Source organism: Schistocerca serialis, chromosome 1 (assembly GCF_023864345.2).
Source record: "Schistocerca serialis cubense isolate TAMUIC-IGC-003099 chromosome 1, iqSchSeri2.2, whole genome shotgun sequence".
NCBI lineage: Eukaryota > Metazoa > Arthropoda > Insecta > Orthoptera > Acrididae > Schistocerca > Schistocerca serialis.
The window spans coordinates 580,056,009-580,275,502 of NC_064638.1; the positions used below are offsets into that span (position 1 = coordinate 580,056,009).

General features: G+C 41.0%; 2 protein-coding genes across 2 annotated transcripts; one reads left to right on the forward strand and one right to left on the reverse strand.

The window, feature by feature from the left end:
* Positions 1 to 21,728: 21,728 nt before the first annotated feature.
* LOC126457910 (zinc finger protein 90-like) lies at positions 21,729 to 194,681 on the reverse strand. The gene is made up of 3 exons (XM_050094595.1): positions 194,101 to 194,681; positions 91,731 to 92,725; positions 21,729 to 22,479 (listed from the first exon to the last, which is right to left on the reverse strand). The coding sequence occupies exons 1-3, from the start codon at positions 194,650 to 194,652 to the stop codon at positions 21,729 to 21,731; spliced, it is 2,298 nt and encodes a 765-aa protein (XP_049950552.1). The 5' UTR covers positions 194,653 to 194,681.
* Positions 194,682 to 196,770: 2,089 nt separating this feature from the next.
* On the forward strand, positions 196,771 to 198,524 carry LOC126457915 (phospholysine phosphohistidine inorganic pyrophosphate phosphatase-like). Its single transcript, XM_050094608.1, has one exon. It carries the CDS (start codon positions 196,814 to 196,816, stop codon positions 197,711 to 197,713), a length of 900 nt encoding a protein of 299 aa, XP_049950565.1. The 5' UTR covers positions 196,771 to 196,813; the 3' UTR covers positions 197,714 to 198,524.
* The last annotated feature ends 20,970 nt before the right edge of the window (positions 198,525 to 219,494 follow it).

The window sequence follows — 219,494 nt, forward strand, 5'->3', positions numbered from 1 at the left end:
TGCGGGGATACCCATCTCCAGAAGTGGTTTCCGTGTAGCCTGTTTGGGCAGCCTGTCAGCAAGTTCATTTCCTGGGATTCTGACATGACCAAAGGTCCAGATGAACACCACTGAACGACTGGACTATTCCAGGGCATAGATGGATACCTGGATAGATGCTACCAAAAGATGATGAGGCTAGCACTGGGTGATAGCTTTCAGGCTGCTCAGGGAGTCAGTACATAAAATAAAAAGACTCCCCAGGGCATGAACGGAGATACTGAAGTGCACGAGAAATGGCCACCAACTCTACAGTGAATACACTCCAGCCCTCGGGTAAGGAATGCTGTTCGATAGGCCCGCTGTGCACATAGGCAAAGCCAACATGAACCTCAGCCATCGAGTCGTCAGTGTAAACCACTTCAGAGCCCCGGAACACAGCAAGAATCGAGAGGAAGTGCCAGTGGAGAACCACAGGGTTAATGGAGTCCTTAGGGCCACGTGAAAGTTCCAGATGAAGCTGTGGCCGAGGTGTACACCATGGAGGCATACGTGAACGGACCACAAGTAGAGGTAGTAAAGGGAATGACTCCAGTTCAGAGAGAAGGGACCGCATGCAAACCACAATCTTTATCCCAGACGTGGGCCGTCAATGTGGGAGATGGACTGCTGTAGGCGGGAAAAGGAGACAGTAATTCGGATGCTCAGGGGAACTAGGAATGTGTGCTGTGTAAGTGGCGAGCAGTTGTGCACGTCTGATCTGCAATGGAGGGACACCAGCCTCCACTAGTACACTGGTCACTGGACTCGTCCTAAAAGATCCAGTCGCTAATTGAACCCCACAGTGGTGCACAGGGTCAAGTAAATGCAATGCTGACGGCGCAGACGAACCATAAATCACACTCCTATAGTCAATTTGGGATTGGACAACGGCTCTGTAGAGCTGCAGCAGCAAAGAGTGATCTGCACCCTAGTTGGTGTTGCTCAGGCAATGGAGGGCATTGAGGTGATGCCAGCACTTCTGCTTAAGCTGACGAAGATGGGGGAGCCAAGTCAATCAAGCGCTGAAAACCAGTCCTAGGAATCGATATGTCTCCACTACAGTGAGTGGATCGTCATTAAGGTAAAGTGCTGGTTCCGGATGAACGGTATGATGCCGACAGAAGTGCATGACACACGACTTTGCAGCTGAAAACTGGAAGCAGTGGGCTATAGCCCATGACTGTGCCTTGTGGATGGCTCCTTGTAGGTGCCGCTCAGCAACACCAATACTGGAGCACCAGTATTAAATGCAGAAGTCGTCTGCATACAGAGAAGGTGAGACGGAGAGCCTGACAGCTGCTGGTAGATCATTAATGGGCACTAAAAAGAGAGAGACAAATAATATAGAGCCCTGCGGCACTCCATTCTCCTGGATATGGATGGAACTAAGGGATGCACCAAATTGGACATGGAAAGTACGGAGCAACAGGAAGTTTTGGATAAAAATCGGGAGCGAGCCCCGGAGACCCCACTCGTACAATGTGGCAAGGATATGATGTCACCAGGTCATGTCGTATGCTTTATGTAAGTCAAAAAAGACGGCAACTAGGTGTTGCCATCTGTAAAAGGCTGTTCGGATTGCAAACTTGATGGACATAACATTATCAGTGGTAGAGCGACCCTAGCGGAAGCCACCCAGACATACAGCCAGCAGGCCACATGTCTCCAGGACCCAACCCAACCATTGACATACCATATATGTTCCAGCAGCTTACAAAGAACGTTGGTGAGGCTGATAGCTATTCACATCAAGCAAGTTTTTACCAGGTTTGAGCACCGGAATGATGGTGCTCTCCTGCCATTGCAATGGAAAGATGCCATCACACCAGACCCGGTTGAAGACGACAAGCAGATGTTGCTTGTAGTCAGATGAGAGATGTTTAATCATCTGCCTGTGGATCCAAACTGGCCCATAAGCTGTGTCAGGGCAATGTGCCAGAGTACTGAGGAGCTCACACACTGTAAATGGGGCGTTACAGGATTCAGTGCGGCGTGTAATGAATGAGAGGATGTTCCCTTCCAGCTGCCGTTTGAATGTGCAAAAGGCTGGGGGGTAATTCTCCTACGCAGAGGCTCGAGCAAAGTTCTCGGCAATCGCGTTTGCGCCTGTAGATAATACGTCATTTATGGTAACACCAGGGACACCTGTTGGGGCCTGGTACCCGAAAAGATGTTTGATCTTTGCCCAGATTTGGGAAGGTGATGTATGGCGCCCAATGGTCGAGACTTATCTCTCCCAACACTCCTGCTTCCGCAGTTTGATAAGGTAGTGAACACAGGCACGGAGCCATTTGAAGGCTATGCGGTGCTCCAGGGAAGGGTGCCTCTTATGCCACTGTAGAGCTCGCCGACACTCCTTAATTGCTTCAGCGACTTCTGGTGACCAGCAAGGGACTGCCTTACACCTCAGGCACCCTAAAGAGTAAGGGATTGCGTTTTTGCAGCAGAAACAATTGTTGTTGTCCCGTGACAGCAGAGGTGAAAGATTCCCAGTTTACCTTGTTTAAAGCCCATCTGGGCAGGTGTCCATGGGCCTGATGCTGGGGCAAGTGACAGGAAGATGGGGAAGTGGTCACTACCGCACAGGTCATCATGTGCTCTCCAGTGGATACATGGGAGAAGTCCTGGACTGCAAATTGATGAATCAATGGCTGAGTAACTACCATGAGCCCCAGTGTTTAAGAGGCAGAGATCGAACTGAGACAGTCAAGTTTCGGTATCTCTGCCTCAGCCAGGAAGCATGGTACCACCCCACAATGGGTTAGGGGCATTAAAATCTCCCAAACGTAGGAAAGGTTTGGGGAGTTGATCAATCAGAGCAGCTAATACATTCAGGCCATCTGGAGGAAGATATACGTTGCAGACAGTTATTTCCCGCATCGTCATTCTGACAGCCACAGCTTCAAGAGGAGTTTGAAGGGGCACATGTTCACTACAGACTGAGTTTAGGACATGAATGCAAACTCCACCTGACACTCGATTATAGTCGCTACAATTCTTGTAATATCCCTTATAGCCGCGGAGGGCAGGGGTCCGCATTGCTGGGAAGCAGGTTTCCTGGAAGGCAATGCAGATAGCAGGTATAAAGCTTAACAGTTGCCATAACTCAGCCAGGTGGTGGAAAAAACCGCTACAATTCCACTGGAGGATGATGTCATCATGAGACTGAGAAGGCATGGAACATTCAATGAGGCAGTTTACACCTCAGGGTCACCTGCTACCACCAACTTTTTTCCTGGGCAGGATATATCCATTTTGAAACTTCCTGGCAGATTAAAACTGTGTGCCCAACCAAGACTCAAACTCGGGACCTTTGCCTTTCGCGGGCAAGTGCTCTACCAACTGAGCTACCGAAGCACGACTCACGCCCGGTACTCACAGCTTTACTTCTGCCAGTACCTCGTCTCCTACCTTCCAAACTTTACAGAAGCTCTCCTGCAAACCTTGCAGAACTAGCACTCCTGAAAGAAAGGATATTGCGGAGACATGGCTTAGCCACAGCCTGGGGGATGTTTCCAGAATGAGATTTTCACTCTGCAGCGGAGTGTGCGCTGATATGATCCCAGTGTGGTCAGGGGGGGCTACAACCAACAGGATACATGGCGGCCCCACCACAACTGACTGGCTACCATGCTTTTTCAATTATACGCCACACGCCTGTGGATACACGTTATTTGTCTTTAATGCAGTGGTTTCCATTGCCTTCTGCATCCTCATGCCATTGATCATTGCTGATTCTTCCACCTTTAGCAGCAGTTTCCCCACCCCAAAGACAAGGGAGTGCCCTGAATCTCTATCTGCTCCTCTGCCCTCGTTGACAAGGCCTTTGGAAGAATAAGGGTGACTTCTTATGCCGAAAGTCTTCAGCTGCCAATGCCAATTTTTAAACAAAATTTAAGCGGTGGTCAGTTTAGAACCTGCGACCCAAGATATTTTGATTACGTATCAAAGCCGCTATACCTAGACCACCTGTTCTTATGTGGATACCAATGAAATAAAGCCTATTATGGTCTCAGAATATTTTATGCAAGGAGATATGGGCAAATGTAGTGTGAGGGAACTGAGTTGGTTGCAGTGGAGAATATACCACCTCAACTACAGCCTATTATGGTATAAGAATATTTTCTGCAAGGAGATAAGTATAAATGAAGTATGAGAGAACTGGGTATTGTTCCAGTGGAAAATATTCTACCTAGATTAGATTAGATTAATACTTGTTCCATAGATCATGAATACGACACTTCGTAATGATGTGGAACGTGTCAGGTTAATAAAAGATGTCTGTACAAGATATTACGTTACACAAAATATTGCATGACACTAATGTTTAAGTTGTTTTTTTACTTGTATGTCTACGTCTTTAAATTGTGTATTAACTAATGGTGGAAGAGAAATCTAACTAAAGAAAGAGGTTTCCCTACTATCCATGAAACATTAAAATAAATGTTTATTGAAAGATTTTTTAAGAAAAATCTGTAAGAAAAATTAGTGCAGTAAGAAGTAGGTGACAGTGGAAAATAAAAAAAAAAAACAACCTTTTTTTTAGAGGAAAGATATGGATTTAATACTGATAAAAATAATAAAAGACCTCATTGGATCTATGTCATAATTCATCTCATTGTAAACAGACTAACCTATAACAATTGAAGAAAATTTGGATTTTAAAAAAAAAAAAAAAAAAAAAAAAAAAAAAAAAACAATGAAGTGAAATGTCACTTCTACCAAAATGGACTTTTGCACTCTTTACAAACACATCCTTTGTGCTTGTGAACATTTGAATGATAAACTAGCTATCTATTATGTCCTGTTCCATGGTGTGTACTGTAGTTCCTCCTTCCAATTTCTTCTATCATTTTCCTTTGTTAAGCAGTTTGGGGACATAGTGAACCTAAATTATTTTATGAATATGAGAGAATTTGGGTTGTTCAGGTTAGAGTATGGATGCCAAAGTTCAGTTATTTACTTACATAAATATTTCTTGTTAGTGACTTATATTAGATACATTTACACTGCCACACTCCTCTCTCTCATTTTGGACCTTACAGGTAACTTTTCATTGACACTGTAGTGACTGCCTTAAACTGACAGTCAGAATTCCCAATCTTGCCTTTAATCCATAAGATAAACTCACTGACTCTCAACAATACAAGTTGATCACTGTCACTGAAAAATCTACTTGTATGCTGCACTAACCCTTCACCAGACAGCATAGTAGCATGAAGCAGATTTCCAACCACTTTAAATTGATAGCCAGAGTTCTAAGAAATACTATAGCTCTGAAATGGGTTTTTTCCCCCTTGAAGCTGACATGTAGACTTCACCACAGTACTGCATCCAAATACAACACTTGCTAACTTAAAAAGAGAAGAGTGCTAGCTAATGTCATGAGAACACCCTGACAGAGTGCCTATTGTATGTTGGACCACACATTACAGTTCCCTCAAAAGCTAGTTGAAATGGCTGATGGTCTTGGTGATACATCTAGAAATATTTTAAGAGAGTGGTGTCCCATGGCTAGTAAATATTTGTAAAGGTCATGATTAACTGCCAAAGCTGCTGATAAAAATTTCCTTAGTATAGAACCAACTTTGGTCCACAGTCCATTATCAGACATCACAAAACATTTACAACAGCTTGAATTACAACTGCTTGGCGTTCTTGTTAATAATTTCTGTAAAGACTGATTTTGTAGTTTAGAAGCCACTCATCAGACTAGATCTGTTGAATCAGAAAAAAGTGTTTGCTACAATTGTGGACTATTATATTTGGAATCAAGAGTCAGTCAGGCTCCAGCTCTCAGCTGTGATACGAGTACATCTACAGACTGGCAAGTTAAGAGTGTATCTTTTCCTGTGTTTTCCACATAGTATATTTATTAAATTTTGTGCATGTTCCTCTGTTTAAGAGAGTTTAATCTCACATTTTTGTAAGTGTAAATTCATTCAGTCTTTAGTGAAATAGTTGCTCACTGAATGGCCAGCTACGCAGCTCTTTAATGCATGTGTGTCCATTGGTGACACATCAGGAGGGTAGCAAGTTGCATACCTAGGATTGTCTGCTTTTATAGTAAACTTCTTCAGTTAGTCTTGCTAGGATGGATAGGATGTGTGCATGCTGTGTGTGGATGCAGGAGGAGCTGGCCGCAGTTTGCGAACAGCTGAAGACGCTGTTGGCTACGGTCAGTCACCTCCAGGCTGCTGCCTCAGGGCGTAGTGGTGGCAGAGAATCTGGCATGTTGCATGGGACACTTCAGGAGTCACTCGTTTTGCCCACGAGCTCTGCTTCTCAGGCACCTACTGGTGCACACAACACAGTGGATCCGCCTTCACAGCAGCGTGAGTGGTGGCTGTGAAAATTCTAGAGGCATTCAAAGAAACTCTACAGTCAATAGCATGTAAATACCCAGATCATGCAATACCAGTTGGAGGTGACTTTAACCTGCCAAGTATAGACTAGGATGTTTATGGATTCAATGCAGGGGGCACAGACAGACAGTCATACAAAATACTTTTGAACACATTTTCTGAAACACACATAATGAAAATATGTTAGACCTTTCAGCTACAAATAGGTCGGACCTTATCGACAATGTCCAAATGGGGATTAGTGATCATGATGTCATTATAGCAACTATGATTAAGAAACTTAATAAATCAGTCAAGAAGACTACGAGAGTGTTTCTGTTAGAGCAGATAAGCTGTTATTAACATCTCATTTCCACAGTGAATTGGAATCACTTAGTTCCAGTAAGATGGGTGTAGAGGTATGATGATCAAGGTTTAAGTAGATTGTGAATCATGGTCTGGAGAGTTATATGGCTGGTATGTGGAAAAAGGATGGAAAAGACCCACCACGGTTTAATAGCGAAATTCACCAGATACTGAGGAAACAGAGGCTGTTACACTCTGGCTCCCAAAGAAGACGAAAAAAATGACAACAAGCAAAGGTTTGTAGGGATTCATGTGTCTGTGAAAAGATCTGTGGTTGATGTATACAACAACTAACACCATCACACCTTAGCAGAAGATAAGCCAGAGAACCCAAAAAAATTCTGATCATATGTAAAATCGCTAATCAGGTTTAAGGCTTCCATTCAGCCTTTCCTGACCAGTCTGGTGTGGCAGTTGGAAATAGCAGAACAAAAGCTGAAGTTTTAAATTTCACGTTCAAGAAATCATTCACTCAGGAGATCCATACCACCATCAGACAGATTCCCGTAAGGACAACATAGAAATAAGCATACCTGGTGTAGAGAAACAATTGAAAGATTTGAAAACAAGTAAATCACCAGGTCTGGATGGCATCCCAGTACCATAGGCATTGGCCCATTACTTAGCTTGCATTTATCATGAATCTCTCGCCCAGCAGAAAGTCATAAGCGACTTGAAATAATCACAGGTGACTCCAGTATATACAAAAGGTAAAAGAATGGACCCACAAAATTACAGACTAATATCCCTAACTTCTGTTTGCTGCAGAATCCTTGAACATATTCTCAGTTCAATATGATAAACTTTCTTGAGACTAAGAAGCTTATGTCCACAAATCAGCATAGTTTTATAAGGCATCACTCTCGCGAAACTCAGCATGCCCTTTTCTCACATGATATACAGAGAACTAGAAAGGCAACAGGCAGATTGCATATTCCTAGATTTTCGGAAAGCATCCGATATGGTGCCCCAATGCAGGCTGTTAACAAAGGTACAAGCGTATCGAATAAGCTCTCAGATATGTGACTGGCTTTAAGACTTCGTAAATAATAGAACCCAGTATGTTGTCTTTCATGGCGAGTGTTTGTCAGAGACAAGGATATCGTCACAAGTACCCCAGGGAAGTGTGATAGGACTGCTGTTGTTATCTATATACATAAACGATTTGGTAGACAGGGTGGGCAACAATCTGCACTTGTTTGCTGATAGTGCCTTGGTGTACGGCAAGGTGTCAAAGCTGAGTGACTGTAAGAAGACACAAGATGACTTAACTAAAGTTTCCGGTTGGTGTGATGAATGGTAACTCATTCTAAAGCTGAAAAATGTAAGTTAATGTGGTTGAGTACAAAGAAAAAACATGTAATGTTCAGATACAGTATTACTAGTGTCCTGCTTGACAGAATCAAGTCATTTAAATATCTGGGCATAATGTTTAAAAGCAATATAAGGTGGAACGAACGTGTGGTAGGGAAAGCAAATGGTCAACTTTGGTTTACTGGGAGGATTTTAGGAAAGAGTGGTTCACGTGTAAAGGACATGGCATATAGGACACTGGTGCAACCTGTTCTTGAGTACTGCTCAAGTGTTTGGGATCTGTACCACGTCAGACTGAAGGAAGACATCAAAGCAATTCAGAGATGGTTTGGTAGATTAGTTACTGGTAAGTTTGAAAAATACACAAGTGTTACAGAGATGCTTCAGGAACTTAAATGGGAATTCCTGGAGGGAAGGTGACATTCTTTTCAAGAAACACTATTGATAAAATTTAGAGAGCCAGAATCTGAAGCTGACTGCTGAATGATTCTACTGCCACCAACATACATCGCGTGTAAGGACCACAAAGATAAAACATGAGAAATTAAGGCTCCTACAGAGATGTACAGACAGTCATTTTCCCCTCACTCTATCTGCAAGTGGAAGAGGAGGGCAAATGACAAGTAGTGGTACAGGATACCCTCCGCCATGCACCATGTGGTGGCTTGTGGAGTATCTATGTAGATGTAGAAATTACTTACCAGGTTAAATCATGACATAAAACTTGCAAAATGGTCAGGACTGAGCATTCCTTGTCAATGAATAAGGATGCAACCAGCAATTCATCAGGTAAGCAGAAAGCATGGGTCCATGGTGCCTTAAGCTTGCCTGAGAAATTTTTTAAAAACAGAGGAGAATCATCAGAAATATCTGCCCAATCTAATGTGACATAAAACCAATAATGGGATGGAACACAGGCTTTACAACAGCCTACAAGGTGATATAAATCATAGCATCAAGTACCATAAAACCCATGATTCGCCAGCGCTGTCAAACAGCAATACAAATTACATCAATGCAAGAATGTACTAGACACTGCTCTCCTTCATGATATATTAACAGTTGGCACACAATGTTATGAGAGAAGACATGCTTTACACTGTCTACTGTTGCCACCTAGCTCAAGTGCAATGGAAAGTTCTGCGAACAAGTGTATGGAGTGTCCGAGGGATCCCCGATTGCTCCACAGATCGTAAATCTCTACATGCTAACAACTTGCTAACAACACAAGGAATCCTTCCACTGCGTTGTTGATATATTTGTGGTGTGAGAGCATAGCAGACAGGCACTGGATTTTTTGGACCACCTAAACAGTATCAATCAAAGCACTGCATTCACTACAGAAAGGGACAAGAATGGTTGTCTCCCTTTCTTGAAAACAGTAATAAAGAAGAAGACAGACTGTACACTAGGTAGGATGGCGAGGGGCAGGAATTACACTTATGGGGAATCAGGGAAAATACACGTTGATAAAAAAATTTCAGAAAATGCCAATACAGGGAGGCAAAATGGGGCAAGGGGGTTTTGGCTAGAATGTTTTAAAATCTGCGAAGGTGATGGATGGGATGAGAGAGAATGTTGGGTTCCTATCTCTGAGTGGGTGGGGTATCACAAAAACTGACGACTGGTAGTGCAATCCCAAGAGCCCACGTGGAGTAGAATGCACTCAGTCTCTTGTAGTGCATGTTCAGCAACTAACTGAGCCACTACTGAGAACTAATGGTTAGTGTTAATGGTTACTTACATGAAGGACCTAGGTTTAATAAATAGTGAACACTTAAGATTTCTTTGTGTTCAAAAGGTCTGGAACAGAGACCATTAAACCTCAAGAGGCATACTCAAACACGGCTTCATAAATTAAGCCACAAAACAGAAATCAAGACATCAAAGTGGTATCAAACTGAAAGGCTAACATTAGGCTAAGAAGCTGCATAAGAAAGCTAAACACACACACTCTGAATAGAAAAGACAACAAAGGCATTTAAATGCTGTGTATCTCGCCAGTAGTAGCGGTGGTGCAAAAGGGTCCATGCATGGGGTAGGTTTTATAGCAGGGACAAGTGCAGTGCTTGGAGCCTTGTGGAAGGAATGACTGTCTTGGAATTTGATGTTGATGTTGCAAAGGTTAGGAGGGTGACAAAGGGTGGTGTGAGGAGTATATCAGGGAGAGATTATCTGCTACTGAAAGTCTTAGCCCTGGAACCTATTGAGGCAGTTTGTGTGTGAAAGTTACTGAGTGATGAGGGGAATGAGTTAGCTGGTTGGGTTGTTTGGGGAAGGAGACCAGACAGCGAGGTCATCGGTCTCATCGGATTATGGGGAAGGATGTCGGCCGTGCCCCTTCAAAGGAACCATCCCGGCATTTGCCTGGTGCAATTTAGGGAAATCATGGAAAACCTAAATCAGGATGGCCAGACGCAGGTTTGAACCGTCGTCCTCCCGAATGCGAGTCCAGTGTGATGAGGGGAATATTTCTGAGGTTTCTGGATGTATGGAAGTAGAAGCTGCAGTGGCAGGAATATCAATTTTTTTTCTTTCTTTTTTTTTTTGGGACGGGGTTGTTTCTGGGAGAGTTGAGTAGTTGGAGCACAGAAATTTCTTTGAAAGATTATTGGTACAGATATTACAGGAATTACTCACTTCTTGGTGTGCGTTCCATTCTTTGTTCTAATATATATGGACTTCATCTTCAAATTTACAGCTGTTTATGAAACTCTTAAAGTGCCAGGGTCAACAAAATTTCTTCTCATTTTAGTAAGTTGAAAATCGTAGGCTTAACTCAATAGATTACAGCTCAGTACATAATGTACATTGAAGAATAACATACAAATGCTACTCTTTTCACTCTGAATGAGTGACAACTATTTAATTACAAGGACGTGCTGAAAACTAACACCTCCCAATTTGTTATTCTGTTCTCTGTATTGGTAGAGGTATTAAATGTCATGCATATTACTCACTCAACTTTCCTGCTTCACTGGTGCAGGTTGCAACCTCTGCTGCAACAGGGCTCTGAATTATAGCAAGTAACATGGTAGAGTGTAATGCACTGCAAGACCGAAAGAAAACAGAAAATATATAATTTCAAAGAGTTTCTCCACATATGGAGCACCCTCTCTTTCAGCATGGCAATGAGAGAGCACACACGAGCACTGTGACATCTGCGCCAATCCAGTGCCCTGGGTCACTGTCATCCATCATCCTCTCTACAGTGCCAACTTGGCCCCATCCAATTTTCAATTGTTTCCACAACTTTTCAAGGACCTCACTTTGATACTGAGCAGAGGTGAGATTGTGGCTCCATCAACAAAGTCAAACATTCTACAATGACAGTATAAACCAACTGGTCTCTCGTTGGGAGAAATATGTTCATCACCAGGGTGACTATGTTGAGAAATAAATATGTAGATGTTGAATGTTAATATAGTTTGTTTTATTTAAAAGCTTTAAGAGTTTTCATATAAAAAAAAATCAGAGGCATTACTTTTCAACACACCCCTGTACAATGGACACCTTTACTTAGTGCTCCCGGCTCTGCCAGTGGATTTCAAAGACCTGTAATCTGCAAAAGATGCAGTATTTGAACAAGTTGGCACACTAACAACTCTCACACTATTGGTGGGGCAGCCACAGCTGTAAAAGTCCAATTGAACAAATAAATAACAACAGTGGCTGCCTTGAGAAGGTTTATTTGATCTCCTATTGGTTCACACCTAGTTTTCTATCTTTACAGTCGCATCTTCAGTATAGTGTGCTCTATTGTGGGCTGGCCCACTCCACACACATCCTCTCAGTGCTCCTTGTGTCATATCTCACATAAAGTCCACAGTTAAGTTTTGAATGGTTGCATCTCTTACACTATGATTAGCATAAGGATAGGGGACATCTATGCTTTATTGAGGGCTAGTTTCCATGTCTAAAAAAAAGGTCAATTGTTTGGCACCTGACGATGTGGCTTTCAAGTGATAAAACTAGTTGTGAACCAATAGGAGATCAACAAATCTTACCATGGCAGCTGTTGCAGTTATTTATTTATTCAAAGATAAAAATTTGTTGGTGTGTGAGATCTCTGAGATACTGTATGCGTTTCATGCCACTAACAAACATTTAATATATTTATTAAATCTGAACATAAAATTTAATGTTAGATGTTGATGATTCATGTAAAATTCATTTACTAACTATTTATGTGTGAAGATATGATCTGCCCTATATTTCATAATAAATAAACATTTCAGGAATCCAAGATTAAACTTCAGTTCTACATATAAAAAACCAAAACAGGTAACTACGCACTGATGGCTCTGTTCAATTTATTTTCAGTCACACATCATAAATATATGTGCACACACAAGGCATATATGCCAGACCCCCCAAAAGTAATACATCACAGTTTCTTTTTCCCTGTAATAATTATTCCAAATTATCTTTTAACACATTCTGCTATTCAATAAACACATTCCTTCTGCAAATAAGTTAGCACACATCAGTATATAAGCACTATGAAGAACCCATCCAGGTAATTCTGTTCATACCTTTTCCATTGGTGCAGAAAAATTGAATAAAACATAAAAGCAATGATTAATCATCATTCTTGCACTTTTATGTTTCAAGTTCATTCAATTCATGCTCAAACTGTTGCCTTGTAACTGCAAAAGCATTATAAAATGAAACTGTTTTACTATTCCAAGATGTAAACAGTAAACAAAAATGAGGAATGGCAACAATTTATCTAAAGCTAATTCATGCATAGCAAGAGACAAATGCAACACAGAAAATCGAACTAGCTTTCCTGCTACCACTTTGTGCAGATCAAGTACTCCCTCCCACTCATCTCTTTCATCTCCTACACATTCTCATTTTTCTCCCTCCACCCTGCTGCCTGCCCCCCCCCCCCCCCCCCACCCACACACACACACCACACACACATTCATGCATGCATCCCAAAAGTCTGCATTTATTTGCAGCTGTGGCAGAATCATCATTTTATGAGTGGCTTCCCAAGTTGAAAACTTGCAAATAGAAGGGGTACGATGTGCAAGACAAGGAGGAGGTAAGGAACTAATGGGAGGCAGGAGACAAAGACACTGGTGGCTATTAAAGACAGTAGCAAAATAGGGAATGAATAACTATCACCTGATAATGGAAACAAGGCTTAAGAAAAATCATGACACATTCACAAGATTTGTCAACCTAAATATAGCATTTGACTATGTAAAATGGTGCAAGCTGTTTGAAATTCTGAGAAAAATAGAGGTAATTTACAGGGAAAGCTGAAGAACATCAATATGTACTAGAACCAAGTGCGAACAATATAAATGGAAAAACATGAATGAATGGTTCGTATTAAAAGCGTGTACAGCAGGGATGCTGTTTTTCACAACCGTTCAATATATACATCCAAAGAACAACAACAAAAATAAAATAAAAGCTCAAGAGTGGAATTAAAATTCAGTGTGAAAGGATATCAACAATAAAATTCACTGATGACATTACTATCCTCAGTGAAAGTGAAGAAGAATGACAGGAACTGTTGAATGGAAATAACAGTCCAATGAGTACAGAATATAGACTGGGAGTAAGACAAAAGTAATCATAAGGAGCAGAAATGAGATTAATGATAGACTTAACACAAAAACTGGTAACCACAATGTAGAAATAGTACAGGAATTGCGGAGTTTTGCAATTCAGGGTACAGAATAACATGCACTGTATGAAGCAAGGACATCATAAACAGCATGACTAGCATGGGTAAAGAAGCCATTCCTGATCAAAGGAAGCCCACTAGTACCAAACCTAGGCCTTAAATTGAGAAAGAAATTTGTGGGGACATGTGTTTGGGGCGCAGTACTGAATGGTGAATCATGGACTACAGGAAAATCAGAAAAGAAGTCAACTGAAGCTTTTGAAATGTGGTGCTACAGAAGTATTTGAAAATTAGGTGGACTGATAAGATGAAAAATGAGGAGATTCTTTGCAGAATCTACAAAGAAGGGAACATATGGAAAACAACAACAAGAAGATGGAACAGGATGATAGGACATGTTTTAAGACAACAGAGAATATCTTCTATGGTACTAAAGGGGTCTGTAGAGGGTAAAAACTGTAGGGGAAGACCAAACAAATAACTGAGGATGGAGAATGCAAGTACTATTTTGAGATGCAGATGTTTGGCACAAGAGAAAACTTGTGCATCCAGGCCACATCAAATCAGTGAGCTGACTTACAAGTTTAAAAAAAAAAAAATAAAAAATAAATAAAAACTATCATTAAACTGAGAGGGGATGAGACAAGGGATACCTTCCCCAAAATCCTACTACCAATCAGAGTAATATTCCATGCTACCTAGAAAATATCTTAATTCATCACTAAGTCATCTTCCCTGCCAATTCTTCATTTCACAGAACATTCACCTGTGGATACACACAACAACCACTTCCTATTGCAATGCAATTAAAGGATTTTCCTAATCAAAGACAGAACCATATATGAAATTAGCACTCCCCTTAGATAAATTCCTATGATGATATATGTACAAGACGTTAATGCGACCCCCCCCCCCCCCCCTAGAAAAAAGACCTCAGCACACACGCACACGTGTGTGTGCGTGTGCGTGAGAGAGAGAGAGAGAGAGAGAGAGAGAGAGAGAGAGAGAGACCCTGGACTGGAAAAAGGACAACACTTCATGTGCCAGCGAAATTTTCTGTGTTGTTTGTTAATGGGTCTATTTGCTGCACCTATCAGCTGCATATAAATGGTTCATCAACATTTACATTTATAAAACGATATTATTTAGACCTATAATACATGACAAATTAATAAAATGCTGCAAATTTTTCATTGGAACAAAGAACAATTCAACTTCACTATTACGTATAAAGCACCTACAAAGAATGCAACAACAGTTATTATTACCACGGTAATAAAAAAGAAAAATAAGAGTAATGACTCACACATTGCTACTGTATTACAATTGGAAATGCAACATCAGATTTCACACATCATCCTGTTCAAAATAATGTTATCACAAAATCATTCATCAATTTAAAAACCCTAATATTTATAAAAAGACTTTATTCCTTTAAAATGTTTTCTAATGGCACATAAGTGTCACATCTCTCATGTTTACATTATTTATTAGTTGATGGAAGTTAACAATAAATACGTGAAAGAAATTTGAATAAATTTTAATACTTGCAAGTAAAATTTATAAAATTACTTGTCATCACACTAACCACAAAACCCACAACAATGGTACAAATCCATAAAAAGAAACTGGAAATCTCCCCAGTAAAAAGTAAATGAGGAGCAGTAGTTATTTGTGAACACAATCTATAAATTATTGAGCATCAAACATGCATTGTATAAGAATTAAGAACGACAATGAATTGAGGTAATAGTCATTGAACTGAAGTTGGGGAAGAATGAAGGAGGCATTTGGTGGAATGTAATATCCAGGGGCACTGATTCCACTACAGACAAGAACAAGCAATGAACACAAGGCATCCGACAGTCATATAAACACCAAGAAAAGTACCCTTGAGACAAATTCCATATATTAAGTGTAGTGTTACAAATTTTTAATACAAGATTTGTGTGATCACAATCATTTGACATAATTATAGCAAATAAGCCATAGACCATACTTCAACAATACAGAGCATTATACAAGCAGTGAGAAGAAAAGTAATATAAATGAAGATATGGAACCCATGTTACTTTGACTGCAACAATGGTACTTTAGAATGCATTAGAGCATGGGTTACAACTGACGCTGATAAGGTATATGTATAGAGCCAGTTTATAGGCAACTTTACACATAGCTAATAATTTTTAATAAACAAAATCCACATGATACTGACAACAAATAATCCGTTAATTGTATTGAGCAACTGATTTGTTTACTTCCAGTTTCTTCTAATCGTCTTCTGATGCAATCTTTTCACAGTTTATAATATTTCTTTACTTTGCATACTTTTTTTATATTTTTCAAACTCCTTTTTTTCCCATACTTTTCGTACACTAATGTGATTGCTTTCTTTTTATATCTTGATCAACATCATAAATATCATGCACTCTTCACAACTACATTCTTGTTATGCTTTCAAAACAGATTTCTAGTTCTTCTTCTTCAACTCAGTGTTCAGATAATAACTCTCTGTCAAAATATAACAAATGTTTTCATCATCGTGTATCATATTCCGACAGTGTCCCACATAAATGTTTCTTATTTTATATTTTCAGCAGTCAGAAACTGTCGAGAATTTAAAACAAATTTCTGTTTCCAGTTTGTCAGTCTTAATGCAAACACATGAAATTAAATATTTTTATGTAAATAAATAGTCTTACAGCATTTGAACTTTTGGTAACTGCTAATTATCAATACACTTTGACCATCTGATATTCTTAATTTATATCTACACTTTCAACAATAATTATTTTTAAAGATAACTATTTTTTATTAAATTTGTAGGTCAAATTGAGCTGACTGTGACATGATCATTCTGGAATTTATGTTACATAGCCAGGCATGTCAATTAACTGAACAACACATTATTTAACTTCTATCTGATTTCCAGTGACTAAGCACTGGCAGGCAGAATAATGCCTTTTGTTAGGTCTTATTATTGCAACAGTGATATATGATGAATGAAAGTCTTCTGTTTCAAAAAGCATGATTCTAATGTTTCATGATTGTATCTCAAGTCTGCTCAGTTTCTTGTCTTGCTATTTGACAGTAATTTTTTTAGTAGATGAGTAAATAATAATCAATTTTTGAAAAATTCATTTTGTAGCATTATGAAGACTATAAGCTACTATATATGTTGACACAAAAAGATTTAACAACAGAAATAAACACTTTACATCTACTTTCTGCATTTGCCTACCAGTATAAAATTGCTCTTTTGGACAAATTTTACATCATTCAGTTTAGAAATTACTTTGATGGAAATAACAGTTTTCATTAAGCATTAATGGTCATATTTTAAGTCCTTGTCTTGAAACAGTCTATGTAAACATCAGAGCTACTAATGGGAGGAACAATTAATAACAGAGTTGACATTTTTCTACCTTTAAGTTGAGTATACAATGTACTGAAAATTTGTGACAAGTTAAAAGGGTGTGCCACAGCAAGCTTTGGAACCCAGTTCATGCCTTTTGTAGGCAGTGTGATATCTAGAAATTATGGAGGGGAAACAAGTTGTCAATTTGGACTTTCATCCCATTGAGAGGTGTGCATGGACAGATCAGTTGGTAACATCAAAGGGAGGGATCCAAATTCATGCCACAATTCAGTGCAATTTTAACTTGTCTCAAATATTAAATTAATAACATAATTTGTGAATGAGTATTATACACACCACATGTACATCAGAAAATCACAGATTATTATTTAAGTTCATACTCAAAATGACAAATACAGGGAAAACATTTATCAAAATATCTTTACTTGACACACATGGGCCATTCCAGCTAATTAGCCCACGACAGAAAACACACAGTTATATCATTAACATCAATAGTCAGAGTGCAGGAACACACACACACACACACACACACACACACACACAACCATTTCCAGTATAAGAGTTACGAATAATAACAAAGAAGAGTGTGATCCACAGACCATGAAATGATAATTCGTAGGAAGTTTACCTACAGCTTGTTACACAGACACACACTGCTGATAACACTCCATTTAACTACTCTTCACAGAAAATCAAGAAACTCACTTGGCCCAGGAAACCCTAAATTGGAGCTTCAATGTCAAAACATAATTATTTTATTTTAAGCACCTGTTTCAATGATTATCATCAATTAATTTGCATTCAATAATTTTGTATCTGGTGGTAGCTATAATAAATATTTATAATTAGAAACTAAGAAGTGGGAAACTACTGAAGCTGCATCTCTAATTTAAATCCCACATTGTTGACAGATATAGTATCAGTATGAAAATATATCCAGGAATTGAATCCCAAAAGTGAAAAACGATTTTAATTTTTTTTTTTAAATATACTTTTGTGTTTAATGTGTAAAATCACAGAAAACACAAGAAGCCTGGAATTTGACATGTATAATAATGAACAGAAATAAATACACGTACTGTATTAATTACTTAACATCATTGGGCAATCAAGTTTCTGACTACAAATCAAACAGTCTGGGTTTTAATCCCTCATAATTTCCAGACTTTTTCTGTCACCTATTGCTTCTTTCATCTCTGTCAAAGACTGTTTATGTGAAAAATGCTGAAATCCAGATTTCATGAAAAAATATAACTGAATAAGTCAATTCAAAGGTCACAGGACCATGCCAAGTACACAATGTGGTGTTCAAACTAGTCTTCAGACCGATAACATCTTTACCGAGTTTTAAGATCATTTTACAATTTGAAAAGGTCACTGGAATGCTTCAGTAATGTAAAAACATTTTCTTTTGGTCTTTAATGACAAGTGACTAATTTCATTAAGACATTTTTCTGTATAAGGATAATTTTAAGCATAGAACTATTATTTTCATACAAACTTTTTTAAATCATTACATTAACAAATAAGGAGAACATGACTGAATCTCGGCCAAAACACCTGCAATACTAACATCAGGTAATGTCTGAGTGTTTGATCCTTCTGGATATTATGATGTTATTCATACACCCTAGACTGCTATCTCTGCTTTTTCAAAATTTCTCAAGCTTACTGTTATTATTATTATTATTATTATTAATCAACAGATTGAGGACAGGTTTATGTGAGGGCATGCTACACAAGAAAAAACAGATTGCAGTAAAGTTTGTACCACTGTCAATAGGATTTTTAAAAATCTACTCATTCTAAAGGAAAATAACTAAAGTATCTTTGTTCAACATTACAGTTGGTCCCAGAGCAGATTTTCTAGAGGTGGACGTTTCTTGCCGTTCTGTCTTCTCTGACTTCCTTCGGTAGGACAGGAAGCACAAAAATTTCAAACTGACGGGTCAAATTGATTGTCTCCTGTTTCTGTCAAAGTTTTTGATGCATTTAGACACACAGCTCGCAACAAGTTATCATGTGTATGTGTGCCTCCGAGAGATTAGAAATGCTAAGAATAAGAAAATTTTCTAAAATCTAATGTCATCTTTTGATGACATGAGTGAATTATACATAAAACTGATCTTGTGTTTAGTCTTTGCTTTTTAAGACAATGAAACTGTTAGAAGAGTATGGAAAGTTTTGAATACAACTGAATTGAAAGTAACGTTAGTATTGGTGGTTTTGACACAAAAAGTGTGAAAGACAAATTATGTAGAAAGAAATATTGACAGAATATTTCTGAAACCACCTCAACTATGAAGACCCCATAGAAAGAATGGACCTTACCATCTCACCAAAAACCAACCAATTATTGATGTTACAAGTTTTGGAAGAAAACTGTGTTCTATACACATTCAGATGGACACGTACAGGTGGATCATAGAACATTAAAAATGATTTCTAGAAGTACCAGCTGAGCAATGAAACCTCAAAACAATAGTAATACAAATGAGAATTAAGGATATATTTTTTTCTGACACTTTTTAGACAAAAACCAGTGGCAGCTTCTTCAAACATTACAGTACAATTCAGCACAAAAGGCACTACTTCATATCTCTAGGAATCAAAAATTTGTAATGAAGTGTGCCACTCAGACTTGAATTTTTAATCAATAAATCATTCTTTTTTATTTTTATTTTTTGTAAAGTGAGTAGCATACAGATCATGGCATACAGATCATTGTTACATCATTTGTGTTGTTGATTATGTGAATGGCTGACCCACTATAAAGTGTTCCTGTGTACTCCTGAACCAAAAAGTTTTATCCAAAATAAAAACAAAAGATAATACAGTACTTGTGTTAAATTATATATTGTGAATGATGGACTTTGGCTTTATTACAAATGTTCCTTCTCATGGGTACATACAAAAGTTAAATCTAAAAAGATCAGCTAGTAATATTATGCTTTTGAAATGAAAATGGACCTGTAATGAAGGTTTGGTAAGTATACATGGTGGCTGACAGACAATCTTTGGACTCATGTATAAAGCAAATTTGGATAGTTCTATTACCAAAAAATCATGGAGAAAAGAAGATACTGTGAATGTGGTTCTTAAGGTGGAGTACTGTTATCCACCACACTACAATACCACTTGCGTTAACATGATATGGAGCCCATAAACTTGTCACATTGTTTGTCAACATTAACTGTACACTGAATTGAAAGCCAGATTTCAAGGTTTTGAAACTCAAAAGAGCAATGTGCAGATGATGATTAACTTACACTGTTGGTATTTAATGTATTTCTTGTGATCACCGAAATAGCTTAAGAACTTTAGGGAGATTTTGAGCTTGAAGGAAGACTTTTTTAACAACCCAGATAATTTCAGAAGTATATGCTCACTGGTAATTTTCTACAGGCAATGCATAAAGCCAGTCAGGTTTTGTGAATAAAGCATATAAAAGTTTGAGATTAAAACCAACAATCAAGTGCATATATTTGGAGTCGTGTTTTTATCTAGCATCTCAGAAAAATAATAGCTAACAGTCACACAGTGAGAACAACCACAGTACATGTATGCACAACACTACTCAAATATTGGCTTAAAATGAAAATAATTTGTACTTATATTGTTTTCTTCATAAAATAAAGTTGCAAAATTTTGGAAAGTAAATATTAAATATTCCCAGCTTCACAATGGTTTTCTATCAATTCAGGTGATTCTAAAAGGATCCAGTTTAAGAAAGTCTAGTTAAACAACAAAGTCTGTGCAAAATTTGTGAAGACGCCAGTTGTTTTAAAATGTAGATTTATGAGTTTAAAAATTCGGATATTTCATTAATGGCAATGCTCTCAAATCAATTCTTATCTTGTGGCCTGCCGCCAGATACAAAATCATGTTGCTATGTTGGAGAGGTTGGGAGTACCCAAGCCAATTACATATGCAACAGCAGGGAATTTAATAATCTAAACATTAAAATCCCTTCTAGCCACCTAGCTGGATTTTTGTTGTCCCTATATTTGAACAGAGACTCAGAAGTGCACTGCAAAAAATATTTCATGGTCTGTTCACCACGTAATACATGTGAGACATGGAAAAATATATAGTTATGTACACAAGGTTGACCCAAAAAGTAATGCAACTTTTTCATTGGCAAATACCTAAAACATAATTGAAAATTATGTAGTCTTTGGCAAAATTTTCAGCCCACTGAGGGCTCCAGAGTTTCTTGAATTCCATACCTGTGAGATACATGTTTTGTCACAGTAACACAACATTTGTGTTACATTTTACTGAAATTTAAGTTATTGGTAATATCATTTGTGATTTTTCAGATTTCATAAGAAGTGACTATATTGATGAAAAATGCCTGTTGTTACAGTTGTGGTACAACTTTACAGCTGCTGCGCTGTTTGTGATGGATACTACTTGCAGACTTCGTAATACAAAACTATTCTGGCAGTGTACCTGGGGCAAAGTCTTCAGGTCACTGATGAAATCTTCCCATTGTAAATAACTTATCACTTTTCAGGATTGTTGTGGGCTAAAGGGAGAAAAACTGTGTTGCATTACTTCCTGGAAATTTTGCACATTTTGAAGGATGTACAAAATATGCTAATGATGTCAGTAAACACTACTTAAGAAGTAACATTAAACACTTTATACTTCAACCCTCAGTATTTACAGGTTCTCGTGCATGATGAATTTTCAGATGCTTATTGTGATTAGATTTAGTTGGAGATGCTTTGCCACAAATGTGGCACGTGTAGGGCCGTATACCTGTGTGCACAGTCATGTGTTCCTTCAGGTAATAGCCTCTATGAAATAGTTTTCCACACACACCACACACATAATTTTTTCCTAATTCATGTTCACGTACATGGCGTACACAATTGTATTTATACACAAAGCAACGGCCGCAGTAATTGCAAGTATATGGCCTTGTACCACGATGAGATCGTACATGAGCTGAGTAGCACGATTCCCTGTGAAATGCTGCTCTACAGATTTCACATTTATATGGCTTCGCAGAACGTGCTGTATGGGTCCAGCGATGAAGCCGCAAATTCCATTTTGTCGTGAAACTCTTTGAACAAAGGGGACACTGGTGTGGTCGCTCTCCAGAATGTAAACGCATATGAGCCGAAAGTGAATTTTTAAGACAGACAGCAGAACAGACAGGGCACTCAACATTTTCTCCTTCACGTTCCTTCTGAGGTACATAACGACTATCATGAGCTTTGCGTATGTGTCTTGTTAGACTGACTGCATGTACAAACCTCACACTGCAGAATCCACAGGATTTTGGTTTTGCATCATGTGTCTCTTTGTGCCACTCCAGTTTCTTTTTTGTATGGAATACTTCACCACACTGGCAAATAAAATCTTTCACTTTTTTCTTCAAATTCAGATGATGTCTGCAAAAAAACATATATATATATATATAAGTGAAGACCTGTCAATGATAAAGCTGTGATGATTTATAAAACTTAGAATATTATCTACACTAACGCATGCCATAATATTAAGGTAAAGAATAGACACAATAGTCTATACATAACTGAGGATGACACTGAGTTCAACATAAGCCTAAAACATTTCAAAACACGTAACTAATAGAATGTAATAAATTATGAACTACCTAACATTATAATATCACAATTACAAAAATGACTCTGGAAGACTGTGTCATAAGTTACATGCTTAGTAACAGAGCAGCAATTAATGTGAATAACTTCCAATAAATTTCGATTTTGTGCTACACAGGTTCCTATGTCTCCAATATCTACTGATATTTGGAAATGTGTATGACACTTTCAGTTTCTGTACCAAGTTTTGTGCATCTCCTGCATAACTGAGTTCTGTGATGTCACAATGTTGTCAATATTTGATGTCTCCTTTATTTAAATCTATATTTCTATCTTTTAACTTCAAAAACAAAGGCATCAGTATTTGAAACTTGAGAATTAATTATGTCTTCATGTGTGGGATTGAAGAAGCAAGAGATTTTTTACTTTTGTGGCAAGTACCAACTTATACTCATTTATTGATATTTTATATGATTGTGTGTTAACACTTGGTTTTGTGATAAAATACTGGATTAAATGATTAGCATAATATTAAGGACTACGATAAATTTCTTGTTCTTAAGAGAATATTTTACTGTACACTTCATTTCATCATCATCATCATCATCATCAGAAATGAAATGATCGTATGGCATTTTTGGCCGGGAGGCCCCATACAGGGAAGTTCGGCCGCCGTATTGCAAGTCCTTTTTAGTTGACACCACTTCGGCGACTTGCGAGTCAATTTTGATGAAATGATGATGAAGCACACTGTAACTGACCAAATGAGATCTAAAGCAACCTTACAAAAAAACTTGGAAAGCTGAAAATTTCTTGAAGTGGTTTAACAACCACAGAAAATGCAACTAACAGTGATTAGATAGGGAACTCTCAAAGTATAGTTTTACAGAGATATTTGAATTCTGCCCCTTAATACTGAAACTCATCTATGGAGATACATGAAACTACAGCACTCAACAAATCACTCTTGTAACTGTTTATCTACTTTGTGTTTCATGCATGAGTGTCCTTGGGCTGACCATGAAATAACTCGAGTGTAGAGGTGGTCATGTGATGATGACAGTAATTGTTGGAATTGGTAGCAACAGTGTCTGCCAATGATAAATAGAAGTGGATATGACAACTACTGATTTATTTTAAATTATAGCCTACCACAACTGCTGACAGTTATTGGTAACAAAATATGCACATGACAAACCCATACTTCAACATCAAGAAAGTTTTCCTTATTTTCCATTCAAAATTTGACCGAAGAAAATAGACAAAAGAAGTTATCTTTAACTTTTCATCTTCAGCTTCAGTTTTTACATGTAATGTAAAGTAAGTGAACTTAAAATGGGCACTATAGCTTGTCACTGCAAACAAGGCGTCCATGGAGGTGAGACAGTATGGGAGAGAGTAATATGGATAGAAGAGATAATAATGATGTAATTTGCTATATTTGATGTGTATGGGGTTCTCAAGAAACTGTTAGTGTCATAAAGGTCAACATCCAGGAAGGTCACTTGCTGAGCAGAGGAGGATGAGGGTACATGACAGAGAGAAGTTATTAAGGTTATGGAGGAAGAAAGAAAGGATGTACTCAGCCTGTGTCCAAATCATAGATATACCAATGAATGTGAATGATGTTATGGACATAGGATTCTGAATGGCTGGAAAAGATTCCACAAGACGACACATGAACGCCTGCCTCCACGGCCAAGGTCACTAACATGTCTGTACGGTGGTGCTCGACCCGATGCTAAGTTGGTTCGAATTCTCATGGGGGAAAACATTTTCACTGCCAGTATTTGGTCGGCAGGACGAGGACAGGAGGTGGCGTAAAGTTCCTGATCACCGGACTTTGTGCCAATGTCCTGGTTTAAATACTAAACCTCTCTGCAGCATCTCATGAAGTGGGGGCATGTGACCCAGTTAATGGTGATCCGTACACTGGATGGGAACATTAAGCTCAGTGGCCCCCTTAGTGCTTTTCGAAAGCAGTAGATGCCAGCCCTGGGTTTCACCCAATCCCTTCTCTAACCATCTCCAACATGAATATGACAGTACTCGATGCACACACCTGCTAGTCACCTACACTTAACAGATATTCTTATGCACATAATTCTCTTGCTTCATGAAGGAAACGTGCCTGCAGGCATGAAGGGTAGGGAAGACATTTCCAATTTGGAGCTGAGCCTGTGCTTCAGTGTCTCCCAGCCATTCATGTCATATGACTTCACTCATGAATGGTAGGCAAAGACTGTACTCATTTCAAAGTCCCTAGCAGCATATGTAGGTGGTACCTTTTCAACATAGAAGTACCGTATTTACTCGAATCTAAGCCGCACTTTTTTTCCAGTTTTTGTAATCCAAAAAACCGCCTGCGGCTTAGAATCGAGTGCAAAGCAAGCGGAAGTTCTAAAAAATGTTGGTAGGTGCCTCCACAACGAACTTCTGCCGTCAAATATATGTAGCGCTACACAGGCATGCTTTGCAGGCACAAAGATAAATATTGGCGCCAAAACCTCTGCGTCAGTAAATAAATTTCAAAAAACAGGTGGAAGACGAGCTTTTTTTCTCACCCCGTGTTTCGATCACTGCATTTTCATACATTATCCAATGAAGTAAATACAAATTCCGTATTGTTCATCTTCGAATGTTGCAGCATTTCAATGTACTACGAAAATCCAATGGCAAGACTGTTTGGGATGTTTTGTCAATATGGCCAACTCTACTTTCTGAATTTTTTCCTACTTGCGAGAAGAGATGGTTGCTAATAGGAACTTTTATGAATTGTGAATCACATGCAGTATTCTCTTCATCGTAATAATAATAATACGAATATAAACATTTTACCATGTATTGTTTCGTGTTTGCTGCTATCTCATTTAAATCCTGTCTGCCTCATAAACTACGAACTAGAGTGAGACAACAGCAAACGCCGAAGAATATACATATCATGTCATGTTTATATTCGTATTATTCTTATGCCTAATAGTGATATAGTCAGAAATGAAGCACGGCAATTGACTAGATTTTTAAATCTAAGATGACTCTAATTTCTGTGCAGAATGTAATGTACTACAGAGGCGCCTGCGCTAAACTCCCGTTCCAACCATCATCTATCACACGCAGTCTATTATTTGGTTCTTGTTGATCATTATCAAAGAAAGCAGCAGTGTAAGTAACAACAAACAGCACTCTCTTGCCATTGTTTCGCTAATGAGATGATTCCTCTCTCTTTTTTTAAAAAATTGTAAGCAGCGGCAGCGCGCACTAAAGCAAGCCATGCCGCGATCGGCGACAGGTCGTAAACATTCATCATAAGAATGCGACAAACAATGGATGACACAGTACAATAAGGCGTTTTCAGCTTAGTGACGTAAACACCTATAACAAAGAGAACGGCACTTATCAGATCAAAGAAAACCAAGCAATGAATTCAAACGAGACGAAACACGTGAAGAAGGAAGGGTACCCGTATAAAAAAATTTCCCTGAACCAAGCCGCACCTGAATTTCGAGTCTCAAATTTCAGGTGCGGCTTAGATTAGGGAAAATTTTTTTTCCTTGATTTTGAGTCTCATTTTTCAGGTGCGGCTTAGATTCGAGTAAATATGGTAATTCTGGGTAAGAATGAAGAGGGGTGTGGAAGCTTAAATTAAAATGAATTTTGTTTGATCCTATAGGATTACATGTAATGTAGGGCACTTTATTCATTACCACGTATGTCCAAAGGAGCTATCACTGATTATAAAGAACAATATCCATAAAATTAAATTAACAGTGTAAAATTCCTTTTGCATCACATAGGATTTGAGTTTATTGAAAACTTAGTGTCATTTTGAAAGTAGGTGCAAAGGTTAATATACCTAGATTTTTGAGGCAGTTTTTACATATTTCAAAAGTCCTCCTACAGCTGCTTTATTATGATTACAATTGAGTTTAGTTTCTTTCATACAGAATTAATACACTGTTTCCATTTCAGACCATTAGCTACAGTAGTACCTAAGAATCTAGTGGGCTCTACTTCTTCCAGCTTTGCATCATCCACCTTTAAATTCATATGCTAAGATTTCTCTTTGTTTCTGAACAGTGAATACATAGTCTTTAACAGGTTTATGACCAATTTATTTTCCACTAGACTATAATGATGTTCTCTCTAGCTGTTCCACATTTTGGTACTGTTCAGTATTGTCATGTCGCCTGCATTTAATCTTTTCTTTTCCTCCTCAATACCTACATCACTTACAAACAGATTAAAAAGCAGCAACTCCATTACCAAACGCTACAGCACTTCATATTTGACAGATTTTGTCTGTGATTGGCATGAGTTCTTATTTATACATAATGTTCCTTACTGCATAGGTACAACTGTAGGCTGTACACATAAATTTTTCGGTGCAAAGGTGATAAATGCATTGGAGAGATATAAAAATATTGCAGATACATCCCTTTTCCATCTTATGACTGTGTAGTATATTCTGGTAGAATGTAAATAATTTAGGAGTAAAGGAGACCACTCACTGAACAGCTGTAAGATGGGCAACTGCTGATATTGTACATTTACCCTTTCTGAAACCATGCTCTCATGGAATAAGGATGTTGTGTTTATCAAGATAAACAACTAATCTATTATACATTAGCATAACCAGGACTTTTTAGGAACCTGATATCAGTGAAACTGTTCCATAGTCACTGGTGTCATCCTTATCTAATTTCTTATAGACTGGCACAGCCCTCTATGTCTTCAATTTATCTGGAAAAATCCCATCTCTGAAAGAGCTGTTTGCTCTGTCCAGAAATGTGCAATTGTTTCTCCATTTGTTAGCTTTACTAAGTAATTGGATGTTTCATCATTACAATCTGATTCTTTGCTTTTAATTCCTGCCAGTTTTTCTCACTTTACCTTTTGTGACTAGGTTCAAGACCATGGTTCTCTCTCTCTCTCTCTCTCTCTCTCTCTCTCTCTCAACCTCTCCTTTTTTGACTGTCTCTTCCCTCTTTTCATCCTCTACCACATTTGTATAAATATGAGAATATGTTTTTATTTCTTTACCATTCACTGAAACATCAAGCTCTGATGATCCAACACCAGGCTTTAAGTATGACATACCGATCGATTGCTATCAAATAACTAAAAAGTTGAGAACCACATGAAACTACATTTCCAAAAACTTTTTTATGCCCGAAGCAACTTACAAATTTCCTCTCACTCTGCAAAGTGGTCAATATTGCAAGTTCAACCTAAGCTGGATGGAGAAATATTTTTGTTAGTATACTCTCCCAAATAGGACAGTGCCTTCTATAAGTATTGTGTGTTTTTTACTACGACAAATCTCTGTAGAGGTAGTGATCAAAATGTTGGAGCTCTGATAACCTCCAACTCTTCAAAGCGAAAGCATGCTCTTGAATATTTCAACATTTGTGGCAGCAACAATTATCACAAGGCTGCTGTAATCCTTGGTGACAACTTTGTTCACATGATGAACAAGACAACGGATATAAAACATTCGCTGGACCAAGACTTGGTGGAGCAGGTAGAAAACGCATAGTCCGTATTATTGAGGCAGTGATTCTTTGCGGACATCACGAGATTGCATTAAGGGGATAAGGGGACTTCATGGCTATTGAAGTTAAAAAACAAGATGACAAAAACATGGGTAACTTTCATGAAATTCTAAAATATCGCTTGAGGTAACAAAAACCAATGAGCAAGTTTGGATAAAAACGGTAAATGCAACAAGCATATTACTGCCCTAATCCAAAAGTAGATCATCACTTTCATCAATAATCAGCCCCTGGGAAAAGAGTGTTCAGCGCATTAATGAAGCCAAACGCATGATGGTTCTTGCAGATGAAACTGCTGACACTACTGGAATAGAGCAACTCTCTGTCTATGCCCATTATATTTTCCTGGATCTCAAGACCCGTGAAGATTTTTTGCAATTTGTTACAATGTTTGATGTGATTGGCAAAGGATTAGCTGGATCTGGTCAAATTTGGTCTTGATGTGTCATTTTTCTGAGGACAGGGCTATGACGGTTCTGCACCCCTGTAGAGAAAAGCTCATAGGTCTCATGCATTCATACAACACATAGATGTATATTCTCATTGTGCAACTCATATTTCAATTTGGTAGTCACTGACTCGTGCAACATTCCATTTACCAGGAATTCACTAGGAACACTGGAAATGGTACGTAATTTCTTTGGGTCACGAAAGTGCTGGCAAATATTAAATGATGCCCTTGAATCATTAACCACTGTTTGAGTCACACTCAATAGATGGATTGAGCATATTTGCAGCACACATGACTTCAAAGAAATATATGGTTGTGTCTTTAGACCCCAGGGAAGATCGAAGAATTTGACGACAAGATAATATCCCACAATGCCGCGATTTTGTTAGCAGCCATCACCAAGAGAGATTTTGTCGTCGGCTTGGTTTTACTTTTGGAACTGTTTTCACTGTATAAGCCCATCTGTCATCAACTTCAGCACCAAATTATAGATTCTGCAGAGTTTATCAACATTTCGAGGATCTCAGAAGGGAACTTCTGGCAATGAGAGAAAATGCTGATGAAAAATTCAGCCAGCTTTTCTTAGAAGCCAACGAATTAGATTTGGCCAATGGAGTTGAAATCAAGCAACCAAGCATTTCTTCCAAACAAGCACATCACACAAATAAGGAGGATCACTACAACATGCCTGTGTTCACACACTTTCTAGATGCCTCCATTAGTTCACTGCACAATCAGTTCTTGAACTTCTTAACAGCTTTAATTGTTTTCTACCACAAAAACTGAAGACATAGGTATTACCGATAGAGTTATGAAACTCCATTCATTTTATGCCCCAGATCCATTAGTCACCAATTTAACAATGACAGTGTCTTAGCTGAAACTCATCAATATGCGAGTCAACTGAAGCAGTTGCCTCAAAATGCTATAGAAGTTTTGTCTCTCTGTGACCCTCAGAGCTGTCCTAATGTGTAATAGTTTCTGCAGCCCTTGGCAACTCTACCAGTGACGAAGTCCATGAATGAGTGCAGTTCCTCCATCCTAAAGAGAATCAGGACATACCTAAAGAATACAACTAGTGAAGAATGTCTCAATGGAATGACACTTTCACTCTGGAGCAGAGTGTGCACTGAATGAAACTTCCTGGCAGATTAAAACTGTGTGCCAGATCAAGACTTGAACTCGAGACCTTTGTCTTTACGGACAAGTTCTCTATCAACTGAGCTACTCAAGCGTGGCTCAAAACTGTCCTCACAGCTTTAGTTCCACCAGTATCTTGTCTCCTACCTTCCAAATTTCACAGAAGATCTCCTGCAAAATGTCTGAATGGGCTCATCATGATGACAGTTCATTGAGAATGAAGGACTGAAGTCCAAACTGTGATAAGAGAGTGCTGTCTTTCTTTTGTACTTCAAATTACTAGTAAATGGTTTAATCATTTGTTCTGATTATAAGTATTAAAATATCAGACAAAAGCTGGTTTATACACTTCACTGTAAATTAACACAGGCCTAGACTATAAGAATAGGCAATTAACAGGATTGGTGCAGAAATTCTCTTAGCGACTGTATTATGTTCTATTAAAATTACTTAAACTTCATAATCTTATAAACTTGGTTTCATGATGTAATGCATGACCTCTTATAAATTGTTTTCATAATGTCATTGGTGTTATAATTAAACAAATTTAAAACAATGACACAATTTATTTTTATAATTTTGGGCATGAAATTAGTATGGATCAAAATTAATATTCAATTTGAGCTATTGTAAAATGAAAGCCATAGCCTCCACATCCCACAAAAAATTGTAAATATGCAACTGTTCCTATTTGTCATTTATTTGAACTCAAACTTCTCAATGCAATGAGACCGGCACTTTATAACAGAAAAGATGGTTGGTTTTGAACTAATATTTAACCTTTGAAAAAATCGAGTTCACTTTAAGAAAAGGGATATTACCTACTCATGGCAATCATTTGTGAAGCACACATGCCAGATTACGCTTCAGTAACGGGAGATCTGCATAAAGAGTTTTGAAGGAAGTTCCACGATTTCACGAGGATCTAGGTTGATGTTGACTACTTTATAGGACAAATCTCTTTTGGCCATTGATGTACTCAGCTACATCCAGCTTGAGCTGGTAAACTGACAGTATTGTACTTGAACCAAAGATCTATTTTGTTTAACTCTAGGACTACAAGGCTTTTATAAAATACTAGTTGACAAACCCAGCATTACCCAGACATTCATTTTGTCAATTTTCTATTAGAAACAAAAACAGAAAATGAGCTGTGTTTGCAGTGTAAGATAAAAAAAATTGAGAAAACACCTTTGAAAGTATGCAGTTCACTCAATGTGAGATGATCCCAGACAATTTCTGTAGACTGGGCACAGCTACTTCACGTGTCAGCAACCCATTTTTGTAAACATCTGTAAGGCAACATCTCTTATTAGCTCTATAGCTATTTATTTACTTATTTATTTTTTTGCCCACAGCCATTTGCACTTTGCAACTGAAAGCTGTCAAAAAGTGCTGCCAGGTGCCAGATTTCATTGAGTTGATTGGACTGTATGAGTGTCATAGTAGTACAGAATAAAGTATTAACATTTTATGCATGATGCAGCAGCTTTTCACACAGTTCATTGCTTACAACATCATATCTCCTGAACTGTGATATGTATAAAAACCACACAAGAAATGTACCAAACAGTGCCAACATCCCTATGCACCTTTACTCCTAAATTATTTACAAAATGCTTCAAATGGCTCTAAGCACTATGGGACTTCACATCTGAGGTCATCAGTCCCCTAGACTTAGAACTATGTAAACCTAACTAACCTAAGGACATTACATACATCCATGCCCGAGGCAGGATTCAAAACTGCGACCGTAGCAGCAGCGCAGTTCCAGAATGAAGTGCCTAGAACTGCTCAGCCACAGCAGCCGGGAATATTATTTACATTCTACCAGAACTTTCCTTACTATACTTATATCTCTGTGTTAAATGCCAGTATTTAATGTACTTAGACAAAAAGAGTAAAAAATAAAACTATTTTCAGTAATTACAACAGGGTCTAAAAGGACTTATCTGTGGCACAGCTCCTGATATTAAGTGGACCCATTGCATTATATACAGAAAAACACTTGTTCCACAATATTTGCGTGTTGATTCAAATCAAGTACTTCAAACTGCCATAAATGTGATGACCTTCATTAAAACTTGTCCTCAGAAAGCTAGATTTTTGAGACAGATGTGTCATAATAAGGAAGCTGAACATACATCTCTCTTACTTTATAGCAGCATTCTTTAGCTTTCCAGAGCAAATGCATTACTGCACACTTTTGGACTCAGGTGAAAAGTCTGTTCTTACATGGAAGAAGAAAGGCTGCATACTTATGTGATATATTTGAGAAGTCCAGCTCACTGAGTATGTCTCTGCAAAGGCATAAAACTCATTCACCTTTCTGACAGTTTCGATCTTCAGAAAGAATATTCTTTTTTGGAAGAGAAAAATAAATAATGGAGAAGAAATGGACTACATCCCATGTTTGGAGGGTTTCGTAAATGACAGTGATATAGTACTTCCTGTACATATTTTTTCTACAATTGAAGGACATTTATCTGAACTTCAAGTTCATTTTGAAAAATACTTTCCTGAAAACTGTGATGGGTTTCAGTGGATTCAAAAGCCCTTCAGTAATGATTTTCCTTCTGAGTTCAGTACTGCAAAGAGGAAGAGTTGGTAGAATTGTCATCGGACTCTTCACTGAATGTGAAGTTTTCATAAATGACATTCAGTAAGAAAAGAGTTTCCAAGCTTGAGCAAGAAAGCACTGAAGGTAATGCTTCCTGTTTTCAATCTCCTATCTTTGTGAGAGTGGGTTTTTGGCATTTGCTCTCATTAGCACTACGTAAAGACCAAGACTTTGTGTGGGGAAGGAAGTCAGGATTGTTGTAACTCATTTGGTTCCAATATATAACAAGTCATGTAAGAAGATGCAAGCTGAAGTGTCACACTGAAGTGAATTTACTTTATTTGTAACGTCTTTTTCATTAATTATTTCCATTTTTACAAGGTATCCTACAGGGGAGCCATGGAAACAACAGTTGGCCACAGGAGCTGTGAGCTCAAAAAGCTTGAAAGCCATGGGCCTGTATTTCCAAATTCAAGGGGCAGGCAGGTTACATTCTGCAAGTAGTATCTCTGAGTGACTGTACTGTGACTTCATGTGACCAAATAAAGTTATATTTCTTACGTGTTAAGTGTCATATTTAGAAAGATTTTATTCTTTATAGTAACATTACTGTGCTGTCTATTTAGGTACAGTACTCATACGTTTCATTTTCTGACTGGCAATTTTTTTTACATTGTTTGAATATTTTATCATACATACTAATTTCCACACCTAAATATTTATCATATAATCATGTTTTATTTGTCTCGTGACTTACTGACAGTACATACATTATGGTATATAACCTAAGTGTTGACTGTAGTGTATAAGAATTTACTGTTATAATTTTCCCAAGTTTCCATACTGTTTATATACAAATGTGAGCATAAACCATTGGAGTTGTTGAAAAAAGTTAGTTGTGTTGTGCACTGAAGTAGTTGTGATCAATGGACTCATTGGGGGAAATGTAGTGGTGTGGGGAAATAATTATGTAACAGAGAATCTTCCACAGTAGTACAGAGTCTGTGTGTGTGACAGGATAATAACTGAACAAGAGGGACAAATGACGACACTAAGGCAGAGTTTGATAATGCCAGGAAAGAACTGGAATGGTTAAGGAAGGAGGGAAAGGTAACAAGAAATGGCAATTGGTAGCTGGAAACTGGGGTCACAGGAGGAGAACAGTCTCAGAAGACTGTTTTGCCACTGCAACAAAAAAAACTTTTCCCTACTACCTCAGACAATGAAGAGTGTCCACTAGATGTGAATGTAGGCAAGGCATAGTACACTTGCAATATGAAACCAGCAGTTTCAGACAGAATTTAAAAGTGGAAGTAACTTCTGCTGTTAGATAATAGTAATGGAAGTGGTATGAACCATTTGTTGTGGGAAGAACTAGAAATCAATAAACATATTACACCTTCTTCAAGCCATGTGTGCCATAGCCCAATGGTAAAGAATATAGGTTATTTGTGCGAAGATTTTAGAAACAAGAATCACATTGTGATAATGGGTGAACCAGGAAACAGTAAAGGTTTCAAGGCTGCAGTGCTGAGAACGACCTGGGAAACTGAGTTTCGGTAAAAACCATACAAGGCTTGAATTTGTTCCCGCTTTGAGGTGTTATGATCAGCCCCAGTTTAATAGGTCTGTCAGTACACTCAACAGGAGTCAGGTCAACTGCTTCTTCAGTCTGATTTCTGTTGTTATTAGCAGGTAGGATTTTATGAGGAATGGCCTACAACTTAGTAGGAATGGGGAAACGAAATTGCCTGTGTTGATAGCACCATCTTTAAAACTGGACACTGCCTATAGTCACTGGAGTGAGTGTGGGGTAAACACAAATTTCAGACTAGCAGTATTAAAAAGAGTAAATATAATGGAAAATTTTGAACCTTAAAGATGTGAAGATAAAATGAAAGTTAACGCAAATTTATTGAATTATTATATTAGAGGATTAAAATATTAAATCAATTAACTTCTTCTGTTTGTCTCCATAGCCAAGGTCACTAACATGTGCTTGTGTCATGACATTCGACATGTATTGCATTAACGTAGAAACAATGGAGAGGCTTCGTCCCGCCGTAGGCCTCTGTGCTTCACAACCCCACGACAGGCTACAGGAGTCCACCCACCCTACCGCCGCCCCACACCGAACCCAGGGTTATTGTGCGGTTCGGCCCCCAGTGGACTGAACGTTTCACTGACATTGATGAATGAAATTTTTATGGCTAGTGGTCTGAGAGATTGCACCTGGGGCAGAGTGAGACTGAAAGAGGGCCTGGGAAGCTAAGGGATGCATCCACTGGATGGCTCGACAGTTTCAAAACTAGACACAAAATCGTATGGGTAGGCTAAGGATGTGTGAGAAAGAGTGGCAACAGGATGGAGGACAATACTCTACAACATAACGTGTTCAACGCTGATGAAACTGATCAGTTTCATCTCGCACTGCCTTAGGAATCTGTAGCAATTCGAGGTGGAAAGTGCGCCGGCAGAAAAAGGTGCATGGAAAGACTCACTGTACTGCTGTATGTGAACGTGTTAGGTGAAATGAAGAAGCCACTGGTGACTGGAAAGGCGGGAAAACCGCGCTCTTTCAAAAAACACAAACATCAATAAAGTTCCAGTCACATGGCGAAGCGATAAAAAGTCATGGACAATGAGTGGTCTTACGTAAGAATGGCCGGGCTCTTTCAATTCTAAAATGAAAAGAGGAAATCGCCAAGTTCTCCTTCTCCTGGACAATGCAACCTGCCACCCGAAAGTTAAGTTATCAAACATGAAATTGGCTTGGTTCCTGCGAGGTTAACCTGTCCCACACAACCCATGGATCATAGAATTATTTAAACGTTCAAGTCCCATTCTAGGCGATTATTATGGATGCAGTTTCTTATTCTTAGTATTGAAGAAGCCGAAAGTGGATTTGCTCTTGGACGGTCGGTTTCTGTCCCGGGTGCAGGAAATTGGATTGGCTTGGCAGTAAGGAAAAAAAGGCCCAAAACTGTTACCAATGGCTTCAACAAAGCGGGGTCTAAGGGTCAAGAACGAGACGCTTTTGTGGCCATCCAATATCAAGAAAATGCAGCAGCAACTGCTGAATTAATTAAAATGCGACACATTTCTTGTAGTGCAGATGACTACATTCGAAGTGATGAATTTCTCTCAACTCACTCCATTTTTTATTTCAGCAACAGATTTAATAGAAATCTGGAACACAGAAGATAGTCAGGAAGAAACAAAAGAAAAAACGAAACAAATTGATGCCCTAGAAAAATTAATTCCTCTGAAGAAGCTTTTGCATGCATAAACGAAGTTATGCGATTTGTAACACACAAAAATTCTCCCAAGCTGTTGGAAGTATTCTACAGCGCAAAAAATTGCGTAGGAAAAACAATTTTGAACAGGAAATTCAGACGAGTTTCCTGGCGAAAAAAGTGAAATGTAAAGCAAATAAACCTGAGAATAATATGTACACACATACAACAAAAAACGAATTTAATGTTAGCGTAAAGATGAAGAAATGCCGTATTATTTATCAATTAGTGTACCAGACTACTGCTACAGTAAATGAACATCTGCTGTGCAGGAGAGAAGGTATGTAAATGTGTGCATAATTACAGGTTTATACTTTTATGCACAATACCTGACAAATCTTATGTAGCCTAGTGAGTTTTGTGTAATCCAGAAACTTGCCCAATTTCGAAAATTATTGTAGTCCTGTGCGATTCTCTTCTGACCACGTTTTACTTAACTCGGTGACTGACAAATTGCAGTAGCGGGTGACAGTGTTGCCAATGTAGCCAGCCACACTAGGCTTGCCATGCCACTTTCTTCACAAAAAAAGGAAGATTTTTCATTGACATTTTTAACGACTCGTGCATTCATTTTTATTAAATGCCATTTTCGATCAAAAATCATTCACATTTACGTCTTAAACTCTACTGCTTCATATCAATGTGGTATTTTGAAATGGCTTTAGCTTTATCTAGGAATGTACACCCATTCTTTAGTAGGTTGGAAAAGTCTTTACAGGACATGTCTAAATTTATTACAATTTGAAGCTCTGATTTTATGAGTTCTGGCGAACAGCTATTCGTAACATCAGTCCACTTGTTCATCATCAAAAACACTCAATCCACAAACGCATTTCAACCCGACATGCTTAATATAACACATATGAGCCGAGAGACATTTGCCAGTTTTTGCTGAGGCACTGCTGTGTAGAATTTAACCCCTAACACACGCCATCTCCACCCTTAGTGATACAGTCAGTAAAGTTATCTTTCACGTCACAAAATTCTTCATACAGTGAAACAAGTTTACTTGATCTTGGTTCCAACTGTGCATACTTATTACTATGCTGAGAGGTCATAGTGGATATCGAAATATTTTAACAGTGCATCATATAAACAATCAAATTTACATCAAATCTAATAAAGGGGTGTTGATAAAATCTTTCTCCTTAATTTTTTGGTTTCAGTCCCATATAATTTATCGTTCTTTGTGTGATCTTCTTATAGATCATATACACACTTATGTGATTCACTGATACTTAGCTCCCTTTTTCAGGTATTTTGATGCTGATTGCATTTGGCCTCCTACATTTGGCACAAAATGCAAATATATGCACCAAAAAAGTTTTGCATCACCTCGGTTCCGAGTGTTCCGGAAACTGTACCGAAAATTGGAGTAGAGATCAACACAAACATCATTTCCGCCTTTTTATTGCATTATTGCATGTTGTACCACCATACGGCGAGACCTTCAGAGGTGGTGGTCCAGACTGCTGTACACATCGGCACCTCTAATACCCAGTAGCACGTCCTCTTTCATTGATGCATGCCTGTATTCATCATGGCATACTATCCACAAGTTCATCAAGGCACTGTTGGTCCAGATTGCCCCACTCCTCAACGGCAATTCGGCATAGATACCTCAGAATGGTTGATGGGTCACGTCGTCCATAAATAGTCCTTTTCAATCTGTCCCAAACATGTTCGATAGGGTACATCTCTGGAGAACATGCTGGCCACTAGTCGAGCGATGTCGTTATCCTGAAGGAAGCATTCACAAGACATGCATGATGGGGGGCGCGAATTGTCGTCCATGAACACGAATACTTCGACAATATGCCACCGAAATAGTTGCACTATTGGTCGGAGGATGGCATTCACGAGTCGTAAAGCTGTTACGTCGCCTTCCATGACCACCAGCGGCGTACGTCGGCCACACATAATGCCGCCCCAAACCAGCAGGGAACCCTCCACCTTTCTGCTCTCTTTGTACAGTGTGTCTAGAGCGTTCAGCCTGACCGGGTTGCCTCCAAACACGTCTCCGACGATTGTCTAGTTGAAGGCATATACGACACTCATCGCTGAAGAGAACGTGAGGCCAATCCTGACCGGTCCATTCGGGATGTTGTTGGGCCCATCTGCGCCGCGTTGTATGGTGTCGTGGTTGCAAAATGGACCTCGCCATGAATGTCGGGAGTGAAGTTGCGCAACATGCAGCCTATTGCGCACAGTTTGAGTCGTAACACGTAGTCCTGTGGCTGCACGAAAAGCATTATTCAACATGGTAGTGTTGCTGTTAGGGTTCCTCCGAGCCATAATCCGTAGGTAGCGGTCATCCACTGCGGTAGTAGCCATTGGGTGGCTTGAGCGAGGCATGTCATCGACAGTTCTGTCTCTGTACCTCCTCTATGGTTCACTCCGAGACGTCGGGACACTTCCCTTGTTGACAGCCCTTCCTGGCCCAAATTAACAATGCGGACGCGATTGAACCGCGGTATTGGCCGTCTAGGCATGTTTGAACTACAGACAGCACGTGTCGTGTACCTCCTTCCTGGTGGAATGACTGGAACTGATCGGCTGTCGGACCCCCTCCATCTCATAGGCGCTGCTTATGCATGGTTGTTTGGATCTTTGAGCGTGTTTAATAACATCTCTGAACAGTCAAAGGGGCTGTGTCTGTGATACAACATCCACAGTCAATGTCTATCTTCAGGATTTCTGGGAACCAGGATGATTCAAAACTTTTTCTGATGTGTGTACATTTGAGTAATAATCCCTTTCTCTGGGTCTTCAGCAAAAAATACTGATACAAATTGCTTTGGACAGGCATCAGCGCTCTTTATAACTGCCCAGTACTTAATCAGTCTGTTAAAGACAGGAGTTAAGGAGAGCCATCTTGTGGGCACATGCCTTAATATCTCAGACCACTCAAAACGCATAAATTTAAAAAAAAAATGATTTTACGTCCACACGCCTTTTAGCTCTTCCATAGCATGCTTCGTCACATTATGAACGAAGTTGTTTGGACAACTTACATTCGGCAGGTAGGGATTCTTGGTAAACAACCATTGATAACCACACTGTTTCCTGGCAAAATCCACCTTAGCATTGCCAGTACTATATGCTGTTAAATTATTAATATTTAGTGAATGGCTCTAGATTATCTGCAATTAACTGCGGCACTGCATTTGAAGATTCATCAGGCTGTTGAGTCAATGTCAACAGTTTGTTACTGCTACGGTCGCAGGTTCGAATCCTACCTCGGGCATGGATGTGTGTGATGTCCTTAGGTTAGTTAGGTTTAAGTAGTTCTAAGTTCTAGGGGACTGATGACCAGAGATGTTAAGTCCCATAGTGCTCAGAGCCATTTGAACCATTTTTTTGAACAGTTTGTTCTGTGCTCCTACTAACAGTTCAATCTATCTTATGCAATGTATCTGGCTGAATTCCAAAAAGCTGTTTGAAAATTGTATACGCCAGGAGAAACTCGGGTCTCACATTATCTTATACAAATTAGGAACATCTTTTTTGTCTCTGTTGGAAGCATCTGTTCTATTGAGGAAGGCTTACTACTTTCAGGATATTTTATAATATTAACAAAATCACTATCACTTTTAGGTGCTAATACGTTTTTCACTAACATTTCTGCATTAGTTTTGCCACAGGAAAGTTTTACAGCTGTTTCTGAATCTGCAAATCTATATGACATCAAATTACTGCTACAACCCAAACTTGCGTAAATCACATTATGTTTGGCTACGTGTTACGAAAGTCCCTAATTCACAACCTGTGACAACAGTGGCTTCAGATTTACTCGTGTTCACAAAATATTTTGACATTTCGTGGTTTGACTACTTGTTTTCTCCTTTAACTGATGTCTATTGTATTGGGCATGTTGTTTGAGATCAAACTGTCCACCATAAGAAATGGTGAATTTCTTCCAGCTCAAAGTACACAAAGCATGTTTATCAGAAGCCGAACCAGGTCTAACCCACGTGAAAGTATCTTCCTATTTCTTTAAGCACATTTGACTGTACCGCTGCTGCTTGTAGCCTTTCTTGTTCACTGATGTACTGCTTAAAATTCTCGAACAAAAGCAAATTAAGAAAACTACAGTATGTACTGTACGGATTCATGAAATTACCACTGCAATGAAGTTTTCAAACATGTCTATAACATCAGAATCGGAAATTAAGCATATCGACAACACTATTGGTTGTGCGATCGAGTCAACTTAATAAGTATCACGCTACACACAGACAACTGTAAGATTTATATCCGAACGATAATAAATATAATCAATTGTAAGTACATTTTCTTTTTATGTACATTAAGAGAAGGGACTGTGTTGCGTTCTACGATAGACCAGCGCCAGAAAGTAAAAACGGAAGAAAGTGCTTTACAGGGATATAAAAAACGTAAGGCAAATCAACAGTAAAAAAACAAGGAGTACGAGAAAAACGTAAAGCTAGCACCACAGCGAGCAAGTAGCGCTCTAGAAATAACTGCCGGCCGTTGTGGTCGAACGGTTCTAGGCGCTTCAGTTTGGAACCGTGCGACCGCTACGGTCGCAGGTTCGAATCCTGCCTCGGGCAGGGGTGTGTGATGACCTTCGGTTAGTTAGGTTTAATTAGTTCTAAGTTCTAGGGGACTGATGACCTCAGATGTTACGTCCCCTAATACTCAGAGCCATTTGAACCACTTGAACCAGAAATAACTACAATTGGCTGGCGACTGGCTCCTACCATTCGAGTCGTTGAAGCAACAATCACAAAATAATTTTAATCGCAGTACATGTATTCGCACGCAACCTGTTTGCCCATTACTATTCGCCTAGAACAGGCTCGCTTATTGGCAGCACGTGCTCAGTTTGCCGACACGTGCAAGTCAGATACCTCGTTACTTCACTATTACTTTATATCATGTTAAGGTGCTACATTTTTCAATGTAGTAATCGTTGCATTTTTTTTTTTTTGCAAATAAAACCCCCCTTTTTCTTGCTTCATTGTATTTTATTTATTCTAGACGCGTTTTGCCTTTTTACTTTAAGGCATCTTCAGTGAAATCTAGAATGATAACAGTTTTATACTGGTATGCGATATTTGTAGTTTATAAAACTCCACATCTTGCTTCTTACGTAAATAAGTGATCGCTTACAGCTAATGGAGTTGTTGGCTGACATCTAGGATTCCTCTCATCTTGTCACATGTTAGAGGTTGCACTATAACTTCACTTACGAAACGTACGCAAATTTTCACGTTACGAACTTTTCCGAATTTTATGTTCTTTGCGCTAATTAACGTGGAGCACTATTATTCTTTTGTCACTATTATCCATTTCATAATGACTGACGCCTGATTTTGATCTCATATTCTGGTCACACTGCATTACGAACATCGATATGTTACATCTTTCCACAATCGTCGAAATGTCTACTTTTATTAAGTGTATGAATATTACATCTTACGTGGACTGAGGGCGACATGCGCGGCTATATTTAAAAGAAACCATGCTTTTTTCTAGCTTTTGTCGGCGAGTGCCAAATTAAAGGACTCGTAAAAATCAAACTGTAATTAGGAAAAAATTTCCTTTGCGCAGTTTAAAGATACATTCTTGTTCTATATACAGGCGGATTTTATTTTCTGATTACTCGTATCATAGCTATAATCACAGTTAATAAAATAACCCGGCCTATTATGCCGTGGTCGAAGGGATTTCACTTTAAAACCCGACGTTTCGTCCCCATCTGCGGAGGACTTTTTCAAGGGGGACTCTAGCTTTGCTGAATGTCCGATTCACACCCCGGCTACGACAAAATTCCGCTTGCGCGAGCTTCCGTGCAGTGGCGTGACGGCACATGTTTGAATACGCGAGCGCAATTGGCCGTTGTAGACTGTCTTCGTGCGCTGTTACTATCATCCCGCAGTGGAAGACGTATACATCTTCAGCACCGGAATCGAAATTTCTTTTAGTTTCACGCCCTCCTCCATCCTATTAAAATTCTTGGGATGTTTCACAATTTCTAAGGCCTCTCTGTACAGCCTTTCGTGGTATCCGCTTGTGGCTGTCAGTACTTGAGTCCTACCAAATGAATCTGGTGGTCTCCTAGATGTAAAGCATGTTCCGTAACAGCTGGTCTGTCAGTTTCTCCTCTTCTGCTATTACTCGTGTGCTCTTCGAGTCGTTTTTTGACAGTTATTTTCGTAGTACCCACGTACAGCTCTCCACAACTACACAGAATCCTACAAATTCCAGCTTTTTCCAGCGGTCGGCGAGCATCCTTGTCTGATTTTAGGTGGTCTTGTATCTTCTGTATGAGTGTGTAAATTACCGCGATGTTTCGCTTTCTGAAGATTTTTCCTAAGTGGTCAGTCACGTCCTTAATGAATGGCAGGAAAAGTTTCGATTTCACAGGCGCTTGGGGATCACTACGATTTCTACGCGGTGGTCTTAAAGCTCTTTTCACCTCAGCGAACGAATAACCATTCTTGAGCAATGCACTGGTGAGATGTTTTAATTATGCGTCAAGCAGGTTTCGTTCGCAGATTTTCCTTGCTCTATCTTCCAAAATTTTTATGATGCCTCGCTTTTGTTGGTGTGGTGGTTTGATTCCCGGTGTAGGTAAACGGTCTGCGTGCGTGAAGAGCAGCCGGCGGGAAGAGTTTAAGAGTGCAGAAAACACTATCAAGCCCTGAGTTCGTGAGCAACATTGCACTACTTTCTGTTGTCCCTGAAGAGATTAGAATCCTCCCACAGTACCTCCAAAAGGACAGTGTTAATATTCCCTCATCATATAGGTCAATTACGAGATCAATAACAGCCACTGAAGGAAATGCCAGGTGCTTGCATGAAGCAAGCAGAGAAAGCTTTTTCTGAAGGTACTTCAAAGACGTTTCACTGGTTCCCGGAAGTGGACAGTAAAAAATGGCTCTATGACATTGTGAAACCATGGCTAGAAGTGGAAGAAATCCTAAGAAAAATTAGTGATCGTTTTCTTCTTTCTTATCGAAATGCAAGAGAATGTTTCGGAGATTATATAGACAACTGTGGAGAGAACATTCAGGAAAACCTAAAAGCAGTTTTGTTTGTGTTGATACACTCCCTGTGAGCACATCGACTGTGAAAGAGGCTTCAGCACAGTGAACTTAGTCATGACAACACTGGGGAATTCGCTATCTGTTCGCCATCTCTCATCCATGTTCATTGTGTGGCATCTTGCTACATCTCTGGGACCCCGAGGATGACATCAAAGTATGGATCAAAACCAAAAGGCATACCGAGGGCAACCAATGCAAGAATGTTAATCTGCACATGCAGCAGTCTGACTGGTACTCCAACATATGGGAGCTTCTTTACTTGAGTCTACCTATTATTTTTGTTAGGAATACAGCACTGATTCCAACAGAAGTAAGATTCATCATAGTCAGAAGATGAAACAGAGGAAATACGTCGACTGGAATCAGTCAACATAATGCTAATTGCTATTGGGATCTCTCCTTCGAAATTTCAATGGGTGTCAGAGAGGGAAGACAGAAGTTGCGAAAAAAGACATATGTGAAGCTCAAGAAGTAATTGCACACAACATTAATTACTGTGCTGGAGACTTACAGCCAAAAGACTTTCAAATACCAAGCACAAGGAAGCCATGTCCTGAATGCTTATGTCATAGGCTTACGTGTTGTGATGAATTCCGAAACACTGAAACAGTCTAAACGAACAAATATACTTCTAAAAGTACAAGGCTGAGCTAATTAAAAATGGCTAGCGGCTACACCATACTATTTACGAAGCTGGAATCTGATGTTGATTCATGAACACATTTCACCAAAATTGATTGGAGTGGGTCGGGGAGGGGGGGGGGGGGGATTGTTTAAATTTAGGCCACTTGACATGGAATGATCGTAACGTCAACAGCGGTGCCACTGGACAGTCGATAACTGAAAACGAATGATTTGGAGAGATGAATCGCGCCACACCCCAGGGCAATCCGATGCTGGGGTCTTCATTTAGTAAATGTCTGGAAAACGTTACCTGCCATAATGTGTAGTACCTACAGTGATGTTACGGTATGGTGTTTTTCGTGCTTAGGGTGAGATCCCATTATTGCGCTTAAGAAACCGATAAATACACAAGGATGTGAACAAATTTTGCAGTACTGTGTACTATGTATAATAGAGTAACAGTTCGAAGTTGATGATTGATCAGAATGCACTGCACCCTGCCATAAAGCAGTATCTGTGTAACAATGGTTTGCGGACAGAAACATTCCTCAAATGGAAAGGCAGGCCCAGACTTCAGACCTGAACCCAATGGGTCATCACTGGGATGAGTTAACGTCAACTTCGCTCCAGACCTCAGCGTCCAACATCACTATCTTCTCTGATATTGGCTCATGAGCCAGAATGGGCTGTCATTTCCCCACAGACATTCATAAACCTCATTGAAAAGTGTACCCAGGAGAGTTCAAGCCTTCATAAAGGCGAAGGGTGGACACCTCCCCTATCAAAGTCTACTACTAGGCGTCCAGATAATTTTGAACAGGTAATGCATATACAGGGCGCCCGTCCGGAAAAAGTTTCCCATTTTTATAGAGGATGTAGGGTACATCAAGAGAAGAAAAAAGTTCAAATAAACACTGTTCGTGAACCTCATATCTTCCAAGTTACAGCCTGCTGCGAATGTGCAAGGAGATATCTTGCGCACTGAGCACTTTGGAACAAAACAAATGAGGAAACAGTGTACATACTGGTCATTTATGCAGCACAACGTTTTTGCATTGATATCAAGCATGCACCCAGCCTAAAAGCATGTACAGTATTGCACAGTGTACTACAGAACAGAGTGTATCAGTAAGGTGTGTTATTTTCACGGGTGTACCCATAATGTTCAAATGGCACATTGTTTGTTGTGACACAGCAGTACGTAACTGTAATTTGTTTCTGTTTCTGTCAATGGACATATGACTCCCAATAGAGGTCTACTATTCAGCACAGGAGATGGCAGATATGGTCCTTTGCTACAGGTAAGAAGATGGAAGCTGCCTAAAGGCATGTGACTTGATAGTTGCAAAATCGTCCTCCTGTCTCCCTCTATCTGTCCATCCCCTCCTGTTCCCCTCTCATCCATGCTTTCTCCCCCTATACATCGCCTCCTGCCCCTCCCCCCCCCCCCCCCCCCCCCCGTGCATTCCCTCCTCTACCCATCTCAACCTTCCCTCCGTCTCCCATCCACGTGCTTAGCGCCTGATCAAGTCGATGAAGCAGACCAATACTACTCAATAAGCCTATTGTGAAGGGCAGCCTACACGTCAGGGGCTTCACAACTGTGTACAACCCCTGACAGAGGCTGCCCTGCAAAGCAGGTCAATAAGGCAAGCCTGCACACCAGGGGCTAAAAACACCTTGTCTGCTCACATATCCGCTTCTATAGGAGCTAGAAGGTTCTACTCTCAAAGTGCATATACTTTTTAATTTTGCTGTTAGTATGTCACACTTAGTTGAAATCGATACAGATGTTTGTGAGAAGATGCTGGATATTTGTTACCCACAGCACTTCAGGTACTGTGGCTTTCTGGGGGATGTTTCTGTAATTTAGACCTCTTAAAGCGACATATTAACGTTCTAATGGCATTTTAGAAGTGTGAACACAACATCTGCACTGACGAAAAATGAAACTCCCATTTACACTAACTATCAATCATTATATGTTTTACTAATTAGGTTAAATATTATAACCCAGTTTACAATTTGTTACAAAATTGAAATTACAGTATGGTGAACACACATAAATTTGAACTATAAGGCCCGCATCTCGAGGTCGTGCGGTAGTGTTCTCGCTTCCCACGCCCGGGTTCGATTCCCGGCGGGGTCAGGGATTTTCTCTGCCTCGTGATGGCTGGATGTTGTGTGATGTCCTTAGGTTAGTTAGGTTTAAGTAGTTCTAAGTTCTAGGGGACTGATGACCATAGATGTTAAGTCTCATAGTGCTCAGAGCCACTTGAACCATTTTTTTTTAACTATAAGAAAAATCATAATTGTTACAATTTACAGTTTATAAAAATGTCCAAAGCTTTGAAAGGTTTCCATTGTACTTCCCTTCTCTCTCTCGCTCTCTCTCTCTCTCTCTCTCTCTCTCTCTCTCTCTCTCTCTCTCTCTCTCCCTCTCCCTCTTTTCTTGCTGCTGGTGTCTACAGTGACGTTCCATCCATGATATAGCCAAGATTCACATACTTCAAAAGGGAACTGTATGAAACATAGACAAACCCCATCTGGTATCTACCACCCTTTCAATTTTGAACAGTTCAGCACCAAGTTCGTCTGCAAACAACTGCAGCTCACGGCTGTTCTCTAATGAGGCGTCATATAGAACAAAGTTTTTCCATTATTGCCTTAAATCGATTAACACTTGTCATTTTCTTTACTATGTCACTTACACAAAGTTCAAACCTATGATTACAGCAATGCCGAAAAAAGTAGATGGGAACTTGTCTTGAATAAGAGCCCCAACACCAGGTTGTCATCCAGTCATCATTGCAGCTCCGCCACAAGCCACAGAAATTAATCTACTCTTAAAATCATTTCCTCTAATTCATAGCTTTCAAGGCACTGAACCACAGCATGAAAATGCCAAAAGAGACGTCACACTTTTGAGATCAACTAGGTCAAAAAATAAATTTGGAGGGGGAGGGGGAGAGTCCATCTCAAGTTTGTAACGCCAATTTTAATGATTAATATCTGAGTTGATTTTTTGCTTAAAGATGTTGATTCATCCATGATGACTGGATTGTACTATTTTCTTTACAATATGTTTAACCATATTAACAATATGGTTAATCATATTCACACACGCCTTATTGAAATGTAAAATTCAGCCCATATTTAATCCACTGAGATCTTGAACATCGACCACTGAGCTCCTGAACATCAATTTCTGATTCACAGTTGCTGAAAGATTGGTTCTCTTTTGCAGCCTTATGGCAGTATGAAAGATTCTTGCTGTAACGTCTTTCTCTTTTCCTATGGTTTTCCAACAAACGTTTTCCAACGTTTCTTGTTGGGACTCTTAAAATTTTTTATAGTTGCTACGTGCACAGCACTATCTTTCACTTCAGCAAACCTCACAGCCCAATTTTGTGAGTCCAATAACACAAACGTATATTTTTTTACAAAACTCTCTTTTTTGAAAAGTTCAACGGTCTGACCACTGTTTATAACTTTTTTTGACGTCCTCAGTACAAGAAGATGAAGTGACACTGGATGAAGCAGGCAATGGTGTGTCTGCTTAAACTGTTTCCACTGACTGCCTCAAGCATTTTTCAGCTTCATTTCTTTTTTGCTTTTTAAGTAAACAACTGGTTATTTAAGCCATTGTACACAACAAATGACAACTTCACACACTTTGATTTTACCATGTTACTCAAGAGAACTGAGCAAGCTCAACAAAGTAGTAACAGACAGAGAAGGTACTCGATACACCGAACTGAGTGAAATGACATAATAGTAGTATAGCGGAACTTATGAAGAGTGGTGGGCCAGACAAGGAGGAGGAAGAAGAGTCAGCTGGTCGCAGCCCCATCACACTGCCTGCCACTGCGTACATTTCTGTCGCCCACAATGTAAGTGTAGATAAAGTACACTCTAGTCTCGGACCAAGAAGGTATAGTTTAACTTAGCTTTAACCACAGGAAAAATTCTATCCTACCACATCTCAAAATCTACGCTTCTAATTTTTTCGTTTGGCGAACCACTGCGTACAGTCACAAATCAAGCACTTTACACACACACTGCAGACACAAAAGTCATGGGATAGTGATATGCACGTATACAGATAGTGGTAGTACTGCAAACACAAGGTATAAAAGGGCAATGAATTTGCTTAGCTGTCATCTGTACTCAGGTCATTAATGTGAAAATGTTTCAGACACGACTATGGCTGCATGCAGGAATTAACATACTTCGAACATGGAGTGGTATTTAGAGCTAGGTGCATGCGACTTTCCATTTCGGAAATCGTTAGGGAATTCAATATTCCGAGATCCATAGTGTCAAGAGTGTGGCGAGAATAAGAAATTTCAGGCATTACGTATTACCATGGGCAATGCAGTGGCCAACAGTCTCATGTAACGACCAAGAGCAGCGGCGTTTTCATATAGTTGTCAGTGCTAGCAGATAAGCAAAACTGAGTGACATAACCACAGAAATCAATGAGGGACGTACGATGAACATATACGTAAGGGCAGTGTGGCGAAATTTGGCGTTAATGGGCTACGGCAGGAGACGGCAAATGCAAGTGCCTTTGCTAACAGCACATCACCTGCAGCGCCTCTCCTGAGCTGATGGCCAAATCCATTGGACCCTTGAAGACTGGAAAACTGTGGCTTGGTCACATGAGTACCAATTCCAGAAGGTAAGGGCCGATGGGATTCGAGTGTGATGCAAACCCTACAAAGCTATGGATCCAGATTGGCAACAAGGAGTTGTGCAAGCTGGTGGTGGCTCCATAATGGTGTGGGCTTTGTTTATATGGAATGGACTGGGTCCTCTGGTCCAGTTGAACCAGTCATTGACTGGAAATGGTTATGTCGGGCTAACTGGAGACCATTTGCAACAATTCATAGACTTCATGTTCCCAAACAGTGAAGAAATTTTTATGGATAACAATGCGCCATGTCACCGGGCCACAACCGTTCATGATTGCTTTCAATAATATTCTGGACAATTCGAGCGAATGATTTGGCCACCCAGATTGCCCAATATGAATCCCATCGAAAGTTTACAGGACATAATCAAAAGGTTACTTCGTTCACAAAATTCTGCACCAGTAACACTTTCCCAGTTATGTGACGGCTATGGAGGCAGCATGGCTCAATATTTCTGCAGGGCACTTCCAACGACTTGCGAGTTCATGCCCTGTCGAATTGCTGCATTACACCGGGCAAAATTAGGCCTCACACGATATTAGAAGGTATCCCATGACTCAGTGTATATATACTGCCTGACTAAAAAAGTGAAGCATCCAAGAGACATGGGCCAGTTCAATGAACATAACTTTGTACAAACACACTCAATTAGTACTTATGTGAATGATTATTGTTGTTGTTGTTCTCTGTGACACGTAAAACAAAACCGTGGTGCATTAGTGTTGTTACTGGTCTTTGTAGCGTACAAAGAGGGTGTGAACAGTGGCACGTGTTGAGTGATCACAGTGAAGGACACAGAGATGCCTTGTACAAGTGTGAGACAGCCGTAATAGTACCTTACAGAATTTCAAAGGGGCCGTATTGTGGGTCTCAATTGGGTCAGACGGTCATATTGTGTATCAACCAGATTTTTGGCGCATTCATATGCTACAGTGGCCCACTGCTTACCTGCACGTGAACGCGAGGGCAGGCATACTCGCTGTGAAGGGTCCAGTCAACCATGTCTGATCACAAGGAAGGCTTGCTGCATTGTGCACCAAGCACATTGTAACTCCTTTACATTTGCGCCTGCCGTCTGAGAATAGCAATGGACTCCCTGTAACATTCTGTGTCATCCTGCACAGTTGGCCAGAGACCGCCAGCTGAGACTGAGGAATCACCATCCTATGCTCAGGCTGCCATTAACACCACAACACAAACTGCTGCATTTGGAGTGGTGGACTGACTGGGATGTATGAATCGCTGATGAATAGTGTCACACTATTTTCTGCAATGAACTGCGGGTCTGCACTATCACAAATGACCATCATCAGAGGATATGGTGGCGACCTAGGGTTCTTCCAATGTTTTGGAGAATTGCACACACACACACACACACACACACACACACACACACACACACAGCACAGGGACATCGGGTGTGACATCAGGTCTTGACTGGTTTTGATTGAGGAAGCTCTGGTGCCACAATAGTATGTCATGGACGTCCTGGATCCTCATATGTAAACTCTCATGTGAGAATATTGTGGTGCTGTTTTTCAACAGGACAATGCTCGTCCATGTAACATGTCTCTATGAACCACTCTGCAATTCTGAGGTACCCCCATGGCCAGTCAGCTCCATCCTAGTACCAGCGTTACAGCAGTTGCAAGCCTGCTTGTCTCAGGAAAGCACAAAATGGCTTTAAGATACCTTTTGCAACTGAATCAGTGCACGCATTCAGCCTTGACCACATGCACTGTCACACTGGTAAGTAGGCTCATAACGCTAAGTTCTTTGTAAACTAGACTCGATTTTGTCAATTTTGAAATACTTTTTATTTCGTAGGAACGAAGATGCAGTCTAATGTTGACAAATTTACACATGTAAATTTGAATTAATAAAGCAGAGTTCGTACCTTTATTTCTCGAGAAAGTTGATTTGTCGAGATTCGAATTATATATGGAGTCAACGCTTGCAAATTCGAACCTCTATAAATAAACTTTCTCGAGAAATCTAACTACATTGTCCGGTCCTTTGAAAAAACCTCGACCGATCGAAGAAACGCAGAGTGTTTTGGTTTTTGTTGTTGTTGTTGTCGTCTTCAGTCCTGAGACTGGTTTGATGCAGCTCTCCATGCTACCCTATCCTGTGCAAGCTTCTTCATCTCCCAGTACCTACTGCAACCTACATCCTTCTGAATCTGCTTAGTGTATTCATCTCTTGGTCTCCCTCTACGATTTTTACCCTCCACGCTGCCCTCCAATGCTAAATTGGTGATCCCTTGATGCCTCAGAACATGTCCTACCAACCGGTCCCTTCTTCTTGTCAAGTTGTGCCACAAACTGCTCTTATCCCCAATTCTATTGAACACCTCCTCATTAGTTATGTTATCTACCCATCTAATCTTCAGCATTCTTCTGTAGCACCACATTTCGAAAGCTTCTATTCTCTTCTTGTCCAAACTATTTATCGCCCATGTTTCACTTCCATACATGGCTACACTCCATACAAATACTTTCAGAAACGACTTCCTGACACTTAAATCTATACTCGATGTTAACAAATTTCTCTTCTTCAGAAACGCTTTCCTTGGCATTGCCAGTCTACATTTTATATCCTCTCTACTTCGACCACCATCAGTTATTTTGCTCCCCAAATAGCAAAACTCCTTTACTACTTTAAGTGTCTCATTTCCTAATCTAATTCCCTCAGCATCACCCGACTTAATTTGACTACATTCCATTATCATCGTTTTGCTTTTGTTGATGTTCATCTTATATCCTCCTTTCAAGACACGGTCCATTCCATTCAACTGCTCTTCCAAGTCCTTTGCTGTCTCTGACAGAATTACAATGTCATCGGTGAACCTCTAAGTTTTTATTTCTTCTCCATGGATTTTAATACCTACTCCGAACTTTTCTTTTGCTTCCTTTATTGCTTGCTCAGTATACAGATTGAATAGTATCAGGGATAGGCTACAACCCTGTCTCAAAAATGGTTCAAATGGCTCGGAGCACTATGGGACTCAACTGCTGAGGTCATTAGTCCCCTAGAACTTAGAACTAGTTAAACCTAACTAACCTAAGGACATCACAAACATCCATGCCCGAGGCAGGATTCGAACCTGCGACCGTAGCGGTCTTGCGGTTCCAGACTGCAGCGCCTTTAACCGCACGGCCACTTCGGCCGGCTAACCCTGTCTCACTCCCTTCCCAACCGCTGCTTCCCTTTCATACCCCTCGACTCTTATAACTGCCATCTGGTTTCTGTACAAATTGTAAATAGCCTTTCGCTCCCTGTATTTTACCCCTGCCACCTTTAGAATTTGAAAGAGAGTATTCCAGTCAACATTGTCAAAAGCTTTCTCTAAGTCTACAAATGCTAGAAACTTAGGTTTGCCTTTCCTTAATCTAGCTTCTAAGATAAATCGTAGGGTCTATATTGCCTCACGTGTTCCAACATTTCTGCAGAATCCAAACTGGTCTTCGCCGAGGTCAGCTTCTACCAGTTTTTCCATTCGTCTGTAAAGAATTCGTGTTAGTATTTTACAGCTGTGACTTACTAAACTGATAGTTTGGTAATTCTCACACCTGTCAACACCTGCTTTCTTTGGGATTGGAATTATTATATTCTTCTTGAAGTCTGAGGGTATTTCGCCTGTCTCATACATCTTGCTCACCAGATGGTGGAGTTTTGTCAGGACTGGCTCTCCCAAGGCCGTTAGTAGTTCCAATGGAATGTTGTCTACTCCCGGGGCCTTGTTTCGACTCAGGTCTTTCAGTGCTCTGTCAAATTCTTCACGCAGTATCGTATCTCCCATTTCATCTTCATCCTCTTCCATTTCCATAATACTGTCCTCAAGTACGTCGCCCTTGTACGAGGCGTGGCTAGAAAAAAACCGGACTAGTACTGGTGAAACAATAAAACGAATGCAATAAGGCTGAAAGTCGCGTGGCCTGTCACGTGACTCTCGCTCCGCCTACTGCTCGAGTTTCATCTGCCTCCTGCACTCAGTCTGCCCGTGGCATCTGTTTTAAGTAGTTGAAGTTTTGTCTGTGCGTCGGAAAATGTTGAGTGTACAGAAAGAACAGCGTGTTAACATCAAATTTTGTTTCAAACTAGGAAAATCTGCAAGTGAAACGTTTGTAATGTTACAACAAGTGTACGGCGATGATTGTTTATCGCGAACACAAGTGTTTGAGTGGTTTAAACGATTTAAAGATGGCCGCGAAGACACCAGTGATGACACTCGCACTGGCAGACCATTGTCAGCAAAAACTGATGCAAACATTGAAAAAATCGGTAAACTTGTTCGACAAGATCGCCGTTTAACAATCAGAGCAGTGTCTGAGTTAACAGGAGTTGACAAGGAAAGTGTTAGGCAGATTCTTCATGAAAGTTTCAACATGAACAAAGTGTGTTCAAAAATGGTTCCAAAGTGTCTCACAATTGAACAGAAGGAACACCGAAGAATGATTTGTTCTGACATCCTGGAAAACATTGAAAGTGATCCCACCTTCTTACAAAATGTTATTACTTGCGATGAATCGTGGTTTTTTACTTACGATCCCGAAACTAAACGCCAATCGATGCATTGGAAAACTCCTGGTTCTCCACGACAAAAAAAAGCACGAATGTCAAAATCGAAATTCAAGGCAATGATGATTGTTTTTTTTGACATCAAAGGGATTGTGCACATTGATTGGGTACCAGAGGGACAAACAGTGAATCAGCATTACTACATTAGCTCTCTCAAATGGCTCTGAGTACTATGGGACTCAACTGCTGAGGTCATTAGTCCCCTAGAACTTAGAACTAGTTAAACCTAACTAACCTAAGGACATCACAAACATCCATGCCCGAGGCAGGATTCGAACCCGCGACCGTAGCGGTCTTGCGGTTCCAGACTGCAGCGCCTTTAACCGCACGGCCACTTCGGCCGGCTACTACATTAGCGTCCTGGCTACCCTACGTGAGCGAGTACGGAGAAAACGGAACGATTTGTGGAGAAAAAAGTCATGGCTCCTTCACCAAGACAATGCCCCAGCTCACAGTGCGTTGTCAGTGAAGACGTTTTTGGCAAAACACAACATTCCCATCTTAGATCATCCACCCTACTCACCTGATTTGGCCCCCTGTGACTTTTTTCTTTCCCCTAAACTCAAGTCAGCTTTGAAAGGAACTAGATTTGAGACTGTTGAAGCAGTAAAAGAAAAAGCGACGGAAGTAATGTATGGACTTACCGAAAATGATCTGCAGCATTGCTATGAACAGTGGAAAATTCGTATGGAGCGGTGTAGAGACCGAGGAGGAGAGTACATTGAAGGAGATAACATGAAATTGTAAATAATTGTAAATAAATGTTTTTTCCAGCATCAGTCCGGTTTTTTTCTAGCCGCACCTCGTATAGACCCTCTATAATACTCCTTCCACCTTTCTGCTTTCTTCTTTGCTTAGAACTGGGTTTCCATCTGAGCTCTTGATATTCATACAAGTGTCTCTTTTCTCCAAAGGTCTCTTTAATTTTCCTGTAGGCAGTATCTATTTTACCCCTCAAGAGATAAGCCTCTACATCCTTACATTCGTCCTCTAGCCATCCCTGCTTAGCCATTTTGCACTTCCTGTCGATCTCATTTTTGAGACGTTTGTATTCCCTTTTGCCTGCTTCATTTACTGCGTTTTTATATTTTCTCCTTTCATCAATTAAAGTCAATATTTCTTCTGTTACCCAAGGATTTCTACTAGCCTTCGTCTTTTTACCTACTTGATCCTCTGCTGCCTACTTCATCCCTCAGAGCTACCCATTCTTCTTCTACTGTATTTCTTTCCCCCATTCTTGTCAACTGTTCCCTTATGCTCTCCCTGAAACTCTGTACAACCTCTGGTTTAGTCAGTTTATCCAGGTCCCATCTCCTTAAATTCCCACCTTTTTGCAGTTTCTTTAGTTTTAATCTACAGGTCATAACCAATAAATTGTGGTCAGAGTACACATCTGCCTCTGGAAATGTCTTACAATTTAAAATCTGGTTCCTAAATCTCTGTCTTACCATTATATAATCTATCTGAAACCTTTCAGTATCTCCAGGGTTCTTCTAAGTATACAACCTTCTTTCATGATTATTGAACCAAGTATGAGCTATGATTAAGTTATGCTCTGTGCAAAATTCTACAAGACGGCTTCCTCTTTCATTTCTCTCCTCCAATCCATATTCACCCACTATGTTTCCTTCTCTCCCTTTTCCTACTCTCTAATTCCAGTCACCCTTGACTACCAAATTTTCGTCTCCCTTCAATACCTGAATAATTTCTTTTATCTCCTCATTCATCTCATCAAATTCTTCATCATCTGCAGAGCTAGTTGGCATATAAACTAGTACTACTGTAGTAGGCATGGGCTTCGTGTCTTATCTTGACCACAATAATGCGTTCACTATGCTGTTTGTAGTAGCTTACCCGCACTCCTATTTTTTTTTATTCATTATTAAACCTACTCCTGCATTACCCCTACTTGATTTTGTATTTATAACCCTGTATTCACCTGACCAAAAGTCTTGTTCCTCCTGCCACCGAACTTCACTAATTCCCACTATATCTAACTTCAACCTATCCATTTCCCTTTTTAAATTTTCTAACCTACCTGCCCGATTAAGGGATCTGACATTCCACGGTCTGATCCGTAGAACGCCAGTTTTCTTTCTCCTGATAACGACGTCCTCTTGAGTAGTCCCCGCCCGGAGATCCGAATGGGGGACTATTTTACCTCCGGAATATTTTACCCAAGAGGACGCCATCATCATTTAACCATACAGTAAAGATGCATGCCCACGGGAAAAATTACGGCTGTAGTTTCCCCTTGCTTTCAGCTGTTCGCAGTACCAGCACAGCAAGGCCGTTTTGGTTAGTGTTGCAAGGCCAGATCAGTCAATCATCCAGACTGTTGCCCCTGCAACTACTGAAAAGGCTGCTGCCCCTCTTCAGGAACCACACGTTTGTCTGGCCTCTCAACAGATACCCCTCCGTTGTGGTCTTTCTCATTGAAAGGGTGTGAACATCACTGTCTTTTCCGGAATAAACGTACGAGCATCAGTCAAGCATGCGTTTGTTTGGCATATACGTTCCAAACGCACAACTACCACGAAAAGGTACACAGTTGCACCTACAGAACAGCAAAAGTTAACTGTTTTCAATGAAACGCAGAAAGATTTCTGAAATTGTTTCTGACTTGTCTACTTCTTCGTCCCGATCACCTGGCTTATCAAATAGTAACAAAAATAATAAAAACACAACTCTTTCTTTACTAACAGTGCATCTTAAATCATTTCTTCCTGTTCCGTCGGTTGCAAACAAGCTGTAAACCGATTATTTCTCCGGTTTGAAAATGGCTGAATACACTAATTGTCAAATTAATACCTTCAACAGCTTGTAGACAGGACAAGCGATCATTTGCGTACTGTGCTCTAAGATTAAAAATTTTCAGATTTGTCCATAGAAGGATTTAGTCTTGGGTAAAGAACAGTTTCCGTATCTTCAAAATAGCAGGGTTTTCTCCGAGACTTTTCGCCGTCTGTCGCAATCCAGGAATCTGCAAGACGATGTTCTGTTGCCTTGTTCTTGCCTTAGATGGCGCCTGCTGTTTTCTCCAGCATGTCTCTTTTTACCGAAGAAGTAAGCGTCTCCAACGCCATCCGCAGCCACATCATCGTCACTTTCAGCTTATTGCTGTGAATTAGTGTCGTGATCACCAAATGTCTCGAAATCAGGATCATTACTGCTGTCTTATAAGCCTCCGCCCAAGCATTCACTGAGATGTTTGACATCCACCTCTGTCTTACGTAAAACATGTTGCACAAAAGGTCCAGCTTTCCCGCCATGGAGAAACAGCAGCATTCAACAAAACGACACGCGAACACTGGTACTTCTGTGAGACCTCTGGAGGTCCATATATAAGAAACAAAGAGCAGCAACAATGCAAGATTTATGGTACGTCTAGCTTGCCGTCAAATATGAAGGTACACAAAGTACATTTCGCTTCAGAGGATTGTGTGAAATATCACGGGACAGAAAAATCGTAGCGGTCTGAGAAACGGCCCACAGTAGTTCAGGGTTAATAAAAACCTATAACGTTTTTTCAAATAGATGAGTGGAGAAGGTTTATAGATAGTTTGTCCGGTATGGAGAACTATACCTGGAAGTTTGCTGGATGATTTAACAGACGAAACTGAAATTTGTTTTCTCTACCGAACATGGACTTTTAAAGAAGAGAAATGTCATGGAGGGAAACACAGCGTAGAATGCGTAAATGGCAACATAATTTTTGAATGAGTTGATGTTGAGCCTGGATAATGACATGAAAAAATGTAAAAAAATTCTACTTTTTCTCGACAACTTCACAGTAACCTACAACCTCTGGATATTATAAAACTTACTTTTTCTCTGCGAACATCACATCTAAATTACAGTCGCTTGTCCAAGGAAGAATTATTCAGAACTTTCAAAAACTTCGCATCGCAAAGAAGATGGAAAATGGTCTGAAGTATAATACAACAGTTGCAGCAGGAATGACAGTAGACGTTGGGACCTATTGCGTTTCTCTCACAAAGTGGAGTACATTTCTGATTATGGTCAGCTGATCTCCGACAGCTGTGGAAACGCTGTATTGACCTGCGTGTTATGGCAGTACTCTGTTTCAAAGGCCCAACGGTTACCCGTATGCTATTTCAAGACAATGGCACATTCAAGATTTATACAAACACATCACCCTCATAATTAAATGTCAGTTAATGATGCATCAATGATATAAGCGTTCAGTAGGTACTGTGATAGATGACAACGGACGAAAAACACGTCTTTGTCGTGGCGTAGCAGATTACGTTGTACCTTGTTTTGAAGCTTGAGTGAGCGGGGCCTTCTACATTTACGAACTTTATGTCTACGATTGCTTTCTATTCATGATCTCTGTCGAGTGCGTGGTACAAATGTTTTAAATAGTAAAAATTATAGTGCTTACATCAATAACATGTTGTCAAGAAGGCAATTTTGAACTTTTTCTGTTCTTGAGTGCGTAACTGCTCTGGTAACACGACACATTTGGCCTCGTTAATGTACATAGTTTCAGTTGATGTATTTCGAATAAACAAGAAGAGATGGACTGGATGGGAAAAGGATGCTTTTGTAATGCATTTTATTCCACTTTTACTATACTTGCAGTGACAGCGAAAGAAGCGCGAACTCCTAAACTACTGCTTGTTTGCTTACTGGCGCTGCTTCTTGTTAGTCACATTTTCAGTTTTCAGTTCCTGTGCACAACAGTTTTTTGTAAAAAAAATTTACCTGCGTGTTCTTTGTTAGCCCATAAACGTGTGCAATGAGGAAATAAGCAAGACATGCTATCGTATCTTGTGCATGTCAACAAAGTGAACTGTTACTGAAATCTGAAAGAAACAGAACTGTATACAGGTATACCTCACTGCAGAATGTGGTCAGCACACCGCTCTCCCAGCCGTTGTCATCTTTCGTGACCGGTGTCGCTACTTCACAATCAAGTAGCTCCTCAATTGGCCTCACAAGGTCTGAGTGCACCCTGATTTACACATTACAATAATAGATAATCTTTAATAGATAATCTTCTGCTAAATAGTAGTAGTTATCAAAGAAACGTTTTCAGTTTAATTTCAAAATTTATTTTCCTGTCTGTCGTTATGTTCGACACTGTTCCTGATGAAGTGCAGTGGACTATTTACAACTTCATGAAGGAATAACTATACTGTGACACGGAGAGCCTGCTCCTCGCATGCCAAGCAGCAGGCAGGCACGACGAAAAAAAGTTACACGTACGTCTTCTGCCACAGCCTTCTTCAAACAGGACGTAAAACACACATATACATTCTTTCAGTCACGCACACAAAACTCACAAACTCTCCGTCTGTTCTAGCAATAAACTGTTTTTAAAGTGGGAGGAAATGTGAACAATGAATAATGATCGGCGGGAGGAATTTAGGGCATGAGATGATGCCCCAACAATCAGCGCAGTTTCGTAGTGCGGGGACCAGACCGTCGATACAGCGTGACTAGGATGATGGAGTCTTTTGGATCTGGAAGGCAACACAGGAATGAAGAGAAAGAACGGACACTGAGTAAAGATAGACAAATCTAAAGTCAAATGACAGAAATAAAACCACTACGATAAAAGTAAACACTGAAACCATAATTTATGTATAAAAATAAAATAGTGCTTGAAAGGCTCCACTTACGAATGAAATGTGATTCCTTTAAATTGGAGACAACGATCGGATTGATTAGTACAACCATAACCAACGCAATCTCACACTTTTGATGAAACAACTACGTCTTCATTTAATCGAAACACCTAACACAGTCGAAACTGGGCATAGGCACGTCAGAGTGACGTCACGGAGAAGTATCACCGGGGTGAACCATGGAGGTATGAATTTGGCGAGCCTAATGTTTTGGGCTATTTCAGACGGCGGACGTCGGTTTCAACTCCCTTCTTGGTTCACCTCCATGGGCGTAGTACTGTACATAAAGACGTGGATTACAGAGTCGAGAAAAGTACGTTGGCTTCCTGCTTCATTCATATTTTTTTCATCTTAACGTTTTTAACACATTTTGGGTCTTTTTATTAATGTAAAACAGGTATTTTCGGCGGTATTCGATGTTATTTTCAGTTATGTCTGGTTAGAAAACAAAGGATAACATAAATATGTTGCTCGAAACCTAAGAGTACAGTTTATGCTACGAAAGAAACAAGCAGCGATAAAATTTATATTTCCCATTGATATGGCGTCTCCAAATTTGTGAAAGATACGTTTAAAGCAAATGTCGTCAGCAGAAATACACTGAAAACAAAGAAACTGGTATACCAGCCTAATACCGTATAGGGCCTCTACGAGTACGCAGAAGTGCCACAACACGACGTGGCGTCGATTCGACTAATGTCTGAAGTAGTGCTGGAGGCAAGTGACACGAAGCCCGCAGGGTTGTCAATAAATGTGTAAGAATGAGAGGATGGAGATCTCTCTTGATCAGCACGTTGCAAGACATCCCAGATATGCTCAATAATGTTCATTCTGGGTTGGTTGGTTGGCTGGTGAAGGGACCAAACAGCAAGGTCATCAGTCCCTTGTTTCAAATGTGGTCCATCCCGATTGTGTTATCTCAGAAAAGTCAGAACGATAAAAGTGAAAAAACTAAAAATGTAAAAGGGCAGTCATGTTGTCAATGGTAAAAACAAAATGAGGTAAGTCAGCAAGAGAGCGAACCCAACGCTATGCTAGAGGCAGGAAATATCCCACTTCTGAAGCAGTAGAGGCAAGACCATCTGCTACTTAAAAGCATTCAACCGCTAGAATGTAGAATTGCATATGGGAAAAGGAGACCAACACATTCTAAAAAAGTGATAAAAACTGAGAAAAGGTGAAGAAAGGAGGATCTTGGCCAGGGAGGGGGTCGAGAATCTCCAAACACAGCTTACAGGGGGAGATACCCCAACACTCACCGCCCTGCCCCAACACCAGAGAGAGATTAAAAACCTTAAAACTGAGAATAAAAACCACTTTCCCGGAGGAAACTGAGAACCAGGTCGACCATCCGGGAATCGTCAGCCAACATCAAAGGTAAAGTGCGGGGGAGTCTGTACTTACCACGCAGAGCCATAAGAAGGGGGCATTCAACCAAAATGTGGGCTACTGACTGGAAGGCTCCACAACCACAAAGTGGGGGTGGCTCATCACGCAAAAGAAAACCATGGGTCAGCCTGGTATGGCCAATGCGGAGACGACACAGTGTGGTCGAGTCCTTTCGGGAGAGGCGAAAGGAAGAACGCCACGGACCTGGTGTCACCTTAATCGCTCGAAGTTTATTAGACAGAGAAGTAGCCTCCCGAGAGTTGGCCCATGATTGTGCGAAGTGGAATTTGATGTGAAGCCGTAAATTCGCTACAGGAGGAGTTACAGAAAACGGGGGTAAGTGACTGCTCCCCCAGCCAAACGATCAGCGAGCTCATTACCAGGGATACCCACATGGCCAGGGACCCAAAGGAAGTCAACGGAACAAGCAGCACGGTGAATATCAGCGAGATGGTCATGGATGGCAGAGACCAAAGGATGGCGGGAAAAACACCGGTCAATAGCCAGAAGGCCACTCATTGAGCCCGTAGATAACAAAACGCGGTTGTGTTGGGACTGTTTAATAAAGGTAAGGGCCTGGGAAACTGCAATCAATTCCAGCAGGTAGGTGGCAGCAGATGATTTTCCGTTCCAACAGAGGATGTGAAGGCATATCCCACATGATCAGCAGATTCAGAGCCATCAGTGTAAAAAACAACAGCATCCCGAAACTCCCATAAAATTCGGTGTAAAAAGGAATGGAACACCATCGGGGGGATGGAATCTTTCGGACCTCGGCAGAGGTCCATCCGAATTCGAGACCGAGGAACTAACCAAGGGGGGGTGGAGGGGAGGGAGCGAGGAAGACAGGAGAAATAAGGAAGCTGAAAATCACGACAAAGAGACGCAAGGCGGAGCCCAACCGGTAAACCCGCACTACGGCGGGAATCAGGTGGGTGACGTCCATGGTCTTGGAACAGGATAGAATAGGAAGAATGAGTGGGAGAGGAATGGACAGCGGGTGCATAAGACACCAGAAGCTGGGACTGCCGAACAGAAAGGGGGGGGGGGGGATCCCAGCTTCAACCAGGAGACTATCAACAGAGCTAGTAGGGAAGGCGCCGGTGGCCAAACAGATACCACGATGGTGGACTGGATCCAGCACGTGCAGTGTGGAAGGAGCAGCCGAACCATAAACTTGACAACCATAGTCCAAGCGAGACAGAACTAAAGCACGATAAAGACTGAGAAGAAGGGAGCAGTCCGCACCCCAAGACGAGTGGACAAGGAAGCGAAGGACATTGAGTTTATGGAAACATCCTACCTTCAGAAGTCTGATATGGGGCAGCCAAGTGAGCTTGTCGTCGAAAAGAAGATCCAGGAAACGAAACTGTGGGACCACAGGCAATCGTTGTGCATCGAGACAGCGCTCTGGATCAGGGTGGATCGTAGTACGGCGACAGAAGTGGACCACCCGCGATTTTAAGGAGAGAACTGAAACTCGTGTGAGAGGGTCCTTGCAGAGGTACGTCGTATAGTGTCAAGCAGTATATTGCTCCCTCCTACGTATATCTCGCGAAGAGACCATGAGGATAAAATCAGAGAGATTAGAGCCCACACAGAAGCATACCGACAATCCTTCTTTCCACTAACAATACGAGATTGGAATAGAAGGGAGAACCGATAGAGGTACTCAAGGTACCCTCCGCCACACACCGTCAGGTGGCTTGCAGAGTATGGATGTGGATGTGGATGTAGATGTAGATAGCTCCCTGGAGCTGCCGCTCTGCCGAGGCCATCGAAGAGGAACTAACCCAAATGCAGAAATCACCCACATACAGGGCAGGGCGACCAAAGGACCGACTGAGGCCACAAGTCCATCGATAGCAACGAGGAAAAGAAACACACTCAAGACAGAACCCTGTGGGATGTCCGTCTCCTGGGTCTGTGGAGAACTAAAAACAGTACCAACCCTAACCCTGAATGACCGATGGAACAGGAACTGGCGGATAAAAATCGGGAGTGGGCCCCGAAGACCCCACTGAAGAAGTGTAAGTAAGACGTGATGGCGCCAGGCAGTGTCATTGGCCTTGCGAAGGTCAAAAAATACTGCAACCAAATGGCAGCACTGGGAAAAAGCCAGCCGAACTGCGGATTCCAAGTGAAGTAAATGATCGATTGGAGACCATCCCTCTCGGAAGCCACACTGGTAAGGCGACAAGAGATCCCGAGATTCGACGACCCAATTGAGCCGACGGGCTACCATCCATTCAAGTAACTTGCAAACAACATTGGTCAGACTAATTGGTCGATAGCTGTCAACAAATAGGGGGTTCTTACCAGGCTTAAGGACAGGAACCACGATGCTATCCCTCCACTGAGAAGGGAAGTCACCCTGGAGCCAGATACGGTTAAACACCCGGAGAAGATGTTGCCGTTGTGGAGCACTGAGATGTTGAAGTAGTTGGTTACGAATGGAGTCTGGTCCAGGGGCCGTATCATGAGAAGAAGAAAGTGCGGAAAGAAATTCCCATTCAGTAAAAGGTTCGTTGTAATATTCTGACTGACAAGGGGTAAAATAAGGTGGAAGCTTCGGCCCGCTGTCTCCGGTGAAGGAAAGCAGCCAGATAGGAGGCTGATGCGGATGCCATTGCAAAATGGGTCGCAAGATGTTCCGCAACAATCAACGGGTCCGTAAAAAGGCCATCTGGGAGGTGAAGGCCTGGGAGGGTGGACTGCCGATGGCAACCTTGGAGAGAGCGAAGTGTAGCCCATACCCATGACATAGGGAAGAAACAAATGGTTCCCAACATATCCGTTTGCTCCGTTTGATTAATAACGGGCTTTAGCACGAAGGCGTTTAAAGGTATTAAGGCTGGCAAAGGATGGATGCCTCTTTAGGTGTTGCAAAGCTCGACGGCGATCATGGATGGGAATGGCAATGGCCGTACTCCACCACGGGACTTGCCGGTGACGAAATGGTCCAGATGAGCGCGGTACAGCAAGGCTAGCAGCGCGAACAATCGCGTCAGACACGTCACGTAGGACGTCATCAATACAACCTGACAAAGAGGGAGAAAACACGACCTTTGCAGTGTATAAAGGCCAATCGGCGCGTTGGAAAGACCAACGAGGTAACCTGTCCATCGGGGAGCGGGAAGGGAGGGATGGAGGGAGGGAGGGAGGGAGGGAGGGAGGGAGAGGGAGAGAGAGAGAGAGAGAGAGAGAGAGAGAGAGAGAGAGAGAGAGAGAGAGAGAATCAACGGGAAATGGTCACTATCACAAAGGTCGTCATGTGGCGACCAGTGTAATGAAGGGAGGAGAGAGGGAGCAGAAAGAGTAAGATCAATGGCAGAAAAGGTACCATGACCTGCACTGAAATGAGTAGGGGAGCCATCATTAAGCAGGCATAAGTCGTAATAAACTGATCTAAGAGAAGACCTCGTCTAGATGGAAATTCTCTGCCCCACAACGGATGATGAGCATTAAAATCGCCAAGAAGGAGGAAGGGAGGAGGAAGTTGCTGAAGAAGGGCAGTTAAGGCAGCAGGTGTAAGAGTCCTGTCAGGAGGGAAATAAAGGTTGCACACCGTGACCTCAGAGTCCAGGTGGACCCTAACAGCAATCGCTTCCAATGTAGTTTGAAGAGGAATCCACGTGCTAGCAATGTCTGTACGGACCAACATACAAACGCCACCAGAAGCCCACAGGGGTCTGATCAGATTTCGACAGAAAACACGGAACTCACAGAGGGTCAGTGAGTGATCATCAGTAAAATGAGATTCCTGTAGGACCACACACGCTGCAGAGTAAGACGAAATAAGGGATTTCAATTCTGTAAGGTGACAGTAGTATCCATTACAATTCCATTGGATAACCACGGAACAATGATTTAAATGGGGGTTGAACAGGCTAAAGCCAGTCATACCACCGGGTCATCACCAGTCACCGACAAGGAGGGGGGGGGGGGGGTTGGCGACATCCATGAACGACAGGTCAGAATCTGGTTGTGAAGCCGGGGATGGGACCTCTGGTGACATCAGAGGATCTTTGTCCCGGGACTTATGTTTCTTCTTCTTTTCTGTTTGAGATCGAGGAGGGTTGTGTGGCATAAAGGAGGCCAGCTGCAGGAAGATCAGGAACAGAAAGAGATCAGACGACCTGGAGGCCGACAGACCGCGGTTCTCGCGGTCGTCGGGTGGCAGCAGACCTTTGGCCTGGAAGGTGCCGGGAAGGGGCATCCCGGGAGGGGCGCCCTTGACCGGCAGACGCCGAAGGAGTGGGACACTTCTCTGGCTGGGGAGGGGAAGCAGCGCCCAGAGGAGAAGGTGTGGGAGCCACAGGGGAGGGGTGGGAGGAGAGGGGTCCGGGACTGCGGTAAGGAAGGGGGAGGAAGGGGTGAAGATGTAACCAAAGCATAACTAGACGTCATGGACACAGGGTGAAGACGTGTATACTTCTTACGAGCCTCTGTGTAGGTTAAACGATCAAGGGACTTATACTCCTGCATCTTCTTTTCCTTCTTATACACTGAGCAATCTGGTGAACGTGGAGAATCATTGCCATGACAATTAACACACACAGGAGGGGGAACACAGGGACTCCGCTCATGGAGTGGACGTCCACAGTCACCACAGAGAAGGGCCTGTGAACAGCAGGAAGACGTGTCCAAAACGCAAGTACTTAAAACACCTCATTGGAGGTGGGATGTACGGCTTCACATCACATCGATAAACCATAATCTTTACTTTCTCAGTGAGGGTATCCCCCTCAAAGGCCAGGATAAAGGCACCAGTATCAATGCGATTGTCCTTAGGACCCTTCTGAACACGCCGATCAAAGTGAACACCCTGCAGTCTGAGATTGTTCCAAAGTTCCTCCTCAGTTTGAAGGATGAGGTCCCTGTGAAAAATCACACCTAGAACCATATTTAGAGACTGGTGGGGGGTAATGGACACAGGAATTGTGCCAAGATGGGTACAGGCACGAAGGGCCGCAGACTGTTTTGATCAGCAACGAACCCGACCGCATCTTGCTCAGGGAGTCCACTTCGCCAAACTTGTCTTCAATGCGTTCCACAAAGAATAAAGGTTTGGTATTGGTGAAAGTATCCCCATCAGTCCTGGCGCAAACCAGATACCGGGGGAAAGGCTTTGCCCTTAGCTGACGCGCCTGACCCTCTTCCCAGGGAGTAGCCATGGAAGGGAAGGCCGAAGGGGCAGGAGAAGCAGCACTAGAAGAATCAGTTCCACGCAGAGAGACGGCCGCAGACGAACGGCCAGAGTTCTGGACCCGTATGAGTTTCATTTGCATAGTGTCCACCCTGATACCACCCCCTCCGATCAGGGGCTCTCCTCACGGGCGCCACCCAGCCACAGCAAGGGCCTTCTGGCACGGCGGCCATTGCCGTGAGTTCCAATGCTCCAGGATGACGAGCAACCACTCCAAGGCTTGCATGAGGAGGTCACATCTACATCTACATTTACATTTATTCTCCGCAAGCCACCCAACGGTGTGTGCCGGAGGGCACTTCACGTGCCACTGTCATTACCTCCATTTTCTGTTCTAGTCGCATATAGTTCGCGGCAAGAACGACTGTCTGAAAGCCTCCGTGCGCGCGCTCGAATCTCTCTAATTTTACATTCGTGATCTTCTCGGGAGGTATATGTAGGGGGGGAAGCAATATATTCGATACCTCATCCAGAAACGCACCCTCTCGAAACCTGACGAACAAGCTACACCGCGATGCAGAGCACCTCTCTTGCAGAGTCTGCCACTTGAGTTTGCTAAACATCTCCGTAACGCTACCTCGGTTACCAAATAACCCTGTGAAGAAACGCGCCGCTCTTCTTTGGATCTTCTCTATCTCCTCCGTCAACCCGATCTGGTACGGATCCCGCACTGATGAGCAATACCCAAGTATAGGTCGAACAAGTGTTTTGTAAGCCACCTCCTTTGTTGATGGACTACATTTTCTAAGGACTCTCCCAATGAATCTCAACCTGGTACCCGCCTTACCAACAATTAATTTTATATGATCATTCCACTTCAAATCGCTCCGCACGCATACTCCCAGATATTTTACAGAAGTAACTGCTACCAGTGTTTGTTCCACTATCATATAATCATACAATAAAGGATCCTTCTTTCTATGTATTCGCAATACATTACATTTGTCTATGTTAAGCTCAGGTATTAGAAGTGTGATCCCTCTGTGTTCAGGGGGGCTCAACCAAAAGGGTACATAGCGACCCCACCACACGGGCTGGCTACCGTGCTGGCTATGCACCCTAGCATCAGACAACGACGTGAAAGAAAAGGTGGAATGAACTACGAGGGCACACATCGGAGACACTAGGTAATGTGCTCTTAACCAAATGGCTCACACTACGGAAGAGAAATTTAGTAATTGAGGTCAGACCCCAGAGGGGGACAAGGGAGTGCCAAAAGGAGGTGGTGATTACGCAACAAAGCTAAATTGCAAAACCAACATAACCAGGAGGATAGCGGGGGCCAACATAAGCAAGGACACCAAGAGAGGGAGAGGAGCGGGCGAAGGGGAAGGGGAAGGAGCAAGGAGAGGAAAGGAGGGGAAGGGGAAGGAAATGCACCCCTGGAAAGAAGGAAGGCTGCAATAGCTCGGGACCCCTTGCTCGCCATGCACATATCCACAAAAGAGTTGTGGACCCCCTGGGGGGGGGTTCATGTCTGGGGAGTCTCGTGGCCAGCAGAAGTGTTTAAAATCATAAGAGTGTTCCTGGAACGACTCTGTAGCAATTCTAGATGTGTGGGGTGTCGCGTTGTCCTGCTAGAATAGCCCAAGTCCGTCGGAATGCATAATGGACATGAATGGAAGCAGGTGATCAGACAAGATGTTTATGAACGTGTCACCTGTCAGTCGTACCTAGACTTATCAGGAGTCTCATATCACTACAACTACATATGCCCCACACAGTTACTGAGCCTCCAGTAGCTTGAACAGTCCCCTGCTGACATGCAGGATCCATGGATTATGAGGTTGTCTCCATACCCGTACACGTCCATCCACTCTATACAATCTGAAATGAAACTCGTCCGTCCAGACATGTTTCCAGTCATCAACAGTCCAATGTCGATGTTGAAGGACCCAGACGAGGGGTAAAGCTTTGTATCGTGCAGTCAGCAGGGGTACACGAGTGGGACTTCGGCTCTGAAAGCCCACATCGATGATGTTTCGTTGAATGGTTCACACGCTGACACTTTTTGATGGCCCAGGATTGAAATCTGCAGCAATTTTCAGGATTGCACTTGTGTCATGTTGAACGATTCTCTTTAGTATTCGTTGGTCCTGTTTTTGCAGGATGTTTTACTGGCCGCAGCGATGTCGTAGATTTGATGTTTCAGCGGATTCCTGATATTCACGGTACATTTGTGACATGGTCGTATAGCAAAACCCCCACTTCATCTCTATCTATGAGATACTGTGTCCCATCGCTAGTGCGTCGACCATCACACCACGTTCAGACTCACTTAAATCTTGTAACATGCCATTGTAGCAGCAGCAACCGAACTAACAGCTGCGCCAGGCACTTTTCGTCTTATATAGACATTGCCGACTGCAGCGCCGTATTCTGTCTGTTTACACATCTGTGTATTTAAACACGCATGCCTACACCACTTTCTTTGGGGCTTCACCGTATGTTTCTCTTTGTGAGAGGAATGCATAAATGCATTGGCCAGCTCCAACGTCTTGTGCCATGAGGATGGATGGATGGATGTTACGCCGGTGAAGACTGTGGACTGTTTGAAGACAAGTGGATGCACAAAGAGTCAAGAATAAGTTTCAGTAATAAGAAAGAGACGAAAATAACTTTGATTTCCATGTACCTGGGGGTGTTCTCCCGGACTTTGCAGGACAGAAAACAGGAATTAGTTTTTCTTACCAAGGTTGACCATTATCCACAGACTAATAGGAGATTCTGTCTGGTAGTATCCACACGAGCGTGGCCGCGGTCTGACTGTGACCGCAAATACTCAGAGCGAGCAAATTTCGGTCGAATGGGGTGAGCAGAGTTCTTCATAACAGGCGCTATCGTTCTTGGAAGGAAGAAGGAAGACTGGGTTTACACGTCCCGTCGACATCGAGGTCATCAGAGACAGAGCACAAGTTCGGATTGTGTCAAGGATGAGGAAGGAAATCGGCCGTGCCGTTTCAAAGGAATCATCCCGGCATTTGCCTGGAACGCTATAAGGAAATCACGGAAAACCTAAATCTGGCTGGCCGGACGCAGGTTTGAACAGTCGCCCTCCAGAATGCAAGTCTAGTGTGCTAACAACCGCGCCGCCTCGCTCTGTCTTCGTTCTTTCAAGCCTCATTTACACAGGTGTGAACAGAACCAAACATAAGCGAACGAGCATTCGCACACAATTCGCAAGTGTTCACTATCGCTGCACCACGGAGGGACTCTCCATGGTGTACGGCCACTGTAAAGAAATTTCTAAAGAAACAGATTGCTGTGTAATAGATATAAAAGCATAGGGCTACAATATAACATGTTTAGGTGTCAAGAGAGTAATTTGTGAAGCCTTCAGTGACTAGCAGAATATTGTTAAATGGTCTTTCACAAGACCAAAAGAAACTCTGGTCGTGTGTGAGGCCTGTTAGTGGCACCAAAGTTAGTGTTCAGTCCTTAGAGAATGAGACAACTGAAACTGAGGGTAGCAAAGCAAAAGTTGAAATGCTTAACTCCGTTATCAAATGTTTCTTTACAATGCAAAACCCAGTAGAACTCCCCAAATTTAATCGTTGTACCACTGAAAAGATGAGCGAAATAAGTATTAGCGTCAGTGGTGCTGATAAACAGCTGAAATTGTCAAAATTTAACAAAGTTTCAGGGCCTTATGGAATCCCTATCAGATTCTATACTGAATTTGCGGCTGAGTTAGGTCCTCTTCTAATTACAATCTATTGTAGTTCCCTCAAACAAAAGTCTGTGCCCAGTTTTTAGGAAAAAGCAGAGGTCACATCCGTCTGCTAGAAGGGTAGTATAAGCGACCCAGAAAACTACCGTCCATTATAAAAAACCACTATAGAAGCAGGGTTGTTTGTCCCCAAAAAGAGCTTCAAATTACTGACGTCATCTCACTGGCACTATTGAACTCGAGAACGCGATCGGCTGATAGCGTGCCATCTGCTAAAATGGAAGATATATCAGGCGACAGCTGTAGACGGGCGCGTAACGGAGTAAAATAGGGGCACTCAAGTAAAAGGTGTCTCACCGTCCACAGTTGAGAGTAGTGGGGACAGAGTGGGGGAGGATCGCCGCTTAAAAGATGTCGATGGCTAAAAGACAGTGCCCTATCCGGAGTCTAGTTAAAATTACCTCCTACCGACGACGCGTTCGGGAGGAAGACGTCCAAGCCAGGGAAGAGCTTTCACGTCCCGCAATTTATTATTGGGATGTGTCGACCAATGTGCATGCCATAAAAGAGCAACACTACGACATAAAACACTTTGTAGATCGACGAAGGGAATCATGCGAATAGCTGGCCGAAGAAGAGAGAATGCAGCCTTGGCCGCTATATCGGCCGCCTCGTTTCCACAGATACCAACATGTCGTGGGATCCAGAGGAACGCCACAGAGACGCCCCTCAAGTGGAGCAAGTGGAGGCAGTCCTGAATCCGGTAGACGAGAGGGTGGACGGGGTAGAGAGCTTGGAGACTGAGGAGAGAGCTGAGAGAGTCGGAGCAGATAACATACTGTATCCGCTGATGGCGACGGATGTATTGGACAGCCTGGAGAACAGCGTAAAGTTCCACAGTTTTTTTTGTGTTTTTTTTTTAGGGCGCACAACTTCAACGGTCATTAGCGCCCAGACTACGTTAGGAATGTACCTCGAGGCACAAGTTTAAAACAGCAACTAAAAGGGAAAACACGATAAAAGATCGACAGGCATAGGATTAAAAAAAAAACAGCATAATTAAATGTCCTTAGACAGGTTGGTCAATTTGATAAAACGAAGAACGCGAGCAGCTGCTCCTAGGTCATCTGCTAAAATGGCATCGAGAGTACATGGCAGGCCAAGATCAAGACGCAGTGTAGTAAAATCCGAACAGGACGCTAAATGTGGCGGACCGTCAGCAAGTGCCCACATGGGCAGAACGGCGCCGGCGCAGCCGTCAGCAGATGGCGATGGCTGAACCGGCAGTGTCCAATTCGTAACCGGGCCAAAACTACCTCCTCCCGCCGAGAGGGGCGTAAGGAGGACGTCCAAGCTGCGGGAAGAGGTTTCAAGGCCCGAAGCTTGTTGTCCGTAAGTGCAGCCCATTCGGCATGCCACAGCGATAAAATGCGCCGACAAATGACCCTGCTACAATCTGATGAAAGGACACAACAAAAAACTGTCCGAGGCTGGAGGACCGCAGCCTTGGCCGCGGCATCTGCAGCTTCGTTCCCAGGAATACCGACATGGCCAGGAACCCACACAAAACTAACCGGAGAACCGTCGTCTACCAGCTGGTGAAGAGAGCGTTGGATCCAGTGCACGAAAGGGTGAACTGGATACGGATCACTGAGGCTCTGGATGGCGCTCAGGGAATCAGAGCAGATGACATAAGCAGAATGTTGGTGGCGGCAGATGTAAAGAACAGCCTGGTAGATGGCAAAGAGCTCAGCTGTGAAGACCGAACAATGGCCATGGAGCCGGTATTTGAAACTTTGTGCCCCGACAATAAAAGAACAACCGACCCCGTCATTGGTCTTAGAGCCATCTGTATAAATGAAGGTCATATTAATGAACTTCGAACGAAGTTCGACAAAACGGGAGCGGTATACCGAACCGGGGGTAACCTCCTTTGGGAGCGAGCTGAGGTCAAGGTGAACGCGAACCTGAGCCTGGAGCCAAGGTGGCGTGTGGCTCTCGCCCACTCGATAGGTTGCAGGGAGTGAAAAATTAAGGTGTTGAAGGAGGCGACGAAAGCGAACTCCAGGGGGTAGCAGGGCAGAGACATACAACCCGTATTGACGATCGAGTGAGTCATCAAAAAAGGAACGATACGACGGGTGGTCGGGCATTGACAGTAGCCGCCAGGCATACCGACAAAGCAGTATATCGCGCCGGTAGGGCAGTGGCAATTCACCGGCTTCAGCATGAAGACTCTCGACGGGACTAGTATAAAATGCTCCGATCGCAAGACGTAAACCCCGATGTTGTATGGAGTTGAGGCGGCGTAAGATGGACGGCCGTGCAGAGGAGTATATGAAGCTCCCATAATCCAGCTTTGAGCGGACGATCGACCGATATAGGCGAAGTAGGACGGTTCGATCCGCTCCCCACGACATACCACTGAGAACACGGAGGACATTTAGTGAACGGGTACAACGGGCAGCCAAATAAGACACATGTGGAGACCAGCTAAGTTTCCTGTCAAATGTAAGACCTAAAAATTTTGTTGTCTCCACGAATGGGAGAGCAACGGGACCGAGCCGTAAGGACGGTGGGAGAAACTCTTTGTAGTGCCAGAAGTTAATACAGACCGTCTTCTCGGCAGAAAAACGGAAGCCATTGGCGACACTCCAGGAGTAAAGATGGTCAAGAGAACGCTGAAGACAGCGCTCCAGGAAACACGTACGCTGTGCGCTGCAATAGATGGTAAAATCGTCCACGAAAAGGGAGCCTGATACATCAGCTGGGAGGCAATCCATTATTGGATTGATCGCTATGGCGAAGAGAGCGACGCTCAAAACTGAGCAATGTGGCACCCCATTCTCCTGGCGAAAGGTGTCCGACAGGACAGAACCCACACGTACCCTGAACTGTCGATCCATTAAAAAGGAACGAATAAAAAGAGGGAGGCGACCGCGAAGGCCCCATGTATGCATGGTGCGGAGAATGCCCGCCCTCCAACAGGTGTCGTAAGCCTTCTCCAAATCAAAGAACACAGCCGCGGCCGGGCGCTTCCGCAAGAAGTTATTCATAATGAAGGTTGACAAGGTAACCAGATGGTCAACAGCAGAGCGGCGCCTACGAAATCCACATTGTACATTGGTAAGTAGGCGCCGAGATTCGAGCAGCCAAACCAAACGAGAGTGAACCATTCGCTCCATCACCTTACAGACACAGCTGGTAAGCGAGATGGGTCGATAACTGGAAGGCAAGTGCTTGTCCCTCCCCGGCTTAGGAATCGGTACAACAATAGACTCGCGCCAGCATGCGGGAACATGTCCCTCAACCCAGATGCGATTATAAGTACGAAGAAAGAAACCTTTACCCGCAGGAGAAAGGTTCTTCAGCATCTGAATATGAATAGAATCAGGCCCTGGAGCGGAGGACCGTGACCGGGCAAGTGCATTTTCGAGTTCCCGCATGGTGAAAGGGGCATTATAACATTCACGACTCGAGGAGCGGAAGTTAGGTGGCCTAGCCTCCTCTGCCTGTTTTCGGGGGAGGAAGGCAGGGTGGTAACGGGCGGAGCTCGAAACCTCTGCGAAAAAGCGGCCGAAGGCATTGGAGATATCCTCAGGGGCCACAAGGACGTCATTCGCGACCGTCTAGCCAGAAACTGGTGAGTGGACCTTAGTGCCAGATAGACGGCGCAGGCTACCCCAGATAACAGAAGGAGGAGTAAAACTGTTGAAGGTGCTTGTGAAAGCGGCCCAGCTGGCTTTCTTGCTTTCTTTAATAATACGACGGCACTGCGCACGTAATCGTTTATAAGTGATACAATTCGCCACTGTAGGGTGACGTTTAAAGGTGCGTAAAGCACGTCGACGAGCACGTAAAGCGTCTCTACATGCTACGGTCCACCAGGGGACCGGTACGCGACGTGGAGAAGAAGTGGTGTAAGGATGGAATATTCAGCAGCAGTGAGAATGACTTCCGTGAGGTGTGCGACCTGACTATCGCATCTTGTGAAGGTTTGATCCTGAAAGGTCGCCCTGGAAGAGAAGAGCCCCCAGTCGGCTTTGGAGATGCTCCAACTAGCTGAGCACGGAGAGGGGGCATGATGCAGGAGATGGATGACACACAGGAAGTGGTCGCTAGAATATGTATCAGAAAGGGCATACCACTCAAACCGGCGTGCAAGTTGGGTAGTAGATATAAAGATGTCTAAATGGGAATAGGTGTGAGATGTGTCCGAAAGAAAAGTAGGGGCGCCAGTATTGAGGCAGACAAGATTGAGCTGGTTGAAAAGGTCTGCTAACAGGGAGCCCCTCGGGCAGGATGCTAGAGAGCCCCAAAGGGGATGGTGGGCATTGAAGTCTCCAGTTAACAAAATGGTGCAGGTAGCTGAGCAATAAGTTAAATCATGTCTGCCCTGGTAACGGGAGACGACGATGGAGTGTAAACGGTACAAATAGAAAATGTAAAAGTGGGAAGAGTAATTCTGACGGCAACTGCCTGCAGGCCGGTGTGCAATGTGATGGGATCGTAGTAAATATCATCCCGGACCAGCAACATAACCCCTCCATGAGCCGGAATACCTACCACAGGGGGTAGGTCAAAACGCACAGAGGTGTAGTGTGCCAAGGCAACGTGATCGCATGGGCGGAGCTTCGTTTCCTGGAGGGCTACGACGAGCGGACGGTGCAAGCGGAGCAGCAACTTCAAGTCCTCTCAGTTGGAGCGAATGCTGCGAATATTCCAGTGAATAAGTGCCATCGTGAGAAAAGGAAGATGAGAGAAGGGGTCACCTCGAAGGCCGCTGAGGGCCTGGCTTCGAGCGAGTACTGCCGCTGCTATCAGTAGGCGGACAGTCATCTCCATTGGTTCTATAGGTTCATTGGCCATCTCGTTAAGATGGCCGGGAGGAGGAGCTTCCTCCGCCGGTGGACGGCCAGAAGTTCGGCTACCAGCGGTGCGGCCAGGCGAAACGGATGACGGCCTGGGGCGGCAACCGCTGGGTGGGGCAGGAGAAGAAATGCGCCGTGGAGGAGAAGGAGAACTGTGCTTCCTATGAGCCTTCTTGGAAGGTCTTTTAGTGGAAGTACTGGTCGACGGCTGGGAGTGCGAGGTACATAGTAAGTCTGCATGGGACGGTTCCTTCTTGAAGGCCCGTGCATCTGATTTCTGGGTCTTCGTCTTGGCAGAAGCTGATGAAGGTGCTTGTGTTGGAGGGGTGACGGGAGGAAGAGGAGACGTCGACCGCGCGATCTTAGCACTGGGCGAATGGACGACTGTGGTGCCGAAGGTCAGATCGCATGTCAGCGTCGCCACCTCCCTGGTAGTCCGAGGAGAGGCGAGGACAGTACTGTACTTTCCCGCTGGGAGCAGCGCGGGCTTCCTACTAGCAAATAGCTTGCGAGCAGCCGAGGTGGGCACTTTCTCTTTGACCCGAATTTCTTGGATACAGCGTTCTTCCTTGTATATGGGACAGTCGCGGGAGGACGCTGCATGGTCACCCCGACAGTTCACACAACGAGGAGACGGAGGTGGACAGTCACCCTCATGGGCATCCCTGCCACAAGTGTCACATTTAGCTGCATTGGAACAAGACTGGCGAGTGTGATTAAAACGCTGACACTGATAGCAGCGCGTAGGTGTCGGGACATAGGGGCGAACAGAAATAACCTCGTAGCCCGCTTTGATATGCGACGGCAGCTGAACACTGTCAAAGGTCAAGAAAAGTGTCCGGGTCGGTACAAGGTCATTGTTGACCTTTTTCATGACCCTATGGACAGCCGTCACACCCTGCTCAGCGAGGAAAGACTGAATCTCCTCGTCAGTCAATCCGTCAAGTGATCGAGTATAGACCACACCACGAGACGAATCCAAAGTGTGGTGAGCCTCCACCCGGACAGGGAACGTGTACAGGAGTGTGGCCCGAAGCAGTTTTTGTGCCTGAAAGGCGCTCTCAGTTTCTAGTAATAAGGTACCGTTATGCAACCTGGTACAAGACTTGACAGATCCGGCTATGGCATCTACGCCCTTCTGGATAACGAAAGGGTTGACAGAGGAAAAATCCTTTCCGTCCTCAGATCGAGAAACGACGAGGAACTGTGGGGCAGGCGGTAGTACTTTTGTCACTGGTGGCTGGCCAAGTTTCCGTTTGTGGGCAGAAGTCGAGAGAGATGGAGTGAAATCCATTGCGGAGGAATCCCCCACGATTCCCAGCGTCTCCGATGGCGCGCTCCTTCCTTGTGGGGACCCTCTCAGAGGGCACTCCCGCCTTAGATGAATGTTTACACCTCAGGTCACACCTCCCGAGAAACAGACGGAGGGACCAATCGGCATGGTCAGAAGGTATCAGCTCAGGCAATCACCCCTCCCTGGGCCTGGCCTCTACCAGGGGGTACGTGCGTGCCTTACATGTCTACCCAGGGCGGGGAATTATGCGTTACCCCGTCACCGGTTACGCGTGCGAACGCGTGGGTCGGCCTTCAGGCGCGCACAGGGAGGAAGGAAGAAGAGGAAAAAGAAGAGAGAGAGGGAGAGAGAGGACAGACTGTCACAAACGCCGAGGCGGAGACCAGAGAAGGCAAGGAGAAGGAGGCAATGAGAAGACAAGGAGAAGAAGGCAAGGGAAAGAGTACGGAAGACAGTGAGATGGAGAAGAGCAAAGAAAGGAACCAACCAAAGGAAGGAAGAAATGAGAAGTGAAAAAGCAAAATGACCGCAAATAGAAGTCGTGGAACCGTCCGTCTCCGGACGCAGGCGCTAACTACCCCCTTGAGGGGGAGGGACTCCTTTTAGTCGCCGCTTACGACAGGCAGGAATACCTCGGGCCTATTCTAATCCCCGGACCCGCAGGGGGGAAGTTCCGCAGTAAAAACCGAACACTGGTCGGGAAGCCGAAACTGATTCGGGGTGTCGCCAACAATATAGGCACTCCCAACACCAAACGATGTTTTTGGACATCAGTGTAAATAAATGTGGCATCCTTCATTTGTGTGCATAGAGCAGCAAATACCCGACGATAAACAAGAGAAGGTGTACCATCCTTGGGAAACTGACAAAGGTCACGGAGCAGGCAGGACCGGGGCCAGAGCCAAGGTGGTGCTGTACCCCAAGTTGTCAAGAAAGTCTTAGGAAAGTGGAAGGAAAGAGAATGGAGCAGTCGACGGAAGCGGACTCCCGGTGGAAGTAGGGAGGAAGGGCGGCCTGCATACCCTAAATCCAAGGAGGCGTCGAAAAAAATGTCATGGGCCGGATTAGCAGGCATGAAGACAGATGGCTAGCATAACGACTCAGAAGGACAGCTCGCCGATTGGACAACGGAGATTCAGCAGTCTCAGCATAAAAGATTTCCACAGGGCTGGTGCAAAAAGCTCCAGACACTAAACGTAATCCACGGTGGTGGACAGAGTCGAGACGCTGAAGAATAGAGGGCCGAGCAGAGGAGTAAACTATGCTTCCGTAGTCCAATTTCGAGCGCACTAAGGCCCGATAGAGGCGGAGAAGGACCACTCTGTCCACTCCCCAGGAAGTGCCATTCAGGACACAGAGGGGTTGTTGGGTTGTTTTTGGGAAGGAGACCAGACAGCGAGGTCATCGGTCTCATTGGATTAGGGAAGGATGGGGAAGGAAGTCGGCCGTGCCCTTTCACAGGAACCATCCCGGCATTTGCCTGGAGCGATTCAGGGAAATCACGGAAAACCTAAATCAGGATGGCTGGACGCGGGATGAACCGTCGTCCTCCCGAATGCGAGTCCAGTGTCCAGCCACTGAGCCACCTCGCTCGGTGCGACACGGAGGGTGTTGAGGGATCGCAGACAGCGAGCCGAAAGATAGGAAACGTGGGAGGACCAGCACAGATTTCTGTCAAACATAAGACCCAAGAATTTAGCGACGTCCGCGAACGGAAGGTTGACAGGGCCTAGATGTAAGGAAGGCGAAAGAAACTCCGTACGACGCCAAAAATTAACACAAACGGTCTTACTGGGAGAAAAGCGGAAGCCGGTTTCGATGCTCCAAGAGTGGGACCGATCGAGACATCCTTGAAGACGCCGTTCAAGAAGGCTGGTCCGTTGAGAGCTGTAGTAGATCGCAAAATCGTCCACAAAGCGGGAGCCCGAGACATCAGGAAGGAGACAATCCATAATTGGATTTATGGCAATGACAAACAGTACAACACGTAGCACAGAGCCCTGGGGTACCCCGTTTTCTTGGGAGAAAGTACGGGAGAGAGTAGTTCAAATGGTTCTGAGCACTATGCGACTTAACTTCTGAGGTCATCAGTCGCCTAGAACTTAGAACTAATTAAACCTAACCAACCTAAGGACATCACACACATCCATGCCCGAGGCAGGATTCGAACCTGCGACCGTAGCGGTCGCTCGGCTCCAGACTGTAGCGCCCAGAACCGCACGGCCACTCCGGCCGGCAGGAGAGAGTAGTGTTCATCCGCACTTTAAATGTGCGCTCTGCCATAAATTCACGAAAAAAAAGGGGCAGCCGTCCTCGAAAGCCCCAAGACACAAGTGTGTGGAGGATGACTGTCGTCCAGCAGGTGTCGTATTCTCTCTCCAGATCAAAAAATATAGCTACTGTTTGGCGTTTCCGGAGAAAATCGTTCATGATATAAGTGGAGAGAGCAACAAGATGGTCAACTGCAGAACGATGCTTTCGGAAACCGCATTGGGCAGGTGTTAAAAGACTGCGGGACTCCAGCCACCAGGCTAAACAGCAATTCACCATACGCTCCAAAACCTTACATACACTACTCGTGAGAGAAATGGGGCGATAGCTAGAGGGGAGATGTTTGTCCTTTCCAGGTTTCGGAACAGGAACGACGATAGCTTCCCGCCATAGTCTGGGAAAAGTACTGTCGGTCCAAATTCGATTATAAAGGCGGAGGAGGTAACGCAGACTATGGTATGATAAGTGCAGCAACATTTGGATGTGGATACCATCCGGTCCTGGGGCGGAAGAGCGAGAAGAAGAGAGTGCATGTTGGAGTTCCCGCATGGAGAAAACAGTATTATAGCTTTCGCGATTTTGAGAGGAGAAAGCAAGAGGTTGCACTTCCGCTGCACGTTTCTTCGGGAGAAAGGCTGGCGGGTAATTTAAAGAGCTCGAAATCTCAGCAAAGTGTTGACCCAATGAGTTAGGAATTGTGACGGGGTCCACTAATGTATCATGCGCGACAGTGAGACCAGAGACTGGGGAGAAACTAGGTGCGCCAGATAACCGTCGAATCCGACTCCAAACTTCCAAGGAGGGAGTGAAGGTGTTAAATGAGCTAGTAAAGAAGTCCCAGTTTGCCTTCTTGCTATCGCGGATGACGCGACGGCATCGCGCACGGAACTGCTTATAGCGGATACAGTTGGCCAAAGTAGGATGTTGCCGGAAAACGCGAAGACCACGTCGCCGCTCACGTATTGCGTCACGGCATGCCTCATTCCACCAAGAAACTGGGGGACGCCGGGACAATTCGGAGGTGTGAGGTATTGAACATTCCGCAGCTATAAGAATAACTTCTGTAATATGAGTGACCTCATCGTCAACGCTAGGAAAGTGACGGTCATCGAATGTCGCTAGAAACGAAAAAAGTGTCCAATCGGCTTGGGCAAACTTTCAGCGTCTCGGGTGCATATATGGCAGTTGTGGCTGCAATCTAAGGACACATGGAAAGTGATCACTCGAGTGTGTATCAGCAAGAGCGAACCATTCGAAGCGCCGAGCTAGTGGAACAGTACCGACCGAAAGGTCCAAACGAGAGAAATTTGGCATGGAGGCAGACAAAAATGTAGGGTCCCCAGTGTTGAGGCAAACGAGATTCGCTTGGTGGAAGACGCGGAGATCCCCAAAGCAGGTGGTGGGCGTTGAAGTCCCCAACCAGCAAATAGGGGGGCGAAAGCTGACCAAGAAGATGAAGGAGATCAGCTCTTGCCGTTGGTGTGGACGATGGAATGTATACAGTACAAAGAGAGAAGGTGTATCCAGAAAGGGAAAGACGGACAGCGACAGCTTGGAAGGAAGTGTTTAAGAGGATTGGGTGATAATGGATAGTATCATGGAGAAGAATCATGATTCCTCCATGTGCTGGAGTGCCTTCAACAGAGGGGAGATCAAATCGGACTGACTGAAAATGGGGGAAAACAAAGTGAACACGGGGACGCAGCTTTGTTTCCTGAAGGCAGAAGATTACCGGGGAGTAGGATCGTAAGAGGATCGACAATTCATTCCGATTGGCTCGAATGCCGCGGATATTCCAATGGATAATGGACATAGGGTGGACAGAAAAGGGAAGAATGTGACCAAGGTTTCCCTCAACTCAGCGACTGCTCAGAGCTTGCGACCGACAGCGTGGAACGGCATTCAGCCAAAGGCAGAAGATTTTATCCATAGGTTGTTCGGGAGCAGCTCCTGCCACCAGCGATCGGCCGATTGATCGGCCGCCAGCAGGCGTCTCGGCGACACAGAAGACGGCCGAGGGCGGTTACTGCCAGGTGGTGCTGTAGATGAGACACGCCGTGGCGGAGAAGGAGAGGAGCTGGGTTTCTTATTAGCCTTTTTGGAAACAGGACGTTGAGATGAAGGAGGAACCGATGGTTGTGAAATTGGGGTACATAAAAAATCTTCACGAGTATGCTCTTTTTTGGAAGCCTGGGTGTCTGATTTTGGGGCTCGAGATTTAGCAGAACCTGATGAAGGGTGAGCCATAGAGTGAGCAGGTGAGAGTGGGGAGGTTGAACGGGCGATCTTTGCGCTGGCCGATCTGACGACCGTGGCACTAAAGGTAAGATCACAAGTCTGCGTGGTTGCCTCCTTTGTTGGCCGAGGAGAGGCAAGGGCTGTGCTGTATTTACCTGTGTGAGGCACAGTGGGCTTTCGACTGGTGTATAACTTTCGACCAGCAAAGGTGGACACCTTTTCCTTCACTCTGATTTCCTGAATGAGCCGTTCGTCTTTAAAAATGGGGCAATCTCTAGAGGAAGCAGCGTGGTCACCCATACAGTTGATGCAATGAGGGGATGGAGGTGGACAAGCACCCTCATGGGCACCCTTGCCACACGTAACGCATTTGGCTGGATTGGAACAGGACTGGCTGGTATGATTGAATCGCTGACACCGATAGCAACACGTAGGGTTTGGGATGTAAGGGCAAACGGAAATTATCTCATAAACCACTTTTACGTTCGATGGAAGTTGAACTCTGTCAAATTTCAAGAAGACAGTACGGGTTGGAACAATGTTCATGTCAACCCTTTTCATGACTAACAGCCGTAACGCCCTGGTCAGACAGGCAGTTTCGAATTTCCTCGTCGGACAATCCGTCGAAGGAGCGTGTATAAACGACCCCACGTGATGAATTTCAAGTGCGGTGCGCTTCCACCCGGACAGGGAAGGTGTGTAGCAGTGAAGTATGCAGCAATTTTTGTGCCTCGAGGGCACAGACTGTTTCTAACAACAAGGTGTCATTTCGTAATCGAGAACAAGACTTTACAGGACCTGCAATTTCGTCGACACCTTTCTGAATAATGAAAGGGTTGACTGTGGAGAAGTTTTGACCTTCGTCTGACCGAGAAACAACAAGGAAGATGTGGCAACGATGGAAGAACTGTCTGTGGCTGAGACTCATTGAACTTACGCTTGTGAGCAGACATAGTAGATGATGACGAAACCATTGCAGAAGGATCCCCCATGATTACCGGCGTCTCCGATGGCGCGCTCCTTCCTTGTGGGGGCTCTCTCTGAGGGCACTCCCGCCTTAAGTGATTGTTCACACCTCAGGTCACACCTCCAGAGAAATGGACGGAGGGACCAATCGGCACTTTTGGAAGGTATCAGCTCGGGTAATCACCCCTCCATGGGCCTGGCCATTACCAGGGGGTAAGTACGTGTCCTACCTGTCTACCCGGGGCGGTGAATTATGTGTTACCCCGTCACCAGCTATGCATGGGAATGCATGGGTCGGCCTTCAGACACGCACAGGGAGGAAAATAGAGAAAAGGAGGAACAAAGAAACGGAAAGGAAAGAAGAGAGGTTTCAAACACTGCAGCGGAGAAAAGGATAAAGAGAAGAGGTAAGGAAAAGAGAAGGACAAAGGAAGGACAAAGACTTGCCAGCAGAGAAAGCGAAGAAGAGAGACTGTTTTACAGTTTCGAGCGTCCGTCTCTGGACGTAGGCACTAAACATACTCCCAGAGGGTGAGAAAGGGAAGGGAAGAGGCAGAGGTGAGAGGGAGGGCCAAGATGGGGGATGGGGAAGGATGCGGAAAAGGAAGGTAGGCAGCCCGGAAAGGAGGGAGGGCCACACTAGCTCGGGGTCCTGTGCTCACTACGCACGTATCCACAAAAGAGTTGTGGACCCCCTGCGGGGAGTCCGGTAGATGCAGTATTTCTTGATTTAAAAAAGGCGTTTGACTGAATACCACACCTACGTTTATTGTGAAAAATACGATCATATGGGGTATCAAGTGAAATTTGTGACAGGACTGAGGGCTTGTTGGTATGAAGGGCGCAGCACGTTCTCTTGGGTGGAGATACACAAGTAACTTCAGGTGTGGCTCAGGGAAGTGCGGTGCAACGCTTGCTGTTCATGTTTTACATTAACGATACTGCATACAATGTTAAAAGTAATCTAGGTCTTTTTGCAGATGACGCTATTATCTACAATGAAGTACTATCTGAAAGAAGCTGCATAAATATTCAGTCAGATCTTGATAAGATTTCAAAGTGATGCAAAGATTGGCAATTTGCTTTTAGTGTCCAGAAATGTAAAATTGTTCACTTCACAAAACGAAGAAAACGTGGTATCCTATGACTAATATCAAAACTAAGAAAACGTGGTAACCTATGACTAATATCAATGAGTCACTGTTGGAATCGGCCAAATCATAAAAACGCCTGGGAGTAACACTTTGTAGGGATATGAAATGGAATGATCACATAGGTTCAGTCGTTGTACACTTCGGTTTAGGGGTACAATACTGGCAAAGTGCAATCAGTCTACAAATCACTCTTGCGACCAGTTGTAGAAGAGTCCATGCGTGTGGGGCCTGTGCCAAATAGGACAAACAGGGGACACTGAATGTGCACGAAGAAGGGCAGCATGAATTATCACAAGTTTGTTTCATCTGTAGGAAAATGGCGCAGAGATACTGAAGAAACTGAGCTGGCAGACTCTTTAAGATAGACATAAACTATACAGAGGAAGTATACTAACAAAGTTTCAAGATCGGGCTTTAAATGATGACTAAGAATGTACCACAATCCCAAATGTATCGCTCATATAGGTATCGTGAGGATAAGATTACAAAATTACAGCACACAGAGGCATTCAAACAATCATTCTTTCCATGCTCCATACATGAATAGAATGGAAACAAACCCTAAAAACTTGTGCAATGATACGTACCCTCTGCCACGCACTTCTCGGTGGTTTGCTGCCTATGGATATAGATGCAACTGCGAAAAAATGTTAACACAGAAAAGGGGCAGGGGGGATAACGAGCATAGCGTGCTAAGTATACCAACGCAACATTTTTTTTTTGTGCAAATAATTGTCACCCTGGTTTTACTAGATAACAATAGATATAGCCACCACCCAAAATTCCCATAATCATGTAGGATTATTTTGCCTAACGAACGCGCTGTTTTCGACGAAGCCACCAAAATTACGTCGGAAAATAAGAATATAGGTGTCAGCGCTTAAAACGGGAGTTGCAGCTCCAGCCTTCCTTAGCATTATTCCACAACTTTGCACACATTTCGGGTTGACGCCTCTCGCCGATTTCTTTTACAACTGAGGAAATTTAAAAACAGAACTCTAATTACCGACGATCAACATTACCTAAAGAATGTTTAGCATGTACACACTGATTATAGTGCACGCAGAACACCGTGGTCGGTAGATGTGTAGACGGCAGGGCACAAGTAGAGAGAGCGTTGGGGAGGAAGTGTCATTCTGAACTGAAGCCTACACTCACATTTTTCGTAAATACAGTGCAAAGCGGGGGCCCTTCACGGCCACGCTTGCCTGGTGACCGTTCAAAAAGGCGTCCTCTTCTTTGGTTAGCATCTGAAACGAATTCCGCCGAAAATGCAGCGATTTATTTCGCCTGGTTTGTTAACCACTTGCAACTTTGAGAGAAGGGCCACGAGTGGGGAATTTTGAGTAAAACCTACACATTTCTCTTGTTGCCATGTTCAAATATACTTCTTTTGCCAAAACTATGCGAAGTTTACACAGTCTAACTTCACTAATATTTCGTGCAGACGCAACTGTGAGAGAGTTCTGAAACAGTGGTTTAGTAAGTTTATTGAGGAACGGATGAAACGTAAGGTCAGCACCTTATGGAAAAGCACATCTTCGGTACAAAATAAACATGTAATGACTTACATTGTTCCAAAATCCGTTGAATGTCTTGTTTCAGCAGCTATCGATAGCCTTTAAACATTATATTCCTTCACCAGAAAAGTCTGTAGTTAGTGGAATAACACGGCAGATAATGAAGATTTGCATAATACCCATACGACAAAATACTCTTCTCTTCGTGGCTATCATTTGCCAGAATCTCATTCCAATATCTCACATCGTTTATGAAATATGAGGAATGTTGTGGATATTTCACTCCGGCTTTATTGGTGGCGCGGTGCAATCGCAAATGAGTACGCTACGTCAGATCACATTTCTACATATTGGTAACAGATAGAGACCTCCACCCAAGTCTAAAGAAAAATTCAATACGTTAGCTAAATTTCATACGCAGGAACAGATTATGTAATATCCACCAAACGCAAAATCTTAGCGACCCCTATTTTTCATTGCAGACTTTTTTCGAATTTCGAGCAATGTTTTACATCCACGTAAATATCACAATTATGACCATTAACGAAATGATGGGAACATCATAATGAACCTCACAAATAATGCTACATGCAGAGCAAAAATGAATTGTTTTACCAAATAGTTCCAATAAAATCATTTGACAAAGACTGCAGGGCGTGCGCGACCATTCTGCCATCGCCGACCGGCCGGAAGAGGGCAAACGCTTGTCGGCTGCCTCTTTTGAACAAACGATGAAAGCTGGTCACTGCGTATCGGCCACCGTATCCTGAGTGACCTCTACCAGCAACTGGAGACATTTATGTTAGTACTGTTCCACATTTCAATAGCTGCCATATCTCAGATAATTCTGATATCTGCGGTGATACATGCGAAGCACCTCAGAGGCTTTATTAATATGTAAGTAAGGAAGATAACGTCAGTAAATTATGATTAACGAAACGTGAAATACACGAACGATGTCACATATGCTACGGCACTTGATTAAATCTGCTATATAGTTTGTTAGAGGGTATACAGTGTGATCATGGAAAAGGATTTTTACTGCTTACGTTATTCAATCAAAAACCTCTAAACTAACAGTGGTACCTGAGCCACGTAATTTTAACTACTATGAATGTAAGCAACTAGAGAGATCAGGTCGTTCGTATATTTTCAGTTTTAAATAGGATCAGCTGGCGTTCTATAGGATGGATCATGAAATGTTAGATCCCTTAATCAGGTAGAAAGGATAGCGAATTTAAAATGGGAAACGGACAGATTGGAGTTGGATATAGGTCATTAGTGAAGTGAGGTTTTAGCACAGCAAGGACTTCTCGTCAGGTGACCCAAGAATGGGTATCGAATGAGTAGGTACAATAATGAATAATAAAAAGGAATATACATAAGGTACTATGAACAACATAGTGAACAATACAACAAGTTTATATTATGCTAAGTTGCTCTGCAGATGATGAAGCCATTGAAATAAAGAAATGGAGAGATACGAAGATGAGGCACTTGCATCAGCCACTTACCAACCCAAGTGCTTTCTTAGGTATGTCGATGACACTTTTGTCATTTGGCGCCATGGCAGGGAGAAGCTAGATGACTTTTTGGAACGTCTAAATTCACCCCACCCAAGTATAAAATTAACTATGGAGCTAGAGAAGGATGGACAGCTCCTATTCTTGGATGTCCTGGTCAAGAGGAAGGCAGATGGCACTCTGGGGCACAGTGTGTATCGTAAGCCCACCCACACTGACTTATACCTTCAAACCAGTAGCTGCCACCACCCGGCACAGAAGAATGGAGTCTTGAAAACATTAGTTCACAGGGCTCGGGCTCTGTCGGATACGGAAAGTCTGGCCACAGAGATAGAACATTTACAGTTGGTGTTCAGCAGAAATGGATACTCCTCCACAGACATCCAAAGGGCACTTTGTGCAACCAGCCAACCACAGGGTACAGAAGAGGAGCCAGATGAGGCGAAGAAGGTGGCATACCTGCCATATGCTGGACCTATTTCTTCAAAGATCAGCAGAATTTTCTCAAAATATGATATAAAGAGTATCTTCTGTCCACCCTCCAAAATTGGAACAATGCTAGGGAGTGTGAAGGACAACCTAGGGCTACGTAAACCAGGCATTTACAACATCCCGTGCCAGTGTGGAAAATCGTACATTGGTCAGACAACCAGGACAGTGGACGTCAGGGCAAAGAACACCAGAGGCACACCAGACTCGGACAGGCAACCAAATCTGCCATAGCGGAGCACTGTCTGGAGTTCGGTCACTCCATGGACTACAACAACACCAAAATTGTGACCCAGACTCCAAGATTTTGGGACAGTGTCATAAAGGAGGCCATCGAGATCAAGGTCACAGACAACCCAATAAACCGAGACAGCGGTTACCAGCTCAGCGTGGAGTTCGGCTCTGGAGCTTATCAGGGCCCAACGAAAGGAACCGCGAAATTCCACAAGAAGTAGCAATACCGTAGGAGCAGCGCCAGGCGGGCGTGGACCGCGAACGGACCGCCCGACGCGAGACAGGCCTCAGACAGCTGCCACAACTGCAGATGGTGGACGAGGTGGGCATGGACGTCCGTGGGAGCACCAGGGAAGTGCCAAAACTTCAGGAGCAGCGCCAAGCGGGCGCGGACCACGAACTGAACGCCAAACGCGGGTCCGGCCCCAGACAGCTGCCACGACCACAGATGGTGGACGAGCCGGGCGCGGACGTCCGTGGGAGCACCAGGGAAGGGTCAAAACCTCAGAAGCAGCACCAGGCGGGCGCGGACCGCGATCGGAACGCACGTCACAGGACGGGCCTCAGACAGCTGCCACAGATGGCGACCAGTCGGGCGCGGACGTCTGAGGGAGCACCGCGGAAGAGACAACACATTACAGGCAGCGCCAGGCGGGCGCGGACGGCAGAGAGAGCACCCAGCGCCCTCTGGTCATAAATACTGGACAAGATCCTGCAATACAGCAGTAGAGCGGCCTGAGCTAGCGAGGCGAGCGCATCGTTGCCGTTGCGCGCTACGCTTACTCGGCCGTTGAGAGCTCGTGAAGAGGTTTCTGTGCTGTGGGCACCGCGTAAAGCAAGTTGTCGGGTGTCGTTTTTACAACGCGTGCAGATTGTCGTGTTCCGCGCCTCGCAGCATGGGAAAGAAGGGTGTGCAGAGGAAACCTGCCGCTACGAAGGGTCCTTCGGTTGTGCAACTCACTGAGTTTGCCGACCATGCAAGGAACTCCCGAGAAGACGAGTCGCGGCCTGTCCCCCCTTTGTACGTCAAGTGCAAAGGCGGGTGGACAGCGCTGTTCGACACCATTACGAATTGCGCTCGGAACGAGGTGGTCTACGAGTCTGTCGATACAGACTCGCAGATCTGCGTTCGAGCTGCAAACGTGGCCGACCACAGGGCGATCAAGGTCGCAGTGGCCGACCACACCGTCGACGCGCCGCCGTCGCGTGAGAAGGCACCTTCCGTAGGAAGGATGAAGACGACCGAGGCACTCCTCAGGGGTTACCCTGGTGCTGTGATGAGGCAGCTGCTGCAAGCCGGGTTTGGCACAACCGGACCAACAGGAAGAGAGCGCCGCTCTATGCCGTGACCGTGCAAACGGTCGACGGCGGGAGCGACGTCTTCGACTTGCGGAAGTTGCTGGGCTTCCCGGTTACGACATGGACCCCAGCCCCAGTGCTTCAGGTGCCAGGGCGAGGGCCATGTTGCGAAGTATGCGTCAAGTGCTCAGGCGAGCACGACAGCCGCGCCTGCGACCGCGGCAGCAACGTTCTGCCGACTTGTGTCCGGTGTGGCGGCCCGCACGTCGTCAGTTGGCGCGGTTGCGCGGCTTTCTCAAGCCGCAACAGTGCCGAGCCGCACCGACGCAGCTGAAGAAGCGAAGACGACGTCGGAAACGACGTAGGGCGCAGAACAGCCCGGCGCAGCTGAGGGACGGCGCAGTAGCAGCTCCACCTGCCAGGGGCAGGGACGACCGCTCGGAAACGGGCAGTCAGGATGCAGCTCGCTCTTCCGAGAAGAAATGTGGCCTCGAACTCCGCACCGCCGTGAAGGAGGCCACTGCAGCCCTCAAAGCCGTCATGGCGGCAGAGAGGGCTGCCTTCGCAGCCGCCGTGGCTGCAGAGAAGGAAGAGGCCTCGAGGCAACTGCGAGCAGTCTTCGCCCGAGGCCTCAGCGCAGCAGTACCTGCGAACACTCCTGCGACCTCGCAGAAGAACGTTCGCGCGCCTGTCCCAGCGGTTGCCCCAGCAGCACCGCAGGTGAAAGGTGCAAAGAGGAAAACCGTTGCCCCAGCGGAACCGGTGGCGACGCCGACCGCTGCGGGAGCGGCCCCCACAAGGGATCGAGAAGACAAAAAGGCAGCATTCATCGCACAAGCGCGAGCGAACGGCCTGACTTCCTCCGACGCTGAATTGGCGCAGCTCTCTGAACAAGCGCAGCTCCTAGAAGCTACAATAAAGAAGGGCTGCGCTGTGCAGTAGAGGAGGACGCTGAACGGTGGCCGACCGCCGCCGTTCTGCACCAGCCTGATGAAGCTGTACCAAGTCACTGACGACAAGGCGCAGTAGAGGGCCTAACAGCAACGCATGCGTTGCCGCGCCGAATTCCTTTGTTAACAGGGAGGAAGCCACTGCGGCCGGCCCTGGAGACTATAAGCGAGCCCAGCCGCGGCACCCGGACTGACCCATTTAACGAACACGCAGCACATAGGTAACGATGCACGATACCTCACACTAACCTTACCTCACCTTGCATGCTCTATCGCAGCTAGCAAGCCGCTACTGCCCTTACTACCCGTCCTACTGTCGCAGAGGTTTTCTCCCTTGGCGCTTGCCTTGGCACTTTCTTTCCGATGCCCTTACAACCGCTACCCTTCAATCGTTTTCGACCACTTCTATCTCCTGATGGACCATGTTAATGAGTTATCTTACCCAGACGCATGGATAACATCACAGCCCGCATCCTGTGACGCTTGATTCAAAAACTAACATGTTTACGGAGGTGACAGTAGAACTTTTGGTTTGGTCACCACGTTGGTGTGGGCGTGAAGGGGCCCCATCCTATATTTACTCCAATACGGCAGTCTCAGGTAGCACCTGAAGAAGGCAACGAGTTACGTGGCCGAAATATTGTGCCAGAGTGACATAAACATCCGGCAGTAGACCCGATTATTCCACATGTCAATAAAGAAATTATTCAGATAGTTAAGGGAGACGTTAATTTAGTTGTGATGGAAACAAAAATTCGATAGCAGGAAAAGAAATCGAAGAAAAAAAATAGCCTGAAAACATAGACTGGGCGAAATGACCAAAAGGAAGCTACCTTTCATAATGTTCCACAGGGCATAATAATCGCTAATAGTTTGTTTAAAAACGATGAAAGAAGGCTGTATACGTGGAAGAGAGATTGACACACAGGAATGTTTTAAATATATTACAAAATGATATAACAAGAGATTCTGAAACCATATTTGACACTGCACATCATTTCCAAGGATAGATGTGGACACTAAGCATAATTTATTCGTTATGAACTGCAGACTAAAACTGAATGCAGAAACCATACTGGAGTTATGGGAGTCAAGGGGCATGAAAGAGTGTTGTAGCCTATGTCCGATGTTTTTCAATCTGTACGTTGAGCATGCACTAAGGCAAGATAAAGAAATATTTGGAGAGGGAAGTCAAGTTCAGGGAGAAGAAATAAAAACTTTAAGGTTTGTTGATGAGATGGTAATTCTGTCAGATATAACAAAGGACTTGAAAAAGCAGTTGAATGGAATGCAGAGTGTCTTGAAAAGAGGTTACAAGATGAACAAAGTAAAAGAACAGTAATGGGAAGTATCAAATAAAAACAGGTGAAGCAACAGGAATTATAACAGGAAATAAGGCACTTAAATAGGTGAAATTTGCTGTTTCAGCAGCAGAATTGATGAGAGACAATGTAGAGAGGATGTGAAAGGCAGACTGACTACAGCACAAAAGGTACTTCTGAAAAGGAGGATTTTGTTAACACTGAATATAAAATTTACTGTTGGGTGGTCTTTTCTGGACGTATTTGCTGAGTCACCTTGCGCAGAAGTGAAATGTAGATGATAAATAGTTTACACAAGCATGGACTAAAAGCTTTTGCAGTGTGGTGCAATAGCAGAATATTGAACATTAGGTGGGTAGATTGAATTACTAACGAGGTGGTACTGAGTCAAATTGGGGAAAAATTTATGGCACACACAGGCTAAACTACGGGATCAGTCGATAGGACACAATCTGACGCTTGAATGAAGCATCAGTGCAATAATGATGTGTAAGGGGTAAAAATTGTAGAGGGTGGTCAAGGAATCAATTCAGCAAGCAAGTTCAAATTGATGTAGATTGTAGTGGTTGTTCGGAGATGAAGGTGCTTGCACAGGATAGAGTGGTATGGAGACCTCCATCAAATTAATCTTCGGACACACGAGGGCAATAACAATAATAATATCAGCAGTGTAACAGCTATTTATTCGAACCGTACTTGTTATTTTCAATTAAATTGTTCTGTTCTGCTTGTTTGTAATAAACAAGAACACAAAGCTTGTTTTCATTCACCAGCTTCACTTTCTCTCTACTGTTCTGCATTCTTTTACATTTTCTGAGAGACTTCCATGTGTTTATTTGACATAATAATGCAATTAAACAGTGATTCTACTAATGAAAATATCCTTCAACTCCAACAGAAAGGTACAGTAAAAATTGAATTATACTCTGCCGACATCTATGAAGTGAATATCAGAAGGTGGAAATAGGAGGAAACAGCTATAAAAATGCGGTCTTGGGTAAATACTGAAGACTACAAAAGCCGAATGTGTGCAGATCCAAACAGGAGATGACTTGAGACACAACATTTATTTCAGACTTAACAAGTGTACAACAAACTTGAAAACTATATAAAATGTATGAAAGGTTTTTCATCAGCTAATCATGATTCTTTACAACCTGTTTCATGAAGGTGTTAAGAGTTACACGTATTCATAAAGTAACAAACACAGTAGCAATAAAACTTTTAGGTTATTTTACTGAAATCTCTGTTTCTGTACGTTTGATCTTCAGATATATACTGAGGTAACAAAAGTCATGGGACACCTCCCAGCCGGCCGGGGTGGCCGAGCGGTTCTAGGCGCTACAGTCTGGAACCGCGCAACTGCTACGGTCGCAGGTTCGAATCCTGCCTCGGGCATGGGTGTGTGTGATGTCCTTAGGTTAGTTAGGTTTAAGTAGTTCTAAGTTCTAGGGGACTGACGTCCTCAAATTTAAGTCCCATAGTGCTCAGAGCCATTTTGAACACCTCCCAACATCGTGTCGGACTTACTTCCACACATCGCAGTGCGGCAACTCGATGGAGAATGGACATGGAGAATGGACTCAACAAGTCGTTGGTAGTCCCCTGCAGAAATATTGAGCTATGCTGGCTCCACAGCCGTCCATAACTGCTTAGGTGTTACCCGTGCAGTATTTTAGGCACAAACTGACCTCTCGATTATGTATCCTAAATGTTCGATTGGATTCACGTCAGGTGATGTGGGAGGCCCAATCATTTGCTCGAATTGCTCATTCTGTTCTTCAAACGAATCGCGAACAATTGTGGCCTATTGACATGGCGTACTGGGATCCACAAAAATTCCATCGTTGTTTGGGAACATGAAATCCAAGAATGGCGGAAAATAGTCTCCAAGTAGCCGGACAATCATTTCCAGTCATTGACTGGTTCAGCTGGACCAGAGGATCCAGTCCATTCCATGTAAACACAGCCCACACCATTATGGAGGCCCCACCAGCTTGCATAGTGCCTGTAGGCAACTGGAATCCAACTGAAATCTGGACTCATTTGACAAGGCCACGGTTTTCCAGTCTTCTAGGGTCCACCCGATATGGACATGAGAGCCTAGGAGAGGAGCTGCAGGCGATGTCGTGCCGTTAGCAAAGGCACTCTAGTCGGTCGTCTGCCGCCACAGTCCTTTAACGACAAATTTTGCCACACTGTCCTAATGGATACGTTCATCGTACTTCCCACATTGATCTCTGCAATCATTTCACGCATTGTTGCTTGTCTGCTAACACTGACAAATCTGCGGCATTTGCAATATTTTACTCAGTGTTGCTTATCTGCTAGCACTGGCAACTCTACGAAAACGCCGCTACTTTCGATCGTTACGTGAAGGCCGTCAGCCACTGCATTGTTCGTGGTGAGAGGTAATGCCTGACATTTGGTATTCTCGGTAAACTTTTGACACTGTGAATCTCGGAATATTTAATTCCCTAAACGATCTCCGAGATGGGGTGTCCCACGCGTCTAGCTCCAACTATCATTCTGCGTTCAAAGTCTGTTAATTCCCATCGTGAGGCCATAATGAAGTGTGAAACCTTTTCACATGCGTCACCTGAGTACAAATGACAGCACGTCCAATGCACTGCCCTTTATACCATCTGTGTATGTGCATATCGCTATCCCACGACTTTAGTCACCTCACTGAATAGTGCACCTTGACTGATTGCTGCTGTTCAAACTATTTCACTAACTAGCATATAGTTATTGGTGTTCTGCGTTACTATAGTATTAATTCTGTTATTCATGTTAATATTTTCATTAAATTCTCTCTTTTGGCAGGGAAAAGTTCTGATTAAGAAAGTAACCTAATCACTAATTGCATTGTACAAGCATCTTTTGGTTCATCACATTTGAAGAATAACATGTTACTATATGTGTCTTTTTTATTACTATGAACTTTAATAAATCACCCACCTGTTGCTGCAAAACTTTAGTACATGACTTAAATCAGTGGATTTTCACTGTTTGCAAGAATTTAAGTAATTTCGATTACTACAAACCTGTTTTTATGTTGTATGAGATTGCTGTACCGGCGAAACGTCTCACAACACAAATCACATCTAATAGGAGCTTCTCCAGTGTGAACATTAGTGTGTTCAGTCAGTTTTTGTTTGGTTATAAATGATTTGTCACAAACACCGCACTTAAATGGTTTGATTCCTAGATGCCTGTTTGTATGGAGGTTAAGGTTCTGATGTCTCGTGAAGAACTTTCCACAATATTTGCACTCCAGAGGATGTATTTTTAAATGTGCACGGTACAAAACGTCGGTGCTGAAAGCTTCCTGACAAGTTGGACAGATATGACAACCCCGTTTCTTTCTGAGTTTGTGTGCTGTGTGCACATGTTCTTTCAAATCATCTTGCGATGTAAAAACCAAAGTACAGTTCACTGAAATGCATTTATATTCTTGTTTCACTGTGTCTTCCGGACCATTTCCTGTCTGTGTCTCACCTACTGCAGGCTCTGGTTTGAGTTTGGCGACTAAACTATCACCTGTTTTTATTTTTTTCTGATCAGGGTCCACATCCAATACAGGAGTATCAGTTTTCTCAGTCTTAATCTTCACCGCTGATGAACTACTTGGACCATTACTGTCAGGCGTCCTTGCAGTAGACAAGCTCTCAGCAGGAGGAACGCATAGGTCTACATTTTTATTTTCTACTTTCACAGTCTCTACAAGTTCTTCCTTCACAGTAGGAGCACTGAAAACGTCACCAAATTGTTTATCCTTACGTACTTCTGTTGCATCCGTGTGGAACCTCCTACGATGAACTCTCCTCTCCTTAGGACAATTGAATATTTCAGTGCAAGAAAGACACTTGTACACTTTCTTCACTTTACCCTTCTTAGAAACACTTTCTCTTACACTACTTTTGGCAACCGGTAGGTCATTTAGTGGTCTACTTGTTTCTGTATCTGAACCATCTGATGCGCCCCAGCTCTCTCTTGCTAGCAGGTCATACGAAGTTGAGACATCTCCATCGTTGTAGCTCTGTAACAAAAAAGAACAAATAAAATTCACACATACATGTCGCCCTCCCTCTTATTCTTTATACCGCTACTATTATCGTTTGAAGAAATACGCAAACAATCTATGTTTTCAAGGAATGTAAGATTTTTCAAACACGTATTATACGATTATGTGAAACAAAGGCATTTCAGAGTGATATGATACAGAAGGATACCAGTAAATGATACCTAGTAAAACTAAAATAATTGTGCAACAGACTTCAAGAAAATTACTCCATGAAGAAGTGATGTAAACCGGCAAATCTCCACAACTTTTAATGCAAAAAATATATAACAATATTTAAAATTATTGTGCATTGATTTACGGTACGTGAATAATTCCATCTGCGCCTTCCTAGGGCTTGCCCCCTCCCCCCCCCCCCCCCCTCTTGTCATGGCAATTCTGTCTTAAAGCTCGGACTATATCTTGTCATTTAGTTAATTACCTTACTGATACCAAAACGGCTTAGATCAGTGTCCCCATGTCGAGACAAAAATCTACCTGATCAGTGCTGAATCTGTAGGTTTACAAGTATGCTGAAGATACAGTTCGTGACCACTGCATAACTCACAAAATCAAAAATCTACATAACTTGAATCTGATCTACACAGATTTTGAATATGTCTGTTACAATAGGAGAAACATGTGGAATGACTAAGCATTTGTATTAAAAAAAACATACATTACACTAATATGAACGTAGGCCAACTTTTTTCTTAACTTGTTTCGACTGCGTGAAACCCAAGGTCTCTACAAAACTAGTAATCACTTTATTCTGTTACTGTGTACTTTAACGTCAAAATGTTCTAAGCAAAATGATGAAAAAATATTAAGGGTGATAACAATTAAAGAAATAACTTCTTGTATTTGTTTCCTTGTCGCAAAGACAGCTAATGAAGGAACACGTTCATTAGCAATAACTGCATAAGAACTGTTTCCACGTTTTGTGATACATTTTCCCTTTGGAAACTCACTTTACAAACACAACGTGACAATTGTTCATTTTCGTATGTCTTCGCTTTTGTGAGAATGTTGACTGGAATACACTCTTCGAAATTCTGAAGGTAGCAGGGATAAAATGCTATCTACAACCTGTACAGAAACCGAACTGCAGACATACGTAAGAATCGACGGCTATGAAAGTCAGGCAGGGTTCAAGCTTGTTCGCGAAGTTACTCTTTCTGTACACTGAACTAGTAGTAGGGAAAATCCGAGATAAATTAGGAAAGGGATCGAAGTTTAGGGATAAGGAGGACACACTGAGGTTTGCCGATGACACTGCAATTCTGCCAGAGATGGCAAAAGATTAAGTAGGTTAGTTGACCGAAACGGACAATTTCTTTATAAAAGGTTATAAGATTATCAGTTAAAACAACAAGGGTAATGGAATGTGGAATCAAATCAGGTGATGCTGAGGAAATCTGATTAGAAAGGGAGACACTAGAAGTAGCAGATCTGTTTTGCGATCGGTAAGAGCGTATCTGAAAGAGAGGAATTTGCTAGCACTGGCTTCAAATTTACGAGTTAGAAATTCTTATCTGCAGGTGTTTGTCTGGAGTGTACCCTTGTACAGAAATGAAACGGGGACGATGAACAGTCCAGACATAAGGAGAACAGAACTTTTTGAATGGGGTGAAACAGAATAACGTCTCAGATAAAAGGTTTAAAAATTACTGAAGATGACTGAATGACATTGAGGAGAAAATAAATTTATGGCACAATATGACTAAAACAATGGATTAGTTGATAGGAGACATCACGAGACATCAAAGAATGGTCAGTGTGGTAATTGGCGTGAAGTGTGGAGGCGTAAAAATTATAGGACACCAAGAATTGACTACAATAAGCAGGTTAAAATATATGTTGGTTGGAATGGTTATGCAGAGATGAACAGGCCTGCACAGGATACTCTCGGTGGAGAGCTGCATCAAACCAATATTCAGACTGAAAACCACAATAAATAAAATAGACAATTGCATACTTGATATTAAGTGGGTTTATACGCTACAGCATATATTTGTGATTTTCTGAACCTCGTTATATCATGAACTGTAGAAAGCAACTGGCTTACCCCGCCAATCGTTGCCGTGGCTCAGTCTCGTTAAATGGAAAAAGAAAGAAAGCACTCATTTCTAGTATGTATGGGAACTGGATATACGGCCTAATCTCTTTCTTTCCCCTGTCTCTGTCCATCTCCTTCTCGCCGTCTCCTTATCCATGTCCTCTTCCTCATCTCCCCCCCCCCCTCCCCCCCGTGTCCACCTCCTCCCCCTTCTCTCTCCATAATCTCCTACCCCCTCTCTCTTCTCTGTCCATCTACTCGTTTCTGTTCTCTATGTCCATTTCCTCACACTGTTCCGTCCACCTCCTCTTCTCCCCTCTCACTGACCTTGACCTTTGATTATTGTTATTGCAATTCAGATTCTGTAATCTGAATGTTTAGTAAACTATCGTTTAAAATTTGAAGTAGGTCGGTCCAGAACTTCGAGGTTTTTGCTAACAGCGTTTCACTATTATACATTGTATATAATAAAATTTGTAGCCTACGTTTGTCCATAAATATTTATATATTTGTTGTTGTTGTGGTCTTCAGTCCTGAGACTGGTTTGATGCAGCTCTCCATGCTACCCTATCCTGTGCAAGTTTCTTAATCTCCCAGTACCTACTGTAGCCTACATCCTTCTGAATCTGCTTAGTGTATTCATTTCTTGGTCTCCCTCTACGATTTTTACCCTCCACGCTGCCCTCCAATGCTAAATTTGTGATTCTTTGATGCCTCAGAACATGTCCTACCAACCGATCCCTTCTTCTAGTCAAGTTGTGCCACAAACTCCTCTTCTCCCCAGTCCTATTCAATACCTCCTCATTAGTTTTGTGATCTACCCATCTAATCTTCAGCATTCTTCTATAGCACCACATTTCGAAAGCTTCTATTCTCTTCTTGTCCAAACTATTTATCGTCCGTGTTTCACTTCCATACATGGCTACACTCCATACAAATACTTTCAGAAACGACTTCCTGACACTTAAATCTATACTCGATGTTAACAAATTTCTCTTCTTCAGAAACGGTTTCCTTGCCATTGCCAGTCGACATTTTATACATTTATATAGTTTATATATTATATATTTTAAAAATACATAGCCGATGTACATCCGAATGATCACTAGAGTATCGTGTAAAAATTTGGAGTTAATCGATCGCGAACTTTTCAGATTTTAGGTACAAGCGTTTATAACCACCTATCAAGAGCCTGAATAACCACCATTCGCAGGGCGGGACGTGCAGGAAGAGTGTCACTGAGGTCCTGGAAGGTATAAACTGGGATATGGAACCATGCCGACTCCAGTGCTGTGGCCGGCTGCGCTAGGTTTCTCGGTTGAGGAACCATTGCGCGAACACCCCGATCGAGGTGGTGCCACAGATTCTCGATTGAGTTTAAATCCAGGGAGTTTAGTGGCCAGGGGGGTACAGTAAACTCATCCTTGTACTCTTCAGACCACGCACGTACACTGCAAATTGTGTCACGTTGCGTTGTCCCGCCGGTAGGTGTCATCGTGCCGAGGAAAAACAAACTGCGCGTAGGGTTAGATGCATACTTGTGTTGATCCACTGTGCCTTCCAGAATCATAACGCTTCCTCCTGGTTACAGGACATTTGCTTTCATAAGTTTCACGCCGTACACGCGAACGGCCATCTGTGCGACGGTGCATAAACCTCGATTCATCTGAAAAGTCCACCTGCCGCCTCTCAGTGGGCGTCCAGTTGCAAATTACAGCATCCGTAGCCGATGAACGGCAGTCGGCACGTGTGCATGAACCACGTGCCGGCTGCGGAGGCCTACACGCAGCAACGTTCGCTCTTTGTTCACCTGGATGGTCAGTTGCTCAACGGTTGCACGTCTGTTCGCCCTTACGCATCTCTGCAGCCGTCGTCCACCCCTGTCATCTATGGTCCACAGTGCACCACAATTGCCTCGACGCCAGTTTTGTACAGCGCGTTGTTGCACGGTATAGTTTAACAATGGCACCACGCAAACAGTTTACAAACTTAACCGTTTCGAATATAATCTCACCCTTGACCCGAAAGCCAATGATCATGCCCTTCTGGACGTCGGATACATCGCTGCGTTTCCGCATTACAACAACGACTGGACTATTTTCCGTGTGCTGCCCCCGTCTCCGTGAGCTCTGTCTGATCGAACTTTAACGTCCAATGCTTGCATCAGATCCTTGCACGTTTTCATCGTCTATCTCTTACATGCAGAATATAAGTAATGCTAGATTTTTCATAAAAGATTGAAATATTTCAGTGTATGACATTTATTTGCTAAACTGCAGTGTCTTTGTTGCTCTGATTCAGGAGGGTGAGTCATATGAAAAGCTTAAATATTTTTTTAAATATTATTTATTGTGCAGAAGTGGTACAAAGTTGTATCACTTTTCAACATAATATCCCCCACGCTTAATGCAAGTCCTCCAGCGCTTACAAAGTGCATAAATTCCTTTAGAAAAGAATTCTTTTGGTGGTCCGCGCAGCCACTCATGCACCGCGTGGCGTACCTCTTCATCAGAACGGAAATTCTTTCCTTCCATTGCGTCTTTGAGTGGTCTAAACATATGGAAATCACTTGGGTCAAGGTCTGGTGAGTATGGTGGATGAGGAAGACACTCAAAATGCAGGTCTGTGATTGTTGCAACTGTTGTGCGGGTAATGTGGGGCCTTGCATGTTCATGTTGGAAAAGGATACCTGCTGACAGCAATCCACGTCACTTTGATTTGATTGCAAGGCGCACATGATTTTTTAGGAGATCTGTGATGATGGTCCCTCTAGGCATGTAATGCTCCAAAATGACGTCTTTTTCATCCCAAAAGAGAGTCAGCATAACCTTCCCTGCTGATGGTTCTGTTCGAAACTTCTTTGGTTTTGGTGATGAGGAATGGCGCCATTCCTTGCTCGCTCTCTTCGTTTCCGGTTGGTGGAAGTGAATCCAGGTTTCGTCCCCAGTAACGATTCTTGCAAGGAAGCCATCAGCTTCTCGTTCAAAGCGCCGAAGAAGTTCTTCACAAGCATCAACACGTCGTTCTGTCATTTCAGGAGTAGCTGCCGTGGCACCCATGTTGCAGACACTTTGCGAAACTGGAGCACATAATGCAAAATGTGGTGTGCTGACCCATGACTAATCTGTAAACATGCTGCAGTGTCATTCAGTGTCACTCCGCGGTTTTCCTTCACTATGGCTTCAACTGCTGCAATGTTCTGTGGAGCCACAACTCGTTTCGGACCTGGACGAGGAGCATCTTCCACTGAAGACGCATTGATTATTAACAAAAAAAAAAAAGAAATTGCTTTAATGCTATCACATAAGTAGTATTGCAGTTAACGTCATTTCTCCGAAGTTCCTAATATTAATGCGAACTTGCTACGCCATTCGTAGACTTGATACTGTGACAAATATGCATCACCGTACTGAACCTTCATTCGTCGATGAATTTCAATAGGTTTCACACCTTCACTACGCAAAAACCGAACAACAGAACGCTGTTCTTCCCTGGTGCAAGTCGCAAGTGGGGCGGCCATCTTCACACTGATACTGCGATGGTATGTGTGCATCTGCACTATGCTGCCACCCACAGGCCATTCTGCACGCTGTTTGTAGCACGCTTACCAACTTGCAGGATAACGGCGCCAAATTTCGATTTGTTATTACAAATTTAAGGTTTTCATTTGACTCACCCTAGTACTTTGCAATGTCCAACACATGCACGCGTTTCTGAAGGAACAGAAACCGCAGCGATCGACAGCCGCATGAAATACGAGAATCATTCGCATTTGTGAATACGGCTAAACTTTGGCGGCACTATGCACTGATGACAAAGAAAATCTGTGCCGGGACTACAAACTGGACCTTCCGTTTGACGCAAACGTTCGGCAACTGGAGCACGCTCCCCGGCCTGACTCAAGCATCCACATGTCACCACTTTCGTCTACAATCCATATTCGCACAGCTACTGTGAGCCCCTTACCGGAAGAGGCGTATGATTGAAGTCCATTTATTTAAAAAAAATGGTTCAAATGGCTCTGAGCACTATGGGACTTAACTTCTGAGGTCACCAATCCCCGAGAACTTAGAACTACTTAAACATAACTAACCTAAGGACATCACGCAGGATTCGAACCTGCGACCGTAGAGGTCGCGTGGCCACTCCGGCCGGCCCCAGTTTTTAGGGCCGGGCGATGTGGCCGAGCGGTTCTAGGCGCTTCAGTCTGGAACAGCGCGACCGCTACGGTCGCAGGTTCGAATCCTGTCTCGGGTATGGATGTGTGTGATGTCCTTAGGTTAGTTAGGTTTAAGTAGTTCTAAGTTCTAGGGGACTGATGACCTCAGATATTAAGTCCCATAGGGCTCAGAGCCATTTGCACCATTTGAACCAGTTATTAGGCATGAAATACTAAACTTCAGTACCTGTGTTGTTCTAATGTACTTTGGAAGACACTTTGCAAAGAAAGTTATTTTTCTTCGAAATCATGTGAAACTCTTGACAGGATCATTTTAAATTACACAAGATCATCATCTTTGTGACTGGATTAGTTTGCAATTTACTGCGTTCATTTGTCGAATTTCCTATTGTTTTCGATGTCATAAATCAGTAAGAAGGCAGCCGCTGCACTTGTCGCATTCATGGCGATCTCGCTCGCACTGAGTAACCGGCGATTATGAGCGAACGCCCGTCGCGGAGTTCAGCGACACCACCTGGAACAGGTGGTGTTGAGAGAAGTCGCGTATCGATTGAGCGCGGTTGCCACATGTGAAGATGCACAGGTTTGCCGCGCACGGAATGTTCACGAGACCGTCCCACACTCGATATTTACTGCGCAATAATATTGTGTAAGTATTTTGCGCGAAAATGAGAGAGACCAAGAACGGCAGAATATTATTCCGCAATATTTAACGAGCGGGACGAGCCATTTAAAACACTTGCCTTCGCAGTGAACGTGTCTGCGTTCGCTACTGCTATTGCAATTGCTACGTGCTGCAAAAAGAAAAGCTAGAGGATGACGCGATGAATGAAAAAATGGCTTGGAATGCGTTCTACCGCATTTTTTTTTTTTTTTTTTTTTTACGGCTGAATGAGAATCTTTCAACGAATCGGATAACTTCGTTACCCCTTGTGTACACAGAAAGGCTACTCTTCATATACTAGTGCTGGAAGCTATCTTCTTATATATACCTGAGTAGAGTAAGAAATTATCGCAGGGAGTCAGTTGGCAGATCTGTTCAAGACACTGAAACCAACAGATAAACAGTTGCATTTTAACATTTTTGTTGGGTGCTTCCACAACTAATTACGCAATAAGTATTAAGAATGTAATCAAACTACTCCCCTCAACGTACTTCAACAGATGATGCAGCTGTCTTTCATGATATATTCATATTTGAGGTCGCTGTCCCAGTTGTTTGTATGTCCGCAAATGACGAAGTCTCGGTAGGAAGGGCCTTGTATTGTATCGTATCACACACGGTACAATATATTAAGCGAGCTTCGGTATTTTTAAAGCTCTGCAGTCTCCTTCAAAATATTTCGTAAAACGTCAATACCGCTCTCAGGCGGTCAGAATTACAATACTCAGTACTGCGCAATAAATATCGAACGTGTGAGGGGCCCCTGCGCGACGTCCGCCTTCAGTTGATTGGCTTACAAAGTGTGACCACTGGCAGTACGGCTTATTCACATATTAGGAATTTTGAAGTTGCTCTAGCACGAATGAAACTAAAACATGCTAAAGAATCGAAGACCAAAGTATTGTAGATGCCATAAACATTAACATCTAGATTTTGTTTCACTTTCAATTCCCTTAGGAAGTTTGTACAAAATGTAGTTTACTTACAACAATGATACAATTTAATTTATAGTATGCTGTATGTCTCATGAATTTGGATCATTTTGTAATTTTTCAACAATACTTTATTTTTATTATACCTAGTTACAAAATTATGGAATTTGGTAAATCTGCGCACAAGAAACTGTAGCAAGGCAGCTTTCCAGAGGGAAGAAGGGGCGCAGTTTTGGCCGTTCTGCCAGAGGGCACACTATCACCTCTACACAGGTTTGCCCCTAAGGTCCCCTCTACAGTGAAGCGAACACAAGCTAAAGCACAACAGTGAATGAATATTCTCTCTGGTGTAAACGCTTGGCACGTGGTGTTAGGGCGCTCGGGGGTCGCATTCTCAAGTGTTCGCTTGTGATCCGCTGATTGTCGGTTTTAAGCCCCGGCCCACGGTTGACTTTCTTGTCGCAACTGACTACTTCAGGCAAGTGTTTCTATTGCAGTGCCTCTGGCGTTTTACTCCCGTACTGAGTCTTCTCTGTTTGGAGTGGTCATTTTCGTTTACACGTCAGTGCCAAAATTACCGATGTTGAAAGAGCTGTCTACTTTGCAGTTTGGCATCTGAGTGGTGAAAATGAGGTTATGAGGGACTACGCTATTTATGGATCAAAATGCAGTAACAAACTGAAGGAACGTGCAATGCGAGTAGAATTTATTAGCGAGCAAAGCAGAATTCATAGTGGAAATTCTTGTCAAAGGTTATGTGCTAAATTGTTTACACTCCTGAGAACTGAAAGAATAGGAATAGTGTCATCGATGTTTCAGAAGGTATACATTTGCTCCAGAAAATATGTACTTGCAAATACATCAGAAAATATTTACAGCGCAGTAAATAGCGACTTTTTGCTTCATCCTTTTTATCCTGTTTTCTCGGGAAGTGCCAAATAACAACGAAAATTATTTTTCTCGTCCAATAATTATGAGTTTTTCGCCAATGAAATAATTTTCATTAAAACGCGTTTATCTATATACGTCGTTTATCTATTTACAATCTTACTTGTCCATAATGTAGGTTTTTTCTGCAAAACGTAGAAACATTTTGCTTTCAGATCTTTCCTGTCTGTTGTAGGAGAACACTAGTAGGAAAAAATACCAGGACCTTTTGCAACTTTTCGATGCACCACAAAACAGAGCTAACAACATAATAAAGATTAATAAGACACGAAAGCACAAAATCATTTTCTGTAATAGGAGTGAGATCGACAGAACAAGTTATAATATCCCATGTTAGCAGACGCCGCTATAGTCCGAAACTAGTAATTCACACTCAGCACCACAGACGATAGATAACACAGACTGCGCGTGACGTCACTGCACTAAAACCGGGGTCAACGAGATATACGGGTCTGGCAACGAACTTGTGACAAGACCTGCAGGATCACCTGCTGTGACGTACCCGCCACGGCCTGTCTTTGTCGCGGGCCTCGACTGAAACCAACATCGAACTCACGTGACTCGGGGCAGGACGCTGACTTCCTGTTAACGCACGGGGTATGGAGTTAACAGTTAAAGTTTTTCTCATTTACAGCTAAAATCAAGTATGATTTTAACAAAAAAGCCACTTTGCTTTATTGTTATTATATAAGTAGTAGTGCAGTTAACCTGATTTCTCCGAAGTTCCTAATATTAATGCGGTGATTATCGTTTTTACTTGTGGCCAGGTGAAACGTAGTGACAGTTCTGTTAAAAGAAACAAAATTACAGTTCTTCAGTGAATACCTGTTTTCGTTGCACTGTGAGTCCTTTAGCCCACTGCTGCCACAGTAGTAGTACTAGTAGTAGTAGTAGTAGTAGTAGTAGTAGAAGTAGTAGTAATAGTACACAAAATATCAATTTGGCAACAACATTACTTTTCTGACGATTCCTCAATAAAACGTGTGAAATGTTTTGTTATGCTTCTATAAGAAATGAAATCCATTTTATAACCATAAGGTCCGGATTTTGTACAAAATAACCGTTTATATTTTATGACTTTTGCCACTTAGTGATGGCTGCATTTAAAGCAAATACAATATTGCCAGTTTGCGCTAAAAGCATGTCCTGAGGGAACTTCATCTTTAGTTCTGTATGACGCTGTCAAAGCAGATCTGCGGCACGAAGGACTTTCGTACTGACATAAAAACTCACTCAAGACCTGCTAGAAGTGTTTTCCAATGCTGTGATAAGTCGTGGAGGAACAGAATGTCAAATCCACCAGTCTGAAGCTGCTTCCAAGAGAGTTTTGGTACACATTCAGACTGGTACATCTTTTATTGCTAATTGCTCTGCCACTGTAATAAATAACGACTATGATTATATACCTCATCAAGTCTCCTACACTTTTTATTTGGCTAGGAAACACAAAGGAAAAAAAGGACTAGAGTGCCACATTTAGCAAATATTACCACGTTCTAAAATTTCTAGTACCTACATCTCGAAGGCATTGGAGACATCCTCAGGGGCCACAAGGACGTCATTCGCGAGCGTCAAGCCAGAAACTGGTGAGTGGACCTTAGTGCCAGATAGACGGCGCAGGCTACCCCAGACAACAGAAGAAGGAGTAAAAACTGTTGAAGGTGCTTGTGAAAGCAGCCCAGCTGGCTTTCTTGCTTTCTTTAATAATACGACGACACTGTGCACGTAATCGTTTATAATGGATACAATTCGCCACTGTAGGGTGGCGTTTAAAGGTGCGTAAAGCACGTCGACGAGCACGTAAAGCGTCTCTACATGCTGCGGTCCACCAGGGGACCGGTACGCGACGTGGAGAAGAAGTAGGGTGAGGGATGGAATATTCAGCAGCAGTGAGAATGACTTCCGTGAGGTGTGCGACCTGACGATCGCAGCTTGTGAAGGTTTGATCCTGAAAGGTCGCCCTGGAAGAGAAGAGCCCCCAGTTTGCCTTGGAGATGGTCCAACTAGATGAGCACGGAGAGGGGGAATGCTGCAGGAGATGGATAACACACGGGAAGTGGTCGCTCGAACATATATCAGAAAGTGCATACCACTCAAACCGGCGGGCAAGTTAGTGTGAGATGTGTCCGAAAGAAAAGTAGGGGCGCCAGTATTGAGGCAGACAAGATTGAGCTGGTTGAAAAGGTCTGCTAACAGGGAGCCCCTCGGGCAGGATGCTGGAGAGCCCGAAAAGGGATGGTGGGCATTGAAGTCTCCAGTTAACAAAAATGGTGCAGGTAGCTGAGCAATAAGTTGAATCATGTCTGCCCTGGTAACGGCAGACGACGATGGAGTGTAAACGGTACAAATGGATAATGTAAAAATGGGGAGAGTAATTCGGATGGCAACTGCCTGCAGGCCGGTGTGCAACGTGATGGGATCGTAGTAAATATCATCCCGGACCAGCAACATAACCCCTCCATGAGCCGGAATACCTACCACAGGGGGTAGGTCAAAACGCACAGAGGTGTAGTGTGCCAAGGCAATTTTATCGCATGGGCGTAGCTTCGTTTCCTGGAGGGCTACGACGAGCGGACGGTGCAACCGGAGCAGCAACGTCAAGTCCTCTCGGTTGGAGCGAATGCTGCGAATATTCCAGTGAATAAGTGCCATCGTAAGAAGAAAAGGAAGATGAAAGAAGGGGTCACCTCGAAGGCCGCTGAGGGCCTGGCTTCGAGCGAGCACTGCCACCGCTATCAGTAGGCGGACAGTCATCGTCCATTGGTTCTATAGGTTCATCGGCCGTCTTGGTAAGATGGCCGGGAGGGGGAGCATCATCCGCCGGTGAACGGCCAGATGTTCGGCTACCAGCGGTGCGGCCAGGCGAAACGGATGACGGCATGGGGCGGCAACCGCTGGGTGGCGCAGGAGAAGAAATGCGCCGTGGCGGAGAAGGAGAACTGTGCTTCCTATGAGCCTTCTTGGAAGGTCGTTTGGTCGATGGTCGATGGCTGGGAGGTCGAGGTACGTAGGAAGTCTGCACGGGACGGTTCCGTCTTGAAGGCCCGTGCATCTGACTTCTGGGTCTTCGTCTTAGCAGAAGCTGATGAAGGGGCTTGTGTCTGTGGGGTGATGGGAGGAAGAGGAGATGTCAACCGCGCGATCTTAGCACTGGCCGAACGGACGACCGTGGTGCTGAAGGTCAGATCGCATGTCTGCGTCGCCACCTCCCTGGTAGTCCGAGGAGAGGCGAGGACAGTACTGTATTTCCCCGCTGGGAGCAGCGTGGGTTTCCTACTAGCTAATAGCTTGCGAGCAGCCGAGGTGGACACTTTCTCTTTGACCCGAATTTCTTGGATACAGCGTTCTTCCTTATAGACGGGACAGTCGCGGGAGGACGCTGCATGGTCACCCTGACAGTTCACACAACGAGGAGACGGAGGTGGACAGTCACCCTCATGGGCATCCCTGCCACAAGTGACATATTTAGCCGCATTGGAACAAGACTGGCGAATGTGATTAAAACGCTGACACTGGTAGCAGCGCGTAGGTGTCGGGACATAGGGGCGAACAGAAATAACCTCGTAGCCCGCTTTGATGCGCGATGGCAGCTTAACACTATCTAAGGTCAAGAAAAGTGTCCGGGTCGGTACAAGGTCATTGTTGACCTTTTTCATGACCCTATGGACAGCCGTCACGCCCTGCTCAGCGAGGAAAGACTGAATCTCCTCGTCAGTCAATCCGTCGAGGGATCTAGTATAGACCACACCACGAGACGAATTCAAAGTTCGGTGAGCCTCCACCCGAACAGGGAACGTGTACAGGAGTGTGGCTCGAAGCAGTTTCTGTGCCTGAAAGGCGCTCTCAGTTTCTAGTAACAAGGTACCATTACGCAACCTGGTACACGACTTGACAGATCCGGATATGGCATCTACGCCCTTCTGGATAACGAAAGGGTTGACAGAGGAAAAATCCTTTCCGTCCTCAGATCGAGAAACGACGAGGAACTGTGGGGCAGGGCGGTAGTACTTTTGTCACTGGTGGCTGGTCAAGTTTCCGTTTGTGGGCAGAAGTCGAGAGAGATGGAGTGAAATCCATTGCGGAGGAATCCCCCACGATTGCCAGCGTCTCCGATGGCGCGCTCCTTCCTTGTGGGGACCCTCTCAGAGGGCACTCCCGCCTTAGGTGAATGTTTACACCTCAGGTCACACCTCCCGAGAAACAGACGGAGGGACCAATCGGCATGGTCAGAAGGTATCAGCTCAGGCAATCACCCCTCCCTGGGCCTGGCCTTTACCAGGGGGTACGTGCGTGCCTTACATGTCTACCCAGGGCGGGCAATTACGCGTTACCCCTTCACCGGCTACGCGTGCGAACGTGTGGGTCTGCCTTCAGGCGCGCACAGGGAGGAAGGAAGAAGAGGAAAAAGGAGAGAGGGAGAGAGAGAAAAGACTGTCTCAAACGCCGAGGCGGAGACCAGAGAAGGCAAGGAGAAGAAGGCAAGGGAAAGAGTAAGGAAGACAGTGAGATGGAGAAGAACAAAGAAAGGAACCAACCAAGGGAAGGAAGAAACGAGAAGTGAAAAACCAAGAAGTCCACAAATATAGGTCGTGGAACCGTCCGTCTCCGGACGCAGGCGCTAACTACCCCCTTGAGGGGGATGGACTCGTTTTAGTCGCCTCTTACGACAGGCAGGAATACCTCGGGCCCATTCTAACCCCCGGACCCGCAGGGGGGCTGAATGTATGTGATGTACTCTATATTTGTCGCATTGTGATCGTGTAAGTGTATTGAGTGCTTCTAGGTCTGTGTTACTCCATTTCACAACTCCAAATGAGTAGGTCAATATTGGTATAGCATAGGTATTTATAGCTTTTGCCTTGTTTCTTGCTGTAAATTCTGTTTTCAGTATTTTTGTTAGTCTTTGTCTATATTTTTTCTTTTAGTTCTTCTTTAATATTTGTATTATCTAATCCTATTTTTTGTCTGTATCCTAGATATTTATAGGCATCTGTTTTGTCCATCGCTTCTATGCAGTCACTGTGGTTATCCAATGTGTAATCTTCTTGTTTAGTGTGTTTTCCCTTGACTATGCTATTTTTCTTACATTTGTCTGTTCCAAAAGCCATATTTATATCATTGCTGAATACTTCTGTTATGTTTAGTAATTGGTTGAGTTGTTGATTTGTTGCTGCCAGTAGTTTTAGATCATCCATGTAGAGCAAATGTGTGGTTTTGTGTGGGTATGTTCCAGTAATATTGTGTCCATAATTTGTATTATTTAGCATGTTGGATAGTGGGTTCAGATCAAGGCACAACCAGAAAGGACTTAATGAGTCTCCTTGGTATATTCCACGCTTAATCTGTATGGGTTGTGATGTAATATTACTTGAATTTGTTTGGGTATTAAGTGTGGTTTTCCAATTTTTCATTACTATGTTTAGGAACTGTATCAATTTAGGATCTACATTGAATATTTCCAATATTTGTAGTAACCATGAGTGGGGTACACCATCAAAAGCTTTTCGGTAATCAATGTATGCATAGTGTAGCGACCTTCGTTTAGTTTTAGCTTGATACGTCACCTCTGCATCTATTATCAGTTGCTCTTTACATCCCCGTGCTCCTTTGCAACAGTCTTTTTGTTCTTCATTTATAATTTTGTTCTGTGTTGTATGTGTCATTAATTTCTGTGTAATGACTGAAGTTAATATTTTGTATATTGTTGGTAGGCATGTTATGGGGCGATATTTTGCTGGGTTTGCTGTGTCTGCTTGATCTTTAGGTTTCAGGTAAGTTATTCCTTGTGTAAGTGTATCGAGGAATGTGTATGGGTCTGCAATGTAACAGTTAAATAATTTAGTTAGATGTGAATGTGTTGAGGTGAACTTCTTTAGCCAGAAATTTGCTATTTTATCATTTCCAGGGGCTTTCCAATTGTGGGTAGAATTAATTGCTCGGGTGACTTCTTGTTGCAAAATTATCACTTCAGGCATTTGTGGAATAATCTTGTATGCGTCTGTTTCTGCTTGTATCCACCGTGCATGCCTGTTACGCTGTACCGGGTTTGACCATATGTTGCTCCAGAAGTGTTCCATGCTAGTTATGTTTGGTGGATTGTCTATTTTAATGTGTGTGTTATCTATTGTCTGATAAAATTTCTTTTGGTTTGTGTTGAATGTTTGGTTTTGTTTCCTTCTATTTTCACTTTTTTTGTATCTTCTAAGTCGTTTGGCCAATGCTTGTAATTTCTGCTTCTTTTCATCTAATTGCTCTATCACTTCTTGTTGCGAGATTTTACCTAACCTTTTTCGTTTTTTTTTTCTGACATTTCATTTCATATAAATTGTGTTAGCTGTCCGATGTCTTTTCTCAGTTTTTCTATTCTGATCTGTAGCCTGTGTTGCCATGCTGGTTTTGTGGGTTTCTTCTGTGTGTTGGTTGGTTCTGATCTCTGCCTAGTGTGTATATTTAGTGTAGTGAGTGCTCCTATATAAACCAGTAGTTGTAACTCTTCCATAGTTGTGTTTTCATTTATTTTGTTGTGTATGATTGTGTTGATAGTTTTTATTGTTGTTTCGACTTGTGGGTTATTTGGCGGTCTATGCAAGAATGGTCTAAAGTCTGTATTTGTGTCTTTGAATTCTATATATGTCAGCTGAAATTTTTCTTCTATATCTAACATGTGTGTCACTTCGTGTTCTATTTGTGCTTGTTCTGGTGGCTGTCTTAAGATTTCGTTTTCCTCTGACTGTTTAATTGATGCGCGTTGTTGTTTGTTTGTTTGTTCTGGGATGTTTGAGTCCATTACTGTATTTTCTTCTTCTTCTGATTGCACATTATTTTGTTCCAGTATTTGTTGTACTTGTTGTTTGATGTTTTCTAATTCTGACTGGGGTATCCTGTTATTTTTGATTATTACACGGATCTGATCAGCTAGTCGTTGTTCTGTTAAAAATTTTAATTCTGGGTATCTGGTAATAAATGTTGTGTATACTTGTGATCTTTATCCAGTTGTGTTGGTTCCTACGTTTGTTGCTTGGTAATAACAGAACATGAGGTGTCGATTAACTTCATCTGACCATCTCATCCTCTGTCTTTGTTTTCCTTCTAGGGTGGTTGCAGGAAGCATATCCTGCAAAACACCTCTATTTGGATTTGAATCATTTTCCAGTTGGCTAGCAGTGTCATTACCATTGTGGGCGGGCATAGGGTTGAAGCGTCGTCCCCGACCATGACGGCGCTTGTCCGAGGCTTCTTTAGTTCTGTCCTGAACCAACTGATCACACTAAAAGGGGGGTTAGCCCTATTAGTGGTTTGTTCTTTTCGTCGCCTTTTACTACTGGCAGAACATACCGGAGGCCTATTCTTTTCCCGGGCCTCCACGGGAATTATTATTATTATTATTTGTGGGGCGCTCAACTGCGCATTCACTAGCGCCCGTACAAATCCAAATCTATACACAATCCAATCGAGCCACTTTCACGAATGAATATGGAATGATGAGCACAACACAATCACCCAGTCCCCAGGGAGAGAAAATCCCCAACCCGGCCGGGAATCGAACCATGGACCCCATGATCCAAACGTAGCAACGCTAGCCACTAGACCACGAGCTGCGGATCCTTGCTATGGAAGCATCTTTCTTCACGCTTACACATAATGACTCGTGAAGAACGGCTATAGAACTGGCAGAGAGAAATAATGCTGAACACCCCCTATCAAAGACGAAACTGCTGGGAAAATGTAGGTAGTTCTTAAATGACAAAACTAAACTGTCAGAAATAAATCCTACAGGAATAGCCTTTAGCAGGTCTCTGGTTCAGATAAGAAAATACAGAGCAATTCTTTAACTTTCTGGTAGACGTTATACGTCGTCTAATTTTGTTTAGTGCTATTCTAATTATTTGTACTTTGGATCCGATTCTGGCAGCTATTTTTGGAACTAGGTAATTGCTAAGTTTTTAAAATGTTTTTCATAATAACTTTTCGTTCATTTCCTACTAATACATTGTAAATGGTGCATAACATTATAAAGTAAATATTACATGCTTTAAAACATAATTTTTGCTCTTTTCGATTTTTCAATAAAAAAGAAATGGAGGTCTGCTTTTAGGCACTTTCCTCTCAAAAAGTCGTTGCTGCGTGTTAACTCACAGCAATTTAAGCTATAGTCTTAGGTTCGTGCCTAACCACACCCACGGAAATCGCGACATTATCGACAAAGACCAACAAATATTTGCGACAAGTAAAAATACAAATATTATTGCTGGTCTCACAATCCGTTACAAACGCAGAGATAAAACAACTGCATACCACGAGCGACTAATCTGTGACCATCCACACGCTAATACGATGCCTTTAACCACACGGACACACTGAACGTTGAGCATAATGTTCATGTTGGAATCGCCTGATGAATTTTTCTGTCCATGCGTCGTTAACTAATATCTATTTAAAAGAAACCATGCCAAGGGTAATATGTTTGTGATAAATCTTCAATGCGCCAAAAACAACTTTGGTAGGAAAACGAATACAAATCTGCAAGCGCGTGAAAGATAGGATTTTCCTACTGGCTTTCAACTTCTGCTTTTCACGGGTCGATTGATTAAGAGCTGGGACGACGTTATGGGGATAGCGCAAAACCTTGTGTCGTTTCCGTTCTCGCGGTCGGACCCTGCTGAAGGAGCGGCCACCTGTCCACTCAGAGGGTGAATGGGCGAGGTCCGGCGGCCAGTTTCCAAATTGGCCCTCCGCCTCGAGCGACACTAACCCATAACCATCCGCCACACACACCGCTGTGAGGGCGGATCCACCGCACTGGGTGCACTAGGAGATGTCTCGAAAGCAGAGCTCGTAGGCGAAACAAGGGCGCGGCGCGCCAGATTCTGCTACACCCTAAGGCAGCAGCCTGAAGGTGACTGACCGTAGCCAAAAGCATATTCAGCTGTTCGCCAATTGCAGCAAGTTACTCCCCCGTGTCCGCACACAGCATGCTCTCATCCTAGCAAGACTAACAGAAGCAATAAACTATAAAAACGGACAGAAATATAGATATACGACTTGCTACCCTTCTGATGTGTCACCAGTGGACGATGATGTGTTAATGAGCTATGCAGCTGGCTGTTCAGTGAGCAACTATTGCGCTACAGACTAAATTTAAACTTACAAAAACGGGAAATTGAACCTCGTAAACAAAAACACGCACGACATTTAATAAATATACTACGAGAAAAACAGGCAACGGTCTTGCGGGCTGTCGAGCGTGGCCGGCACTTGGATGGGTGACCATCCAGGCCGCCATGCGCTGTTGCCATTTTTCTGGGTCGTGGCCTGAAGACCGAGTACGAGAGAAACAGAGAAAAAGATAAAAACTATACGAGCCACTCTGTAGTTGTGTATCAGCCGAGATCTGGAGCCTATTAAACATCATCACTGATCTATAAAGTAAAAGATAATTTTTGAACTACGTATAGTATATATTCTTATTAGGCACACAATGTTTCGTGGCAAGACATTTGTCAATTTTATGTTTCCTATTCTTTTCATGTGCCCATTGGTTCTTAATCACAGGATAGATCTGAAATTGATGTTATATCACATTTAAGCATCGCACTAAACATTACATTTGTTGCTGCACACTGCATTAGCTCGGGTGCTGTAGAGGGAGGCAGAGGTTTAAGCAGACTGTATATCGTGGTTTGGAGAATTATTTGCCTACTAAATGGGTTAAGGACGGAGAAGACCCACCAGGGTTTAATAACGAGATTCGGAAAATGCTGAGGAAGCAGTGGCTGTTGCACTCTCCGTTCAAAAGAGAATGCGCAGATGACGACATGCAAAGGTTAGTAGAGATACGTGCGTCTGTGAGAAGATCTATGCGTGAGGCATCCAACAACTACCACCGTCACACCTTGGTAAAAGATCTGGTAGAGAACCCGAGAAAATTCGTCGAGTGGGTCTGCGACTTCCATCCAGTCATTTGTTGACCAGTCTGGTGTAGCGGTTGAAGATAGCAAAACGGAGCTGAAGTTTTAAATTTCACCTTCAATAAATCGTTTACGCGGGGGAATCGTACAAACATACCGTGTTTGACCATCGAACACACTCTCCTGTGGACGGCATAGTAATAAGCATCCCTGGCGTAGAGAAACAACTGAAAGACTTCGAAACAAATAAGTCCAGATGGAATCCCAATTAGATTTTTCAAAGAGTAGTCTATGGCACTGCCCTCTTATTTAGCGTCCGTTTATCGTGAATCTCTAGTCCCTGTGTATAAAAAGGGCAAAGGGGGGGGGGGGGGGTCTGTAAAATAACATAGCAATATTCCTAACATCGGTTTCATGCTGAATCCATGAACGTATTTTAAGTTCGATTACAACAAATTTGTTTGAAACCGAGAAGCTTATGTCCAAGAATAATCGTTCGTACGAAACTCAGCTTGCCCTTTTCTCACTTGATACGCTGCGAACTATGGATGAAGGGCAACAAGCAAATTCCATATTTCTAGATTGCTGAAAAGCATTGGACACGGTACCCGATTACAGGCTGTTAAAGAAGGTACGTGCATATGGAATGGTTATGTGAGTGGCCCGAAGACTTCTCAAATAATAAAACCCAGTATGTCGTCCACGACGGCGAGTGTTCATCAGAGACAAGAGTATCGTCAGGGGTGCCCCAGGGAAGTGATAGGACTGCTGTTATTCTCTATATACATACATGACTTGCTGGACAGGGTGGGCAGCAATCTGCGGTTGTTTGCTGATGATGCCGCATTGTACGGTAAGGTGTCGAAATACACAAGACGACTTAGACCAAATTTCCAGTTGGTGTGATGAATGGCAGGTAACTCTAAATGTAGAGAAATGTACGTTAATGCGGATGAGAGAGAAAAACACATTCATAATTTATGGATACAGCATTAGAAGTGTCCTGCTGGGGACAGTCACGACATTTAAATATCTGGGCGTAACGTTGCAATGCGATATGAAGTGAAATGAACACGTGAGGATTGTGGTAGGAAAGGTGAATGGTCGACTTCGGTTTATTGGGAGAGTTCTGGGAAAGTCTGGTTCATCTGTAAAGGAGACCGCGTGCATGACGCTAGTGCTACTTATTCTTGAGCACTGCTCGAGCGTTTGGGAGCCGCACCAGGTCGAATTAAAGGAAGACAGAGGCGGGCTGGTAGATTTGTTACTGGCGGATTCGAACAACACGCAAGTGTTTAAGTGTTACGGAGATGCTTCGGGAACTCAAATGGGAAAGAATACTATTGAGAAAATTTAGAGAACCGACTTTTGAAGCTCACAATAGAACGATTCTGTTGCCTCCAACATACACAGCGTATAAGGACCACAAAGATAAAATACGAGAAATTAGGCTTATAGGCAGTACGTTTTCCCTCGTTCTATTTGCGAGTGCAACAGAAAAGCATATGCTAGTAATTGTACGCTCTGCCTCGGCCATGCAGCGTAAGGTGGATTGCGAAGTACTAGTGTAGATGTAAATGTACGTATTAGAGTGAGGTGTTGGGATGGGAAAGAAGAGTGGGTGGGCAGTGTGACAGTGGGACAGCCGTGTGCGTGTTTTTCCAATCCATAAATGTAAACAGTAAAATAACCTAAGTGTGCTGCCAGGAAACACTATACGGCGAATAACAAAACATATACAGCTAAATCATTATCTTTCAATTTGTACTCTGATGAGTCTTAAAGTGGATTTACACCTGTGCGCCCTGCGTCTAGTTGCCGTGCGCCAAGTAGAGGCACACATATAGGTGCATGCCTCTTTCTCAACATCTGTTCATGAGATTCCACTACACACACACACACACACACACACTTAATGCGCCTGATTGGCTGACCAGTGGGCAGTGAGTTTGTTGATCAGTGCCAGCGATTGAGGCTGCAACATAAAAATAGACTGAGCACCATCTAACGTTACTTACACGATAAGCTCCGAGAAACAAAACGCTTTCTAGATTTTATAAATATTTACAATGAAAAAGTAAAGAATATTTAAATACTTGTATTTTTATTTGTCTTTTAAAACGTATAATCATAATGAATTCTAAATACTAGAAAGCTTTATATTAGGCAAAAAGTAGTCATCATCAAATCAACACGCTTGTAATGTCCATTTTATATTATGAATGCATATTTTTGCTTGCGTTTTAAACAGCCCTGCGCATATCCAACATACGAGATCCCGTACGACAGTAGCACGTGAACTTCGACCAGCTTCGCCATTTTCTGGGCCGATTAAATACTTCTGTTACCGCGTCACGTGACAATAACCCCACCAGTCGGCATCCAAAGTCGCAGTGGACATGGGTTATAATGTTTTTGCTGACCAGCGTTAAGTTCCCTCTGAGTTGAGCGACTGTTAGGAAAAGAATCATACTGTAAAAAATACAAGTGAGGATTGGCCACGAGTTACACGGTATTTTTAGACCAAGATATATGCACCTTACTTCTGCTATACTTATCCGAGTGTCTCCAGTATGTTTGTAATTAGAAGTGTAGTCCTACAGGTTTTGGATGTCTCTGTGGAAGTTCATTCTGTTTATAGTACTTAGTGTGTTTCTCCATCAGAAACAACGAAATTAACAGAAGATACCAAAGCGGTAGGCTTGGAAATAACTTTCCGCTATTTAACCCAATGAAGAGATTTATGTACAAGATGATTCAGCTGCCCCTACATGACAGAAGCCAGTTCGCTCTAGAGACATGAAGCACTTTGTCAAAATGTCGCAGAATAACTAATGAAGTATGCGAAGACATCTCAGACCTATATACAAATTTTGTTTATGAAACTACCTTAGCACAGTAACGCGGCGATTCATGTATCAAGATTTTCATTGAGTTATATATGGGAAAGTAGTTACTTCCACACTTCGCGTTTTGATATCTCCTGTTAATTTCGTTGTTTCTGATGGAGGAACACGCTTTATAAGACAACGTTTCTGAACCATTTACGGAACATGAAGTACTGTAAACGGAATAAACCTTGAGACATCCAAATCCTCTATGACTACACCGCTAATTACACAAAGAAAGACTGGAGAAATTTGGATAAGTATGGCAGAAGTAAGGTATAGCTTGGTCCGAAAATACCATATAACTCATGCCCAATCTAATTGCAAAGGCTTTCGCGGTCAGCTTCAGTAGACATAAAAGTTCTCTGGGTATGGTACCGCGTCATATTATATAAAACTGCTGCTGGAGAAAACCTATGTTTCAGCCACGCCTGCAGCGGCTTTCTTCTGGGTCTTGGGGTGCAGCCTGTCTTCTATAGCAGGATCCAAGACATGTTAGGCTCCACTAAGGACAAGATGGATGCATTACCCACCGCAGGTATGTACAAGGTGGAATGGCATACATCGGCAAAGCTGGCACGCCAATAGCAACGCGCATTCAGGAACACGAGCGCTATATTCGTCTAGGGCAACGCAACAAACCTGCAGTGGCAGAACATCAGCAAGATTGCGGAAAAAGAAATAAAATTCAGCGAAGCCCGAGTGTTGGCCAAGCAGCCGGTTATGACGAAACGCGAAATCAGAGAGGCCATCGAACTACTTAAACGCCCTACGAACATGAATAGAGAGAATGTACTAACGCTTGTCCCAGCTTGGCTGCCAGCCATCAGAGCCCAACAGACCGCACTGTCAACACGAGGCATGAGCACTACCGGCGAGTAACTGTCGCCGCGCCTCCGACGTCCAGCGTTTGGTAAACAAGAGACAACTTCTCATTAGCCGATGACCACCAATCATGGCAATTAACGCAAGAGCCAATAGACAACAGAGGTTACGCTTTCCCTCCGCCGCAGTAACCTATTAAAATAAAGTTCCCTTTCCTTCTTCCTTAAGTGACCAATGATATGAACTATCTTTTTAATATTATGACGTAATGGCATGCGCAGTGAAGAGTAATAACAAAATATAAGGGACGCTGCATAGCTATAACGCACCAGTAGACCCAGAAGAAGACCACTGCAACTGTGGCCGAAACGTTGGTTTTCTCCAGCAGTATTTCTATACAATATGACGCACGGTTGCAGGAATAACAGGACCTCTGGCCAGGTGAGTATACTGCTATAAATACAGTATCAGACAGGACAATGCAGGAACGGGAATAAGAAAATACGGAAGACGGTATATTTAATATGAACAGCACAGTGAACATCAGAGCCAAAACAGACATGGAAGCCAACACCTGCCCCAATAATACAAAGTTTACATGCCTCCTAGCTCCGAAGATGAAGAGATAGAATGAAAATGTGATAAGAGAAATTATTCCTATAGTTAAGGGAGAGGAAAATTTAATTTATTATGGGGGACCGAAATTCGATAGTAAGAACTGGGAAAGAGGGAAAATTAGAACATGGACTCTAGAAAAGGAAAGAAAGGGGAACCCACCTGGCCGAATTTTGCAACGGGCACAATTAAATCATTGCCAATACTTGGTTTAAATGTATTGAAAGAAAGAGACCTGGAAACACCAGAAGGTTAAAGAAAAGTAAACCTACGTTTATAGCATTTGTAGATTTGGAGAAAACTTTTGACAACGTTGACTGGACTGCACTCTCAGGAATTCTGAAAGTAGCTGGTACAAAATACTGTGAGCGAAAAGCTATAGATAACTAGCACGGAAACCAGGCTGCTGTTATAAGAGTAGTACATGAGAGGGAAGCAGTAGTTGAAAATAAGAGTGAGACAGAGTCGTAGCCTCAACCTGTATACTGAGGTAGTTGTGAAGGAAACCAAGGATAAATATGGAAAGGAAATTAAAATTTTGAAGTTTGCTAATGACACTGTAGTTCTTTCAGAGGTGGCAAATGACTTTGAAGAGCAGTTGAATGGAATGGATAGTATCTTGAAAACTAAGAATATCAACAAAAGTAAAACAAGGCCAATGGAATGTTGCCCAATTAAATCGGGAGGTGCTGAGGGAATTTGATTAGGAAATGATACACTAAAAGTAGGTAGTTTTGCTATTGGGGTAGAAAAAGAATAGATGTTGGCAGAAGTACAGATGATATAAAATGTAGGCTGGCAATGGCGAAGAAAGGCTCCGGAAGAAGAGAAATTTGTTAATATCGAATATAAGTTTAAGTGTTTGGAAAACTTTCGTGGAGTTATTTGTTTGGAGTGTAGCCTTTTACAGAAGTAAAATGTGGACCATTAGTAGTTCGGACAGGCGAGAATAGCTTCTGAAATTTAATACTACAAAAGAATGCTGAAGATTAGATGGGTAGATGGTAGAACCAATGAAGAGGTACTGAGCTGAATTCGAGAAAAGAGAAAAAAAAAATCTACAACTAGAAGAGGGATCACGGCCTCGTCAATTTAGTTACGGGGGGGGGGGGGGGGGGGGGGGCGCAAAAATTGGAGAGGGAGACCACAGTTCGAAAACAATAAGTAGGTTCAAAGAATGTAGGATGCCATAGTTATGCAGTGCTGACGAGACTTGCACATGGCTGATTGGAGAAAGAACGTTAATACAGAATTAGTTAATTGCAGGAGCGTCCGTGGAAAGGTCCCAGAACTAGTCTCGCTTATAAATGGTAATAGTGCTCACTTAGAACCTGGGACAGGTAGATGGCTCAGGTGTTAACAGCAATTACATTCTAAATTCCAACTGGTATGGAATCGAAAAGGTAGGCTGGAGGTCGGTGGTGGTGGTAGTGGAGTTTTATTGCCTTAAACGAAATGATGGTATCAAATGAGGTTAGTAGAGATACTGAATTGATGAAGACAAGTGCTAAAGGGGGGGGGGGGTCAAATATGGTAATCGAATGGTTTTCCAGACCCCCTGCATCAGTAGTAGTAATGATGGCACATTTCAGGGAAATGTTGGAGAAAATTGGGCGTAGATCCTTGGTCATTTTATACGATTAAGTGGAGATTTCAACTCACCAACTTTAGGCTGGGAGATTCAGGTGGTCAGAGCGGATAGCGGATACGTGTGAAATTGTTCTAAACGACTTATTCAAAAATTACCTTGAGCAGTTAATCAGAGAACCTAATCGTGCAATCTTAGATCGCCTAGCAACAAGAAGGCCAGAACTTCTAGACTCTGTTAGCATATATCAAGAAATTAGTGCCGTTATAGTACCAGTGACTGCGGGTGTGAATAGGATTGTAAAGACAGGTTCGAAGATATTTCTGTTTAGTAAGTGCGACAAGAAACAGACTTCAGATTACCTGGGCGGCCAACATACAACGTTCATCTCTTAAACTGAAAGTTCTGAATATAAATGGACAGAATCCTATTTCAGAAGTATCCTGAGGAAAGTCTTGAGCGATGGGAAAGATCTGCTATGGTTTTAGAGCCGCTCTAGAAACTGAACGAAGCCAAAATTGGCGTACGAAGTCCGTGGGTTAAATATTCAGGGAAGTCGAAGGTACAATTCTATGTAGCGATCTGACAGAAAATGCCAAGAAGTTTAGGCTTCATGTATAATACGCAACAGATCAAGGCAATCTGTTCACACACCTTGCGACCATAACGGCATCGAAACGGGCACGACAGAGAGAAGGGGTAAATTCTATATTTCTTTTTCCAAAACAGTTTCACTTTGCTACGGTTCCTCCTTTCAGTAATCGCCCAAACTTCGAAGTAACATACCGAAACAAGTGACCGCGGGATAGAAAAACAACAAAAGTCGCTCAAAAGAGGAAATGCGATTGCATCTGATGGGATAATTAAATACGATTCCACATCGAGAACACGATAAAGCTTGGTCCTCTTGCGCACCAGTGTACCGTATGTCGCTGGAGGAGCGAAGCTTCCGTAGTGATTGGAAAAAAGTGTTGTTGATTACAGTGTACAGGAAAGATCGTCGAACACACGCACAGAACTATATCGCTAACGGTAGTCTGTTACACGGTTTATGCTTGCTTATTATTAAATTTCAAAGGTCCGAAAATCTACTGTGTAGGAATCAACATTGGTTCCGAAAACGACGATTAAGTGAAACCCAGTTCGCCCTGTTTGTCCAAGAGATCCCGAAAGCCGTAGATACCCGCATACAGGTTGATGCTGTGTTTTTCGAGTTCCGGAAACCGTTCGAGGGGGAGGAGAAACTAGTGATTAACGTCCCGTCGACAACGAGGTCATTAGAGACGGAGCTCAAGCTCCGATTACGGATGGAGATGGAAAGCGGCCGTCCCCTTTTGAAGAAATCATCCTGGCATTTGGCTGAAGCGATATAGGGAAATCACGGAAAACATAGATCTGGATGGCTGGACACGGGTTTGAACTGTCGTCCTCCCGAATGCGAGTCCACTGCTGTAACCACTGCGCTACCCCACTCTGGTGGAAGCGTTCGATAAAGTTAGGAACAGAATACGAGCCTGTGGAATAATCAGACCAGCTTTGTGATTGTAATGAATACTTCCTAGCACGTCATTCTTAACGGAAAGAAATATTTTGACGTAAAAGTAACTACGAGTGTACCCCAAGGGAGTCCTTTAGGACCACTCCTTTTCAGCCCATGGAAACTCCGTGGAGCTATTCCCAGCTAATGTTGTTGTATATTGAGAAGTAGCGATCCTAGAAAATGATGGAGAAATGCAGGAAGACTTGTAAAGAACAAAGTTTTGCACGTAAATAGGTGGAAATACCAGTTACTGTACGATTACACAATTGCAGCACACTCTCTTGAAGCAGTCAGTGACATTATGCGCTGAAAGCAAGGTAATGGAAAGTGAAATTATAATAAGAACACAATTCTTCCAGAAGAATGCTTTCTCAACAGTTAATTATAACCCTTTTCCCTTTATTTCTTATTAATGTTTCATACACTGTTAATAATTTAATAGGAGCAAATAAAATCTATTCTTTATTACACACCATGATAAAATCAACGAACAGTAGCTGCCATAAATTGTAAGACACAGATTTTGTTTTACCTCCAGTTCTTTCAGAAAGTTTGTACACTTTATTGACTACAATGCTACATTTAATTTGTTGTGTGCATTATTTTTCATCTACATCGCTCATTTAAATAATATTTTTCAGTAACGCTTTATTTTTGTTAAATGTACCTGAAAAATTAAAAAAATTTTATGTTTGTGTAGCAAAAATTACAGAAAGATAATTTTTCTGGGGGAAGGGGTGGCGGGATGGGGTGCAGCTTTGGCAGTTCTGCCAGGGTCGCAGGATCACCTCCAACGGGCCCGCCGGAGCTGGCCCTACGCTACGCTAATTGCCAAGGGAGCAGTGGAAACTAGGCCCGATTACCTCTGGTCTGTGTCACACTTGCACAGCACCGGATGGATATTTATTTACTACACTGATGAGAGTCGATGTGGTGTAAAACATTCCAGAAAGTTTGGTTGGCAGGAACAAAAAATAGCTTACGCATCAGAAAATGTATATGATTGTCACTGAGAAAGTGTTCAAGTGTAGAATGGCTGGAAAAGAGGAATTTACACACTGTCCGGATCTGGAAAAAGGATTACAATGTGCCAGGTTGTAAACGAAGATGGGCTCGTGCAAAATGCTGGTTTATGTTTTATGGGGAAAAAAGGAGGTCCAGAATATCATTCTGAAATGAATGCCAGACGCTACAAAGAGTCGTTTAGGGGCGTTCTCAGAAAATTATCGAACAGGTCTGCAATTGTTTTAGATCAGACTCTATATCACACAATAAATCCAGTGTCACGAAATCCATCTACGAAATGGAGAAAGAATCCTATTACTGAATGGACGGAAAGTAAGTGTGTAGAGCTTCCATCTAATGCCACATCATATAAAGAATTTACTACAGGTGACCTACTGGAAAACACACAACCGTACTTCAGGGGGCAGGAATACCTTTTGTAAATTAAACCTCTGTCATTGCCTGCAGCGCACTGCGAACCGAACACCATTGAACTTATTTGGGCATTTGTCAAGAACAAGGTAGGAACGAGCACAATAATTTAAAAATAAATGATCCTTTACAGTTGTGTCGGAAAGCGTTTCCCAAAGTGTCTGGATGAATTGAGTGAGTCATGTCAAACTTGAAAACATTTATGCACAAAGAGCCCACTGTCTTGACATATCAATATAACCGTTGCTGATCCAAGTAGAAGACTGCAGTAGCAGCAACGAGACAGCCAGCAGCGAAAGCAATTGAGGTAGATTCTATTTCAGTCTTCATTCCTTACTGCAAACTTTATTCCAGCTAATCGACTTTTTCATTTACTGTTCAAATGTGCTATACAAATGTTCATTTATGGTGAGCCGCTTGCATATCGAGCATTTGTTTGCAATTTCCCGTATTATTTTCCTCTACTCGCAACAGAAACTGAACGTGGCAATGTTGTACTGGAATACGACTACGAAGTGGGGGTGGATGCAAGGGCACTCAATAGCATCGTTATCAGTGCCCTTAAGAAGCGTCAGCATGCCATTCGCTGGGGGGAGGGGAGGGGGAGGGGGGATCGAAGGCTGTCCCCACAGGCAGAGTTGCTTATAACGCATGAAAGTTCACCAAGCAATTACAGAAACCGCCGTCATGATGCACTGAATTATAGCACTGAAAACCAATTAATAAAATGCCAAACTGCTTGGACAAACTATACATTAAGAGCACGCTGACCACCTCTCCGCAGCACTTTAGGAATGGGGAACGACAAATCACAAAATTCACAAACTCATGTAACATTAGTTTCGGTGTGAGTGAGGATGGTGGGCATATCTCCAGCCAAACTGAGGATTGCCCTTTGCCCTAATGTCAGTGAATAAAACATACAAAGCAGAAACGTGTTGAACTGAAAATGACACACCACAAACTTCAGAAGGCAGAATATCCTTCCGCCAGAGTAGGAAACCATGCGCAGTCTGATAAGCAGCATTTCCTTCCATCAGTGTGGATGGCTTGATGTCAGCCTGCATGGTCGATCTGAGTGACTGCAGGTTGTTTGTCGCTTCGAAGCATTTGGTTATGATTCTTCTACGAGGTATGATTCTTCTGTCATACTATGAGGTGACAGCACGCAAAGGAATGGCACACAGATGCATATCAACATGCCTAGATGCTTCGTTCGCTGCTTCCTTGGCTGTGACATATCCCTGTATTCTAAAGTGTCCAGGAGTAGGTTACCACTACCAATAGAGGTCGACCTTGACCTTGACCTTGAGTACAGGTTACACTGATAAAGACAGCCAGTGTCAACAGTAGGGAGATGGCGGCGTCACTCCACCTTTGATATCAAATTGATACGCAAATTGATTAAATTGATGTATTAATCACCCCCACCACCGACCAGCCCCCCCCCCCCCCCCCGCATGAAGCCACGTGTTTCTCTCAGCCTGCACGTAAGCCCCTGCCCCCTCCTGTCCCCCCAACCTACCCTATTGGCAGAAATTTCGAATTTTGGCGGCAATTTCGAATTTTCGTGGGAATTTCTTTGTCCCAGGGCTGTGCTGACGTCCCACCCCACCCAGGAATTGGCGGGAAATTAAAATTGACGGTACCCTTTCTGGATCTGAACTCTGGTCCTCCTGGACAGAATGCCCAATTGCATCCCCCTACTACCAGAGGTGCTTGGAATTGACGGGAAATTAAAAAACGGAGATGCCCTTTTCGGGACTCGAACCCTGATTCTAGTGGGTGGAACCCCCCCCCCCCCCCAACAAATGGAAACTGCCCAGACGCGAGAGAGGAAGGTTAGGTTAGTGTACTTCATTTATTTTGGTCGGGAAACTGACGCAAAGAGCGATCCTAATTATGTAATTAATCAAAAAGATGATGCCGAATTACACAACTATATGCATAGCGCTACACAAGGACGGCCTAAAATCGCAATGCAAATCAAAAACTGACGATGCCATACAACTGGTGATTTTAGTGCTGGGAAAAATTTCGCAATACCACTCGAAACTAGCGACAGACACACTCAAACTCTACCATACACCTACAAGCTGGCGGGAAAAAGGCAGGAGTTACGTTCATCTGACGATATGTTAGTGTTGGACAGAGAGAAATTCAAGAAGTGTATCACCTGTAAGTATACAGTATCCATCACTGTTTGACGTCAGACCTGCTCAAAAACCATACTGCAGCTCAGTTCATCGAAGCCAATACACGCTATAAGAAAAATGCGTCACAGTTCTAATTACACTTCAAAATTGTCGTGAAAAAACCAGCACTCATAATGAACGGGTCATATGCAGCACATGTACTGGGGACAACCGTCGTCCTGAAAGACTGCAAAGGGAGCGGTAATTGAAACGTGTGTTTTCCTCGATAGGCGTCCACAATAGGCCTTTCGTTCTGCGATGAAAAACACTTTTATTTAATGTCAACAACTGTTTCCTGCACTCTGTTAAAAGTACTTCTCTAATTTCGGAGAACGGTCCAGTTGGTCCGTAGCACTCTGCTTTCCACCATCTGGCCGCCGCCAACACAACAGTGTGTATAGTCAACTAAACAATAGGGTATAAAAGGACCGCCGCCTCGAGTGCAACTTGTTCGTCTAAAATATAGCGACAGAGCCCCCACGCACCGCCCCCTAGGCAGAGCGGCTGTGTCCGGCGACCGCCCACAGCAGACGCGCCCCCGATGCCACCCCCTTTGCTGCCGCTGGCCGAACTCAGCCCTACGCGACATGCCTTGAGACGACGGTCCTGGACAATACAAAAGGGAAATTCAGTAGCATAACCCAGCCAATCCGGAGAACGCTCCAGCTGGCTATTTCAAAAGTCGGCTGCTTGCGAAACAGAAAGCCCCTTCTGCCTAAAGCGAGTACAGCCTCACGCCGGCATCCATCAGAACCGCGATAAATTACTGCTATCCCGACCGAGAGAGAGCCGCGTCTGTTACGGAACTCGCCCGCAGCAGCCCACCATTCTGCGCAGGACTATTTAACATCAACTCGACTCCTACAATAAACCAACTATTAAAAAAGAAAAACACAATCGCGCCGATAATAAACGTCCTCTTTCCAGAAAAATAGGCAAAGTCCATTTTCTTTTAGTTTTATGAGCAACATTGGCATAGTTTTTACGTTTGACTGCCGTCGCATCTCATTTTTTTTGGGTCTTCCAACGATATACACCGCCACCAATCACAAATGATCAGCAGATACATGTCCACCATGTGTAAAATCAGCAAAAAAAAAAAACAAAAACAAAAAAAAAACCACCTTTCGACTATTTTGCTGCGAAAATTACTGCAGAATGCCCTCGTTATCTCGAAACAGTCATCGGAGTAAAGAAGAAGCGAGACTTCAAACTAAAAAGAACCTTCTATATTAAGCAATTTCTTTCAGATTATTGAACAAATTACACGACCTGAGAGCGTCTCTCGCGTTCACTGTCTGTAAATAAACCGTCATGCACGATTGCATTACAAACATTTCAGACAATCTTCCACGCCATTGGCTCACATACCGGAAAAAACACATTCATTTTACGTTTGACGACAACAAACCATAATTCAAGAGAACGTACCTGTTTTGTACACTATGATAGGTCCCCTTTTAATAGCGTGATGCTATATCACACTTAGCGTTTACGAAACAAATCGTGAGAGCCTGTCTCGTCCCGTGTAGGTAGAAGATTGAAATGTCGTTAAAAGATATCGCCGCAACGAAAAGAAATGAAACGCCTGTCAAGAATCATTCCGTGGTGCCCTAGCCATCTCCTCCACCTACCAGGCGGCACGTCATTGATATCAATTTGATAGGCTAAGTAATTAAATTGATCATGAGAGTCAGTTTGCATGGAGAGTTTGTTTTTCAGTAGTCAGATTACATTCACGACGTAGGTCAAATGGGAATCAGTGGAGGGACGACGTCGTTCTTTTCGAGGAACACTATTGAGAACCGACATTTGGAGCTGACCGCACCATACATTTCGCGTAAGAACTGCACTAACACGATCGTAGCGACTATGATACCGTCACCCTGCATAAAAAGCGGCCTTGAGGATATATGCACACACATAAGTAGCTGATAGTGTTACGTTTTCGGGTAGAAATGCTGTCTGCGATTTGGAATCAAGTCTATCCATTCTACCACGTACTTGGGTTGGATCCTGTAGCGGTCTTTTAATCATTACAGCCAATGGTGAATCATATTCGTGCCACTCTCATACCTCGAAATGAGTCACCTTTTTCGAACCTATCTGCTAAGGATCCCATACAGCAAAAACTCCAGCGCTATTGTTTTAGACAGTCCCTCTGTCTCTTGGTCGTAATCGAAGTCGCTTCCACAGATCGATTTAAAATTTAATCACCTGTTCTGTGTAGGATGACCATATCAAACAGACTATCAATCACACGAGAGGGGTCCTGTATTGTTCCTCCATAAGCAGTTTAATACTATTTTTGTTGTTGTGACACATCCAATCCAATCAGTGTACATCGTCATACACTTTGATTTTCTACCATAACATAGAGATTCGTTTCAGCTCCTGCTAAACCGACATTAACACGTTTCGATCCTCTGGCTCCCACAGAAAGCTAAACATCACGTGGCATAAACTGTACAGCTACCACAACACAGGCTGTTCGAAACAAAACACAGAGGCGATGTCTCTCATTGACAAAAATGTGGAAGACACCACAATATATGGACACTGGAAGAGTTTGCGGTATTGTAGAGCGCTTCCAAAAGATATTCGAAGCTGATAACCCGTACAGTTAATCTCATCTTCCCCGTCGACAGGGTAGCGGATGTTTCGGCGTTCCTTTTCGAAAAGCATTGTTCCTTTATTTTGCAGTCATGTACATGATTAATGTTCCGGTGTTGACCATCGCTGGAGTGTGCTGTTCACAACACACCTGGGGTAGTACAAACAAAGAGGTACTGTCATCTTATTGATAAAATAAAAACATGTGGAGGGCATTGCAGCATATGGAAATAGGACCAGTCTGTAGCATTGAGGAACGCTACCAAACAACTGTATGGAGGCGATGAACTCTACATATAATCCCATGTTCCATAGCGACAAGTAGCAGATATCATCCAGTGTTCCGCCAAGGTTCCCTCCATCTCAGCCAAGTAGTGTCTGTCAATCATTATACGGTAATCATCAGCATATCCAATGAACGGTCGGGATGAGAAAGACACTGTTCATATGGAACGATGTACTCTAACACACACCGCAGTTGATAGCGAGATCAATTTTACCCAGATGTCGGAGAGAGCTATATCTACCACATTCTGCATCCCGTGTAGGAACAGAGTGAGCTGAGTTAATGCTATAGGACCGGTTTCGTCCACTCGGGGAAATGGGAAAATGCTGTCGTAGCTCCGCCACCCGTGTATGTGTAAGATCATCTCCAAACGAAACCTGCTCCTGCATCACGACGTAGTATAAAAGACAGTACGAACACTTATGGTGCCGTTTCTTATTGGGAAAATTAGGAAGACTCAACATCATAGAGGTACTACAGTCCGAAGCAGATCCTCGTCCCTCATGGTCCATTCACGTCTATCACCCAAACATTCTGTCATCCTTATTCTGTACTATCCAACAGAGGAAAATTACGAACTACAAAAGCTCCGCTACTTCATCCAATGGACTTTTACCGCATCTCTCTCTCCCAATATATCGAAAACGAATACTGTCTATGTGCTGGTATCGAGCATATGCGGCGATCCTATTAAATATACAGGTATTTATCCATTGGGGCAGGTGGCCAGTGATCGACGTCGCTTGCACAGACCGGTGTAAAGTTTCAACACCTGTACTGTACGAGAACCTTCTCCCACAGGTTTACAGTCGCAGGAGAGGGGCCCTGTTTCGTTGTTTGATATACCGCATTTCCTGCTGTAACACGCGTTTTACACTGCCATAGATTTTTCTTTCTTGTTTTTTCCTCCACGACTTCGACGTCTGTGTCAGATTCTAAACTGACATTAACGCGCTTTGGCCCATTGACTCTCCCAGAGAGCTAGACATCGCACGGCGTACATCATGTTGGTGCTGCTGATCCCACAACACGCCCACACACTGGGTGACTGAAATAAAAGACAAGTCATAACATAAGGAAACTGGAAGAGTTTAGAGGCATTGTGGAGTGTTTCCAAACTGCTGTCTGAAGGTGATTGACAACCTCCACATTTAAACTCATCATTCACAGTTACGGGGTAGCTCAAGTGCTTTGTTCCATTTGATTCATGCCTCATATTGCTGCCATGCACGCGACCACTGTTTCAGTGTTAACCATCCCCAGAAAGTGTTGCCTCCTCCAAAATGGTTCAAATGGCTCTGAGCACTATGGGACTCAACTGCTGAGGTCATTAGTCCCCTAGAACTTAGAACTAGTTAAACCTAACTAACCTAAGGATATCACAAACATCCATGCCCGAGGCAGGATTCGAACCTGCGACCGTAGGGGTCTTGCGGTTCCAGACTGCAGCGCCTTTAACCGCACGGCCACTTCTGCCGGCGTTGCCTCCTCCACCAAGACTCTTTCTCCATCTCAAACAACCGATATCAGTCAATTAATATGTGGTAATCAACAGTGTACCAGTGGACTTTCGGGATGTAAAAGATACTGTCAACGTACTGTAACAATAAGCATCATAGTTGATTGTGCGATCAATTTTAGCAATTTTATCGTAATTTCAACACCGAACAATGACGTGGCAGCATCGTACCAATTTCTGTACCATCGCTAAACAGCCCCTCCACTACTTAGCGAGTACCATCGCGAGTGTAAATAGATGACTGTGCAGTACATTCATTCATTGTTAATTCTCGAACATACACACCAAAGTATACCAGGCAGCGACCTACATATCCCTAGCATTTCGATCGTAGGGCATAATTTAAGATCTTTCTCTATGTGGATGGGAGTCACAGGGCATTCTCGCATTCTTAGGATAAAGTTAGACACCGAAAGATCTCCTCGCATTATCTTTGACCAACACTCCCTGCAGCACTGCCACCGATTTAATCTGCAGCTGACCAGAAGTAGACCACCACACTCCACGTTTCGTGTAGGAAAAGTGCGAACCAACGCTGTAACTGCTGTCCCGCGCCCATCCAAGTGCACAAGATTTCTCCAGATGCACAAATGTCGAGGTGGTTAGCTCACTTTATCAGTGTACAGTAGATACGAATCTGTTGTGATGATATAACAGACGGTTAAGAACAAGAAACGGGTGGTTTTTATGCATTATAGAGCTCCAGACGGATGGAGTTTGCTGCATTTTACGTGAATCAACTGCGCTATCAATTCTAAAGTATTGTTCTAGTGTCTGGGGGTGATTAACTGATCAATTTAATTAATTTTCATATCAATTTGATATTAAAAGTGGAGTGACGCCGCCATCTCCCTACTACTGGTGTCAGGTTACCCACTTGGGCTCCTTGGTATCCCCTCTCCCTCTCCTCCAAGGAACCATCGGGAACTGATCAGACACCCTGGGTAATCACCAGCCCTCTACTCCTTTCTGTCGCCTCCCCTCTGGATCAACGAGGATTAAGCACCCATTCCACACTTCATCTTTTATTAATTGCGACACTTGTGTGGGAGGGATTCACTCTGTAGCTGAGCAGCATAGGGAGAGGTTGTAGGATGTGTCTATTTGTGAATAACAAATTACTTTCAGTGACGTCACTTGAGTTTGTTAATACCAATTTAATATTACGTCAATCAACACACCAGTAGACTACATCCAGGTAGATATGTCTAACTACGCTCATTTTTTACGTATTGCCATATATTCCTCAATTTCACGTACACTGACGAAAAAAATTGCAGCACCAAAAAGTAATTAATGTAGAGTAATGAAATTTCGGGAATACATTATCTAGGTAACATCTTTAAGTGATTAACATTGCAAGATCACAGGTTAATTTAAGTGCGAGATACGCCATTGCAAATGTGAAATGATGGTACATTACTAACTGGTGTAAACGCCACATATGTTGTACAGGTGTGAAGTTCCACGCCTGTTGCACTTGGTCGGCCATTACAGGGATTGTTAATGCTGTCAGTGGATGATGCTGGAGTTATCGTCCGATGATGTGCTATATATGCTCTATTGGAAACAGATTTGGTGATCGAACAAGCCGAGGCAACATGTCGGCACTCTGCAGAGCATGATGGGAGTGTGTGGGCACTCATAATCCTGTTGGAAAACACCCCTTGGAATACTGTTGATGAATGGCAGCACAACAGGTTGAATCACCAGACTGGCATACAAATTTGCAGTCAGAGTGCATGGGATAACCACAAAAGTGGCTCCTGCTGTCATTCGAAATATCACTCAAGGCAATAATTCCAGGTGTAGGTCCAGTATATGTCTGGCATGCTTGCAGGTTAGTTGCAAGCCTTCAACTGGCCTCCTCCTAACAATACACGGCCATCCCTGGCACCGAGACAGAACCAGCTTCCACCAAAAATCACAACAGACCTCCACCCTGCCCTCCAATGAGCTCTCGCTTGATACCAATGGAGTCGCAAGTAGCGGTGGTTTCGGGTCAGCTGAATGCACGCTACAGGGCGTCTGGCTCGCAGCTGTTCTTGAAGTAACGAATCTGTAATAGTTCGTTGTGTCACTATGGTGCCAACTGCTGCTAAAATTGCTGCTGCAGATGCAGTAAGACGCGACAGAGCCATACGCCGAACACGATGGTCCTCCGACACGGTAGTGTCATGTTGCCGTCACGAGTCCGGTCGTCTTGCGACCGTGCATTCTCGTGACCACCGCTGCCGGCAGTCGTGTATAGCAATGTCTTTCTGCAACATCGCAGAAGAAACAGCCAGCTTCTCGTAGCCCTATTACATGATCTTGTTCAGACTCAGCGAGGTGTTGATAATACCGTCTTTGTTGCCTTAAATCCTTTCTTGACTAACATCAACTCACTACATCCAGTCTCAAAGGTAACTAACCCTCAGGACCGTTACAGCGTGTACTTAAAGCAAACCTGATTTCCACATCTTTCAGACGTAGAGACAAGTCTACCACCTTTGTTTATGTCGCACAACTCCTTCTTGGTGTAGCGATTTTTTCCGTCAGTGAATTTTTAACCCATTTTCGTAGTTTTACCGGGCTTTCCACAATATTGTACATTTTGTCCAATCATGCAAGATCCACCTCACTTTTCCCGACGAAATTATGTTCTCATGCAATCAGAGTTCAGTGTGTGCCGGAATTAGGTATCACTGATAATGAAGCCAGAGGCGTGCACCGAGCCTGCACGACGCGCCCGGGACCGTAGCCTCGACCGCCGTGCGAGTCTGATCCGCGCTGCTCGGTCAGCCGATCGAGCAGCACCAGGGTCCCCCGGCCCGTGTCGTGCCCCGCCACGCCACAACGTGGACGCAAGTGCGGCTCGGCAGCTAGTGAAGTAGCGCCTGCCGGGCGCTACAGCGTTGCGGGCGGGAAATGAAATATCTGAGGGCCGTTTCCAAGCAGTTCTTCACTTCGCACAGTATTTACCGACACAGTATTTCTCCTCCGGTCTTATAAACTGATGGCTGTAACATCAGCAACAAGATGGTTACTTAAATATCCACCGTTACTTGTAACTGTTAAACCAACTTATTGTTGCGTGCATGTGAATAACCTCTGTACCTTACGACGCAGTGAAAATAGTTAAGTTCATTAATGGTTATCCTATTAATTAGCGATTTTCTTGGAATACTAAGCTAAGTTCCTATTAACCCACACGGATGTAAGATGTTTATATCACGGAAGAACTGTTCTCATATTGTATGACGTTTATCTTTCTCTCACGAGGTACACCTTTCCCCAGGCAAAGTCTGGTTTCCGACTGGGGCTTATTTGACAAAAAAAATGGCTTTGAGCACTATGGGACTTAACTTCTGAGGTCAGCAGTCCCCTAGAACTTAGAAGTACTTAAACCTAACTAACCTAAGGACATCACACACACCCATGCCCGAGGCAGGATTCGAACCTGCGACCTTAGCGGTCGCGCGGTCCCAGACTGGAGCGCCTAGAACCGCTCGGCCACTCCGGCCGGCCTTATTTGACAGACATTTTGTTCAAAATCAACAGTTTAAATTTATTACTTCACGGACCAAACACAAAACTGTGTAATGTGGAATATTGTATCGAATCGTTCATTAAAAGCCTTGCAGATGGGAAATCTGTCTAAATTCCAATCAAATTGAATGCTTCGATACCTGTCACGGTTTTCTGGTAGAAATTCGTCTTACTTCAGACGAAAATGCCAAAAATCAAATTTAACAACATTTGAAGGGATTTGGAAAAAAATTCAAAGACTATTTCCCTGCTCTATCTAGTAATAACAACATTCGCAATGGTTTGGAAAAGACAATAATTTGCGAATCCACGCAGGCCGGGGTGGCCGAGCGGTTCTAGGCGCTACAGTCTGGAACCGCGCGACCGCTACGGTCGCAGGTTCGAATCCTGCCTCGGGCATGGATGTGTGTGATGTCCTTAGGTTAGTTAGGTTTAAGTAGTTCTAAGTTCTAGGGGACTGATGGCCTTAGAAGTTAAGTCCCATAGTGCTCAGAGCCATTTCGAATCCACATGAAGTGCAAGTTCAAGCAAGAAGCTACTCGAAACTTCCGGTGACTAAGTTACAGAAAATAAACCTTTGTCACCGATAAGTTTCTGGATAAGCTTAGAGTTTCAAATGCTATCAAAGGCTTTTCCTTCTTACACGTACGTAAAAAATAAATACAAAAACAAACTTCACAGCGGAAGTAATTTGAGACTCTTTACCTTCTGTGGTTCATGATTTCAAAGTTCACATGCAAAGCAGGCGGGTCCTCCTAAACGAATTCAGAGGGAGGGTTAGCCCAATTAATTTCCTAATGAAAACTTGTAGATTAACAAAAAAGCGTAAAATACTTTAATATTGCACACTATACCTACTCATTGTGCAAAATCTCCATTAGCCCTTTTGATGTGGTACAGGTAAAATTTAAGCATTATAAAAGCATTGGGGCTATTAAAGCACTTGCACTGAATTCAATTACTTCCAAGTTACAGTGCATCCTTTTTTATGTTATATCCATTATTTTACATCACACGTTATTTTTGTTTGTAAAGGATCAAGAACGTCCAGTTCCTAGCATATCAAACCTTCAAGATTACGATTCTCAAAGGAGTGCAGACGATTCAGAAAGCAATTCCGCACGTGTGTGGCCAGTCATTCCCGCCTTCCCAGCGCTGCCTGTTTCCCTCTTGCATCGAGCCCTGTTGACACCCGCGCTCGGCCGGGTACCTCAACGATCCGCGGTCCTCGACAGCGCATCGCTGCCCGCGCTCTCCGTTGGTTGTACAGTTGAGCTGGCTACCCGCGGTGCTGGCAACAGGACAGATCGGTCGGCCGCAGCCCGGACTCGTGCGGGTAAATGTGCTGCGATGCACGGCTCTGACTGAAGCACACTTTTTCAACTATATCTTTTGTAACTGGGACATCCGGGTGGGCACCGCAGGGATAGGTAGTTGGCTGTGTTTGTTTGTTAATAAATTAAGTTATTCAAGGTATGTTTGTTAATAACAAATTAATATTGCACTGGCTGCGAGTGGGCATTGATATAAATCAATGGGTAAAGCTGAGGAGCAGTTGCTCCCGTCAGACTCAAATTCTCATCTTATACATACACTATGAATGTGGTGTCCCTTACCCATTGTCCTCATTACTTGCGGCATTTCGCCAATTTCCGTAGATGTTCGAGCTTGGTGTGCATCCGCACTGAAGAGATCATTGACCGCGCGCGCGCGCGTGTGTGTGTGTGTGTGTGTGTGTGTGTGTGTGTGTGTGTGTGTGTGTGTGTGTGTGTGTGTGGTATTCCGAAAGAACATACACTACATATACATAATTAAGGCGAAGACAGCCAATAATCTGAAGAGATGATTGGCCGTATTCTATATAGGGTGGTCCACTGATCGTGACCGGCCCAAATATCTCACGAAATAAGCATCAAACGAAAAAGCTACAAAGAACGAAACCTGTCTAGCTTGAAGAGGGAGATCAGATGGCGCTATGGTTGACCCGCTAGAAGGCGCTGCCACAGGCCAAACGGATATCAACTGCGTTTTTTTTTTAAAATAGGAACCCCCATTTTTTATTACATATTCGTGTAGTACGTAAAGAAATATGAATGTTTTAGTTGGACCACTTTTTTCACTTTGTGATAGATGACACTGTAATAGTCACAAACATAAGGCTCACAATTTTAGACGAACAGTTGGTAACAGGTAGGTTTTCTAAATTAAAATACAGAACGTCGGTACGTTTGAACATTTTATTTCGGTTGTTCCAGTGTGATACATGTACCTTTGTGAACTTACCATTTCTGAGAACGCATGCTGTTACAGCGTCATTACCTGTAAATACCACATTAATGCAATAAATGCTCAAAATTATGTCCGTCAACCTCAATGCATTTGGCAATACGTGTAACGACATTCCTCTCAACAGCGAGTAGTTCGCCTTCCGTTAATGTTCGCACATGCATTTACAATGCGCTGACGCATGTTGTCAGGCGTTGTCGGTGGATCACGATAGCAAATATCCTTCAACTTTCCCCTCAGAAAGAAATCCGGGGACGTCAGGTCCGGTGAACGTGCAGGCCATGGTATGGTGCTTCGACGACCAATCCACCTGTCATGAAATATGCTATTCAATACCGCTTCAACCGCACGCGAGCCATGTGCCGGACATCCATCATGTTGGAAGTACATCGCCATTCTGTCATGCAGTAAAACATCTTGTAGTAACATCGGTAGGAAATCGGCATACATTGCACCATTTTGATTGCCATCGGTAAAATGGGGGCCAATTATCCTTCTTCCCATAATGCGGCACCATACATTATCCCGCCAAGGCCGCTGATGTTCCACTTGTCGCAGCCATCGTAGATTTTCCGTTGCCCAAGAGTGCATATTACGCCTGTTTACGTTACCGCTATCGGTGAATGACGGTTCGTCGCTAAATAGAACGTGTGCAAAAAATCGGTCATCGAGCCGTGATTTCACTTGTGCCCAGTGGCAGAACTGTACACGACGTTCAAAGTCGTCGCTATGCAATTCCTGGCGCACAGAAATATGGTACGGGTGCAATCGATGTTGATGTAGCATTTTCAACAGCGACGTTTCTGAGATTCCCGAGTCTCGCGCAATTTGTCTGCTACTGATATGCGGATTAGCCGCGAACGCAGCTAAAACACCTACTTGGGCATCATCATTTGTTGCAGGTCGTGGTTGATGTCTCACATGTGGCTCAAGACTTCCTGTTTCCTTAAATAACGTAACTTTCCGGCGAACGGTCCGGACACTTGGATGATGTCGTCCAGGATACCAAGCAGCATACATAGCACACGCCCGTTGAGCATTTTGATCACCACAGCCATACATCAACATGATATCAACCTTTTCCGCAATTGGTAAACGGTCCATTTTAACACGGGTAATGTATCACGAAGCAAATACCGTCCGCACTGGCGGAATGTTATGTGATACCACGTACTTATACGTTTGTGACTATTACAGCGCCACCTATCACAAAGCGAAAAACGTGGTCCAACTAAAAAATTCATATTTCTTTACGTACTACACGAATATGTAACAAAAAATGGGGGTTCCTATTTTTAAAAAACGCAGTTGATATCCGTTTGACCTATGGCAGCGCCTCCGGTCACGATCAATGGACCACCGGGCCAAATATCTCACAAAATAAGCGTCGAACGAGAAAAAACTACAAAGCCCGAAATTTGTCTAGCTTGAAGGGGGAAACCAAATGGCGCTATGTTTCGACCGCTAGATGGCGCTGCCATAGGTCAAACGGATATCACAAAATAAGCGTCGAACGGGAAAAATATTATTTATATATATATAATATTTTTCTCGCTCGACGCTTATTTTGTGATATCCGTTTGACCTATGGCAGCGCCATCTAGCGGTCGAAACATAGCGCCATTTGGTTTCCCCCTTCAAGCTAGACAAATTTCGGGCTTTGTAGTTTTTTCTCGTTCGACGCTTATTTTGTGAGATATTTGGCCCGGTGGTCCATTGATCGTGACCGGAGGCGCTGCCATAGGTCAAACGGATATCAACTGCGTTTTTTAAAAATAGGAACCCCCATTTTTTGTTACATATTCGTGTAGTACGTAAAGAAATATGAATGTTTTAGTTGGACCACTATTTTCGCTTTGTGATAGGTGGCGCTGTAATAGTCACAAACGTATAAGTACGTGGTATCACATAACATTATATATGTGTGTTATTCCGAAAGAACAGACACCACATTTACATAATTAAGGCGAAGACAGCCAATGGTCTCTTCAGTGCGCACGCACGCTGTGCTCAAACTGCGGTATTAGTTATGGGAAATTTATTGCTTTCGACACATATAACACCTGATAGCTACATCTCCCTGCTTGTGACCTCTTGTGCCCATCCCATCATATCTTATTATAATTTGGATATAGAATGACTCTCATGTTATAATGTGGTCTGAATGTCTTTAAAGTGAATTTCCTCCATTATTAAATGTTTTGGATACCATCATGCATACACAAAAAAAATCAGGTCACCATACCCAATGGTCTTGTGGTATGCACATAAAATAGTGTAATTACAATATTTAGAAGGTCTGTCGAGAGGGTTTTAAGCCTTTACCTGGATGTTTTATAGGAACACTGAGTAACTGTGTTGGATATCTGCAAATTATTGTCTATATCTTTATAATTGTAATTATTTAACTTGAAAATTGATTACACAAAATTGTGCTGCTGATGGGTGCTCTCTTAAAACAATAATGTATTCTGAGCCGTTTAATACTGTTATGTGGGCATAAGCGGCCTGGTCCTACAAGAGGAATTGCATGCAAGGATTTTTTTTTTTTTTTTTCCAAACGAGATGCCTCATTTACCGTCTTAGAAGAGAACAACAAAAAGCCAGAAACATCTTTTCCACAGCCTCCTCTCTCGGAAGTATCAGACACTGAACTTGACTCTGATACTATCTGATCTGCGATTTCTCATCAACAATATTGTAGACAGGATGCTCTCCAAGCTGTAACAGTATACGGGAAAATGGACAAGAAGTGGAATCGCGGTAAAATCTTATCCTCCGACACCATACACCTGATGATATTATTGTAACCAGTACATGAAGGGTATATTTTTTGTTATTAAATAATGCAATTTTGTTAATGATAAGACTATAAGGATAAATCCAGCAGCTCACAGGCGTGTAATAAAAATAATATTAAAACGTTTTTATTCAAAAGTTCCAGCGCGCTGCAGAACTCATTCGACAGGTGACACACTACAAAGTTTATAGAGCACAGCAATTGGAGCGATGTCACTCATAGTGTGAGGGTGCCGCCTGGCTTCTATTTCATTTTAGATGTTGCTGGTGGGCTCTGTCTTCCAGATGCTCCGATCACGGACAGGCGCAAAGGTACGTCATAGCCGTTACTTCTAGCGACACACACATGTTGGTGATTCCCCCGATTTATCGGCTTTGCGTAGGCCACTTTCCGTGCTTTCCGTCAGCCACTGTCTGCACTTTGAAGTCGTGGAGCTTGGGACAAGTGAGAGAGGTGTCCTACGGTCAAGATCTGGTCAGTATTCCCAGAGCTCTATGCAGGCTCACAGTCGCAATGTCATCTTCCATGGTTCACTTCTGTGGCAGAGCCAGTAGATAAAAGCTGCATCTTGTCATAAATACAGTACTGACTGCACTCTTATCAGGTATGGATAATCTGTTTTTCCAGCAGTTATTGTGCATACGTTGTTTGCAGTTTTTATCCACGAAGAGTTAGATTAACTGTAACTAGGTCTTTGGAGAATAGTCTTATCGACAAATGGTGCTCAGTCTCTGCAGCTCTCTAAGCTCACATTTTATAGTATTGTGACATCTGTGAGTTTATGACTTTAAATGTAGAAAAAGTTTATTTTTCGCTGCACTGTGGTCATTGCTCTGTTTCGTTTGTGTGTGATGAGAATGTACATACCGGGTGATCAAAAAGTCTGTATAAATTTGAAAACTGAATAAATCACGGAATAATGTAGATAGAGAGGTACAAATTGACACACATGCTTGGAATGACATGGGGTTTTATTAGAACCAAACAAATACATAAGTTCAAAAAATGTCCGACAGATGGCGCGTCATCTGATCAGAATAGAAATAATTAGCATAACAAAGTAAGACAAAGCAAAAATGATGTTCTTTACAGGAAATGCTCAATATGTCCAACATCATTCCTCAACAATAGCTGTAGTCGAGGAACAATGTTGTGAACAGAACTGTAAAGCATGTCCGGAGTTATGGTGAGACATTGGCGTCGGATGTTGTCTTTCAGCATCCCTAGAGATGTCGGTCGATCACGGTATACTTGCGATTTCAGGTAACCCCAAAACCAATAATCGCACGGACTGACGTCTGGGGACCTGGGAGGCCAAGCATGACGAAAGTGGCGGCTGAGCACACGATCATCACCAAGCGACGCGCGCAGGGGACCTTTCACGCGTCTGGCAATATGGGGTGGAGCGCCATCCTGCATAAACATAGTACGTTCCAGCAGGTGTTTATCAGCCAGGCTGGGGATGATGCGACTCTGTAACATATCGGCGTACCTCTCAGCCGTCACGGTAGCAGCTACAAAACCAGAATCACGCATTTCCTCGAAGAAAAAAGGCCCGATAACGATAGATGTGGTAAATCCAACCCATACCGCGACTTTCTCGTCGTGCAATAGAGTTTCCACGACAGTTCTAGGATTTTCGGTAGCCCAAATTCTGCAGTTGTGGGTGTTGACTAACTCTCGGAGAGTGAAATGAGCTTCGTCGGTCCACAACACGTTACTCAACCAATCGTCATCTTCCGCCATCTTTTGAAACGCACACACTGCAAATGCCCTCCGCTTCACTAAATCGCCGGGTAACAGTTCATGATACCGATGGATTTTGTACGGATAGCATCGGAGGGTATGCCTCAGTGCCAACCAAACGGTAGTGTATGGAATGCCGGTGTGACGTGCGACTGCACGAGCGCTGACTTCCCCGTGCATAGACGAACCCGCTACAGTCTGCATTTCTCCCTCAACTGTCTCGGCAGCATTACGCCTTGTGCTCAGTCGGCCACTAGGGGGTCTATCGTCTAAACAACCCGTGGCTTCGTACTTCGAAATCATTCTCGCCACAGCTGCATTTGTCAACGGACCTTTACCCGTTCGAATCCCCTTCCTATGGCGATAGGATCGTAACGCTGAACTAGCACATTCCCAGTTCTGATAATACAGCTTCACTAAAAACACCTTTTCAGGTAACGTCAACATGCTGCGACTGCTGGCGCATCTGATTCTCTCTCTCATTACAGCTCTTTTTATACACGATTGTCGTGCGCAGTCACTGACGTTTCGCTGTCCAGCGCCAAGTGTCGGACATTTTGTGAACTTTTTTTTTGTTCTAATAATACCCCATGTCATTCCAAGCATGTGTGTCAATTTTTACCTCTCTATCTACCTTATTCCGTGGTTTATTAAGTTTTCAAATTTATACTGACTTTTTGATCACCCGGTACTTTGCAGTATTGCCGCATCTATTTATGAGTCTTATACTGATGTCGCACATTAATATTATGAGAGTTAAGTGGCTGGGAACACTGCCAAATCGAGCTCACCACTGACCTGGTTCTAGGATTGTTTTTTGTTCCCTAAATTTTTTCCCGATATACCTGCTATGGTTCATGTGTAGTGGGAGATACGTCAGTTGCACCAGACCTGCAAGAGTTTGAAGGATACTCTTTATTAATTATTTTATTACGTTAATATACTCAGTTTAAAGCAACCTGAACAATTTAGGACAAGATAGATTGCTACTTATCATAAAAAGGACATGGTAAGTTGCAGACAGGCACAATTAAAAGACACTTACACAAAGCTTTTGGCCACAGCCTTCATCAACAAACGAGAAACACACACCATTCACACTCTCAAGGAAGCATACCACATGCACATATGACTGTGAAGTCTGGCAGCTCTAGCTTGTTTCTGACTGGTTTAGGGAGAAAGTGGAAGGGGAAGTGAGTGCTTGGCACTAAAACTGTAAATATTATGGTCCGAGCTGCCGCAGTTTGTGGTCATGTGTGGGTGAGGTGTGCTTGCTTGTGAGTATGAATGGTGTGCGTTTCTCTTTTGCCGATGAAGGCTGCGGCTACAGGTTTTCTATAAATGTTTTTTAATTGTGCCTGTCAGCAACTTTACGGTGAGTAGCAATCTTCCTTTACCTATGTTGTTGATACTCCTACCTGGAGTTTTCACTATTTGATTTTACAGTACTCTGACGTATACTAATAACATTTCAGGAATTATTTTGTTTAGGTATCATAATGGCGTGTCTTCAGTCCACCTAGGAATGCTACCACACTAAAAATGGAATCACCCACCAAGTTTTAAAAGCATGATGGTTGGTGGGAAGAGAGCGAGCTTGTTTCTAATTGGCCTAGAGCAACTGGAGGAGGGGAGTGCTTGGTGCTAAAATTGTTAGTAACGTTTATCTGCGAAGGCATTAGCACGTTACAACAGTTTTGCAGTGGCGGGATGACATCTCCCTGAATGACTGATTGCCATTTGTGGCAGCTACTATTTCGCTCCCGTCAGAGGTGATTACACATACATATTGTTTAAACAATGCAAATTTCTCTACAACGTCTAGGGAGATGGTCTGGCAAAGTCTTAGGAGGACACGTGATGGTATCCTGTTCATGACCATGTGGCTGTAACTGCTTCAGGCGTTCCATGTGCTATTGCACGTTATCCAGTTAATATACGCCTTGAATTCATCGTAATCAATGTGTGTATTTGTAGCAGTCTGAGATTTCCAATATCTTTGGTTGGAAGCAACAAAACTTTACTATGTCACACAATCTAGTAATGTAGTGGTGATTTGGAAGCATGTTTATCTATTGCGATGCGCGCGCGCACACGCACACGCACACACACACACTAGTAATGGAGTGGTGACTTAGTGATGATGTGTAAATTGGAATCAGGCTGCATTATGGTTGTCTGAGAGCATTATGATGATCATGCCACAGAATGCAATGCCGACATGACGTGATTTAATGCTTAGATTGACACGACACATGTAATTGGGCAAAATTTGTAAAATTGTGGTAAATGTGGAAAAATGAGAGTGCCTCTAATGACGAAATATTAATTTGTTATTAACAAACAGATCTTCAGTGACGTAACTTGTTCTTAACAAATAGACACAGCTTACAACCTATCCCTATGGTGCCACTCAGAAGTCCCAGTTATAAAAGATGGAGTTGGGTAGGTGTGCTTCAGTATCAGTGATATCTAATTGGGGCTCATACTGAATTCTGATTGCCTGAGAGCTTCATGACGTCGATGTGATGTTGGCAAGAGTGGGGTAGATCTTGCATAATTGGACAAAATACGTAAAAGTGTCTAAAAACCAGTAAAAATACAAAAATGGGTGAACAATACATAAAACTGTTGACTCACATATTACATTAAACTGATATTAAAAAATATTAACTCATGTGACATGACTTAATGTAATTTGTTATTAACAAGTACACACATCCTACAACCTCCGCCTATGCTGCTCAGCGACAGATTGAATCCCTCCCACTCAAGTGTCCCAGTTCTAAAACATTAAGAGTGGAAGGGGTGCTTAATCCTCATTGATCCAGAGGGGAGAGGGGAGGAGAGCGGATGATGATATCCTTGGGTGGCCTTCATTGATTCACGGTGGTTTCCGTGGGGAAAGGGAGTGGGGGTCATCCATGGAGCTCAGATGACTAGCCTGATACTGAAGATAAATGTTATCCTGTATTGGTACTGACAATCTACTTCCAAATAATGACCAAAGAACCACCTCCTTGCCTCATTGTTGGATTTGCTGTCAGGTGTCACCAATGACTTGAATGTCTTCACATTTTGGGAAAGTAATACATGGTAAGACTTTCACAACAGTAAGTAATTTTGTGAGATACTGGACTTCATTTATATCAAATAAATAAAAAATAGAATATAGGCACAAGAGGTAGAACTAAAGTACAAGTTATATCGCTGTGCACTTTCCTGCCTTCTCCCCTACCCCCACCCCACCCCGCTGTTTAGCAATCGAGAGAAGTACATAACCTGTGTAGAACTTTCTGTAGTCAAAAATTACACTATACTAATTTGGAATCTCTCTACTTAACAGACATGCAAAAATCCATTTTTAAACAAAACCAAACTAACATTTTGTATCGATGCTGGGCATCACGTGAAATGTGCAATGGGCAGTACATGTTTGGTCATTCTCAATCTACTGAATGCTGAAACAAGATAGCAAAAATTTGCTGAAACATCACAGGAAATACGTATTATGACTTTGCAGACACACCTGGTGTCTAAAGGGAAACAGAGTCCATAATTTTTCAGAAACTTCCAACACATATTAGAAACCAATGAAGCAAAACTATGAGATAAATAATTGTAATGAGTAGAATAAGTAACATTTTACCATTGCTAAAATGTGATACTGCAAGCAGTGCTCATGTTAATATCTATAAGTGCATTAAATTCATCAGTTCTCATTTAGTTAATATGTCTGTGTGATTTTTGTCAAAGTGATAATTTATTCAGTCTTGCTAACTGAACAATGAAATACTTCATATCATTTTTTTCCACTTTAATGGTTTACATAATTTTAATTATATAGCCAAATACTTTAACTTTTTATCAGATAATTTCATTTTGTTAATAATAAGACTTGATGAAATGTAAGGTATTATGCCCGATGAGACTACAGGTTTGTAATGTTCACTAAACAAAATTTTGATATAATTTTAAATGTATAAAAATTTCTGTATGTGATTGTATATTTGTCTGTGCTTGTATAAATGCATGTTGAACAGTTTCATGTGTTTGTTCCTTCCTCCAAGGAGCAGAGATATAGTGAAGTGGTAGTTCCTGTCTGTGTCACTACACAGAATTCAAGTATCAAATAATGTGTTTGGATTGTCTGTATACCTGCCACAAACTTCATTTATTTGGTTGTTATTTACATATTATACCACTGTGCTATTAGTGGTGTTGCATTAATTATTCACCACATGACCAACAACTAAAAGTATATTCCATTCCTGGTGGTACTACTGGCACGCTGTTAACAATGACCCCTTTTTCTGAAAATTTGTTGGTGGTTTATACAAGGAAGGAGAAAAGGTACTGGCAGAATTGAAGCTGTGAGAACAGGTTGCGAGTCATGCCTGGGTAGCTCACTCGGTAAAGTACTTGCCTGCGAAAGGCAAAGATCCCGAGTTCAGTTCTCGGTCCAGCACACAGTTTTAATCTTCCAGGAAGTTTCTTTATATAATGTGTTTCACAATTCTCATTACTGGCCTCCAGGTGTTGTATTAGTAAATAAACCTTTGGTTAGGAACTCGTGTCTAGAAATGTGCTGTTTGGGTGTAAAATAAGATTGAAGATCTGATCACTTTCAAAACTCCCACTTCATTGAATGCACATACTGGATACAATGAACTCTGACCAGTGTGTTCTACAAGAGCCCATGCCATGGGCAAGGTTTCAGGTACTCATTATTGGCTTCTCTCCTACATGAAGAAGAACATTCTCTTCAAAATCGAGAGGGCAGCATGCCCATCGTGCACAGTAGGGAAAACTTCTAGTTTCAAACTACCAGTTTTCCACAGGCATTGTCACTGTCAGCTAAAAATGGTACGTGGTGTGACAATTACAACAGGGACTGATGACGGCAACCTTATCTCAGTCTGTGAGGATACTGGTAAGCAGGAAATTTGAAAGTGATCCAATCTTCAAACTTATTTTATATCCATTAGTTACAATTCTGGACATGGGTTCTTAATCAATGCTTTATCTACTAAGTCTTCTCTACAATCCCTAGAAGGTTTTAATAGGAGCTGTGAAATCCCCTTTATGTTCCTGGAGTATTATCGGTTACGTTGTTTTGATCTAGATGGATGATTTGCTGGTACTAACTGCTTGACAATATTATTGAATCACTTGCTGCGTTACTATGCTCTTTCCATGAATAGGCAATGACATAGTCCAACAATTTGCAGGCTGTAAAAGCCACAGTTTCAGATATTCTTGGAGGCTTACAATTGGATTGTTTATTTTCTTCTTGACCCTTGGCATAGTGTAACAAAAGCAAAGTATAACTTTAAACCATACAGAGTAGTGTTTGTTTTGATAATATCTAAATTTCCATAGTAGCTGTTCACTGTTAAAGATCCCCAATGATACGGGAAATTAACTCAATATGATACTTATGAATCATGAAAGCACACATTACTTATCTCAGAATACAACGTGTTAGCAACTCAAAAATTATATGCATTCATGTGTGTTACAACTGTGTTTCAGAATGGTGGTGACAGAGTCCTAATTCAACAAGTGAACATACTGCATACTTCAAACATTGTAGTTTGATGATATTCTTTTGAAGTATACAGTAAGCTATTGCAGGTTTCTGTAAGGAGACCAGCAAATATTATCCACAAATTATGATAAAAACAGCATCTAATGTGCTTACTCTGTCACTGAGTTCCACTAATGAAATGCACAAATGCGACAGGAAGATTCGAGGATAGGGTAAACATTTTTCGGCCTGGCAGTGAAAGACTGTAGTTTTCAACTTAAAAGTTTATGTATTTTTTGGGTTAGTCTCCTCTCCAGTCAGTACAAATTTGTCTAATTTCTTAGGGATTGCATTCTGAAGTCTGGAAGGTAAATAAAATAATCATTTTCTATGGCTGCCATCACATCTTCATTTCACTCTTCCCCCCCAAAAATTACTGCCACAGTGACATCAATAAACAATACTGAATTTGCCTATTTTCGGTGCAGGACTCCTGACTTTCATTCACAGCTTTGACTGTTGTTTCATTTCTGGCATGACATGGTGGGCCTGTGTGTCATCTGCAGTAATTGTCATGCCATTTTAGTTTAATTATTTTTAATGTGGTCCAAACATTACAGAGAACTTTTTTTTTTTTTTTTTTTTTTTCACGAATGCAACACCCACATCATACAAATTTAAGTAATAGCTAATTCTTCACAAGGCAAACACAAATATGCATTAAAACATGTTTGAGCAAACACAGATTCTAGAGCAAACTACTGGGGTTAAAATATCAACAGGGCTGTGTAAATTAAATGTGTATCATCAACACATTTAATACAGGTACAGACTGTACACTTAGCAATGATTGAGAGCGGGCATTTGACACGAAGAGATTGGGTAGGAATATGCTGTTATTTTATATTGTGCTGGAAATAAAGGAGCTGTGAGGGACTGACAGTAGCACTGTAATGTCTAGTCATTTAACCCTACGGCAAAAGATGGTTGAAGTAATGAGTCAAGAGAAGAATTTTTTCAAAACAGAAAATGGAATAACTTATACAGACTTCCCAGCCAGTCAGAAGGAATTCCAGCCGGCAGCCAGAAACCATTGGGAGGTAATTTTAAATGTAAAGTGGAAGCCATTTAGTGAATCATTTTCACATCAGTTATTTTCTACATCTTTAATCACTGATCGACTAGTAATACACTGTATCATTGTAGTTTTCATTTGCCTATGTCCTTAATGTGGATCATATCAACAAGAAATAAGGCAGACCTGAATTCAACCACTGATTTATTAATTACTGAAAATGGAGCAACATTCTTATAAATCTCCTCCAACTTTGAACGAATTTCACATGATGATAAATTGCCCAAACAAAGAATTTCATGATAGAATGGTATCATTTATCCATCTGAATGAAGTAAATAAGACTACAATCAAAAGCCATCAAAAATAAAACTATCCCAGAGACCAAGTTGACATTTCATTTAAGTTACTAGGTAGCACATAATGACATCACTGAAGCAAAACTAATTTCTATCAACACCATCTTTGTCCACTTTATGATACTTTTAGAACTTAGGAGATGCATTGCCTCTCTTGAGATCATAAAAAGAAAATAAACTGTGTTATTGTTCACATAGAGGTAAAGCTGCAGAGAGAGCAATATCGAATGCCAAAAAATTTTAGGGTTGAGGGGACTATAGTAGTTAATTTAAACAAAAATTGTTTGCTGGGGGGGGGGGGGGGGTGGGGGGTTAGCAATATAGGATACCAATATGTAGCAGACAATGGTTATTCTATTAAGAGTGTCTTTACTGAATTGCAGTAAATGAACAGGACCTCATGGAAGGCATCAAAACAAGAGTGCTAGCCACGGAATGGATTTTCCAGAGCTGGAAGTTGTGTGCCATTTCACTTAGAGATTCTGACTTGCTCCAGTTGGACATGAAGTTCAAGAAGTTCCAACAGGCGAAGTTGGCTGCCATTTGTTTTTGTCAGAAGTTTTTGAAGTAACACTTTTCAGTAATTACTGTATTTAAGTGTGCTTTAGAGGGATCAAAAATATAGAGGAGAGGAAAAGTTTTTAAAATCTACTGCTATCTTTTGAATTCACGGCAGTAAAATTACCAAATTCTTAGAATGAAATTACGTATAAAACTGGCTTTGTGCTCAGTAGAATGCAAGAAGATTTTGCTTTCTAAGAAGATGAAAAATTTAGAAGGGAATGGAAAGGTATGTAAATCATGATTCAATTTAAGTGCCACAAATATTGTCATTTTTCACTTTGAAACCAGCAAAATAATTAAGAAGACTGAAATGTTTTTCTATGTAATGAGGAAAAAACAGGGAGTCTAACGGTTTATATTACAGGAAAACAATTTTAGTGATGTTAAACTTGTTGTGACTCATAAATAAATGTAGTTTCAATAGAGAGAACAAAAATCATTTTTGTTTCTTGGCTTTTTAAAACAACTACTACTTATTTTGTCACTTTTACACAGAGAAAGTAAAACTGCCTCATCCTGAGGGACTGCTCGAACACCACAGTGTTTTACTAGGCACAGTGCTGTTACCTGTAGTACATTGTTGCCTTCTCTTGACCTTACCATTGACCTGAAAGGTTTTAACATGGACTCTGTAGCATGATGCATTTGCATTAACAAATTATTGTCAAAGTTAGAAGAAGTGACAACTGGCAGGAAAAAATCCTATGGTTGACTGAGAGGTGAAATCTATGTACCTGGATTTGAAATCTGGCACCTTACCCAAAGGGCCATCAAGCCTTATTAATTATATGAATCTAAACATATTTCATGTGTACCGCAAAACATAGGTGTAAAGTTCATTTGGTCCTTTTTGACAAATGAGTGCAATTACATTTTTTACTTTTAGCTACTGTTACATATTGGGAGTGCACTAGTTGGTAAATCCACATCTGCTGGTCAGCTCTTGACTGCCTGCTCCATTTGGTCCAGCTGACCTCCAACTTGCCACTCATCATCTATGGTAGTACCAGAGATAACAGAAGGGGACAACTACCTTGTCATAAACTGGTTCTGCTGACCAGCTCTATGAGAAACCAATTAGTGTAGTTACAACATTATGGAAAGTATAGATTGGTAGAGGTGGTGTCAAGCAGCAGATAGGCACAATGAAAAAGAATGTTACAAATATTCAGCTTTCAGGCCAAAATCCTCCTTTCGAAATTGAAAATATACACATATTCACACAAGCACAAATCACACACATACGGCCACTGTTGTCTCTGTGCACTAAGACCGCCTATAATGCCCGGAGGCAATGCTCATGTGTGTGTCAAGTTGTGCTTGTGTGAATGTGTCTATATCTTCTACTTCTGAAGAGGGGCTTTGTCCTTATGTGTAACTCAATGCATCATCTACGCAGTGAGTAGCAATCTATCCTTCCAATACTGTTGTTATTCTGTTTTTGAAATGGCTCAAATTGTTGGAAGTAGTGAAGCACGAAAAATCTTCAAAAGAATAATAGTTAGTCAAGAACATTACTCTCTGGAAACAGTGTACTGTTGAACCCATAGTTATAGAGATGATCCAAGACATTATTTATGTTCCTTTAAGTTCTCACTATGAAATATCTCATGGATCAAAGTTTATTTGAGCTTTCTTAAAAAAATTTAAAAAATAAAAAAACTGACCTATAAATTACTGGAATTAAAACTGGTGGCATAACAGAATATACAGACAAAACTGCTAAAAGTATTTCCAAATGTTTGGAGATTGGTTATTTTGTCAATCTGCACATACCTGACTGGCTTTTATTGGTAATAGTAGTCAGTTCACCAGTATATTCTTTAAAAATCTGCTAATAAAGCATATGAAATACAGTGATATCAGAGAAATCCATTACCACATTATCAAAGAAGTAGAATGGTAAGTCACATACATAGGATGCCCAATGAGCAGAAATGCTCTCTGAATTTGAAAGAATTCCGAACAAGTGGGAGAGTCATTACAAGCCATTAATACACAAACTGGAGCGGTGGAAATACAGTAGAATGTTTCAAAAACTAGTGCTAAACAAAGGTTGAGAAAACGTTACCAAACAGCAAAAGGGAATGACTTTCACTTTCGAGATTGTGTGATAATCCAAACATGGTCGCCACTCGAAAATATTAGTTCTTATTTTAGAAGAACCTTGGGAAATATTTTACATTTCCCAGTCTGACATATTATTGTTGAAAGATATTATAAAAATTGTCATCAATGAATTATACAATGCCTCTAATGTAAGGAGGTTTTGGGAACTAAAGTAGAACAGTGTAATTTGAGATCCACTATGAGGGTCACCTTTACAGCTTTTACTAATGGCTAATAGATGGCACTACTGAGATGTGATATTACTATTGTTTAAAATTTGTCATTTGCTGCTGATTTAAAAAATGGCAGCTACGAAACTTGGCAAATAATTTGCTTATAGTGAGCATTTAAAGAAACGGTGTTGTGAAAAGTTGTAAATTTCAAGTGAATGTTTTTGTTGGATTACATTTTACATTGCTCATGAAGAGCTAACTCTACAACAATGCCTCTAATCTCTTTAATCAACTTTTGTTAATCAAACACATCAGAAAAAAACTGTTTACAAATAGTTTGCAAGATTCTGTCATGGCTGTTTTTCTATATAATGAATTTTGTGACCAAATTTGGTGATGCTCTGATAAAGGTTGATGCTGTGCACAACATGACTGCAGAGGGTCAGAATGTGACATACTATTTGACAGAGGCATTCTCAGGTCTATCAAAGACTGCAGTACATTTGATTTTGCACGAAAATTCAGCTCTGCAAAATGCATGTTCCACAATAGATTCCACACAATTTGACTGAAATTCAAAAACAGGCTTGTGTCAACTGTAAGGAAGTTATTTAAAAAAATACAAAATCTATATACATTGTCATCATCATCATCATAATCATCAGAGGAGAAGGGTGAGGAGACAAAACTTGGATACATCTGTGTGAGCTAGAAACTAAGTAAGTAATCAGTTGCTTGAGTACTCCATGGTGCATTAAAACCAACAAAAGTAGTTTGTTTGTGAAGCACTTGCAAAAAAATGGTTGCTTGTTTCTGTGGTCAGAATGAACATTTTGTAACTGCTTTAGAGAATCAAAGCACATTTAAAGCTGAATAGTATTTTTTTTAAAATTGTTTGCTGCACGTCATTTGTGAAAACAGGAAAAACAATCAAAAATGTCATATCATTCTTCATTATGGCAGTGCCATTTGCCACATTGTAAGCAAACAATTGATTACTTAACAAACAAAAACATCAATTTAAATGTCACTTTACTTGCATTGAATCGATTTATCACCTAAATGACTTATCTCCACTCCCTTATTCCAAATAAAGAAAGGCACGGACATGAGTCTAGTTACCGCAAGAAGTAGCTGACCCATTGCTAAACAATGTTTTTGGGGTACCACGATCAGAGCGGAAAAGATGTTCCTGGAATTGATTTTAATGCACGCGAAAGTGCATACATATTAAAAGTGGATATTTTGTGAAACAATAAAATAAATTGCCACAGAAAATGCTTTTCCTTAATTGGTTTTGTAAAAACAAAAAAAGTGAAATTAGCAATGTCCAGATACTTTGATAAGACAGTATATATCACAAGCCATTTATCATATATACCAAAGTGTGGCAGCTGTTTGACAGAATAATTATGAAATTTTTTTTACTGAAAAAATTAATCTTTACAGGAAGTGTTCTGACTTCTCTATCTAGCAACTCAAATAAACCTCCTACAAAAAAAGGATAAAGAGATAATTTATAACATATTTGAGATGAACTATAGCAGAAAGGAACTACTTTATGTTATTGTGTTTTCCTGTTTGTCATAATAATTATGTTCATTACATACACTCTCATCAAAACTATGGAAAATGGTACAGTGCCCTGACATAAATGTACAGTAGAGCCCCGATATTTCAAGGGTCTGTGTAATTCGAGGTAGTCTTAAGAAAATTAAAATTTTACACAAAACTAGAGTAAACACCTGTTTTCATATGTTGTCCACATGTATGTTTTATGCACTTTTGAATGTGTTACAGTTTGAACTTTCTTTCAATTTTCCATTTATAATACAGGTAAAACTGTTGCATTTAGGGTTTTCATTCATAATGCACAGAAATAACCTTGGCCTCAGACTGCTAATGCATTTCAATTACAGATGGACAGCTACCATTAGGTTTAGAAGGAGTGTGCTTGCTCTTCCTTTGTCGACCCTTCACTAATTGCGACCACCTGATAATCTGCTATACAGTGCGTACCATCCTCATTGTTACCCCTATTGTTGTGCCTACTCAGCAACTGCCATCATTAAAATACAGTACGCCTAAGTAACAATACAGTACACATTATACACCATCGGCTGACCATTGTTGTATGTACTGTAATCAGTTGTGAAATAATGTCTGTATTGTAATGAACCTACCTGCATCATGTTAACTTTAAAGTGTTGTATGTATGTACGGTGTACTGTACACATGTAACTGTGTGTTTCTTAATGTTTTAATCCCTACATTACAATTTGTGCCACTGACTGAGAAACTGGAGACTTTAAAAAGACTAGACAAAGGAGAAACATTAAAAACTCTTGCTGGTGAGTATGGAGTTGGTGAAGTGACAGTTGGAGATTGGCATAGAAACAGTGACAAAACTGAGAAGTTTTCATCAAACAAGTGTTCTATTTCGTCATTTGAATGGAAGTCAATGAAGAAATCTGAGTATGAAAAAACAAGTGAAGCTTTATTTTGGTTGGTTTACTCTACAAAGACAAAAAGGAAATCCAATTTTCAGGACCTATTCAGCACGAAAAACATGTGTCTTTTAGAAATGAGTTAACCCAGCTGTTCTGTTCGGTTCTGTATGATCCGAAATGATTATAATTTTTGTTTATTATTATTTCAATATCAAAATAACTTCATGAAATTTGGTGGCTTTGTCTGAAAATGCAAGGGCAGTATGTCGTTAAAAAAGTATTAAAATATTGTAAGTCATCTGGCCACAAACCTTCAGAGTTGTATTTGTAATGTTCGCTTCAGTGTGACCTGACATTAATATGATTACTCTGAACTCAAATACTTTCTGGTTGTCTCATATTGTGTAGTAGCAATGACTTTCACTGTTCATACTTACTCTCAACATTCAACACGTCAACAAAGGTGCTACGTTTACAACAATGGACTCGTCATTATGACTTGTCAATTGTTTGAATTATCCATTGTTTCTGCTCAGTTTGTGATCTCTATCTTAGTGATCAGTCTGAATTATGACATCGTGTTGATTACGTCACTGACACTGAGTTGGAAGAATTAGTAAATAGCTCAACAGATGTAGGATCACTTTCCGAGTTCGAAGATCTTGTCTGTAATGCATCTGAAAGAATGTACAAACTTCTGTTTCTAAAAATGGGAACATAAAATGGCAGTTGCAACCATCAGCACAACATGACCGCCTAACTGCTTGAAGTGTCATTAGGAATACCCCAGGAGTTACCAGGTATGCAAGCAGCAGAATGAGTGATGTAAAAAGTTAATTTGAAGTATTATTTTGTACAGCACTTCAGAATGAAATAATAGAGATGTCAAATAGTAAGGGGCAACGAGTTTATGGTAAACAATGGACAAACATTGACGATTCTTTTTTTCATGCATACTTAGGACTCTTATTCCTTGTGGGTGTACATTGCTCACATGGGGAATCTACAAAAACTTTCTGCAAAATATTGTGCGTCTTGTGATTTGACAAGAAATCCACAAGAGAGGAAACACGACGTACTGATGAACTCACCACAATTTGCGGTATCTAGGAGAAGTCGTTAGAAGTCCTCCCTAAACTGTATAATCTAGGGGATAATGTGACCGTCAACAAACAGCTGGTAGTACTTAGATACTACTGTCCATTCAAGCAGTGCATCGCAAGCATACCAGCAGAATATGGGATCAAGATATGGTCTCTGTGTGACAGCAAATCTTGATAAGTACTGAAAGCCCAATTTATACAGGAAAGGAGAGTGGGGGTGAGGGGGACAGGGAATGACAGTAGTTGCTGATGCTACTACTACTTTGTGAGGTCAGAATGTAACATATGACTTTTTTTTACGTCACACAATTTGAGTCAGCTGCTGCTGAAAAGGAAACTGACAATGTTAGGAACCATACAAAAAAATAAGCCAGAGTTTCCACAAAATATGACCAACAAGGAGGTTCATAGCTCTTCATTGCACTTCACAAATAACACTAAGATGGTCAATTGTATTCCTACGATAAATAAAAATATTGTACTAATGAGCACTCTCCACCACGGTGGAAAAATAAATGACAGGGCTGATAAGAAGCCAAAACTGATTTTATGTTATAATTCAACCAAAGTAGCTGTTGACACACACTATCAGCTAACAGGTACATATACCTGCAAACGATAAACCAATAGTTTTCTAAAATATTCCTGATGTTGTTGTTTATAATGCATATGTCTTTTGGACTTCCATTGACCTTAACTGGAATGCAAGAAAATTGACCGGAAGGAGAATATTTTTGGAGGAACTTGGAAAGTCACTGGTTGCAGAGCACAATGCATCAAGGAAGCATTTTCCAAGAACAGAAAATTCTTTGAGAATGGTCAGGAGTATCCAAGACTTTGAAGGGGTGGCAGGTGTGGCTAAATCAGTAACAACAAGAAACTCTAATAAATGTGCACACTTAAGTTCTGTCCTTCAAGCAATGGCAATGAAACAGACGTGTTGTGTGGAAAGTGTAATAAATATGTATACAAAATGCACATCACCTACTTGTGTCCAAACTGCAGTGAGTAAGAAGGAAAGAAAGTGATATGAGTAGATGGACAGATGGTTATTGAGAATGACTTTTTGGTGGAAATGCCTGTTGTTCCTAATATACCCTGCATGAATATTAAAATAATAAATTTCTTTAGTGACTTTCTGTGTATTATTATTATTATTATTATTATTTCTTTCCTTTCTCAGACGTTATGTCTGGTTATAAATGGAAAGTGACACGGACCTTGATCAAGCGTGACTTCCTTTTAACTGTACGGTATATGTTATATTGCATTTAGGAACTTTTGGGTAATTGAACATGTATCAATAATTACAGATTTCTGTAGTTGTATATATATGTTTGGATGTAACTGTATTGCGTTGATGTACTGGTGGATATTGTGTGGTATGACTCCTGTAGTTGATAGTATAATGTCAACTTTATCTTGATGCCACATGTCCTTGACTTCCTCAGCCAGTTGGATGTATTTTTCAATTTTTTCTCCTGTTTTCTTCTGTATATTTGTTGTACTGGGTATGGATATTTCGATTAGTTGTGTTAATTTCTTCTTTTTATTGGCGAGTATGATGTCAGGATTGTTACGTGATGTTGTTTTATCTGTTATAATGGTTCTGTTCCAGTATAGTTTGTGTTCATCATTCTCCAGTACATTTGGTGGTGCATACCTGTATGTGGGAACATGTTGTTTTATAAGTTTATGTTGTATGGCAAGTTGTAGATGTATTGTTTTTGCTACATTGTCATGTCTTCTGGGGTATTCTGTATTTGCTAGTATTGTACATCCGCTTGTGATGTGATCTACTGTTTCTATTTGTTGTTTGCAAAGTCTGCATTTATCTGTTGTGGTATTGGGATCTTTAATAATATGCTTGCTGTAATATCTGGTGTTTATTGTTTGATCCTGTATTGCAATCATGAATCCTTCCGTCTCACTGTATATATTGCCTTTTCTTAGCCATGTGTTGGATGCGTCTTGATCGATGTAGCTGTGTTAGATGATACGGGTGCTTGCCATGTAGTGTTTTCTTTTTACAATTTACTTTCTTCGTATCTGTTGATGTTATGTGATCTAAAGGGTTGTAGAAGTGGTTATGAAATTGCAGAGGTGTAGCCGATGTATATATTTCTTTGTGTATTTTGCTAGTTTCTGCGTGTTCTAGAAAGAATTTTCTTAAATTGTCTACCTGTCCATAATGTAGGTTTTTTATGTCGATAAATCCCCTCCCTCCTTCCTTTCTGCTTAATGTGAATCTTTCTGTTCCTGAATGTACGTGATGTATTCTATATTTGAGGCATTGTGATCGTAAACATGTATTGAGTGCTTCTAGGTCTGTGTTACTTCACTTCACTACTCCAAATGGGTAGGTCAATATTGGTATAGCATAAGTATTTATAGCTTTTGTCTTGTTTCTTGCTGTCAATTCTGTTTTCAGTATTTTTCTTAGTCTTTGTCTATATTTTTCTTTTAGTTCTTCTTTAATATTTGTACTATCTATTCCTATTTTTTGTCTGTATCCTAGATATTTATAGGCATCTGTTTTTTCCATCGTTTCTATGCAGTCGCTGTGGTTATCCAATATGTAATCTTTTTGTTTAGTGTGTTTTCCCTTGACTATGCTATTTTTCTTACATTTGCCTGTTCCAAAAGACATATTTATATCATTGCTGAATACTTCTGTTATCTTTAGTAATTGGTTGAGTTGTTGCTGTTATCTTTAGTAATTGGTTGAGTGGTTGATTTGTTGCTGCCAGTAGTTTTAGATCATCCATGTATAGCAAATGTGTTATTTTGTGTGGGTATGTTCCAGTAATATTACGTCCATAATTTAATTATTTAGCATGTTGGATAGTGGGTTCAGAGAAGGCAGAACCAGAAAGGATATAATGAGTCTCCTTGGTATATTCCACGCTTAATCTGTATTGGCTGTGATGTGATATTATTTGAATTTGTTTGGATATTAAGTGTGGTTTTCCATTACTATTTTTCAATACTATGTTTAAGGTGGGAATTTAAGGAGATGGGACATGGATAAACTGACTAAACCACAGGATGTACAGAGTTTCAGAGAGAGCGTAAGAGAACAAATGGCAGGAATGGTGGAAAGAAATACAGTAGAAGAAGAATGGGTAGCTTTGAGGGATGAAATAGTGAAGGCAGCAGAGCATCAAGAAGTTAAAAACACAAGAGCTAGTAAAAATCCTTGGGTAACAGAAGAAATGTTGAATTTAATTGATGAAAGGAGAAAATATAAAAATGCAGTAAATGAAGCAGGCAAAAAGGAATACATACGTCTCAAAAATGAGATCGACAGGAAGAGCAAAATGGCTAAGCAGGGATGGCTAGAGGATAAATGTAGACGTAGAGGCTTATCTCACTAGGGGTAAGATAGATACAGCCTGCAGGAAAATTAAAGAGACCTTTGGAGAAAAGAGAACCACTTGCATGAATATCTAAAGCTCAGATGGAAACCCAGTTCTAAGCAAAGAAGGGAAAGCAGAAAGGTGGAAGAAGTATATAGAGGGTCTATACAAGGGCGATGAACTTGAGGACAATATTATGGAAATGGAAGAGGATGTAGATGAAGATGAAATGGGAGATATGATACTGCGTGAAGAGTTTGACAGAGCACTGAAAGACCTGAGTCGAAACAAGGCCCCGGGAGTAGACAACATTCCATTAGAACTATTGACGGCCTTGGGAGAGCCAGTCCTGACAAAACTCTACCATCTGGTGAGCAAGATGTATGAGACAGGCGAAATACCCACAGACTTCAAGAAGAATATAATAATTCCAATCCCAAAGAAAGCAGGTGTTGACAGATGTGAAAATTACCGAACTATCAGTTTAATAAGTTACAGCTGCAAAATACTAACGCAAATTCTTTACAGACGAATGGAAAAACTAGTAGAAGCCGACCTTGGGAAAGATCAGTTTGGATTCCGTAGCAATATTGGAACACGTGAGGCAATACTGACCCCACGGCTTATCTTAGAAGCTAGATTAAGGAAAGGCAAACCTACATTTCTAGCATTTGTAGACTTAGAGAAAGCTTTTGACAATGTTGATTGGAATACTCTCTTTCAAATTCTGAAGGTAGCAGGGGTAAAATAGAGGGAGCAAAAGGCTATTTACAATTTGTACAGAAAGCAGATGGCAGTTATAAGAGTTGAGGGGCATGAAAGGGAAGCAGTGGTTGGGAAGGGAGTGAGACAGGGTTGTAGCCTCTCCCCGATGTTATTCAATCTGTATATTGAGTAAGCAGTGAAGGAAACAAAAGAAAAATTCGGAGTAGGTATTAAAATCCATGGAGAAGAAATAAAAACTTTGAGGTTCGCCGATGACATTGTAATTCTGTCAGAGACAGCAAATAACTTGGAAGAGCAGTTGAACGGAATGGATGGTGTCTTGAAGGGAGGATATAAGATGAACATCAACAAAAGCAAAATGAGGATAATGGAATGTAGTCGAATTAAATCAGGTGATGCTGAGGGAATTAGATTAGGAAATGAGACACTTAAAGTAGTAAAGGAGTTTTGCTATTTGGGGAGCAAAATAACTGATGATGGTCAATGTAGAGAGGATGTAAAATGTAGACTTCCAATGGGAAGGAAAGTGTTTCTGAAGAAGAGAAATTTGTTAACATCGAGTATAGATTTAAGTGTCAGGAAGTCGTTTCTGAAAGTATTTGTATGGAGTGTAGCCATGTATGGAAGTGAAACATGGGTGATAAATAGTTTAGACAAGAAGAGAATAGAAGCTTTCGAAATGTGGTGCTACAGAAGAATGCTGAAGATTAGATGGGTAGATCACATAACTAATGAGGAGGTGTTGAATAGGATTGGGGAGAAGAGAAGTTTGTGGCACAACTTGACTAGAAGAAGGGATCGGTTGGTAGGACATGTTCTGAGGCATCAAGGGATCACAAATTTAGTATTGGAGGGCAGCATGGAGGGTAAAAATCGTAGAGGGAGACCAAGAGATGAATACACCAAGCAGATTCAGAAGGATGTAGGTTGCAGTAGGTGTTGGGAGATGAAGAAGCTTGGGCAGGATAGAGTAGTATGGAGAGCTGCATCAAACCAGTCTCAGGACTGAAGACCACAACAACAACATGTTTAAGAACTGTACTAATTTAGGATCTACTTTGTATATTTCCAATATCTGTCAGTAACCATGAGTGGGGTACACTATCAAAAGATTTTTGGTAATCAATGTGTGCGTAGTGCAGCGACCTTTGTTTAGTTTTAGCTTGATATGTCACCTCTGTATCTATTATCAGTTGCTCTTTACATCCTCGTGCTCCTTTGCAGCAGCCTTTTTGTTCTTCATTTATAATTTTGCTCTGTGTTGTATTTGTCATTAATTTCTGTGTAATGACTGAAGTTAATATTTTGTATATTGTTGGTAGGCATGTTATGGGGCGATATTTTGCTGGGTTTGCTGTGTCTGCTTGATCTTTAGGTTTCAGGTAAGTTATTCCTTGTGTAAGTGTATCAGGGAACGTGTATGCGTCTGCAATGTAACAGTTAAATAATTTAGTTAGATGTGAATGTGTTGAGGTGAACTTCTTTAGCCAGAATTTTGCTATTTTATCATTTCCTGGGGCTTTCCAATTGTGGGTAGAATTAATTGCTCAGGTGACTTCCTGTTGCAAAATTATCACTTCAGGCATTTGTGGTATCATCTTGTATGAGTCTGTTTCTGCTTGTATCCACCGTGCGTGTCTGTTATGATGTACCGGGTTTGACCATAAGTTGCTCCAGAAGTGTTCCATGCCTGTTATGTTAGGTGGATTGTCTATTTTAATGTGTGTTATCTATTGTCTGGTAAAATTTCTTTTGGTTTGTGTTGAATGTTTGGTTTTGTTTCCTTCTATTTTCACTTTTTTTGTATCTTCTAAGTTGTTTGGCCAATGCTTGTAATTTCTGCTTCTTTTCATCTAATTGCTCTATCGCTTCTTGTTGTGAGATTTTACCTAACCTTTTTCGTTTTTTGTCTGATATTTCATTTCTTATTAATTGCGTTAGCTGTCCGATGTCTTTTCTCAGTTTTTCTATTCTGATCTGTAGCCTGTGTTGCCATGCTGGTTTTGTGGGTTTCTTCTGTGTGTTGGTTGGTTCTGTGTGTTGGTTGGTTCTGATCTCTGCCTAGTGTGTATATTTAGTGTAGTGAGTGCTCCTACATAAACCAGTAGTTGTAACTCTTCCATAGTTGTATTTTCATTTATTTTGTTGTGTATGATTGTGTTGATAGTTGTTGTTGTTGTTTCGACTTGTGGGTTATTTGGTGGTCTATGCAAGAATGGTGTAAAGTCTGTCTTTGTGTCTTTGTATTCTATATACGTCAACTGAAATTTTTCTTCTATATCTAATACGTGTGTCACTTCATGTTCTATTTGTGCTTGTTCTGGTGGCTGTCTTAAGATTCCGTTGCCCTCTGATTGTTTAATTGATGCGCGTTGTTCTTTGTTTGTTTGCTCTGGGATGTTTGAGTCCATTACTGTATTTTCTTCTTCTTCTTCTTCTTCTTCTTCTGATTGCACCTTATTTTGTTCCAGTATTTGTTGTACTTGTTGTATGATGTTTTCTAATTCTGACTGGGGTATCCTGTTATTTTTTATTATTATACGTATCTGATCAGCTAGTCGTTGTTCTGTTAAAAAATTTAATTCTGGGTATCTGGTATTATTATTATTATTATTGCTATGATCATTAAAAATATACTCTAATATAAAGACAATGTCGATGGCTTACAACTGAACGAAAAATAAGTGTGAGTAGAAGATTTTTTTAGCATTTTATTATGTTGGGTAATATTGACCCGAACAGTACATTTGTATAGTAAAAGTGAACAGAACAGCAGGGTTAGAGGAAAGTGAGAACAATTTTACAGCACATTTAGGATGGTTGGATAGGAAGAGAGAGCGATATGGCATAAGGCAGCTTGAAATTTGCAATGAAAAACTTTCTGCAGCTTCTCAAACTGTCGCACAATTTTTTGAGAAATTAATAACAATTATACAAAAAGGAAGTCTTACTCATGATCTAGCTGTGAAGAAACAGGGCTAAATTATAAAATGCTTTCATCTAACACTCCAGCCTCAAAAGATGAAAAGGCTGCCCCGGGCTATAAAAAATATAAATAGACCATAGCAATTATTGTTGCACTGAATCCAAGTGAAGACCATAAACTGAGGCTGCTGAAAAACTGTAAAGTCTACATATTTAAAAAATATCACTGCTTCTGCACCGCCCGTTACATATGTCTACCAATCTGCTTGGATGGACAAAAATATTTTTAAGAAATGGTTTTTTGAAGATTTTGTTTCAAAGACCAGAAGATACCTAAAGAAAAAGTCCTTGCCTTGCAAAGCAATCTTAATGGTTGATAATGCTGGTTCGAGTCCTTATGAGGAAGAATTATGATGTGACTGTATTCGCAAATTGTTCTTATCTCCTAACGTGACGTGTTTAATACAGCGTATGGACCAAGGTGTTTTACAAAAATTGACTAAAAATAGGAATAAATAAATAGAGAGAGGGGGGAGGGGGAAGAGGGGAGGGGGGAGGGGAGAGGGAGAGGGGGGAGAGAGAGGAGGGGAGAGAGAGACAGAGAGAGAGAGAGAGAGAGAGAGAGAGAGAGAGAGAGATATCATCATTGCTTCAGACTCTTCTACAAACAAGAGTTGATTCATGGCCTGAAAGAAATGCGGAGAACTAAAAAAGTCTTGGAACCAGATTTTATGGAACGAAATGGATACCTAAAGTACAGACAAAGATGACCTACCATTGGCTGAACGGCTGAAAAAGCTTGCTGAATGTGAAAATGCAAATGCAAGTGATTTTTTAGAATGGATGAATAGTGATGATCAGTTTGAAATGACCGATCCTGAAATTGTTGAAATGGTTAATTAACTCGCTGAAGACAGTGACGCACGGAATTGTCTGAGGGAATTGTACCAGTGATCACTCACACCAAGGAGTTTGGCACCGCTTGATGTGGCATTGCGTTCTATCGAGCACCAAGCGGAACTACTCCAATTGACACCACGCTTCTTAGAAGCTGGCGCGACACTACTGCTAAAAAATAAGGTTCTATTTTAAAACAAAGGACTGTGGCCAACTAATTTAAAATGTACCTTATATTTTAGAAAATTGAAAAATTGTGCTCATATATGTACATATAACACAGAAATGTACTACATTGTCTTTTTATTTGTTTCTTTTAATCGTTATTGTGCTCATTAAACATTTATTCATGATTTACCCACTGATTTAGTGATACTTCTGTATTATCCAAGTTTTTTGTAATTTGAGGGGCTCTGCTTTGTTATAAGATAAAGAATAATATGACAATCAAGGAGAATATGTTAACTCTTACAGCTTGAGCTAAATACATGTCACACTGAATACCTAAGACCAAACAAATGCTCTGGGACAGAGATAATAAAGGATTGTGTGAGAAGAGGTCACATCCAGAAGAAACGCAAATGATACTTTATTGACAGAGTTTTCCTTGCTTTAATTCCTATAGTGATTCATTCATTCATACGTCTACCACAAATCCCATCATGAAGAAGAGCCATTAGGTATGTAGAATGAGTCAAATTATACATTAACTGGTGTAAGCAGCCAATGCAGGCTTCTTCCATGAAATATACTAACAACCAATATAATTAGTGCTAATCTTCATGGAATTAATTCTTGTTTTACTTCCAGATTAATTTATACAGAAAGTCCACTACTTTGAAGAATACCCTTCCTCTTCCAGTTACATTACTTAGCTGTACACATTGAGGTGACAAAATTCATGGGTTAACAGTATGCACATACACAGATGGCAGTAGTATTGCATACACAAGGTATAAAAGGGCAGTGCTTTGGTGGAGCTGTCATTTGTACTCCGGTGGTTAAGTTTCTGATGTGATTATGGCCGAATGACAGGCCTTCACGTAATGACCGAGAGCAATGGCATTTGTGTAGAGGTGCTAGTGCTAATAGACAAGCAACACTGCATGAAATAACTGCAGAAATCAATGTGAGAGGTACAAGGAATTTATCTGTTAGGACAGTGCACTGAAATCTGGCATTAATGGGCTATGGCAAGAGATGCCAAATGCGAGTGCCTTTGCTAACAGTATGATACTGCCTGAGCTTGTGACTGTATCATTTGGACTCTAGATGACTGTAAAGGTGTGGTAGGGTTTGAGTGTGGCGCAGACCCTGTAAAGCCATGGACCCTGGTTGTCAACAAAGCACTGTGGCTCCATAATGGTGTGGACTGTGTTTGCTTGCAACGAAGTGGGTCCTCCGGTCCAACGGAAGTGATCATTGACTGGAAAAGGTTATGTTCGGTTACTTGGGGACCATTTGCAGCCATTCATGGACTTCATGTTCCCAAACAATGATGAAACTTTTTTAGATGACAATGCAGCATGACACTGAGCCGTAACTGTTCACGACTGGTTTGAAGAACATTCTGGACAATTTGAGCAAATGATCTGGCATCCGAGATCACCCGACATGGACATTTATGAGACACAATGGAAAGATGAGTTTGTGAACCCATTCCTGTGCCAGCAACACTTTTGCAATAATGGATGGCTATAGAGACCGCATGGCTCAATGCTTCTGCAAGTGACTTCGAACAACTTGTTGAGTCCATACCATATTGAGTTGTTGCACTGACAGGCAAAAGGAAGTCCAACATGATATTAGGAGGTATCCCATAACGTCTGCCACCTAAGTGCACTTTATTTAATACTACATGCTATGCAACTTTGCACAGTACATTATTACCTGTCTATGTACTGAAAAGATTAGAAGCCTGTTTAATACACTAATAGTATCCCAAATACACAATCCTGAATCAAAACATCTGATAAATTATGGGAATAGCTGTTAATTAGGTACTCTTACTCTGAAATTAACAATATATTCAAAACTAATATACTTTGTTGTAACATTTCACACACTTTTGCACCAGAATATAAAACTCCATTCTGAGCCTTAGATAAGGATACATTGACTGCACGGAAATTATTTTTATTTGTAGTACTATGTTGTTAACTGAGAAGTTCACACTAAATTCACCCTCAGTTATTCACCACAAGCAACATTAGTGAGTAAAAATATTAGGATATAAGTGTAAGAAATGCTAGGTCCCTAGAGAGGCTTCTGCTGCAAGATGTTTATTGTTATCAACTTTACTCAATATTCTTACTACCTGCTCCTGTTGAATAAATACCTTTCTGACCTTACTGCATTGTTCGACAAAATTATGCCACAGGAAAGTACTGAGCAAAAATATGCTAACAATTACTTTTTCAAGTGAACACAATGACAGCAGTTACTATATAATAGTGTTAATAGAAAAGCAGGCAGACTTGCCCTTTTTGGGTAACTTATCCTCACGCTGGGGCCACAGGATGTCTAGAAATTTCACACGTCATTTCATTTAGTGTGTGCTCCCTAACCTTTTATTTCTGGTACTTGTAAGTCTGTTTTACTTTGAAACTGCTCAATATGAGCCACCACTTGGTGAGTAGGTTTTCTATGTACACACCCATTTACATTATAATATGAGTTTCGTAAGATTAAGATTAAGCTGTTTGCTGTGAACCAGTTGTACATCTGTTCCATTATCCTCCCGGCTGTGTCACTTATGGAGGTGTTTACGTCCTTTATAAATATAATAGTCAGCAACAAACATAAGTTTTCAAAGAGTACTCCACTGTCCTGAGAAAATCATTTAAGCTTGTAAAGAACAGAAGCGGACCAAGCAGCAAACCTTATGGGACTATATATTTAATGTTACCCCAGTTTGATTTTATGCTTATTCCTGTGCTATAATTTGCTACGATATGACTAAATCCATAGAATGAGGATGCCTTTATTCCCATGACATTTTAACGACTCTAGTAGAATTTGATGGACCTGCACAATCAAAGGCCTTGGAAAGCTCACAGAAAATGTCAACAGGATAGTTTTTTCATATTTAGTTCTTTCAGAAGAGAGTTCGTCCATTTTTGCCCAGTCAGTCAAAAAGTTTCGAGATTTGATTAATAAAGAAAAACAGAGAAAAGTTAAAGATGAAGGTTTTAATCCTTCAGGTGTTCTATATAATCTCTTCTCACTGAAGTACAACACACAGACTGTTCATATAACCATGTGAAATTGTCAGTCAGAAAAGTCTTTTTTTGCAATGTTGTTCAACCTGTGTGTACATTTGCTTTAGTGTCAGTTATGTCATCAACGTGTTGACCCATCTTGTGAATTTTTGCACTTTGTCATCTCGGAACTTTTTGGAGGGATGGTATATATTGATTTATCAATAGAACAGCCATTACATAAGTAAAATTGAGCAATTGTTAAAAGTTTATTTCCAGAAAAGTCATTCAGTATTTTGCTATAAGCTACATTGTCAAAATATTTTGAGAACACTCAAAGGAGAGAGAGGGCTGCATAATTACTGGTCACTTGAGTGTTTCCTTTTTCATACATGGACGTTAACGCACATTTTAATCTGTCAGGTAACCACTGACTGATTAAAAACATGACTCAAGGGTGATACCAGTCAGCAAATAAGATTTCAGTACTAAAGTTACCATCATAATCAATAGAATTGCTGTTTTTCAGTGATCTAATTCCTTTGATGATGTCTTAACAGTTGAATCGACAAAACTGATGTCTTTTGAAAAATCAAGTTAATTGCGGTCAAATATTCAACATAAACTGTTTCAATAGCTAACTGTTCTTAATGATCAACCATTTTCAATAACCCAGGGGTTATAGCCTATGGACTATTGAAACAGTTTTTGCATATATTTGACTGCTATAAACTTTATTGTTAAAAGAAATGTGCTCCCCACTGCTCTCCACCAGTATCACGGCAAATGTGAGTACAATGATGATTGCTAGTGAAGTAGGCAAGAGCAACCCAAGTAAATTTAATTGATCTGCTTTTGATATGCCATTTTGTCTCCGTGTTTCCAGTCACTGTTAGGAGGGATTCGTTGACCACTGATTTGAATTTGGTATCATAATGTCTTGTCTTACAGTTGTCATTAAGAAGTTGAACATCATTTGCCTTGTCAAATTCATTTTGTTCTGAATAATGCTCCAAATTGTCTAATTTCCTATTACAATTTTGAACTTTTTGATTGCAGCAAACAGTTTTTGCTTGTTTGATGACACGGAAAAGAACTTTGCACTATCTCCTCCAGTGCACCAGTCTTGATTAGTGTTAATCCTCTGCACTAAATAAAACTCTTTCTTCATGGATAACTTCTCACTTGTTAACCATCCTTTCTCTCGCCTTCCAATGTAAAGATCCTTGACCTGTTTTACAGGGAAACTGGATTCAAAAGCTGCAAGAATATTTTTAGGAAGCACTTAATTTCTCATCTACTGTGTGTTCTTGGTACATGTCTTCCCACCATTGATCAAGGTATTTCTCTCTGAATAGTGTGACCAAGTCAGCTACATGTTTTTTTGAAACTGTATTGTTCCATGTTAATTGGTTATCCTGCTGCTTAGTAGAAAAATTTCATGTTTATAAATGAAAGCACAAAAATCGGTATGTACTACAAAATCAATTTACTTGGTTAACCAGTTTTTGGTTTACAGAGCCATCATCAGATAATAATTGAGTAATGATGCCTTGTAAGCCGAAAATCGGTTAACCAAATAAATTAATACTGCAGAACATTGACTTTTTGTGCTTGTCCTTTATTATTTTTCCATTTATACCTAAACATGGGTGAAGGAGATGGTTTATTGCTACCATTTGGCCATGACAATCCTAAGAATCGTTTATCATGGCTTACATCAATTCCACGAAACATTATGTCCTGTGTTACTGTGGGATACAAATAAAAGCTGGACATAATTAATTCTTAATTCCCTCACTCAGAACACTACCCAGGATGAAATCAATATTTAAAATGCCTCATACAAAGAGTTCCTAGTTATTTCTAGTAAGTCTTATTGGCACTCTCTCCAACTGCCTGAAGTTTAAAACATTTCCAATATACTATTTGAATTGCTATCTTGTATGTTGTATTACTAAATCACTGCACTAAATTGTATCATGTGGAACTCATTTGGGTCTGTAGCCTAGAACTTTATCCTACTTTTCGTGTGTAGAGCAACTCCTCTTTTTCTTATATTATGCCGACGATAATTTGATACTATCTTGCATCCATCAAGGCAAATCTGTTCAATTTCTGTGATTTCCAAGTAACGATCTATTAGACATAATGCATCTGTATGCATTCACTTTAGAGTTGTCAGCTTCAGAATTAATATGACAGGCTCAATTTTCCTACTTGAAGGACAGACTTTGTCATATTTTATAGAAAATGGATGTCAAACCTGTCTATAAAGAGAAACAGAAGGAAAAAAATAGTGAGCTCTGCAACTGGTGAAATGAAAGAAGATATGCCAGTAGTGTGCAGGGGGCATGACATCTTGTATGCTTTTAAGAAAGTACATGTTGAGGTGACATTAAATTCTTTATACGTTACGAAGCCGGAGCACAAAGGATCGTGCTGATCACATTATGAAAATTCCTGCATCAGATGTGTGTGCACTAAGTGCATTCATTTCAAGCAGATGTAAATTTTCACTGCAATTTACTTTCATCACTAGTTTAATTAGAAAGTTACAAAATTTAGTAAAAATGGCAGTAATACTAAAAGAATGAAAGCTACTTTAGAAGTGAATGGCAGATTTCTGTAGAGTAGCATCAAATGTCTGCTGCACGATACATACAAAACAAAAAATAGTGTCTATCAATGCAATGACATGCAAAACATCTCCATTTTTGGCAATGAATGCCACCAGCTACTATAGGTTACTATAGTAGCTGGCTCAGGATTCTTGCAAAAGATTGTAAACACAATCATTGCTTGGAAATAACAAATCTCAGCAAATGCATACATTCAACAACTTCTATTAACCCATTCTCCCTCCTACGACCTGATATCATTCTACACACTTCAAAAATATGAAAATTAACTAATTTTGTACATGAGCAAATTGCATAACTTTTAAAACACGTCACTTGCTTTGTGTCCATTTGCTGTCTCTGCAAAACCTAAGAGCACCCTAATTGTGTTAATATTTCTCTAACTATATACACTGCCAGCTTCACTCTCATAGATGTGTTGAACCAAATAACTTTTACAATGTGTTCTCGGTTAGCTAAAATTGAAATTTAACAGAAAACAGAATAAAATTTTATATAACACTGTTTTTAAGTGTCTGTGAAGATTTGAGAAATTGTTTCCACAGAAGGATATAAAACTGTTTATGGTAATGCTAGACAAAAGTGTAAAAATGAATCAATGCAGTTAGTGTTCAACTATGTAACAAATGATGATGCTAACAAAAGCAAGATGAATGGTCAAAACAGGGTTGGGGGTTGGGTTGGGTTGTTGGGGGAAGGAGACCAGACAGCGAAGTCATCGGTCTCATCGGATTAGGGAAGGATGGGGAAGGAAGTCGGCCGTGCCCTTTCAGAGGAACCATCCCGGCATTTGCCTGGAGCGATTTAGGGAAATCACGGAAAACCTAAATCAGGATGGCCGGACGCGGGATTGAACCGTCGTCCTCCCGAATCTACCAAGACTAAAAGAAAGCAAAAATCAAAAGAGGACCAAACAGAAAGGTATATATATTCCCAAGCCTTCAAAACTCTTAGCCTGGCAGCAAAAAGCAGCAGCATCAGGCAAATATATAGCTACTGAAAAGCTACACACACACTGCCATTCACATCAAAGTGCTTAGCAGAGTGTAAATGTACAGAGAAGAAAGTTATTGCCACTCAGCATTAATGTCTAATAAAAGCACTGAGAAGAATAAAAAATAACACTATAACGACTGAGTTTGGAATTTTTTAATGCCTCTACTGGCCTTACTCAAGTACTTTGTTTCTCTGGTCAGTGATCAAGTAGTCCTACATTTTGATATGTTGTTGGTCTTCATTTTTTAATCTGATATTTTGCACACAGAACCTTTTTTTTCTGTCCTCATTGTATTTTCTTTATGCCAGTGTACTTAACGAGTGCCTGAAATGGAAAGTTACAGCAAAGTTATTTGAAAAAAATCAGAATAAAATGGGACCACATGCATGAGTCAGGAGTGAAGTGTTATATTAGCTGTTGCAGAGACTAGATGAGAATTGGTAGTGATGAACCACATTCATTGCATTCCAGATGCATCCAGCGTAAAAAGGCACAGCAGATTAAATATTTTGTAACCACTGTTCTTACAATTTAATGTAGATGTTGATTCACATCTGCTCCTGCAGGCTAACAAACTTAAGAATGTGAAGAAGAGTCTCTTGGAGGCAGAAATGAGAAAATTTTAACAGCGCAGTAATAGATAAATACAAACACATAGCATTGAATATAACTTGAATGCCTTAATTTAAAATATAGCAGCATTGACAAATCAAATGATGTTCCTGGAAGTCAGAGGGAAAAATATATCAGATGATATCCACTAACTTGGAAGGGAGGGGAAAGCAAACAGGAAATCCACAGACGAGGTACTGGCAGAAGTAAAGCTGTGAGCACCGGGCGTGAGTCGTGCTTCGGTAGCTCAGTTGGTAGAGCACTTGCCCGCGAAAGGCAAAGGTCCCGAGTTCGAGTCTCGGTCGGGCACACAGTTTTAATCTGCCAGGAAGTTTCAAAACAACTAAATGACTTATTCGAGTATGAACAACAGGTATTTCATGTCTGATATGTGATGGAAAGGGCAATTTTGGCTATATGAGATGGACAGGGCAATTCTGGCTGCCCAAATTAAGACAGATACTGCTGTAAACAACATGTTTCCTTACTTTTTCCATTTGTCAGATGATGCTACCTTGTGAAAAAAAATTTTTTACTACTTGCAAAGTAGACACACTTATATATGGTGTACAAATAACATTTCTATTAAATAATTTTTTGCCCACATGCAAGTTAAGTAGAAACTTCAGTTTTGAGCAGCTTCCAACACAGTAACTAACACAGGCAATTGATGACAAAAATGTTGCAAGTGATTTGTTTTTCTCTAACTCTGTGTTGTGAATGTATTTATACCCCCCCCCCCCCAACAATTGTGTTGTGAATATATTTATACCCCCCATCCCCCCCCAACAATTGTTGTTTTCTTCAGTCCACAGACTGATTTGATACAGCTCTCCGGACTAGTTAATGTTGTGTAAGTCTCTTAATCTCTGCATAACTACTGCCACCTAAAATCATTTTAAGTCAAACCTTGGTATTATTCTACAATTTTTACACCTCTTCCTTGCCCCCCCCCCCCCCCAAATTTCTCTCCATTATTGGATTAATGATTCCTTGGTACCTAAGATGTATCCCTTATTTTAGCCATATTGTTCCATAGCAGTTTTTCTCCCAGATTCAGTTCAGTGCCTCGTCATTAGTTGCTCATTTTACAGTACCTATCTAATCTTCTTGTTTGTCTCTATTTTTTATCATTCATAGTTCATTTCCATAAAAAGTTATGATCCAGGTAAACAATTTTAGAAAATATTTCTTAACACTTAAATTGATATTTAATGTTAAACACCCTTCTCCTTATCAGAAAGACTATTCTTGCTGTTGCCAGTCAGCATTTTATATGCTCTTTACTTCCACCAATCTCTGTTATTTTAATCGAAAATAGGTTTAGTTTTAGCAGCTCATTCTGTAGTTTGAGTTCCCCAGTATCACCTCAGTTAACTTCACTGTACTTCATTACCCTTGCTTGCTTTTATTTTCTGCCCATCCTGTAACCTCATTTCAAGACACTGTCCATTTCACCCTGACTGATCTTTCCATTCTCCAAAATTACATCATCAGCAAACCTCAAAGTTGTTATTTCTTCTCTGTGATCTTTAATTCACTTTCCAGATTTTCTCTTTGATTTCCTTTATTGCTTGGTTTATATTGTAGACTGAATAACTTGGGAAGATAATCTGCAATCCTGTCAGACTGCTTTCTCAGCTACTGCTTCCCTTTAATGTCACTAAATTCTTGCAACTGCAGTTGGGTTTCTGTGCGCGTTGCAGAGAACTTTTTGCTCCCTATAAATTGCCACTGGTAATTTCAGAATTTGAAAGCCTGTATTCCAGTAAACATTTCTGAGCTTTTCTGCAATCTACTACTGGAATAAATCTTAATTTTTCCTTTGCTCATGCTCTGTTTTAAAGTAAATTGTAAGGTTAATGTTGCCTCATTTGTTCCAACAGTCCTCCAGAACCACAACTGATCTTCCCTAAGATCTTCTTCTACCCATTTTTCATTCTTCTATAAATAATACATGTTGGTATTTTGCAAACATGTCTGATTAAACTGATCATTTGATAATATTCACAACTGTCACATTTGCTTTCTTTGGAATTGGAATTACATTCTTCTTGAAATCTGAGGATATTTCACCTATCTGATACATCTTGCACACCAGGTGAAATAGTTTTGTCATGGCTTGCTCTCTAAAGGATCTCAAATATTCTGAGAGAAATCTTTCTACTTCAGGTGTCTTATTTTGACTTAGATCTTTCAATGTTCTGTCAAATTATTCTCGCAGTATCACTTCCCCATGGCCAGTTTGTGAACATTTTTTCACACAAGTAACTCATTAAATGGCACTCACCCTTTTCCCTCATACAATTGCAGCTGAGTGCCCCTGGCACCTCTCTAAGCTTGACATCCCAAGTGGCTACTAATTGTGATGCATTTTCCATAGAAATGTTATGGATATGGCACCTCTTGTGCCCCTCTAAGCTTGATGCCCCAAGTGGCAGTGTCACTTAAGCCTTAAACTGGCCCTGCACATCCCCCATCTCATCTTCATCCACTTCGTTTTCCCTTCTCATAATTCTTCCATTACGTTTCATTCCTCTACATAGGCTTTCAATACATTCCTTCCACCTAACTATCTTGTCTTCTTTGTTAGTAGTGGCATGCCATCTGACCTCTGTATGTTCTCTTTCCTCCTAAAGTTTCTTTAATTTTCCTAATTGTAGTATTTACCTTCCCTGTATCCATCCATGCTTCTACAACTTTTCATGTTCTTTTAGCCATTACTGCTTTACCTTTTGTAGTGTCTTTAGCTTTACTCTGGGTTTCATAACTCATAAATTATAGACAGAATCCACATGTGGTCCTGGAAATGATTTGCAGTTTAAAAGTTGGTTTCTAAATCCACATGTGCTCCTGGAAAGGATTCGCAGTTTAAAAGATGGCAGAAATGTCAACCTAGTCTAATACTCAGGGAATGAGTATATGGGGGCATATGCAGGGATCCTGTGTTGCTGTTCTAGGCAAGGTCCTAGTGGAGGCAGCTTGCTGTCACTTTCCTGTGAGCTGTTACAAAGTGTCACATGTGTATTTGTTTCGTACGGATGACCGAAATGACTGCTTGTACACTGGAGTGTTGGGTATGTGTTGCTATGGATGAAGGGAAGGGAGAGGGTGAAGCACTGGGCATAATGGAGTAAAAAAATTACTCTATGACAAGCCTGGTATGTGGTCACAACTCCATGAGCAAAAGTTTGGGACGTAATGGTGCATGTAACTTAGAGGTCAAATGGATGTGTGTGATGAAGCTAGCAAGAGAAGAAAGTCAACTGTGAGTGAGCAAACAACAAAGCTTCTTGTTATGAGATCTGCAAAGGCTACACAGATCTATTCAGCACAAACTAAGAGGCATGTCACCATCAGGTGTCATTCTTCTGAATGACAATATAAAACCGACTGCGGCTGTGTTAACTCAACTACTTAAATGGTTCAAGTGGGACATGATGAATCATTCTCCCTTCATTTTGGATTTGGCACCAAGATCTTCAGTCTTTTTCTAGAGGTAAAGAAGTGGTTCTCAAATGAGAAACTGCACAGGCACTGGGACCATGCGCTTCAGGACACAAGTAGTACACAGTTTTACAGAGGGATCAGAAAAAGCTGCTACATCATTACAACATTTAGTTGTCAGTCTTTTTATGTTGAAAAATAGCCAATACATAAATTCATTAAGTGTAGATTGAGCACAGTGGTTTTTAACCTCCTAGCCCTACAGGAGATTAAAAGAAAACTATAGCTCATTAGGAAATCATTTATAAAAATATGTTTGTATTCTCCATATACAAAAGAATCATATAGCCAGAATGATGGCAAAGAGTACTAAAGAGAAAAGAATTCACCATGTAAAATTTGTCAGAGTGACTAGAGGTAACTGAAAATTGCTAGTCTTGTGCCACCAAACTACTGTAAAGAGAGAGAGTTTTCTGCCAGTTAAAGATAGCAGGTCTCGTTAAAAGTTTAGTGCAAACCCTTTACAACAATTCAAAGCTATACACTTAAATTTTAAACAACAGAAAAACCATGATGGAATAATGAGAATATTGTGAAAAGGATAAATTGCTACTTATCATATAGCAGAGATGCTGAGTTACAGACTGGCACAACAAAAAAAAACACACACACACACACACACACACACACACACACACAGTCTCTGGCTGGCTATCTGTGACTCGACACTTAAATTTTATGGTACATCAAATGTAGGCTTACTCGTTCAGGTCACAAACATATAGTTACTGAGAGTATTGGAGATTCACAAATTTCATTCCCATAATGCTGAAGATCATGCTGTGAATGCTATCTGTTACTATCAAACAATTACTGTCAAAGACATAATAATCACCCTGATGTTAATACTCTGAATCACAATTCCATAACATTTCAAATGTCAAGAACTGGAGGGAAAGATTAGGATTCAATGTCCCATCATGGCAAGGTCATTAGAGATAGAGTTCAAGCTCAGATTTTGCATGAAGGAGTTACAAAATAAGTAATGTCTTTTTCGAAGGAACTATCCCAGCACATGCTTTAAGTGATTTAGGGAAACCACAGACAAATTAGATCTAGATGGCCAAGAAGATATTTTAACCAGCATTCTCCTAAATGAAAGTCCAGTGTCTTAACCAATGTGCCACCTTGCTTGTTGTGGTCACACTAAATTGCATAATTTAGGGATGTAGTGCCATTAAAATTCTTTTATTCCCCATTTATTTACTTCAAAAAGTGGAGTAATTATAATACACTTATGACAGTAAGCAACGAAAAAGTCTTGCTAATCTAACCAGTACACAGTGACCCAAACCTGACTGTATCCAATTTATTACAAAAACTATATGTTGCAATACTTTCAATAATCTAACTAGTTTTCACCTATGATCAGCAAAAATTATATAACGATATTACAACTGAGAAAATAAAAAATAAATAAAATAAGGATTTTAAAAAAAAGTGAAAATGGAAGTCATGTCAGGTTACAGGTACAAACATGCTACTCAAATGGTAAGTTGGTGATGCAGGAATTATATCTGGCTTAGATTCAATGTACAGAGTCCACACTGAGCAATGGACTGACTTATATTGGAGCACAGATTTCTGCAACCAATGTAATTTGAACAAAATCATTTGGAGCACTAAGCCACGTATGCTGCAAAATTAAATACTAATCTTAAAATAAAATCTGATGTTTTGTTAAATTGTGATGGACCGCTTTCCAAAAATAAAACTAGTAGTTTCTACAGATGGTCTTCCCTATATATTGTCATATTTTGGTTGTCTTATGGCAAGAGGCTTGCGTAACATGCTAAATTGCTCAAATGTAAATGCAAATGCGGAAGTCTTTCATCAATTCAGAGGACAAATGGTTTGTGGTCAAACATAGGTGACAAACTGAAGCAGACGTAATGCCTTTGTCTATACAGGCCTAGAAAATGGAGCTGTAGATCTGAAATATGTTGGACAGCAATTATAAAATAAAAATATTATGGCTGAAGATAGAAAATTATTAGTGATATATTCCTAACCTAGATTTAATCTGCTAGGTCATTCTACATCAAAACATGCTATAATTCAAGGATTTGTGAACCTTTATCTCAGATTTTCACCAAACTTTGCACATTTGCTTTTATTTATAACATATGAACTTCTGAAAAATCTTTTTGGTCTCAGACTATTAAATTTTAAATGTAATGTTACTCTGGTAACTGGGGTCTGCAAGAATGTCAGTGCAAAATCGTATTTATTTACATAAATGTCCATAACTCAGGTGTTTATGAAGCTTTTGATTTGGAATTTTTTCAGAAGTTAAGTAAGGCACATAGTTAACAGATATCCAGTCATTGAAGCAGTAAAGTTACAAAAAAAATTAAAAACATAAATGTATATCAATTTTCAATTTCAGAATAACTGTGAGAATGTGGAAAAATGCTTATATCACATTTCTCCAACCTGCTGGGAACCTAATTTTGGTCTTAAATAATCCCCTAGATTGTAAGCTTTCTAATAAAATTAAAATTTTAAGGGGCCTTCTGCTAATTGACACACACAGCAGAAATCAAAATGTTTTTTGCTGTAACAGAAAAGGGTCATGTTAAGGGAGGATGTATTGGATTTTGGTCCTAATAATCAATTTTTCAAAAATATTATTTTCTTGATCTACACAGTTTAATCTATGTTGTGTGTGAATTTTATCATGATAGCAGCTTTAGAAACGCCTTTAAATTGTTAAACTGACCAACTCTGCACTGGCGGCCACTCCCATCTTTTCTGATATTTGGGAAACTGCTTGCTTCAGGGAAATTTTTGTCAGTGTGAAGGCTATTTTCTTTTGATACCCTTGGCTGACATCTATATCTCTCGCTGAAAATTTTCTTGCATGAGGTTTATTTACATTCTGACAAGACTAACACATAGTAGTAGGTGGAAGGTCGAATTTGCAAACCTTTATGTGGTAGTCAAGATTTATGCATAATGGGTGGTGGAAAAACTGTGTTTAGGAAACGGAGGTTTCATGGAAATTGGTTTACGAGCAAAAAAGAGGAAGCAGTTCAAAATGAAGAACATAAGCTCTCAGCTTCTGCAGAATTTGACAGGTTCGTGAAAGATGTTTATATGGATCGCACTGGATGCAGACTTACTGATTTAGAGCTTCTCTGCCAGGCTATAAAGTTTTCATGTTCATGTGTTAGCTGTAAAAATACGGAATGCATGACTGTTGTTGAAGAAAGAACAGTGGGAGCAGCTTGTGATTTTAAATTTATTTGTAATTTGTGTGGCTATGAATTTTCATTTTCCTCCTCCAAAAAAACTAACACTGGTACCTATGAAAGCAATTTTAGAAATGGCCAAAGTTTCTATGATGAAACCTGTGGAGGATTTGGTGGAAATAAACCAAAAAGAAATAGATCCTGGGGTAGATATTTATGACAGTGAATCTCCTACAGATGTTACTGACCTGTGTGTGTCTGTAGATGGGACCTGGATGAAAAGGGGTCACACATCTCTGTATGGAGTTGCATCTGTTATTGGTATTGACTCAGGTAAAGTTTTAGATGTAGAAATTATGTATAAATACTGCCATCAGCGTGCAACAAGGAAAATGTCCTACACTGAAGACAGTGAGAAACTGTGGCAAGAAAAGCATGCAGTAGCATGCTCTAAAAATTATAGTAGCTACCAAATGAGGCAGAAAACATCTGTGGCATTTGTTGATCTAACTGCTGCCTTCGACACTGTGTGGAGGGAAGGCTTTATCTACAAATTTCTCCACATCATACCCTGCAGAACAATGTCTCGACTGATTAACAGCATGCTAAGTGATCGGAAGTTCCAGGTAATCACTGGAAGCAACATAAGTAAGGAGAGGAAGCTGAACAATGGATTGCCTCAAGGATCAGTTCTCACTGTTCAACCTATATCTATCTGATCTACATGACACTTCGTCCAGAAAATACTGCTATGCCGATGACCTGGCTCTAGCTGTAAAACACCAGGAAATGAAGACAACAGAAGAGATTTGAGCCAATGACCTGTCTGCATTAGATAATTACTTCAAAATCTGGAGACTCCAACCCAGTGTGAGTAAAACAGAAGTGTGTTGCCTCCATCTAAATAATCGGTTGGCGGATGTAAAACTGGAAGTAAGTTTCAGAGGCAGAATTCTTCGCCATAATTGGAACCCAAAATATCTTGGTGTCATCCTGGATCGTACACTATGCTTCAAACAACACCTTCTTAACTCAAAGCTCAAAAGTTAAGGACTCGAAACAACATCCTCCATAAGCTATGCGGAACTACCTGGGAATCTTCAACAACCAACCTGCGATCTTCAGCTCTGGGTCTGGTGTACTCAAGTGCTGAGTATTGTGCACCTGGACGAACAGTCATCATACAAGGCTTGTTGATACCCAGCTGGATAGGACAATGCGCATAATATCTGGCGCAATCAGATCTACTCCAGTTTATTGGCTTCCACTGTTAACCGGTATAATGCCTCCTGATCTACACAGATGTACTGCCCTTATGAGAGAATTCCACAAGATCTCCACGAATTTTACACTTCCAGTGCATAGCGACCTGCCACTTTTAAATCGTAAGAGACTGAAATCACACCATCCAACTCTATGCAATGCTGCTGACATGGTTGCTAAGGATTTCAAACCTCTTGAAGAAAGGAAAGGTCGATGGGAAGCAGTGAAAGATGTGCACCTGCATAACATCTTCTCAGGTGCTAAACTTCCAAGTGGATTCGACCTACCATGCAAGACTTGGACTACACTCAGCAAAATCCGTACCATCCATGGCCGATGCAGGGATGCTCTCTTTAAGTGGAAGAAGCTGCCTGATCCAGCCTGTGACTGCGGCACTCCATAGCAGACTGTTCACCACATTGTCAGTGAATGGAGGATTCGAGCCTATCACGGCGCCAAATAGGACTTCCTGCTAGCAACTCCAGATTCAGTGCGCTGGATTGAAGGACTGGATATTCAGTTGTAAAGACAAACTTAAGTTTCTTATGTGTCACTATGTATATATGTATATGTAATTTAATGTCATGATATGTCTTTATTATCCATATGCTAAATAAATAAATAAAATGCACAACCTGTGTCAGAGAGACGATTGGTGTGAGTTCAACAACAGAATTGAGACATATTCACATAAACACTCATTACCAGAACCTGTTATGAATGCAATTGAGCCCACATTCAGATTTCTTGCAAACCCTGATTTATTGAGGAAGTGTCTTCATGAACAGACACAAAATGCAAATGAAAGCCTCAATAATTTAATTTGGATTAGATGCTCAAAAAGGACATTCTGTGGACTTGAAGTACTCAAAATAGGTGTCTATGATGCAGTTTTATGTTACAATAACAGAAATAATGGCAGAATTGAAGTATTGAAGAGAGTTGGTATAGATCCTTGTGTGTTTACAACAAAAGCACTTTACACCATTGATGAAAGCAGGTCAAGAAAAACAGATCAGTGTTTTACCTGCAAATACAGGCCAGGCAGATTTGAAGAGGAGAGAAGAGAAACCTGGAGAACAAGGAGGATCAACACGGAGAATTTTAAAATTGAGGAAAGCTTATTACATGTAGGAGTATGAGAAGAAAATCTTTTTAACCTTATTTTCTCTGTTTTCTCAAAAAGTATATGCGCTAATACTATGAAATTTTCAGGAACTGTTCGCTTGTTGCTGTCTTCCTGGAACTAAAGAAAACGAGATCCTGCAATTACATTCTGACTTTTTGATGACTGTATGTAGAAAAAAGAGTTAATTTTGGATGAGCAAAATTAAAAACCCTATTAATGATAGAATTTGTACCAAAAATTAATAACTGTAGTTCAGTGGTCTTGTAACCTTCTCAGGACACTACAATAAAATTTTCAGATTAATTACATGATTATAATTTGAGTTGTGGCTTTTTATAAAATCGACAATAAAAAATTAAAAATTCAAATTTCTGGCAAAATATTAATCCTGCATATTTTTATTATATTTCTCCATTAAAACACGGCTCTTTTGCTTTACACATTCAAAATTTTAGATTTGTAGATTAATAAATGTAGCTGTAATGATTTTTTTTAAATAAATGTTTACATTTTCCATTACAACCCCCCTTCAGTAAGTTCATCCACTCACTGTCTCAGATGCAAGGGTATCAAATTGACATATTTAAGTATAAATCATTCTAGGCAAGCAAGTTAACTTGAAGTACGAAAATTTGTTTCCTTTCACTTGATAATTCAGTAATTTTTATAGACAATAATATATATGATTTGTGTGTTCAGCCAATCACCTGCTCACAGTGATAAGAAAGTGTTCTTAGCAGTAGCTTGTTTGAAACCTTTATAGGCATGAAAACAATGCAGCAATTGCCGAAACTCATTGTTGAGAATAACTGGCATGCAAGAATTAGTCTATTTGGCCTCAGTTGTTCTTTGTCTTTCTGTGAGATAAGTCATATCTGTTTGTGGTGAGACCCTATCATTCCACTTGTATAAAGTCTGTTTTAAGTGAATTAGTGCTCAGTTAATTGCAATGGAAAATGTGAATTCATGCACTGTCGGAAAATTAATAAAAACACCATGTCATTTGACAACCTATAACTCAGCAAAAACTCTACAAGAAATAGAAGAGCGGAGTGAAAACCAACAAGATTTGATATTGCTGCGATCCAATATAAGCTTTCACAAGATCAGGGAAGTGCTACTATATGTGGTCATCACATATACTATTACTTAAAAGTTTTTGAAAGTCATCAAAGAGCTTGTGATCCTTTCAAAAAACACAGACAAACAGTTAAATAAATCTTAGAGGTCAGTTTGTTTGTTTTTGTCTAAAACATTAAGTGATAAAAGAAACTATGTAAAATCGGGCCAAAAACTGTATGCAACACGTAAGATTTTTGAACAGAAAACTGATATCAATGATAGAAACGAAAACAATGCAGATGACCGAGAGGTGACATTTCATGAATCAGTACTAAAACTTTAAAGAATAAAAACAGTCACAATCACAACTTTTTATTTTTATTGGAGTGATTGGTTTCGATTCTATTTAAGAACCATCTTCTGACTCCAGAACAGTGGTTGGACTCCATAGAGGCAGTTAATCCAGCGTCAAGGTTCGGCACAACTTGCTCTACAGAGTCCACCCACTGTTCTGGAGTCTGAAGATGGTTCTGAAATAGAATCGAAACCAGTCACTCCAATAAAAATAAAAAGTTGCGGTCAAGACTGTTTTTATTCTTTAAATTTTAATCTTAAAGATTGCTGAGAATCTTTTCAAAAATTTTTATGTACTCTAAAGTCAAAGTATTGAGGATGCAAATAAAACTTTATACGATTTGGGGCACTCTCCCTTAACACTTCACTCCATTCCAAATCACAGCAAGGCTTCATATGGCAGAAAGATGTCAGAAAGCATGAACCATGTATTGCAAAGAAAAGTGTGCTGGGCATTAGATTACAGCACTGAAGATTCTTACCAGAGAGAAGAAAAATTTGATGATGAAATTGTTAAGAGAGCAAGAGATTTTGATGTCATGATATTCTTAATGAAAGAAAAAGTGGCTAGTGTAAAAGTACCTGAAAAAATTCAACTTTTAACTTCAGCTCTATCCTCTTGGTCAAAAGAAAACATAATGTCAGAATTCAACGTTATGAGTATGGGGTTCGACAAGCAAGGAAACTGAAAACAAAAATCGGTATCTTATCAATTCCTAAAGCAAAAAGTGGGAAAGTTGTTGCTGATGAAAAGGTAAAGATTGTCACTGATTTCTACCAAAATGATGATTATGCTCCAATGTTACAAGGAGCAAAAGACAAAGTTAATATTCAGAAGAATGTATATATGTACAAAAGACTCATCCTTTGCAACTTAAGACTACTGTACTTTTGTTTTAAATGGGAGAATCCAAACATTAACATTGGTCTTTCTAAATTTTGTCCACTATGACCAAAGTGGTGTATTTTAACTGGTGCTGCCAGCAGTCATTCAGAGTATGTATATATATTAAAACTGCTTTTAGATGGGGAACATACTGAAGAAACATACAAAGAACTTATAAAATTTCTTGTATGTGACTGAATTGTAAAAAATTTCCATCTCCCCCCACCCTCCCCCAACTACATGAAGTACGTGGAGAAATTTGGCTTTGACTGTTGCTGTGCAGGCCGTGCAGAAGGTAAAAAGTAGAAAAGGTTCATGAAAATCTGAAGCAATGGATGTCAAGTATGGATGATCTAACTTAGAATATCCCTCCCCCCCCCCAAATCACAACACATAGTACTGTAATTTCAGATTCATTTGTGTCCGTCATAGAAAACCCATTAATAATTTCATTTTGTTACAATGTGTACTGTCTTGGGAATTATTTAAGAACAATTATAAATTCCCACCAGATTGGATAAAAGTGATACAAGCATTTTTCAATGTCCCTGAATTTTTTCCGGAAATTGGAATGTGACACAAATTAATTTTTTTTTTGTATTGTTTTTTGTAGCTTTACCGCTTAAATAATTATATGTCTGTTAAGTAAGTTCTTCTCTTAACTTAAGAAAAAAATTCCAAATCAGAAGCTGCATAAGAATCTTACAAGGGTTGAATGAAAAGTGATGCCTCCACCTTCGTTAATTGGGTTTGGGTTGGGAATATTTTAATAAATCAAACACAGAAATAATCCTTAGAATGTGCTTTCCAACAGGATACATTTCTGCCAACGATGAACAAGTTTTCTGAAGCTGTCACGGAAGAAGTTGACACTTTGTTTCCGCAACCACAGTCTCACAGTTCTCTCAACGTCTTCATCAGAAGCATAATGATGTCCCCGCAGATCGTCTTTCATTATCAGGAACAGATGGAAGTCAGACTCTGCTAAATCTGGACCATATGGAGGATGCCATACAGTAGTGATATTCAGTCTCTGAAGTTCTGCTGTGGTGGCACGTGAAGTGTGTGGTTTGGCATTCTCATGCTGCAGGAAAACATTTCCCTTTTCCATTTGGACCCTTGTTAGCCATCGTTTCAGAGGTCACAGGGTTGTGATGTAACGCTCTGAATTTATTGTTGTTCCACGATCAAGGAAATCAACATGGGTAGCACCATCTGTATTCCAGAACACTGTGGCCATGATTTTTCCAGCTGAGGGCTGTGTCTTGAATTTTTTTTTTCTAGGGTGAGTCTTTGTGTCGATATTCCGCAGACTGACGTTTTGTCTCCGGGTCTTAATGGTGTACCAACATTTCGTCTCCTGTCACAATAGACTCGAGAAAGGCGTCACCTTCATTCTCATAACACGAGAGGAGTTCCTGGTAAATTTCCAGTCTGTGCGCTTTCATTTCATGAGTCAGCATCCGGGGCACCCATCATGCACAGATCTTCTGTTAGCCAAGCAAAGAAATAATGTGACCCACATGTTCTTGTGAAATGCTTGCAGTTTCTCTCCGAGAGATATGACGATAGTCCTGAATCAATGTGTCAACAATTTGCTTGTGAAACTCGGTGGCTGCTGTCACAGGACGTCCAACTCTTTGTTGTAACGCAGGTCAGATGTTGCTGTCTCAACATCTTTAAACTTCCTCGTCCAACAATGACGACGCACAGTACTCACATCAGCACTATCACCATAAACTGCTTTCATTCTCTGATGGATCTCCTTTGGGGGGACACTTTCTACTGTCAATAATTCAATGACTGCACGTTGCTTAAATTGCATCGACCGACCGTCTCTGCAGGATTCCATACTTTACACTGTAACACAACTGTTCAATGCTAAGGCTTCCTGCCAACTGGAGCTGTAGAGGAGAGTCTACGGAACAAGCCAGTACCTGCCGCTTACCAATGCCGCCAACTGTTGAAGTGTTACGAAGGTAGAGGCATTAATTTTCAGTCAACCCTCATAGTTATGGGCATTTATGTAGATAAGTACAATTTTGCAATGACATTCTTGCATAGCCCAGTTACCAGAATATTACTATATTTAAAATTCAACATTAAATTTTTTTTTGGTCTGAGAGCAAAAAAATTTTGCACAAGTTCTTATGGTATAAGCAAATGCGCAAATTTTCATAAAAACTGAGGTGATGGGTGAGATGACCTGCATGATTTGACATGTAATGCCCCTACTACTACGTATCTTGCCTTGGATGGCAGTAACTGCTCTCCTACTGACTGTGAGGTGACCATACTTCAGTGGCAATGCAATACTATTAATTGTTGTCCACAGTAACACTTGCTGGGCTGCATGGCAGGAGTCTCTCCCCTCTCTGCCGCCATGTGTAAACAGATCTTATCCCCTCCATGTATTGCTAATGCTGTCTCTATCTCTCTGAGGGGTACCACCATCTGATGTGATGCAATCTATAGTAGCACTGAAGAGAATATCTGGAACAGATGCACAACTTTTTGTGCTCAAAAAATGTTGTAAAGGAGATATTTAGATTAAACAATGGAATGTTTAGGCTGGAATAACAAGTCGGGAAGGACAGACTGGTATGTGTTGAGTCACTGCAGGCACAATGAAAAAAATACCAGACATATTCGCTATCGGACTATGCCCTACATCATACATCACACATTCACCCAAGCATCTCTAGTGCCAATGAAGGGGATATCTAGATTAGATGCACAACATTTTGTGCTCATCTACATCTACATGATTACTCTGCAACTCACAATTAAGTGCCTGGCAGAAGGTTCATTGAACCACCTTCACTCTGAAATGACATGCAGGAAAAATGAGCAATTAAATATTTTACTCTAAATCTTAATTTCTCTCATTTTATTATGATAATCAGTTCTCCCTATGTAGGTGGGCACCAACAGAATATTTTCGCAGTCAGAGAAGAAAGTTAGTGATTGTTTTAATGATTATCAACCCAGTTCATGTAACATGTCCATGGCACTCTCTCCCCTATTTCACAATAATACAAAATGAGCTGTCCTCCTTTGAACTTTTTTTGATGTCCTCCATCAGTCTCATCTGAGACAGATCTCACACCACGCAGCAATATTTCAGAAGAGGGCAGACAAATGTGGTGTAAGCAGTCTCTTTAGTAGATCTGTTGCACTTTCTAAGTGCTCTGCCAATGAATCGCTGTCTTTGGTTTGCTTTACCCACAGCGTTATCTATGTGATCTTTCCAGTTTAAGTACTCAGTTGAATTTATAGCACTTGAAGTCATGTGATTTATTGTGTAATCAAAATTTAGTGGATTTCTTTTAGTACTCATGTGGATGGCTTAATAATTTTTGTTATTTAGAGTCAACTGCCACTTTTCACACCATTCAAATATCTTGTATAAATCATTTTGCAATTGGTTTTGATCATCTGATGACTTTAAGTGACAGTAAATGATAGCACCATCTGCAAACAATCTGACAGTGCTGCTCAGATTGTTACCTACATCATTTATGTAGGTAAGAAACATCAGGGGGCCTATAACACTTCCACGGAGAATGCCAGACATTACTTCTGTTTTATTTGATGACTTTCCATCAATTGCTATGGTCTGTGATCTTCCTGACAGGTACTCACAATTCCAAATGCAAAACTGTGGTGATACTCCAAAGGCATGCAATTTGATTACAAGATTCTTGTTAGGAATGATGTTAAAAAGCCTTCTGGACATCTAAAAATATGGACTCAATTTTACATCCCCTGTCAAAAACACTCATTACTTTGTAAGACTAAAGAACTTGCTGTGCCTCACAAGAATGATATTTTCTGAGTACGTGCTGACTGTTTGTCAATAAACATTTTCTTCAAGGTAGTTCATAATGTTTGAACAAAGCATATACGTTCCAAAACCCTACTGCAAATCGACGTTAGTGAGATTATAGCATCGCTTCTTGAAAAAAGGAATATAAAATATAATAATCGATATTAAACAAAAATGAAAGCAATATAAGCACTCTGCGAATTATAATAAGCATGATCTCTGTCAAGTAGTATAAAAGAAAGAAACTTTGTTTCTTTGTTCTCTCTGCTGTTCTTTTGTCTTCTTGGTTCTGACATCCTAGCTGAAGGTCGCACATAAGATCACAGTCTATAAATAATTAATGTACTCATATGTAGTGTATTTAGAATTTCTGCTAAATATATATGTCAGTATTAAATGCAGTACGTGTTTTTGTTAGTAGCAAAAAAGTTCTTTCCCTGTCCCCTTTATTTAATTAATTACATAACAATTAAATGTTGCCCTGGTCATTTCTAATTGCATCATTGAAGCGATGCCATTGCTGTTAAAATCGAGAAAAACTTCTTAATAGTCATTCAATTCTGAAAGTATTGAAATGATTTCATCTTAATAAACGTAAAAACTTCTTAATAGTCATTCAATTCTGAAAGTATTGAAATGATTTAATCTTAATAAATGTAAAACGGTGTCTTATAATAATTTCATTTTAGGCCAGAGGTACAGTTTAATTGAAAAGAATTATTTTAATTGTGTACGCTGCCATTGCACTTAAGCAGCTATATTGGAGCATCAAGCCTCACATAGAAAAATAATTATTTGAGTATTATATTTAATTTTCTTATCGCATAACACTAAAGAAAGATATTTTTTTCCTCCATCATGAGCAAGACAGATGTCTTCATGTTCCCAATATGTATGATGTTCCTAGCGATAGCGCCCTGAGACATAAAATTTAGCCGTGGTTTTTAATGAATGTAAAAGAGATTTTCTCTAACAAAACATTTTCACTCCAAATGAATGGTACATTTTTCTCTTTTCAAAAAGTTACATGATAAGAAGAGTCTGTAATTCAGTGGATTACTGTTATTTCCTTTCTTCGGTATTGGTGTGACCTGGGGAACTTTCCAGTCTTTAGGTACATAACTTTCAATGAATAAGCAGTTGCACATTATTGTTAAGCATGGAGCTATTCTATCTGCACACACTGGAAGGAACCTGACTGGTATATAGTCGGGACCAGATGCCTTGCCTTTATTAAGCAATTTAAGCTGCTTCACTTCACTAAGGATATCTATTTCTAAATTACTCATGTTGTTCTAGACCTGAATTCTTGTATATTTACTTTGTCTTTTTTTGCTAATAAGTTTCAGAAAACTGTGTAACTCCGCTTTAGTGGCATTGGAAACAGAGATATCACCATTTTTATCATGCAGTAAAGGTACTGATTGTGTCTTGCAGCTGGTATACTTTACATTATAACTAGCATCACTATGCATTTTCTATCAGATTGATGACAGAGTTTCACTACGAAAACTATTAAAAGCATCTCGCATTGAAGTTCACACTAAATTTCGAGTTTCTGTAAAACTTCCCCAATCTTGGGGATTTTGTAGTCTCTTAAATTTGGCATGTTTTTTTCTTTGCTTCTGAAAAAGTGTTCTGACCCATTTTGCGTACCATGTGGGGGGACCAGTATAATCACTTATTAATTTATATGGTATATACCTCTCAGTTGCCATCAGTACTATTTGTCTGAATTCAAACCATATCTGGTCTATGCTCACAGAGTCAGATAAGGAGTGAAGACTGTCTCTTAGACAGGCATCAAGCAAATTTTTATCCACTTCGTTAAATAGATGTACTTCGCATTAATTTTTGGACAGTTTGGATGTTATAATATTCAGTGTAGCTGCAACAGCCTTGTGGTCACTAATCCCTGTATCCGTCATCATGCTCACTATTTGATCAGGATTATTTTTTGGTAAAAGGTCAAGTATATTTTTGTAACCATTTGCATTTTCAGAGGGCTCCTGAACTAGTTGTTCAAAATAATTTTCTGACAAAGCATTCAGTACAATTTCGGATGACATTTTATGCCTTCTGCTGGATTTAAACAAGTATTTTTGTCAATATATCGAGGGTGGATAGAAGTCACCATAAACTACAATTGTATGAGTGGGGAATGTATTTGAAATAGACTTAAGTTTTCTTTGAACTGTTCAGTAACTGTATCACATGAGTCAGGGGATTGGTAAAATGAACCAATTATTAATTTATTTCGGTTGTCGTGTATAACCTCTACCCATACTCACAGGAACTATCTACTTCAACTTCATTACATGGTAAACTACTTTTGACAGCAACAAACACTCGACCATCAACTATATTTAATACTTCCTTTCTGAACATGTTAGATCTTTCGTAAAAATTTCACTTAAAATTATTTCCAACTTTAGCTAACTTTCCATATCTATAATGATTTGAGCTTCAGTGCTTTCTATTAGTGGTTGGAGCTCTGGTTCTTTCCCCCACACAGCTATACAGTTTACAACTACTATACCGATTGTTGCTAGGTCTACCTTCCTGTGTTTATCTTGCAGCATATTAGACTGATGCCCTTCTGTAGTTTCCCTCAGACCTTTTAACCTAAAAAACTGCCCAGTCTCCTTTACACAGCCCCTGCTGCCTGTGCTGCCACTTCCTGCATGTAGTGGACCCCTGACCTATTAAGCAGAACCTGGAAACCGAAGAAACTCAAGGGATCTGCAGCCTACAAGGTCGTAGATCTGCCTGAGCCTCTGAGTCGGACCCTTCACTCGGCTCTGTACTAAAGGAGCACAGTCGATTCTGTCAGTGATGCTACAAATGGTGAAGTCTGCCTCCATCTCACAAGCAAGACTTTGCCACTTCAGCTAGCTGACTGGAATCGGGGGGAATCTCTTCCAATCCAAAGTGACACACATCATTGGTACTGACATCCACCGTTTGGAGTTGGCTGCATCCCATGCTCTTCATGGCATCCAGAAGCATTCTTTCCACATCTGGAATGACTCCTCTTGGTGAGTGCACATTGGATTCCTTCCCCTCCTTGGCAGCCATATCCCTAAGGAGTCCCATTGCGTGCCTGACATTGGCGCTCTCAAGTACCAGTAATCCCACCCTCTCTGTATGCCCACACCTCACGGACTGAGAGGCTTCTTCTGAAATAGGGCACGCCCAAAAAAAATGTTGTAAAGGGGATATTTGGATCAAACAATGAAAAGTTTAGGCTGGAATAACACCACTCAGAAAGAACAGACTGCTATTCACAACATAAAGGAAGCATTGAGGTGCTGAGTCATAGACAGGCACAATGGAAAAGAATGCAGCAATCTGACAAAGTCCTACATCAGAAATGGAAAACACATCCATCCAAGCATAGCTCACACACACAAAGCTGATAGCTGAATATGACTCTCATTCTTTTCATTGTGCCTGTCTAAGACTGAACACTAATGTTATGTTGTGAGCAGCAACCTGTTGTTTGCGATTGTGCATATTTGGAGCAGACAGACAACTTGTTCAAAACATTGTTAAAATTTTAAGGCTGTACTATTCGCTATATTCTTGCTACATAAAGACAAAGTTTATGAAAAATAATTCATAACAATTTTTCAAAAATTCTGCGACTAATAATGTTTGGATAAAAAAAGTATATTTAGAGCCCTTCAGTAGTCCTGCAAAGGAGTAATTTGTTACTAATATTGGCAAGTATCATCACCACCAAATTTCTTTATTTTTCATTAGAAACAGTGGCCTTTTTGTACTAGAAAAGGTTTTGTATGTTTTCAAGATCCTTCAGGTAAGATTAAAAAGAGCTTGAAAATACAACTGTCAAACATTTACAAAACTATTCTTAATTTAATATGGAAAGCATGGCATTTTTTTTTATTTTTAAAGTCCTGTATTCTTTTTTAATAAGTATACTTGCTAAAATTTTTCCATTTCATCTATTGTGTATCCAATTATGACTAATATATTAATAACGGAAACCCAGGATGGAAATAATTTTAAAGCAGAGAACAGGCTACCTCTCATGTATATGACTCCATAAATGTACTTCATGTATTAGATAAATCCACATATAAGCCTTCCCCTTTTGCAGACACAATGGCTTATGGGCAATGTATTTTAACTGCTTGTAGCAACCCGGTCATTAAGGTGGTAACTGTTGGTGGGTACCACAACCATTAAAATGAAGCACACTTAAGCCAGTGTGTGTTGAAAATACATCTCTGATGAAGTGTCTAATAGTTGAAAAAATACATTAGTACAATCACAGCAGATAACCATCTACAAATTTTAAAGAGGTTATAGAAATAAGTGCTAAGAAAAGGCTGCACTTTTGAGTTTTATTGATTTCAGAACATTATCTTTTTTTATTTTGTTTCAGGCCAAGAAAGGACCACACCAAGACAACTATTCACTCTCATGCTTCTCTGAAACACTTTCATTTTCTCAGAACGAGCTCTTTTCCTCTCATCTGATCATTTGATTCCAGTTATTTTTCAGTTTGCTTTTTTTCATGAAAACCTTTGAATTTCTTTACTTTTGGTCTGAATTTGCCTCTGTAATATCTCCACTTCAGTCCTTTCATGTCTGGCCTCCCCACACATTTTCTTTGATTGTTTTCCTGTTTTGGAAGAATGTGTGTTTTTCCTTCATTCTCTGTAGATGTTCTAGGACTAAAAAAAACATCTTTTCCTGATCTCGTTCGTTATTTTAGGGCAGAATGAGTATACTTCTTTATTTGGTCTCAAAATCCAATTGCCATCTTTGTTCTTGATTGGCCCTAATATTCACAAAACTCTTCTACTTAACCAAATCTTCTAATGCCTTTTATATCAAGTTAAAAGTAGTGTTACTGACCCAAGAAGGACTTTTCATTTTACAACTGTATTCTAATACCCTAATTTGACATCCTTAGGAAAACATTTTTTGTTGTATAGATTTCTCATTCTCATGTATAATTCTTTCATGTTTTCAGTTCTGATAAAAACTGCTTCTTCTTCAGTTTGTGTGTTTATGTTTCACCATGATATTTAAAGTTGTCTTAACGCTGGCATACTTCATTTTTAAAATTTTGGTGAGTTGCTTTCACTGGTCATGTATTCTGTCTTTTCAAATGATAGTTTTAGACCTGCCTTTACAGCAACCTTCTTCCCATCTGTTATCACACCATTGCCCGCAAAAGCCCAACAGCTTAAATTGCTTCTTTCAATCTACCCAGTGTTATGTAGTTATTAACTTTTTCCCTTTATTTTCTAGATGACTCTTTCCAGTACACAACTGAATAATAGTGATGAAACTCTCTTTGTCTGACTCCTGATACAATTTGGAAGAGACTTGAAATTGTTCCAAGAAAAACTTTAGATACTGTGTTTGTAAGAGTTTAGTTTTTTTTCCAGGGTCTTCCTATCTACTGCAAATTTCTTCAAGGGGAGAGAGTCTTTGTCTGTTGAATCATAAGCCTTTTTAAAATTGACAAATATTAGCAATATTGTTTTAACTGATGTTTCTCATAGGCCAAATTAATTTTGTTTTGTTTTATTAACTTCAATGTAATCTGTACAGAGTGGCAAACTAGAAGCCAAATTTGTATATATAATTATATTAAACACCAGCTATAACAAAGTTTCTGCTTCAGTTAGCCTAGTTTTGTTAAGTATGTAAAAAATTTAGAAATTAAAAATCAGCTGATCAAAGTACCTAACTATTTTACTTAGCACTTGAACAAATTTTTAATAAAGACACTAGATGGCAGATGTATGAGCACAAAGAAACATTTGTTTCTCAGTGTAGTTGCATGCCCACCAGACTCATATCTTGACGTAACTGAAAACTTTAGAGAAAGTCTCAGTTCACTTGTACATAAATTCCCTAGTCATACTGTAATCATTGTGGAGATGTTATCATCCAAAAATCAATTGGAAAAATTACAGTTTAGTTAGTAGTGGGCGTCGAAAGACATCCTGTGAAACATTATTAAATGCCTTCTCTGAAAACTACCTAGACTAGATAGTTCAGAACCCCACTTATGATGGAAACATATTGGATCTAACGGCAACAAATAGGCCTGACATCTTTGAGGATGTCTACATAAAAACTGGTATCAGTCCACATCAAAACTGGTATCAGTTATTATGACACAGTTGTAGAAACAATGATTACCAAAGTACAAAAGGACAACTAAAACAAGCACAAAGATATATATGTTCAGTAAACTAGATAAAAAAAATCAGTAACATTATATCTCAATGAGAAACTTGAAACTTTCAACACACAGCAAGAGCAGTAGAGGAACTGTGGCTCAATTTTAAAAGAATATTGTCCATACACTGGACAGATATGTACCCAGTAAAACAGGTCATAATGGGAGGAACACTACATGGTATTCAGTCACTATAAAGAGACTTCTAAAGAAACAGACACTACTGCATAATAGGTGTAAAAGAAAGCATAGCACTATAGATAGAGAGATAATGACTGAAATGTGTTCAGCTGTCAAGGGAATAACTTCATTGACCACAGTAGCAGAATATTGTCAAATGATCTTTCACAAAACCCAATGAAATTTTGGTCATATGTAAAGACTGCTAATGGCACCAAAGTTAGTGTCCAGTCCCTTATGAATGGCACAGGAAATCAAAGAAGGGTAGAAAAGCAAAAGCTGAAATTCTTAACTCTATTTTCGAATGCTTCTTTACAAAGTAAAAACCACAAGATTTGCCCCAATTTCAATCTTGTTGCACTGAAAAAATGAGTAAAATAAGTATTAGTCTCAGTGGTGTTCAGAAACAGCTGAAATCATTAAAACTGGACAAAACTCTAGGACCCAATGGAATCCCTACCAGATTCTACACTGAATTTGCAGCTGAGTTTGCCCCTCTTCTAACTATAATCTTTCGTAGATCCCCCAGCTCTTGAAAAAGGCACAGATCACACCTGTCTGCGAGAAGGTTAGTAGAAGTAATCCACAAAACTACTGTCTAATATCCTTGACATTTATTTGTTGCAGAATCTTAGAATATATTCTGGGCTCAAACATAGTGACCTTTCTCAAACAAAATACCTCCTCCTTGCCAACCAGTATGGATTCTGAAAACATTGATCATGTGAAACTCAACCCGCACTTTTCTCACACGAGATGCTGAAAACCTTGGAACAAAGGCAGTCAGGCAGATGCAATAATTTCTTGGTTTCCAAAAAGCATTTGAGTCAGTACCACAACTATGGTTATTGTGTAAAGTACGATCATATGGTTTATGAAGTGAAATTTGTCACTGGATTTAGGACATTTTGGTAGAGACACAGCATATTATCTTAGATGGAGAGTTATCATCGGATTGGAAGTAACTTCAAGTGTGCCCCAGGGAAATGTGTTGGAATCCTTGCTGTTCATGTTGTATATTAATGATCTTGGAGACAATATTAATGGTAACCTGAGACTTTTTGCGGATGATGCAGTTACCTAGAATGAAGCACTGTCTGAAAGAAGTTGCATAAATATTTAGTCAGATCTTTATAAGATTTCAAGGTGGTGCAAAGATGGGCAACTTGCTTTAAATGTTCAGAAATATAAAATTGTGCACTTTACACAACAAAAAAACATAGTATCTTATGACTATAATATGAATGAGTCACTGTTGGAATTGGCCAACACATAGAAATATCTGGATGTAACAATTTGTATGGATATGAAGTGGAATGATCACATAGGCCCAGTCTTGAATAAAGCAGGTGGTAGACTTCGTTTTGTTGGTAGAATACTTGGGAAGTGAAAGCTCAAGATTGCTTACGGATCACTTGTGTGATCAGTTTTAGAACATTGCTCGAGTGTGTGGGACTCATTCCAAGTAGGACTAACAGGGAATACTGCATGTATACAGAGAAGAACAGTGCGAATGATCACAGGCTTGTTTCATCCATGGGAAAGTGTCACAGAGATGCTGAAGAAACTGAGTTGGCAGATTCTTGAAGATAGACATAATTTTGCACTTCAAAAAATGAAAACTATCCTATGACTACAATATCAGTGAGTCACTGCTGGAATCGGCCAACTCATACAAATACCTGGGAGGAACACTTTGCAGGGATACGAAATGGAATGATCACAAAGGTTCCATCATGAGTAAAGCAGCTGGTAGACTTCCGTTTAGTGGTAGAATACTTGGGAAGAGCAATCAATCTACAAAGGAGATTGCTTACAAATCAATTGTGTGACCAGATCTAGAATATTGCTCAATGTGTGGGACCCATACCAGATTGGATGAACAGGGGATACTTAATGTATATAGAGAAGGGAAGCATGTTTGTTTGATCCATGGAACAGTGTCACAGAGATACTGAAGGAACTGAACTGTAAGAGTCTTAAAGATAGATGTAAACTATCCTGGGAAAGTCAGTTAAAGTTTCAAGAACGGGCTTTAAATGATGACTCTAGGAATATACTACAACTCCCTATGTATCACTCACACAGAGATTGTGAGGGTAAGATTAGAATAATTACGGCACGGACAGAGGCATATAACCAACCATTCTTCCCACAATTCATATGAGAATGGAACACGAAAAAAACCTAATAACAGGTACAATGTGATGTACCCTCTACGATTCACTTCACAGTGTTTTGCAGAGTATTGATGTAGATCTTAACTAATAATGTGTTCATTAATAACACTAACTATGTAAACTGACTCATTCCACATTTTTGAAACACGAATCATTCAAATGGTCTATGGAACATCTAACTAACTAACTAAGCAACCAATTAACCAAAAGAAATCATCTGAACCTTCTTCAGTTTGTGGGATATAGCTTAGATTGCCTCAACTGCAGAAGTTCAGAACTGAGGCCTGTCCAAGGCTCTATGATGCACACTGATGCTTCATATTTGCTGCTATGCCCTCAAATACATAGGATAGCTACCCTATTTCAATTACAGTCTGCCCAAAAGCTGATATCATCAAATGTAATGTTTCCAGTGTACACACTCTACAAAATTCTGAAAGCAGTGGGAATAAAATATTGGGAGTGGAAAGCTGTCTACGAATTGTACAGAAATCAATCTTCTCATGTTCTTTGATTCTTATAACTCCACAGTCACAACAGTCAAACAACATACATGTGGGGCAGCAGCTGGAAAGGGAGTGAGACAATTTTGTACACTATTTCCAATGTTATTCACTTTAAACATTGACAAGCAGTCAAGGGAACCAAGGAGAAATTTTGAAAAGAATTAAAGTTCAAGGAGAAGAAATAAAAACTTTAAAGTTTGTCAATGACATTGTAATTCTGTCAGTGGCAGCACAGGCCTTGAAAGATCAGTTCAACAAAATGAATAGTATCTTGAAAAGAAGTTATAAGATAAACATAAACAAAAGTAAAACAAGGGTATGGAATGTAGACATATTAAATGAGGCGGTGCTGAGGGAATTGTGTTACAATATACACATTAAAAGAAGTAGGCAAGTTTTGCTATTTGTGCTGCCGAAAGACTGGTGATTCCAGAAGCAGAGAGAATATAAAAAGAATATAAAATGCAGACTGGCTATAGCACAAAAAGCATTTCTGGAGAAAGAGGAATTTGTTAACACTGAACAGAAATTTAAGTGTTGAATAGCCTTATCTGAGCATATCCATCTGGATTATAGCCTTGCATGGAAGTGAAACATGGACAATAAGCAATTCAGACAAGAAGAAAATAGAAGCTTTAAAATGTGGTGCTACAGAAGAATGCTTAAGATTAGATGGGTAAACCATGTATCTAACAAAAAGGTACTAAACCCAGTGAGAAAAAATAAATTTACAGCACAATTTTACCAAAAGAAGGGATTGCTTGATAGAACACATCTTGAGGCAATAAGAAATTACCAATTTCATAATAGAGTGGGAGGGAGGGAGGGAATGTGAGGGGTTTAAATACTGCAGAGAGAGAGAGAGAGAGACCAAGGGACGAACACAGTAAGCAGGTTCAAATGGATGTTGGTTGCAGTAATTATTCAAAAATGAAGAGGTTGGCATCAAGCCAGTCTTCACTCTAAAGATCACTGATACAGAGGTTTGACATGGAAGTAATTCCTACTATAGTTTATCAGATAATGTCAGTTTAATAACTGTGAACATGGTTGTTAAAACTGAAAAGTCTTGAGGGAAACAAACACACACACACACACACACACACACACACACACACACACACACAGTGCTGGAAGTGTCATAGTTCTTTAAAGCTGCTCCTGGCACAATTCCCATTATAAAATCACTTTCATTATCCTTACCGGTCATTTTTTAACTTGGTCATTTTCTTTTTCCCAGAACCCCATACCATATCATTATCTTCCACACACATTTTCATAGTAAGCACATAATACTGTTTCATTTTCATAGTAGTGTCCAAGTATTCTTAAGATGTAACAACATTTAATCAATCCTTTTTTCAATAGTTAAACACAGTTCTCCCAACTTAAATGATCCTCGAACAATACTCCTTCAAATTTTTTGTAAGACAGTTGTTCAATGCTGTTGCCCAATAACTGTAGGACTATGTTGTTTCTGGTTTTTGTTCTTTTATCTCTACGGCTCATGCATATTGTTTTCTTTATATTTGCTACCATAACATTGTCACCAAACCATCTTTCTTGGTATGCAACCATTTTTCTGTAAATTAGCTTATTTATTTCAATAAAAAGCTTATTATCATCGGCAAACATTGTTTCTTACAGTTGATTTAGAGCAAACAATTTAACACTTAATCTAGTGAAGACTCACATTATGCAATTCTGAACAAATAAAAGTGACACACGCGAGTGCCAGAAAGAGAGACTAATGGACACACACTGGATGAGGCTCCATGGATGAAGTCCATTGGCCTCCACACAGAGAATAAAATGAAGTGGTAATAGCACTTTGATCAATGAACCAAAAAGCTGTGCCTGTTTTGCACTTAGAAATCTCTCATATTGTGTTGACCCGCAAATGGGTTTGTTAGCAGACTGCATACTTTCATTAAGTACTATCTATGGCATAATCATCTGGGACAATGCAGGTACAATGACAAAATGGTATTTATTCCACAGAAGTCTGCAGTATAATATTCTGTAAAGTTGATAGGCCCTAACTGAACATCTTGCAGAAGATGTTTCAGGGGGGTCCTAGGGAATCTTACACCTACATGACAACGCAGGTACTCGCAAATGATATTTCTAGTTAAACAACAGTGAACTTAGGATGAACTGTTGAATTAATAACCGCAGTATCAGAAATAAAAATAGATTCCATGTAGGCTATGCATCCCGCTCTATGGCTCAGAATAGTATTTCACGTTCTTATGCCCTATAACACTTTACTGACAGGTATTAAAATTTCTGAGATATTCAAATACAAAGTACAGAAATACCTCGTTACCCATTCCTTCTACAATGTATTGGAATAACGAGACTCAGAGGTATAAATTCTCTATAACTTTAATGCTTATATTAAATAAATCTCAACTTTGCCACTAGTTATGTAAATAGCCATAAGTGGCTTGTATAATGTTACATACAGGCTTTGTTTGAAGAATTAGTTAAAAGCAGCAGCTGAACATTACAAGAGAAGGGATAGTAGTTTTTCATTCCAAGTACCGGTAGCTGTTTTTCTCATACATGATGTAACAAAGAAGTAAGTCAAGTCTCATCAGTACAACAAGATTAATACTATTCGTAATTTGTTGTTAACACACTTTACAAAAGTAACTGTAGTACCTGCTTCTGCCTGTTAATGTCATTCCAGATTCCTGAAGACTTTCCTTCACACTGAGGTTCATAGAACACAATGTGTGAATGAACAAATCTCGATAGCTTTGTTTACTTCAACAAATTTTTTTCATAGTTAATGTGTGATATATGTACATAATATGCATAAAATCACTTGGACACTTCTCAGTTATCCGATATACGTTTTATGAATTAACCTTGCAGTTTTAACTTATGTGAGGAAAGATATGTTAAGTATGGCTAATTGTGTTAAATATGGCGTGAACGTAAACACTAAGATAGGCAACAGGTCAGTCTGTTATCACAGCAGACCAGTCTGTTACCACAACCTTCATTTGCCACCCATATTCGTTCGCTTTGTCAACTGTCAACCTTCCAACTAACCTAAACATTGGACTATGCTATAAATCAGTATCTCACAACAACCAGGATTTTAGTGCTGGTGAGGCAATAGAAGGTAAGGGAAACAATTGAATTTTGAAAGTCTGGATATTACTTTCTATTTTGTCCAACTTCCCACAGCAGTGGGTGCAGGCAGAAGTAGCTGGGCATGTCTAAGTGATTTATGGAAACCAATATCTCTATATTCTATAACTATATTGGAACTTAAACCATACTGCTCCTGAATATCAGTTCACTGCCAAAACTACTATGCCATCAGGTCAGGTACACTATCCCAACACACATCATGTGCAGGCTTAAATCTTCCAATCACAGATTTTTCTGCATCTATATGAAATGTCGCATAAGAGAATGTGGAAACCAAAAGTGAAGAGATTTGTATAAATCATGACCAGCCCAACAATGATCAATTTAAACTGTTCTATTATACCTAAAATATTTTTATTATGTTGTCTTTTATTAACTGCTAATTTCCATACAGGCAAATAATTACCTATAACTTTAAGCTTTAGTGCCAAAAATCCCATGCTGTTCTGAAGTCTTACATCAGGCCACTGTTAATACATTATAATTTTTTCCCATAAGTGATCACACACAATCAATAAAATTAGTACTAGAGTAAATACTACTAATATGAATACAGAAAAATAGTTTACTGCTGTAATTAACTTACCTGAGTCCACATTGAGCTGTCATTTCCCCCCAGGCTTTCCTGTTCAGAAAGCTCTCCTCTTGGTGGCATTAATTCATCAGCTTGTATGTTCAAGTCAACAGTCTGAGCAGATGAATCATCTTGTTTCAGTTCTTTATGCGATGTTTCAACTGTAATCTCCTTAATGACACCAGCATCTGGTATGTCTTGGCTATGAAAGAAAACTTGTGGTTCAATTACATCAATGGTGGTATCTTCTTGTATAGAGACATTATCCAATTCTAAGGGATCCACTGCTTCAGAAGTCTCAGGACACTCAATGTCCATACTAGTACTTTTGTCCTGAAAGCTTTGCTTCATTGTCTCATTATCTGGCTCTGTATCAGTTAAACTTACAGGACACACATTAGCATAGGTGAATTCTGAGTCATTTTGCTGGATTTCACGAGGTGTAGTTTCTGAGCAATCTTTTGATGAAAGACTTATATTAGACTTAAGTGTAATTTCTGAGTTGTCAGCAATGTTTTCTGATAAATTAATATTTGCTTTTGCTGTACTTCTGTAAACTTCCATTGAACTGCTTTTGCCATTAATAGTGTTAATCTCACAGTTATCTGAATAACTGTCCGATGGGCGAGTTAAATTGTTTTCTGTTAGAAATGCTGTACTTCCCGTATCACGAGAACATTCCTGAACATTCACATCACTTTCTTTTACTTGTCTCTTTTCAGTTTCTGGGAAAGAAGCTTTAAAATGATCATCAAATGTCAGGACTGGCTCATTGCTTGTTACATATTCCAGTGTTTGTTTCTCACTATTATCTACAACGTCACTGCTATGTAGTAATCTGGCAGGCTTAATTGTCCGGTGTGTTTCAGTAACTATTAAACAATCATCTTCACCACCAAGAATCTGGTTCACAGGAGAACAATCTGCTGAGGTATGCTCAGCATTTGTATCAACTGTACCTGATTTTGGAGAATTCTGCGTTTCATTTTCAGAATTGCAATTTGTTTGCTGCAGATCAGAAATTGCATCATTTGTAACTTCTTTCTTTGTTTCATTATCAGACAACAATTCTGTCTGAGATGATTTCTCATTTGGGGATGAAGGCTGAGACACAAGGCTGTCTTTATTTGTCTGTGTAGCCTGGTCAGTTTGAACATTTGGAGAATGCTGGGTACTGCGGTTCAGTAATGAATTTAATGCTCCAATAGGTGACTGTTCTGAGTAAGCACTTTGGTTACTCTCAGTAACTTGGCGCATATGAGGCTGCTCTGGAGGAAGTTGAGCAATAGGATTTAGCACTTCAAACTGTTGCTGATGTTGTGGAACAACATAAGGATTATATATAAATGGCATAACAGCAGTCTGACTAGTATCATTGTTGCCATCTTCAACAGGCGAAGCAAGAACAGTAGGCACAGATACATACTGTGGAGGGAGATTTGGAGGAGGTGGAGTGTTACTGCTTAGAAAATGTTGATATGTTATTGATGCAGTAAAATGACTGCCACCAGCAGGATTGTACGGGACTGGTGGAGTACTTTCAACACCTGAGACATCACCATCTGAACGGACAATTACATGCTGCAGCTCATAATCAGTGTTTTCCTGTTGCTTAGCTGGTGCTGAACTTATAAAAGAACATCTAATTAAAGCTTCTATTACTTGATCTTTTGGATGTGTGTTGAGATGACTTTTTAATGATATGCCTTCACGCAAATACAAGGTACACACTGGGCAACAAATAAAATTTCGATTCCCATTCATGATTAAAATTCTTTTGTTATAAAGTTACTCACAAAAGCAGTGCTCTAACTTGAGCCTAATTAATTTACAACTGCAGTTTATTTGAATTGTTCAGACACAAAAAATTAAGTTTTTCGCATGATGTAGGCACAATCGAAAGATAGTATGACTGAAGAAGATCTTAAGATTCTCATCGCAAAATAGGAAATTTATTTTACTAAATTAACGATTGGTTGGTTTTGTTCACATCTTCCGGCCGCAACGAACGTGCGCTCAAAATTTGGGGGCGAAAAAGACAACTGCAATGCCTTAAAACAAGTATGCAACATACTTTGGAGGAGCATCTGGTAACACATCATCCTGCCTGTATACCATATGCACGCAATCCCTAGAGAATTGTTATCTGTCCAGATATTATTTGTAGTTGCCATCTGTCCCAAAATTCACACATTAAATGACGTAATTGATGACAAACGACCGGAAAGTAGCATTTAGTGATTTGGCTGTCACGTATACAACGAACGGTGGGTTTTATTACTACTTTACATCATCAATAGGCTTCTCTCCTGACAACCTCAGCGACTTGATATTCAATATGTTTGCATTCTTCTTAATTTTTCTCTCTGAACAGATACTTGGTCCCAATTCAGACAACATATATATTATCACTGTGCCAAAGCTTAAGTTTGTTGATGCGTTCACAGCTCATTGTCTTCTCATTCGAAAAACGATTCCTTTTGTGCAAAATGTAGTTAGAAAATTTCCCTGTACACATAATTTAAAACACACGATTCATTTGAAACTGAAGTTTCCACTTAGTTATATCACACGTACGGACATAAACACAAACATCTTAAATCACACTACTTTGACAACAGCTTATGCAAAGACTATACACTAACGGCGATCAGAGAAGCTATGTTCAGCAAGTAGCAAGTATTAAGTAGATTAAGGAGTGCTGGTACCGGAGTTACGTGTACGGATGAGAGTTGCTGACTGGGGAACGTCGTTTATTGCATTTTCGTTGTATGTAAACAGAGCAACGAACAACCCTGTGATAGACACTCGAAATTTTGGAAGTATCACAATGAGTACACTGAAATTACCACAAAGAATAAATGGAGTTTTATTAGACATAACAGGTGTTCTCAAGGACGGATCGTCTGCCATACCTGGCTCTGTCGAGGCTGTAAATAGGTTGAAAAAAGCCGGGCTGGCCATTAAGTTACTAACGAATGAAACTCAGGTTACTAGATCGTCGTTATGTTTGACGTTATCAAAAATGGGTTACTGCGTTACGGAACATGACATTATTCCGCCATGCCCTGCTCTGGTTGACCTTTTACGAAAAGAAAAACTACGGCCACATCTTCTTGTACATCCAGACGTATTATCAGAATTTGACGGCCTCAACAAGGAAGACCCTAACTGTGTTGTTGTCGGCGACGCTGCGGAAAACTTTTCGTACGAGAATCTTAATAAAGCGTTTCGAATTTTGATCGATATGGATAAGCCGCGGCTTTTTTCCATGGGCAGAGGTAAATACTATAGAGAGAAAGGAGACTTAGTTTTAGATGTTGGTGTATTCACCACAGCATTAGAATATGCTACAGGTGTCTCCGCCGAAGTTGTTGGGAAACCACTTGCCTCTTTTTTTCACTCAGCGCTATCTGCAATAGGAGTAAAACCTGAAGAAGCTGTTATGGTTGGTGATGACATTGAATCAGATATCGGGGGAGCACAAGCTTGTGGAATAGCAGGTATACTTGTAAGAACTGGTAAGTTTCGTCCATGTGATGAAAAGCACCCGAGGGTAAAACCGGATGTTATTGTTGATGATCTTGCGGAAGCGGTCGATATCATTGTTCAGTCAAGGAATTAGCTTTAAAATACAAGCGCTTACAGTTTAATTTGCATTTTTGTCTTGTGACAGCATGTATGATATTAAGAAACTGTAATACTGTTGATTTGCACAGCTGTATGGTGAATGAAACTTAAGTTGAAAAGTTAAGTTTTGTTGTACCATCCCCTTAGATTATTCCATGTTACAAATCATTTTTGAGAATAAACTTTAATCAGATATCAAATGATTGTAAATTATATAAATGTATTTTTTAATGTTGTAACACAAGTGATAAAAGTTCACAAATATATTTGTAAACTAATTCCCATTACATCATTAAGATGTCACAATTTATGTATAGAGCCAAAGTTCTGAACAAATGTTCATAACTCTGTTATGTGTGAGGTTCATGTTGAAAAGTTTCAGTATGAGCTCAGGCTAATGATGTACATAAGTAATAAGTTATTGAGCAGTAATTTATTAAGTGTTTTAAAACTGCAGAGACAATCATATACTCTAATAAAATTCAGGAACCACACATTGTCAGATAGTGAAGTTGCTGTAAAATTGATTACTTAAATAATATGGTCTGAAACTCGTCTAAATGCTATATTCAAAATTATAGTTATCTTACAGCACCCAATAACTTCTCTTCATTAGATGAATTTTTTCAAGTGGAGGGTACATAGTAAGGTGAAACACACATTAAGATAGATCTGTTTATGTAGTAGTTAAATTTTGGATTATGTACTCTTATTGTTAAGTACTTGGTTGTTATCATTCTGTTTGAATGTAACCTGGAATTTTGCTGATAATTAAATCTCAACAGTGTATTTGAGGAGCAAATAAATCTGTAACTTTTTACAGATAGCAGGTCAAAAGTGAAGGTGATTCAACCCTCCCCAGCTGTTACAGAAAGCGGCATACAAATAGATACTATCAGAGAACATCCTCAGTTTAAATCAGTTCCTCTTTATGATGTAACTTGTAGATTTTTAACTCACCTGACTGACTCCTCGAATTTAATAGTGATACTGTAATTCTTTTCCTTGTTCGTATGCGTATCACCCTCAGGTAGGAGTAGAAATTACTTGGTATTGTTAAAGAATTATAACAAACTACCTCATACAGCTGGTCTGCCATTGTCATTTTGAAACGTTAATACTTGGGGAGTGAAGCAGTGCACAATAGCAGCCTTCCATATAGTTACTGATGCAACAAATATTTTGAGTTACAAAATGTGCCATTCAAGGAAGTCCCACAATTATTTATTATGTATGAGATCTGATGAGATTGAGGACTACACAGAATACTGTATGTCCATTCTGTGTTTTCAGGATCATTCCTATGCAGACACATGCAGCAACTGTGTTAATATCCAGACTTATTAGTTTAACAACATCCCTAGACCTCTCTAATCCTTTTCCTTCACCCCTCTTCCTTCCCCTTCAACCCTTCTGCCTGCAGGAGGATTCACTGACTCCAAAAGCTTGCCAGTTACAACATTCTTTTATGTGTGTGTGTTCTGCCACCACATGGTAAGTAGTTTTTTTACCTATCCAATTAAAAGATTTATTAGTTTGTAATTTTTAAATTAAGGATCTGAAATTGATCAGTTTTTTTGTAGAGTGTTTGCACAATTGGGTACATTTTCCACATTGCTGTTCAAGTTAAAGTACAGCACACTTACTGAGCTATTTTGCACAGTGCTCATGATATTGGATTCACATTTGGGAGAAGCAGAGTTCACTACCAATATTTTCAACCATATTTAGTTTTCCACTTGTTTCTCTAAATCAGTTCAGCTACATACCAGATGATTCCTATGCAAAGAACCTTACAGTTTCCTTTCCTGTCCTTTCCCCAACCAACTCTTGATATCTCAAAGTGACACCATTGCTGCCGCTGCAGTAAGTGATGGTTATTTTTTTGCTAATGATTGGAAATTAAATGCTAATGCTCCTCCACTATATCTTTCCTTTGAGGAATTTGTGGTACTGGCAAATGATTTTAGTTTTCTCTGCAAACTTATTACAGCTTAAATGTACAGTCAGTATAACCAAACTGATGTCTAAGTGAAAGGCTACCATTCACCTATAGTGGATCAATGCATGGAGTACAGAAACAACATTCACACAAGCTTTTGCCCACTAGCTTTTTTTCTAGCAGAAGTGCCCTCCCCCCTCTCTCAAACACACACACAACCGTTGTCACCGACAGCTCAAGTTTTGGAGCTTGAAAAAGGGTTTGGCCAAAAGCCATAATGTGTGACAGTCTTATCGTTGTGCCTATCTGCAACTCAGCAGGTCATCTTTACGGTGCGTAGCAATGTATCTTTTTCCTAATATTGTTGTTTCTAATGAATGAAGGTAATGTTTTGAGGAATAGGCTGCCCACATTTCTCACCCCACCATGAATTCTGCACAGTCTTTGGTTTACCAAAGGAACGTTTACTTTGGTTCACATTTTGTAGCTGTGTATTTTACCATTTATTTGAACCAAATCTAGGCTTTTTGTTTTGATAAAAGAGAGGCTAGAATTTCAATGTAGGCATAGTTGATGTTGATCTTCAAGTATCTGCCATTTCAGTTATTTTGGCATTTGTGCTCTTTTCTGAGTCAAGCAAGACTATGCTCATTCACACCAACCTTCCTTTTATAAATTCAGTGCCCTCTGCTAGTCCTATATGGTGCATGCAGCTCCCAGCAACGTTCTAGGATGGGTCACATCAGTGTTTCATTAGCAATCTCTTTTTGCAGACTGGCTGCATTTCCCAGTATCCTAACAATGAACTGAAGTCTGCCTGCTGTTTTACCTGTGATTGAGTTGACGTGATTATTTCATTTAATATCCCTACAAGTTGTTACATTCAGTATCTGTTTGAGTTAACTGATTCCAATTGTGACTCACCGATATTGTAGTTTAATGATACTATGATTCTGCGTTTTGTGAAGTGCACAGTTTTACGTATCTGAACAGTCTGTTTCAAGTTATGACAACCAGGTGTCAGTTTGTTGTCATTCAAAAAATGTATTTCATCTGTGAATCCCACTGCAACAAAAATATTTCCACACCTCTGTTGTCTAATGATTCTAGCTTCTGAAGTACCACTGAGTGATAAAGTCCAGAAGAAAAAAGTGTGTGTGTGTGTGTGTGTGTGTGTGTGTGTGTTTTCAATGGCAAGATTACCACCACCCTTATAAATATTAGTTGGAAAAATGTGGTTAAAATGGCAGAAAACAAGTAAAAGCAACTCTGACACAAAAACATTCACTCTCTCTCAACCTCCCTCATTGTCATCCACACAATCACACAAGCTTACATCCTTTGAGAAAGCATAAAAATGGGCATTTGTCCAAAAACTGGCAACTAAAACAGTTTACATAAGAATGACCAGATGAAGATGGGGAGGTGGCCACGAAATTTCTATTGGTAGTCGTACAATATTGTGCCTCCAAGTAGCGTCAAACATCTTACTGATCTCAAAGAACATTCTTATACAATACTGCTTATGTAGGGCCACCTAATGGATAAGATGCCTCTATCAGGGTCAGGTTGTCAACAGCGGGTCAACATCTCCTGAATCTACACTGAGAGCATCTAAGAAGCTGCTTGGTTTCTAATATCCAGACCAGATAATGGTTAACTATTTGCTCCAAGCTATTTCCTACACAGCTCGTTAAGGCAATGCTCTGTTAACTACTAAGGCACATTCAATCTTTCCCCAGTCTGAGAAGTATCAAAATTGCTTCTCTCCATGAGTTGGGAAATTGATGTGTCTGCTGTGTCGAATTAAAATATTCTGAGAGGAAATCCTTTTATGCTGTTTTCAAGTGTCATACCATGTATAACATTTGATCATTGCCATGCTGTAAGGATATCTGTATCTTTAACACTGCCGCCGGGGAAGGGTTTCCCCGATCAAGAACCTTGATTTGGCACCAACCATTACAGGAGGACTTTTATTCTCACAAGTCCATCTTGATCACATCGATTTCTTTACACTTTATGACCGGTTTCAGCTTATCGCCTTCTTCAGATCTGTTTTAAATATAAATATTTATATTGACAACAGATCTGAAGATGGAGATAAGCTGAAACCGGTCATAAAGTGTAAAGAAATCTATGTGATCAAGATGGAATTGTGAAAATAAAAGTGCTCAAAATAAAATGATCACAGACTCATTTACAGACTTTATGTCTTCAATTGATAACATTACAGGAGGTGCGGAAGGCAAGGAGCAATGAGGAGTCGTGACAATGTCAGACATGGTTGCACGTCTATGATGAGAAATTCGAAAAATCTGTTAAACGTTGTAGCGTTTGTGAACTAGACTGAGAACTCAATATTAGAAGAGCAAGCCATTAGCAACGATCAGTAGAAGCAATAGTTACCACAGAAAAGAATAACAGCCTGAAATAAGAGTGAATGTTAGTATGTGTGCACAGAAACAGAATGTGTAACATAACTTGTACTTGAGACAATAAACATATCATATCAGTTGTTTCCAGGGCTCTAATGTGTCCAGCCGGATGCGATCGTTGAAGTCCCACGATATTTCGGCAAATAACCTTTCCACCATCAAGTGGTTCTGATGGAATGGTGTGTGCGCTCACTGTCTGTATTATTTATGTCCATCAGTCAGGCTTCGATTCCCTGCACTGACAGTCCAATTGCGGCCGCCGACATTCCGATCGCCACACACGCCTGGGCCAGCCGAACAAATCGGCACTGGCAGAACACTGCTTCATGTTCAAGGAGGCCATTGAAATTCGCGTAACAGACAATCTCATAAACCAAGACACAGGTTTTCAACTGAGCAAGGCATGGAAACCCTTACTTAGCTCCATCAACGGCATGCCTTCAGCAAACACAAGCTCTATCCATGGGATTTTGCCTCTTCAACCACCCAGCGCGACTCCGGGGACGATGCGGACCCGGGTCGGCGGCCGCAATCAGAGCATTGGTGCTCGCAATCGGACCATCAGCGCAGGGAATCGAAGCCCGACTGACAGACATATATAACACCAACAATGTGAGAAGACACACCATTCGATCAGAACCACCTGATGATAGCAGAAAGGTTATTCACCGAAATATCGTGGGACTTCAATGATCGCATCCAGCTGGACACCCGAGAGCTCTGGAAACAAAACATATGCTGGGAAAGCCTCCAATCACATAACATATCAGTTCTATGAAGGCAATATCTCCTTTTTAATCCTTTTTGTATCTATTAGAACTGAGTGTGAAGATTTTTAATGGCATGTCTGGTGATTTTGATAGTCTTTAGATACGTGTTTCTTGAGAGTAAGATGCCCACTCTAAGCTATGCAGCAAAAACATTAGTCTGATCACCATATCTATATCAACATAGCTGCTTTTAGAGAGAAACTTGTCTGTGATAGATACGAATAAGGGAGTAGGCATCTCACATTTGGCAACCGTGAAAGGACTTTTCAAATCCATAGTTATCTTCTGAGGAAAGAACAGATATGAACTGTGAGTGCAAACAGGAAGAACGTAGTGAACGAAAGAAGAAATGCCAGACAACTTGGATACAACAAGCAGATGCCAAGGCGCCACATGCAGCTGAACTTGAGAAAGCAGCAGCCGGCAGGGGGAGAATAAATAGTAAGTGTCATAAATGTCTAGGCTATTAACGGTTTTTAAAAGATTAGGAAAGAAACTTACCACAGCACAATGCACTTGGCTGTAGACCTGAGGGAGGAAGGTGTGTTAATGAAAGTGCATGACAAACATAATACTTTCAGTACGATTTGAAAGTGTGCCTTCATTGTTTAACATTTCAGAAATGAACACTGGTTAAATTGGACCGTGCACTCCCATGGATAAAGTTAAAAAGGGAAAAGTGGATGAGGAGAGTGGATTTTATGAAGGGGGAAGGGCTTCAAATCCATCATTAACTGAAGGTCATATTAAAGAGGATAATACATCCGTAGTAATGGTGGAGAGCCCTTTAAGAAATTCTACGAAAATAATGGTAGGAAACAGAGTGGGAATTGACAGGGCAGGAAAAATGAGAGAAAGGGAGATGAAAAGTCAGAACACACCATTAACAGAAAGCACAGCAGAGAAGGAAGTGGTAGTTAAAAAGAGAGAAGGCTGTAATACAGTGACAGAAGCACCAGTAAGAAGAGTAGATCAGGAAATTTTTAGCAAAGAAATCATGGATTTCATGAAGGAAAATTTTAAAGAACTGCAGTCATCGGTGGCATGAAGGAAAGTTTTTAAAAACTAGAGGAGACATTGGAAACACATGACCAAACACTTAACAACTTAGTAACAAATGGAAAAAGACAAACGAACAAATATAAAAGGAAAATTAAGAACAATTTGCAGTGAATTTGCAAAAGGGGCAAAATCGACAAAATTCGCAAAAAGTAAACTGTATTGGAGGATGGTGTGGTAACATTTTCAATTCTCATAGATGCCTAAAGAGTTCACGAGGTTGAGAAAAAGGTAGAAACAGTAAACCAAATTGTACATGGGGTACGACAAACTGTGGAGCAGCGGGTCAATCTGGTAGTGAAAAGTAAACTGAAGCAGGAACTGGGAGCTTTAACTGGGGACAAACAACTATGATTACAGATTGAGTTAACTAACAGTTGCAAATTTCATCCAAGGGGAAAACTGCACCCCGTAGCTTGCATTAAATATTTTTGCGGCCTGTTACCTGCAATTTGGGATGATAAAACTAAAGTATCATATGTGGTGATTCATATGAAATATGAAGCTTACAATTGAGGTATGAGGCTAGAAAAGGAACAAATGTCATACCAGGAATCTGAGAAAATGTTTCAGGTTAAATATTGGTTGCGAAGCAAACAGGGTGATATACTAATTTCTATTTGCAACCAACCATATAACAGGAGATAGGATGGGATATATGTTGAATTTTGAGAAAAGGAACCAGTACTTAGTACTCTGTACAACGAAAGAGCAGTTGTCAGATGTGTGATGCAAAGATTACTGAGAAATACACACAGCCCCTTAGTAGGAACCACCACTGAGAATGTCGACCAAGCTAGGGTGATATTCACCCAACTGGAGAGCGAAGGATAAGGGGCAGTGTTTAAAAAAATTTTGACAACGCCGGGTGACAGCCAGAAGGATGGCATTAAACAGAGCAAAGAAATGAAGTTTGGCAGAGGACAAGTTGTCTACGGATACAGAGGCTATGGGGAGTGGAGATACAGCAGATGGGAGGAGGGTGAACGTATCCTATGTGGAAATGAATGTGATACTTGGGAGAAAGTGAGTGAAGTGGAACCTTTTGCAGGTAATCAGATGGAAAAAGTATTTAGTTTCAGGTGTGACATGACCTGAAACGGACTAAGCAGGCCCGCAACATTACAATGTGAATAAGGCTGGCAAAGTTTTCACAATAAGAAAAGACCAACTATGAAATGACCAAGAAGATTTGATAGCAGAGGATATAAGTGGTGATGATAAGGCAAAATGACACTGGTTATAAAAACAGAAATCTATGGAAGAAAAATGAGAATGCTGATTGACTCTGGGATCAGGATTTATGAAAAGGATGGCAGTCGATAGCAAATGTTCACAAATCTACCAAGTACTTGGAACATAAGGGCATGAAAAATATGTGTCAGAGGCTTTTGAGGGCAAAGCAACTAAAAAGTAGAGCAGTCATAGGAACAATGTGAACTTAGTCCAGCTGAAGTGTGTTCGAAAATTAATGGCGTTGTGACATTGGTACCCACGAAAGCATAAGAATTCTTGAAGCTGATTGGAAAACATAAAGAGGTAGTCAGTCAAAAACCAGGGATCACAAAAGGCTGCCCTATCTCATCAAAATAAAACCTCATAAAACATATTTTATGCCTTCGTATTAAATACCTCAAGCAAGGAAGGAAGCCTTCGAAAAGGAGCTCCAATGGATGTTGTTATCCAGAGTAATCAAATGAACCAGGAGTCAATTTAACAGCCCTTTGATGGTGCTTGTTACAAAGAAGGAGAAGGTTCACTTGGTTTTAGATGTGAGACAAGTGAATAAGAAATTTGAACCTGAAAGATACCAACCCGTAAATATGGAATCGATACTTCAAATATTTAAAAAAAAATTGTAAGCCTAGATTTGATATTAGGCTGTCATCAAGTGTGCTGCATCGTGAAACACCATTCATGGTATTTTTATACAAAGGACATTGTTATCAATGTCGAGTGTTACCTTTTGGGTTTAAAATATCTGTTTTGGCATTTATACAAATATTGAACAGGGTGTTGGATGAAGAATTATTGAACTGGTGATTTACTAATAACCAGCAAGGACTGGAAGGAAGATTTACAAACATTAAGAGAAGTATTGGGAAATGCAGCAGCAGGAGAACAATTAAATTCACAGAAGTAAAAAACTGTGATTTTGTGAGGAATGACGTAATTGGTACATTTGTTTGAAATTCTTATTATCCGTAGTGAAATACTATTCATCATACAAAATTTAAATAGTGTAGGTTGGACACCCACAGACAGTGCAATTAAGGACAGTCAAATGTGCCTAATAGAACAGTGATAAATTAGAGACAGCTGTGGCCTAGTGTTTTGAAGACAGTTAATAAGGTGTGACAAACCATTTAGCTTGTGATATCTAGGAAACAAGTGAATGTTAATGTGGTGCAGAACGGTTCGCATTTGTTTCTAGACACTTGTCAGAGACAGCCAGCAGTCCAACTATTCGCCATAGGGAGCAGCAGCGTCACAGATACTATAATGGCAGCAACACAACCGATTACAAGGCAGCAAAGCAGATGATTCAGCGTGACTCGGAGAGGTTGAAGGGCAATAGTACTGCAAGTCGCTCCTAAGGAAATCCATAGTCACAGACAGCAAGATAGTGACAGTGCAGCAGTAGCAGCAAGTCCAGAGGTCTTTGACAGTGTTCAGAAAGGCATGAGTGTAGTTAGTTCCGGAGAGGATGCCAGGGCCAGCAGCCGCATGACAACCTTAATGGTGGTGTGCAGAGCTGGATCCCAGCTAACCAGCAGCCACTGTTTGATGAGCTTCAGTGGAGATCGAGGTCAGCGGAAACTGGAGGGGAGACTGCAGCCAACTCACCAGACAGCTGAATGAAGTGAAGCTGCTATCTGCTACCATTTGTTGTTGCTGTTGTTGTTGTTGTTGTGGTCTTCAGTCCTGAGACTGGTTTGATGCAGCTCTCCATGCTAATCTATCCTGTGCAAGCTCCTTCATCTCCCTGTACCTACTGCAACCTACATCCTTCTGAATCTGCTTAGTGTATTCATCTCTTGGTCTCCCTCTACGATTTTTACCCTCCACGCTGCCCTCCAATACTAAATTTGTGATCCCTTGATGCCTCAGGACATGTCCTACCAACCGATCCCTTCTTCTAGTCAAGTTGTGCCACAAACTTCTCTTCTCCCCAATCCTATTCAATACCTCCTCATTAGTTACGTGATCTACCCACCTAATCTTCAACATTCTTCTGTAGCACCACATTTCGAAAGCTTCTATTCTCTTCTTGTCCAAACTATTTATTGTCCATGTTTCACTTCCATACATGGCTACACTCCATACAAATACTTTCAGAAATGACTTCCTGACATTTAAATCTATACTCGATGTTAACAAATTTCTCTTCTTCAGAAACGCTTTCCTTGCCATTGCCAGTCTACATTTTATATCCTCTCTACTTCGACCATCATCATTTATTTTGCTCCCCAAATAGCAAAACTCCTTTACTACTTTAAGTGTCTCATTTCCTAATCTAATTCCCTCAGCATCACCCGACTTAATTCGACTACATTCCATTAACCTCGTTTTGCTTTTGTTGATGTTCATCTTATATCCTCCTTTCAAGACACTGTCCATTCCGTTCAGCTGCTCTTCCAAGTCCTTTGCTGTCTCTGAAAGAATTACAATGTCATTGGCAAACCTCAAAAGTTTTTATTTCTTCTTCCTGGATTTTAATACCTACGCCAAATTTTTCTTTTGTTTCCTTTACTGCTTGCTCAATATACAGATTGAATAACATTGGGGAGAGGCTACAACCCTGTCTCACTCCCTTCCCAACCACTGCTTCCCTTTCATGCCCCTCGAATCTTATAACTGCCATCTGGTTTCTGTACAAATTGTAAATACCCTTTCGCTCCCTGTATTTTACCCCTGCCACCTTTAGAATTTGAAAGAGAGTATTCCAGTCAGCATTGTCAAAAGCTTTCTCTAAGTCTACAAATGCTAGAAATGTAGGTTTGCCTTTCCTTAATCTTTCTTCTAAGATAAGTCGTAAGGTCAGTATTGCCTCACGTGTTCCAACATTTCTACGGAATCCAAACTGATCTTCCCCGAGGTCGGCTTCTACCAGTTTTTCCATTCGTCTGTAAATAATTCGCGTTAGTATTTTGCAGCTGTGGCTTATTAAACTGATAGTTTGGTAATTTTCACATCTGTCAACACTTGCTTTCTTTGGGATTGGAAATATTGTATTCTTCTTGAAGTCTGAGGGTATTTCGCCTGTCTCATACATCTTGCTCACCAGATGGTAGAGTTTTGTCAGGACTGGCTCTCCCAAGGCCGTCAGTAGTTCTAATGGAATGTTGTCTACTCCCGGGGCCTTGTTTCGACTCGGGTCTTTCAGTGCTCTATCAAACTCTTCACGCAGTATCGTATCTCCCATTTCATCTTCATCTATATCCTCTTCCATTTCCATAATATTGTCCTCAAGTTCATCACCCTTGTATAGACCCTCTATATACTCCTTCCATCTTTCTGCTTTCCCTTCTTTGCTTAGAACTGGATTTCCATCTGAGCTTTTGATATTCATACAAGTGGCTCTCTTTTCTCCAAAGGTCTCTTTAATTTTCCTGTAGGCTGTATCTATCTTACCCCTAGTGAGATAAGCCTCTACATCCTTACTTTTGTCCTCTAGCCATGCCTGCTTAACCATTTTGCACTTCCTGTCGATCTCATTTTTGAGACGTTTGTATTCCTTTTTGCCTGCTTCATTTACTGCATTTTTATATTTTCTCCTTTCATCAATTAAATTCAATATTTCTTCTGTTACCCAAGCATTTCTACTAGCCCTCGTCTTTTTACCTACTTGATCCTCTGCTGCCTTCACTACTTCATCCCTCAGAGCTACCCATTCGTCTTCTACTGTATTTCTTTCCCCCATTCCTATCAATTGTTCCCTTATGCTGTCCCTGAAACTCTGTACAACCTCTGGTTTAGTCAGTTTATCCAGGTCCCATCTCCTTAAATTCCCACCTTTTTGCAATTTCTTCAGTTTTAATCTACAGTTCATAACCAATAGATTGTGGTCAGAGCCCACATCTGCCCCTGCAAATGTCCTACAATTTATAACCTGGTTCCTAAATCTCCGTCTTACCATTATATAATCTATCTGATACCTTTTAGTATCTCCAGGATTTTTCCATGTGTACAACCTTCTTTTATGATTCTTGAACAAAGTGTTAGCTAAGATTAAGGTATGCTCTGTGCAAAATTCTACCAGACGGCTTCCTCTTTCATTTCTTAGCCCCAATCCATATTCACCTACTACGTTTCCTTCTCTCCCTTTTCCTACTGTCGAATTCCAGTCACCCATGCCTATTAAATTTTCGTCTCCCTTCACTACCTGAACAATTTCTTTTATCTCATCATACATTTCTTCAATTTCTTCGTCATCTGCAGAGCTAGTTGGCATATAAACTTGTACTACTGTAGTAGGCATGGGCTTCATGTCTATCTTTGTGACTATAATATGTTCACTATGCTGTTTGTAGTAGCTTACCCGCACTCCTGTTTTTTTATTCATTATTAAACCTACTCCTGCATTATCCCTAATTTGTTTTTGTATTTATAACCCTGTATTCACCTGACCAGAAGTCTTGTTCCTCCCGCCACCGAACTTCACTAATTCCCACTATATCTAACTTTAACCTATCCATTTCCCTTTTTAAATTTTCTAACCTACCTGCCCGGTTAAGGGATCCGACATTCCATGCTCCGATCCGTAGAATGCCAGTTTTCTTTCTCCCGATAACGACGTCCTCTTGAGTAGTCCCCGCCCGGAGATCCGAATGGGGGACTATTTTACCTCCGGAATATTTTACCCAAGAGGACGCCATCATGATTAACCATACAGTAAAGCTGCATGCCCTCGGGAAAAATTACGGCTGTAGTTTCCCCTTGCTTTCAACCATTCGCAGTACCACAACAGCAAGGCCGTTTTGGTTAGTGTTACAAGGCCAGATCAGTCAATCATCCAGACTGTAGCCCCTGCAACTACTGAAAAGGCTGCTGCCCCTCTTCAGGAACCACGCATTTGTCTGGCCTCTCAACAGATACCCCTCCATTGTGGTTGCACCTACGGTACGGCTATCTGTATCGCTGAGGCTCGCAAGCCTCCCCCCCCCCCCCCCCCCAACGGCAAGGGTCATGGTTCATGAGGGGAGGCTGCTACCATTAGACCACGATATTAGTGCAGATGATACCATATTGTGAAGCAAGTTAGAGACCCCAGGAGTCAGCTAAACCCTAGAATGGTGCTAAATAATAATAATAATTTATTTATTTTTAATGCATACATTCCCAATGTGCAAAGTATTCTTTTCGCTTGTATTTGTAAGTAATATTCACATATTTCAATAATTTTACCTTATTTGCTACTTGAATTTAGGGGGTATGAGTGATGATATGAATGGTGTTTTCTTCTTAATGTTTTAAAGGCTATTCATCCTGAGGATACCACTGCGGTAAATTCTTCAAAATTTGGGGAGGGGGAGTTTTCTTCCATTCCTTCCACCAGGACATTTTTTCCCCAAAATAAATTTTGAAAACATTTAAGCTGGTAGATGTAAGATTATATACAGTTTATACCTATTCATTTAATATCAATATCTGTACCTTATACATAGTGGACTAGTGCAGCAGCACAGTCGCCAGGAGAACCCCAGTCACCTCAATTTGGCACCAACTGTTTTGAGTGTGGAAGGCAAGGAGTAGTGGGGAATTGTGGCTGAATGTCAGATGTGGTTGGACAATACATTACACTTATAATGAGAAGTTAAATAAATTGGTTAAATGTTGGAATATTTGTGGACTAGATTGAGAACTCATCACTATTAAAAGCAAGTCATTAGCAAATATAGTATGGAAATGAATTCTCCAAACCAGCTGCAATAAAGTAATATGTTTTTAAACATTTTGCATGACAGGCCTGTTTTGGCATATTGCCATTATCAAGTGATATCTAGTTGGAAGTGAAGACCGTATTGCATCCATAGTAAAGTCTTCCTGTCATGTCTCGGTAAGTATCATAGTTCTTGTAGTTATTGAAACGTAAAAATACATTTTTGTCAGATACTTTGACAGTTCAGTTTTGACAGTTCTTTACTATGATGAACTGTCAAAATATCTGACAAAAATGTAGTTTTACATTTTTATAATTACAAGAATTATTATACTCACTGAGACATCACAGATGCAATACGGTTGTCACTTCCAACTAGAGGTCACTTGATATGGCAATAAGCTGAAACAGCCCTGTCATGTAAAATATTAAAAAACAAACAACTTTATTGCAGCTGGTGTGGAGCATTCACTTCAATAATGTCTTATACCGACATATACTAGCTGCGGGCCCAAGAGAATGTAAAATATTGTCATTAGCAAAGATCAGTAGAAACAACTGTTACCTCAGAAAAGTAATAATAAGCCTAAATAAGAGTGAACATTAGTATGTGGGCAGTGACATTAGGAAGTGTACCGTGCCTTGTACTTGAGACAACAAACCTATCAGTTCTACGAAGTTGGTGTCTCCTTTTGAATCCTTTTCACATCTATTAGAACTGAGTGTGAAGATTTTTAATGGCATTTATGGTGATTTTGACAAGGTGTGTACCAGTAGGCACACGGTCCCATTTTTAGTCTTCAGATGCGTTTTCCTTGGTAGTAAGATGCTCACTCTACGCTGTGCAGCACAAACATTAGTGTGATTGCCGTAGTTATATATAGAGAGAAACTTGACCATGATAGTTATGAATAAGGTGGTAGCCATCTTACAAGGCACACGATCACAAGCCTCAAATAGTGTCAAATCTAGCTCCCACATGAAGAAAGGGCAGTTGTAGGCTTTAGAATTGTTGGACCTGAAGTCCAACCCACCCCTCTACATCGTGATACATTGGCAGTGGAATGTCAGATCCTACCTTGAAGTGGCAGAAGTCATCACAAAGAGTTCTGCCACTGTATGGGCGGGCAATATCTCTTTGCATTATTTGGAGACACTGCTGGTATAGGTAACTGACTACATGTACTGGAAATCCTCCTGATGGCTTCCACAGTGCCAATGAGTGGTTGAGAGAGCCCAGGAATACTTGCCATGACCTTTTCCTGCTCTCCTCGATGACCCATTGAGCTTTGGCTCTTGCTACTCATAATACTGAGAGATTTTCTTTGTTGGGCAGCTGCACACTTGACCAGGATTACTGAGCGGCATGTGTCAGCCCACTATGTACAGACTGCAATAAAAGAAGACTGTACGACTGCAGGGTATGTAAGTCAGATGTAGTCCACCTACTCCTGAACAGTGCCTTGAAGTTCAACACAACCAGCTGGCGGTAGAACATCTAGGTAGTTCTACTGATCACCCATCTTGGTGACTTCCTTTCAAAGGTTGCTCCATTCAGTAACAGGCTCCAGAATGGGAAGTGGTCACTGGGATGAATGTTATCAGTAACCTTACACAGAGAAGAATCTATGGAGCGTAGTGAGCAAAAAAAAGATCTATGGCTGATGATGAACAGTGTTGACGTGAGTGGGACTGGCCATGCTGAGGATGCACAGCTCGAGATGACACGGGTCTCTCTGTAACTAGACTTCTGGGGCAAATAGAGTTTGAGACTCATAATGCATTATGGGCATTAAAATCACCCAGTAGTGGCGAAGATAATTTTTTGTAATTTATTTGTGGGAACATGTAATTACATGCACAGCTATCAGTAGCACAATAGATACACCAGTATACAACCTAAATTTATTTTATACTAGATACTGAAGTATACAGTCTAATTCATTTTACATAATAATACATTAGATTTTTGTTTCTATGGTAGGCCATAGTAGCACTGCTCATTGTGCCACAATTTTAGATGTTTTTTGAATTTTTTATCAGTTACAGCTTCAATTCCTTAGGTAGTGCACTAAAACATTTTGCTCCTTTAATGTAAGGACTGTTTGCTGTTTTTTTCAGTCTCCTGCTTACCATATGATAGTTTTGTACCTGTCTAGTGTTATGTTCATGAATTTCTGGGTTATGACGTGTATATTTCTTATCTTCTACAGCTAGTACTATTGTTTCAAACATTTACTTAAATACTAAACAATCAGTAAAAAACAGAGACAGGCACACGCACACAAAGCAAGCACACCTCAAGTACAGACGAGTATCTCAGGCCGGAACGCCATATACATGGAACAGATAGTCAATTTTAAAATTTTTAAACAATCCCTTGCATGATGTTCTAGCATCTTTTTGCCTAATATTCCCAAAGTTGTTTTCTGCAGTTTAAATACTCAGTCTACAGGAGTTTTGGAAGCCCCACCCCATAACACAAGACTATATGCAAGAAAGGGATGCATTAAACTGAAATAAATCATTCTCATTGTCTGTATGTTGACATACGGAGCTATTCTTAAAAAATATAAGCTGGATATTAGTCTTGCACATGCATTGCCAGCTTGTTGTGTCCATAATAGTTTGCTATCTATGCGCACACCTAAGAACTTACACTCATGCCAGATTTTCGCTAATGTATTACTATCTCATGTATCATAAGATTTTGCAAAGCACCAACACTTAATATTTGTTTTTTGTAAGCTGGCTTTTGGAGTGTCATTTTCAAACTTTGACTTTCCCATATGCCAAGATTAAACATATCATCTCCCCAACAAAGGACTAATGTGTCATCTGCACCCACTATAGTGAAGGTATCATTTTTCAATGTATTTGGGAAGTCATTTGGGAAGTCATTGACATAGCATATAAAAAGAAAGAGACCATTTATCCATCCCTGAGGTACACCAGATTTATTATTCCTGATCCTTGATATATAACATTTTAATGTTTCTCCGTTATTGTGTGTGATCGTCATACATTGTCTTATGTTTTTTAAACAGTATGTAGTTTTCCACTAGTGAAATTTATGGCCAATTTTGACAGGAGTATCTCATGATCAACCCTATCAAAAGTTTTTGATAGGTCACAGAAAACTCCAGCTTAATGCATGCCTTCATCGATTTTGCCAAGAACTTTCAGCATAAATTGTAGTGCTGTGACCACTCCTAAAATCATGCTGAAAATCTCCCAGGAGTTTGTACATATTATAATGCTCTAACATATATTTTAGAATTATTTTTTCAATTAATTTACTAAAAATGTAAGTTAAAGTGGGTGGTATGCAATTTTCTACTAGGTGTTTATCACCTTTTTTTTGTAGAGAGGTTTAACAATGGATAATTTTAGTATATCAGGGAACACCGTTTCTTTTTAGACACTGTTCATTAGATGCATCAAAGTATATGCTAGATTACATTGGCATTGTTTTAAGTAAAAATGAAGAAATTTCATCTCTGTCAGCATCATTTTTTAAGAGCTTGAAAATATATACAAGCCCAATTTCAGGGAGTTTACCAGGTTCAGAGTTGACCTCACCACAATTTCCAACATGTACTTTATCTGTAGAACAAAAAGACAGATTCTACAATATCTATGAAGTAGTCATTAAAATGTTACTTATCTTCTGAGGATTGGTGACAATATTGTTATTAGATATCTGTACACTGATGTCATTTTTCAGTTTTGTTTTATTGTCTCTAATATCATTTACTATGAACCAGCAGGTCTTTGAGATACAATCTGAGTTTTGTATTTTTAAGTTAATCTATTCACCCTTCAATCTTTTGACTTTCTTGCAAAAATGGTACTTGTATTGTTTGTATTTATCTCTGTGCTCCTTGTTCTTTCCTCTCTCTCTCTCTCTCTCTTTTTTCCATTTTTTTCTTTCAGTTCTCTAGTAAAATTGTCAAATTTAGTGGGTCTTACATGGTCCCTAGAGCTTATACTAGTTGGAGTGATTCTAGTTGATAAATACAATGAGTATAAAGTAATCCTCTGATCAACAGGAACTTCAAATGCAACTGCTTGGAGATCAGTAACCAATGATAGAGCAAAGGAATGATGTATGTTATTGACGAACAAAACTACACCTTGCTTGGCCTGTTACTCAGTCAAGTCATCCTTCCACTGGAGGGTATAAATCCATAGCACAGAAGTGTCAGTAAATTTAAAATGTGTTTCCTGTAAACACAATCACATGAAGCTGTGCTAGAAGTTTTAGTCCGGCACACGTGTCTTCAACCCATTGATGTTCCACTGTAGAATGGAAGCCATTTTATCAGTGATGTTTTTCTTTCACTCTGGGTGAGGTTTTTCTTTCACTCTGTCTCTCTGCTTGGGTGGGGATCCAGTGACATTTGGAGGGTTAGTCACGGGGCTAGATTCTTGCCCCAAAAAGACCTCATATTCCATGGTCCCTGAATAATTGGGACTGCCAGACAGAATGAAATCTATACGGTTTGATGTTTTACAATCTGATTTCTTCTGTGGTCAATGTTTCCATGGAGACTTCAGAGGAATGACTGCAACAGTGGTAATGGCAGTGTTGGCCTCTTTACCAGAGTCTGCCTAGCGAGGTGCCCCAAAAGCTCTACTATTTTGATAACCATGGCCTGTTCTGATGTACTGGGGGGAAGCTATGGGTTCCAGAATGGCACAGTTTTACGACTGCATTTACAAACAAAGGTATTAGTGCTGACACTAGCAACATCCATTTGTGTTGAGGCATCCGCTTTCTGAAAAGGCTTTTTGATAGCTGAAGCAAATGAAGTAGCGAAAGTAGGTGTTTATTGGTTCACAGATCTTTTTTGATTCATTATACAGAATATGTTTCATTGTTTTCAGCTCCTGTATCTTCCTTTCTTCAAGACAGGCTACTCCAGACAGGGTAATGCCCAAGCAATTAATATACCTACGTAAGAGAATAGCAAATGACTCCTTTGTGGACAGATGTACCACATTTGCCAGAAGTGACATCTCCATAACATGGTAAAGTGGTGTTGCCCAAAGCACTGACATTAAAAACAGTGCATTGGACTTGGTATAAAAGACTTTATGTTTAGGCGAATAAAACCTGGAAGCATTATGCTATGGAGCACAAGGAATCATTTTAAGTTTGCCATCTACCCTTTTCAAGATATTTTGCAGATCAGTCACACCATCTGGTGCCCATTCATCCTTCTGTTCTTCTTCAGAGACTATTTGTAATATCCCTGAGCAAGCCTCATACAGCTGAGATGCGACTGGATTCCCAGAGATTGCCAACTAACAGCTGTTCCACGTCAACAGCCACATGCCTCATCAACACACAGCAATAGAGACTTTTTTAAACCTTGTTAAGAAACCAGAATGGCAGAATGTTTATAGTGCCAGTGACATAGGTGACAATTATAATGCTTTCCTTAACACGTTTCTCATACTCTTCGAAAACTACTTTCCATTTGAAGTTCTAAACTGGGTACTAGCAGTAAAAGACAGCCTGGGTGGCTGACTAGTAGGATAAGGATATCAAGTAGAACAAAGTGAGAATTGTATCAAAATGTTCGAAAGTCAACATCAAGCTAGAGTAGCCCATTACAAACAATATTTTAAGGTGCTTAAAAATGTTATTAGGAAGGCAAATAGTATGTGGTACACAGACAGAACAGCTAATTCACAGGATAAAGTTAAAACCATATGGTCAGTCATGAAGGAAGTGTCTAGTCAACATTATAAAGTCAGTTTGTAGTAAAAGTATTCCTGTTACTGATAAGTCAGATATATATACAGGTGTTTAACAATCACTTTCTGAGCATTGCTGGTGAATTAAATAAAAACTTAGTTTCTAAAGGGAATCATATAACTCTCTTGGAAAATGTCTTTCTGAGACTGATATCTGAAACACTCATCCGTGATACTGACAAGGTGAAGATTGAGTCAATAATTAAATCACTGAAGACTAAGACTCATGAGTATGATGGTGTACCTAGGAGAATATTGAAGTACTGTGCTGCACATGGTAGCCCTGTACTTAACGATATCTGTAATTTTTCCTTAAAGAATGGTCAATTTCCTTAACAATTAAAGCACTCAGAAGTAAAGCCGCTTTATAAGAAGCGAAAAGGAATAACACTGACAATTCTACACCTATTTCTATGTCATCTGTGTTTGTTAAAGTTATAGAAAAGACTGTGTATATAAGGGTAATTGATCATTTTATTTCACATAATTTGCCATCAAATGCACAGTTTGGTTTTAGAAGTGGTTTAACAACTCTTGTTCTCTGTGAGGTACTGGATCAATTAAACAAAAGGTTTTGAATGCTAGGCATCTTTTTTGATTTAACTAAGGCATTTGATTGCGTTCATCACAAAATATTGCTCCAGAAGTTGGACCATTATAGAATATGGAGATTAGCTCACAACTGGTTCATCAAGTGAAAAGAACATTTTCAAAATAAACAGTGGTGTGAGAGAGCACTGCAACAGACTTGGAGCAATATTCATCGATCCTAATAAATTTTTAAATGATAAATGTCTAGGGAGGGATGGTTTTCATTAGAACAGATTAGGCTCTGCAGCTTTAAGTGAAATGTATATGGATGCCTGCAAAATTATAAACGAGGGAAACTAATATATCCTGATAGGGGTAGTAAACTATTTAAACAGAAAAATGTCCACATTTCTGCACCTAAGATGTCACAAAGTTGTGAAAAGGCAGTTTTTCGGGAGGAACGTCCTGAAGACACAAAAAACAAAACAGGTGTCAAAGTGTTACATCAAAACATTCAGTACCTAAGCAAAAAGTGCATACAATTACAGCAAGCACTAAGTGAAGAAAATTCAGATGTAGTCATTCTTACATAACATTGATTGTCTAATACTTTAATTACAATGTCTAAATTCGACAACTATACTCCGAGTAGTAATTTCTGTCGAACACAACATAAAAGTGGTGGAGTTGCCATATATTGTAAAGACCATCTACATATCACAAAACTGGATTTTATCACAGAACTTAGTGTGGAAATGACATTTGAAATTTCAGCAATAAAGCTGTTGGTAAACAAAATGCCCCTGATTGTTATAGGTCTGTACAGATCTCCTAGTAGTATTGTGGACAATTTCTTACAAAACATGGAAAAAATGATAGAAATTGTATGTAATAAATATAAGAACATAGGTATTGTTATAGCTGGTGATTTTAATATAGGTTCCTTAAAGTATACTAAAGATTATGAAAAAGTAAATGATATTCTATGTAGCTACAATTTGTCAGACAGAGTTAATGGGCCAACCAGACTAACTAAAGACTACTCTAGCTGTATAGATCACATTTACACCAATTAGATAACTGCAGAGTTGACATAATAAACCTTCACCTCTCTTATCATATTTGCCAGACAATGGAAATACTGAATATGTACGATTCACAAAGTACATATGAGACAATGGAAATAAGATGTACAAATGAAAAATGTTTAGAGAAGTTGGAGTCCGCACTGCACTCTGAGACATGGAATGACATATATTGTGCAGAAAATGTTGCAGACAAATGGAATAACTTTTATAACACTTTCTTTGCTTGTTTCAATGTAATTGTCCAGTTGCTTTCAAAAAGAAATACACTCAAAACCGCATAAGACTCCCTCTAAAAGTAAAACAGCTGAAGAAGAAAATGTTTATTACTTGGAAAACATATAAAGAGTTCCCGGACACATCAACTAGAGACAACTACCAAACGTGTCGAAAAGCCTATAAACAAGCACTGAATGTATACACAAAGGAAATTATACAGCAAAAAATTGCTACCTCAAATAACATAAGCAAATCAGTATGGAATTGTGTAAATGAGAGAATCAGCAGTCAACAATATCCAACTAATGACTGATAATGTAAATATTTCAGATCCATATATGATCAGCAATGTTTTTTACACCCACTTAAAAATTCAGGTAACATGTGTGTGACCTCTGACACTGATGACTACAGAACTCTTTACCAGGTACAAAAAATCAGTGTTCATGCATGAAACAGATACAACTGAAGTAGAGGGAAACATAATTAAAATGCAAAACAAATTCTCTACAGGATGGGATGAAATCTCCTCCATTATATCAAAATGATGCAAACATTCACTCATATCTGTTCTGGTCCTCCTCTTCAATGAAGGTTTCAATACAGGTGTGTTTCCATGTGAATTAAAATATACATACAATAGTCAAGCCACTGCACAAAAATGGTAGTATCGACAAAGTCGATACCCATTAGCTTAATTCCAATCCTAAGCAAAGTATTAGAAGAGATTATTTCACTACAGTTGGAAAACTTTCTTGTCAAAGAAAAAAGTGCTACGAGAAACCCAGCATGGTCTTAGGAAAGGCTATTCAACATCAACTGTCATATTCAACATCATCTGCCATATGTGATGTAGTACATACAATACTTATGAAATTAGATGAAAAAGAAAGGGAGGCATGTTTGTTCCTAGATTAATCACGTGCATTCAACACATTATCTCATAAGCTGCTACTTGAGAAACTGGAAACTTATGCTATCAGAGGAATAGCCGAAAGTCTCATACAGTCATACCTACAAGACATAGGTCACACACAAAGTGGGCAACGTTATTAAAAATTGCGGCTCCAGTCCAGCTATAGT

Coding starts and splice junctions, on each gene's coding strand:
- LOC126457910 (XM_050094595.1), bottom strand. CDS start 194,652: ATGGAAGTTTACAGAAGTACAGCAAAAGCAAATATTAATTTATCAGAA. Junction 92,726..194,100: donor ACAGCTCAATGTGGACTCAG/GTAAGTTAATTA, acceptor TTTTTGTTACAG/AGCTACAACGATGGAGATGT. Junction 22,480..91,730: donor CTCATACAACATAAAAACAG/GTTTGTAGTAAT, acceptor GTTTTTTTGCAG/ACATCATCTGAATTTGAAGA.
- LOC126457915 (XM_050094608.1), top strand. CDS start 196,814: ATGAGAGTTGCTGACTGGGGAACGTCGTTTATTGCATTTTCGTTGTAT.